The 270,440-nt window shown below is 42.3% G+C and overlaps 1 protein-coding gene across 1 annotated transcript; it reads right to left on the reverse strand.

Annotated features, from left to right (window-relative positions):
• Positions 1–67,370: 67,370 nt before the first annotated feature.
• Positions 67,371–209,736, reverse strand: KCNH5 (potassium voltage-gated channel subfamily H member 5). The gene is made up of 10 exons (XM_010116145.2): positions 209,643–209,736; positions 203,901–204,007; positions 199,336–199,464; positions 184,121–184,236; positions 179,865–180,257; positions 164,076–164,505; positions 119,052–119,251; positions 106,834–107,086; positions 95,316–95,512; positions 67,371–68,496 (listed from the first exon to the last, which is right to left on the reverse strand). Exons 1-10 carry the CDS (start codon positions 209,663–209,665, stop codon positions 67,549–67,551), a joined length of 2,796 nt encoding a protein of 931 aa, XP_010114447.1. The 5' UTR covers positions 209,666–209,736; the 3' UTR covers positions 67,371–67,548.
• Positions 209,737–270,440: the final 60,704 nt, after the last annotated feature.

Here is a 270,440-nt window from a genome sequence, read left to right on the forward strand (position 1 = left end):
GGGGGATGAGAGACACTAGATCAGCTATTCACTTCCCCTCCCATCCCTTGTGTCCAGATGAAGCTTATCCCTGGCAGTTTTTTTCAGGTGGCACAAAGGTGAGCATTGAAAGCAGTGAGGATTACATCTTCCCACTTTTTTGGGGTTTCTAGCAGGTAGCAAGTCAGGATGGACCAGCAGAAGTCCTGCTGGATAGCGATACAGAAACAAAGGCCAAGAGAGTGGTACAGGCACTAAACTTTCCCCTTTCCACTTCAAAAATGTTCTCATTAGTCCTTCCCATGCTCCATCCACAGGTAAAGAAGGTTATTTGGTAGTTGCTGGTTGTGACTAGGCCATAAGTGTAAGATCTATGATGAGGCTAGAGGTAATAAGGACATGCCAGTATAGTTTTGTCTCTTCTCTGTGCCTTAAACCCTTCAGTTTTCTAAAAAAAAAAAAAAAAGAGAAACAAAAGGTTATATTGATAAAAAATTACCAAATCTGCTTTTCATGTGCCCTTCATGCTAGAAAGTCAAAGCACTGCACCCCTGCCAGATTTGAGGGTCATTAAAAGCAGCAGCGTGCTTAATCAGGAGCCCTTAGAGCAGCACAAAGCTGCTCCTCCCTTTCTGTAGATGATTTATCTTTTAATAAGGGCAACCAAGATGGCAGGCCGTGCAATGTACTGTGCTGTGCGATCTGCTCTGCAGAGGGACGCGATGATTTGCAAACTCTCTCTGCAGCGTTAATGTCTACGTGAACAACTTGGGGGAAACAGCACTTTCTTATTGCTTTAAATGCTTTCCTCAGTCATATGGGCCTGTCTCATTCTGGGTGAAGAAAGCGGTTGCAGGACTCATTATGCAGATATGAATTTTTAAAAGGGGTATCTTTATTACCTTCTAGTTTCCTCTACAGACTCCAGTATTGGATAACCCAAGGTACAGAAGCTCCACTCCTGGGTCTTTGGGGAGCTATTTAGCCTTCATCAGAAGATGCTAGCTGGCTGTTATGGTAGACTTGGCTTATTAGCTTCATCCTCAAATAGCAAGGAGGTTGGATGTGGGACTAAATGAATCTCCAGCTGAGTTCTTGTGAGTGCACAATGCAATGCACTGGAGGCATCTGAAAGCTAGCTGTTGTCCAAGTTCATTGTAGCTCCAGGAATCCCCTTGGGTGGGATTCATCATTCAAGTTAAGTACAGGGTCTTCTTGGCAGGTAGAATGGACCTCACAGTGTCACCTTCTTCAGAGCAGTTTGGAAGCCATGTTGCCTTCACAGGCTATCCACACCTTTCATGTAGGTAGAACATAGGCTTCATGGGTTCCCACTCTGAAAAAAACCCAAGCAACCAACCTATCCCGCACAGTCTGCTACCACCCCTTCATCCTTTCAGATGAGATTCACCACCCCATCTTCAGTTACCACAGCCACAGTTGTTTGGGTGCTGGGCGGCCCTTGCCGCCTCCTCTCTCCAGCTCTGCCAGCTCCACCTGGAGCTCAAGTCATGAATCCAGCAGCAGTTTTTGGCTCAGGTTGCAGCCAGCAGAGCCTCAATGGTGAGGGATCAGTGGTTTGCAGCACACAGCCCTGATACACGTGTGGTACCCAACTTGACTGCTTCTCCTGCAGCTGAAGTGTTGTAATTAGACCAAGTACCTCAGGGCGCGGACTTGTCATAGGTCAGGCTGGGATGTAGTTAGTATGTACCAGAGGACTGCACCTCCTCTGCCTTCCCACTTTTTACCCTTAAGGATACATGACTTTTATGCTAATCTTCATAGAAAGGCAAGGATTTAAAGTGGGAGAGGACAGCCACAGTGAAAGCAGGCAGTGATGTGCGAGCAATACACAAGCGAGACAGGCACTTGCTGTCCTAAAGCATTTTCAAATGTTAAAAAAAAGTAATTGGGGGCATAAGTTGAAAGAGTGTGCAGGGAGCTTTTAAAGTGGAGGGCTGGTGCTTACAGGAAGGATTGCCCTTTCATCTCTGATCTCGGCAGCCTCCTGGAGCAGTCGTATTCAAATGGCTGAAGGATTAAGAAAAGAAGTTCCATATGGTGGGCAAAATAAGGATCGCATTTGCCCTTTCCTTTCAAGTCTTCCCTTTTCATTCCAAGTCTTCGCTAAATAAACAAATCCTCACACTGTGAACTACCATTTATTTGTCTGTATTTCAGACATAAACCTGCCTCTTTCACGCTCCGATTTGAGAGCCAGGGAGACCATTCTGAAACCCTGGGGAAATGCAATTGTGCATCTAATTTCCTAGTGGTGAAGGCAAAGTTTTTCAAACAGATTTGATGACTGTGGGCAACCACTTTGTGAGAAACATAAAGGGAACCTGCAACTCAGAAAATGCTGAGCCTTTTGAAAGCTGTCTGCTTAGACAGAATTTGATGGAGGGAGAAAAAAGTTTGCTTGTTTGTTGTTGGTTGTTTTTTTTTCTTTTTTTAAGCTTGCAGATGGAGTTCAGCTCTTATGAGAGGAAGGGATGCCTAGCATGGATATGAGCCAGACACAGGACTGGTAGGCTGTGTTGCGACTGCCCCAGATAGATGTGTTGATCCCTTGGCGTGAAGCATCCTCTGCTGTTCCCATCCCAAGTAGCTGCTGGTCACAGACTGACAGCTGAGCTGTGGTGTTGATTATCATGACACTTAGGGAAGGTTATAAAGGAGCCTGCTTTTTATCAAAAACTGAACTAGGAGAGTTCATTTCCCTCTAGTGAAGCCAAAGTTTTCAGACCAGTTGAGTGTGTTTTACCGATCTTGTTGCACAAACTCATCCCACTTGTGTGGCCCTGAGACTGAAATATTTGAAGATTACCCTGTGTTTGCATGAGCTGTTTCAAAGAGCAATGAAGACAGCAGCCTCAGATTTCTCTGCTTTTTGTGCTGAAGGATCCAGAGCCATCACCTGAGTTATAAATACCCTACACCACTATGTGCCACCATAGCTGTGAGTACAAGGATAAGTAGCCAAAGGATGAGTAAAGTCATGTCCTGAGGACAAGATGCTTGATGAACTCCTGTGCAGCACAAGCAGGATTTAGCTCTCATCTGAAGGACCAAGGCTGGTCTTCTCCTCTGTTTGGGGATACTGAAGCACTGAACGGACTGTGCCAGGGTTTGAACTTCTGCCTAAAAGACATTGATAAGCTTCAAAGATAAAGTGTTATAATGATAGTAGTTGTTTTGCTATATGTCTCCTGAGACAGATCTCATGTTTCCATCACCAGGGCAGTTCTCTACTTGCCTCTTGCTTTTTTTTTTTTAAAAACAAAAAAAAAAACAAAAAAAAAAACCAAACCAAACCAAAACAAAAAAAACCTAACCTGCCCCCAAATCAACCCCAGATCTCTAACTGGCAGCACTGTGAAAATCCTCCAAGGGAAATATTTTGAAGATGTTGCAATTTGTTATTGAAAAAAGAATATTCACTGTACTTCTGCCAAGAAAGTTTGACTTCGTTTGGCTGTGCTTCTCCTCCTTAGTATGCTGGTCCATAGACTGAAAAAGAAATCGGGACCAGCCAACTCAAGTCAGCACTTCCCCATGCTCCCAGTCAGCACCTGCCCCACTGCAGGGACAGTCTGGGGACACTGGCCCAGGGAGGCTGATGCAGCACAGGCTTGGAGGGTCATGGGTGAACATCCTTCTCCAGTCCCATCACCAGCTTACCACATTGGTTTTGGTATGGAGCCCTCCTTTCTGTCTGTATTGCCCTATTAATGTAATGTACGTAATACATAGCAGTTTGCTTTGGAGTGCTCCGAACTCGGAGTATTTCATTATGACTGTGGAAAATGTGATTCTTTTCTCCCACGGTAGAGATGAAGCTCAAGGTGCAGTGAGATGACAAGGGGTGGTGTAGCAGACACAGGCTGTGTCTGGCTCTGGCAGCCCCTCCTTGAGGAATGTGTGAAGAGGGCAGCCACACTCATCTGTCAAGATAAAGTGGTTTTGGAAGGGCTGAAAATGCTTTCTCCTCTCCCTCTTAGAAGCCATTAATTTCTCCATTATTTTTTTCTACATTTTTATTGTCTGATGTTGTTAATATTCCCAATGTGTGGATTTTTTTCCTGTTAAGTGTGACACAAAAGGGCAGATTGGTAATGTTGGATAAAATAATTGCAATAATTTCAAAAGGATTTTGACTGTGGCTCAGGAGGAAAATTTAAATTTTCTCTGGGATGATATTTTCATTTTGTGTACTGGAACCCACACGTCAGAACAGGAATACACACAAAAGCCAACAGAACTGTGATACGACCACAGAAAACATTTCCTGTGAATCAGCAGTGTTGCATGGCCTGGAACAGCACTGGCTTTGTGTGTGCTTGCATGCTTCAGATGTGGAGCATCAGTGGGGAATACAAACAGACCAGAGTTTGACCTAATAAGATCTAAGTAGAAGACTGGGACAGGTTGCCCAGAGAGGTGGTAGATGCCTCATCACTGGAAACATTCAAGGCCAGGTTGGATGAGGCTCTGAGCAACCTGATCTGGTTGGAGATGTCCCTGCTCCTTGCAGGGGGGGTTGGACTGGATGACCTTTGAAGGTCCCTTCCAACCCTAACCATTCTATGATTCTAATGAACATGGAAGATACACATATTCTATGGAAGAAAATCTCCCAGCAGGATCTGGATGTATATAACATGTTCTGGCCTTTTAGACAGCTTTCCATTCCTCCCAGATACTTTATCTGCTAAAAATAATGCTGCTTCTTAAAGAGCCTTCTGTCATGCCGCTGAGACCCTCCTAAACGGGAGCACATTAGCACTGACTAGCCCACTTAATGAATATTCACAATTATTGAATATGCCATAATTTATATTCACTCAGCTATTCCCCCCACCGTATGATGGCATCAATGTAGATACAGGGGTTTTAAATGTGAAGGGCTGATTAAGAGGAGAAGGGAAGGCAAATTTCACACTTCAGTTGGTGCTGTTGAGTCAGTTCCTCTGGCTGCAGATTGCCTCGCGCAATTGGCTGCTCCCCACAGCTGCTGCTGAACATGAGAAGCAATCCAACGTGCCCTGAAGTCTCCGGTTAATGGTAAAGGCCACGGGAAAGTGATATTGTGGTATTCAACAAGTTAACACTGCAATTAGAGAGAGGCTAGGAAATAAAATCCTGATGACGGTTGGCTTGTCAGCATCGTATCTCTGCATTCTGGCTGATATTCAGGACAGATGCCTATGAAAAGCAAATGAAATCCATCTCTATTGCACGGCCTGCAGAAGGAATATGTCTTTCACACAAGGCAAGGCACAGACAGGACTCAGACCCGCTCAGATGCATGCCGCAGCCACATCCTTGTGACGTGCCCCTCTGCCGAAAGCAGCGTTCAGTGAAGTGCAGCCGTCTCTGCAGTCTCTCCAAAGAGGCATTTGCCCATTTGTTCTCTTCCACCATCCCCAGGTTCACCCTTGTGGCCTCTTTCAGCCCCTTTACATTTACCCTCCCCCATTTCCTACCCATTTTAACCCAGATGTAACTCACTGAGGGGACAGAGGCACAGGAAACTTGTGATGCCTTGAACAACCCCATAGATTCCAGAGGGGCAGGCTGAAGAACTTTGCTTCATAGAAGGGGTGGTTTGACACGGAGGCAGGATGGGGACAGAAAGACACGGTGTGTGCTGGTAGGGGTCACCTTAGCAGCCTCTTGGTTGCTCACAACCTCTCTGGTCCCCCCAAAAGTTATTATTTTGACTTCACAGCATGCAGCCCACATGAGGGGCCGGGCAGCACATTAGGGTCTCTCCAGAGGTGGCAGAAGTGATCAAACAGCACTTTTTGGCTTTTGTATGATGGCGTAGCAGAGAAAGTGGAAGAGCAGCCTAGACCTCCCTGCACAGGGCTGTGCGTGGCACTGAGAGGACCCATTTGGGTCCCAGCCCATTAGAACCCAAGCTGGTTTTCTCATGATGCCTGGTGGCCTTGGCACTGGCCCAGTGCAGAGATGAGCATCACAGCCTCTGCATCTGCATGCTGCCTTCTCCCCTTTCTCTTGGGCAAATTAGCTCAAAATTTTTGCAGTGTGCAATGCTTATCTCTGGAACCCTCCCTGTTATCACCCAGCTGAGAAAGCACTATTTTGAGATTTGAAATTTATCAGTAAGGGAAAAAAAAGAGAACATTTAGATGTACTCAGACTGTGCAAGCCCTTTAGTATGTTGGAGGGGAAGCGATTCCTCAAATAAACCTCTTTGCTTGAATCTCCCAGGGTGCTTCATCTCTATTGCTCCCACTGCCCAGGTTGGGGTGGTGAGCTTGTGCAAGGCTAGCAGGGAACACAGAAATACCTGTCTGGTCTGTTCTCTGCAGAAAAAAAAAAATGCTTTCTAAAGTGCCTTCCCAGAAGTTACTCACCCTCCCAGAAAAGCAAGGTCTGGTTGCAAAGGAAATGCACACCAAGTAAGTACTTGGGTAAATGGGGTGCCTCTGCACAAAACCTAAAATTTCTAGAAGTCTCTACCTCCCCTCTTTCTCAGACACAAACAACTTAAAAAAATTGTTGGAAAGCATGAGAATAAGTTATTTAAGTTACCAAACACAGGGACAAAATGTTTGTGACCCATTCTATCTCTGCAAATTATGTGTGAGACCCACTGAAGCCTGCAATGCTTAAATGGGTTCCCTTAACTCTATTTCCTTCCCTTTTCTTCCCTTCTAGTGCTCTCTGAAATAGGTTTCCTTTTCTTTGGTTTATTAGATTTGCCTGAACATTTTTTGTAACATTTTAAAGTGACCAAGACCCCTCCTGACTATTGTTGTGATCTGAGGTGCTGTGTGCAGCTCACTGCTCTTGCCCACAAAATATTCCTTGGTGCTTGTTCTGTGAGAAGAGGAGGTTCTGGTGAGGCCAAGAGACAACTGGAGCAGTGCCCCATAGCAGCATGTGACAATAGGCCCTTTGTATTCCTTTGAATTGTCTTTGAAATGCTGTTACTGAAGGTGGCTGGTCAGAAAAGGGAATATTCATTCTGCAGGAAGCTTACAATTTTATTTTCAAACCAGCACTAGAAGTCAAAATTAAATATCAGATGAAGTCTGGGAAATTTTTTGTTCCTGAAACATTGAACTGGCTTTCTTGAAATGCTTCATAATGGTAATTTAGAACATTTTGCTCTTACTTATGCTTGTCATAATACTAGCTAAAATTATTCTATTGAAACAAAATTATTTGAATGTATCACAGTGAAATGTAATTTCCTGGTGAAAGCACTGATGGAATTTGATACCTTTCTGCAAAACTTCCAGATTTTGTCAAAAAAGCACTTATTGTTCTAAAACTTGAACAAGCAGCCTCTTTGGACTTGTTTTTATTCAGTTGTCATTTGTGATATTTTGTGTAAAAACAGAAAAAAAAAATCAAAGCTAAAGAACAGAAAGGCAGGTTTGAATGTCTTACATTTAGATAACCAACACAGAGAAAGAAATCATAGGGGTTTTGGTCTGTATTGCATCTCATTTTCTGTTCAGTTGACATAATAATCTAGTTTCACTGAGTTCCCTTCCTCCCTTGGTGGTATCTGTCTAATCATGGAGATGTAAGTCCAGCACGTGATGACAGGAAAATGCATTAAAGCTCTGTGATGACTATCTTCCTGCTCTTCTTCCTTCTAACATGGAAAATGCTGAGTTTCTGCAGCACCAGGCTGTGGTACCAGACCTGAGAAGACATCTTCTCTCCATCCTGATGGGACCAGTAGCTGTATCTGCTGCACCAAACATTTTTGGCAGTGCCTTAGAGTCTCTCTCTGCCCAGGATGCCTCCAGTCCTGTCCTGCAACGTGCTTAATCTCTGCTCAGCTTTCTTTAATAGAGGCTGTGACTTCATTTATTTCTTTTTGAAACTGAGCTCAGAGGTCTCTCACAGCTACATAGGGTTTTGCGTAGGGGTGGATGACATGATAGCTATTAGATGCTGTTTCACAAACTGCTTCTCTTTCTGGATGAACTCCTTCCCATCTGTGTTTTTTGAAGGCCAGTAATCCTTTGAACCTCTTGGGAACTATAAATTATAATCTTTTGCATCATGTGGGCAGAGGGGCACCGTTAATGCTTACAGGGGCTCTTGGGTGGGAAGATCCTACCCACATGGAGTCATCCACCCGCCTTTGCAAGCGTGGCAGCTGTCTGTAACACTAATACTCCTATTACTTCTAACATATCAGCTGTGCTAGGCAGGGGCATAAAGCTCACATTATTAGCATCCAAGACAGATTTCTATTAATAGCTGTTCGCCAGTTCTTAATTAGATTGGCATATATTGGAGATAGTTGAATTAAACCAGACTGAATGAAGAGCTACTCTCAGAATTTCAGATTTTTAACTGCATTTTCCATTGTCGTCTTGTCTTTAAAAGTACAGTGAAATTTTCCTTAGTATGCTGCCTTGACAAAATACAGGGCTCCTATAGAGAGATAATAAATAACCTGGCATACATTTCCCCCCCACCCCAACCCCCGCCCTCTTCTCCATGATTGAATTTTTCGGCACCTAATAACAGTTCTTGCCAGCACAGCAATATCATTTCTAAATCTCAACACACAGAAAAAAAAAGTAAGTTTAGACAATATTGAAGTGAAGCAGCTAAAAGTTGGAATTGAAGTCTTGGCACCAAGTACGAAGTCTGCCATTTATTCAACTTCTGAAACATCCCAGGCTCCATTTCAGAACAGGCTATTGTGGATATTTTAATTCAATGTCTGAGTACTTTGTGACTCCATTTGGGGCTTTAAAAAAGTCTATTAAATGTTCCAATTGCTTTTTCAGAATTCACAATTGTCCTCTGTTACTGACTGCTTTTTTTTTGTTACTGGGTGAGGTTTTTTTTACCTCCAGCCTCAATAATTCAGATCTGCTAAGTGCTGACTGATTTTTTCAATGTCTTGGAGAGCAGTAAAATTTCAGCCGGGTTCTGAAGCTAACTCTGCCACACTATGAAAATTCATAGGATTTCCAAAAGACCTGCCTTGTTCCCACTCGTGATGTGGCTGTGCCAACTGATTCTAACACTTTCAACAGACATACAGTGAATGGCGAAGGCAGGCAAGGGAGAATAATATATCACCAGAGTATAGCATCAGTCAGCTATAGCAACAACAATGAAAACTAGCAAAGCTCTCCTCAAACTGAAGTAGAAAGTAATAATTTTGAAAGTAGGCACTTGCTTGGGATGCCATGCACCTGCAGTTTCAGGTACCCTGTAGGGATAACATCACATAAGCTCCATAGCCAACAAGCATTTGTGCTTTTATAACACTGTCCTGGTTCTGGCTAGGACAGAGTTAATTTTCACCTGAGCTGGGAGAGGAGCTGGAGCTGGTGGCCCCTGTGGCTGGGGGACACAGCTGGGATAGGTTACTAATTAGCCAACAGCTGGGATAGTTTGCCCAAACTGGCCCAAGGGCCATTCAATACCTTGTGACCTCATGTTCAGTATATAAGTGAGGAGGGTAGTAAAGGGAGTTTTCTGCTACTTGGAGGAAATTGGGCTTCAGGATTTGCTGTGAGCTATTGTACTGTAATTGTTTTCCGTATATGTTTTGTTTTCTTCTGTTATTATTGTAATTATTTTTTTTTTATTTCAAGCCATGAGTTTTGCCTTCTTTTCTTTACCAATTCTCTTCCCTGTCCCACTGGAGGGTGGGGGGAGTGAATGAAAGACTGAGTAGCTTGGTCCTGAGCGGGGTTAAACTGCAACAAACACTTAATGTTAAGGAACTGTCTGTTGGAAATGCCTCAGAAATGCTCGTATAGCCTCTAAGTTTGCTTGTGTTAAGGGATTTTATTTGCTTTTGTTACGTAAGCCAGTGGTTCAAGTCACCTAAATGTGCCAAACCAGAAATGCTGGAGCGTGATTTCTGTAGGAACTTCTCATCTCTTTGAGAGATGCCACACCAAGTTTGGGAAGAGGGTTAGCAAGGAGGTTTGATGTGTCATCTATGATAAGATGAAGGGAAGTGAATAATGAAATGACTCAATTACTTTACTGAGGGAATTAAACACTGTGACTAGAAATGGAAAGTGCTGGAAATGAAAAGACAGTTCAGGAAATGGGCAAACACATAAAAAGAAAGTGTGAAATTTGTTCGTAGGTAGGAACTTTGGAAGAGGCTGGTTAGGTGGAAGTATGGTAATAATAGATCATTAGACACTTCAGGAGAGGTTGTTCATCTCGTACCCAATCTTTTCAGTCAAGTCTTCAGTTAAATGTATTACCATTCCTGTTGCATATCCGTACTAATACAGATACATGGGTTTCACAGTGCTGAACAGAGGATGGTTGGCTGTCCTTGCGCAGCAGGAAAATGTAGAAGAGAGGTGTGACTTGTGTTATTTGGCAAGTCAGCAGCAGACCTGAAACTAGACAGCAGATCTTCTGGTTGTGTCTCTAACTATTGGGAAGTGATGCTTTCTTTCAGTACTTGTATCTTGGGAGATTACAAGTGAAAACAGTAAGAAATAATATCACAATAAATTTACATGCTGCCTTATTATATAGAATTACACATTGTGTATTTTAAAACACCAAAGCTGGTCATAATTAAATTAACACTATAAAGACATTCCATGGCTCTTGGGCTCTCAGTTGTTATAGTGCCAATCTGGATTAACTGACCATATGAGAGAGTTGCCTCAAATTTATACTATTGTAATCAAGATTGAGAGCTATCCAGTAATGCTGCATTCCTGCCTGAGTCTGTAGTATTTGAAGCACAGAGGTTTGCTCTGTAATGGACAACTGGATGCTACTGTTGGTGCAGATTTAGCAATTTAATTAAAAATCAGCGTATTTCTATTTGGTGTACGTTACCTTTTGAACAAGAAGATACAAAACTGTGAGCTTTGGTCCTGAATGCGAGTTGTTAGCTATGCATTGGGTCACATCCTGATGAGAAGAAAATAGCTGGCGTTGACTGCCCACTCAGGCTGTCTCTGTGGACAGTTAACAATGCTGTTCCCTGTCAGCATCTGTTCTTCAAAATCACAGATGTGTGCAATGGTGGGAAAGAGCTTTTGTTGGAAGAGAGCATCTATGTGTCTGTCTATCATAAGACAGTCATAATTTCTTTTCTTCAGATGCTGTGTGACCCAGTAGAACACCCTTGTCTAATGAACCCCTTCATTTTTGTGACCTTTCAGAAGGATCTGAATATTAATCATAGACATCATATCAAGATCCTTTGTTTGCTTGGACCCAGGACACTTGATGTAGTAGGACATTTATACTGAGCTAGCCTTCATATCCAGCAATGTAAAAAAAAAAAATTATATGGGTGTTCATTCAGACTACTGACTCTACAATCAAATTAAATACGTGCCTATTGAAAATGGACTCAGTTCAAGAAAGCTTTGGTACTACTTTATACAGAGGCTTAAATGCCTGGATGTAGCATGATGCTTTAGACACTCAGCTTTAAGATCTTTAGATCCTCGGCATTCATGGCATAGCACTGGGATATGCGGAGGAAAACTAGAGGTTTGTAGAGTAAACCACACAGCTCCAAGGCCATCACTGATTTTCTGCTTGTGGGAAGGTAAAAGGTTCTGCAGATGATATTTTGCTGGAGTGCGCAACAAGCTCACCCTAACGAGCAGCCTGTTCAGACAGTAGAAGGCTGCTGGTGAGGATTGCTGAAGTTTCCTAATTTCTTTTCTTCTGGCCTTTGATTAACTGACTGTCAAGGCTGTTCTTTGCTTACAGCACTGCAGCACTGGCAGGTATAGTATGACAAATGTTGCTTTGAATGGACTTGACTAGGGCAGTGCAGTCAATGGTGACCCCAAGAACCTAATGGATGTGTCGTTGTCAATGTATTTGCTCAGAGCATGAGCACTTCAATCCATCAAGTTGGTAGCCCATGTCTAACGGAGGCAGAAGGCCAAATGGTGCCTAGCTACAGGATATTTTCAAAGACTGGAGCTCAAATATTTGTATTTTTTGCTCACTCTGTCTTTGTGACTAGCAATCCTTGAAAACACTTGTGAAATGTGTCACCTAGTGTGAGGAAAACAAGTTCCTTCCTGACCACAGGGCCAGCTGGTGGCAATAATTTCTGGAGAGCTTTGCAGCTCTCCAGCTGGGCTTGAGTCAAAATCTTGAGTCATTTTTTAAAGGAACAATTAATGAACTCTGGTCAAACTGGACCGTCTGCTCTCAGGGCAGCCCTGGCATAGCCAGTGGTCTGCAGAGGATGAGCAATAACACACACTGTTGTGACTGTTTTCAGTTGCATTTTTTGGTTTGTCCTTTCTATAGAGCTCATCACTGTAGGTCAGAAAGGCAGAGGCTGAGGAAAGCAGAGGGAAGGAGAGCTCAGCTAGACACAACTGCTGGTGAGAACTGCCCAAGCACAGCATTTTCAGAGGTGGCATTTTCAAGTGAGCTTGTCCTCTCAACTGCACCAAGGAGAAGGGAGATGTGAACAGGCCTCACTTTAGGACTCCACATGCAAAGGAGATATGGTCAAAGGTATTTCACAGCCACAATCTCATGCTCCCACCCTCAGGTGAAGGTTTCCTTGAAAAAAGGGACCAACAATGTTGTAAGTCCCTTCCCAGTCTCCTCTCTGTGGTCATGGCCTTAGCTTTGGGGTTATTGAAAGCTGAGTGTGAGCCACAGGTTTCAGTTTCAAGTCTCAACTTGCTTGCTGAAAAAGCATTGAAAATGTTCAATATGGTCTATGTTAGCTTGTAAAGAACCACCAACACTTGTTCACCAGCTTCTATTGAGATCTGAATGCTCAGACTCTTAGCGCAATTTCCCTGTTTTCCTTTCCCTTGACCTGCCTCTGTTATGAGTTAAATCATTCCAGCTGGAAAACTGAAAACATATACACCTAATTGAATACATGTATTTTGTATTTAAAGGATGTCCATTTAATAAGCATGTCTTACTTTTAATGGAGAACACTGATATCCTGCCATTAATATTCAATACTGTGAAAACAAAGTATTTTACATGGATATCTTTGTTTCCAGAGCATCAATATTTTCTTTGCTACAGAGTATGAACATTGGAAACATTCATATACTTTCTGGATTGTGCGTTATTCAGCATCCAAGAACTATTCCTAATGCCTGTTAAGGAATGAATCTACTGTGTTTATAGCTTCAAAATCAATTATTGTAATACTTTAAGTCATCAAGAACTCTTTCTAGAAATCTTTGTGCTAAAGTACAGCAAGATAATTTAGCGTTTGTTTAAAATCAAATGTATTTGTATCTTATTTGTGTGCATGTTAGAATGTTTGTTCCATTATCCATTGTATCGTTATATTATTAATTAGTGCTTCCAATATGGATCATAGTTGATTCTCCTAGGCACTGGAGAAAGCAAAGCAGAAGGGATTTTTAGAAGATGTTGTTACACAAGGAACTACTCAGTATATGTGTACTGGAGTGTCTTTAGACACACACGTTGACCTTGTAGGTGCCATATCATCCATATATGAAACAGAAGCAAATGAAGATGCATTAGACTAGAAAGCCAACACAGTTGCTACAGTGTTTTTAAGCAAAAAACATGTCAGATATCTTTCCATGTAATAGCTTTTGTTTTCAGAGGCTGAAACTGCATTGCCTGTAAAGCATATTATGTAAACTGGCTTTGTAACTTTAGCCATTCCTCTAGAGAATCTGCAAAGTAGGAGGTGGTAACCAGGATGAGTGGGAAACAAAGTTCTCATAAAAGACTGTGGCTTCTAAAACAGTGGCCATTTTAACCACATGCTTAAAATGCAGTGTGAAATTGCTCTTTTACTAAAGGAAACCTAACGTTGCTAGCATAACCTGAAGCAACCAATATCTGGACATTTTTAGCAAAAGTTTGGTCCTCCTTTTTTTTTTTCCAATTGTTGAAAATTGGATTCATGGCACTCTCAGAATAGAATTGTTGCAGGAAAAGTATGGATATTATGGAGTGGTTTTGTAATGCATAGAACCCGATTTTTAAGTAGGTTCACTTCACATACTAGAATTGACAGGTTTGTGTTTAGCTGCAGTATAATCTCAGCAGCCTTGTGATGTTTCGTCTGATTGCTGTGAATTGTTGGGCTTTTTGCTTCTAATGAAGGGTAAATGAAATATAAAAACATTGGCTTGGAAGAGGACACCCAGAGTGTTGAATGCAGTGCTTTGCAAGAGCAGGACACTGAGCAGCAGTTGAGAAAAGTCCACAGGCTGCTCCTCACAGCAGCAGTCACCATAAAACATACCAAATTTGTGACCAATCTAAGACCTATAGTAAATGAACACATGCCATAAGAATATGACAAAAAGAGGACAGAAGAGGTTGAGGGAATGACTCGTCCTTACACCTCTGCGGTACTAGAGGACCTGATAAACATTTTTTCCTTAAATTGTGGAAAAGAGACAAGGCATATGATAGAAGTAAGCCAGAAAAGCCTCAAAACGTCCTGCCAACCTTAGTTGCTGGGAAAATTCCCTCCTGGTCCCAAGCCTGGTTGTTGAGTGCAAGCACTGAGCACCAGAGAGAGCAGAAAGTCATTAGGAGTCCCAGAAAAGCAGCCTCCCTCTCGTGATCAAATTTGGCTGCACTTCCGTACCCATGGAAAGCAGAAAAAAAGCAACCAGCCAGAAATTAAATTCTGCAGCAAGATAAGAAAGAAATGTGAAATTATTATGGTCTGTTGCATGCAAGAAGTAGCAGCCCTGAAGTCTGAGACTATCATCATGTGCCTAAAGAGCTAAAAAAGAAGTCACCAGTCACCTTCTCTCCTTACAAACCTGCCGATATATATTAACAAATCAGACAAAATGCTTTATTCTCAGCAACAATCTAGGATGATGAAAACAGAGCATCAGGTAGTGTCTTGTGGTGGTGTAAGGCAGAGATGTTCTGGTCAGTATTTCAACAATGACTCTGCAAAATGTGGCTACTTTTGCTTTCTGTTAAGACAATCAGGTAATGGTCTTAATTGCTTTTAATTTTGCCCAGACCATAACTCCCTCAGTGCATCTGTAATTATGTAGTTGCTCTGCTGCCTGACCAGGATTATCTGTCTTTTTTTTTTAGGCTGTTTTATGCTTTTTTCTTTTGACAGGAATTGATATGGACTAGGCTTTTTTTTTTTTTCTTTTTTCTTTTTCTGCAAATCCAAGTAATCTATCTGCTGGACCTCTTCTTTCTAAAAATGATTAGTAGAATACTGGTGATGACCAGTCAGAACTTTTGCAAAATATTCCCTCAGATGGAGTGGGAACTTTCAGGTATCTGCTTAGAGTCGATTTTAACCTCAGCATAGGATTTTGAACCTGCATTGACAGCCTGGGCCACCAAACACTGCAAAAGACTAGTCAGAGAGACTCCTCAGAGAGTTCTTCTCCCTTTAGCTGCACCGCAAGAAGTGCTGCTTCGTCCCTTACAAAAAGAAGAGTGAGATTGTGTGACAAACAGTGTTGCAGGATATGTCCCCTGGATATACAATTTTCCTTTCCCACCTGAGTAATAGAACTGTACCAGGGCTTCTTTCCAAGACATGTTGCTGGAGAAGTGGGAGAACGACTCCACAGAGGATGGCTTCATTGAGTCACAGCTGTCATCCTCTAACCTCTTTGGTAATAAGGTCTGTGCAAAGCACCTGTTCCTTTAGCAGCTTCTGTCAGAAGGCTTCAGGCAGAGCCAGGGGGTGCATCTGCCCAGCTTCCAAATTTGCAGATAGGTTGACAGCTACTGTATCAGCTGGTCCTTGGATTTTGGGATAGATACCAATAATCCTTACTTTCTTCTAATCTCCCCATCTGTAACAAACCTGCTTGAAGACCCTTGATGGACAGCTGTGGCTAACTGGTTTGGTTTGGGCACCTGAGATCACTCATGCTTCCTTCAGATAAGGCCTGTTTTGGGGCGCATGGGGTAAGAAGTGATCAAAGTGTCTTCAGTTCTTCAGCTCTTTATATGGTACGTGTTGGACAACTTCAGCCTCTCAACAGCCCCACAGGTGATTTCTCGGAGGAGCTTCCTCAACACCCAGTTCCTTGTTTCCTTGAAGTAGCCCCTGCTGCTGTGACCTGTGAAGAACGGCATTGCTTCTGCCAGCTTTGCCTGTAAGAAAGGAGATAAAATGGGGAGAAATCATCCCATTGGGGTGACTAGAAAAGTGATGTGTTCTTTGCTTTTCTTATGTCAGACACTGCAGATGGCATGCTGAGGACCACTGTTGAACTCATGGAGGCTTCAAACAGAAATCAAAGGTGTTCAGGACCCTCTTTCCTGCCACCTCCCCATTGTGTGAGTTGTGCGGTTATTTACTTTACCTAGCAAGGTAAAGCAGTTCCCCACTCAGGCTTGTCCTCAGACCTCCAGCCCAGGAAAGCCTGGGTTGGACCCTGGAGGAGTCTTCAGCTGAGGAGACAGCCCATGTGTACCGTACCTTTTGGGGCACATGTTGAGTAGTCCCAAAGAGTAAGACTTCGGTGTGTCTTTGTTTTAGCCTTGGCACTGGGCTATGACAAAAGTATGGGAGAGTGAGCAATGCCTGGGGTGGAACAAGACTGAGTGACTGAAGCAGTAGAGCATGGCACAAGGAGATGCAGTGGATGGTGACCTTTAAACACCTTGATTTAAAAACCTGAAAAATTCAATATCTAAAATTTAGTCCTAGGATTTTTTCTTCTGGTCCAGGATTAATCCCTGTTAAAATAGCCTTCTTGTTCTAAAATGAAAAATACACCTGCTGGGGTCACCTTATAAAAATTGCTTTGGAAAAGGCATGAATTCAATTTAGAGGCCTCTGACCAAACTCATCAGCATCCAGCCCGACCCTGTCCAATACAGGCAGGGAGCCAATGCTATATAAAATGCCTGCGCCCCTCATTTGTGCAAGAGGGCTTGAAAGGGGCATGTAAGAAGATGCTGAACCACGGACCTTCAAACAGCTTTCATCTGAGCAGATATGGCCTTTCGGTGGTGCTCCTACCCTGCTTTGCTTCCTTCTTTCTCCCATCTTTTTCCCATAAATTTGCTGTGAAATCTCGCCTCCTCCCACGGTCTCACTGGTGTCATAAGGTACAGTTTGGATTACGCTGAGTATCCAAAAGTGGCTGCAAGGCAGCAGGGTGGTTGCTAGATCACACATTTGCTTGCAACATGGATCCTTAGAAGGGAAGACAGCAACTGAGTGGTGCAGGAATTGACTCCATCTCCCTCTTGCTGAAAGGTGAATTTCCCTTAATGAAAACCCAAGTCCTCTGTGTTAATAATTTAAAATGTCTTTTCCATTTTACATAAGCAATGGGCTAAATATTAAAAAGTAATGATTTTGCTGATGGAGAGAAAAAGAATCAGCAGCTGAAGTTTGGAACTTTTCCTGCAATTACCAAACTGCTTGGTTACTGGGAGAGGGATGGCTGGTGAGTGGTTGGAAGAAAAATGAGGGATCAGGACTTGGAGATTCAATACCCAGCTCTGACTCTGCTGGTAATGCGTGAAAAGTTTCTTAACCTCTTTATGCCTTAGGTTACCATAGTGGTACACAACAGAACTTAGTTATCTCCTGGGCATTTAGAAGATTTATGAATATGAGGCTTCAAAAGTACATTGCCATCAGAGAATGAGGGATATTACTGTCTACAGATGCCAAGAAGCATTTGTAGCCTCAGCACTCCTGGTGAAGGCTGAACATGAAAATGTTTAGAAATAATAATAATAATAAAAAGAAATTGTTAGACTTTCCCGAACCTGCAAAAAGATATCGTGCTGTTGGTTTTGGAGACTTGGGCCAAAGTTTCAAGCAGTTTAACGGTTGCTGATCTAAAACCTCCCATCCTTGTAAAATATTTTTTCTGTTGCTGGAGGAAAACAACCATATACTACTCACTACTTGTTATATGGCATTTACAATGGAGCTGCTGACACAGAAAGGCAGCACAAGGTGAGGTGTCATGCAAATCCAACTAAAGGCCCTAGACCAAGAGATGGAGGAGCAGCACAACTTTCTTCACAAGACAAGCTTGACCCTCAGCAAATTGAGCTAAATAATTATATGTTAAAGTCTAAAAACCTTCAAGTGGAAAATCATCCCTTTGAAGCCTAGAATTTTAGGCTCTGATTTTAGGACATTTTAGATTTAACTGACTGACTGTACTCAGTACAATACTCCATTTTTAGGTACTGCAGGTATTGTAAGTCCGATTCTCTTCTAACACCTTGTTGCTAGGAAAGGCTGCCTTTGATTTCTTTTCAGGCAGTTCAGATAGCAGTGAACAAAGTCAAGCAGGAACCAAACGCTCACAAAGCAGAACTTATCTGAGAAACATTTCTCAAGTTGAACTTGTGCTCTCTGTCCTTTTTTGACTCTCAGGAGTGGAGAACAAGCCTAGCAGGGACTGTGGTGGAGGAGTGAAATAGCAAAGAATAATGTGTGGCTTTGATTACTGCTAGCCAAGCACTAGAGATGTTCAGGTTTGACTGTCTGTAGAGTGGCAGGCTGACAACTGTGATATGAACAGTTTCTCTGCCAAAGAAAGCAGCAGGATTTACTCGCAGGTAGGGGTGTAAGAACAAATTCACTGCTTTAGTGGCCCTACAGCTGTGGGCTGCCAAATGTGTTTGGGAAGACGGGACTGAATGTCCTGTTGGCAACAATGACCCAGGGTTCATGGCAGTGGGGGAGAGCAATGGCATAATCCTGATTATGCTTCATTCCTGGAAGATCATCTGAGTTAATGCCTCCCTTAGTTTATCTTGAGTCACAGGGAAACTTCGGTGCCCCAGTGGTCTTTCAGAAGTGCCATAAGCTGTGATGGGAAAGACACATAGGAGATGTGAGACCTGGTAGTCCGTCCTCAGGAAGAACTGAAGCAGATAGGCTTCTATTTTCAGATACCTTCACATGGCTGAGGCTGAACCTCCTCTTGCTTACCAAGACCTCCCCAGTTCCTATGGGGTTCCTCATGAGGAAGACTCTCCTGTCCATGTTCAGGCAGGTAGCCTGGGCAGCCAGCAGGCAGGATCCGTGCTGCATGAGATAAATACGCATGATAGAACTTCTGTTGACATTAATAATTTAATTCAGTCTTGAAATTCAGGCTTAAGGGAAGCCTTTGACATACTCCTCCTTGTAGGTAGACACCAGAGACATGGAAATAAAAATACACGTGGAAGAGTCAGAAATTGCTTGTTACTTTAGGCTTATTTTAATTTGTTACTCGGTAGGGAACGTATCAGCTCTTCACTTTGCTGGTGTAGCTAAAACTATTAGTTCTTCAGCTTTGTCTTTTGTGGTGGCTCTGGGGCTAAGAAACTCAAAATACTGAATGTGCCATCTGCCAGCAAGTTTAGCTACTATTACTTGGTTTATAATCAGGAGCGTATGTGACAAAATTAACCAGTCTTCCTAAAAAGGAAGAGACGGAGAAGCTGAGCAGTTCAACGAATGGAAATAGGACACAGAAGTTGAGGATCCTCTTAGCCAGGTGAAATGTTGGAGCTTTTAAACAAACAGAAGTGTTTGCTCCCCTTGTCAACCATGATGCCCGTTAGGTGACTTGTGAAGGGATTTGTTCCCATCACACAAACTAAAGTGGAGTTCATATCTGCATAATCTAACTTCTTACCCATCATGCAATAGAAGACACTCTTCCTGTTTCCCTCTGCTAGGACAAGTCAGCTGGAGGCTCAGGAATCCTCTGCCTTACCCCATACTGAGAAAATGAGTGGTATGACAGTGGGTGTCCTTTTTTCAAAAATCCAGGGACAGAAATCATGTTCTGAAAAATGCATTTGGAAATAAGAATGTTTTTGTCACTTCTCTTGTGACACAGAGCCAACCTGTGCACAGTAGCAGAGAGGGTTAGACCAGTTGCACGCACAGAGGTAGTCTGCAGTAGATGTACCAGCAAACCTGGTATTCCTTGTGACTGTGGTACTACTTACAAACATAAGAAGAACATGGACCAGCTAGAGAGGGTCCAGAGGAGGGCCAGGAAGATGACAAGAGGGCTGGAGCACCTCTTCTATGAGGACAGGCTGAGAGAGTTGGGGCTGTTCAGCCTGGAGAAGAGGAGGCTCTGGGGAGATCTTATAGCAGCCTTCCAGTACCTAAAGGGGGCCTGCAGGAAAGATGGGGAGAGACTGTTCAGTAGGGCCTGTTGTGACAGGACTAAGGGTAATGGTTTCAAAATAGAGGGAGACAGATTTAGATTGGATATTAGGAATTTTTTTTTTTTTTTTTTTTTTTACACTGAGGGTGGTGGAGCACTGGCCCAGGTTTCCCAGAGAGGTGGTGGATGCCCCATCCCTGGAAACATTCAAGGCCAGGTTGGACGGGGCTCTGAGCAACCTGATCTGGTTGGAGATGTCACTGCTCCTGGCAGGGGGGTTGGACTAGATGACCTTTGAAGGTCCCTTCCAACCCAAACCATTCTATGATTCTCCTGTGCTGGTTAGTGCCTGCAGCTCCTTGTGTGGTGTAGCTCAACAAACAAACTCCAGTAGTTCTCTTTCCAGTTCGTATAGTGGAAATCACAGTCGATATTTTTGCTTTGTATCATTGGAGCAGGAATTGTTGTGTGTGTTATAGTTTCAGAACACCTCTTACTAAGTTGCAGAATAATAAGGGTGACTCGCTATAGAGCTGGAGCAGTCAGTTCAGGCTTGGTGCTGAATTGTGTGGTCATTCAGACTAGGAAGCCAAAGGTTGCTAGGTTGTCTTGTAACCTATGTCCCTCCCTTGCATCCCATCAAGTTCAGGACGAGTGAAACATAACAGCACTGATGGGATGGCCTGGCTCAACATGACCTTAGTGTGTTGTTAGTGCTCAGGGTCATACATTTTGAATGTACAAAAAAATTTTGGTGGGAAGCAGGAGAAGCAGGGATTTGAAGGGCTGATATCCAGAATATTAGATTATAGCTTTAGATCACCTGCCTGTTGGTTTTCCACCAGTAGCATCAAAGAGTCTGAACCCTCAAAATATCTTTGCAATGTGAAAAGGTGATGTGACTTTGATTCAATTCAATTTCATTGATAATGTTTCATCTTCCATAATCCTGGAGAGAGAAACATCTTGCCCAGCTGATGTGCCTTGCTCTTAAATGTCTCCCTGAGAAGCCTCATTCCTGACAGCCAGGAATGTGAGTCTGGAAGCAGAAATAAAACAAACCCGTGGGCTAGTTTGGCCTTGGCCCTTTGGCTCACTGGAAACCAGGCCCAGAGTTGTCATCTCTGCTGCATATCTTCTTGATTTGTAGAAGGAAAGATGTCTTAGGTGTGCACTTGTCTGTTTATTCCTTGACAAAGCTTTTCTCAAGTGTCCATACATTTCATGCTAGATATATTTGTGCATTTACAGCACACTCAACCTGGCTTCTCTTATCTGGAATAGTCTCTTCAAATTCCTCTGCTGCTGCAATGATCTTTTAGAGTAAACATGGGTTTTGTGTTGATTTAGTACACTAAGCAGATAGTGCACAATGTACATGCTCCATTCCTATCTCCTGCGGTGGACTTCCTCTCTGTATTTTATCTTAATGTGCTCCCTTCCCAAGCTGCTGGAGGGCATGGGCACCCAAACTGCTTCCCTAAAAGTTCGTACAGCTGGGCACAGTTTAGTCCCATCAAGATGATGGGGCTCATTGACTGTGGATGCTGTGCCAATGCGGCTCCAAGCTGGCATCTCTGCATGGTGCAGCCCTGCGCCCATGGCTGCAGCAGTGCAAAACATCTGCATCACTTTACCTAGTGACTGGCTCTTCACACAGGGAGGTCTGACCCTTGACAAAGAACCCTAGTGCTCCTGACGCTCTCCAGGCCTTGGTGCTCCTTTTCACATCCACTTTGGCTTTGGACTGTGTCTACCATCTGTAGCTCTACTCGAGCCTCTGGGCTGAGTGTCTGCACTCTATCCATCCCTGCATGCTGTCGACTCTCACAAATCCCCTTACCTCCCCATCCTGTCATGCCTCCCAGAACATCCCCAGTCCTGTGCGGAGGATCATGGAGCACGTTAGAAATGCTTGAGCAGAGAAAACACCCAATAGGATTCAAAAGGAGCATATATTATCTTCACATTTGTATCTGGTTAGTGATTCATGCTGCCACTTCGGCATACAGACTTTTTTTTTTCTTTTGTAGTTCAGCTGTCAGCATCTGAAATGAGGCCCTCGTGAGCTGGGTTAAATGCAGCCAGGAGAAGATCCAGTTTGATCAGCTCCAGACCACACACGGCCATTTGAGTGTCCAGACTGGGGAGTTACAGTTGGTTTCTCTCTAGGGTGCTTTCCTGCTGGCCTGTAATTCCTGTGCTCCTGGCTACTCAGTGTCCCAAGAAAGGCAGCCAGTGTCCTCTCAGGCTCACCCACCCAGCAACCCTGTCCCACAGTAGCCAGATGGCTCTGGTACTCTTACACAGGCAGCTGAGAGGGACTGAAGCCCTTCAAGCAAAGACCTGCAGTTAAAGAATTTTTTTTCAGGCCAAGTCCTCTGAGTGTTGGCTGTTATAAGAGAGGTAGCAACTGTCCTACTAAGTTTGTATTTCACTGAGCATAAAAGTCTGAGGCTTTGGAGGCCCAAACACAATAGTTTAGCCAGAAAGTGTTGCCTTTTCTTGTGGATGCTGGAGGAATCTTTCTGGCCATCTCAGAGGACATTGCAGAGATTCAGGGATTAAGCAGTGCTGGGAAGCAGATTGAGCAGAATTTAGGCTGTCTGGATGTCGCCTGCAGGATCTGATTGAGGAGACAAAAGAAGTGTGCTCCCCATACATCTCCGTCCCTTTGGGGAGCAAGTGCTCTCCATTGGGTCATGGAAAGAGACTGGAAATCTCACACAACTTCTGAGTATTTGGGGGTGGCAAATGGATTAAAATATTCAGAAATGAATGTACCAAGTCCTCAGAAACATAAAATAAGAATGAAACTACTGCAGGCGAAGAGAGACAGCTGCAGCCAACAACTCCTTAGAAAGTTATGGTAAAGTAAGAAAATCCCCTTTGTGTCTTGCTGAAAATGGGGATGCTGTGGACAGAGCTCAGCCTGCTGAGCTTTACCAAACAACAGAGAGCAAGAAGGAAGGACATCTGTGAGCTCCTTAGTTTATTAAGCATCTCTTCTGTCCTCATTTTCTGTGACTGCTGAAGGGCATGATGCCTGACTTTTTAGTCTGTAGTGCCCACTGCCCTTACTCTTCCCTCTTCTGATTCAGTGCAGAGTTTTACATTTGCTTTATGTGTTTTAAGGCAACTTGAACTCCTAAATACGAGCAGCAGCCATATTCTCCTGAGCATGAAGTATATTTGGCTAAGATGTTTTGTGAAAGAATGGGAACAGACTTTTGCAGAGTTTCTCACTGCCTTTATTGTCCTTGCACTGCAGATGTTGCAGCCCACGAAAGGGCTGAAGAGATGCCAAGTCAAATGGTTTGAAGGGACAAATACATAGTTCACATCCAGTTTTGCATGCGTTAAGCAAGGTCAATGAAATCTGAGTAGTATTTCAAGTCTAAGAAGAGGAGCACTGGGAAAGGTGGGAGCATAGAGGATTCTCCAGAGGGACCAGGAGGAATATGTATCCTGCTTAAAGAGTAGCAGGTCTGTTATATTTATAGTGCTTTTATTTAGAGTGGTATCTTGGCTTTCAAACACCCTTTGTAAATAGAATCTGTGCTGATATGTGCTCTAGGAAAACTCTTCGGAAAATAAATAGGTGGTTTTCAGTGTTTTCTGCCCTGTAAATAGAGTTATCCTGCATTTTCCTTCTGAAAATGATAGTGTTCCGTAGCTCAAATGAATCATAGTGACACTCTCAAATTATTTCTTTCAGCAATGTAAGATGACTTTGACACAAGATATTAATTACTGAGATCTGTCTTTGTGTCAAACACATAATCAACAAAGAAATCTTATTCTGACAAGTGAAAAAGGAAACAATCATTTCCAAACTCCTCCTTCTGAAAGCTATGTCCTTTCAGGGGTGGGTTCTGGGTGTGACTTCTACACTGTGTTTCTCTCAGGATGTAGAAATTTCTGGTCCAAAGTTTTTGACTATAAGGAGTTTCAGTAATGGAGTACCCCAGCCCAACACCTTTTGTGGCGAGTGGTGTCTCAGCGAGGATGGAAGGACACTTGGGGCACATAGAAGCATGGTGAGACCCATGGGCCATTTCAGAGAGGGTCGAGGATCGTAGCCTCCCAACTGCATTTTAAGGTCTACGGAACATCGCAGGACTGTCTGTGTCATCTGTTCTATCACAAATCTAATACATGACTTCTTCACATGCTGGTTGCACAATCTGTGATATGCAATATGATGAATATTGCACAAGTCATCTCTTGAGCTACAGAGATGGGATGCAGAAAGAGGGAAGCTGGTTTCATTACCCTCATGACCCTAACTCTGATGGAGCACTTCAGCTAGCTACTCATTTTAGTTTTCCTTCTTGCACTCCCATGTGACTGGAGAGACAGCCGAGAGATCCTGAGATCAGCTCCTGGTGAAGCTCGTGTTACAGCTGTGAGCCATTAGCTTGCATTGCATTGGAGGTCTGTGCTGTGCCATCACAGAGTGATTAATGTGGCTCTTGGGCACGTCCAGTTCTGAAATTTTAAGGGAGTTTTGCTTGGAGAGGGGGAATTGCACAAAATGATGCTTGGTTGCTTTTGATCAATGCCAGCAAGAACTCTGGATGGCATCTCCTGCTCTCTGTCTCCACTAATTGATAAGAAGTTTTGGCAAGAACTTGATATGAGAAGTTATAAGGTAAATGTTTGCAACTGAGTTGCCATATATCCTGAACCCTAATGAACTACCTGCGTGCCTTCCTGATGGCTCTGGGTGGAAAGCCAGAGCACATCTAGTAAATAAATTGCTTTCCACAACCGCCTTCAAGTCTGCCTCCTTTAAATGAGCATGGATGTGAAACACAGCTGTGAGCCTGTGCCACAATTTTTCATTTTAATTTGTGATTTTTATCCAAAGCAATAGTTTTCTTGAAGCTGGCTTTGTCACAGTTCAAAGGCGTTCAACAGAACATTAACTATTGCTGGTGCAACGCGTCAGGTTTTCAGGCTGCTGGGAGAACTGCTTGTTTCCGCTTTGCATTTAGGGTTTGGGCTCATTCCACTTCCTCTCAGATTCTTATTTAAATAAGGTCATCTCTCAGGAGGAGAAAGGCTAAGTTAAACTGCTGAAAAAGCAAAGAGATTTCTTGTCATAGGACGAAATTGCAAGTCTCTCACAATCTCATTTACGTAGCTGTTATAGCGGTGTGGACACCTGATTTACAGTCTTGCCTGATTTACAGCTCTCTGAGATCAGATTTAGCCCTAAGAGTTACTTGAGTTAATGCGGGTGGAAACGTAGCTGAAGAAAAGACAAAGTAAAGGAAAATGCAGTGTAACGGTTGCTAATGAGAAGAGTAATTATGGGTAAGTGGCGATCCGAAATACATAATGACTGAGATAAAATAGCGACATTTGGATTTGTGTCCAGGTGCAGCGGAGGGATGTACCCACCTTCAGATGTGAACATGCCATGAGCTACACCTAAAGCTAAGCTTATGCAGAATCACTTTGCTAAGCTGAGGTCCAGGAAACCAGTTTCTCCTTTTGTGCTCTCATTTTCATGTAGAGTCATGAAAAACTTGACAGGCAATTGCAAACTCACTTCCTTTCAGGTTGGTAACATGATGGGAGAGAAGAAAACACTGTCACGTTCTGGTTCTGAAGCTCCAGCGATTCACTGCCTGGGTGATTTTTGCTTTTCACGGTTTATTAAGATTACAGTGAGTTGGCACCAAAAGCATGAGATCAGGAGTCCCTAATTAAGCAAATAAATACAGTTTCAAATCCACTTCAAAAAAATTTCTGCAAATATGCTTTTCTATGAGAACAGATGGTTCCGTCATTTCTGCTTCTGCAGAATGTTTTGTTTTGGTAAGATGCAGTCTTTACCTCTGTCTCTGTTTTTCTTAAGCTTTAGCTTTATGTCAGTTTTCACCATTATCACATCTCTGGGTACATAAGAATCCAACTCTGTGACTGCAACAAAGGGAGAGTGGCTTTACCAATTATTTTCATAATTTCTTAAAATACTTACGGTTTTCATTCTGATTTGCAATGAAATAGTAAAATTTTCTAGGCCTAGAGATTCTTGTCAGCTCTCATTTTAAAGCATGGGCTAAGGGACACAATTTAAAATGCTCTATATATAACTTGTGTGCGCTGCCTACACTGAAAGAAGATGGGTCGCATGTTCTTCCTTCTCTCCTCTTTGTCTTGTAGACATCTTGCTTGATGGACAGCCAAGAAAGGGCTGAAATGTTCTTTAGATAAATCCCAATAGCTTCCCCCCCCCCCCCACCTTCCTGGTCAGTGGGATTTAACTTGCAATGTTTAGCACAGAACTGTACATTCCATTTGGTACAACTTCAAGAGCACAATAATTAAAGGAATAAATCACCAATATCTGCTCAATGTTTGTGGAAATGAAGATTATAAAGCACTAGAGAGCTGCAAGCACTAACAGCTAGAGAAGATGGTGCTGGAAAGCAGTTTGTCTCTAAAGTTATCTCCCTAAGGAAGAAAGTTAGTTATTATAATAATATTCTTTTGTTTCTTTGGAGACCAGAAATTTGGGAATGGGACTGAGCAGTGCTATATGCAGAAAAATCTAGAAATACTCCCAAATATAAAAACTGCAGTATTCAAAGCATCCCCTTCCGGAGAGAAGAGCATTGGGGAGATTTTTTCTACCTATCTCAGGCACGTTTGGTTCTTGATCTTTAAAAATGTTCTGGCTTTTTGTTCCTAGAGAAATGTCCAATAAATGTCCAACAGGTGCGTATGTCTGCTGTGCAAAGTCACTTTTATATTTTCTGTCCTCCTGAAGGAGTCACAGCCCAGATTTACGGCCAGTTTCACTATACAGCAAATTTAGTTTGGATTGCTTGATGAGAGAGGCAGAAACCTGCAAGCGTGACCCTCTTCCCACCCCTCCTCCCCTTGTCCCAGATATAAGCATAGCAATACTCAGTATTGCAGCAATGTGTATGTGTGGATGCTTCCTCCCATTTGTGGCTCCATACAGTACATTATCAAAGGGCTCTGTGAAAACTTTCTGGTGTGTACAGACACCCAACTTTTGGGTTGGTTTGTGTGTTTTTTTTTTTGTCTTGACATGCACTAATGTAAGCAGGAGCTCAGCTAGTGAGGAGAAGTAAATTTGTTAGAGACAGTTGCTGAGACTAAATGCATCGCTTCATCATCCTTGAAGGTTCCTGGAAAGGTTCCACATCTCCCTCACATTTCTTGAAGGAGTCCTCACAGAAGGATCCGCCACAGCTCCTTCCAGTGCTAGCCAAGAATTGAGGGTCAGGGCAGGAAGAGCGATAGCTGATAAGGCACAACAAATCATAAATGAGACACCTGAAGGGTTTTAAGGCAGTCCTTGAGCGTAAGGATTGAGTTTCTGCAGTCTTCAGTTGACTTACACGGAATGAGGGATGCAACTGTCCTGTTGGTATTGATTTAGACTACCTTGCCAAGGAAAAAGCTTGTTACCCGGGTGAGACTGTACAGTCTGCAAGTAAAACATTTCATAAATGAAAGCAAGTGCCTAACATTTGTCTCACCAGGCTGTCTATTTTCTATCTGTGATAAATGTCAGTGCTGAAAAACAAACAAGAAGCAGAATCTATTCTGTTCTTCAAAATTTTGGATAATAGAGATTCCGAACTGTTTAAATTTGGAAGCACTCAAATGCTACAAAGACATCAAAACCAATATAAAATATTTTATAAATATACCTCAATAAAACTCATTCATTTTAGTTTGATTAAAGTAAAAATAAATCTCTTGTGACATTTTCAAAACAAAATGGGACAACCTCAATAAGTCATTTACCTTTTTTTATCTAATAATAGTTTGAAAACAGTATCAAAAGAAGCATTTCACTTTCATTGAAACTGCAAGGAAAATATCTTCTGGCTACAATATTTCAACCAGCTCTGTAATGGAAAATGTCCTGGGTTCACATTTGTTTTACAGACGCTGGAATCTATTTCCTGGCAAGACCACCTGGCCAGTGAATAGCAGGGGATAAAACCAACAGATACAAGTCTCAGGGTAAAGATTTTTGTCACAAATAAATTGATGTTCCAGCAGTACATAAATGGAAAGTAGGAGAGGATAGACTGTGAGGCTGTGATCATGTGAATTTATTAGAATTCAGGTCATGCTGATGTATGAAAAATGTTGTCGGGGAACAATAATTCGCTTTACTTTGGACTGGGTAGATTAGGAAATACACTATCTTGCCTTAGTTTTCAGAGCTGGTATTTCGTATGCATGGGAAATATGAAATTCACTATGTCAGTAAGGAACAAAGCTGTAGTGGAGAGAAAATCTGAGGCTTAGCCAAAACTTTCAAAGTGACTAGTGACACCAAATTGCTAATGGAATCTTATTTTTGGCAAGGTAATCTAGAAACATCTGTCTCTCTGATGTCTCTTCAAAACTGGTCACCCAAAAAGTGAGGAACACATCCTAACTTGATAAGTCTTAGTGATTAATTCTAGTCTCTCTCTGGAAGAGAAAGCAGGTACCAATACTTCTCTGGACAAGCAGAGATTGTGTTTTTGTAAGCAATTTAGCAGTTGTCAACACTGGTTTACAAGAACAGTAGACAAACTAATAACAAATAAATATGATCTTTTTATAGGATGTTTTTAGCATCTTGCTTTCCCATTTTCGGACACCTTATTCTAAGAACCTTTGTTTATTGCCCAGAAGTGGGCTTCATCAAGTTTATTAGTATGGTGTCAAGTGACATCAAGTGGTCAACTGAAGAAATCGTTTGTGTCTTCTCTTCAGAGCAATGGCCTTAGACTGCTCTGCAGACCCCCAGAAGCTGAGGTGCACAGAAACATAGTAAGAGCTCAGTATTGATCCATGCTTCTGTATTAAAAATAAACATTCATAAATGTGTCCACTCTGCGCTCATACTTTGTGTAGTCTATGAAAGACTACAGTCTTCCCATTGACCCAAATATTTGGGTACCAAATTCTTGAAATTACCCAGAATTTCATTGTTTCCTCAATCGGCTATTTCTGCTGGTATTAGCCAATAAATTCCTAAATATACTGAAACAGAGCTTGTTTCAATAAACTTCATATTCTGACCTTATAAAATCCATGGTCCTGACCATCAATGTTCACTTCACTTCTCATCTGAGAACTTTTGTAAAATGCAGGTGGACCATATTCTAGGGGAATGGGTAAAACAACAGGCTTGGTAGATGAGCAGCCCTGAGCAACTTGCTCTAGGAGACCCTGCTTGAGCATGGGTGTGGGACTAGATGATCTCCAGGGATCCCTTCCAGCCTCATCCATTCTGTCAGCCTGTGATTCTGTTTGGTTGCAAAAATATTGAAATATCTGTTTTGAAAACACTTTTCTGTGTTGGTTTGGCTTTTTTCTCAGAACTTCCTTATCCTCACAACATGGTTCCAAACTGCTAGAATGTAATTTTCTAGTGTAAAAACAGTCTTTCACAAAACTTTCAACTCCTGTAGTTCCCAGAGTTGCTGTGTGAAAAGCTTCCAGAATAATGTGCTCAGCACCGGGGGCAGAGACATCGGTACTTGAAAACTTGCTGTCTAGACCAGTTCTCGATTCCTACCAAGTCTGATGTATTGGTAACTGGATTCTATGCATGTTTTTCAGGAAGGCTGAGGACAACACAAGTGTTATAAATTCAGCTCGGTTATTTTTTATGCTGGTTGTTGCTGTCTCGAAGTCTCAGAGTTCTGGTGACAATTAATTGCAGCAATTTTAAAATTTTTGTCTGTACTTTTAATGAGTATTTCAGGTTTGATAAACCAAGTAACTAGCCTAATGTCATCTCATCCATTTCTCTGGCTTCCCTCATGATACTCTGGTGGGATTACATGGCTTCAATCTTTTTTCACCTGTTAAGGTTCTATTGATAAATATATCATAGCACAGAAGTGAATAGCGTACTGAAAGTGCTGTTAAGAAGTTGTGAGATGGCTTTATAGCACCTGTTGTATTCCTCATCTGTTCAGAAGTGATCTGTTTTTTTCCTCAGCATTTCAATTAAGGTACGTTGACATCATTTGAGACGCAACTATTAGACATGACACATCCCTCTATCTTCAGAGGTTTGGGAAAAAAAAAAAAGAGCTAGCTTGTCTAGGAAGTTGGAATATTGACACATTCAGGCAGCGTTTCTTAGTCCATAATGTTCATTTCTACCAAAGATTCCCTGTGTGTCTGATAACCTGAGAGAAGAAAGGACAGAAGTTTTACGCAACTTTGGGAAATACAGTGACAATGTTTAATGCTCTGTGGTGATGGGATGGCTCCAGACCCATCAGAGTAATGTATTTGTGTGTTACTAGACAAGATCTATTAAACCTTGCTTTCAGGCCCTGTGAAAGAGACCTGCAAGTGTGAGTCTCCAGAGAAAGGCTCTAATGTTCATGTAGCATCCCAGGATAGAGTCTGTTCCCATCGTATCAAGGTACCTCTTGAATGGTGTCATCATATAGTGATAACCAAGAACATCAAAAAATGAAGGGACCAGTTGCCTCCTTTGCAGCATAGAGTTGGCTATGGCAGCTCTCCAATTCCTCTCTTGTTCCAGATGGAAAAAAAAAGCCCTGAAAAACGGAGTTACTTTATTTTTTAAAAACAGACAGAGAAGAGAGGCCTCATCTTATAAGGACCTTATACTCAAGTTTCTTAGGTATAGCTCTGAACAGAGCAGGCATTTCCAGAGAGTCGCTGCCCTGCCTGATTTCTAGATACGTAGCTGGTCTTTGGTAGGAGTGAGAAGTCTCATATTGGGAAGAGCAGTTTTGGTGTTGGGCAGAAGAAGAAATGTCAGGAGGTAGCTGGATGAGGTTGACAGCACAGGGTTACTGTTGAGCAGAGCTTTTCTGACTTGTAATTTTGGACTTTGGGACAATTTTGGATTTGTCTCCTTTTTTTGCTCATCCTTTTCTGTAGCAATGAAGCAACTTTAAATGCTACTGGAAAAGTAGCAAACTCATTTATGGAAAGGCCCCCTTCTATACCGCCTAAATTCAGAATGTGGTAAGCTTTGAATCAGTCCATCCATGTAGGTTTTCAGATGTCAGTGCTTTTATTGCAACTCATCCCACTTCAACCTGGGTAACCAGCTGCTGAATGTAAACTTTATAAAGTTCCACCAGTGCTTCCTGTCCCAGTGTACTCGCATTTCCATGTAAAATTATATTTGTATCAGTCATAGATCAAACACCCAAAATGTCACTTTACCATTTTTACCATCACCCTTCACATCTTGATTTTCTTCCAGACATTTCAATCTCTTTAAAACCTTTGTTTTTACAGGAGCAGTCATGCTTTTCCCAACAGGTTAGCTATTACAATTCCAGGTATTTACTGAGCAGTTAATAACTAAGTTCTATAAATCAAATGCTTTCTGAAAAGCAAAGGAAACTTTTCCATTGGTAGGAATGTGTCAGTATTTTAATTAAATGCAAAATAATACTCATTACATCTAACAATGCAAGTAAGAGGTTTACATTTTATCCAGATAAATGAGCAAACAGTCCAAATCCCGAGAGCAACAAAATTAAATGGAATTAAGCTGCCTGTGATGATTTCCCCCCTAAAATAATAATTCCTGGCCACTGTATCGTAGGTGCTTCCATTTTTCAATTTATTTCTTAATTACATTTTCCTTTCAGAATTTTTTCACTGATTTCAAGTGCCATAATTCATCTATGTCTTTTCCTTCCTTTCTAAAAGTTACCTTAGACTTGGTCAAGTCAGAAATGAAAGTGGCGGAGCAAGCTGGAGCACTAATTGAAATGGAAAATGGAATCACTCTGTTAAAGTCCAAAAATAACAAATTGAAAAATTTCCAAAAAGTGAAGAAGAAAAAAATCAGCCATGTGTACAAAATGTCATCAAAGTATTCTTGGGTTGAGTCAATTTTCTCCTGTATGTTACACCAGTTCCACAGAGGAGTCACCAAAGGACTTGGGGTGTGCGGTGGCTTTGGCATGCTTAGAAAGCCCAGCAGGATATGTGACAAGCACTGCTGCGTGGGAATGGTGAGGTGCCTAAGATGAGGGATCTAGGCTCTGAGATTCAGCCTGTGGGCACCAATGGAGGGCTGCAGGCAGAGCATCCACAGCCAGGAATTCATGCCTGCAAGTGGACTCTTACAGCAGCTCTACACTATGCCCCCACCCTGTGCGTGGGCTTTGCTCTCCAGCATCACAGTGTTTTCAAAGTTGTCCAACCACACAGCAATGCCTCACCCTTTGCCATGTTTCTAGAGAACCTCTATGCTGTTACATGAAAGACAAGGAGCCAGCTTAAGCACTGGATCTCTATTGTTCACATTGCTTAGCTGATAAATCACTCTCCAACTCTGTTGTGGACCTCTCCAGCTCATTTCTAGACAAATTTGGGACAGAAAGGGTAAGCTCTAATCAGCGTAGATGTGAACCAGCTGGTTCCACTTGCTCTTGGTCTCTGAGGCCATTTCCTTTAGCAGCACAGATATGGCCTAAGCAGCTTTCCGGAGGAATCGCCTGGTCGGTGTTGTATCCCAAAACAATGTTTGCAGTTCTTTAGGGTGGAAAGTTATGGATGAGGCATTGAGTTTGGGATCTCTGTTCATCCAGTGGCTTCACAAAGAGACATATGGAGTAACTTCCAGTGTCAAAAGGACCTGAAGTCTTTGAAGACAGCGGGAGAATTTATCCTGGCTGCAGGGGCACCATATCTGACCATGGTTGCAGAACAGCTCTGGGGACACTGCTGAGACCAGAGATAGGCTGACTGTACATGGTCTTCTAGGACAGTGCCCACAGGGTTTCCCTACATCAGCAATAGCCTTCTGCATGTTGCCCGACTGTGTTCTGGCCCGTTGGAGGAACGCAGAGTTTTTGAGTAGTCCGTCATAATGTGTTAGTGCCTTTTCTGTCCTGTTTGTAACCCATGGGCGCTGTGCTCTATTGAGATGTATTTTTGCTAACAAAATCTGAAAGCCTATTAGGAGTGACTTTTGTGTCTTTATCAGCAGAAATGCAGATTTAATCTGATATGAAAACTACTAATCCATTAGGACTCGGACATTTCATTAGCATGGAGAGAAGCTTTTATTGCCTGCTCAAGCTCATAAAGTCTCCAAAACATAAAGTCTCCAACTGCAAGAAAGTGGCATGTAGTTCGAAATCCCAGCGATGGGTTGTACATGTGCTCAGGTGCCACGTCAATCTCGCTTGCCCCAGGGAATGCTTGTAGCACTGTACTAAGCCTGCAGTTAAAGGTTGCGTGAGGAGAGGCTGCTACTCGTCACGCAGCTCTGCAGGCACTGTGCTGGGAGCTGAAGCATTGCTTGGGGAAGTGCTGCTTGAGTAGGGATAGATACTAAGCTACTGGCCAGCTGAGCTGCCCCTACGAGCCTCTGACACCAAGGAAGCAGGGAAAGGAAATATAATTTATTGAGAGTCACAGGTGAGGACTTGGCTGGGCTTTCCACCCAACAGCATAAATTCCTGCCTTAGAGGGATGAAATAGCGTGACTCACTGGAGAAGTCTTGCGTCCTTTGTTCCCACTGTCGCTCTGTACTGTCCCACCCATGATCTGCTCACAGTCCCTTTGGCTCTGTATCACCCTTACCAGTGCTCTGCCTCCCTGTCGTCTTCTTTCTCATTCTGCTCTCTCTGCTCCTGCATATGCCTAACTGGGCTTTCCTACTCCACTACTCCCTCTTTTACATGGTTCAGCCAGTTTTATCCTCCCTCTCCATTTTTCCCAGCCTTAGGAAGGGTTCTCCTGTGTTAGCTCTTCTTCATAAACTGGGGAGAGCATAGAATTAGAGCCTTAAATGAGAGCACTTCAAAATGCTCCTTGGAAGGGAGACAAGGAGGTTTAGAGATGGCTCTACTCCTGGAAAGCAAAGTTGAGTCTACTGTTTTCTCCCCCTGAATCTTACATTTCATCTAATGATAGAAAAGATACATAGGCTAATTGCTGTCACAAACATGGTGTAGATCTGCTGCAGGAAGATTTTTGTGTAGTGTTGGTTGAGAACAGCAAAAGCTGGTCCCTGCTGCATTTTCTACCACTATTACTCAGGTGACAGAAATGCATTTATGGAATGTCAGGGGAATTCTGATTGATATTGGTATAATCCTCATCAAAATCTAAATACTGGTGACTGATGCTCTATTCAGTCTCAAGGCTGGAATAAGGTTATTCTCAGCACCCAACATTAGACACTTTTGTTTGAAGGCCAGTCCCCTGTATCACCAATGCTGCTGTATTCCCAGCGGAGGGAGACTGCCACCCCTAAAGAGAAATTCAGAGTGGTGATATGGCCTCTCCAGACCTACCGCCACACCTATTAGCAGCATACAAAGTGAAGCTTTTCTGTTGTCCCTCAGCCTCTCAACTGCTTGCCTTTTACATTGCACCTTTAACTTCTCTCCTCAGCAATCCAATAGCAGAAATATGTAAATGAAGTAAAACTCAGTAACCTGATACACCAAAAAAAAACCCAAAAAAATGGTCCAGATCTACAAGGATTCATTGGCAGAAAGACAAAATCATCAGCCTATTTATCTGACCACTTCAGCTGTTACACAATAGCTATTTACAAACCCAGGGTTGTGTCTCGCAGCTGGCGCAGCTTGGCTTAGATAAATATAAAACTTGCTGTAAGGGAATAGCTCGTAATTGGGTTATGCACAGTGTTTTAATTAGATTTACGTAAATGCATACAATGCATTGCAGAAATCAGTAGCTTGAAGAGCTTCTTTGGTTTTATTGTTTAATTCAGCAACATCAAGTCAGCTGGATTTAATAGCATGCTTACATTTACCCCAACCCTCCAAAAACGGTGCTCCTAACGTGACTGATGGTGTGTTTGAAATGTGCTGTGCCGCATCACGGGCTCCGCTGAGCTCGTTGTGTGGTGCTCTCTGTTATCAGCCTGGCTGCTTGCGCATCGGGCACCTGCAGGCAGTACCTGTCCAGTACAAAGGAAGGAGGTTGGAAGTTGTTTAATTCCAGGAAGAATTTGAGGATTAAACAAAAGCTGTACCATCCAAACCAGTACAAGTGAATAGTAATTAATCTGATTTGGTAGGCTGACATGAGCTTATTGGTTACTGGAGTTAAACCGTTTACCACCTCTGCAAATGGCAGCAATGGTAGAGAGTGAAACAAGGTGGTTTTGTTATAACTAGAGGTAAAAGCCTAAGAGCTACACATACCATGTTTCATAGGGTGTGTGATTTTCTGCAGAGATCTTAAGGAAAAAAAGAATTGTTTCATTCCTTATTTCAACTGAGAAATTGAAATTGTTAAAAATAATTGCTTTATTATTTACTGTTAAAGACCCTCCTGCCTATATCAATCAACTGAGAGGGAAAATGCAGAAAAAAAATAGTATTATCCCCTTTAAGGGGACAAGTTCAAGTGTGGTGTGAGATGGATTTAAAATACTCAGGGTCCCAAATATCTCTGTATTGCATTTTTTTTTTTTAGGGAAAGTAGCAAATTTTCTCTTTTTTTTTTTTTTTTTTTTTTTTTTTTTTTTTCTGTTTTGTTTCCTGTCTCAGTGTGGTCTGATTGGCACTACTACTTTTCCACACCTGAAGAAGCCTTTCTGCCCTTAGGAAACCTTTTGGGTAAAATAAGGGTGAGACTTTCAGAATAGCTTGGTATTGGTCTCACTTACAGTCAATGGAAAGCAACTGCCACCAAGTGCTTCAAAGCTCTTACCTTGAAAGATCACTTGTTACAGAGAGAACTGTGGCTTTCCAGGAACATCATCAAGTGCAGAGTTATCCACTCAGAAGTCAACTGCCAGGTTTAAAGAGGTTGTGCAAAGTCCGTTTTTGCAGACTTTTTATGATACAGTCTTTAATTGTCTGATCACCATCTAAACCTCCTGCGTTCTTCAGTATCTCAGTGGACACCGTTAATTTCTACTTGCTGGACAAAGTGTAGTTTCAACCTTTTTTACCACTGCTGTGTAGCCCCAGTATATTGTTCCTCACTAATTGGGTTTTATCACTGTAATAACATGACCAGATTCTTGGGTGTCTGAAGATGCCTAAAGAGTTGTAACGGAAGTTTTCTAAGCATCATTGTTTTCCCTGGAAATCCTTCTGTTCCTTCTGTTTCTTCCATCCTTCTGATCCTTCTGTTCTTCCATCTATAAATCTGAGGTCTTCAGCTCTACCCCTCCAGCCTGTTTTTTGGTGTCTTTTTCCTATTGTACCATTCAATCCTGTCTTATCCCCTTCTCCCAAGCTTAGACCCTGTCTTGTCTCTTCATTCTTTGTCCTCCATTCTGTCACTTTGCTGGATCCTCCACCCAAACTCGTCTCGTCCTTTCTTTCTCCCACCCCCTGTCCCATCAGTGCTTCATGTTTTGGGTGTTTTTGATCCATCTGATCTTGGCTCCATGTCATCCTGGCTGTTCTCATACAGCCTTTCTGTTTACCAGTCAAGTGCTACCCAACCCATCAGCGGTAATTGAAGAGATAGTCCAGCTCCACTTCCACCACTGCAGCCTGCAGCACGTGGCATACCACGGGGCCATGGCCTGTGCTCCAGGCTAATTGCATGTAAGAGGGATCACACATCTGAGAGGCTGTGCAATCTTCTGAGACTGAAGCTGCCACCTTCAGAAGTATCAACAAAGTAAAAAAAAAATCCACTAAATTGAGCCTTATCATTTGGTGGATTTTCAGAGCAGTGGGAGAAAGCAGAGCTGTGACCCCAAAGATCACACCTGCACTAAATTCTGATATGCTCATGGTTTCTAATGAAACTAAGGAAAACAAAACAAAACTAAAAGGCTTGGCAGTGTTATTTTAAGATAGCAAAGGAAAATATGCTTCTTGTTCTCTTTTATTCTTGTTTGGAACTTCTAAACTTTGTTCTCACTGGTTTTCTTCTGAAAAGAGAAAAAAAAAAAACACACAATAACCAAAATGAAAACAAAAAGCCTAAGCCACCCCTGCCTATATGAATTCTCAGAGTGGAAATTTTAGTGATAGTATGGCAAAGCTATAAGAAACTGAAAACAGTCTCTTGAAAGAAATATTGTATTTATCATGCATTGCATGCACACACACCCCTTTAAATGGCACAGAGAAAGTCTCACTTTCAGTAAGTGATGTTCCCCTTCACTAAACTACAGAAGTTGTTGTTGATAAATACACACCATCAATTTAATTAAAAAAAAAAATAAAAGCCATGTGTATCCTCAACAATGTTTGGTGCTAACACTGATTTATAACATTATAAAGGTTAAATTTAAATTTGATGAAGGGACGGAAATTGTCATTGTTGAGGGCTAAAGCTTTCATTCTGTCTATTGTGCAGCTAGAGTGAAAAGCAGTAGCACATTTGTACTTACACAGACTAAGAAATGGGCTATACAAGGGCTGTAAAAACAAGCACCTAATAGAAAAAAAAAATATTTGGACCAGCTAATTTGTGAATATCCATGATTGCCACTTAGTTCACTTAATTTTTCCTTTTCTTAGCTTTTTTTTTCCTCTTGTCCTTCATCTTGTGCTGTCCACAGCAACATTGTAGTTCCCAAAAAAATGGGTGATTTTATGGGTTTGGTAAGACCTGTCTTCATGTGAAAGTTCTGCTAAGTGGACTGACACCATAGCCAGAAATATCCAAAGAAATATTATTAAAAAAAAAAAAAACAACCCAATGGTAAAGACAGATAATAGAGTTCTGTGCTTGAGCATCTTCATCAGATGTATCCTAAAAACAATCCTGATTATCTCAATGGATTGAGAACTGGTGACCAAAAGGTAGTTTTCAGGAAGGAAGATTTAAAGTGCCATTTTTATCAGCACACAATCTTGTGCTAACCAAGAAAATTTACAGTCACTAGAGCTGTGCAGACCAGACTTAAAACATTTAATCTCAATTAATCAGAGTTAACTTAAAGGTTAGACAACTGAGATTCAAGGAGTCACCTTGGCTCTGAATGGAGGAATTGGATCATGACTGGCCATAGATGCAGAATTTGCATATGGCAAGAAATATGCAAATATGCCAGTAAAGTATTTCAAATGAAAACAACAACGACCAGAATTTTAAAAGTCTTTGGAAGAGTATGAAATAAATTCCTTTGCAGAAATTTGAAAGTATGCCCAGGCAAGATATATACAAAATATATATTTTGAAGTGGGAATTTGAATTTGAAGTGGGAACATGCACCTGTCCTACAAAAATGGTGGCACTTTTTTGCAGAATAAAAATACTCTTCAATGAATTTTCTAAGACTCAGTTTATGCAGGAAAATGCTAATGTTGTTGTGTAAAGGAAGCTCCTGGGCCAACTCAAATCAAGTTTGGACTGCATCCTGTAAAGTCCGTCTGGTTAAAACAGGAGTAAGCATATGCAGTTACATTGCCTGGATTTGAACAGTAGTCTCCAAAATAACTCAGTTCAATATTTGGCAGACAGAGAACAAGGAAGAAAAGCTGAATCTTCAATAAAATTGTCACTTGCATTCACAAGAATAATATAGACCAGAGTAAGCTACTTTGAAACTGCACAAAAGAACAAGCTGGAAGATGAAGCAAGAGACAGAACCACAAGACAAGATAAATAAGTGTCAATGCTGTGGTGGACTTGACAGATTCCCTGAATGATAAAAGGAAATCAGTTGCACGTGGCAGCTAGGAGCCAATAACAAGTGAATGATAAGGACAGGAGACAGCAGAAGAAAGAAGATCCTGGGCTAAGAACTTGAAGAAAAGATTCAAGGAAGTGGGCAGTGGAGACTACCGCTTACATGTAGTTTTGCTTGCTTCCCGTACATGGGGAACATATGCAGTGTATTCCGTCATCCTTAAAAATAACGTTGGGTGGCTGGTGGCCTGGTGGATCACTCTTTCTGCAATTAGTTTCATAGTGAAAAGAGTAAGTATCTATGGTGTTTGTGAGCATACACTAGCCCACATCCTTTGAGCCCCACCTGATGTGTAGACGCAAAGCGTTCCTTCAGCTGACCGTCCAAGTGGAGAGGGTGAGCTTTCCCACCATCAACTGGCCAGAGTGGTGAGCTGTGGTGGCCCTAACAGGCTGAGCAACCCAAAACTGTCAAACCTACTGTTGTCCCTTTTATATTTCATTATTCAGCCCTGGCTCCTTCCAGCTAAGGCTGTTCTGGCTGTATAGTAGGGCTAGATTTTTCCATCACATATCTTATGGAAATCCATAAAGAAGAATTTTCAGAAACAGAGGTACTGGTTTTCAAATTGTACTGCTGAGACTCTAAATTAATGTGATGACAGTACTTTTCTTGTGAAATGTTGTGGAGAAAAGAGCCCACATTTCACTGATTTATTTTTTGCTCGTTTTTCTATTTCAAAAACTCATAGAGAAGGAGTTAGCCTTTCTGTAGTCACCCGGGTCTGATAGTTAAACCTGACACTGGTCACGTCACCTTGGAATGCTTTCAGGAGATGTCTTCTTCCAGGTTCTCACAGAGCTGTGGGAATGGAAGCTATTGGCAATGCTTTGATTCATACTACTTTTACACTGTAACAAGCTGCCCACAGTGTTTGCTATAGTTAATTGCATTCAGGTAGTCTTTCAGATAAACTCAGCCTGAATTCATTCATCGGAAAGGCAGACTGCACATCTAGGGCTGGCAGCTCCATGTAGTCAGGGAAAGAATCTGCCACCTTATCTTCCAAGGTTTGGTGTTATACACTTTAATTATTGCCCGTTATTCCAGTGAAACTGTCTGTGCAGTAAGGTACTTGTAAATGCTCAGAAAATTGATAGAATCCAGCTCTACCTCATTACCACGGCTATAGCGAAATGGTAAAGGCGGAATAAATTGCCTGCTATAATTATGTATATGCCAGATGTTCTTAATCATTCCACTTCAAGCCTCCTTTGCTAACTGCAATTTTGTGCCTTTTCCGAATCTAAAGGAATTGGTAAACATGAGTAATTAAAAAGAAATTAAATGGATTTTAGAAGTGAATTACTGTAGATCCTGCAACACTATATAATATAATTAGCACCTCTAAAATCTATCTGGGCTAGAAGATGTGCTTTATGTGGCACAAAAGATGGTTCATTTGTGGTTTGCACTAAAAACATAGTCGTTGTGTTAGTGTGGTTAAACATCTCGACAGAACCGTACCAGGCAAGTAAGGAGAAATTTATTCCTACAGCTGATTTATTAAAATAGAAACAGAAAGTCATATCTCAGCTGGTGTAAATCACAATATTTGCACTGGCTGTTACATGCTGAACTTGCATCAGCTGAGCCTGTGGCCCATCTTCCATGTGGATTCATGCACGCGAAGGTCTGTTGGTAGCCCTGTTCGTAACGAAAGATTTTTGGCTCTGTAGCTAGAACTCCTCTTTCAAATGAGACAAAGCTTCTGCAGCTGAAAGCAGAAGATACTCTACTATTATTTTATGTTTATTTTTTTATGCTGTTGGCATTTGGAATCTTTCCTTTCTTTGCTTTCCAATACTCTGAGGATATGAAGAAAAAACAAAGCTGTAACACAGCTTGTCCCAAAGAAAACAGATTTCTGATCAAAGTTTTCCTTAGATGCTCAAAGACATCTGTGTTTTGTCAGAACTCTGACATCCCATAAAAGCTCAATTTATCTAGAATCCAGGTATTACCAACAGAGGAAGGTGAGTAAGCCTGGGGTATCTGTTACAGGAATTGCAGACGTATCACTGTTGATTGGAAAGAACTTCTGTAGGTCTATAGTCCAATTTACTGGTCAGCCATGATTTTGTGTAGCTGTGTCTTGAAAGCCTCCAAGGACGGATACGACAGCACCTCCCTGTGCAGCTTGCTCTAGCACTGCAGCATGCTCCTGATTAAAAAGTTTCCCCTGAATGTCCAAAATGGCAATTTATGGGTGTTTTCCCTTGTTATATTGTCTGCCCTCCTGGTCTGCCTTTGTAATCTTTGTAGTTATCCTTCAAGCTATTGAACTACCTTTGAAGCCACCTGATGAAGCCATAACCTCCTCTGTGCTGGGTTAAACAAGCCCAGCTCCCTCACCATCTCACTGTAGGTCATGTGCTCTCTGAACCTAAATTGAACCTGGTGTTCAGCATAGTCCCCTGGTCCTCCTCAGCAGGACGACTGCTCATTGAGGCAGATCCCAGCCTGCACAAGGGAATGGGGTTAATTCCAGGTGCAGAACTTTGCACATCACTTTGTTGAACTCCATGAGGTTTCTGTTGTCCCAGTCAAGTTTTTCAAGATTCCTCTGGATGGAAGAGAAGCATCAAAAGGGATAAGAATAATTTTCTGTATATTTTGTGCTGAATACAAGGCACTTTCTTGACTTACAGTAAATACTTTACTTGCACTTAATTATCTTCATCCTAAACTATGAAGTATTTCCTGCAAACTGGGAAGGAAGCAATGATATTCCTATTCTTAAACACACGGTATATATCAGAAGTTAGGGTACACACCTCGTTTGCAGAAACACTTAGATACGTATACACTCAGAGTATCTACCATGTCTGCTGCCTGCCTCTCGACTGTCACAGCCAACAAATGGGTATTTGCCTCCTTTCGCCAGGTTGCAAGTTGAAAAGTTGAAAGTCACTTCAGCCGTCCGTATGCTAGAGGTATGTAGACAAATGCAAAGGAAAGCCTCTTGCATTGTATGAATGAGATGCTCCTTTGCTTATTTTCAAGCATGGTGGATCAGATCTGCTGCTGCTGCTAAGCTGGCTTTTGCTATGTTGAAGATACGCAGTTATGCCAACTGGCAGCAGGGCCACAGCAACAGCACTTCAATGGTTTTTCCCTTATTTAACTATTACCTTTTGTTACAGAGTTGTTCATCAGATGCAGCATCAAGCACAAGTATTTTTATTAGGTTTTTCAGCTCTCCTTTCCTGTTAGAGGAAGGTTCCGCTGTCAAATGAATATTAGAAGAACATTAAGGTCTTAGCTATCCCTAATCTTTATGGTTTCATTTGAGTTCATAATGCATCTTTTGGTTTATCCTATGAGCTGGGAGCTATTTGAGGGACTTAGTCCAAAGATACAGTATAAGCAGATAGTTTGGTTAAGCTGATTTTTGCAGTTTAAGTGGGTCTAAAGCACATCATGCCTGGGATTATCTTTATACTTGTAGTTACATTTGGTAGAATTTGAGCATTCTCTGTGTATTGCAGTGTACAGCTTGGAAAGTGAAAGGCAGCTAGGTTAGTGGCTTGTGTGTAAAGGAGCCCTTGAAGGACCAGATAGATGATTTACATTTTCATTCTTTTGTACATCACTCAGGGAGAAAGTAAATATTTTGGCAGCTTAGATCATGTGATAGCGAAACAAGAGACCTCATTAATTCAAATATTTCAGATTCAGCAACAGCCGAAAGGAGGGATTACGACTGCCCAATTTGATCCAACGGGAAAAATCTAAATCTAGACCAAGGTCAGGTACATCACAAATGAAGGAACAGTATAAAGTGCATTTAATTTCCTGAGAGCTGTGATAAAATTAAGATAGGAGCCCTGGGAAGAGAGTCTAATATACCACTCGGCCCTATAGCTGCTTTGAAGGGATGATCCCTAAAAAACCTGCAGAATTTTTCTGTTTTTATTCTTTTAAGAGTTCTTGTCTTTCTGAGTAGGTGAATTCAGAGTCAAATGATATTCCATTATGCAATATTATTTAGCAAAAATATTTGTCCCCTTTGACAGTAGCTAGGGACTAGACCACACTTTAATTTCTTCAGCCGGTACGTAACTCTGTGACAAGCTGTCCTCCCATGGGATTGCAAGTCATAGCACTGCCATGGGCTTTGCCATCCTAGAGTTAAAATTTCGCAGTGTAGACTTGCTCACAGTAGAAAAGACCCTTCCTCCCAAACAGAGCAGGAGCAGGGCCCTGGAGGAGTCCTGCGCGATGGCTGTTGTGAAGCATTTCCTCAAGCTGCATCTTCTTTCACTAGGGCCTGTTGTGACAGGACAAGGGGTAACGGTTTCAAAATAGAGGGAGGTAGATTCAGATTAGATACAAGGAAGAAGTTTTTTACACTGAGGGTGGCGAAGCAGTGGCACAGGTTGCGCAGAGAGGTAGTGGATGCCCCATCCCTGGAAACATTCAAGGCCAGGTTGGACGGGGCTCTGAGATTTCCCTGTTCCTTGCAGGAGGTTGGACTGGATGGGCTTTAAAGGTCCCTTCCAACCCAAACTATTCTGTGATTCTATGATTCCGCTTTGCAGAGCCCAGAAAGGAGGGGAGCAGCACCAGGGAGGCGAGAAACAGAGGCAGCAGAAACATGACTGCTTTACACTGCCCTCTCCTTGGTGGTCATTCTAAGAACAGCTTTCGTTCCAGTGGGTGAAAACTTGCTGTGTTCCTCTGCTTTTTTTCCTTCTCTTTTCAGCCCATCTCTTCAATAACTTTATTTGCGTGCACATGGGAATATGTGTGTACATGTGTGTGTGCATGTGTATACACATATTTTTATATAGGGGTGTCTTTACACTGTGATTTGAATTCAAAGCCTGTTGCTACGATCTCTTATAGACTAAGGACTCCGTTCTAAACAGTGAATGTCATATGCATTCACTCCTGCTTGAAAATAACACCTAACGTTTTCTTAGTTCTTATTTAATCAGATCTAGGTAACACTGGGAGGGAATTTAAATCACCCTCTAACCCAAGTCTTTTGTTCCTTCCCAGTTTCACAAAGGTTAGATGGTCTGTGAAAGCTTTGTGTTCTGCCCACTTTTTTTGTTCTCTTCACCCAGGTAACAAAAACCCTCTGTCCGAGTCCAGAGCCCAGACTGTAACAGCTGGCTCTTCAGCTCTAGTAACGGCAGTCAAGAGCAGACAGGTTTGTGATTAAAAGTGATCATTGATGAAAGGGGAGGGTGGCAAAATACCTGCAGGCCACCGAACATCTCCCAGCAATCCAGCTATGGCCAACTGTGACTGCTAATTAGAGATACTGCATCACTGACCTGCAATTAAAAGGGTAGGAAACAGTGTCTGTTTGCCTTCATTGCATTTAGTTCAGCTTACAAAAGGAGTGGCTGCTTCTCCTGGCTTTTGCAAAGCGTGTTGCATGTCTGGTGCCGCACCCAGAGCACGGCTCCGGCAGCAAGTGAGGGGGCACAGCCATGATGGAGAGCAATGAGGGCTCAGTGGTGGGCGGAAAATTCAGCAGGACTCTAAGAAGCTATATTTCTTTGAAATGTAGTCATTTAGAGCCTCTCTCACACGCACGTACATGTCAGTTTAAATTAACGTTTAAAAAGGTGTTTTTAGAGCGCTGGGTTTCGCGTCACTCCTCAGTAGTCAGCACTGTTGGCCCCGCACAGCCGCAAACCCCGAGCCTCCTTCCCCCCAGGGTTCACGCAGATCCAAAGGCGGTGCACGCAGCAGTTCGTTGTCGTAGGTGCATCTGCCAGTTTGTATGTTATTCTCAAGGGTTGGCAAGCCTTACATTTACGCATTTACATTAAAAACGTGTAAGTGATGGCTCTGGGGTGTTCGTATGGCTGTAGGATCTAACGGTTTTAGAGCTGCCAGGCGTCAAGAAATTTTATGTAATAATAGTGGTAATAATATAAAATTATTAGTTTCTGTAACTCTCAGCCTAAGCAGGTCTTTGTGTGAAATTAAACCCCATCTCTCCTCTCTATACCTGTGTCACATGCTTGTTCCAAGGTATGAAATTTAGATTTGAAATCTTCAATTATCTTCCTTAATTCTGCAACAGCAAGTCCATTTATCACCCCAAAACCTGTCCCCTTCGTCTGCTCTTAGGCATCAGAATAAATTAGGGCAATGATTTCTCATCTTATCTCATCTACAGAGACACCTTGGGGGGGTTACCTTACCCTAATGCAAACCCCTCAAATGGATCTTCGGATGAGATAAGCCCACTGCTGCTCTTAAAACTGTGGGACCAGCAGAGATGAGATGTGAGAAATGTATTTCCAGATTAAAAACCCCACTAACTCAAGGTGCTCTGGGAGCTGAACTCTTGATAATTTCATGTTAGCAATGCTGTTACCTCCTTTTGAAGGGTTTTGAGGTCACCCTCCATCAATTCCTGGTTTGCTGCTCTCCGGATGATCGGTTCTTGGTTGCAATTGTCTGCCACGTTTATTTTAAGCTAACATTTTGCTTCATTTATTTGGGATTTTATTGCTCAGCATGAAAAGGTATGTGATTAGCTAAGGGAAACACGAACTAATTATTGCAGCCCTGTACCAGCAGCTTGTTTTGGCTTGACACCAGGGTTCAACTTGAAAGTACAACTGCAAGCTGGAGGGAGCGAGGTACAGGGCTGAATATTTGCAGGGGAGCGCTGCAGAAGAGGGTGCACGGTGTCTAAGAGCTGTGTCCAGCCTGGGAGGCAGCTTGGGTGGACGATCGATTGGCAGTGCCAGCAGTGGTGTGCAACGGCATGCGTGGAAGAAGCCCCTCCAGCAATGATGACCAGAAACCTGGGCGGCACTGTAGGCTGCAGTTGCCTTCTCAGGAGAGAGATGGAGACCTCCATTACAATGGAGGAAGGACCAGGTCACCTTACTCATCCCTAAGGAGAAACCACACAACTTTTGAGTCCTCACTGGTTTTCTAATAAGCCAACAAGCTCATCTTCCTATGGTGGATCCCCAGGTGGATCCCCAGTCACAAGAGTGAAGAACTTGCTGTTTGTTACATCCGAGCACAGAACAACTTGCATCTTTTAGAAATGCCAAAGTAATACTGATTTTATGCAGAAAGGATCAACTGAATGTCATATGCTGCCCATTTTGAAAGCACATTTTTGTATGCACCACATGGTAAATGAACCCAGCGACTGTCTAGGGCGCTGTAGGCGAGTTTTACCCTGCACTAGGAGAAGAGGAGGGCTGCATCACCCAATGAGGCTGACAAGGTGTTTTGGCAACATGACAAACAAAAGCAATTCCATACAAACTGCTTCAAGATGAGTTAGAAGTATGAGCTGGAAATGACAAATGGGGGACCAATCACGTGAAACTTGTACAGGGAGAGAGATAATCACAAAGTACCAGGGCTGAAAAAGCCCTACTGAGCACTCTGTTTAAAAAGACATTTAATATTAAGCAGTTGAGCCCACCGACAGTTAAAATGAATAATCTAAGTAATAAATATTCTTGTAGCCAAAGCATGGAACTCAACCAAGGGAAAGTATGAACACAGTAGCCAGGCTGCTGTAATCAAAGGCTGTAATCACGTGCTACGTTGCATGGAGCTGTGACAGCAGCACATGCGCGGGAGCGAACAGCTTTTCTCTGCAGGGCACTGCTCAGTGCTTTACTTGCATCCAAGCAAGCCCCCAGCCTTCTATTTAGAGGTACTAGAAAGAATTATTGTGATTTCTTTCATGGGACAAGAAAAAAGGAATTCTGAGGCAGCATCGTTGTCTTCTCCCTTTGTATGGGTGGTGCACACATCCTTTATCCTATTGCCCTGGTCCTTCAGGTGTTCAAATGGGCAATACCAGTGCTGGGCATCGGGCAAGCACGTGCAGGTTAGAGCTGATGAGCCCTGGAGACAGCCTGAGACAGAAATGGGAGCACACAGGAGCCTTTTGGGATGAAGCTCCAGGTCATCAGGAGGCTAACATTGGCAGCATGTTGGGCTTGGGTACTGGCCCCTATTCGTGACTCTGGTCCAGAGCTCGGCATTGATTTTTAAAGTACTTGCAAGCACTGAAAGGCTCTCTGCACCTTGCTGCTAATGAGATTTCAATGTAAGATAAAAGGAACCGTGTCTAACCCAGATTAAACTCGCTCCTGGGTTATTTTTAGCTTACCTAAACTCTTTCAACCCTTCTGGTAAAACTCATCAAAATTCATCTCTACTAAAAGGATGTAACTTCAAAGCAGTCATATGCATTAAACGTCAACATGCTTTACTCATTATAAATTACAGTATCATTAAATCTAACATGAGTTAAAATGAGGAAGATTTAATTTCACTATCTTAAAAATGAAGGCTTTTTAGCAAGAGAATAAACTTGGCTTTTAAAATTATTTTACAAGTAAAAGTTGGTATAGAAGCTTTATTTTACATTGTATCATATTTGTATATAGTAATAAAGGCAAAAATGTAACACTCCATTGCTCTTAGGAAAATGTGGAACTAGTAGATTACTCCTCATTTTACAACCCTCTTTTTGGATACACTTCTAATTTAAACTATGGAAACTGAAAACGCTCCTTTAAAACTGGTTGTCATGGTTATAAAATCCCGAAAGAAATGATGTGCGTCTGCATCTGCTGAGGGAAACATTTATGACATGATTTATTGCTGGGGCCGGGGGGGAGGGGGGTGGCAAAAACAGCAACCACCCACCACAACCCATTTTCAGACTTGCTTATTACATTACTTGATAATAACTCATCACCCTGCCCAAAAAGCCGCAGAAAGGATTCTCACACATTTTTCACTGTGTGCAGTTCATTAGCAAATATCATATGGCAAGGGGTTGGTTCTGTCAAGTTCTAACAGGTTGGGGTTTTTTGTTTGTTTGTTTTCTTTAGTTGTCTTTGTTTCAAGCAAGCTTATCTGGAAATATAGAGTGTGCTAGACTGCTAGCATACATTTACTGTCACAATTGATGTCTTGGACTCCTTCTGTGTTTGGTTTTTTGTTTTTTTTTTCTTTCCCTGCTACAGTTAGAAAGTTGTCTGGCCAGAATAAAAAGCCAGCCTCAAGACTGTGGGTCAAAAGGGCCAGAACAATGGTCTGCATTTCTTCATGGAGCTCAAAAAAGGTGAAGAAAATGAAAAAGGGAAAAGAAAAAAAAAAAAAAAGAAGATGAGAAAAGGAAAGAAAAAAAGGGTAAGAGAAAAAAAGGGAAAGGGGAAAAGGGAAAGAAACATCACCCCACTAAAGGAAAACTGATTCTTTTGTAAACCTGTTACACTGTCGTATGCTCCCAGGATGATGTTTCCCAGCCTTTTGAAGCTGTAGGTTTATTAGAAATGGGTCTGTATTCAGCCAGGCCTTATCGCTTACAGGGATGCAGAAGTCTGCTTCTAAGAAGCTATTGTTTGGCACTTTTTATTTTTCATTAAGGAAAGCTGATTACGTACACAATTAAAAAAAATTACACTGCGAAAGACTGAAGTAGCATTTTTGAATCTTTAGAAGGAAGGGAAAAGACAAAGCGTCGGTGATCTGTTGGCTGGAGGAAATCTCTGCAGCTTCTGGCCCTGCTTCACAAAGTAAATAGCAGATAAGGAGGATGGGGGCATTTTAGATAAATAATAAGGTTTATGTTTGTGTTATCAGATTGTGAACCATAAATGGGATTCAAAGGATCTGCTTACACCCATTGATCCTGGGCTTTTCCTATACAAAAAATTCCTGCTGGAGAAGGAAGTTTGGTGTCCTGAGCATGAAGCAGAACCCTTCTGAGGAAGTTTAGAAAATCACAACAGGCTGAGCTACTTCTGAGAAGCTGTGGATATTGCCAGACCCTTTGACCTTCCCCCACCCATGAAACAAAGGATGTCATTTTTCACTGTTCTATTTCAGTGGAAAATTATTTCTAACGAATATTTTCTACATTCCAAACAGAAACCAGTAATTCATGGCATCTGGATGGAAGAATGTAAGAAACTGAAGGAGAGTGGGAGCATCAGGGACAGAATTATGCTTCTCCAATACACTTTCCTCCTTTCTTGAGATGAATCTCAACAAATACAAAATCTTGCCACCGATTTTTGAATCCCTCAGCGTGACTTCTGATCGTTCATGATGTGCTGCATGATCACAAATTTGCCTTTTCCCTTGCTGCCTGTTCAGTGAGAGATGCACTTTCCCATGTCTGCACTACCTAGCCCTCGCCCAGGCTCAGCTCAGCCCTGATGGCTGGAATAAATACGATAAAAGTGGGCAGGCGGTGGGGCTGCATCCATCCAGCTCCCCACAGCTGGTCCCACTGGTACCTTCTGCCTCTGATGCACGGTGCTGCCAAGTTGCGGCATAGTGGAGATGGGGTCTTTGAATGTTACAACACGTGTATATATGAAAAATGGCTAAATACATCCAAATTCTCCTCCCATGTTGAACAAGAACTGTTATGCAGTCTTAGATCTCGCATACCAATGTGCTGTTCTTTGAGTAGTGCCTATATCACTGATTTATAATGTCGTCCTAATGCCAACGTATAAGTAGATGACAAAACCGATTAACCCACCAACTCTGTCCATTCATTTATTTCTCCTCTGTGTTCTTCTCTTGCCTGTGCTTTATTTACCTAGCAGGCAATAAATTAATGCAGTCTATCTCCTTACCCAGTCTTTCTTTATTCCCCTGCTAATTATTAGCAAACAGACTCAGCAGCCTCTCAGAGGGTCATTCTCTCCCCTGTGTCACGCTCCCACCTGCTCCCAGCTCAGACGGACCACCGCCACTGCTCTGCTCTCTCCAGGGGCTGCTGACAGCCTGCTTCACTGCAATCAAATTAATTTGGAAGTATGTTACTTTCCTGGAGAAAATGTCACAGAATTACAGAGGAGAGAGATGGAAGAAGTTTATTAAATTGGTCGGTCCATCTTCCTGCCAATCAAGGGCAGTTCCTGACAGTGCTCACACCCGGCTCTGCTCCAGCGATGTTCTCAAAATGCCTCGTGATGTGCCGCCGGCCCCTGCCCTCAAGGGCTCTTCACAGCCGGCACCATCCCGTGTCAGGAGCACTTGGCTTGCCATGCGTCCTGCTCCTATGCTCTGCACTCCTGGCCCATCACCGTTCCTCCTTATTTATTGCTATTTGCAAGTGGCACAAGCATCCTCAGAAGACTTTCCTCCCGTTTGTTAAAGGAGATGCTGAGTAGCACTCATCCTGGCAGCAGTGATGGTGAAGCACCTCTGGCTTGGCATACCTCACTGTTCACCAGGAAGGTCACCGCAACGCCTCAGTGGGCAGTTGCCCGCTGATGTAGCTGTGCTCTCCAACATGCCAATAGGACGAGATACAGAGATACAAATTCAGACCCTTTACTGCGTTTAACCTACCCTAGATTTATCTTCTAACCCTCTCAGGGGGAACCTACTTTAAAAGAACACTGTAAGTTATGCTGTTCTGATGAGAAACAAATCTTCATATGGTCTGTATAAACTGAGAATTCCTGAAAATACCTATGACATTTGGACATCTTTGAAAGTTAGTGGGCTAGCACAGCACTGGGCTAACATGGCCAGCTTTTGTTCTGACCTGACCACATGCATCATTTCAGTGTGGGGTTGGTGATGAATTTCATTACCTGCTGCAGAAATGGTTGGACTGCCCTACATGGTGTCTCACTCAAGCTCTCAGATTGCTTTTCCATCCTTAAAACCAGAGACAAACCTTCCAGAAGCAGCAACCTGCCTCTTCCGATGTCAGGTACTCCCATCCTTGTTTCAGCATCTATGAAAATCAGAAGGGGTGCAACCAGATTTGTAGAGAAAACTCAGATGTGAGATTTCTTTAAATATCTGTCTCTCCCATGCAGAATCACAGGCTAGCTTTAAAATTGTGCCCTGAATAGGGAGCAAATGAGTGCTCATCTCTCTGTCTCTCTTGCTTAGCTGCCGTGGGAGCGACAGGCACTGCTGACGGTGGTGGGAGGTAGGAAAGTCTGCAAGAGCTGGGCAGGAGCAAATGACTTGCAGGCACAGGCGAAACGAAGAGAAAACAGGCAGTAATGGGTGCAGAGCCTGGCAGAACTGAGACGGGGAGCTCATGGAGACGGGAGCTGTCACACAGATTTGTGCTTTCTTGCTGTTTGGGCACTTTCAAGCAGAGAGACTTGTCATTGTCGAGGAAAGCCCAGCTCACTGGCTTTCCTCTGCAGATATAACTCCTTACAAAACGCCTGGGCAGAAGCACACCTTTCTTCACAGCGTAGCTCCATTTGTAGCTTCTTTTTCAGCAATAAAAAATCCATACATCCTTTCTTGACAGACACTTCCTTCAGTCCTCTGGAACCACGTGTTCTCCTTACGCAGAGGAATAATAGATACAACCAGTGAACCAAACTTTTCCCTTCATAATCTGCTTTATAATAATCATTTAGCCAGCCCTTCATAACAAGTTCACAGAAAGCTTCTGGCAGCTCTGCTAAAAACAAATATCTTCAAGTCTTTTGCAAATGGGCTCTTCAGCAAAATGCACTGTACATGTTGCTCTTGGAGACTTGTGCGACTACTCTAAATACTGCATTTCACCTGCAGGACATGTATTTGCAAAAATACAGGTGCCAATGTTTCCATGCCTGTGTTTGTACAGCACAATAGGAATTTATAACCAGCAGCTCAAGACACTAATGACATAAGGGTGTTATCACCTTACCCCTTCCCCGATCCGGATAATGGGGACAGATAAACTCACCCAAAAGGTTTCACTGAGCTGGAAGTGCCCTATGTCTTGCCTGTGATGACAGATCTTTAGCAGGAACAGGTTCTGCTTTGGCATCCTCGATTAGTTGCCTAAATTTTACATGAGAAGAACATAGCTCATCAGGAGTAGAATAGGAAAGCAATTGTTCAGACATTGTCTCTTTCTTGGTGAACATCAGGAGAGCTTGAGGGTCCACACGTCCATTTTTGATGGCAAAGAAATTAAGGTGAGTACTTTGCTACTCTCTACCATTTCTTTATACAGCATAATTTGTTTATATTTAATTCTATAAAAACACAATATATTTGTATTTATTTGTTTGGCAGCCTTTGAAGAGAAGTGGTTACGAACAGGAGAAGCCATTGACCAATGGCTTGCAAGGCAAACCTCCACTTCCCACGTCTGAGCTAAGCAATCAGGACCTGTTCTTTTCTGTCTTTCGACCTAACCAAGGGCAGAAGAGCATCTCCAAAAAGTTATGGCAGTGACTGCTGAGCAGCTGCTGTTACTGGCAGCCAAAAGCACTGAGCAGTGCTGCCACAAAGGTGTTTGCAGAGACGTATTGCTGCGTGTGATCTCAGCGTAGCTTTTCAAATATCTGCCCCATGCTGCCCAAATGCTTCAAACACTCCACCTTCAGGCTTGCAGGACCACCCTGCTCATGCCTGAAGGTAATGAGCTTTCTTAGGTGTAACTATGTGAGCAAGAAACTACAGGCTGGGCAGGGAATGGATTGAGAGCAGCCCTGAGGAGAAGGACTTGGGAGTGCTGGTGGATGAGAAGCTTAACATGAGCAGGCAATGCGCCCTCGTGGCCCAGAAGGCCAACCGCATCCTGGGCTGCATCAAGAGGAGCGTGGCCAGCAGGTTGAGGGAGGTGATTCTCCCCCTCTACTCTGCCCTGGTGAGACCCCACCTGGAGTACTGTGTCCAGTTCTGGAGCCCCCAACACAAGAAGGACATGGACCAGTTGGAGAAGGTCCAGAGGAGGGCCATGAAGACGATAAAAGGGCTGGAGCACCTCTCTTATGAGGACAGGCTGAGAGAGTTGGGGCTGTTCAGCCTGCAGAAGAGGAGGCTCCAGGGAGACCTGATAGCGGTCTTCCAGTACCTCAAGGGGGCCTACAAGAAAGATGGGGAAAGGCTGTTTAGTAGGGCCTGTTGCGATAGGACGAGAGGTAATGGTTTTAAAATAGAGGGGGGTAGATTTAGATTGGAAATTAGGAAAAAATTTTTTACGATGTGAGTTATAGAACACTGGAACAGGTTGCCCAGAAAGGTGGTGGAGGCCCCATCTCTGGAAACGTTCAAGGCCAGGCTGGATGAGGCTCTGAGCAACCTGATCTAGTCAGGGATGTCCCTGCTCCTTGCAGGGGGGTTGGACTAGATGACCTTTGAAGGTCCCTTCCAACCCTAACCATTCTATGATTCTATGATTCTATGATTCTATATTCAGGCAGACCAGGCTAGATGGAAATCGTTGGCCAGGAGATGCAGGTGGTCAAGGTGGCCCCCAAAATAGCTGACATCAGTGGCATATCTCTCTTTATCAATTTTCTGAGTCTCATTTTAAAAATTCAGGTAGCTTTCAATGCCTAGTTCCATTTGTGCTCTGAAGTGAGCAGATGCTTTACTTCTATGCAGCAAAGTTAGCCACCGAAGACTTTCCATCATTAAAGAACTTGCTCACTTTGTCTTCATTACTTCACCCAATCAGAGGTGTAAGCTGATCATTTTAGCCTCGTTCTCTACGAAATAACATCACTGCAGACAAGTAGAAAAAAACAAAAAAAACCTGTTGTAAGAAATTGCCTGTAAAGGGTGCACTGATGTGAGGAAGGAGCTGGCCTGACCCAAGGCTCTGTCTCTGCCCTGTGCTCCTGGCCTGTGTTAGCTTGTACACTTTGTTTATAGCTGGATCCTAAATCAGTGGGAGCATCAGCCCTGGAGAATAAATCTTCAGCCCAGTGTGTTGGATGGTGCTCTCGTAAAGGGAATGAGATATGCATATATATTAACTTGTTACCCTGGCTTTCAGGGCTTGTTTGGACAGAAGTAATATGCACAGGTAAAGAAATCTGTGAAGCGAAATGGGTTCTTTTTCTCCCTCAGGGCCTTGGCAATCTTTGGGATTTATCCCACATTTCGGCTGACATCCTTGCCGCTTGCAGGGGTACATCCAGACCCTGTCTGGGAGGGGTTGGGGGGGTGGAAGGAGTTTGGGATGCTGGTGAGGACCAGTCTCGTGGATAATGATGGAAGCTGCCAGCTTGCCCAGGCACAGCTGCACAAACCGGTGCTGTCAGCCAGTAACAAATTAGCTCCTGCAAATAAATCCACTCTTGCTTCACCCTTCAGTCTCCCTCCACCATTCCTGGCAGCTCACTCTCCACCCTGGCTCCCAGGGCTGGGCTGCACAGCCTTGATATGGTCCCAAGCATCCACTTGGAAAAAGCTGCTGTGCCAATGCTGCCAGCTTTCTATCTGGTGAAAGCCAACCCTAATTACAAAAGACAAGCAGCAGGAGCGGTCTCTGCCACTGGGTTTTCAGCAATGGAAATTATGGCCTGTTCTACCAGTGCCTGCCATGAAGGCTTTAAGCTGTCCCCACTCCTGTGCTGAGCCCGGGGTCTCCTCACCACAACTGAAGATGCTGAGAATAAGCACTCAGCAAGTCAAAAAAAAAAGAAAAGGTCAGTGATGGGTATTTTTCACCATAACTAGGAAGCATTTTCTCCCCAGAGAACCTGTCCCTGCAGGTGGAACACCTACCTGTGAACAGCTAGATTTGAATGCTTTACCCTTAAAGTGAATGCGTCCGCTCTGACTGTCACAGCTGTAATTACCCCTTGCACACCCTGGTACCATCACTGGCCAGGATGAAGCCGGTAGGATCTGAGCCAAAGCTACTTGTAAGGCAATAGAAAAAAAAACTCCACCAATTTCCACGTGCTCCGGTTTCTGAGCTGAAGGAGTGTCGGAGCAGCCGTGGTTTCCAGAATTTGTCAACAATGCTGTGTATATTTGTGTCAGAAAAGCCACTGGCACCTTGGCACAGGTGATTCTTTGGGGAATGCCACTTGTGCCAAAGCTAATGACACAAGAAGCAAAGAGAGGAAATGTCTCAGAAATTATTGGAACTTGCTATTTCCAAGTGAGACGGTTCTGCCTCTACCCCACCCTTTATTTTTCATTTGGAATGTAATGAATGCATGGAATTGTTCTGAAGCAAAGTTATGCGTGTACACACACACAAAAAAAGAATATTTTATCAGCAAAAGGTTATAAGCAAATACTTACTATCCACTTAGGTATTCTCTCTTCACCCTGATTTGCTTGGGGAAGGGAATTAAATGCAACAAAAGTTTTATGGATGAGACACCTGCCCCCAGCTCAGCTTGATTTATTTCCTATTGTCTTCAGGCTAGTGAGGGGAAAGGCCAAGCATTGTTCCTACTGTTCTACATACAAGCTCTATTCTAACAATAGATTTATGTGTCGCTCCCAACCCCAAGCCTCCTCAAAATAAGATTATGTTTTGTGCATTAATCTCAACAAATTGTGTTCCGCTTTGGCCAGGAAAACAAGAGCTATCAGTTTTATGGTGCCAGAGCACAAGAGAAATAACAACATGACCACGAAAAGTCAATAAAATGCACTTTTTATTCTGTATCAATGAAAATATAGCCACATGTAAATAAAGACGTGTGGAAAAAAAAAAAATCAACGTTGATCCTCCCTGAAGAAGTACAGTTCATTGTGCTAAAACCCATAATCCTTTGGGTTAGAAACAGTTGTCTGCCAATGCTTTTAAAGTGACCCACATTTTCCTTGTTGTTGAATTTTAGCAAACAGGAAAGTGCAACAAGAGACCTGCTACAGATCACCCAATTGCACTCGACCACACATGGACACGTCCAAAAGCGACAGCGTAGTCACATTCAACCAAAGCGCTCCCACGCCATGCACTCCTCCTCGGCCGTCACACGAGTGGCCAAGGGAGCCTCCACTCTGCGTGAACTGATGTGTGATTTTCAGTAGAAAGATGGTCCTTCCTTGATGTAATTCATGATCGCGTTGCAGACTTCAGATATGGTAGCAGAGGTGCATTCTTGTTACAGCTATTCAGTTTCAAATGCTTTATTTTTTTTCTCTAGGTTTTTATAAGCTTCCTGCTGTCAAAATACAGTTCTCAATTGCTTTTGTAGAAATAATCCTGAAAGGCAGAGGCATTTAAAATCCCCCCAAATCCTCAGTATATTAACAACAGCAAAAAAGATAGCTGGGCTGTTCAAAAATATCATCAGTAACATGAATGTCATTTGCATTGGCTAGTGTACAAAGAGCAGCAAGTAGTAACAAAAGAAACATTATCCGAGCAATAAACCTTTTCCCCAATTTCTCCCTTGCAAAAAAGAGTTTTCCCAAAATATTTTTCCTCCCCGCAGTCCAGTGTCTGTGAACCGCATACATTCAAAAGCCGCAGTTAGTCTGTGGATCAGTTTTTCCAATATGAGCTTTTAAAACCTGTTGTTTTGCCCAACTTCTCCACGAGGGTTGCACAAACACGATTATACCACATGGTGCTTTTTCAACTGATGGGACACCTTGAAATTTGAAATCAAAACTAAGGACCTCAGGGTAAAAAAGGCTTTAGAGCCCATTATGCTTTGCTTGGAAGAAAGTCCCGCTAATGTTATCGAAATGATTCCCACAGACCAGGGATTAGCGTCGCAGGATTGTCCCTGGGAGGAGCTCAGGGGTGCAGAGCGGGGGTCAGTGAGCACAGGGCTGGCGATACAAGGTTGTCTGCTCCCAGGGAAAATAATAATTAAAAAAAAAAGCATATTGGCCATGCAGCTGCATTTCAGCAGAGAAAAAGAAAGAGAAGTAGGTGATGCCTAGGACAGATGCTCAGCACAGACTGTGTGGGTACCTGTTGAGGGCAGGCTGGGGTGTTTTTTTCAGATTCAGCCTCTCACTGTGCAGGCTTGTGTAGCAGCTCCTGGCTCAGTTTAGTTTTCAGTTGTCATTTGGGGTGAGGGGGGGAAGCCTGGGGGAAAAAAAAAAGCTAGAAAAATAGTATAATGTTTTGACTGTAATGAGGTCCTCTGTGATGATGACGATTCATTTAGAAAAATTTCCACTTGTCACCAGTTGTGAGAATACTGTGAGCATACTGTTAGATGGCGACTTCACCAGACACCACTGGGGATTTGGGGTTGAACAGAGACACATGCAAGAGCATGCCCGCCCCTCATCCCCCTTTCCTCCTATATTCCTCAAATCGTTCTTTCTTTAAGATCCTAGGATGACTAGTTGCCTAAACGTGAGTGGGAAGCCACAAGCATTTCAAAGGGATGGGGGAGGTATCCTAAAACCCATGCCAAAACTCCCATGGCCCTCACAGAGCCAGGACCTCACCCTTCGAAGCCTGATCTGATGTAGGGGCTACACTTCATGAAGTCCTACGCAATCTGCTCCTGCACCGCGTGATGCTCTGCTCCATTCGAGGTGTGGTCGGACATGAGGAAACACAAAACAGGACTCAAAAGCTGCGCCTGTCAGCCCATGTCTGACTCAGCAGTGCTTGGATACAGGGATGGCAGGGCAAAATTCAGAGTCTCACAGCACCTGGTGCACAACCTCCTGTCTTTGTCATCGTCTCTCTCCATAGTAGCTATAATAACTTTATTTTTAACTGCACTTCTCCCCAGAGAGAGTTTGCACAGCTTATGTACACATCTGACTTGTACAAGGATATTCTAGACAGTCATGAATTTTGAGCAGTTACTTTGGATGGAAATTACTGGCAGTTCAGACACTGAGAATAAGTCATTTGGATTCAAATATATATTAATGAAAAAGTGCCCTTTCCCTGATCAGTTCAGCTGATTTTTTTTTTTTTTTTTTTTGTAATTTACCTTGCTATCCCAATCTTCAAATACCCCCTCTAAGTTCCTGCCTGCATTCAGCATGCAGAGTTTTGTAGGGCATGAAATCTTGGACCGGTTTGTGTTAGACAAGGGCTTGAAATTAGAATTCTAGTTACCCGCTGCTCTCGGTTTTGAGAAGAGTCAGCCCACGCTAGGACTCACTGTCCTGGTCCCTCTGTGAGAACTGGGTTAGAGCATAGAAATTAATGGGAAGCTTTCCTCTGACCTTAATAAGAACATTTGCACAGGATGCTTGAAGTCTGAAAGTATTTACCTTCAAAATGAAGAACACAGTTTGGCTCTGCTGAGAGACTTTACTGAACCCCTTGGTCACTGGCTGGTATTTAAGCAGGACATTAACAAATCAGCCCTAACTACAATTCCTATTAGCATATCGTTTCTTCTGAACACAAATAGCAAAACAGATCATTATCTCATTAAAGCTGCTGATGCAACGTTACTTCATCAATCTTCCCATTTCTAAAAGTTGCTAGCCTAATAATCTAGGCAAGAAAAAAAAAAGAAGTCAAGGAAGGTAGGAAAAGTGAAAGAAAAAGAAAGAAAGAGAAAGGAAGAATGAAAGAGAAAAGAGATAAACAAACAAGGAAGGAAGGGAAACACTGCCCTACATTCTGCTTCATATTACACAGCTTTCAAAACACGCAGAAGTTAGCACAAGATACGCAGCCACACCTCCATGTAAAAGCCCCAGCCAGGTGCCAGACGCAGAACAACCCTACACTGGTGTGTAAAGCTTAGGAAGCATATCATGTCCTAACTCATGTGACAACCGTCTGCAGTACTAATGGGATTTTGTTACATAAACCGCGGCGATAAGGCATTGGAGCTTTAGACAGTTAGCAAGTGTATTTTTATTACTGGGATGTTTTCCTTAAAAATACATTGAACCTTTATCTCCACTGCACCCCCACAAGCTGCAGGTTTATTGTGGGCTCCCATGTCCCTTACAGGGCCACAGCTTTCTTAAATTGGCAAATAATTGCCAGGCAGTGACAAGCAAGGAGGAGAACAAAGCTGTCCTATGAGAAATACTGCAGTATCAGCTTTAGGAGCACCTTCGACTCGCTGTGAAACTATGGGCTGGGGAAATACATGGAGGGCAGTTGTGGAACTTGCCCATGCCAGTAAAACAGTGCTAACCGTTACAGCTGGGGAAACGTGTTTTGCGTGCAAGTTTTCTGGGAAAGCCGATTAGCCAGTTCTGCACTCCACAGACACAAGCCTTAGTTCCCCTTGTCTGAGTGCAGGGATTTCACTGGGAGGGACAGCTGAAAGGTACCTTTACAGAGTTGCTTTGCACTTTAATGCTAATGAGCTTTTTCACTGGTATCAATAAATTCCCTGCTTGCATGTTTGGCATTCCTTTGGCATGCACTGCCAGATAAATCCTTTATTGTCTTTCTGGTAGCCTGCCCAATTCCCACAAGGCAGATTTTTTAAAACTCAAATCCTGCCTTATTGCTAGCTACTGCCTCTCCCACTCAATAAATTGAATTTACCACTTGATAGAATTATGCAGTTGGTGGCATTTGGCCCTTCCTTTAAGTTAAAAAAAAAAACAACCACAAAATGTAGCTGGGAATCTACAGACCATCAAGGGGCAGTAGGAAGAGCTGGGAGGTGCCATCACATCCTTGCACACTTAGTCCTTGTCGAAGAGCCACATTGCGGGAGGACCCTGAAGAACAAAACCCTTCTGTTACTGATTTCAGGAGAAGGACGGTCACGCTGAGGCACCGATGACCCCAAAGCGATGAGTTCCGAACACACAGTAAGTGCAACGTGATTGTTGGTATTCGAAAGCCAGGTTTAAACTACTAGTTTAGGTGACATTTCAGCTCTGCAATTTTCAAGTACCACCTGACTGAGCTTGTTTGTAATGCCAAGACTCCTAATTATACCTAAAAAAACCCCCAAACAAAACAAAAAACGGTTGCCAAACAGCATTTGATAATACAAGTGCAGAAGGCAGTAATTAATCCTGCAGGGACAACAGAGGACTAATTAGAAGCAGAACACAAATTTTGTTTTGCCTTAGAAGAAAAATACCAACTTTTTCCGTGAGAGCTCAGGTAAGACACCCAATTTACAAACTGAACTGTGACCTCTGACTAACGGTTGTGGCAGCAGCCCTGACTGCAACTGGATTCCCACTGATCAGCCAGAAAGCGCAGCATACCGCACCGCTCCTGCCCTGCTTGTCCTCTCCTGCCCCACCAGCTGGAGAAGGTGGACATCAGCACAAAAGTGGGGTTTGTTTTCTAGGAAAAACAAAAGTGGTGACAGAGAAAAAAGGTGCAACAACTCAGGAAATTCATCTGAAATCAAACCCAGGACAGGAAAGTGCCTGTGTGTCCTGGCATAGCATACGTGAAAGTGTTGAGCAGAGCCCTATGGTTCGCCCAAGGAAATGAAGAGGGCTTTTACTAGCACTGCATGGTGGTGAAGTTCACCTAAGGTGTAACCAGAGGAGAAAACCAGAGGAAATGGTCACAAAACGGTTTGTTTAATAAAATAATGCACTGAGATGGCATAAGGTTTGCCCTGTTATTCCTGATCTATTTGGAGACTTCCTGCTAAGCCACAGATTGGAAATGATTTTTTGAGTAACGCTGTGAGGGATTACGGAGGAGGTTATAGGGTCTGGAGAAATAGCTTTTCAGTTAAACCTAATAGGGTCAGGTGCAAACCTTGGAATGGGCCTAGAAAAGCAGGGAATAAGCTTGGGATGGGGGCTGGGGCAAGCTCTAGGGATGTGCAGAGGCCCCATGGACTGAACATCAGCTCAAATGCTATTGGTTTTCTGGATGGTATTTTCAGATACTGTAATCGCCTTTAACTGGGCTGGGGAAGAGGCTGGAAGAGGGAGTGGGTGTTGCCGGTGCATCCCCCTGCTTCCAGAAACTGCATGGTCACCGAGACACTGTTCGCAGTGTTTGGCATCAAGTGTGGATGTTAGCTGATGCCCAGTGAAGGGCTTTAATTTATTTATATGTCATAGTTTTAGAATATGTCAAATTTCTCTGATGTCTGCTTGATGAGTATTAGCTCTTAGAAATATTTGTTATCTTGAAAATTGGCACCTCATTCCTCAGTATGGTATCTAAATTGAAAACCAGAAAACAATGGAACATAACTAAGAACCTTCAAATTTTACCTCCTCCCTATTTGTGCTATTAAAATATACAGAATGACCAAATGATAAAATAGCTTTGGAAAGGACCTTCTGGAAACCATTTGGTCCAACTGCCCTGCTCAAAGCAGGGCCAACTTCAAATGTAGAGTGCTACACAATTTGGATACTCTGTGCCCCCTTCTGACAGATCTTTGGCAAGCTGTAAGACCTTTGACTCTCCTGAAGCCCACATTTTCCCTTAAAGGCATCTATATTTGAGCATCCTCAAATGGCCCTTCCCAGCCCAGAAAGGGCTGCCAGCCTCATTCTCAAGTGCCACCTGAAGGAAAGAGGAGTCTGCCAACTTCCAAATAAATTATGAAGAAACAAAACAGCCACTAGTAAGTATTGACTTCAGGGGAATATTGTCACAATTTCTGGACACCATTCTTCATGTCCTTTAGTCTCCCTCTCCCCTCTCCTATCGCACAGCACAGAGCCAGAGCTGCCTGATGGTGGGTCACTCTCTGTCCATCTTGGAAGCTCTTGACTACAATTTTTCCCTTTGTGGGACATTTCTAAGTCTTGCCCTCTTTCCACTGCACAGCTCAGCAATAAAACTCCTAACATCCTCAACATCCCAGAGCAGCCAAAGATCCAAATAGGCATAAATCTTTCACTGTCCAAAAAGTGACTGGTGATTCCCCTCTGTGCCTTGGTGTTGCACATCGTGATGAAGAGCATCTCAACAGCTATATATCTTGATTCCTGGACTATCCTGCCATGACACTGGGATAAAAAGTAAAGAATCTGATTACCACAGGCCAAGAACTGAGCAGCTGACTGTCTTTATGGAGCTCTCATTAGCAGTTCAGGAGCTGAACACTTTGTTTCTGGCTGCACACTGAGACGTTTCGATGTTCCCTGTACTGACAGTTACACCTGTATGAAACTGCTTCTCTGCTGGAAAGATGGTAACAGGTCCCTTTTTATACAGACACATCAGGCTGGGAGCTTGAGTTATGGGTTGAATTAACTTCATTTCCCCTCTAGCAGTCTACATATCAAGTGTTTAATCTAAAGTCATTACTCTAGAGTAAATGATGAGACTGGCACCTCCGGACCAGGATTTATCCCACGTGTCCGAAATGCCTGTCTCAAGCAGGCCAGATCTGAGTCCCCATTCCAAATGGGTAGGTATTTATAGATATATGGTGTGTCTATATATCCTTTGCAGGCAGGTAGAAATATACTCTGCCATTGCTCGGTCTGAACTGAACCTGCTCTGAACCAGATAACATACAGTCATGGCACTGGGGGTGGGGTGGGCTGAGCACAACCTAATACAAAATACGTTTTATAGGGCTTTTAATTAAGGCTAATTGATATATTCATGGCAGACAGCCAGACACAGAGTTGGTGCACACCAATAGTCTCAGACTGTCGGCCAAGCAAGCTTACATCTCCAAGCAGAAAATAATGAAGAAACGCACTTATCTGCTTTACAGACAATGGATAAAAGGGTTTGTGAAAATATTGCCCACCTGCTTTGCATGAGGAGGCTGATTAACATAAAATAATATAACATAAAATTAATATAATTTATTTCTCATGGCCCAGTCAAGCCCTTTTTGAATGCTTCTACCATTTGAGCATTGACAATCAATATATATGCCTTCTTGTCCCACTGTGCGATACAAGGTCAATTTTCTGTATGACTAAACGCACCCTCAGTAAGGATGATTTTATTTTGTTTGTCATTTGTTAGGTATCACAAAGCTGATCTTTGCATAATATTCTTTATGTCAGTAAGAAAATGTGCCGCTTTTCTGCCAGAAATAATGAGGACTTCTTGTCTATTTTAGCTTCATTCAGCACTTCGCTATAAGAATGTATTTAATTTTGAACTGTGCAAACATAGAACATACTAAAACTAACAAAAAAATGTACAGATCATGCCATCCATGCGTACCAAAAAATAAGGAGAAAGCTACAACTATTCCCAGATGTGGAAATCTAGCTGGATCAGACTTTTCCTCCCTATAGGGTCCATGGTAAAGTGCTGCTCCAGTGGCACAGACATAAGTGAAGGACTGGGGCCATCCAGGAAAAATGACAGCGTCAACTGTTCTATTTCCTTCCTTAAATTCCCTGAAGAAAATCAGTGCAGACCCAGAAGTGCCAGGAAAAATGCAAACTCCTGCTGTTTAGTGCTCACAGCTCTCACTGCAGCTCAGGACAGCTCAGAGTCCAGGCTGCCAAGGAAAGATGCCCTTCTCCAAAGGAATTCCACTTCTCCAACCCCCTCTAACAAGTGTGTTAGCAGCAAGACTATAAAGCTATATAGATCCTATAGAACTGAAGATATGTGTTAACACAGGACCACCTGATACAAAAAAAAAAAAGGAAAAAAGGCCTTTAGATACAGCCTTTTAAAAACAATAGTAACAAAATCTGTTAAAACCCTCTTCTGTAGGAAAATGGTATTTGAACACTTTTTTAAAAAAAAAAAACAGGTATCACTTTGATGCCACCTCACTTAGGAAAAAAATATTTATTTTAACAAACAATCTGCCCAATTCTGACATCCAAAAATACAGGTTTGGGTGTTCTAAATCCTCAAAATCCAAGTATAAAAGTGTCAGTTCATTATAATGTAGCTCTCTACCTCCTCACTCCCAAATTCCATATTAAACCTTTGGCTTTTCATTTTCCCTTCCAGTTCAGGACGTCTCTTTCCCCAAAAGGCCTCCAAGCTATTTCATGAGCACAGCATCTGTTTTCTGACCCATGCAAAAGATGATGTCTATATAAAGGTCTCATTTACTTCCAGAGTGACTGCTCACGGCTTGCAAACAGTACAACATTATTTCTGCAGCTGCCAGTTCTCTAAAATTGTCCTGGGATCCAAAATACACTTTGAGGTGCAATATGACCATCAGATTCAACCTGTAGTTCACGTCTGTGTGGCGGGGTTGCTTTCCAAGTGGTGCTAAACGAAGACTGAATTTGAATCTAGCAATGAGCCCAAACTTCGGTGCCGGCAGCAGCGAATCCCTATAGTTGTGCTACTTCTCCAGAACAGGGAAAGGAAAAATGGGCAAAGCTTAAGTTTGTCACTTCCAGAGTCAGCTCTGCTCTAACCCCTGTCCCTGGCAAAGACAGAAAGATGGAAAAAAGGATTTACAAATACAAATTCAGAAGAACTGAATCTTCACTGCAACAATTAATTTTTTCAGTTATTTTCCTGAAGTGCTGTTCTATCTTGTAGATGTAACATTACACAAAAACCGATTAAAGGTACTCTAGTTCATTTGCTTTGGAAAGTGTTTACTTTTCTGTACACATTTTATTTCTATTCCAAAGTCCAGAAAGATAAAATCCACTTGTGTGCAGGTAAAATGCTTTGAACACACAAAGCACAAGGTAAGTGCTAGGAATGCTGCTACCAATGTGTGGCAGGAACATCTGTACAGGTATACAGTTCTTAAAGGAGACGAAAGCATGCAGCCGAGCGCTCCCTCCACGCGGCAGGCAGCTGCTTGAGCGCTGGCTTGGGTGGAAGAGACACGTTTGTGTCCTTATTGCAGTTAATGACTACGGGTGGTTGCTTTCAGTAAAGCCTTAACTACAAGACTACGACTCATGCTTCCGTAACAGAAAAGGAATGTCCCAGTTGGCAGCACGCTCAATTGCATCATGCACAACCATGACGGGAAAGCTGAACTAGCGCCCTGGTAACAACTCCATGAAACAAGAAGTAATGCTCCGATCACAAAATTTCAGAGGCAAAGTGCTTCAGAATTGTCCAGGCTGAATTTTCAGAGCAATAGCCACCAGAGTCAATCCCGTAAATTTGGCCTCTGGCTGTACCCCCAGCAGACAGGGCCTGGGATAGCGCATCTGCATTTCTCACGTTTGCAGGACACCCATTGTGCTACTGCCTCATGCAAGGTACAAGCTGGTTCTGCTGAACCTGTGATGGACAATATTGAAATATCAGAGTCAAAGCTGCACTAGGAGAAGTGGACCTGGAAACACCATATTTGTTTCATGAACTTGATATTTTACACGATGTATAGCTTTTAGCCACTACACATTTTAACCAGTCAAGCTGCACTTGAACTGTAATAGACATTCCGGGCTCAAATAATTTACAAAGTCAGATTAATCCTATTACATGTTCTCTCATTGTAAGTGGCACAGAGTTACACCTGACTTGCAAGATAAACCTAAATAGAGATCCCTCTGCATGCCATGCAGTTCTATCTAGAATAAACATCAGTTACAGAGAAAGAAAAGAAGTCCTTCACAAAGGCAGAGGAATGCCATTAAGGCTAAAGCTTTCTAACAAAGTCCCCCCCCATTACCCTGCTGACTCTTTTGCAGCATCACATCATGGCACATTCATGCATTCAAGGAACTTTACCAAAATCTGGCTCCCAGACAGCCTGCGTGACTCAGCTATTCACTGGGCAGCTCTGGGCAGTCGCTGTGTGTCTGTCTTAACCAGCAATTCAAGTCAGGCAAGAACATTCAAATCTTCAAAGCTTGGCACTTAAATTGTAGCCACAAGGTCTGTACATACTCCAGCAGCCTGCAGCAGCCCTGTAACTCCCTCACCCTATAAACCCCTTGATTCCTTCAGAGTCCCAGGGCAGGATTTAGAGCAGGACCTTCAAGGTCCTGCTGTTTCACAAGCGTAGCTTCTCCTTGCAGACCAAAGCACGGTTGCCAAGTATGGATTTGCACTTGGGTCTGAACAGCAGCTGCAAAACACAGCTGAAAGTTTTGATAGGGGCAACTGCAGCTGTGGAAAACTAGAACGAGCAGGCAGTCTAACCACCAGTCTTTGGGAAGAGTGGTCCCTTTCGGTGGCTTTTTAGTCTTTCTTTTTTTTTTTTTCCCCCTCTATAATTTCCTAAAGAAAGGAACTGGAGGATGGGCAGAAACAGGTCAGAAACGAAGAACAAATGAGAAAGACCAGAATCTCCCAAAAGCCTCTATGAATTGACACAACAGAAGCAATGACTTCTTCGCTTTTCTGATGAACTTTTTGGGTTTGGATTTCACAGTAGAAGATATGTTCACTCTAAGATGCAGGTTCCTAATTGGCACTACTGCAAATGATCAGTTTGGGTCATTTTTGTAGTTTTTCAGGAAGCAATTCAGTTTAGTTTCCCAATGTGAAGTAGCAGATCCAATGGATCTAGTATTGGTGTCTGGTAAAGATGCCCACTAATTATAAACACGCCTGATTGATAGCAATGCCTTGTGATACATATATGTTTTACTCCAGGCACTTCTGAAAACATGGGATCTTGATGCAAGAGGCCATTTAAGTGTGGTGGGGAAATCCTCCTCTAAAGGAGCCATTGCTCTCTGCTGTGCTGGCCTCAAGCTGTACCAGCAACACCTCTGAAGCTGCGACGGCCATTTCTTCTGTGCATTGCGTGTGCCCAGATTCTCAACCAGTGCAAACAGAGAGGCAAAAAACGTCACCACTCTCAAGTGCAGATCCAGGCAGAGTCTAAAATCTCAGCTCCAAACAGGAGAACAAACAGGATCCAGTGCCAGAGCCTGCCCTGCTGCAGCCCTGCGAAGCTGATAGCACTGCGTCAAGGGCAATGCTCCAGCCTAGGCAGGGGAGGTGGGGTCTGAGCATGGTTCAAGATGGGGAGATGCTGATGGAAGCCAGCTAAGAGGAGAGTTAGAGCATCTGACACAGATCTAAGGGCCTTAGTATGCGTAACTACTGGCTGTGTGGACCCTGCAAGCCTGCTCTTGAAGCGTGCACCCCCCATGCACTGAATCCTTCTACGAGTCCAAGGCAAGAGCAGTGGGCAGTGTCCTAGGGAGGACTTCATCTCCCCAACACACCCACTGCTCTCCCACCCAAACATGATCATCCAGGTGCCTCGGACTAAAGGGAATTTCATCATGACCTGTTATTTTCTCTGTTTCTCAAAGGCAGTTGCAGATCGATTAACATCCTCAGAAAAGAGAGTGGAGGGGGATTAACTGCAGCCTTTTAACCTCAGGCTTTCAAACCTGCTCACATGGCTCCCGAGGAGCTGAACTACTTCTGTCCTTTGCTCAGACCTTGTGCAAAGTCTTTCTGCCAGGGGCAATGGGGGGGACAGTGGGAGAGCAACCTCAGCCCTGCAAAACCAGGACATCCTAACGAAGATACTGACAGAACCAGACACCACCGCTGAGTGCTGCAAAGAGAATCTGCATAATGGTCCCCTAACAGTTTAGTAAAATGGCATCAGTAAAAGGAGGCTTTCAAGAAAGAAGTTCCCCCCAAACACACAGGGAGTGCAGCTGAGAGAGTTTCTGTTAGTTTCATTTTGTTACATAAATCACCGTTATTATTTCTTACTTACGATGTTAAAAGAGCAGGAGGATACTTGAAATAAAAGGCTGTGCATGCACAATACCCACACGAACAAATTCCAGTGATCCACCCCAGCACCGGACACGGTGCCCTTCCCTGGCCACTGAGCTTAGGGGAATTCATCACCAAATATACAGTATATTGTAATGGAATGGTACCGGGAAACAATACTAATTGGAGTCTGAACGTGTCCTCCAAGTGGTCACGTTACTCTACTGTTTAACTGAGCAGAAAAGACAGTGAGGAAATAAAAGCTCAATTCACCCAGCCTGAGATCAAAACTGTCATGGCAATATTGGCAGGTTAGACCCTGATTCTTTAAATAGTACATTGCCTTTGTTAAACAAAAGTCATTCTTTTATTACATAATAGAGATTATAAATAAATGTAAAGTGTGCATGCAGTCAACTGCATATTATACAAGCAATATCTATGTTAATAATTGTTTTCTTTGGCAGGCCAGAATCCAGCTGGACATGCAATATTTACATATCAAAATCCTTGGTGTGTTCAAGTCATATTGGATGCAAGTGAAAATATATATGTATATATATTTACCGTATACACACACACATATATATGTATAAAGGTATATATACACCTCTGCATATATACTGTATACATATATACACATAGGTATATGCTAAAAGTGGATTTCATCTTTTTCTGATTCAGGTGATGCAGGCCTTGAAACACTAAAAATATCCTGACAGGGTATCTGGGGGGGCCTCTGGGGCGATAAATGAGACTGGGGGGAAGAGATCTGGGATACGTTCTTTTCAGACAATATTTTTAAAATTTCTGCCACCTGCTTCTCAAGGGAAGCCATCCTACTGCTTAGCAGCTGGATATCTTCTTTGAGTTCATGCTTGACTTCCTGCAGCGTGGTTTGTAAGGCCTGCTCAGGAATAGGGTAGAAAGGATGCCTAGCATCAGCCTGAATGGGGCTGTGCTCCAGGGGGCTGCGAGTCTCACCAGCTTTATCCAAGCGAAGGTCACTTTTTGTTATTCCACTGTCACAAGAGTCTGTTTTCCTCAGTGGGTTTTTATTTACACCGTTCTCCGAGTCATTGCACTTGGGGTCGTCGGACAGCAGCCCCATGGACTCAGCCTTTGTGACGTTGTTCCAGTCCTCCTTCTTCTCCTCGTGGGTCCCCATCGTGTTCTTCAGTCGAAGCCACCCTTTCCCATTCCCGTTTTTCATCCGCATGGGACTGTTTACTTTCAGACATTTTTGGTCTCCATTTCCATTTGGCTTGAGCTCCATCGCATCCCTGTTGTTCTGCTTGATGGCCTCGCTGGTTTTCATGTAAGCCAAGGACGTCTGGATGGGAGTGATCTGAGACACGGTGACCACACTGGTGCCTGTGATGGAGGCTCCATTCTGCACACTCCGGCTTTCCACCTGAAGCTGGTTCCTTTCTGGGTCGATGTGGGTTGAGCCTTGATTACGCATCTCCTTTTGCTGTTTGAATTTCTGGAAGAGTTTCCGCACGGGGTGGTCCACAGGGATGCTCAGCGTCACCTCATTCTTCTGGCGCAGGCGCTCCTCTTCTTCCTTCTTGACATCGCTGATCTTCCGGAAGATGATCTATGGGGGATAAACCCACAACAGAGTCAGTACCCAGAGGACATCACATAAGGCAAACATTACTGGGAGACAGGGAAACAGCATGACCCCATTGAGAGAACAGTCATTGCTCCTTCCTATCTCAATTTCTTGAAGTGAATTTAAATAGAGCTGATAAAAGCATAGTAACCTCAGATATATGCCACTGCATAGATGTGGTGTATATATACACATGCACACACTTTCTTAGAAGTATAGATTAAAAGTGGGTTTCACCTTTATTTTTGATCCAGAAGATAGAGTCTTGAAGAACTAAAAATATCCCCACACCAAGAGAAGGAAAGAAACTGTATAAAGAGAAGAAAGCAAGCGAACAAGAACCCAGATACCATGATACCTACCTACCCATTACTCACACTCATACCTACTCTGTCACTATCTTCAGTGCAGATCACACTGAAAGAGCAATTCAGTGGAAACTACACAACTGTAAGTTTAACTCAACATACACAGCATTCCAGAGACTGGAAAATCCAAATGTGCTCTATACTTTTTAGCTCTGCTTACTGCTAGTTTTAGAAGAGTGGCTGGAGGGTGCAATGAGATTCCCCCTGTGCTGTGTTGCGTGGCTTCACACAGCAACACAAGTGTTTCCTAGAGAGTTTACATGTCTAATATGTGTGGGTGTACTGGGAGCACCATAGAGAAGCACCATAACAGGGGTATGTGATTATAAAATCCAGCAATATCCACCATTTTGTGATGCCATGCCATTTAATGCTGCGGTTATTTCACCTTGCAGCATCTTTCAGGCCTCTACAGAAAAAGGAATCTGAGCCTCAAGCTGTGGAAGGATCCACAGAGTAAAAACCTTTCTGTTGATTTTATACATGTTACTCATATGATTTATTTTGGTTTTTTAGGTTTATCCAGTTTTATTGAATGACTGAAGCACAATAGGAAAACCCTGTTTCTCTGGATCACGACACGAAAGTGAAAAGCAGCACGTGATCAAATGCAAATATGGACTGTGTTGGGATAGTGTTGGTAAGAAAAGTAAAAGAAAGCCCTTGCAATACACAAACAAAACCCTGTGACAGTCAGATGTAGGTTCTGAAGTATCCATTTGAGTATCCATATTTCGATATCTATTTACTTTTTACAAAAAGTCTTCTCACACCTGCCCATATTTGCAAAGATGTAGCTGCTTTTAACTCTCACATCTTCAGAAGTCGGCAGAGGAGTGCTACGATGGCTACAGCTCCTTCCCTGCATGAATCTGGGATGAGCTGGACTTCAAAGCTTCGTTAGAGAGCTTTCAAATACGGTAAATATATCCTTGTATGCTGCTGATAGATGCAGCTGCTTACAATAATTAGAAAGTTAAAATGTTTATCAGAAGCCCAGTTGAAAAAAAAAAACCAAACACAAAAAAAAACAAGAGAGAAAGATGGAAGACACTTTCATCTGACTCCTCTGGCCTAGATGCAGTGGCACACACACTCATTTGGAAGTTCCCCTTCATTAGCGCCTGCCCTCATGGAGCAACTTTCTCTCTCAGGCAAGCCACTGGGGAGAGCAAATAAATGCAAGAGAAGTTGCCCTTGATTCAAAAGCCATGCTGTCTAAATGAAGATTTGGAAGGTGGGTTGTGTTGTTTTGTTTGTGCCTTTCTTTCCCTGAGGGCAGCACAGCACCTTTGGCAGACAATGCAATGCTGCACGGAACCAGCTGCAAGGATGTGTCCCCAAGATGTGTCTCAGAGATGACAGCCGGTTCCTCTGCTGGACTCCCCATCCGACTGTGCTGCTCTGCCCCATGCTGTGCCAGGCCAGAGTGGCTGGGTGCCTGAAAACACGTAGGGTAGGGAAAACATCCTCCACCTAACACTTCCCTGCTCGGTGGCTGCTGATTTCTGCAGAAGAAAAGCCAAGACTTCGCTAATTGGACACTGCCTGTACCTCACACTCCTGAAGCGGGTCCTTCTGAACACCAGGAAATCACTATGGGGTTTTTTGTCCCAGAACCCCTTGGTCAGACATCATGCGGATGAGCCAAGCCCAGCAGCACATGGGTCTGAGTCTGCACTTTGGGGGAAGCTGAACGTGCCCCTGCTGCAGGGACAGGCGGCTAAGGTGACAGAGAGTGCAAATCTGCTCCAACCAAGTGAGACCAAGGACTCAGTAACCACTCACAGCCGTGGGCTTTCTCCCCACTTTATGCCCATGCAGTGGAGAAAACTCATTCCCAAAGTCCTGCTGTCACCTCCCCAGGAGGAGATGTTTCTTCAGCCTCTGGTAGGATGCAGGCAGCAGCCTGGCAGAACTCTTCAATAAATCCTTTCCTCTTTCTGTGCTTGGGACAGAAAGCGCTACACCCTGGAACAATTGAAGAAACAAGCCTGCTGAGCTCTGAATTAGCACAGAAAATGCCCAGAGAGTCAGAAATCCTGGAGTTAGCTGGGAGTCAAGAGTTCAGGACTGATCTAACTTGGAGGAGCTGTATTTCCAAGGGAGCAAAGGTGTGGCTGATGTGGGGTAGTGCCTACCCTCCTCTGGCTTTCTCCTGTAACCTGTATGCGTTCATAGCTGGTTGCTATTTTCTTTTTCACTCCGAAATACATAACTAAGCAGACCCTAATACCCCAGTTGTCACTGTGAGATTACGACACTTCGGAGACTGGAGTCTTGGTCCTCACCCACCCACTGAACCACTCTACTACTACTATGTACAAGTAAAAGAAAAGGAAGATCCTGCTATACAGACAAAGAACTGGGCGAAAAACAAGATATGAACTCTAGCAGTAATAGTTGTTTTTCATTACCAAATTTTTCCATATTAGGAATTTTTAAATGTGGTTGGATTTAATCCACTTCCACAGTGCTTTAACCTAAACCAGAACAGGATTAAATGTGTTTACATGGAGACTTAATTCTATTAATGTCTAATAACTATTAGTGGCTATTTTTCTCTATAAATAAGAACAGAAAAACACTTCATGCAATCTGACATTCCTCAGCACATTGGGAGGTTTATTTTGAAATCTTAAATTGGATGAGCTATTTCAGTTGTCCCTGACCCTTTTCAGAGAGGTTACACATAGGTCTGTCCAAACATATGTCCCAGGAATAGACACAAATCCCAGAGGAGATAATCAGAAGAAACTGCATTAACTGTGTATATCACACATCTCAAGGAGTGAAGAGCCATATCACTGTCTCATGGCAAGTGTTAAATTCATTAATGTGGCAGAGATTCAGTGTAGGACTTCATTTCCTTTATGGAGGGGATTGTGAAAGACTGTCCCGTGCGACGCAAATCCTGTCTTGTGAGAACAGGTTCCTGTTTTTCTTGCTCTTAACGTATTTATTTTGGGAAGGAGGGAGAATTAAGGTGATGTTAATTACTGAGCTGGCAAAGGTTAAGTACGAGTTAACTAATGGCCAGCCCTGGCAACTGAAGTATTTGGGTTACCTACAAAGCAGGCACAGAGGAGACAATAGCAACCTGAGACTCTCCATTTGATCTTAACCCCAAACTACTTTCCCTCCTCTTTGTACCAAGAGGTAACTGGTCATGACTGCGAACTCAGCCCCTTGCCAAAGGTACTGGAAAGGAGTACATTACTACTGGAGCAACTTCCATGAGGTGCCAGCTTGTATAATTGAAGCCAAAGCTAAGTGCAGATGTGGGCAGCAGCAATGAGAGGTCACGAAGCCAGCTCAAGGCTGAGACACACACAGGTTCTCCCATCTACTGCTGAATTAATCAGCAAAGCTGTGGCCTTTTCAGACGCTTTGAAATGCATCTCGTGTGCTATCTTTTTTTTGTACCACCACTGTGAAAATCATCCCTCCACAACCTTGCTCCCTTTGCAAAGACTTCTTAATAAGTGACTCCAAGGAAGGTACGTGGATGGATTGAAGAACTGATAAAAGTCTTGAAGAACTACAGTAAGTTCATAAAAGTGGCAAATATTTGACCAGAGATCATCCTTACCATTCCTAGAACATCCCATGCTGTTGTCAATGGCATTCAATATGCATTTGCCTCTCACTATGGAAATTCACAGAAACGTATTCTATGATTCTCTGATTCTATGATGTCCCTGCTCATTGCAGAGGGGTTGGACTAGATGACCTTTAAAGGTCCCTTCCAACTCAAACTATTCTATGATTCTACAGCAAAAGGGCACACAGTTGTCATGGTGATAAATACAGCAGGTGTGCACAGAGTGAGAGAGATGGAAAGCCACACAAGGCCATCAACATAAAGATTTTCACAGCAACTAATAAAACTCGGTGCCCAAGCTGAGGCATCCTACAAATGTGGCTGATGGGCAAGGGTTGCTGGAATTCTGCAGCAAGGGGAGACCTTGTCCTGGGAGAACTGGCTTAACTCAGCTCATTGCATGTTTCTGCAGCACCAGAAACCAGAACAGAAAGCAAACACAACATTTCAGTCCCCACATCCACGTAGAGCAGGAGGAGGACCCCTGCCATGAGGCTGAACTGGGGCTGCAATCAGTAACTGACAGGTCACACTCATTAATGCACAGGTTAGGCTGATGTGCGTGGTGGTCAACTCTCAAATATTTGTTCCAGAGGTAACTATCTTGTCTGTATGAATGTCTTGTAGGAGCCAAATCTCCCTCACATCTGCTTACTCACAATCCAATGTTTTTGTCCAGATCCCTGTATTTTTGTTCCCAATTAATACAGGAACATCCTAGAAGGCACCTTCATTCAACATCATGGCCCTGAAGACAACTGCTTACTGTTTCCCTCTCCAGTAGCACTGAAAATGAGATCAGCAAAATTATCCAAGTTAATAAATTTGAATAAATAAACAGGGCCAGTGACCCATCTTACAGTTGTACTGGAAAACACTGCAGATAGAGTGAGTGGGATGAGTGGATGGAGCAAGTGGGAACTTTCCAAGCTGGCTGCAGCGATGGAAGCAGAGTGTTAGGCAAATGCACCTTCCTTGGACTGCACTGAAGAGCTGGCGGCTCCCAGCTCGCTCCCAGCTGGCTGAGACCCAAGGAGCAGCTCCTTCACCAGCTTTCAGATCCCACCAGAGGGATTTGATCTGGTCCAATTCCCTACAGGAATGTCCAATTCCCATAAAAAGGGTCAGGGCCCTCACAAGGTGTGTTGGTCTTGGCATCCTTTTATACAGGTCCTTTTTTGGAAATAGGAGAGCTGTCTTCCATTACCTCCTTGGCCTGAAATGATTCAAGGCAAGTCCTTCACACAAGCTTAGCTGAAGCTGGCAAATGAATTTTTAAATTTTTGATGACATAACCAGTATCAGACAAATACTGCAATCACATATATCTCATTTTCTTTGGAAACAATGCTAAAAAAACCCCAACAAATAGAAAAGAAAATAATAAGGAAAGCTTAATTCATGCCTAGGCTGCACAATATAAACTAAATTTTTGTAAAGATGTTTTCAAAAAAATACTACTCATTTTCACATCTCGGAGTGCATTGTAGAAAAGTAATTGCCATTTTTCTCATGCTAATAAGGGAGGAGAATTTATGTCAGATCCGGGATTTAGATGCCCACCCAATCCATGTGGTGCTCAGATGAGTGTGCTGTTCTCCTGCTCCTAAGAACAAACTACAATATCCACCCAATTTCCAGAGCACAGACACTCAGAACAGGCTTCACCTACAAAGTCGATGTCTGCATCTGAAATCATCCTCCAGGAGCCCTGCACAGTCCAGGGAGAGAAAAAGGCAATGGGAGGGTGTGAGTCATTTCACCTGCAGCTAGATGTTAAAGCAGGTCAGACAAGCTGTATCCTGCAACACCCGTTTGTCTATACGTGTCTGTACAGGGAGCTCTGCATGTGGCTTAGATGCAGACATCCTCCACGTGACGGTGGGTAAGAAGTATCCAAACCCCTGCCTCTAGCAGTGCAAATGTCAGGGTTTGGTGCAGATTGTGTAAAAAGCCTTCCCATAAAGCTTTTCTCTGTGTGTATGTGTGTATTATACCCTTCATTTTTATTCCACCCCCAGCATGCTGGGGTATTGCCAGCTCCCGGCTGGGATGCATTCCCCACCCAGCCTCAGAGACCAGCCAGTCCTTCCAGATAAACACTATTATTTTAAAATCTGCAGAGGGAGGACAAGCGACAACTGCACGGAAGACCGCGCCAGACTGGCAGGTCCAAGTGAGAGCTTGTGAAAAACCACACATTTTGCCTGCATGGAGCAGTCAGATGAACCACTAACTGGGCAGGCAAAGCCCCCCTGTTCTTACCCCCTCCACAGGAAAACCCTCCAGCGGTTGGTGGGGAACTGAGCTGATCTCCCTGCAGCTGCTATAAAACTGGAGCTCACCTGGGATGGCTGCAGCTTCTCCTGTACAACCACCCTTTTGCCTTGCAAACTTCATCCCACTCCCAGATGTTGCAGCCACAGGACAGATCCTGCTCAGATCTCTCCCACTGCTGGCACTACGCACTGCTAGGGACTGTCATCGCCAGCAAACCCTTCCCAGGCCATTGCTTTGATGTGCTCAGGTAGTCTAAGATGCTTCATCTCTCAGTCCTTGAGGCCAAACCCTCTCTTGGAGCCTTCACTTGTCAAAACAAGGCATATCTGGGGACTCTCTGTTTTAATATTCTGAAAACCAGCCTTGTCAAGCCCAAATTCTTAGTGCAACCTTTGGTAAACAGGCTTGCTCTGAAACAGAAGTGATTTTTAAATCTAGACAGGTGACAGAGAACATGATTCTCTATTAATACTTGTACTTAAACAAGTAACGTACGTTTAACTTATGTAAAAACTTTTTTAAATCCTATTTTTTCAGATATTAGGGGTTTTTTAAAGTAATTTTTAAGATGTTAACAACTCTTCATTTTCATTTATATGAATTAAAATCTGCCTAAATGTAAAAAGTTAAACTATTGAAAGAATGGACAGAAATGAATGCATAGGAAATTATCTCATATGAGGCATTGTCTTTGTAATTAGGCAGAAACTGGAACCCTGGACCTGGGCTAGCAGAACTGTGAAATGCAGTTCAGTCTGACAGAAGAGCCAAAAGCCGTCTGTTTTTGTCCTCCCTCTGAAAGTCCAGCCTGTGAGCCTCACAGTGAGCCAGAGAAACCTGAACAGTCAGTGTTAATGCAGACCCTTTGGGATGGATGCAAGAAGCTGCTGCCATGCACTGTGGAAAGACTCACTGTGTCTGGACTGGTTCCCTGCCTTGAAAAATCTGTTTGATTGCAGGTTTACTGCCCTTCCAAGGCACAGAGGGCGATGGCAGCAATTCCAGCTCTTGACCTCAAATGAGAGTTTGGAGTTACACCTTCTAGATCAAGGCATGGCAAGGAGGTAGGAGCAGATAGCTAGGATGGGAAGACCAGCAAACACTGGTCTTACTGGTCTTACACTTTTCATTATGGCTCATGCATGAAAGCAGCCTCCGACCACGGTGTCCTGCACTGGCAGGAGTCTGCAACTGGGAAGCATGGTCAGAAACCCTCTACCGACTACAAGGTAGAGAAAGAAACCTGGCAGAAATGGAAGGGAGCCGAAGCCATAGAAAGTGAGAGCCAAACAGAGACTGAAGCCAGGGCATCTCCTTCCAAATGCAAACAGCATTTAGGCTGCTTCACCAAATTTACTCCTGTAAATCTCCATGTTCTCTTAGCTCACTTTATTAATCTGCACTCTGAGGATGCAGAATAGATGGCCTGAAATGATGGCTTTATTGTTCTTCTGCTCTGTACACTCTGCAGATAGCTTTACTTTGATGTGAAATTCAGCCTCAAAACCAAATTGCTCTAACAACTGTTTTAATTGCTCTCCAGTAAATTCTCTTTAATCCTCCTGTCCCAGGAACTGTTTTGTGCTAAACCGTTGCTCTGCCTGTCTGTGGGAAAGGAACCGCTGTCCTTGGCTGTGCAGTGAAAATGACTGACTGCTGAGCAATTAGTTAATCTCTGGGATAGGAATGTTTCACGAAACAGTCTTTCATGCTGGATTTTGGAGGAAAAGAAGATTTTTGTAGGTTAGTCTGCTGGCTGCTTGAAAGAAACAGTAAATAATAGCCTTTTGGCAAATTTCCATTGATCCTGACTTCACAGATACAGTAGCAAAAGCAAAAGCTTGCTACCATGCACATTTTATTTTTGCTTTGGAGAAACTGTATTCTTGCAGTTTCCTCCTAAGTAATCCTAGAACTGACTTGTAAGAGATGTGAAGATTTCCAATCCAAGTAACAAAGTGATGGCACTTCAAGGAAAGGAGAATTATTTCCATGATGTTGAAAAAGCCCTTTTAAGGGAAATGTAATGGCATTTTATGTGCAAGAAATGGGTTAATCCTTTAATCATGACCTTTTAATCCTTTCATCATTAGATCTGTGTCCCTCAAGTTGCTCATCTAAAGAAAAAGCAGGACATGTAGGGAGGGAGAGACCCTTCAGAAGAACCCAACAACAGCCCAGAGAACCCAATAACTAATTTCCCAGAGCCCAGAACTTACATCACATTTCCAGTGCTTGCTCTGTGCTTTAGAAATTAGTTACTGCAGGTCAAATTTTCATCTGGTTTCATTTTGTGTTTGCAATCAATTTGCACGGCACCCGACTACTCTTGCAGAGAGACATCTGTGCACGCTGGCAGTCAATTAGGCTGATCTGCATTTGTGAACAAGCACGCATATTAAGACAAGAGTGGTTGAGTTTGCCCCATCTACTTCATACTTGGTATGGATCTGAAGCCATCTTGCTGTACTTTAAAACACATCTGGCTTGGAGAAGAACGAGAAGAGAAGCAGGCAGAGATCCAAGTCACATTTGTCACATCCTGAGGGCATCACAGCCCAACACATCCAGTACCAGGCCGGGATTCAGAAGGATGGATTATTCTGCTGGCCTGACCTTTGGCCAAGCGGGAGGCCTTGTGCAAATCACACTGTCTCTTCATGTCTCCATCTCTCTCAGCACAAGAGAGGATAATAACACTGACCTCCTTTCTGCAATTAATTGGAAATCCCACTATCACTGCTAACTATTTACAACCCAGAGACTAGGACCCGAGAGCAGAGAGGCTGCTGTTTTGGCCTATTGCCAAAACTGAGACAGTTCATTAAAAAAAACCCACATGTGTTCTCAGGATTTCAACTCAAAGGCCCAAGGCGCTGCTGCACTGAGGCATCCAGGGCAGCGCACAACGGTTGTACAATGCTACTTGAAGGCCTTCACTGATGCCTTGATACATCAGTCAGACCTTGATTAAGGGTGGCATGGACATCTACTTTGCAAGGAAGGATGGGTCAAATCACTCAGCTTGAGTGATTGTACGATTCCAAGTTTAACTAAGCTTGTACTGAGCTTCGAGACTAAGGAGTTAGACTTCCCAAAGAAATGCCAAAGTCTCTTACTCTGTTTGCAAAATTGCACACATTTACACCAATCAGAAGAGCATTTTTTGAGATCAGCTTAGTCTCCTGCACCAGGAGCTCTTCTGTTCTTCTACTCGCCTTGACCTGAGCACCTCCTGCCCATACATTCAGCACTCACAGACACTTCCTTCTCTTTCTACTCCAGGGGAAAACAATGCATGGATTTTTTTTGCTGCTGCAGGCTTAGCTGTTACATCTGACACCTGCTGGGCTCTTTATTTCTGCATGGAAAGGGACGCTGAAGAACGGCACTGTGCCCCTTTGGAAGTGGAGAGCTTTGCCGTGTTTTTTAAACAAGACTCTGGAATTGAAATTGATCACTTCTTTGCTTTGCCCTCACTGTTTTCTGTTTTCTTTGCTTTAACCAAACAGCAGATGCCTTAGCACACTGCAGAACAGCAAGATTCAGACCTATTTCTCCAATACTACCAAAGACAGCAAAAGGCATTTTCCACATACAGAAAAACTTATTTTAAACAATAAACCAGAAAGGCTACTTTATTTATGAATTGATGGTATTTTTCAATTAGGGTCTATTACTGGCTGGCCTAGTTTAGGGCCAGTCCATTTCAGAGAGGAGTATTGATCTGTGTGGCCTCAGAAGAGGCTGAACTGTTGACCATGTTCCAAAGAGACACAGTCCCTCCTATGGGGCTTGCATCACAACTGCGGGCAATGAAACCCAGCATTAGCCTCCTAATTTCTTTTCAGCACACTAAATCTTACACTGAACTCAATACAAAGACTAAATTGGACTGAGGAGCTAAAATACTTATTGAATCAGGACCTAATCTGTTTTCTGTATACAAACACAGAGATGGTTAAACATGGGGAAATTGAGCAGAGAGTAATTTTAGGAAAACTATTCTAGTGTAACTATTACTGAATAGTGTCTCGTGAGGACCCGTGTTCCCTCTCACTGGTTAGGTTTATGCACTTCAGGATTTAAACTCATGTCCTTCTTTACTCCATAACTCTCCCATGTAAATAAGTCTAGCCTGGGTTGGTCACTTGGTAGGTGAGCAAATTAAGTGGTTCCTCCTGTTCTCTGCCTCTTTCTACCAATCACTCCTTCTTGCAGATGTGCAGATGCCATAGAGAGTATCAAGTACTCATCTCTTTATCTCCTTATCCTTCCCCTTCCCTTCCTTACTGAAGGAGTTATCAGAGGGAGGAAAGGACAGGGGAGATATTTCCCCTACTTCTTTCCCTGACACTAAGGCAGAGAGAAGAGCAGATTTCTAACACTCTTGCTGGATTTTCTTTCCCTCCAACTTGCAGATGTTTCCTGCTCTGTATAGCACAGAACTCCTGCAAGAGGGGAAACTGAGATTCTTACAAGCACTGTGGAATTTACAGAACTGGGAAAGAAAAGCCCTTCAAAAGGCTAAAAACTCAAGCTTGGTAGACTCAAGGTCTTCTACTGGTTCTGGAGGAGATCCTCAGCAAAGACAGCCTCCACCCGCCACACAAAAACTATCCCTTGATTATTAGTACTCCACATGGACGTAAATAGTTGGTGACACACACCATCAAGTGGTGCACTTAGATCACGTTGCCACCACCAATCCTGCCAGCACATCACCATTAGGAACCCTAGAGCTCAGGAGCTGAAGGGAGCTGTCCCTTCAATAGGACAGTTTCCAACTAGATCAGGCAGGCCTGGTCCTTGAAAACTTGTATGAGCCATTGGATCAATATCCATAATTGGCACTGGCCTAATGAAATGTCAGTAAGCAGCAGTGTCAATTGATTCAGGCTTTGCTGTGGTGCAGATGAGTTGCAGTATGTGCATTTTATTACAGCTGAATAGAAAAAAGAAACTCCCCAAAGAAAGCAGCCTTTGTTTTACCCAGTGCAGTATCTCCTAAGAGTGATATGATTCTGAGCATAAACAGGGAAAGATAGCTCAAAGTCTCCAGATGACAGCGGGGTGGTTTGAGCTTGCTGCAGACTGCAGAAACGGTGCTCTCTGCGATGGGGAAAAGTAACAGAAGACTTTTCAAGCTGCTCCTCAGCCTGATTTAACTTGGAAGAAAAAAATCAATCATCCATAATAATATGCAGTACTAATCTACCACTCTTCTTTCCCTGTATTGGAGAAAGCAGGATTCATGTTCCTGCCTCTTGCCAGACGCCAAAACCAGTGCACAGAGAGGACATGTATCACTTGCCCAGGGTCACTGAGCTGCTTAGTGGATGAACAAGGGATGGAACAAAGGTTTCCAGCCCAGAGCCCCCATGGTAGGAAAAGCCATACTGCAAAAAGATTAAACATATAAATATAAAGATATTTATTAAAGTAAAATAAAATTGTTAATATAATAATGGACTTTCTTTTCACTGCTGCGGAGTCAAGGAAATACAGTTCTGGATTTGAAATAGTTGGAAGGGCTCAACAGTAACTGCAGTTAATTACTGAAATTAAATCTAGTCCAGGACAACTTTACTGCTCCTCAGGTTTGTGCTGGAAGAGGGGTGGGGAGGTGGGCAGCACTAATTCTATCTAGTAGTGAAAATTTTCAGAAGGTCTCGCTGTCATTGCAATGAAACACATTAAAATCGTCACGTTTGACTTCTGGCCAGCCCGACTTGCAACAGACATAGTATTCCTGCATATCCCTAGCACAAAGCCACACATAACACGAGCCCAGAGGATTTGCAGAATTTGTGTTTTGTTCTCTGTGTTTTTGCCTCTTATAGGTTTCTGCCTGAAGACCAAACGGTCTCAATAAATGCCTAACAGAGACTCCACTTACAACGCAACACATCAGCAAAAGAATTGCAAATCGTTCCCAAACTGAACTATTCTCTCCTCTCTACTTTAAGTATAAATTTAAATTAATTGGAATCATTATAGGTTTTCTTTTTTCTTTAAATATCACTGTAACAGACTATTAAGTGCCTGAAATTTAATCTGAAGTCTTCAGACCTGAATAAGTGTTTTGTAACTGAAAGCTTGTTGATTTTTTTCCAGCTGTATCAACTGGTCTAACAAAAGATAACAACTCTTGCTATCAGCCTTGTTTCTGACATTGAGGACATTCTACCTGGCTTTCAGAAATTTGTTTTATATGGAGCGTGCTACCAGCTACTGTTTATTCGCTTCAACATTTTCAAGGTTTTGTTAATTTATTGAAAAGCTTTTATAGCAGAAGCGTCAATTAAAACAATGGACTTCCAGTGCCATGCGATGTAGAACATCATCGGTTTCATTTGGAAGTGATGAGTCAGAAATGAAGAAATAATTTAAAGGGCAGAATATATGAACAACAGACCCAAACAAAAGGGACAATGGGCAACCTCTGTACCGTGAAGAGACAAGGCACCAAACCTTGTTGTATCTTTCCATACCACAAAACGCAGAGGTAAAATGTGCTGCTCTGTCCCTGTCAGGCATTTCTCACCTGAATGAGGTCTCATAGTGGAGACTAGTTTGGTTGGAAGGGGCACTGACTCCAGATTCAAGCAATTTCAAAAACACGGTAGTATTACTGAGTGGAGCAGATTTAGGCTGGTGACTAGACAGTCATTTGCTTGTTTCCTGTTTGCTTCTAGAGCCCAGTCAAGGACCTGATCTTTTAAATGCCTGTGGGGCTGAAAGCAAGGGCATGTCTACGCCACAGCACAAAGAAGGACACTGAGTCCTGTTGCAGCATAGTAGTGTCCCCTTGGAGAATGGCAGGATTAATCAGGCTCAGTTCAGATGTGCTCTAATCTGGCTCTGCCACTTTCAAGCCCAACCAGCCAACCAGCTATGCCAAAATTACCTTGGAGTTACCTCTTTTCCTTCTTGGCCCATAAATACAGCCTATTGCCATGCCAGAGAAGACTGAACCTGCCTGGACCAAACCCAGGTAAGTGCTTCCAGTGCTCACTCCCTTTCTACAAATCTTTTGGATGAAACTCAAGCTCAAATGACCACTGGACATATCCCTGTGCCTACCCTTCTCATGGGATGTCTGGCAAACAAAGCCACAGGGATGCTGCAAGGGAGAATGAGCTGGGGCAATTCAGCAACTCACATCTTTGCTTCTCAGCTCAGAGATGCCAGAATGAAATACACTGGCAGTGTGACCTGAAAATTCTTTTAAATTGAAATCAAGACTCGGAAAAGATGAACATCTCTGGCAGATCATTCACTGACTGAAAGACAGGGAGACAGCCCACTGCATAACAGACACAAAATAATTCAGGCAAGTCATTGGGGAATCCCAATTTAACAGGCAAAAAGACCAAAAGGTTATTTAACCTTTTAATATCTACCTCATTTAACTATAGAAAGCTCTGTGAAATAACCCTAACAAGTATTCTGGGATTCTTCAAGTGAAACAGCTGACCCAGTGAGAGCTAAATTTTTACCAGTTGAGAGCTCTCAGTTGGCAACGTGTGAGTAAGGAGTGCTGGTTGTTGAAACACACTGTAATTGACTTCAATAAGATCACAGACAGTGCTTCAGTGGGGAGGAATCCTTTGAGGACAAAAAAAGACCCAAGACATAAGCATGCAAACATGGAAGAGTACCCAGTCATGAAGAAATACACTATGATGAGGATGTACTACTTTCACCTAAGCACCTCCCTTTAGCCAAAAGTGGTTGGTGTAGAGCTGCCACTGAGGGTCCTTTAGCTCAAGAGATTGAAGGAATTACAGTTTTTCAGAGGCATCTGTAATTGTCAAAAGAACAGGGGCCTTCTATTTATGGCATAATCAAATGAAAAATTTTTAGAGAGCAAAGCCTTCATTTCAATGATGCTGTTAATGTTTCCTCGTACCTGAATCTGCACCAGTGGAGAATGCTTCCCTTCTAGGGCAGAAAGTCAAGGAAAATCACCCACAGCCAGAAGAGCCTGGAGGAGAGTTATCCTCTAACTAGTGAGCTTCCTATGACAGCATGGAAATGCTGCATCAGCCATGTGAAACTTCACCACAAAGAGAAGCATGCTGTTCCCTGAAGGTTATCTCTGCAGAAATGAAGTTGCTAATGATCGTCGCATCAGAGCCTCACACAGGGCAAAACCAGTGGGGTGCCTACGTGACAAACACCCAGGGAGGACGAAGTGCTCTGCCTGTTCCCAAAGGGACCATTAGATGTTTTCTCTAACCTCAGAAAAAGTGACTGAGGAACTTGGCAAGTGGTGACTCTGTAGAGCTTTGTGTTTATTTCTGAAGGGTATCAGCAAGAGGAAGAGACAGCACAAGAGTTAACTAGTGAGGTTATGGGGATAGGTTAAACAGATGGTGTGGTGAAGAGCCATTTCCTTCCTATTTACACGCCGATTGCATTAAATCAATCCCCGGGCTTTCATGGCAATAAGCTAAGGCTCTGCTGAGGAGGATTTTAGTGATCTGGCTATATCCTAGCTGTGGGTATCATTCTATTGTGTCCTGGCATTTAGTCTGTTCTTGGGGAAAAGGTCCTTCAATTTTTTTTCATGTGATTCTTACTGATCTTCCCTAATACCTAATCACAGTCATCACCTCTTTGCTAGATGCGTATCTCTATAAAGCTCATCAGCACTGTTTTACATTCCTATCCATGAATTAAAGCACCGACACAGGATGTTCCTTAGGGGCTGAGCCTGCTGTTTTCGCAGCCTTAGCTTATCTCATTGCTCCAGACCCAAACAAATTAGTTTGTAATCCTCAGTATTGTATACTTTGGCAAATCTGGCTTTAAAAGTGATCAGAAACGACCTCCTCATGTAAAACTGGAGTCAATCCAGCTGATTTGGCCCGTCTCTCTGTCTGGGGCTAGTAAGAAAACCCTGTACCTGCACACATAACAGGTCTTTGCAATCGATAGTATTGATGATTCTGTATTTTCCCATTTGTGACTATGCTGCACCTTGTTTACACACTGTTTGTATCCTTTCCAGCATTCCCTGTGCACGCACAATTAACAAAACACCAGCTGGTACAGGGTAAATGCTGCTGCAAGGGTGCAGAGAGACACCAGACAGAAGTACAGATCTCTACCTCTGTCTCTTACCTTTTCATCTCAGATGTTACATTCCCTACCCAGTGGTCCTTCTGACCTCTGAGTCTTTGGCTAAAGCAACCTCTCTGTTTTTTCTCTGGTTTGATTATTTATTTTTTTGTGTGTGTGTCTGAGAAATCCAGCTAGCCCTAAGGCTCACACATGAGACACCAGTTCTTCAGACACCTTCTTCCAGGAAGACCTTGTCCAGGCACTTTTAGGAGGTTGACTCTTCTCAGTGGAGCCTGGCACCTACCTTAGAAGACAGAGGATGCCTACAGACGTGTAGCTGTGCCAGATGTTCCATTTACAGGGCAGGGCTAATCCATGGAGCAAGAGCATCTGACCACAAGGCTAGCAAGGTTAAAGAAGGCTGTTGGGGATTTTGCAAGGCCAGTCTCTGTCCCAGCAGAGTCCTCATCTACTCTAGCAGCAGCTCTCTGACACGCTGGAGTGAATTTGAGCACAACTGGTCTGGGAGAAAGCTCTTCATGGGACATGTCATTGATGGACCACAGGGCAAACAGTGCCTTGGTTCAAATTTTCTGACAAATGCTTTAAGTTACAGCTGATGGTTCACGTGGATCAGTCAGGCATCTTTTGGTATATTAATGCATGGTTGTGTTGAGCTTGTAAATTATTATTCATGTACTTTTATAGAACATCTTACAGTTATTGGGTAAGTCCTTTAACAAATGGAAACAGGGACAATGAAAAACACGCATGATTCAGTTCATCCATTTACATTTCTACTGGAGTCTCCTTTGGCAGGAAGGCTAATACAGCCTGGAAGAAGGATGGGAGTCATTCATAATTCAGCTGCTCTGAACTACCAACAACTGTGCCATTTAAAATTGATTTGCCTTAGATACATGATAGAGATGGAAATTCATTACAATGGCAGGTAGTCAAGGAAGGCAGAATCGGTGAAAAAAAGTGAGGCTAGACAGAGAAATTAAGTGCTGAGATGCCAGGATGCTCTGTAAGTTCAGGGGGATGGAGAAGAAAAACTGGATGTCAATGCACTGAGCGGCAAGTGATGGGCATGAATGGAAAAGCAAAGCTAATCTTAATAAAAATGCTACATTTCAGCTGACCATCAGAGATATCCTGCTCAGAAATGGCTGTTCTTTGCTTCTGTCATCTGCTGGTTGCTTAGGTCTCCATTTCCACATTTTTAAGGGAGCGCAAAGTTTAATTAATGGAGTTAAGAGAATGAGGACACTATGCTCCCTTTTTAACAGTAACTCATATCTGAAAACTGTATTATGTTTCTGTTATCTTTAGGAAGGGAAACAAATTAAGATTAAGGGCTGTGAAAACTGAGGAGTAAAAAGATGAGGAAAAAACATGGATTAATAATATATAACCCTTCCTAAACACAAGGAAGATCTTTGCCTTTCAGCAAGTTGCTCAGAAGTGCAACAACAGGGGACTCAAGTTTATTTCAGGTGCTTCGCAGAATCCCCTTGTCCCTCCCTACAGCTATGCCCACCTCTGGCGTAGATGTAAATCAACTACTCTCAAAATTGCTCCTCCAGACTTCCTTTGCATGGGACCTAAACTGAAGCAGCTTGCTAATCACAGCAACTGGCTGGCAATTAAAAAAGGCAGTCAATCAGCCATCATTAAGTTGGAAGTGACTGGCTGGGTTTTATTTTTAACTGAAACTAGTGGGATTCATGCTAGCTTCCTCACAAAGTTTTTCTTGCACTTTGTGTACAATTTAATACTTTCCTACCTGCACTGTTTCTTTGCTGTAGAAAGCAGCCCAAAAATAGCATCCAAAGCAAGGTAAAGCTAGGATTTGCACAGCTGCAATGACTACCATGCTGAACCAGCATGTTTGGGTAGTATTGCATCTGTGACGCATCTGCTGCAAAACAGTAGATGGATGGATTTATACTTGCACAGAAAAGAAAGATCTTACACAGGGAGTTTTATATAGCATTTCACAGGCTTACAGTATGTAACTGGTGCAGAGACTTTTTGTGCAAGTCAAGGCAAAAACCAGTCCAGAGAAGAGGAGGCAATAATAAAATCAGTGCTCTCTCTCCAGTGTAAACCAGCGGTGACATTGTTACTGACCATTTCTAGGTTGGTCAAAGTGGATCCCACTTTGGGCAGAGCCAGAAAACTCCCACTTGGGTAAATGCTAAAGCTCTGTCTACTCCTATGGGAATCCATTTATATTATCTCAACAGGCAGAAGTTCTCTTTCCCCAGCCATGGCTTTGGGTGCATCGCAACAGCACTCCCAGTCTTGCAGAAGTAAGGTTTGGGGAATGAGAAGTCTGATGCAGAAACTCATTTTTATACCTGCAAGTCATGCTGTGCTGCGTTACTAAAACATCTGGTGCTTACCTCCAGGAAGCAACAACAGGAGCAACCAGAGCACTTGGAATTAATCATCTCAGTTTTGCAACATTTCCCCCTTTTTTGAGATTATTGTGTTGGAAAAGTTGTAGATCTACACAGTAATTAGGCTCAGCAGCCCATGCAAGAAGAAATCCATTGTTCTGGCCTAATTGTTTGTCGGGGTGTGCGATAACTCAACAGACCTCTTTCCCCACTTTCTGTGCAAATCTTACCTGCCATGATGCCGGTGGCCTCAGCGTTAGACACAGTTCTACGTATGGGAGGTGGACAGCAAGCAGGGAACCACCTGCAGCAGCGGTAGCTCCCAGGCACGCTGAGGGCATCGCAAAATAAATTGGCTACTCTCAGTGGTAACACAAATGCGTTTGTAATGCTCCCATGGCTTACTAGGCACCAGAGCAGTCACACAAAGCTATGGGGAGATGGGCTTTGTTAGGACACCTGCCCAAAAGAGAGCCTGCCACAGAGGCATGCCTGGCAAAGAAACAGTCCAGGAGGGAACTGCAGGGACAAGGATGGCAATCTGCTCAGGTCTGCTGCTCGCTGAGTTGCCGGTGCCTATGTTCAAAATACAGGGCGGGGCTGACGATAAAAACCTTCTTAACTGGCAATCAAAAATGGCAATGTTGCTTCCCATTGCACCACGCACATTCCCTCTCCTTCCCTAGCAGCTGGGAGAGATTAAAAGCATCAACTTTAATCAATGAGGGGAGGTGAACACAAAATGTGTATTTTTTAATATTTACAAGACCAAAAATAGTAACCTTTGATTTATTTTTTTTATCACCATTCCAGTCCTGTGCAAGCAACACTGCCCTGAATCGATATCAGCAGACAGCCTGCAGAAGGTTTTCTGAGTCAACTAAGGAGAGTGTCTTAATTATGACAGCTTTCTAAACAAGAAAATGGTATTAATTCACCAAAAGCCAATAGCAAATCATTGCGAATCTGGATCTCCACTCTAACTTAGCCAGTTTACATTTCTGTTTCCTAGGGACGCTGCCCATCCCTGACATTTCCTGTTTAATGATCTTTCCACACACAAATAAATCACTCAGTTTGCGCTGCCTGCCTGAAGAAGAGATGCTCATTTCTTTCACTGGGGTAAATCAGCAGAGTGCCTTTTATAACAGCTGCTGAGCGCTGCTCACAGAAAGCAGCAGATCAGCACACGATTTTTTTCTGCAGCCATACCACGCTGTTCAAAGATTCTTGAATGAAAAGTATGCCAAATTGCCCTGCATTTCTCAACAAAAAAAAATAGCAGTAAAACAAACAAGATCAAATGTCCTTTTGATTTAAATTAAGGCAGGGAAGCTGCACATCCAGGAAAAAATAAGTCTACCTCTGTAATGCCAAAGGATTATCAAAACTGAGCTCAGTTCTACTTTTAACAGATGCTTTGTGTCCTGCTCCTACAGAAGCATGGTCAGGATGTCTGAGGAAGGTGTTTAATTTAGAGATTATATCCAGAATAGAATAGGGGCCTGCTGGTACCCTGTGGGATTAATGTGGCTCTGAAACACTACTAAAGATGATAGTGCATTGCCTAATCCCCGTATCCACCTGCAGCCTAAAGGCAAAAAGTATTAAACTAGACTGTGCCATGAATCCATAGTACCCCAGGCCCCCCAAAGACCCCGGGGATACACAGTGCCCTGTTTTTCAGGTAAGGAGTTAAACACTCACTAAGATACCCAAGTCCATGAGGAAAAGAAGAGAGGAAGAGGGAAAGGGAGAGGGAGAAATTTCACTTGGAAGGGACCTACAGTGATCATCTAGTCCAACTGCCTGACTACTTCAGAGCTGACCAAAAGCTCAAGCATGTTGTTAAGGGCATTGTCCATTGCCTCTTAAACACTAACAGGCTTGAGGCATTGACCACCTCTCTAGGAAGCCTGTTCCAGTGTTTGATGACTTTTCTTGGTAAAGAAATGCTTCCTAATGTTCAGTCTAAACCTCCCATGGCACTGCTTTGAACTATTCCCACGTGTCCTATCACTGGATACCAGGGAGGAGAGATCAGCACCTCCCTCTCCACCTCCCCTCCTCAGGAAGCTGCAGAGAGCAATGAGGTGGCTCCTCAGCCACGTTGTCCTCTCCAGACTAGACAACCCCAAAGTCCTTAGCTGCTCCTCACAGGACATTCCTTCCAGCCCTTTCACCAGCTTTGTTCCCCTCCTCTGGACATATTCAAAAGATTTCAGGTTTACCACTCACTTCTGCACCCATGCACAAATGCAGTCACAGTACATGTGCTTGCCAAAGGAGAGAAAACTACTGCCTCCAGGGGAGGGGTTCAGAGCTGCAACTGCTCCTGTACCCCCGATTTCCCATGGTCTGCATGACCTGAAGGGTGCCCAGAAGAAACCACTGTAAGGGAGATGATGAAGTGGCAAAAAGGAGAGGGATGGGAGTGAGGCATGCAGAAAAGAGTCAGACTCATAGTTACAAAAAAAAAAAAAAAAAAAAAAAAAGACGTGAGAAAGCAAAGCAATCACTCTGCTCAGGCAGCTGTCCCATGCCGTCTGGCAGAGAGGCACAGAGGGGTGAAGTTAATGCTGCCGCAGCTTTCTCTTTGAGTTTTTAGCTGCTCTTCTACCTAGCGAAGTCATGCACGGTCCTCCGAGGACGAACTTCCTTGCTTTAACTGCCTTAAACTGAAATCCCCACGTCCCTGAAGAGGAGCAAAGACACAAGGAATTGCTCAAGGGAGCAGGAGATGGGAGGGAAGAGCTGCAGAAAAAACTCTAGCCCCAGATCTGTAATCCTCACTCAGAAGGAATCACATAGGTCTCTCAATGGTAGAAGGTGTAGCATGGACTGTGCTGGGCTACCTCTAACCACACAGCTACAAATACACAAGGCATTACTCCATTCTCCATACTGATAAATTCTTCACATCGGTTTGGCCCAGACCCATTACCAGTTTCTCAAGAAATTCCCGGGCATGGACCAGTCCAGGACCACTGTCAGTTGGCAGTTTGGATGAGGTCACGTTGTTTGAATGTTTGAAGTGGGCTCTTCTGTCCAAAGCACATTCAATACACAAGTCTAGACAGCATTAGAGGTGGTACTAGGTCTAAATCAGTGAAACAGTCCTTCATATTAACACATCTGGAGCTAGCTGTAAATGCAATGAGACCAAACTTTTTTTTTTTTTTTAATTGTCTTAAGTGAAAGCTTCTTCAAGCATAACGGAAGCTACAGAGTCTGCTATGATGTGAACAAAATAAAACCAAATTGATTTTTGAGGGTTTAACTTACATGCTCTGTAATAATGCTAAACTGTCACTATAGCTAAACTATAGCTATAGGACTCCAATTCCTGGGACAACATGTTGATATAGAAGAAGAAAAAAAGGCAGACAACTAAAGACCAGAGAGGGACAGGGAAGGGCAGGAGCATCCTGAGACAAGGTAAAACAATCTTTCCTTTCTGACATGGAGATGGAGAAAGGAATTTGGTGAAATTAAAGGCAAGGCTAGTCTGTGAGCTCCACAGGCAGAGCATGAGATGGTAAACATCCCCTTTATGCACAAACTAAACTGACATTATTGCTTAAAAAAAAAAAAAACAAGGAAAAAAGGAATAAAGTGCATTATTTTCGTTGGAGTTACAGGTGAGGAGAGAGTGAGGAGGAAAAGTAAGAGGTGAGACTTTCAGCTTATACAGCTGAAAAGAGTGTCCTCTGCCACGGTCACAAGAGAGTTGCCTGTTACTGCAGCAACGAAGCAAGAGCTGTAAACACCCAAACACAATGTCATGGGCAGCACAGCCACGGGCTGTGACTAACATCACTCTGTGTTTTGCCCTGGAGAAGTGAAGAGGGGTGTTATCATGCCTGGCTGGGGAACCCCTCTATGCCCCCTTGCCTTGGCTAGCGTCAGCAAGCGGCAGGATGTATTAGCCTGCAGATGCTCTGAGCCCCTGAAAAGATATAGACAGGGAAAAGAAAAAATGTCATACATGTTGCTATCAAGAAACTGAGCAAATTAATTTTCAATAGGCTTGAGCAAGCCATTGAGTTACAAACAAACTCTGAGTCAAGTCATGCCAAAAGCCTGCCGGCCATGTAAGCTGTAATAGAAATTGATCTGTTGGATCTGCCCTTCCAGAGGCTTGATCCTGCACTCCCTGGGACCCTTGCCACTGGCTCAAACCAGCAGAGGAATAAGCTACACATGCAAAAGGAATGTACCAGGAGTCAGAGATGGATGAGGATTGCATACCAGCCTGGGGGCAGACACAGAACAGAAGTCCAGGACCCCACTGAAGCCCCCATTGGCTGACGTACATTGTTAGTCACAGTAGCTCCCTAAGCAGCGTGCTTTACCCTCCTGCTTCTCTTCATTAATAATGATGGAAAAACTTGTTTTTCCCAGATAGATTTTCCCATCCTCGCTGTCCCACATGGAGAAAGTTCCCAATAACAGGCTGAAAAAAGCTGAAAATGGATGACAGACTTGCCAGTGCAGACGGATCACAGGGCAGAAGAGGTGCTCAGCACATCCTGCTCCAAAGCTACCCCACAGCTTTCTGTTTGCCAGAGTTACCCAAGGACGATGCTCTGATCCCTTTGTATGTAAGTCACTCCCCACAGCTAATCAGGACTGAGTGTGAGCACCAGCTGGCAAAGAGCAAACAGCTCTGAATTAAGCTGCCATAACTGTGAATGGCTCTCCGACTTCAAAAGCTGTGAAAGTCCTCAGGTTCACCAGAACATGTACAACCTTCAGGAGTAATGCTTTCTGCCTCTGACATTGCTTCTGCATCAGGACACTCGCTAACATAGCACATGAGCTGGAGTCTTAAAAATGAAAAAGAATGGAGATCTTGAATGAACCTTGGTGCAACCTTCACTTTTAGCAGACATGAACACAGAATTCAAATTAAAATAAAGCTTTTCTAAAAACTATGTGACACAGAAATGACAACTGATTCAGTCAAGAACCACGTGTGATTCATTAAAACCTCAAGCAGAAACAGAAAACCAATTTTAAAAGAAATTATTCTAATTTGAAATAGAAAGAAAAACATGACGTGTGTTAAGAGAGCCTGATGGCCTCACCCACTAAAAAGCCCCAGAGATTCAGTGTGCTGGAGGAATTAGATAACATCAGTCACTCACAGTGTTGTTCCTGGCTTTAAGAGTGTCACAGGGAAAAGAATGGAGCCTCTCCGTATGGCATTTCACTGCCCAAAAGGCACTGATTTCTCCTTGCATCTCTGTGGCTCTTTCTCCAGCACACCTTCCAGGAGCAAATGCACCAGAGGTCCAGAGGTACTATATGGACAATTCAGTTTGATTTTTTCCTGCACTTGCACAGACTATGATGGTCTGGCAGTTAGGTGGAGGTGATGCATTAGCTGGTGCAAATGGAAGCAAGGATGAAAAAAGGAAAAAAAAAAACCTTTAAAAATGTTTCAGCTGAACACTTGTTTTCTGTGGGAACTTGTTTTCTGTATCTTGATGCAGGCCTTCCTTCCTGAATTTTGCCCATCAATAAAAGGAACATTTATTTATACATGTTTGAGCCTCCTAGAAATCTGTCTTGGCTCCCCTCCTCAGGCCAAGCTCCATGGCTCAAGCTTGTAGAGAGGCTCTCCTCCAGCTGTGTGAAATCTTGAAAGGCACTTAATGAATCAGACATTATTAATATTCTCTTCCAACATCAGAAGGCAGTAATTAACTCTTTGAAGACTCATCCTAAACACTGCTTTATAACTTTCAGTCCTCAGAGGCAGCAATGTAATCTTATTGTGATTTTAAAGAATATCTTTCCAGATTAATTATTTTTCCCTGTTCGGAAAAAAAGTTCAAAGTCCTGGTTTTGCCTTGGAGTGTGCATCAGTGATGTTAGATGTACCATAAAGATTTCAGAGCACGGAACACGATATGCTGCAATACTTTGCGATTACGAATTAAAAGTCACCTCACCACCCTGGGCAGGAGAGATGGCTGCAGGTTGAAAAGCTAGCAGGCGTGCTCACTTTATGGGCTCACAAATGCAGTGTAATGGCTGGGCTACCCAACACACAAAAAAGAAAACGAAAATCCAGAGTCAATAATAGCATGCTGAGCAGATGCCTTAAGTAGGTCATTTGACATGCCAGGCCTCTAAATGTTATTTGGGAGTGAGAAAACGTTATTTTCCGACTTCAGCGTGACTTTCTCTTCCCTGTCATCTGGAACTAACCTTTTGTGCTCAGTACTATTATTAATTTATTAGCCTTTTGAACATCTAAATTGTTTTGCAGCCTATGGACTACATCTAAGTGCTTGTTGAGGGACAACGCAACACAAATACATGTGTGTCTGTGCACCCACATACATGTATGTGTATTTCGAAGAGCCGACCCGATAAAAGAACAATTCTGTCTATATATTTTTGACAATGAGAATGGCCATTTTCTCAAGCACAGAAGCACAAGGAGTGTATTTTTGCTATAATTAAATGTCAAACCTTACAAGTGATGACTACGTAGAAAAAGTGCTAAGTGTATTTCTATTGAAATCAATTAAAGGAGACAATGATTTTCTTTCCATTTAGATTACATGACTCCAGTACAAACCGCTGCAGTACAGCGCAGCTTTGTCAGCCTGGTCTCATTGCCCGAACAACTGCTTTCTCTTCGCCTGATGAAACTGTCCTGGATGCCACTGTTTTTTTCTAAAAGATGAACTCACCGTCAAACACTTCTGTGCCCAACAGGGAATCACATGTACTTTCAGCGGAGATGAGGTTTGAAACAATCCCCTGAATAACTTTATGTAACAGGACTTAGATTGTGTCCCTGGTGTTGAAACTAGCATGATCTATTTTGTGTCTAGGACCAATACACAGAATTTCTGCAAAGCAGGCTCTGGCTCAGCACATCTTACTGAAATACTAGAAGTAAGAGTCCTCCCAAAATAATTCTTGAGTAAAACTGTAGGAGACATCACAAGTGAAGTTCATCTGATGTACCTACCCTAGGTATTCCAAAGTTAGTGATCATGAACTCTCTCAAAAGTCAACAGAAAGGGGATGGTTTTCCCATCCCAGACTGGGCACTGAAGAGGGACCAGACGCTTGCCTTCTGGAGGAACCACTCCTCATGGGCTACAAAAGTGACCAGCGACTAGCTTGGACATAGTCACCCAACTTTATTGACATTAACTCCCTCCTGCATAATCTTTCTTTGACTCTCCATCCACTCTCATGTAACGCCCACACATGGCCCCAAACAACATTTCCTTTCTTTCTACAAGATCTAACATTTCTTTAGAAGTGCTGTTCCTTCTTGTTTTGAGTCACTGCCCCCATGGTTAAAGTCCATGTACCTAAGACTGAGCCAGAGAGCAGGCATCTGTACCGAGGACCTGAGCTCCACAACTGCCACCTGGGTGGCTCTCTATCCTTGCAGGGGAACCAATTTTCCTTAAAAAAGGTGCATGGGTGAGAAGAAAATCCATGAAAACCCAGCCAGGAGGCTATTCCCCAGTTGCATCTTTGGACTACAGCACATTGCCCTCTCAGGAAAAGATATGTACGTGGTTTTGCTGTACACAGCCTTGTCACAGCTAATGGCAGAAGGGGAGTCTGAGGAAGCTAGCTGAAGTGACAGGTTCAGAGTTTTAAGAAGGAAAGAATACATTTTGGCACAATGTATGTGGCATTATCTTGTCCCATGAAATCACCATCAGCAACACCTGAGCAGACTGTCATTGCAGGACTGTGGCTGGTGGCACGTCACAGGTAGGTGAGATGGTAAGGGAAGGATGCTGAAGTCAAGGCTTGGAGGATATCGCATCAACAGAGAAGCAATAAGCTAGAAACCCCAAACCAGCTTTAAAGCCCCAAAGCCCTTCTTCAGGTCTGAAGCAGAGTTAACAACCTTCAAGTCAGAGGTAAGCTGACAAGCTGGAACCAAACCTGATTATAATTCAGCTTTTTCAGGCTCCAGCACAGACATCTGCTTTTTGCCATGGGTATTTTGTGCCATATTTGGTATATCAGTGAGCACAAGGAACGCACTAAAAATTAAACCTCCTTTGAAAGACGCTCCAGTGGCTACAGAGAAAGCAGACTCAAAAGTAAAATTCTAGTTGTGTTGTACTCCTGTTACTGAAAGGCTGAAATGAAATTGTCTTGTGAAATACTGAGGTAGCCTTGGTACATTATCAGGTTAGATGCCCAAAGTACAGCTGCAGAAAAAATGTGTTTCAGCAGCTAGAGGATCACAGTTAATGCTCAATAATCTATAAATCATTGTTATGAGATTTCTCTATGCAAATGAAACTTATATAACCCTCATCAATCTTAAAAAAAAATCATAAAGACTAAATTTTGCAGCCGCAATGCAAATTAAAGAATCCCTTAACCTGTTTTCAAGATACGTCCGTATAGCTAATTAATTTTTAGATGGAGTGTTCTTTGAAAGGACTAATGGATAGTGAGCATTGCTGATTGATTATAAAATGAACAGGACGGTTTAAGAAGTGAGCTGTGAATGTAAAATCGCTACCAAGCTTTATTAACCTTGCCATATTAAAATTCTAAACCACGCAAGTAAGAGAACCAGGTATTAATACAATACTTTTGCTGAGCACATTTTTTTTTTAATTTAACATCAATAAATTTCTCTTAGTTGGTCTATGCCAACTAAGATGCAGATACATCAGGGTATCCTCTGACCTATATCTTAGTAAGTGAGAAACTAAACCTTACCTCTGAGGAAACTGGATTCTGTCAGACTATAAAATATAATTTTCTACATTATGCAATGGGGAAAAAAGACAAAAACCAGCAACTGTGAAGAAAAGGAAAAGAGATGTAATTCATATGCCACCCTGCTAGGGCTGCTTCTCAGAGCTGCAAATCTACGGGAAATTTGTATTGAGCCATCATTATCAAACAGTGACAACATTTATTGAAAGGCCAGTTACTCTGCAATGACCTCAAAACACCAAGAGTAAACTGGAGGTTGTTATACACTGCAAACAGTCTGCAAGAGCATGCAATCTCTTGTTGAGAGAAAGGGGAAAAGAACAGCTGTCATCTTACCCGTTTCCTCAAATTGCAGGTGAGCGTGAGATTCCTTGAGAATGAGTTTGCAAAAGCAGTGTAAAAATCCAACACTTTAAGCAAGGCTTCTCGTTTAATAATATGTAAATCGCAGTAGGTCAGAGCCCGTACATTGGCACATGCGTGGGCCAGGCTGGTTTCCTTCCAAAAGATATCACCAAACACATCACCTTTACCTGAAAAACAGCAGGACAAATCTGTTAAATGGTAATGCTTACACAGTGTTCTTCAGCACACAAATGATTTCTTCCCAAACCACCCTATGCTTCCAATTATTCTAACATAAGCTCCCAATTGTGAAAACTAGTAAGGGTAAAGGTTTTTAAAGTATCTGATGTACTTGAGTATCCCTAGCAGTAGCCCCAAGTTTTTAAGGTATTTATTGATAACTCTGTGAAGTGCCACAAAACACAAAAGTCAGACTGTAAGGTCTCCTTGGAGCTGAAGATGCGGGTAATGGATTTTTCAAAGGCTCCTGAATATAATAAACACTTAACTAATGTTCAGGTGATTGAATATTTCTGACGGTCCATTCCTAAATATCTTAGAAGCCCCGCTGTTAGAAAAAGCCTATGACATGTAGGTTCCTACATCACCAGGGCTTTGCAGGGTCATGCAAGAGACAGCTTCCAGGGCTCAAGGACCACGTTTTAAAGGATGTTTAAACATTTTTAATTCAGTATGAGTGGCAACACTGCTCCTGAAAAACCCATCAAAAACCTTCCTGAGACTTTCAACCTCTAAATAACCAGCTCTAAATCTTAAACACATCCAGAAGTCTAGTTCTAAACCCAAATACATCCATTTAAAGTAGAGGCTTATGCTTAAGTCCGTATTTAAATATTTGCTGAGTAAGAAAGGGTTTGACACCTTAGACATCTGCACGTACAAATAACTTCAACCAGATGTGAAGATTAGACCGGAAGGCTATTTCTACATCAGTAGTCAGTGTAGCAAAACAGCTGATGCTGAGGACCTGCACATTTTGAGGATTTAGGACTAGCTGTAGTCTAGTCCCATGGATAAAAGAGCTCCAAGGGGTGGAAATGCATGAGATGTGCTCTGCCATCTGTTCCCTTTTCTCTGCAAGGAATCCACAGACAGCCTGCTAGACACAAGCAGGACAAGTCAGCAGGATCAGGAAATCAGATTCAAAAAATTACACTCCTGACCCAACCAAAACACCAGTATGGACACAGACTGGAGATATGGTTGCTCTGCAAAGAAGTAGCAGCAGCAACAGAGAGCAAGCTGAAGCATCCAAAAGTTGCCTCTTGCTGTCCAGTTGCTCATCAGCCATAGGCTGGGCAAGGGCCATAGTGTGCGGTTTGTGGCTGACAACCCAAATCCTGAAGCAGAAACCATGATATAAAGGGTATTTTTTGTTTCAGACTCCAATGATATCCAAGTTCTTTATTTTAGCAGTTCTTAAAGGGAAACCAAAATCAGTCAGTCGGTGGTACTGCTATTGATTTCAGGTACCTCAAGTAGCCCCTTGGTGAAGATTAGAGTTTTGGGATAAAAAGGGTAATATATTTTAAGAACTTGGAATGTTTCACTCAACTCTATTTTGGGAACACAGACGAGGGTAATAATTTACCCAACCTTTTTACTTTCTGGGGTCAGAGGCTCTATTTCTCTATTTCCATTTCTACTTTAGGTATTGTATCCAGTAAAACATATCTAACATTTCTCATGTAGAGTAAAATAAAATGTGCCAGTCCTTATCTTCATTTCATAGAATCACAGAATTGCTAGAGTTGGAAGGGACCTTTAAAGGCCATCCAGTCCAACCCCCCTGCAAGGAGCAGGGACATCTCCAACCAGATCAGGTTGCTCAGAGCCCCGTCCAACCTGGCCTTGAATGTTTCCAGGGACTGGGCATCCACCACCTCTCTGGGCAACCTGTTCCAGTATTCCACCACCCTCAGTGTAAAATTTTTTTTCCTAATGTCTAATCTGAATCTACCTCCGTCTATTTTAAAACCATTACCCGTTGTTCTACCACAACAGGCCCTGCTAAAAAGTTTGTCCCCATCTTTCCTGAAGGCCCCTTTTAGGTACTGGAAGACCACAATAACGTCTCCCCCGAGCCTTCTCTTCTCTGGGCTGAACAGCCCCAACACTCTCAGCCTGTCCTCATAGGAGAGGTGCTCCAGCCCTCTGATCATCTTTGTGGTCTCCTCTGGACTTGCTCCAACAGGTCCATGTCCTTCTTATGTTGGGGGCTCCAGAGCTGGATGCAGTACTGCAGGTGGGGTCTCACCAGAGCAGAGTAGAGGGGGAGAATCCCCTCCCTTGACCTGCTGGCCACTTGTTTTTATTTTCTAGAAGTCTACATAGCAGAACCATCCCTTAGAAAGGTTATAATTGCATTCTCATTGAACTGTTTTTAATTCTACATATTTTGAATGCAATGAAAATTAACTACAATGCATAATAGAGCTGGTATAATTTATAAAACAAGTTGCTTTAAAATGCTCTCCTTATCACAGAACATTTAATAGTAACATATCATTTATCCAATGAACTGGTTTGAAATTACCCTTTGCAGTTAATTTTTCTTGTCTATACCCACTGTTCAAAACCTGGTCTACAGACATACTCAGCACAGCTACATAATTTATAGAAAATAGACCATTTCTGAAATGCACAAAATTGCTTAATGGATATTCTCTCTGAGATGGACACAAGATAGAACCGAGTCCTGCTTTCAGCGGCTGCAGAGTGCAGTTAAAAAGACAGAATTCAATAACAGGGACTATTACGATTTTCCCACTGAAAACTGAGCAAAATACTGGTTTTCCTTCCAAATTTAAGTTAATATATAGTTAATTTAAGCCAAGAGGTTGAAAGCAGTGTATGCTCACTCCAAAACTGCACAACTGTGTGTTAGGGAATATGTACCCAAACCACGGATAAATGAAATCACTATTCATAAACTTGCGAAGATCTCCTCACTGTCTTCAGTTCAGTGAGGCAGGGAACTGCACTGGGTCCCTTCGAAAGGCTGGGACATGATGAACTGAACCTATTCACTCCTCCATGAGCCATCAGTCACTGGATTTGAATGGTGAAGCTATAAGCTCCTCTTACATTGTGGTTTATTCTCTTCAGAAAGTATAAAATCTTAGAAGCATTTAAGGGTTCTTGAATTTGACATTTCCCCCACACACTTCTGAGTCTCGTTTGCCTGTTATAAATGTGCTAAGGAATGCACTGAATGAGAACAAAACCAACCAGATTCTCCAAAACAAATGTCTTTTCTCACAAACACGGGGAATAATGTCCTATACTTCGTCCCTATTAACTGTAATTCACTGAGTAGAGAGGGGTAATTATTCATTCAAGTTTAATTTTACACAATGCAACTAAATGAAAAAAAATCTTTCAGAGTTGTAACAGAAAATTTAACTGGTAGGTCTGAAACACCAACTACTCGGAGGCACGTATACATTGTACACCTGCAGAGATGCACACCTCCAGGGAAAGCCCAGGCCTGGGCTGGTAATACAGATAATATTTCTATACACTATTCTATCTTTTATATTATGATAACTCTCCCATACAGAAGATGGGGCGAGCAGATGTTCTCCACAGCCTTGCACCATGGACTGAGTTGCCAATCTGAAGGACAGCAGTTCATGCTCGGACCTTTCAGGCATTAAAAAAAAAAAAAAAAAATCTTAGGGGCCTTATGAAACTCCCTAGAAGCTTACAAACAGAATGAAAAAGTCATTGGACGCAGAGAGGCAAGACTCTTGTTAAACAGCATCTCAGAATTCATATATATCTATGTACAGGCAAAACTTATCCTTCTCCAGATGGGGACAGAAACTGAGCTAAGAAACATCCTAGTAGACACAAGAACTCAATTGGGCCTTTGGGAGAAAGTTTGGGCAGGTAGCAAAAGAATAAAGTCTTAATGGAAAACAGTACAGAGGAAAAAAAAACATAAAAAGGACCAAGCTTCTTAAGGTGATAAGGTATTTTCCTGTGCTGTGCAAGTCTTAGCTAATAGGACAGCCACCCCTCCCTACATTGTAAAACATCTCCAAAGTCCCATCGGTCACAATAGCAAAAGCAAGACATGAATGATATAGGCTTTCCATCATGAAATACTCAAATCTTCTGTTGCTTATGAAAAGCAGAAGCTGATTTTGTTGCAGAATCAGTAAAACTGCTCCTCCATGGGCCTCCATGGGCTGCAGAGGGACAACCTGCTCCACCACAGTTGTCACCACAGGCTGCAGGGGAATCTTCACCAGGAGCAGCATTACTGCTCCCTCTCCTTCTTCACTGACCTTGGCGCCTGCAGCCATTCCTCTCACAAGAAATTCTTCACAACAGGCTGGCAGACGCTTCTCAGGTTCCTTCACATCTCATCTCCTCTCCACTTCCTGCAGGCAGGTCAGGCCAAATTGGGCCCAGTCGGCCGCCCAGCAGGAGGCCAGAGGGTGAGGCCTGAAAGGCCCACAAGGCTCGTGTCTCCCTTTCTCTGGCCCGCTCAACGTCTTCACACCTTCTCCTCTTTTTTTTCTGTTTTTCCCCTTCTGAAATACATTATCGCAGAGGTGTTAGCAGGGAACATTCTGCTACCAATTGGCTTGGCCCTGGCCAGCAGGGGGTCCACCCTACGCCCGGCCGAGTGCCCCACAAGGGGAACAACTTCTAGCAGCTTCTTACAGAAGCTGCCACTGTAGCACCCCCTCACTAAATAAAACCAGAACACATGTAGAGAAAACATTCATCTAATCAGCTCCGGTACCAACAGCCATGAAGTGATGGCAGCATGCACAGAATTTGAGGTCAGTGACCACGTATCAAGTCCCTGCAGCCATGATTACATATCCCAGTATGTATATTCATACAAATACATCTGCCTGTGTCTATAATCTGCGGTGAAACCTCTGTCTGCAGGACAGACGTATCTCAAACTGATGTAGAAATCCAATGAGCAAGGAGGAAATCAGGTCCTGTTACCCAGAGCAGCACAGAGCTCTGTGATGGTTCAGCGAGTAGGTAAACTCTGCTTACCGGACATCGGGGATGATTGCATAGGTTTACAAATGATGGGATGGATTCATGCAGTAAAATCCATCTGTGGCTACTAAACACAAATGATCTCCCTCTGGGTGAGGAAGACCTTGAAACATAAGTTAATGGAGGGTTGGAGAATATTCTGGGGAGGTATCACTGTTTGCTTACTTCATCTTCCTACCTTTTTCCTGCATATCCACTACTGGCCATTTTTGGAGACAGGCTACTGGGCTGTTTGGATTTCTGGACTTAGCTGATAGAGCTGTTTATGTCTGAAGAGGGGATCTGCAGAAGATGAGGGTGATACAGTGCTGCAAATTCATCAGCTGTCTCCTGCCATCTGGGATATCATTACTTCCTGCATGCGCAGTCTACAATGTATAGAGATGACTACTAGACTGTGAGCTCCTTGCCTCTGTCAATGTTTTAGCCAAAACCTCAGCCTTTCCCAGGGCATCCAGAAGGACCAGAACTCCCCTGAAAATCAGACCAGAGCTGAGCACTGAGCAGTCAGAAATCCAGCTCTACAGGACTGCACATTAACATGTGAAAGGGCAGAATGATGAGAAAAACCAGCATTTCTAGCATTTGAAAGACTGTCAAAACAGCCAGCAAAGAAACTATAGCAAAAGACTGTGCCAAAGATTCAAGTCCATGCAGGCAAAGGTACTTTGCCTTATTTAACACAGTGCAACCTTCCTCATCTGCACCTAAAAAAAAAAAACCCCAAATTTACCTTTCTTCCAGCATTCATGACTGCTGCAAGAAGAGCAAAACATCTATGTAGATATTCTCCTGTTAGTGAAGGGTTTATGGTCTGCATCTCACTGACTTTTAGTGCAAGACTCCTAGTATTTCTTATTTTTCTAGAAGCTCCAGCTCCTGGAGACAGGATATCTCCATTTTGATTTTATAAAGAAATAAGTTTCTGTCCTCCCTGACTGAGGGAATAAACTTGAAAACATGACCATTCCCACCATCTTCAAAACTCCTAAGGCAAATTAGATTGCCTCAAATTGTTAGTCTGATTTAAAAGAAACGTATCACATGATTTTTAAATAATGTTCTTTTTCTTTCGCTGTCAAGACTTTTGAGTTCCTGGCTTTGGCAGAGAAGCATACAGGTTTAATTCAAAAACATTTCAATTCAGCAAAAGGAATCTTTCTGACACTGGAGGCTGCAGACCACATCTGTAACGCACTAGCTGGCATTAAATTAAGATTGATGCTTCTTATTACAGTTAACTATCATGCAGACAGAGACAAAAATATTTTAAATTTAGAAAATAATGTGAAAAATTGAACATTCCCTTCAACTGTGTCAGCAAGAGCCAATAACACTTCTGAATAAGCATCAGTAAGACTAAATCTTACACGTGCCAACCCAGACCTGCAAGATACAACTTATTACAAGGCACGTGCTTAAGAAGACCTGTGTGATGCAGAGCTGCACATCACCTTGGTTCTCAGATCAGTAATAATTCACATATTTTGCAAACTACTTTGAGATTCAGCACTTAAAAAACAACTTGCATGACCTTAATTATTGCAGTCCTGCTAGCTGAAAAAAAAATCCCACTCTTTCCTTCAAGAATAATTTTCCTCTTAATTAATTTAGAGCTTTAACTCACTGGAACAAAAGGTACTTTTCCTATAGAGGACATAGAACATAGGCTGTTTGGTAAATTGTTACTAGGTGCACGTTACTAACCTGGGGGAACTCTCACAATTAGTCTGCCTTGGTTTACTTCACATGAAAAACAAAAAAAAACATTCAGTGTAAAAGATCATGAGCTGATTTGACATAGGGGCAAATTCTGCCACCTTCATTCTGCTTGAGAAGTAACCTAAGCTGCAACTAAACTAATTAAAATCATGGAATTAGTTGCTAATACTATGAGATGGAATTGGACTGACAGTTTTTCATGTCATACATTGCATCACAGGTGGTCAGTCTTGTCATGCACAAAGCAATGCACAGCTATATCACACCAAGGAAATTCAAAGTGTTGGTGCATGGATCCCAAACACCAAATTACTAATTCCCATGGATGAGAGCTATGGAGCACCTGGGTCTCCTGCTCAACTTAATGGGAGCTGCTACTTTCCCAGCCTCCAAAGAACTTTCTCCTGTGTGATTTGGTAGGAGACTTAATCTTTTGACCTGGAAACACATGTAAGATTAAAAGTAGAAAAAGCCTCATCCCGATTTTTAGCTATTACACCAGATTCAAGAATTCAGTTGCACTCTTGCTTTCCTTAATTCCTCTGATAGTGCATGATATTCCCTTCCCAAACCAAACATTCAGAAATAATTCATGAAGCAGACCTTTAATAAGTGAAACCCTGGCTTGCCTAAAACCAAATCCAATAAACAACAGGTTGCACTGGGACTATACTCAGAACATACTGAGAATTAACATGCAACACATAAAGGCTTATAACAACTTAATTGAATACATATGGGATCAGGACCCTAACTGTGGCTGAAACATAAGCTATTAAATCTATATTCATCCTGGCTTGACTATCAAAATTGAATTCATTCAGCAGCAGCCCCCAGTAGGATTTCACCACTCAATATATTTTTATCACTAGGCAGTCTGAGCAACATTTTTGATCAATTCCTACAATCAACATTTGAACATGGTGGGTCATTATTTCTCTGCTAGCAAAATGACTTCTCTAACCCTTGTTAATCAATCTTCCCAGTTTAAGTTCCTGTACAACTTACGCAGTCAGCTGTGCAAATAGCGGGAGCTGGAAAGCACCTTCCAGAGACACTTGGTTGGCATTGCCACTTACATGAAACTCCTTGCCAGGAGCAAACTCAGGTTTACTGTGGCAGGGTGAATTGTTAGGGGCCCTCTGCTAGCAGATGCCTTGTTTCATTAGCCTGGGGGACTTCAAACCTCTGGTCCTTCCTGAGACTTCTCTGCTGATAACACCTCCTCATGCAGAGCAGTGGCAGTTAAATTGTTTACTCTTGCTTGAGATGATGGAAAATTACTGATGTGCCTTCTCAGGGTCACCTCACTTGGAAAGTTTTGATAATTAGAGACAAGACTGTTTGCCCTTCTCCATTATCCCGCAAACTGCAGATGAGTTATGTTAAAATGACTGGATCTTGTTTTCTCCAGCGAAGTAGCACTCCATTGCATCAGCTCTGCATGTGGTGTGCTTCCTGCTACTCTAGCAGTCAGGACCTGCGAAAGGAGGGAGAGTGTCCTCCTCGAGAAATGGAGATAACTAATGAGGGGAAAGTAATGAGGCACCTGGGTGTCTTCATTAATGAGTCCTATAAACTGCAGATCTCCAGGCTCAACTGGATTCATTCTCTTACTCTACTGATTTCTGTAACGCTGATTACTGCAGCAGCTGGGCATATAATTATGCACAAATGAGACAAAAACTAAACCGGGGAGAACAAAATGTCATGGTGCTGCAAGCTGCCCTGTCAATCACCGAGTTTCACCTGCTTTTAAGCACAAGAAATACCAAAGCTGGGGCTGTTGAGCCAGGCAAACTGCTGCTGAGCAAAAGGATGGTTGTCTCCACAGAGGAGCTTGCAGAAAGCACCTGGGTGGGATGTCAAGCCTCCTGAGCTTTCAGCAGGCAGGGAGGCTGGATGTGCCAACCTGCCGTGGCTGCAAGGGAACGGAACGTGATAAAGGAAGAAGAAGAAGGGGGAAAATGCAGCAACATAGCAGAGTGATTCATGCTGGGACCTGAGGGAGGATGAAGCCCTGCCCTTCAGACAGAAGTACAAATATAAGAGATGGAGGATGCATATTCTTAACCCATTTTGGTGTCGCTACCTGATTCAGTTTTCAAAGATTCTCCACTTTTAAGAAGACATCAAAACATTCATCTGTGTTAAAAAACAAAACAAAACAAAACAACTTACACACCTTCTCTCTCTCTCTCTGTAAGCAAGGCAAATAATACTACCCTACTGAATAGCACTACACTATTAAAACTGTAACTGCACAGTTTGAGTTCCAAAGCAAACTTAGGAAATGGATGGCTCGGCAAGGAGCAGAGGCTGGCACACAGCATGTTCCTGCTCCCATAGAAGAAATCAATGAGGACAAGTTTCCAAAGGACACTTAGCCCGTTTCCACTCTAGATTACTGCTGGGGAATGGGGAGGATGGACAGACTGGTAGTACAACCCCAGAAGTTGACCTTCCCTAGGAAATCCAGTATGATGGCAGATTCTTGGAGCACTCAAAGCAGGCTACAGAGGTTTTCACATTAGGCTGAGGTTTTTAAACCTCGTCTCTCCCTTAGGAAGATTCGCTTTCCTTGTGCTTGAACTTCTCAAGACAGAACAGATCAATAAAAACTATGTTCTTCACTGTCTGATTTGCAGTCGCTATTTTAGGTGCCATAGCTGCCACTATAAATGTCTTTGCAACTACATCTGGGAAAGATTTTCTTCCACAAGTGAATTTTTAGGATAAAACATCTCATAATTACACAGTTCACTATTCTGTTAAATAATCTGTCAGAGTGTGAAAAAACTCTTCAGCGTGCTCTATGACTAGAGGAAGCAGTTTATCTTGCTTTAAGTTAAATTTACAGATTCTGCCAGTCCCTGTAGTACACAATGAACATATCCCTGAGTCACTGGATCGCCTGTCAGCAGCCATGGCATAATCGAAGGCACTTTCGGTAACTAAAGGTAACTCACTTTAACCAGATATGGTTAAAGGTCTCTCCAGTCAAATGGAGAATAACAGATTCTGGATTTACCATATCTACAATGTAGAAACAACAAGTTTGTACTGTCATTCTAAACACAAAATATTGCATTAGTAAATGCAATAAAGTTTGCATGTAATCCATTTAGTGATGGCTTCTAGTTCAGTAAATTACATATTTATTGCTTGTTTTCACTGTAACACCCAGAAAACCATTTATTTGTTTAAATGGTGCTACTTACTCTTAAAGCTTTTCTTTCTTAAATAGCTGCGAGCAAATATAAGATATTGTCACTAAGAGTTATAATAAAAATGAAATGGTCTAGTGAGCTGAAGTACAAGGAATGTTTTACTATGGAAATTGCAGATTTAGGAGCTTTCACCATAATGACTTCACACCTGAATATGAAAACAGATTCCTTCTTACATTAAATCTCTCTTTTTAAAAACCTTAGCAGATACCAGAACACAGAAAGCTGCAGCAGGTATTTCAAAAAGAGATGTGCACTTTCCTGAGTCCATACTCTGCAGCTGGGAGGACCCGGGTTATGCCCCTAGGGATCCATCTCCATGTAGTCCCGTCCACACACCTGCACATGCACCCAGTCCCACCTCAGTGCAGGAGACATGTACATGGGCTTGTATGGGCAACACATTAGGAATCTCCTATGCTTGTCCTCATCTCTCTTCTTCCCCTTGCTGCCAGCTGGGAAGGAGCAGAAGCCTTGGTTCATGACCAGTGTTGACTCCTCAAGTCTGCTCTCTTCCCACATGCCAGCACAACTCACAAGTGTAATTGTGACCTTCATCTCCCAGTGAGATGAAGTCCCCATGAGATACAAAAGGGACCCACAGAGCCCTCTGAAGCCACCCTTATGGGGAAGAAGCAGTACAGAGGTTCACTGGGGTGTGAGAGGTCCCCTAGGACAAGGCCACCCACTGGATTTGTCCTCAGGGAGCCACACCTCCAGTTAAACACAAGGCAAATAGCTAATATACCACAGAAGATGAGTTCTACAATGACTGTATCTGTTTTAAACAGGCAAGACAGACTCTGGATGGTTTTCATGCAGAGCTACCAATTCTTCCTCTACATTGTTCTGCCTCTGAGGAAGACTCCTATCTCAGCGCCAAAGCTAAACACTCAGTCCCATCATCCGCTACACCTTTCCCACTCACTGCTGGCAAACCAGACATCACAGCGAGGTGACAGGGTGATTAACCTGGAGCTCCCCCATTACTCAGATTTCTCATGACTGGCTGGATAGCATCCGACTTTGCATAGTTGGATCAGACTGTTTATTTTCTGTAAAGCCAGCTCACTACAAGCAACAATTTTGCTTCCTTGAAGAGACGGTTTGCCAGTGTTTTTCTGGGCTAGAATACAGACAAATAAAAATCTCAGTGTGAAGACTAATGTGAGAATCCTCCTGAAACTAATATAAAACAATGTGCATTTACTCTGCCAGGCTATTTAAAAGATGTCAAACACACAGATGCCACTCTCTTCTGCTCAGAGACACTGTAACTATGACCAGTGAGCCATACTGGGCAGAAAGAGAACTCCCACTGGCATAAAAGATGAAGGGTTTGCTTCTAGAGTAGTATCTCTGGAGACAGGATGTCTCCATTTTATGACAACCACTAGCCTCCTGTAGTCCCAGCTGATGTTAGGTAACGCTAGTTAATATTCGAAGCTAAGCAGAAGGAAAACACATCCAAACCACCACTATTTCAAGAGAGATCACAGTACCTAAAATAGCCACCACCTCGTCGTCCTGGATGACTTCTAGGGATCCTGAGACCACAAAGCAAAGAGCATCAACGCTTTCCCCGGCATGATAGATGAGGTCCCCCGGGGCGCAATGGATCGTCTGAAACTCCACAGCCAGGGCTCGCAGGCAGCCGTCGCTAGCCAGCCGGAAGGCAGGGTGCTCGTTAAAAACTTTCCGGTTTAGGTGCACACAAATATCTGCTCTCATGTCCTTTGGGCAAATTGAGAGAACCTGAATAAAAGAAAGGTGAAAAATAATCAGCTGGGAACATGACACCAGGCCAGCGCGTACTTTATGAAATAAATTAATGGATGGATCTTAAGATCTGCCTGGGTGGATCTTAAGATCCATCTACTTAGTTATTGCATAAAGCTTCTGGAGGGAGTATTATCTTGAACTAGGGTAGTCTTTTTCCTAGTCTACTGCTTTCACTGCAGGTGAAAGGGCAATGTGGAAGAAGGGACTGTTCCGTTACACTGTTCTCATTCCTAAAAGTTTTCACACTTGTATTCCAGAATTGCAGGTGACACTACTATGTCTTGTTTGTGGATATCCCTCCAGACTTGGTGCCCAGACTATCCGCCCGCTGCTACACTCAATCCCTGCAGGAGCACAGAACGGACGCTCAGAGCTGAAGGAGCTTGAAGACACGCAAAGACAGAACATTCACAATAGAAAACACCACATTTTGCTCACATCCAGAAAACCTAGACTTCAAAAGTCTTAATGTAGATGATCACTTACCGACACGTATCCAAACACACCCAGGGTTTAGTTTGAGTGCAATACAGACATATAATAAGTAACCTGCCCTAGAGGGCTTACAGACTAGAAAATCCAGAGAACTTGAGATTAAAGTAAAAAGAAAGTATTGTGAAACCTTATGAAAAGTAAAAGTGAATGAAAAACTGTCCTGTGAACACGAAGATATCTTCATAGCGGATCAATTGAATAAGACCTTCAATTAGTTTCTTACCTTAAATATCTTTCCCTATTGAAATATTAACACAAATACAGCTGAAGAAAGAAAGTGAAAACCTGTGGGTCTTAGGTTTGTGAACTCTGTGTTTAATATTTGCACATCCTCCTAGACACACTAACGTCCTTACAACCCTAAAATGCATATCCTTCTCTTCTTGGTAGCTAATTTCACTGAGAAACATGTAAAACCTTTTAAAGTTTTCCTAGGATAAATAATAGAAAAGAGCATGAGACTAAGAGCACTCTGGAAGTCTCATATAAAGAAGACTGCAGATCAATAGTACTGATTTATTTCTCATTGTATGGAATTAATCTGGCAGCTTGCTCTGCAGACAGTGTGAGAGACAGGGACATTGGGTCAATGTGTTGACTACCACTGAATTTTAGCAAAAAGAAGGAGACTCTGATAAACCTGACTAAGCTTTGAGTCAAATGGTCATGTTAATATTGAAGTAAAGCCACGACTTTCATTTCTGTTTAATGCAGAAGAGGTATAAAACACATTATTGTAAAGTATTATTAAAGGTCTAAAAGCATAGAATGGGAAAATAGTAAACAATTTCTAGTTTAATTAATAACATTTAGTCCCTTTCTTATTTCAATAGATCAAAGTTCCTTTGCAGTTAAAGATATAATTAACGTAAAAAGGTGAAGTAGAAGTTATTTTCCTGTCCTCTGTACTAAGACAGACTGAGGCTAGAAGGGGCTACTGCAACCATCTGCACTAACCACTTGCACTACGGATCAACTCATAATTTTCATATCAATCCCAAAATATCTATCTGGTAAAATTATAGCCTAGAAGGCCTTGATTTAACATTTTCAGATGATACAGGATTGTTGTTCCAATGGACAGTTACTCTCTCTTTTAAAACATGTGCTGCCTCTGAACTGATTTTTTAAATAAAATTTTTCAGTCAACAGTCAGCAGATCTCATCATATTGCTCTCATAAAAGACCTGCAATCATCGGAAATCTCTTCCACATATAAGTGTTTCTAGAATATGACCAGGTCATCCTTGTTCTCATCTTGAATAAACAGGAGAGATGATGCTTCTTGTGCCTAAAACTATGAAGCACATTATCTCCTTGGAAACTTCTCCATAGTATGAGTTTTTCTCACTTACACCACCTTCGCTGGTCTACCAGCTAATTATTTTTCATTTGATTTGATACAGACTGAGTCAATTTTGCTTAATGCAATTTTTCTGTAACAAAATGTTGTACAGAACACATTAAAATACCCTACATAAGTCTATTTTATCATAAAAATTAATAATAAACTCATCTAACAAGACATATTCTCCATAAACCATCATTTGCATTAGTAATAACATCTCTTGTCTGAGTCACTGTTGACCATATCCTGTATCACATTTCCATAATTACATTAGAGGCTGATGTCAATCTTACAAACTTATACTTACCTGAGTCATTCCATCTACCATTACAAATATGGACACACCTTAGTTTTTCTAGTAAAAAACAAAAATTATTTTCGAGAGTGATTGTTTCACCTTAGCCCTACTTCTGGATCAAACAGAAAGCTCGTTTTTATTATAACAAAACAGAAACATGCCATCTTTCTTCTTCTCAATAGTAATTTAATGAACAATTCTGCTTTCTTTTGTATCATGATTGATTATTTTTAACATTTTTATCTACTCTTGGGCCTAAATCATGGCTAGAAGTTTTTCACATCCCTTTTAATACTTTCAGTAATGTAAGTGCTTTTGACTTAACAAGGCCATGAGCTATGAATTCTCAAACTCTGCTCTTAAGAAAAATGTGCGTATTCACACATGACTGATTTCCAAATTTTGTCTTTTAAGCTTCCAAACTGCAGGAAAAATAGTTGAAGAATTTCTCAAATATATTTTAAAAATCGGTTAAACTATTGCAGAAGTTGTTACTGTAAGATTCGGAGATGTTCCAGGATCCTTTTTTTTTGGGTGTGTAAATGAATTGTGTCCCTCAAGAATAAAAGCCACTTGGATGCAAAGTAGCATATTTTTTTCCTCACAAATACAGAGTTAAATACAGAGTATTAAAAGTGAGCACTCAAAGCATTAGTTTTTTTACAGACACAACAAACATATCTATCATCACACACTGTAATACAAAGAGAGAGAAAAATTCCATTGCACAGGAAAAGCCAGTCTTAGAAAGCATAATTCAGGAATTTACTGATGTCATGATAAAGTGATCCTCCTATTGAGATACTACCATATGGAGATACATGGAGGTATCACTTACCAACCAGTACAGCAGTAAATGAATAATAATCCAAGAGTCAGCCAAGAACAAATACTCTTTATTTCAGTTTTCTTGTCTGTTATGCTGCAAGCACTTAGAACAAAGAATGAAATAGATGACAACTAAAAGAATCACTTGAAATGAAAAGATTTGTCAAAGGAGCTTTGACTGATAAAGGTAAATGTAGATATATGTAGGGGGAAAAAAGAGCAAAGAGACAATCTCAATATTCAGCAACGTGTCCAAGCACAGGACTCCATGAGCTCCAACCTGACTTTTCAGCACTTCTTTTGTGTTTACAAATACCAGCATCAGGAATTCAGGAGTCTCTCAGATGCCAGCAGCTTCTCTATTACTTGTACTGTAGAAAGGGGTTGTTGGTGACACAGATTACACTATGTAGTAATTTTCCTGCTTTCAAAGAAGACACATAATGTGATACAGGATCACATAGAAGCATTTGGAAGCTAATGATAAATAGCCTAAAGATTCTAAGAGCAGAAAATGATAAAATGAGCACTTCAAATTCAGATATTCTTCTGAAAATTATCCCTTATTGGTAATACAAGACTTAGACATTTGTTATCGTGAAATGCTCTTACTGAGATCTCAGCATTTTTAAGGAAGCATAGAACTAAAAAGATACAAACTAGTAGCAGCATAGTTGTACGTGAGTCCATATGGTGTACAAGTGCACACACACTCGTGTAAAAGAGAAATTCAGTTTCAGGGAGAGGATATCCTGTAATGCTCAATCTATTGTCTCACTGCTAGGGAAATGGCTCCAGCATTTCACGTTAGTAGAATGAAAGTTCAGCTGGGACATTTGTTCTAGCCTGCGTATTCTTTCAGCAGTGTATGAAAAAACACTAAGACAAATTCCTGAAGAGGAAATTTCCTTAGAGATTTCAAGACCTTTCTCAGTGAAACCTGCAGTTTATAAGCAAGGCAGGATATTAAGGTTGCTGACTGCAATGCTTTACTAAGCATTGGACTGATGGCTTTGGAGCACACGACTTGAAGCAGGCAGTCTGCAGGGACCAGATGCTTGTGCTGCTACAAAAGTTGCTCTGTAATAAATCTGTAGCCACAGATTTTGCACTCAGCTTTCCCATATGCATCCAAGCAGCATAAAAGAACAGAACCTGCTATGTTTCAATGCAAAATCAGAGGAGAAAGTTGAATTCTACTGAGAGGAAAATCTTTGCTGGCTGTATAAGCTGTGTTTCGACCAGAAAAGGAGCAAGGCTGCATGTCACACATGAACAGTACACATGGATCCACAAAGACCTGAACCACTACAAAGCTGAGAGAGAAGAAAGTAAAGCACAGAACAACATTTATCAGTTCCCTTCTCTGCACAGAAAATTAAATGTCCTCGAAGTCAGTATAAAACAATTGCTGAGCTTTGCCATCATCACCCTCTGCTGATTAACACCCAGATGATAAAAACCCCATCATGACAACACCAAGGCAGAGATTCAACACTGCTGTCATCTCTAGAGCAACCTATGGTGTACGTAAAACACTGGCGGTCAGTGAAAAGCTTGCGGTTGCTGCTAGAGATTGGGAAAGGCAGTAACCAGTTCTGGAAGACTCACAGGGAATTGGCACAAAACTATCTTAGAATCACAGAATCGCTAGAGTTGGAAGGGACCTTTAAAGGCCATCCAGTCCAACCCCCCTGCAAGGAGCAGGGACATCTCCAACCAGATCAGGTTGCTCAGAGCCCCATCCAACCTGGCCTTGAATGTTTCCAGGGATGAGGCATCCACCACCTCTCTGGGCAACCTGTTCCAGTGTTCCACCACCCTCAGTGTAAAAAATTTTTTCCTAATGTCTAATCTAAATCTACCTCCCTCTATTTTAAAACCATTACCCCTTGTTCTACCACAACAGGCCCTGCTGAAGAGTTTCTTCCCGTCTTTCTTATAAACCCCCTTTAGGTACTGGTAGACCACTATATCTTTTCTGCTCAAGATCTGTAAGGAAGGAATAAAATTCCCAAGGAGGTTCCATCTGACTTTTTTCCTCTCCTATCAGTTTCCTCAACATGCTTTAGCATTTAAGATAAGCCCCTTGAACAGCTCAACGAACTCTACGGGGAGCAGAGATTATGAAGAACTCAAAGAAAAACAAATGAATTGAAACAAAAAACATACAGATTAAGAGTGTGTCCAAACAATATCTTTCAGGAGAGGTTTAAGTATCTTTAAAAAATCATCCCCAGCTGGAAAAAAAAATACTGGATGGCTTAGCAAACATTACAGAATCTGTTAAGACTTGTTAACAAAAAGGGCAGAGGCCAGTGAATCATGAACGCTATCTATCCACAATTCTCTTTCAGCACACAGGATTCTCACTTTCTCAGGGTTGTAGCTGGAGGATATATTGACGGATATTCAAGCACAGAGCTTAGACAGTCTTAGCGCTGGAATAACAAGGACTGTTTCCTAAATGAACAACTGCAACAAATATTGAAGGCACTAAAAAATGTCATCTTTGACAATAAATAAAATAAACTCCTGCTTACAGGCCACAAATAGCTCTTTTTATTTTGTGGACAAAGGTGACTCTGGGTTTTCAGACATATTCATCAGTCATAATCAAGGTTAGTTCTTTCCAAAAAAAACACAATATTCTTCAGGCACCTGACCAAGTTATTCAGATTTTTAGAAGGATTTGGCTCATTTGAGTGTTGAATTCTTTTGCAGACCTGGCTAAAAGCATTACATTTGGCACTGGACAGGGGCCAAAGAGACAAAGGTAAGAAAACAGCTGATGGGCAAATCACAGAGCATTTTCCTGTAATAATCAAGTAATTTTGTAAGTAACTCAAAGGTGGTGTGTGGAACTGAGCAGTTATTAACCCTGTATGCACCAGGGTAATCTTTAATACATCACTGAACATCTTAGCCCTAAGAATTGAATTTCAGCAGCAATAGTCTGCTCTGTTTTAATTGCACTAAAATCCAAGGTCACTTGGATTTAAATGCTCAGAAATTGAGATCTGGAAATCAAGTCTAAGAAGTTGAGTTTGGCTTGTTTTCTTATTAACAATACATGAGCTGAACCAGTGATCAAAACGGTTATATTTAGTGGCACAGTAACAAAATTAACTGCTTTTTAACCAAGTAACAAGTGTTAGAGACATTAAAAAATCCCTAGAAATTGGCTCTAGATTACATTAAATTCAGTATTGCCAATGCAGACAGAAGCTGGCCAAGGGTTTGAAAAACCAGGAAAGACGAGAAGCATCACCACATGTTTTAAGGAATCAAGTGGTTCACCAGCACAGGGCCTGCTGGTTTGTCTAACACACTGAAAAGTGTGCCACACTAGTAATATTTACTGATGACCCAAGGTAGCAGATCCCAGGTTGCCTAAGGGTTGTACAGCTGAAGGTTTTATTGTTTTCAGTTTTGCTATAATATCTATCCCAAGCCAAATCACTACATGACCTTTTAATGGGGCAAAGGATATCAGACTACAGGGAATTCTTTCATTTAAAAAAATCAACTTTTTAGATAAAAGAAAGAAAAATAAACATCATAAAGAATATATCAAAGAATCTCTCAAGTCACAACATTTTTTGGAGTGAAAACTTCTGGCACAAAGGTCACCCTTGGAAGAATGGAGTCGATCAATGGATAATTTTATCTTGTCCTTCTTCTGGAGGTGGCTTTATTCGCTAACATGCAGCATTATTTAAAGACATTCAAGGGTGAAAACATTAAGAAAACAGATGTGGAGAAGACCTTCCCCTAGATGTGGTCTCTGGAACTGACAGTCCCTCTGTGAGCTCCATCCCCTTGGTGGCAGGGCTCAGGAAAACGCCCAACCCATCCACTTGGGTACTTCCTCCCCCAGAAAATAAGCTCATGAGCTGCTCCATAGCCCTGACAATTCCTAAAGCATGACAGGTTCATAGTTTAATCTGTATCAATCCCAAAATGGATATATCCAAGAGGCAGAGATAATTGTGGATAATCTTTCCTGGCTCTGCACAGTGCATAGAGGAGATAAATAATCCATACCATTCATTAAGGTGAAAGAGAAAGCCCCACTGGTGCACAGGCCCCGCTCTTGGACCCGTGGGAAGGACAGTGAGACCCTGACCGTCTCTCCTGCATCCCGCTCTCCAAAGAACCGTGGTTTGCAACTGTACCTGGTCCTAGCTCAGCTCTGTGAGGTGAGGGAAGACTTCTTGTTCACCTCGTCCCGATCTGCAAGGAACGACCAACAACCCCGCCTCTACAACGAAACAAAAATACTTGTCCAAACGATTTTTACCTTCCCTCTTCAGCAGGGAATTGTATATAGCTGTCACACCTAATTCTGTAGAAGTTCTCTTTGGCCACGAAGCTTGGAAGCCTTCTACCCCGGTCATCCACGAGGAAATCCAGCCAGCACTTACAGACACCTCTATTTGGTGGGACACCGTAGGAATGGCAGCCTGATTCCCCTATTTGTCTCAGGGTATCACTAATTATTACTCCAACTCTTGATGATCTTATTAACAGCAAAGACAACTAAACTGCTCTGTCCTTCTGTAGATTAATGTTTAATAAAGTTATAACCTGTGTCTATTTGCCATAAACCCATCTCTCCTGTATGAAAGCTTAGTGGGCCAGCAGTGAATAATTTTAATACTGTGCTATTTTCCCATGATTTCCATTTCAGTCATTGCAACGTGGAATTGGCTCTCATTATTCGAATCACCATTGATGCTTAGGTTGAGACTACACAGATGCCTTTTTTCTCTTTCAACCTATGGCTTTTTTGAAGGAATCAACAGTTAAAAAATGATAGACATGTATTTAATTGCTTTTGAGCAAATCCTAAGCCATACAACAGCACAGAGGTCAAGAAGAGAAAATCTTTGGGTTTTACTGACATTCAGAACGTTATCATTAGATGAGACCTAGAGACATCTGCATGTTAGTTAATGGTTGCTCTGCTTTCATGTATAATGACCTATTTCTTATAGTAGAGCTAATATCTATAAATTTTTCATTTGCTGCCTAGAGATTTCAATAAAAACTAAGAGATTGGAATTCACTGTGTGTTTCATGTATCAAATTATTACTCTAAAGATTTTTTTTCAGCTGCTAAAAATGGTCATATACAGACAATGTACTGCCTCTTTTTTACCTTTCAAAATAACAGGTTCTGCTGGATGACAGATACCGTTTCTTAGTTTTGTCATGTTTTTAGTTCTGCTTATTATTAGATGAATAACCCTAAAACCTGTAGCATTAAACATAAAAAAAAAAAACCAAAACCAAAACCTGTCTTCTTTGAGCCACTTTTACATCAGGAGGTAACGGTCCCTGTGCATGCATTACATACATCATCCCAGCTGTCAGAGGAGGGCTCTCATGTTTAAATGATTTAAGATTATGGATCAGAGGCCACTTGCTTCCCCATAAGTAATAATAATAAATACGCTAATGCTTTTAGTGTCATTGTTAATTCCTTATTTGTGGACACTCAGAGACAGGCTGAAGTGCTGTGGTTTGAAGACAGGATTTGAAGATGAGCTATTCCCAAGGAGAACAGGGAAGCCAGAATTGTGTGCTTAAGGCACCACCACTTCAGTGTGGGAGAACAAGTCCTCTTCCACATAAAAGGACAATGGACTGGGGCTTTAAAACAAGGATCTGTTTAGGACAGCTTGTTCTCACAAGCAGCAAGGACTAGATCTTCATTAAACTTCCTCCATGCTCACTTCCACTTTCCCTTCAATTCCTATCTAAGGAGTCATCCTTACCAGTTTTAGCCAAGATCTTCTTTGGGACTACACAGTGAATGCGTCATTCAAGGACACATATTTGGGCTCTAATGCAACAAATCTACACATGCTAAGTGGCAGCAATTCCAATCAAGCTATTAACTTATATTTTATTTTCAAGCATAGGAATTTAAGATCTTTAGTTATCAAAGAAACACAGGCACATGTGTTTCCTTTTACTCCATCAAATTGCTAGGATTGTTCATCACCATAGGGACCTACTGTAACACTCATATAAGAAATTGTATTTTTTCTTAGTACATTAACCTTCTTGTTCTTTGAATTTGGATTTCAAAACAAAGCCATTTCAACATGCTGAGTGACTGAACGAAATCTATTACAAATTTGTGGCAAATGATGTTGCAAAACACATTCCAGTGTGATTAATGCAGGTATCTATGTAACAGTTTGGGATGTAATACTGTATGTTAGGTTGAAAAACATCCTTGGATGATGGAAACTGTCTGATGGAAACTGAAAAGTTGAGAAACTCCTCACTAATTATCATGTGCCATAAGCACACATGTTTTGCAAGATAATAAGAAGCTTATTGAAAAGTTCATAAATATTAAGGAGCATGGGAAATCATGTGATGCAAAGATATCCAGACAACAGACTGGTCAGAATCTCATTGCTGAAGCTTTGAAAACTAGACTGGAAGAAACCCCTAAGGTCACGTCCAGGCTGTCAGACAAAGCAGAGCAGAGAAGCAATTCAAGACCTGGGGCAGTAATCCCCTATTCCAGCCTACGCGGGAGCACTATCTGGATTTAGCAGCTCAGCTGCAGGTGCAATGTAGTCCCATGAGCCCCACTGCATCTACGGTAATAAATCTGACTTGATTCTGTGTACCTTTGAGGTCTCTACAGTGTGTTCCCATCCTCTTGCTGCTCTAGGGTTCGTACTGATGGATTCAATTTAAATGCAGAGGGTCTCATGGCAGGGCTTGAAGGGGTAATGAAGGAACTAATGCAAGAGAAACGATCCACTCTACATGACTAGTCTCTGGAACTGTACCGCTGTTTCTATCACTTCTCAGCTGGGATTTACAACTTTTTCTCTTTTGTTTTGGTGAAGCACATCATAACACCTTCCTGAGTGGAGATAAAGGCAGGAAGGTTGCCTGGCTACAACACAGCTTTCCAGCCTTTTGCTAGAACAAATCTTGACTTTGGCTAAGGTCCTGCAGCTGAAAGCAAGCTGCCTGATCCTTATGCTCGTACAGACCCGGGGATGCTCAGTGCAGGCACTACAGGCCACCAGTGCTGTTACTTTTGCAGACTTGCAGGCTGTAAAGGATACAAAACACCAAAATATTCAAACCGGTGCTCACGTTCTTACGTTTATCTTGTCTCTGTTCTTCTGTAACATGGACTTTTCTGGGAAGTTCAATTAGATGCAACTACTGATGTCCAGATGCAGAGGTTCCTGAAATCCTTCCACTGTTTTAAATAGGTTTTGGATCCAAGCCTAAGTTTAGGCAAGTCTTTACCAAGGGAAAATTGTTAAAAACCTAAGTCTCAGATTTTACAGCCATATTAATTATCTAACTAAACAGCCACTACTCTCTTATAGACCAGGGAACACTGCTTACCATGAGTCGAAGATTATGGCTCTAACTGCATTTTTATAATCTATAAAACCAGACATGCGGAAACTATGGAAGGAAATTTCAGTAATTAAAGCATAGGTTCTCCTAATTAACTGCAAAGCATCATTAAAATCTAATGAAACTGTAGTGGAATTATACAGGATTCTGGCTTAACTGCAAGGAGATAAATGCAAATCAAAGTTGAATTTTCACATAGTTTTGAGTTTACACAATAGGACTGAATGCATTTACAACAGCTTACAATATAAAAGCTCACTTTTAACACTGTATGAATCAGCATTGGGAAGTTAGGGTATTAGTGTAAAAGAAGTTAACATATTAAGGAATGCGGCATACTGAAGCACAAGAATCAAAGAAATCAAAATCCTTGTTACTCAAAATTATATTTGTGATGGTAAACGAAATTTCACAGCAGATTATTAATATGATAACTGCTGTTGCATCAGCATGATGTAAGACTAAATTCTTCAGTGTAGCAACTTCACCTTGGCATATCTGAACAAGCTGCAGTGTCACCTCATATTGCGCAATAGATTCAACTGAAGCAAGAACTCCAAAGCTCTGCAAGTGTTAGACATTTTAAGATATTACTCTGCCATGACACTTTCTTATCCTCCCTCAGACAACTACTTTTTAAGTTCTTAAGATGCAAATCTTCATGGAAACTGGAGCTCGAATGCCTAATTTCATCTGATGTGTACCAGGTCCACAAAAGCCACAGGAACATTGTTGATCTCCACTGATCAAAAGTCTAGACGTAAAACTGTTATAGCTTGCCTACATTCAAGGTACTGTAGGTGGAAACCCTTCCATTTGACTTCAGTTCTCTAAAATATCCAAGGCTAGACAGACTCACTGCACATATGGAGAAAGAGGAGCCCTGAGGACCATGCACTTAGTTTTTCCTGGCACACAATGAATCACACTCTGAAGATGACCTTTTCTTTTAATCAGGTTTTGAAGAAACCTAAATGACCAGTCCTTTCTGAGGACTAAAAATCCTGTAGGACTTCTACTCTGCTCGGCTGCCATCAGTGCCACATTTTCTGTATCTCCCTACCAAAGGCCTTAAGTTCTAGCCGAGAGGTGTTAGCTTAAGGAGATCAATCTCTACTGCCATTAAATCCTACACTAATTATGCTGATGGATATGTCGATGTCCTGGGCATCAGCAAAAGGTCCAAGCCAATCAAACTCATTTCATTGCAACTCACAGATGCCAATACTTTTCAAAACAATACTGATGCAGGTTAGACACCAAATTATGTTCTTGGACTAATTTGAGGACCAATTTCCTGTTGATTTCAATAGTTAAATAGACTGGAAAGCAGAAATCATTTACCATAATGAAAAATAAAGACATAATTCCAAAGCAGTAAAACAGTCCTTTTTAAAAGCATACAGTTTTTGATCCAAACACAAACATAATAATGGAGTAGCATGCAGTTAAGACTTTGTTAGTACATTATATGCTGTTATACAGTCCTGTTTCTAAGAAAGTACGCAATACACACAAACTCTTGCTATCTAAATTGTTACCTCACGTACTCATACCTTCTCTGTGTCAATTCCTTTAGACATGGACCAGGTTGAGACAATATAATCCATGACTCTTTCACTAAGGCCTTTTGGGACTTGATATAATTTTAGGAAATCCCTCACGTTGTTCAGCATCTCATGGTATCGGTTGGTGTTGGCATACATTTGCTGGAAAATGGTGGTGACATTTCCAAAAATAGTTGCATAAAGAAGAGCTGAAAAAAACCAAAGGTAATTAAAATTAAATATTTATGTACCAGTAAATGCTACTCATAATTCAAAGATAACTTCAAAGAAATTTATGTATGTTTACAAATTACTGCAAATGCATACATGTAAACTGAAAATTTCAATTTATGCACACAGTCTCACACACATGTGTACCAAGTTATTTATTGAATACACCTCATACAGCCACTCCATATGCATTAATTTACAAAATCAATTGTACAGATAATATCCACACATGGAGTTATTTAAAAACAGCTAGTGCACTTTAACTCTACACACTATACTAATCCAAACTAATTTTCAAATGTAGCTGCAGTCTGCCAGTAAACCAGTAAACCTTGAAGGCACTACCCCAAGAATCATGTGGATCTCCTGTAAGAGAGAGAAAAAAAAATCTCAAAGATTTCTCAAATATGGCACGTCGTACTTAGACGTTGCATCTATAGAAATGGAGTCCTGTGTCAATGGCCAAGGTGTGCACAAGAAAGATTCAGAGTGGGATTTCACCGTCCAATTTCAGAGCCAGCCCCAGCAGATGACTTAGGTGTGTCATGTTAACTCTAGATGCCAGCCACTGATGATTCCAAAGACAGAACAATAGAAAGTCCCATTGCTGAGGGCATAGGACTAGGGCAGGAGGAGGATATGGTAGAGCAGGAAGCACTACCTCAAATCCATTCATGGAGTTACCTTCTCTTCTGGTTTGATTCTCCCCATTCCAAACATGCCACCATTACTGTCAAGCTCAGCCAGTGGAGTTGTGCAACATCAAAGTATGACATGCCACGAGAAAATCACACGTTTTAAGCAAGCCTTTCCAACTGAAAAGGCATCAGCCTCAGTGTACTATTACAGGTGTGATGTAGTGAACGCTATTTGATGGAGAACAGGTAACTTCTGAAGCCTAAATTCAGCAAAGCATTTAAGCAAAAACTTAAATGCACACCTTTACCAGTGCTGTCTTGAAAACAGTGGATTGAAAGACGCTCTTAAAGTCAAGCAAGTTTAAAGTGCCTTATTGAGTCACAGTGTAATCACCCTTGCAAGCAAGCCCAAAATGACATTATTCCATTAGGCATTACAGACTTTGCAGAAAAGAGAATTATTCTAATATCTCCTAACACCAATGTGTCGCACTACTTCTACTCTTGACATTATCAAATACACAGAAATGTGCCTGTCGTTTTTAATAATCTTTGCTCGGAGGTACTTTATAGCAGAATGCAGCTCTGCATTTCCATATTGCTTTTTTGAAAAACAACTGCAGCCTACAAATGGCAAGAAATAACCCACTGTGAAAGGAAAAAATGCCTGCCATCTCTCAGTGCATAATGTCTTCCCTCTACACAACACATTTCTACCTCATTCCAGAAAACTCACTTTGTTTCATACGAATTTACTATCGTTCATCACTCCTATTTAAGAGGTGGCATTTTTAAAGAAACATGGTGCTCTCCTAAAATCTGTCTAACAGAAAAATTGTACTTCCATTTCTTACAGTGCTTTTTACTATGTCCATGTAAAAATTAGATGCTGAAGTTCATCAGAAATACAATGCTCATTGTTTTATCAAAGTCTTGGGATTTTTTATCTCAACACATACAATCATACCAAACAAGGTCACACAATGTGCAGCAAAGATGAACAAAAGGTTTCAGTTTAGAAATCACACTCTATGTGATGTCCAGAAATAAAGCTCTCTGCAAAGGTAGGGTGTTTTTTCCTTCCTTTACTGATTGTTGTGTCTTATCTGCTAGCTACTGAGATGTTTTCTCTACCTGCGTATCCATTCAGATACATATCAACACTCACTCAGAGTTTAAGAGTATGTGGATTATCAAAAAGTCTAGGTGGATGAATGCCACCTGAGTTCTTTCTTTCCTCTTTTTTCAGCTTTCTCCACTCTTTTGGGCTTTTGTAGTAGGACAAACCTGATGAAACGTTACTTCTCCCAAGTGCAACATCCCTCTGAAGAACGGTTGCTGATTTATCATAAACTCAGCTCATCACATATGTGAGTGCACAATATCTCTTGTCTTGCCGTCTGATATTAGATGCACGTGCAAATTACTGTGACTATAAATGCGAAGAGAAGCCATAATGGCCCCCCAAATGCTGCCTTTATGCGTGAGTAAAATTTATGCACACCTGTAACTACAGTTAGACTCCACACGCAATTACAATGCTTACAACCCAACTGGCCATGCAACCCTATACAGAAGACCCAGGCTGACTGAAAATGTGACACAGTGCCCTGTAACGTTTGGGAAAAAAAAGAAATTCAACTCTGATACCTGCCAGGCTGGAAACAGCTAAGAACGCCACAGTGAAAACAGTGTGTCTGAAGCAACCTGGCACATATTACCTCCTCTGCCAAAAAAAAAAAATGCTCTTTGGCAGAGACAATTTGTAGAAACTGTACGGCCAGAAGAGAAATTCTCATTCTTTGTCTCCTATTGTAAGGTCCTGGAAAGTAGTACTTGAAAAGAGAATGTTTATTCAAGAAATTAAGGATAGAATAAATCACTGGATCAAGACTGCAAAATCACTGGAAGTATTACCCAGCAGTACCGCACTAAGCCAGAATTCATGAGCCTACACGCCATACGGTCTGCACAGACAAAATCAGCACTATCCTTCTGTTGGAAATCAGAACCTTCCTTTGCCTTGCCATGGTGAAGACACATGGCTGAGTTCATCTAAACACCCCACTTCTCTTACAAGTTACTGCATGGGGGGCTTTTAAAGGGAACCTACTTAGATCTTCACAGCTTTGAAGCTGTGCCTCAAAGACTCTTCTTGCTTGTGGTGCTTCCCTACACCAATGCTGGCAGCTGTTGAGACTGGTTCGCTGTTTTTTGGGGGAGAATACGTTCTTCATAATTTGGCAAGGAAAATCCACCTCTCTCTAAATCAGCTCCCCATCTCTGTTCTCTATATGGCACCTAGCAAAGGGGGTAATTTAAAAAAAAAGCTAATATTTGTTGTTTTGCATGTCTCAGTATGCAACAAAACAAATTTGTTCTGATAAGGAAATAATAAATATATAAACAAAATAATTTGCATTGCATTTTTTACACCTGCTGTGACACTCCTCTTCAGGGAAAGGGTCCTCTGCTTGGTAAGGTCTAGTGAGAAGAAGTTAGTCTGCCTCAAAAATACAAGTTACCTGTCCTTGCTCTTCCCTTCCCAACTTTAGTTTGGGGTAATGGCATTAGTTGAAAATGTGACAAAGATAAGACAGAAGAGAGATATGAGATGGGTCAGCTCCTTAGTCCGCAGAGATGCCTCTGCTCAGGGAGCCGACCACCTCTGGAGCACGTTGGATCCCCTGTGCAAAGAAGCACACGTGCAGGCACGTACACACACGTGGACATGCTGGAAAGCATTTACCACCCTGTTGCGTTTCCCAGCCTTCAGACGTTTACGGCTCTCCATCAATAACCCTTAGCGCCTGTAATTAGCAAATTAGTATTTCTCAGAGTGTCTCTATTTAATGAGCAAACACTGCAGTGCCAAGTGTGAACCCTACTCCTCACCTTTAAGAAACAAAGGCAGAGGAGCACTACTGAGGGCATTTCACTTTTGCTGTATTGTAATCAGCAGGAGGAACTGACGGTAAAGATCATTTGCAAAAGGTTCTGAAGGACATAAAATACTGTGCCTCTCTTGACAGTAAGAGGATTTAAACAATCTCTAAAGAAATCTCTAAAGGTATACATACACTTCAACAGTTTTAATTTAGTCTCCCCGTTTAGAAGAACAGGAGAAATGATGCTACAGAGGTTGAAGGTGAAATTACTTTACCCAATTTCTTGAAATGACTAGTTAGGTCAAATTGCATTTATTCACCTTCTCTTTAATGACCTGCATTTCTCCAGATGTTTCCTGTTATGTTCTTACAGTCATGCAATGCTCATTTACTTAATTGTCCTGTGTGTGTAAATCTGGAACAGTCTTCACTAGATCTCACACAGATCAATTTGACACAATGATGCAGAAATATTTTTTCTCAGTCCTAAAGGTGAGGTAGGTGGTTCAACTGTTATTTAATTTCTATCTTTACTCTTTAGTGCTGAAAAATCTCCCCTAAATTATATACAAGGATCTAAGTGCTACATATTTTAATATATAAAATGTGTATTAATGTATTTGTACATACATAAAACAGTTTTTAATGATTTAGCAATAGTGTTACAGAAATCTTTACACCTGTTTAAAAAGAAGGAACTTTATAAAAAAAAAAGAGACAGAGTTACCTAAATTATACCAAAGCATTTCAGATCTCTTATTATCCTGACCATATGCTAAATATGTCCAGATAGGAACATTTGCCTTCAGGAACCAAGGGCTTGATTGAGAGATCCAACCGAAAGCTTGATTGAGAGATCTAATTTTCCCCGTGGTCTGCTCTATGCTAGAGTATCATTAATCTAAGCATATACAAAATACCTGTAAACTGTAATAGCAAAGAAGATGATGATGCCTTGATCCTGGAAGAATACATATAATCATTTTTGCATGCTGAGGCTAGCTGCAACTTCTTCAATGAATTTTTGGAACTAGGTATTCCTGTAAGATTATTAGATCAATATTATTAAAGCTATATTATTCACAAGAGATTCGATACAAACTCCAATATACAGATACTTAGATACAAGCGCAGTACCCAAATATCTGACTTATTATTTCAAAAGCAGAGCAGTTTTTTGTTATTCCTTTCCACCTCACTTTAATACGTTTGATTACATTGCAAAGCATTTGCAGGCGCTGTGTGGCGCGACACCTGGCAGCACAGTGTCCATCTCCTAAACTCAACAGCCTCACCAAGACACAGCAGCAGCAATGAGCTGCCGCTGTCACAACAAACAGTTTTCTTCAAATCCATCAATATTATTCAACAAAGTGTAAAACTTGGAAGAAAATAATCCTTCTAAGCCCCCTGCCTCATCATCATCTCATGGCACTTTTTTGACACCTGCCCCGCAGCCTCGACCTCCCACCTCCACCCTGCAGCGCGACTCCCACCTGCCAGCCAGGCTAGTGAAAGCACCAACACAATCCCACAGTTTTACAGGTCTTCAAAAGGCCAATTCTAATTTTGAATCCTTGGCCCAAATAAAAATTGTGCTGTTAAAATACACGCCCCCATTCCAGCAATGCAGACAACAATTTTACAAAGTGTTCAACCAGTGTCCTAAATACCAGCTTTCACATTTTGCTTCCAAAAGTACTCAGAGTAAAAAAAAAAAAACCTCTTTCCTCCAACTACCCTTGCAGCCATATCACTGTACTATCCAGTGCTCCATAATCCCATATATTTACTCTCCTGTAAGCCTCAACAATGCATAGTTATATCCACTTTGCAGAGGAGAAGCTAATGGGCAAAGGTCTGGATTCAGCAGTGAACTTCAATTCTGAACTTCTCACCAACATCATCTGACTGCTGAAATCAGGGAGGAGTTGGACATAATTGTGTCTAGGCAAATACACACCATGGCCAGCTTGAATCCATCATCCCCACAGGGAGGTGGTGGCCCTCCATGCATTCCTACATAGAATCATAGAACAGTTTGGGTTGGAAGGGACCTTCAAAGGCCATCCAGTCCAACCCCCCTGCAAGGAGCAGGGACATCCCCAACCAGATCATGTTGCTCAGAGCCCCATCCAACCTGGCCTTGAATGTTTCCAGGGTTGGGGCATCCACCACCTCTCTGGGGCAACCTGTTCCAGTGTTCCACCACGCTCAGGGTAAAAAATTTTTTCCTAATGTCTAATCTAAATCTACCTCCCTCTATTTTAAAATCATTACGCCTCATCCTAACACAACAGGCCCTGCTGAAGAGTTTCTCTCCATCTTTCCTGTAGGCCCCCTTTAGGTACTGGAAGACCACTATCAGGTCTCCCTGGAGCCTTCTCTTCTCCAGGCGAACAGCCCCAACTCTCTCAGCCTGTCCTCACAGGAGAGGTGCTCCAGCCCTCTGGTCATCTTCGTGGCCCTCCTCTGGACTTGCTCCAACAGGTCCATGTCCTTATGCTGGGGGCCCCAGAGCTGGATGCAGTACTGCAGGCAGGATCTCATGTGCTGCAGTCACATAAGATGCACAGCTCCCCCGTGGGTCCAGCTGACATTCACCCCTGTTTTCCTGACCCAACACCTTCTTAATACTATAATAATGCAAACTCTATATTAAAAGGATAATGATAATAAAGATAAATCTGTAAAATCCCTTTTCACATTGATGGGATATTTGTTTGATGAGAACTAAATAATTATGCAACAAAGAGGATCATCAGTAGCAAACTGGAGGAACTCACACTCACTGTTTTTCCCTTTATAGGGGACACCGTTTGCACAGCAGAGTGGAACAGCTGCTTTGGAGGCAGTCAGGCGTTTTGTATACTTTATGCAAAAATCCTTATAAAAATAAGGGCTTTCAACTGCACTTGTACAGTCACTAATTTTTAAATTATAAAACTGGGAGCTTTTTTTTCGTCATGAGAGCACTTAGCTAATGAAAAACATTTACTTTAAAGCTCCAACGTCTCTCCACCATGCAAATGTGATGAGCTGACTAGCTATACTTTTGCACACAGATGCAATCCAAGATGGGCCAAATTGGTATTGCAAAACACAGCACCATGCTTTACTGAGACAATCTTAAATTAAGGCTACCGCTGCCCGTAGTTATCAGTGGCTTTGGCTTCTAGCCCTGAGACAGCGCTGAAGTTTGCTAAGGTTACTCAGCAGCGTAGACAACAAAATTGCAGATTGCCCTCTCTGAGGATGAGGGGGCAAGGGCTGCCTGGGTCTGACGATGCAGATGCTAAGCAGCTTGAAATCACAGTTCACACACAACATCTTCCTGGCTCAACATCTCCTACCGCAGCCACCCCATGTTATTAGATTACTTTGTTCATTCACCTGAGAAATGGTGCTGGCCATCAGAAATCCAGCCCTGCACAGGTCCAGTGGTCTCCTCTTGGCATTTGGATGCAATTTCCTGCATTTTCTTTCATCTAGAAAGCTTTATGTGCTTTGGGTCTGCTAAAGTCTGCTTCTCCTCCATCATATTATTCAAGGGTGTTAAGCAGCATATGGGAAGGCAGAGCCTGAAAAAAATAGCTGCAATTACACCATAACGGGCAATGGGGCAAACAGCATTAGCCTGCGTTAACTCAGTGGCAAAATTTCACTTTGCCGGAAAAACCCACATCTTGTAGTGAAGGGACCTTAATTCTGGAAATTTTTTGCCTAAGTGCTCAGGAGTAAGAAGCTGAGAGTTAGGGCTTTTTCTACATATTTCATACGCAGTGGAAGTTGGGTCTGATGGGTCACAGCTTCTGGTGGTAACAACCAGGGAAGGAATATTTAAGTTTCCATTTATAAGAAGGGTATGACATAAACACAGAGAATAATTGAGTAATGGAACAAGGTAAGTCATTTTTTACACTAATGCTTCATCATTCATGTTTCTCCAGAAATCCATCACCTCCTTACCAAACGGCACATCTAGGATTTCACACACTGCATAAAGACCTGTGCAATGGTAAATATTAATTACAACACAATCACTTCCCTAAAGGAATTACAGCGGGTGCAGAAGGAAAGCGGAGAGGCAGAAGATGACCAAAATTCATTAGGATTATGTTCACCATGAATGCCAGCAACTCCATGCCTCTAGCACTTTGCTCCATCCTGTATTTATCACTTTCTCCATTCTGAATATTATCTTTAACATTGCATCATTTCCATGAAAATCTCTCCAGTATTTTAAAAAAACCCCTCAGTTGTGTCTGTCAAACAATCACTTACACATCGCATAAATCTTTCTCTTTCCTTTCTCCATCAAAGAAACAAAGAAGCTGCTTTTCCAGAGTGCTGTCTTTGGTGTTATTACTGCCCAGCGCGAACACCTGTGGATCAAAACCATCCCACGTGCCTTCCTCTGCGTGCCTCACCGTGTCAGAACTGTCACCAGTAACAAGCACAGGACGCAAAGGGTCTCCAGCACTGTTGAATGGAAGCGGAGGAACCAAAGGGATCATCTCCAGAAAAAAAAGTTCTCTGAGCAAAGTTGGCAGCTGTCAGTATCACCGTGTGAAACAACCTGACAGCCTGTTGCTGGATTTGAGCTGCGAGGTTTTTTTTCTGCTGTCAGGTTTTTTTTCTTTAATATTTTTAAGGGAATTTTTTAGTGGGACACCAAGTTCTTGTCACATTAAGATGAACCCAGAATAGCAATGTTGCTGGAGGCAGGATGCCAGAACATCACTTGCACACTGAGGAACACCACCTAAATTGCCTGTCTTGTTAAAATATAATAGGAAATTTGTAAACACACCTTCAAAGTACTGGACTGTACTAGAAGATGTTTCTAGCTCTCTGCACCTAGGTTCTCCTTTTCCACATATGCCAATGTAAAAGTCCGTAGTGTATAAATCTGCATGTTGGTGTGTTTTAGATACTCACAAATATACACACTTACACATGTACGTACACATAGATACATGTATGTACATGGAAAGGTGAACATACAACATGAATGGGCCCAGACTTTCTGCAGCCGCTAATTTTCCTTTCAGTCTTCTAATTTACTCATTCTTTCTACTTCTTTCAAATCTAACTTTGCTTATTCATTTAATTAAACATTCAATTTTATCTCAGCACAATTAATAGGAATGGATTTGGAACAATTAGAGAAATGATTCCAGCTATAAAACACAGACCACACACAGCCTTGAGAGGTGTGGTAAAGCCACCTGTCAGCAGAACAGTGCATGCTCACCTGGTATCTGCCTGCAAATCTTAACGAGAGAGTGCACAGGTAAAGCAGTGCTGCTTCTATTCTGTAGTTCCTTCTTTCTGTATTTTAATTCAGCAGCCTGAACTCTGTGTAGGGATAGATTTTTGTATGCAATTATAGAGTATTTTTAGGAACAAAACAAAGTACTTAACTGTTAATTCTAAAAAAACCTCATATTTGGAGATGATGTTTGCATCCTATTACTTTCAGAATAATTCTGCTTTGTAAAATGACCACAAAACTGGCTTAATTGAGTTGAACAATAATCGTTCTTACTTGTCTAAGTCATCTATAGAAGCACCTTTCCTCTAATTCTCATTCTGCAAATTCAGCATCTCTGGACAGAGCCAAGCAAAATTTTGTATCCAAAATTTTCTATGTGATGCTGACAGTCAATCTCAATTTAACTTTGCCTTCCATGAAGTGTCTGCTCCAAAGCCAAGGGAAAAAAAAAATCTAAAGTTCCACAAAAAGTTGAAACAATTCACCTCCAGGTTTTATAAAGCTAAAATAATTAATACCAAAACCCTTTTCCTCCAATCTTTTGATTTTAAACCTTTGAAACCTGAACAATGGAAGAAAATCCAGTTTTGATGCAAAAAGAGTCTTAATAGCCTAAGAAAAAATTCATTAGCTTCAGAGTCCCCAGATTTATATTATAATGGAATATTTTCCACAAAATGCAAACCATGAGTCCCTAGCACACTGCTAGCAATCGGGGCCAATGTGAACCCCTTTTTGCCCCATTTATTAGCCCCAGGTTTCCACTTTGTCAGAGCATTTGTGCCCGTGACTGACAGGAAGCCTGCTCCCCACTCCCACTAAAGGCCACGCTTGGGCAGATGGCTGCTCAGGGCTGGATCACAGAACCTCTCATGTTTTGCCTGAATAACGTTAGTTTTGCCTAAAAAAATTCACAGTAATATTTTCAGGCTTTCAAGGTGAATTAACTTTACCCTGCTTTGATTATCCACTTTGGGAACCTGTCCTTCATCGCAGTATTGATTTAGCTGTGGCAGATGCTGAGCTGTCACTGAGCCTGACAGCTTCTTCAGAGCTTCTTCGGTGGCTGTCTTGTAAAACAGTCAATAGCCAAGTGAAAACTAACTGCAAAAATGAACAAGTTTCCCACTTTTATACTCTATGAAATCGCACGTGCTGCTCTGTACTGTATCCTTCTGGGAGGAGGGGGGAGGAAAAAAGTTAGCCTTTTAATTTAGCATTCAGCATTATCAATTAATCAAAATGCATCCACTTCCCCAGTTCTGACACATCAGAGGGACCACGTTTCAGCCACAGGTCTGTGGCTTTGGTGTCACCGACCACTGCTCCAAAGCCATGTCTCACCAGCAGAGAAGGGTCTTTGGGGGAGATATAGTGCAAATGTGCTCAGCAAGAGGGTTTCATCTCCCACACAACGTCAGTTTGAATCCCAGTATATTTGGGTAGTTTTTATGGCACTTGAGAGAACATGTATGGTCCTAGGAAGATGCTCTCTACATTCACCTTTGCAAGTGCCACAAACTGTTCTGCTGAAGAGCAACGGCATGGAAAAATGGCAGGCAACACCCTAAATGTATCTCTGCATTGTCTATCAGAGAATCACAAAGCCAGACAGTAATCTATATGTTGAACTGTACTATCAGTACTCCAAAGGGTACAAACATCTCTTTTCAGATGAAATAAGAGCTGTGCTACATCAAGCACATTACCTCCACCTCATTCCACCAATCCCTTCTCCATCATACCAAGCGTAACAACATCACTGGAAATATTTCTAGCCATCGATGCTGTCCTGGCAGAAGGAGTTTGAGAATATTCAGCAGAACAACAAAAGATGGCATATATCAGCAAACAAAAACAAACGAGTTGAGCTTTGCACTGCAGCCTCTGCGCACCTATTGCTGAACTCTCCATGACTATGTGGGACTGGAAAAGCATCTTTATTTCCTGGCAGCAGCTCCGGGAGCTCTCCTCTGCCCTGTCCACCTCCTTCTGATCAGCACTTGTTTCTATCTGATTACCTCTCTGTTTTCTTGCTCACTATTCCAGGAAGGAGATGCTGGAATTAGATTTGCTGCATTTCCATTCCTACATTAACACTAATTTCACTGAAGTCAATGAAATTACACTGACGTCTGGAGAGTATCTGAGGGGAATAATTGAGTGTATTTTATCACTTTCCTTGGACTTTTTTGTGGCTGTTTCATAGCATTTTAAAACGTCCTGTTTCACTAAAATCCATTTATTCTGCTCTTGGATGTTGCAATGAAGTTACTGTCTTTGGGACAATGGTGTTCTTGCTGTAAAGCTCCAGACGCCGTCTGGAAGATGCCTGGATTCACACGGCCCATGGAGATGCATACAGCGACACGCAGCATCACACCAACTGCCCATCTCAGGCAAAATCCTTCCTCTGATTGCAGCCCCTTCCTGATATTTATGGTAAGAGTACAAGAATGAGGGTGCACAGGGCATCTCCTGCCCGGGGCTACTCCTTCCAGATTTCCATGAACTCAGAGCCTAGGAACTTTCTAAACTGCCCACTGCATCCAGACCATGGTATTAGCCACCGACCAGACAGCTCAATCAAGAATATCTAATTCCTTTCCATAAATTCACTTCCACTTTTTTCTCACCAAAACACTACATGGCAAAGTATTTTGTTGTGCTATTCTGCAAGCCCAGCTGCCCCAGCCTTTACATCGGCCACCCCAGCTCCCCTTGCTCCTCTTCACCTCCTGTCACCACTCCGGATTTTTGTAAGCCTTCCTCCACCCTGTTTCCTTGGTTGTGAAGAGCCCTCGTTTATTTGATCTCTCCTCCTGAAAAAGTCAATCCATGCTTCATTCTCACCACCTTTTAGACACTCTTTTTAATCATACAAAATCTTGGTGTAGAACAGTGCAGTGTGGTGCAATGACGTTAATTTCCATTACTTGCCTAGAAACCCTATTTTCATTTTTTTTTTGACGGGTACTGAATATTGCACTGGTATTTTCAAGGCTCTATCTGCAGTAACAGTCAGATGTCTTTCCTGAGTGCTAACTGCTAATTTAGAAACCATTATTGTACAGGTATAGCTACTTATTTTTTTTGCCTACGTGTATTAATTTGCATGCACTGACACTGAATTTCATTTGTCCTTCTCACAATGGCTTCTGTGGTGGGATTGATATAGCAAACCAGAAACCCTAATTTCAGCATTAAGCAGAAAAAAAAACCTGCAGCACAAGGGAGAAAAGCTGCACTAAGATAGAACTACAAGGTAAAGAATAAAAAAAAAAAATCTGAGCAAAACTGAATTGTTTCTTAAATTTTTTAGGTTTATACTAGTGTCATAGCTTAGGTCTCCAAAACTGGGAAGATTTTGTCGTCTTTCTACTACAGGCAGGACTGACTATTTCCCAAAGCAGGGCAAATTCAGGCAAAGCTGTTCTTTCTTCGATTTTATCCAGGAGTGACTAAGCCAACCCTAAGTCCAGTGAAAATAAATGAGATATTTGACAGAATAAAAATGTCAAGATGTAACCCAACAATTCTAGCAGTTATGGGACGTCTCTTCAACGCTAACTCTTTAGCAGCAAGAGTAAGGATTAATTCCTAAAATACATGTTTACCCCTCCAGTTTGGCAGAGCCAGTATCACTCCTTTGCATTAAGGCAAGATACTGAACTGCTATCGTCTTTATTCAAATAACAGTGAGATCAGCTACAAATGCAATATGTTAATTTAAGTGACTTTGATGCCTTCAATGGTTTTCTTCATATGCTGATAGCTGAAGAAAATATTTATTACTTCAAGGTCTCTCCTCCCACTTACATTGCCAACACATGAAACATCCTCAGTTATTTCTCAGCTGTTACAAGGCACCAATAGTTGGCCATCAGTTTCCTCTGTTCGGGGCAATGATATATGAAATTATACACAGAACAGGGATTGTATGTGGAACAGGGAGTTTGACAGCATTTTCAGGTTTTTTGGTCCCTCTGCATTAATGACCTAAACCAGCTAGTACTGCTAACACCTGCAGGTATCATTCACATTCAATTGTCCCTACCACTGACTACTTCTGTGAGTAAGGAACTGTTGTAAGCCTTGCAGGATGAAGTCTTCAAACTCAATGAAAACGAAATTCAACAACCCATTTATTAGCACATCTTTTCAGGCCTTCCAGCCTGCCTGTTCCCAAGGCTCTGCAGTTCGGTACATTAATTTTATACTGAACTATTAATTGTAGTTGACTTTGCAAAGCTGTTTTCTTTACATTTTTTATTCAGTTTTGCAAACCCAATCCCAATGGAGTTCACTTTATTCCCCACAGTTTGTTTGATCAAATTGCAAATATTTCCTTTAATCTTTTCAGGCATTCAGATTTATTATCTATGGAGCAGAGCCTCTTCATCTCCTCTACTGATGGTTTGGCAGAAACAATCATTCACATATTTCTCATTTTATGCAAATGTTTATTTCTGCAAGTACATATTAGTAAGCATAACAATAAAACACATTTATCTAACCTAAATAAAAGCACTTTGAACAAAATTTGCAAGCTAACCTGCTTTGGTTCTTAATGATAATAACCTGAACTCATTTTTCCCAGAGGTTGTGATCAGTAATTCACTGAGGTCAATGGAAAGTAGCTGCTGATGTTAGTGAGTTTTAGGGTCAGCAATAAACAGGTATGTTTATCTTTTCCTTTGAGAATTTGTATGGGAAAATTCCCAAAGGCAGGGCAAAAAAAAAATTTTAATTTTCTTCATGTCTATTCATAGGAATTATTATTATTATTAATAATGATGATAGCATCATAACCACTCTGTATTTGATATTCATACATACATTTTAGAAATAAAGATAAATTATTCAATTTTTTTCCAGACCTGTAATTCACTTCAATTGTCCCTGTTCTATTTTTCATAGGAAAATTCAGAATGAAATATTTTATAAAACTGAGACATTCACTGTTTTTAAAAATTATTATTCCCCATTTTATTATTTAGCCACTTTTTCTCCTAATGAAATAGGGTAAAGTTGAGCAAAAAAAAAAAAGAGAGAAAGTAACACCTGTGGGTTTTCTTAATCTGAATTTGTACTTGTAAAACATCTTCTAAAATGAAAGTAGAAACCCAATGTCTTATTTCTTTACTATGTTCTACTTTTTCCAGCATCAAAGTGAAAAGTTTTTTAAAAACAAAATAACATTTCCTCTCATTTTTAAAAATCTTTTCAGCAGAAAACAAAGGGAAGGGATTTTTCTCCAGTTTCTTTCTAGTGTAAAAAAATCAGAAAAGCACAGTATAAGAATGAGCAAGAGAGAACTTTTCTGTTATCTTGGAAATAGGGACATATTAGCTGGCAAGTAAAAAAAAAACCCCTCTGGTGTATATTAATTCATTTCTTAAAAATATGTCATTTTCAATAAAAATACATTTTCAACAAAACGAGGCTTTGTCTAAACACTTTCCATATTATCTGAATATGTTTCTACTACAAGTTTTTTCACTATCTCATTAATTCCCTCCATTTCTTCCTCCCCTTGACATCTCCTTTCAGTGTCTGCTTAAGTCTTCCAGAAGTGATATACCATATTTTTTATTTTGTTTAGAAGTTAGTTGCCTCCCATCTGACATCACTCTAAGCTGTTTTTCTTCATTATACTCAATGTTATTCCAAATTATTTAACCTAATTGATAAGGTGCCTCCTCTGGGTAGAGCTGGTTGCCATAATACTGTAAGAAATGACCCCATATTTCTCCATTCCTGGATCTTTTTAAAGAATTTATACAGAACATCTCGCTTTCACCAATTCCCCAGCCTCGCACACAGCCATTAAAAATAATTAATGATCTAACCCTTGCAGACAGGTTTCATCGGAATAATAGGGCTAAAAACATTTTTTTTTCCTAAATTTTTCTCCTTCTGCTAATACTAGCCAAGATCCCACAGCTTTAGTGCTCTGCCGTCGCACTGCACGCCGTTGTCACACGAAGCACCGTTAGTCCAGCTGCCAAATGGCAACCTCTCATCACAGGGGACTTGTTTTACTGACGTAACCATAATTAACAGCCTCATCAGCTTCTGCCCTGTTGATCCTACTGGAGTTACCAGGGCTACTGAAGACCCAGGGCTGCTTAAGGACGAATCTCTGCCTGGTTCCTCTAACCTGCCCACCACATGGTAAAAAAAATATTCACTTATTTAAATTTTTACATTATTAACACACCTGCTGAGTAAAACCTGCTTTTGTTGTTGTCGATGATGATTCATCAACAAGGCTAGAATTGTGGCAGAAGCTAACGAAATATCAACTAATAAGTCATATATAATAACAAAATTACTACTAAAGTCCTTGATGTTATCTCCATTTCGCACTTCAGAGGCGCAAGGCTATTATTAAGTTTCTTTTTTATCATTATTACTTTGGGCAGTTTCCTGTCAGATTCAAGGATGGATTTATTTACCTAGTGCATTTATTCACTTGGGAAAGACACTTCTGTGTGTTCTAACGAAAATAACAACAAATTAAAATTCTCAAAAGCTACCGTTTTCTGATTATAATTAGTACGAGCTTGCCCATCTCCCACCTCATTTACACAAAATCAATGTACCATCCATTTCCAAGTTCATTTCTACAAGCAATCAGCAAACAGTAAGTACTTTAAAGAACACAGACTGAGAGGGACAGAGTAGAGGATGATAAATGATCCTTTCAACCCTGGATGGAACCCACATTATTATTATAACATTATTAATCCACAGACAATTTAAGCAAGCCTGTTTTGTACTATTGTTTTGCACTATTTCATGTTCCACTAAGTAACACCAAAGAATAAAAACTCAAAGCAAAGCAGTCCCACATCAAATTTATCAGGACATAATGGAAGGAAGAGGACACAGAGTGCTAACAAGTTTTTAAAAGGAGTTTTGGCAAGATCAGTTACATGCTTTCTCTTCCACAAATTAGCTTCTCCAATTGAAATAATATTGTTCCTCAAAAATTTTAACTAGCTTTAATAATCTGACAATTTACTTGCTAGTAAGGAATTTCTCCAATGGTATTTGCACTCAGGGCATTCAGACTTATAAAAGCCACAGTGAATATCTTTGTATTTGAACTCATGAGGATGTTCACAGAAGTTACCATTGTGGCACAATCTAGCCCTAAATTATTACAAGCAGTTTGACAATAACGGCTCATCTAGTAACTTGATTTTTCTTAATTACTGGAAGATGAAAACTCTTTTATTTTTGATCTCGTGATCGGCACATAGAGTGAGACGACATCTGGGAAAGATTATTGAACACATTTACCGTGACCGATCTTCCACATATCTTTCAATTTTGTTTACAGAAAAAAAAAAAAATTATTTCTCAGTATAAACTACTAAAAATACATATCACAGTCCTTCAGAAGCAAGTCTATTCTTCATTATGTTTCACCCATTTTATTTCAAATAGAAACTGAATCATTCAAATTCCTTTTTGTTAAAATCATGACAAGGGCAGTACATGCCGTCCATAGAGAAGAACTGACTTTGTCCCCTGCATGGATCTAAAATATGACTCAACACTGTACTGTTGCTGATGAAGTAGTGGCTCTGTAGGCTGTTCACCAGATCTTTGTAACCTGCAGTTGGTCAGGTCACTGTTTTGGACAGTGACAGTTTTTTTCAGGATAGCTCAGGCGGTGGGAACTTGGAACGGAGGTTCAGGACATGCCCAATCTTTTTTGCAGTTTCTGCTAGCCAGGGAAGGTGGGGATTGTCACTAGTGAAGAAATAAGGTCCTGTTCTGCAAGAATACAAAATGTTTTCCATGAAAATATTCCAGCTGCATTCATGCATAACTGTACACAATTGTATATCCCAACTGTATTTTGCATTATTTAGTAACGCTATGATCCTTTTATAATTAACTTGCCTGTAAGCCTACAGCACAGCCACAAGCTAAAGAACAGCGAAGCTAGTCCTGTAAGAATTTTAATTAGTCTGCTAACATGCACTTCAAATAATTTGCAATAGAAAAGGTTTTTAAAAAAGTTACTTGAGAAAATGTTATCTTCATAGAGAGAGAAAAGGGAGGGGAGAAAAAGAACATTACCCAGCACTTTATTTTCCTAACTAAAAATAATTTTTAACAGGTTCTAAATTTATGGGTAGTATATTTAAATGACAAAAAGATTAAAAGAATCTATATTAGGTGCAATATCTTCAATTTAGAGAAAAGTGACAATAGAAGTTCTTCTAGAGACATAAGTTACATAAACCTGGCTTCAGAAAAGTCAAGCTCCAACAATTGCAATAGTCTTTCCCTAAAAGCTGACAGGTGGGTTTTTTTTCAACAGTCCCTTGCTGAGAAAGGAAAGAAAGGATGAGGAATAAGGACTAAAGTTTCATTGGCAATATGTAATATTTTTTCCAGTTGTTGGTAAAAAAGTTTTTAGAATCCTTTGTTACATGAACATTTCAGGATTCACTTGAAATCAATACAGAAAAGCTGCCATCTATTTTGAGAAACCAAAAACTGTCTAAATCTAGACCGTTTCACATTATCCGCATTATTGGAGGTGCTGAATCAACACTGTTCTGACAGCAGACCTGTAGACTGATTCCTTTGCCTCAAGCAACTTTAGAAACATATTTGGGAGATGCGTATTGATTTTAACACCAGCAGAAGTAAAGAAGGAATGACAGGGAAAAGCGAAAGAATTTAAGCACTGCTTTGCTTTGTTACCCTAGCACTATTTTTGACGGAGAAAAGAGATTAAAAATTGGGTGACAGAAGATTTTAAGAAGTCAGCTGCACCTGGGATGGTGAACACAGGTGAAACCTTCTCCTCTCGGTCCACCTCCCCAATAACCACCTGACTGCGGTTATTTTCAGCTGCCTGTTTTCAGCTTCTCTTCTCAAGAAAGACGCTGCTTTTCCCACAAACACCAGTAAACATACAGTGAAAGCCATTTCAGAAATAAATTCTGTTATTTATGCTAAAAAGTATACCTTTTCTAAATACAAAACATTCTCACCACTGTCCCCTCTCTTTATAAGGAGTACAAAATGACTGTAGCATTTTCAGATGTTTTACAATTACACATCAATGTACTCAACAGCTTTTGCAGAAGTTGGGAAAAAAACCCTCAAAAGTAGCGAGCATTTGCAGAAAAATCACAATCTTGATAATTTGATTTTTCAAGAAGCAAGACATCTTTTAAAATACCAATTTTGGAAGAAGCGTTCCATTTGAAAATTTACTTTTTCTTATAATGTGATTATGTAATTGTATTAAATGCTCTAAGTTATTGAAATGTTTGAAACAAATAATGCAGGGCAGGGTACTGCAGATGACCCTGGTCTGTACACAGACTTTGCCCTGATGCCAGAGTATTTCAGCATACACATTCAGAATGGAGAATTTCACTTGGATGAGTGCCTTGCAAAGTGAAAACTGGAGCATTGTTAGGGTCTTTGGACATCATGGAACAAACCCAAAGAAGAAGTACAAGCAGAAAACAAATGTTCAGCAAATTGAGATGCCTGCATCATTGTGTAGTTATGAGGACGAACCCTGGAATTACTCAGAATCATCGGCTGCTTCTCTTTTTAATCTAAATATTCCCGAGTCACCTTCAATGCTGCTTTTATGCAGAGACCAATAGACTTGGCAAGGATATGGGTGGGACCAAGCAGAGGCACCTGCAAATAACAGAGGCTGCTGAACTAGGAGGATGTGAGAAAGTTAAGAATGGCCAACTTGGTCACAGGAGATGGACAAGTTCATCTGGGAGAGAAACAGGCAGGTGCCCAAGGTAGGGTACAATAAGAGGGATAAGTAGAAAGGTGACCTAGGACCTCTAGAAGGTGACAAATGCAGGACTGAAATCCCTCAGGCCAATGATGATTGCCCAGGTCCTAAGGAAATATTCTGATGACCAGCTTCTCCTCAAATACTCAGGTGAGGGCAACCACTCTGCCATGGTGAATGCCTGTTGGCTCCTTTCAAAGAGTAACTACTGGCTCCAGTCACATTTGTGGTGGTCGGTCTCAGATGGGTAGAGGATCCTGTAGCCACCCTGCCTTATAAGCTTCCATTCATGGGATTTCAAACATTGGGATACCCACTGTGCTCAACAAGCAACCCACCAGACAATGGCCAACTCATTTGGCCATTTCCATTTTGCTCCTGTCTGCACTCTCACCCAGAAAGCAGGTAAAAGGCATGTGGAATTTATAAGGAGGTTTGTAGGTTCAGCCACTGCTTTGAAGATTTGTTGTGGTGAGGCATTTTTGTAACCTCTGGTGTTCACCATTCAAAACAAACCCTTGGAGAAGACCCTGTGGATCCCGTTCAACTGTCCATGCTTACTCACACTTGTAGCAGAAAAGTAGGTATTTACTTTCTGTCTTCAGATAACACTCCAAAGCTGGTTTCCTTGCACTAATACATCTTTATTACATTTCTCTGCTAATTAAAGAAGCCAAGGCCATAGCTAAGGAATTGGAAAGCTCTCTAATGGAATTAATACTCCGAGGTGGCTTGAATGTCATAATTTCCTTCTCCCACATAGCAAAATCTTGACAATCACATTAAAAATAAAGAGCTAGAATAAATGCTGCTGGCTTTTTCAAAGGAAACATCATTATGGATATTAACACCTTCTGTGTTAACAGTAATACATGCATTAAATGTAGCAGCCTGAGTGACTGAAATGCCGATAAAGCATCTGCCGCAAGATAAAATGTAAAGAAAACACTAGGCTGAGAAACACCCTGGAGAACTGGAATTGAAACAAGATCTCAAGCATATCTAAGCCATGACTTCCATCAGACTACAAATACAGTCCATTTCAATTCATCTTCATATTTAAGAAATTATCTCAGCTATTTTTACACAAGGCTATGAAGCATTTATGGCTTTGTCATCATATCAGAGCTCTCTCTTCCTTTCACTGTAATATTCCTATGCTCCAGAGACACAGAATTTCCATTTTCTATCACATCATTTTATGGGAGGGGTTCAATGGTCCCTCAGCTTTTCACAGTGGACGGAGAACATGGTTATATTATCCTATGCATATATCTCACACATGTCTTATGAAAGACATAGGTGTATGTCTTTACCTACCCAGAAAAACAGCTCAGCCCTCCTCCCACATGCCAGGTGACACAGTTGTCCTTAACCCAGGACACCCAAAGTTTCAGCACTGGGACATAAAATGGCACAAGCGTCCCATGAACCCCAGTCATCTGCTAAACATTGTTTTCCCCGTTTCAGCTCCTGCATACAAACAAAGGCTCCCCTGACCCCAGTTTCCTCACAACCACCCTCCCAGCATACATAATGCTATTCTCCTACTTGAGCCTTCTCCATCTGGCAATGTCAAGATTGCCAAACAAACCAAGCATCTGCATGGTGCAACTTTGCCAAGCCTTGGTTACGACCCAACTGAGCCATCAGTGCTTGCAGAGCCCAGATGAGCATGGGGCTCCATCCTGGAGCTCACGGCACTTGCAGTAACATCAGAAACACTTGGACGGTTTTACCAGCAGATGAGACCTCTGACATCAGGTCTGGGACACCATCACTGCTTTTGCATTTAACAAACGAAACACAACTAAGACTGATACTAAAATGCAGGGAGCACTGACATCCCTGGTTTTGGTGAGCTTTTCCAAGATTTTTTGCATTACAGCTGTTCCAGTGCATCATCTCTGAAAGTCAATGTACTGTCAGGTATTTAATATTTAAATTTCTGAGACTGTTGAGTGGATCCAGAGTTGACATTTAATTTAAAAAAAAAGACAAGGGGAAAGAAAAAAAAAAGAGAGGCAGAGGTACAGCAGACAGAATCTTCTTTTTAATTAAACTGTGTTATTTAAATAATAAGGGTAATGATAATTTGCATTGATGAGTTTTACCTCAGATCAGGCGAGTTAGCTTCTAGAGAACTGAGTCACTGGGATGGAAAGGAAAGAGAAGGTTTTCAGGAACAATTTTGACAATGCATTTTCTCATCTTTTTTCGTCCGATACTCCTGATTAACTTTTTGTCAGCCTTTTTACCATGTAGTTCTCTAGCTGATCAAAAGCTGGGACAAAAAAAAAACAACCAAAACAAAAAAAAAATAACCAGAAAAGCTGTAAAGCAGTAATCTATGGTTTTTTCCAGCAAGTATTTTCCAGCAAATAAATCAGCATTTGAAAAATGCCTTCATGCTGTCTGTAGGAATAATTCCTCAACAGTAGCTGAGCATCAAATCCAACATTTACTCAGAGTAGCCTCTTCCGCTACGTCTTGTCCAGAAGTTGGAACACAAACCAGATCACTACGAGGCCCAGAAAACAAGTTATTGCAATACCCTTAGCTCAAGGCTATCCTGAAAACCATCTCTAAGCCGCAGCTGCACAACAGCACATCCCTGCAAGATTGCTAACGTGGATGCTGGGAGTCAGTACCATCCCCAGCTGCCTGCACTCCACTCTGCCCTTGGAAAATCAAGTCTTAATGTCAAGTACACAAGGACATAACAGTACCGCCATGCCTTACTGTGACTGTCAGCAAAAGGACTTGCCACAGATGAAAATAAGCATCTTTCAAATGAACTTTCAAAAAATCATGATTATTTCTGTAGAGTGATGGACAGAAGGGAACAAGAATAAAGAAAGGGAGTGAGCACTCAAAGTGACAAGATGTAAACAGCAGATGGTTTTACATAACTGGCAAAAAGGGAAAAGTAAAGAAAAAAAATGCCTTCATGAAAGGAGCTAAAATGTTGTAGATTAAAGATTCAGTTTAAAAATTGATGCAGCACTGGGGGAAACTTCTCAAAAGAAGAAAAATGGCAGGAAGCAAAGACTTTCATCTCTCCATCCTCAGCCTCTGCTATGTGTGGTCAGTAAATCTATATTCCTCGCTGGGTTCAAACACAGGCAAAAGCACACTCAAACCCAAACCTTCCTCCTACTCTCTGAGCCTGAACACCCAACTCATTTGCAAATCTTCCTAACTCAAATCCTCCCAGAGGACATAATTGCAATAATACAGTAATCAAGTTCACCAGACTCATCTTAAGAGTAGTTTAATGCTCATCTAAGCAACTGACACCCTTGTTAAGGTGACTTGCAACTGCTTGCCTGCATTTCCTGCCCTAAATGTCTCACAATAACTTCTGGGGCCAGAAATAGCTGGCTTTCCCTTGGAATATATTTGGGTATGTTCATAAATGCATCTTTGAATTCTCTTCCCACCACTTCAGTAAGCACAGAAATAGAGGTCCACTGCTGACTGCAAAGTACCAGATTCAAAGATGTGCTTACAAAACCCCACTCAACCCGTAGCTCAGGAGTGGAATTAGCAAAGGGATTAAAACCACGAGGTCAAGGAATAAAATTTGTGACGAGATTAGAACAACGAGGTCAAGGAATAAACTTCTCGAGGAGATTAAAAGTACAGGGTCAAAAAACCAAAGAATTACTGGAGGGATTAAGATCGTTCCCTGGCTATTGCTATAGATGCTTCTTCCCTGAAGCACTTTCTCTTGTGCAGTTTAAAATAAAAATGTTACAACAAAAGCAGGAAGCAAGAAAATCCGAGCAGTGGAAATAGCAAACACAAGGCAACATATTTCTCCTTACCCAGATGGTTTCTTCACCTACCAAGATGCTGAGAACATGCATAGGAACACCAATTTTCTTTACTGATTTGGAAACGTAAATAACTGTCTGTCAGTGACCATGATGACACATCGAGTACCTCAGAATAATTAGTGAAATCTTGAGAATGCCTGAAACTATTAAACCGCCCTCCAAGTGACCACAGGCAGTGCACCTTTGCCTGGCCCCTGAAGAGAATGAAAAGGTCAGTCACAGCCTGGCTTCTCTTCTGCTCCTCCACAAAGACCTTTAGCTCCAAATGTTTAGAACAAATTTAATTAGAGTGAAAAAGCAGGGTTCATGTACTGTGCTGAAATCATCGCATTTTACTGTGTATTTAAAATTCCAAGAGACAATAAAACTACCTTGCAGTTCCTGATTTTCCTAATGACCTTGTTTCTCTGCCTAGTCCTGCTGAACAAACTTTTCAATGTGCTGCAGTCTCTGTGCATCACAGGAAAAGTCAAACTTTACAGCAAAGAGACTTAGAGATTACCCTTTCTGAAACCAAATTTACTTCTAAAAAAATCATTATATTATTCAAGGTCTGCATGTGATCGTTTAACCTGCACTATGAAGCACTCCCATGACATGTTTAGGAGATTCAAGCATTAGACATTTGAAACATCATTACTTTGAAACAAAATAGGGCATTACTTTAATCAACTGCTCTTCCAGTAGACTCAGGCAGGAAAGATGTCCCACATGGGCAGCTGCCACCATGACGATGCTGTAGTAGCACCGTATGCTGTGGTGAGGAGTCCCTCTTGTAAGTGGTACCCTCAGGCAGCAGTCAGCCTCAAGTGACACAACACTTCCCAAAAGTTATTTTTATTTATTTCCATGAGGATTCAGCTGATCATCATTTTCCATATTGCATCTCAGCACACAGAGGGGAAAAAAAGAAAAGGTATATCCAACATCTCGGTGGGTGGATAATTCAGTATGGAGCCCATCTGTCGAAGGCTGACTCTTGCCTTATCCCCAACAACTAAGCACCATTATAATCTGATTACACATCTCAGGTATCCTTTCATGACCATTTTAGACCTAGAATTTCCTGCACTATAAATCATAATGATAATCCTTCATTTTTATGATCAGAATTTATTTATTAGAAAAATCTTGACCTTACAGAAAGCTAGTTACTTAGAGGATGTGAAACCACAGTAGCCTAAGTCTCCTGAATCAATTTCTGGTTTTTGCTTGTTCTTTCTTGATTCTTGGTCAGGCACGTTTGGCCTTGGTAGGCTGAAAAATGAGTTGGTGTTAGGGAAGTACTCATGTACTCAGTCTATTATACACTGGTTAACAAAAAAAAAAACCCCATGTTTTCTATTTTTAATTTTTGTTGCTATTGAAAATATGCAAACATTTACAGGGAATTAGATGTAATATTTGGACAAATAAGTGGTGTTTTATGTTTATTGCTGCAATGCAACTCAACACGCAGGATAATATGATGCAATGTGAATAAAGGCATTCAAGTAAGAAAAATTTAATTGTATTTCTTACAAGTGAACAAAGCATATAAAATACTAGGAAAGTCATCTACATTGTTTGGTATTTCACAGCTCAATTCATACTGAGAAAGAATGTTTTTTATTTTATTTGAAAATAAGTAGGTTTTGTTGGATTATGATTGTATTGATTGCGTCTTCTGAAGGTGCAACCCAGAGGACAAACCATGGGTATTCCCTCTGAAAGAGGGAAACCACACTTCTTCACAAAAGTATGTGTTGCAGGCTTCATGCCTCCACTCCACGCTTTGAAATGTTTTTATATAACAATTCAATCAAAGGCTTCCATAGCTCGGTAATTTTAAGCTAGTCTCCATCTTAAAAACCACTCACTTCCCATGATCTAACACACGTGCTGCCAAGCCTGAATGTGAGACTGACTGTGGCTATTACAGGATCTGCTTGCTATAATAAACTCTAACAAAGTGATGCACACTGACATCAAGTGTCAAATATATACAAATTATCCTGCAGCCCAGAGAGCTAAACACTTTTGCAGGGAGATAAATCACCTAGCCAGCACACGAACAAGGTACAAGCGACTGCGTGCAGCATCTGCACGGAGCCGTGTACGGTGACGCTCATCAGAGCTGATTAATTTAATGGAGTTTGGGAGTAGAACTATCTGAGTTGCTCTGCTGAATCAAAATGATATTATCAATTTTGCATTCACTCTCAAGGTACTTATTGGCTCCCTCATAAGCTGTTGCTCTCAAGCACACAGCAGCGCCGACTGCCCCATTTCCCTGCAGGAATGAGGTTAGCGGTTATTGTGTAAAGCAGCACACTCAGCTCTCCATCGTATTTACCATTTCTTAGGAGATTACCAAGTAACAAAGGAAAACATAGGCAAGGCAGAATTTATCACCGCTCTGCATATCTGCTGAGAGCCCAACAGAAGCTCTTAATTTCTGTGCATACGGTGCAACATGGTTAAAATGAAGCCATTGATTAAGAAGGTGCTATCAGCAGACTGCACCGTTCAACTCATGGCATCTTCTAAAGAGAGGATAAAATAAAGCAGGTTTTCAGAGACACCCAACTACTTCAATTTTAAAGTTTTTCAATGCTCAGAGTAATCTCTCTGGATCACGTATTTATATCAAATGGACCTGATCCAACTCAATCTGTTGAAACAGCAGGCTGTACTCTTGTATATGGAGTAAGCACGCTCCAGATGTGGCCACACTGGACCCATGTTTGTTGATAGTTTAAATAATTTTAGGAAAAGTGCTTTCATCAGGGAAAGCACAACTGCATCAATTAAGAAAGCCCACCAATGATGATGGGCTGCACATAAATCTACAGAATGGGAAAAGAAAGATTCGCCTACGATTGAAGGAGTGATAAAAGTAGAGCAATTATAAAAACAAAGCATTCAGACACACAAAGCAAGTTTATATATAAATTCACACCCACCCATATGCAGTCAATACACACAGAAAGAGAAACAATCCTTTCCGCTTTCTCCTCCTTCCTTTTCTGTACAAATATGCTATTTCAGTTCCATAAACTTTTATGACAAAATATTTACTGGCAATGTAAAAACTCCCATGCTTCATGAGGTGTTTTTATCTAAGTACAGCTGCATTGTCCTTACAAAACTCTGCTTCTGTTTCTAAGGAAATGTAGGATACAAATATCTATATTTAAGTTAGCTTTATAATCAGACATTAAGAAAACAGTTTCATCTCATTTTATAGACACCTACAATGGGTTGGATGAATTGTGCCTTGAAAGTGCCCATTTCTTCCGAGTGAGTCTAAAAGAAACCCAAAAGAGGTCAGGAAAGACAGTAATTTTTTATGATATATGTCTTAAGTTAGGCAAGATGAATTCTAGCCAAGGGGGTCTTTTTAAAAATATTCCAGACTATACAGTAAGATAAATACTCATTTATGAGACACAATATGCTTTTCTAAGATGATGGAGAATCTAAGATTATGTCCCCCCATTATACAGCTTTTTCCTAGGAAAGTATGCTGCATGATGACTGTTAAAATAGGAGAAGTCCCACAGCACGGTGAAAAACTACAGCCTGAGGTCAAAAAGAAAAGCACAGAACTTTAATTAAAATTATTACTCTTCAGGAACAGACACACTTGCTACCTCTGCCTAACCCCATCTTTATATGATATTCTTATGTTAAGCACCCAAACCCTGAATTAGCCTACAAAACACCACTGGGTCAATCCAGAAGCCCTAATAAGGTATTTTTTCAGGTCACAGGTCAAAGCGAAGGTTAAGTTTTGTGCTGAGAGTAGAAATTATCATCTATAACTATTACCAAAATACATCAGAAACTTTTTTTTTTTTAAGTTTTTCAGTTTATTACCATGAAGTAAAAAAAGAAGTTTCTCATTAAGGGCATCTTAAAAACAGCAGTGTGGCTTTCACCACATGGTTTAATCAGTTCTCTAAATTCCTGTGAAAACAATCAGGTTGAACAAAACTCCACATTGCTTTGACAAATTTGGCTCTAAACTGGGGGGAAGGGGGCGGGGCGGGAACAGGAAAAAAATGGCAACTGGTCCAAAATCATTTTCTCCTGGTTAATTCAACAAGGACCTACCAACCACAGATGCCTTGACATTCCCCTCCTGCATGGTCCAAGCAGAGGATTCTGTTCCTCTCTTTCCCTTTTTTCCTGATCCTGTTGTTTTTTCAGCCCAATAATGGAATTGACTGAATAAAAGCTCCAGATATAACATTTCAATCTGACTATATTGGTCCTTTCACTCACAGAAATTTTCCAAGACCTAAAATAAAAGAGTGTACTGTCCTTCCCAGGAAGACATTTCCACTGCAAACAAGCCTCTTGCGCACAATGACTGTTCCAGGCTCACCCCAGGTTTTAACAGGAACCCAGGTTACTGCTGACACTCCAAAACCTGTGCCCTTCTTCCACCATAAGGTCTGGATGAGGAAAACCACACTCGTCTGCCATGTTTCCCTTGGACCACCTCCGCCTCATCCTTTGCAGAGATGAAATCTCCGGGATCCACACAAAGCACACCGGAAGGAGCTCTGCCGATGCAACCACCGTAAGGGAGAGGCAAAGCAGAATCCTCCTCCTCCTCAGAGAATTTAGCACAGCTATTTGGTACTACTTATATTTCATTAATCCTTAAAGATTCGTCAAGTGGGACACCCTGCTTTTTGAGATACATTTGCTGCACTCTCTATGAAGTGCTTGATTAACGGACAGCTGTGTATGTACTGATTATAAAAAGGTGAGAGTCTGTCCCTTTTGTGGGAAAAGTGTGCATCAAATTTTCCAGTGGAAAATGGCCAAGATTAAAGCCAAAGCAAACAGAACGACTGCTATGAAATGGACCCAAAGTGCTTTTTCAATATATTTTAAATGTCTCCAATATTCTGTACTTAAAGACTTTGACAACATAGTCCTGCAAAAAAAGCTTATTTATCCTGCATGAGGAACCCAGTGCACTAACCTCCCAAAGGAAAGAAAATCCTCACACCTATTGCTGTGATAAATGTTTCAGACGACAGCAGAAAATCTCTCCTCTAGTAGCACGAAGAAACACAGGGAACAAACCTTACTGCCAGCCCTCACAACCCAGTTCATAGACATATTCAGGGTTGGAAAAGAGGAAGAAAAATACCTGATCATAATTAATGCCAACCTTTTCTAATTTCACCATGATCCACGCTTATAAATATTTTTATTAACTAGCCCATACAACACTCAGCTACATACTTAGCCTGATGAGATTATGGAAATGGTTTTAAATCAGGAAGGTTTAATTAGCAGCAATTATTTCACATGCTATTTCCACTATGTTATGGGATGGCATGGATAATTTCATAACCAAACAAAAAAATATATTTTTTTCTTACAATTCCATATTCTACTGTGATGCACAATACATGCTTCACTTTTTGCCTACACAAATAGCCTCTACTAACAGCCACAAAAAATAACTCTGAGTTGATAGGTACTCATTGTAACATCTCAACGTCATAAGTACACCCTGACTAAAGCCAGCTTGACTTTCACTTAAAAAAAAAAAGAGAAAAAAGATAAAAAGGAGATGGGGACTGAAGATTCCCCTTGTTCTAAGAAGAAGATGCCACATAAATCAGACTCTAAGATAACAAGACCCATGCTCTACCTTGTCACGAAAAATGAGCTGAAATTAGTTTCAACAAGACATACTGTTGCATAGTTAAGCCTATGGATCCTGTAGGTCTCCCCTCATTGTCAAAATAACAGAGGTATCATTCTGGTTGCACGGAAATAAGCAACAAAACTATGTCAGGATTTTGCCCTAGGACAACATAGATGGCCTTATTCCAATTATAGCTGTACATAACTACCTAGCTGCATGTCAGGTCAACGGTTGTCCCGCGTCAGCAATTTTGGGGGGAAGGATTAGGAAAAAAAATTAATTACCAACTTCACAGAAACCATTTCAAGAAAAACAGTATATGAGGATAGTGTTCCTGAGGATAACAATGGGATAATTGTCAAAACATCTCAATCTGATATATGAGACACCCAGACTGCCTGAACAGAATCCAGTAAAGTCTGTTGTTCTATACTGGCTTCTAAAATGAAGCAGTAGGATCAAAACCTAAGAAATGGATTTGTCAAAAATTAACTTTGTCCTAATTTTGTAACACTTTTCCAACCAAATCTTCTGACTACGGTATTAACTTTCTCGTATTTTCAGTAAGGTGCCTTGAATGCAAAGCGACTATAAAGTGAAGGAAAGATAATATTACAAATATAAAGCTGATTGGCAGATTTTATTTGGGGCAGGAAATGGAAGTATCGTAATACTATATCTCACAAAGGTATATTCAATTTTTTTTTTTTTAATGAAAATAAGATTATTTAGTTTGGATTAAGAGAGTTAAACCGTTATCTGCAGAGTGAACAGTGCATTCCCCAGCTGAGAGAGTTTCACCGCCCACTCTAAACTTCCTTCCTTTCGTCAGACTGATTTGTTTTGGCCCAATATTTTCCAATGTCAAGGTGAATGTTTTTAGCAAATCTGAGGGAAAATTAGTTTGGCTGGTTTTCATTTGTTGTAGCTCTACACGAAAAATACAGTCTCTTTCATTCATGTTTGGAATTATATCTAAGAGTAACAACAGATATCAACAGAAGTATCAAAATAAATTATTGATCACATTAGGATAAAAGAGACATACAAACTTTGAAAATATCCTTCCAATATTAGAAGCATTCCAAAATAACATGTTTGTTTATCTACAGTAGAACTGAATTTATTATGCTTCTTTTTTAAGGTTACTCCAAAATTTTTCAGACAAAAACAGGTTGTAAGAACAAGAAGCCAAAGAATTCTCATGCAGAAAGTGCAGGCCAATGACAAAACACCATAATTTTAGAAGTAAAAATAGTGAGATCTTAAATTGGTTTCTTGTTCTTTATATTAACCTACTAGTAAGGCTTAGCGCTCCAAGACCTAGTGCTCAGAGGCCAGGGACCTCAGAGTAATGGCTTGATGGTTTATCTTAATCTTGTCTGTTTAGCAGCTGTTATCTCATATTTCTTTTTTTATACCTAATATTGCTGTGTTGGTTTTGAGGGGTAAAAAGGGAGCAAGGAGCAGATCCTAAACTAGTTTTAAGTGTTCTATGTTGGTTGCAATGGGAAATGTTTTTTCAGAAAAGAAGGAAATATGATGTAAATGCCAAGATCTCTCTGAAAGTGAATGGGAAAAACTCCCCAAGGTTGTATCAGTGTTTTGAATATGTTGCCTAACGTCCTAAACAACTCACATTTCCCGTGTCTATGATGGGACTTCTAAACGTTTTGTAGATTTATAACAGGTACTTCCTGTGGCTTTGTCATGTCAGCCATATATCTCACCATTCTACCAAATAATATGGCCCTGCCTTAATCATGCTAATATATCAGTGTACAAGATCAGGATGTATTGGGCCATTGCATTCATGCCTACATATGCTCATCACACTCTTATGGGAAGCAACAGACAGGGACTAATTTCAGCACAAATCTGTACTGTTCTCATGTACCCTGGCTATCTTAATCCTGGAACTATTTACCATTGAACATGCTGCTCGGGGTAGAAAGAATTGCCTCCAGTCCTGTTCGGTAGGCTGCATCCCCTGAAGCAAAACAATATAGTATTTTGTTTTGGTTTTGTCCAGGTTTTTTGTTGTTTTGTTTTGGTTTTGTTTTTTTTTTTTTATTAGGATGAACTACAAGGTTCATCTGATTTCTTCCCAAATGCTCTGGGTCAGACCACCATGAACTTTTGGCTATCATGAAATATCCTGACTGCAGGCTATTAGATCAGCCAGAGCAATGGACAGTATCCCCCATTTACCTCTGCCTTCACCTGAGCTTTTAAACTGTAGATTGGTAAAAATTAAATGCCTACTCCACTCTTTAAACTTAACCCAAGGTCTGAACCAGTTACATAGAGTCAACTACAGAAATTCAGACTAATTCAGTGCAGGCTCCGTTTTTTTTTTTTTTTTTTCTAATTCCTGGAACATTTTAATTCGGTTTTGATGGCTTCCTCTAACTTGGAATGTGGTTTGGTAGGCATTTGGTAGGTTGGGTGGTACAAAAACATACTGAGTTCCCACCCTCAATCATTTAACATTTAAACCAATAAATCAGGCATAGGTTTGGAGAGGAAAAAAAGAAACACAAAATTTATCAAATGCCAAAGTTCACAATTCTACCAAATGTCAGATGTGGAAAAGAAACTAAAGGTTTCACATTCCTCGATGACAGCCTTAACCTTTAGACACCTCTACCAAAAGCTCTTGTTCCTCTATTAAACGCTACCAATTCAAAGAGAACACAACCGACTCCTCCTTCTCATGTACACATGAAAACACGTTAGTTAACATCCTCCACATGTTGCCATTACACATGAAGGTGCTTGTTGCTACTATTATAACCTGAAAGACAATAAACTATGAGAAAGCCTGATTCATTCTGACATTCTTATTGTAGTAACATAAAAACCATTTTAAAAGTCATGCCACTGCCGAGATGCCTGTGCCTTATTGACACGACACTGCGCCTTTATCCACAGTATAAATTTGGTTAGAAACACTTGTGCAGCATGCAAAGGAATAAAAGGAATAAATATCTGGCACAGTGTTAAAGAACACAGGACTCGGTTTGTTCCCTTTGCATTTATAATCGCAAAGTGATGTATTTCAGCAAACATCCTCTTTGTTGCTCTCTCAGCTGGCTGAAAATGGATTATAAGGTGAGGATGCATAACTTCTCTACGGTCCATTATTTCTTATTATCATCCAGATGGAGCATGGCTATTACAGCACCACTAAAAATTGTAATGAACTGCAATGTTTTAGATTACTAATTCTTCAACAGCATGTTTGTATATCAATAATAGACGGTAAAAACAACAACAACAATCTGACTAATTAGGCTAGATCAAATCTGCTCAGCTGGCTTCCTGTCCCTCCTATTCCGTGCGTTCATGTGGGTGTTCAATATGGAACACAAAACTCCTTCCACAGCGTCTAATCACCCCTTACAATATTGCAAACATCTAGAAGCGTTTAATGGCTTCTCTTGCTCATAAGAAGCATTTAAGCAAAAAAATACCCATGTTTAAACCATATGAATATTTTTTTTTCTATTCTGTCTGTAATGCAGCAGAGTTTAAGACATAAGACAGCTAGAGAGTAGTCTACTTGGGAGGGCCTCAATATTTATCATGAAGACCTCCAATTAGCAAAGCACTTTAGGATTTAATTCATTAACACACTCTGATATTCCAGGGTTTGTCTGGTTTTTGTTCTTTACAGGTTACACAGAAAATTGATTTAAGCTTGTGCTCTCCTGCGTTGCTCCTCTAGCAGCTGATAGAATACGTGAAACAGCTGCAGGGCTGGGTCCCACTCCGAAGCTCGGGAAGAACACTCTCAGCACACCGCCACTCACATGCAGGCACACAAAGCCTTGCACGTCACTAATCAGACCTCTTTGCTAGGATTACCTTGTGCATGGGGAAAGGGAAGGTTGGCCAAGGACCTCCAAGGGCTGTGACCATGTCATGTGTGCTGTAGGCATCTCACACACTTGTTTTCCCTTTCTCTCCTCCTTGACTTCATTCTTCAGACAAGGAGGTTTGATTACAAGCTCCTTCTTGCATGACCAATCTTCACCCACATTTCGTTATTTCAGGCTCACATCCTCCAGCCCTTTCAATATTTTTTGACACAGCACTGATGCCAACAGCTTTTTCCTGAACTTCTTTCTTACCTTATTGACTTGCCTTTTTTTTTTCCTTTCAAGTGCTAATATAGAAAGATTGTGTTTTATTAACTAGAGAGTTACATTTCCTTTAGGTAAGTTGGACTATCAATTGAAGCAGGAAATGTCTGCATTAATGACGCACAGTAGTAATCTTCTTTATGCCTCAATTTCCTATAAAAAAATAATGGAATGGAAGCATCCATGCTTTAAGATGTTTCTGGTCAAGGAGGAAGAAGAGCAAATGAAGCTACTCCTTTCATCTTATAAAGCAATGACAGTTTGTTCCCGTCTCTTTACCAAACAGGTGATCACTCAAACATATCATGTAAAAAAATAATTTCCATCCATGGGACCTCACTGAAATGGATGGTGACGTTTTACAACATGTTTACATGAATGTTAGGCATGAGTCCTAGCGACCTCCAAATGAGACTTACTCTCCTAATTCCCTCTTCATTATATTTGGAAGCACCACCCATAAACCCCAAACGTCAGAAATGTTCCTTTCATTATGGCTTGCAGCCAGAAAAACACTTAAAGGTAAGCTCGTGTTAAGCAACAATGAGGTCAGTGGGACTATTTGTTTAAAACGCACCACGGCTTTAAGTTCCCGGGTCAGGAAGGACCGGAGGACCAGATTAAATGCTTTTAAAAAATAGGTTAGGACTCATCACACCTCGCTCTGCCCTCCTCACCTTTAACCTAACGCCATTCGATCACATCTAAGGCAAGAGAGATGAGACATAAAGGATGCAGCACCCCATCCAAAGGCAGATACTGTCTGTCTGTGTGACAAGTGACGATGCTTTCAGGCTGTTCAACCCTGCCAACACACAGTGAGAACTACAATTTTTTTCCCTAGCCACTGTCATGACTGTTGGCATGTGCATACACAAACAGAAATTTTGAAGGGACACAGATACGACTGGTACTTCCAGTGTTTAAACATCAGAGAAGAGCCAAATTAAGGGGCTTTTACCTCAAAATTGACCATCTTCTGCTGAGGAAAAACTGACAGAGAACTTGACATGATGCCTTTTCTATAAAGCTGGGCTTTTTCCTGCAGAGGAATTCACCCTTCAAGGTATCTCTAATTGTCATATCACCATGTAGAAATCAATGGCAGATATTTATAACCCCTTTTCCATCAACTTCATCCTGTTTCAAATCTGATTACACTTCACAATAGAGCTTTGAAATATGCTTTAATTTTCATGACATACTTTACAAGAAATTAAATATTCTGCTCTATTAGAAAATCCTTCATGTTGTTTACAACAAAAACATAAAAAAAAAAGCTTATTATCTTTCAACTTAAAAAAAAAAATCCATTTCTGCTGGCCTTCTTCCTTTTACCAGCTTGCTTAGTTTCCCGTGGAAAAAGAAAGAAATTGTTAAAAATAAAAAAAATTGCCCCAAAATCTCTCAGTCTTTCAGAAAGATTCTACTTCCATCCTTCCACTATTCTTCCAGTGGATAATACCAAAAGATGTGGAATTTTTTACAAAACATATTTTAAAGGAATAAATACAGGAAAAAAGAGTGGGAAAAAAAATTCTAATATAAAATTAATATTTTATATTCAGTGTAAGTCTTTATTTTCTTAATGAAAAGGTCCTGATGAAAACACTGAGGCAAGAACATTTAACTGAGAACTGTATTTCAGTAAGAAAAAATTTTAAAGCCAAAAAAGTCTAAGTCCTCTACTGAAATTTATTTCCCTCTGTTTCCTGCATATGGACTTGGTTCAGACCCACAGTGAAAATAGGTTCTTCTATAAATAATTGAATCAAGTCCTGCTAGTTCCAAACAATGCCTTGCAAATATGTTAGAGAATATGAACACTATCATGCAGCCCTTGTACTTGAGAAAAAAATCTCACTAAAACTTTGTTTTAGTGTTGGATGGTCCCATTCAGCTCTCAATGCCTCGCACGATTTGGATGAAACCACCACTTCCACAGGGAACAAAATTCCCCAGGATAAGTGTACCCCACCACATGCAGGCACATTTTACAGCTCAAATATGGAAGTTATATAGGATGAATAAGTAGTGTAAACATTCAGTCACTACGTCACGGACCATAAAACATCACTAAATGTTAAAGGATGATCAGCCCTCTAGAGAAAGTGAGCTTTCAGCTGTACCTTATTCTCCCTGCAACATCAGAGAGATGTAGGGTTGGGAAGGACCTCAAGGGATTGCCTGGTCCAACTGCCATGTTGGGGCAGGAGCAAGGATACTTGGAGCAAGCCTGACAGATACTCATTGATGACGAGGAGTCTGCCAGATCTGGTGGTGGCTTTGCCCATGGTCTGAATCAGTTTAAAAGTTTTGGTGGACTGAGGTTGGAAACCTCTGTTTAGGATAAAATAGAATCATTGAATCTTTAAGGTTGGAGACCTCTAAGATCATTGAGTCCAACCACCAATCTAACAACATCGTGTCCACATAGAATCATAGAATCTTTCCAACCTCAGTCATTCTCTCCTGACCTGATTGCCCTTCAGGGAACACAGAGGACCAACATTTTTTTCCCTTTAAGCACACTCTTTCCATGGTAGAAGTCAATCTTCATGTTCCCTTTCAGCTTCCATCAGCTTAAACCAAAGTCAGTTTCTGCAACTGTTCCCCCTAAGATCCCCATAGATCCTGTAATAGATTTTTATTGTTCTCTCTCTCTAGTTGGTCCATAGCTTTCTTAAAGCCCTGTCTCAAAAAAAAAAAAAAAAAAAAAAGAAAAGAAAAGATGTCTCACCAGCCCTAATCCCAGCAGAATAAATGCCTTCTTCAGCTTGCCTTTGACATTGCTCCTGACACTTTCCAGAGTGAGATTTACAGATTTTTAGCCCACTGTTGTGTTCCACATGGTCTGCAGTCACCTATCACTTTCCCCCTCCCCTTTCCTCCAAGATCCTCTCCAGTCTCACAGCAACAGAGCCAGTTATCCCCCGTATTGCGCTTATGCCTTTGACTTGGCCTCTTTACACACAGTGCATTGCACTTGCCTTTACTGACATTCATCTTGCTGATTTCGGACCACCTTTCCAATTTATTTGGATCATTATGGATTCTGAGGCTGTCATCTAAAGTGTTTGCATCCCTTCCCATAACTCTCCCCATGTACTCTCTCTGTTCTGTCACTCAACTCTAATCAATATGTTGAATAAATGCACATGTGGGGCAAAGACTTCTCCAGCAATTCCCTCCATGTTTGACAGTGAAGCCCTTGATTACTTTTTGAGAGAGATTTTTTAATCGTTGACTTTGTTATGACTGTGTTGAGATCATCGTTCACTCGTTTGCTAGGAGACTGCTACGTAGAAAAGTGTCAGAAGCCTTTTTAAAAGTTCAGATATATCGTATCCACTACATTCCCCTTATTCACTAGGCAGTTATCTTGTCAAAGAAAGAAATCAGATTAATTTGCCATGAACTCGTCTTGACAAATCCATGCTGGCTGCTGGCCAGTGGAAGAAAACTAGTTTTAATCAATCGTGACCAAAATATTCCTACTGCAGCACATCTGGATTGTTTTTAACTCAGCACTGGCAGGAATGCACAGCAGGTACTCAGGGGAGAGATGCCATTTCGGATGCTATCCTGTCCTTCTTCCAAATTGAAGGAAAAGTGGTAAAGCTCTTTGAGGAGGAACCTGCAGCCATACTCCCACGTAGGGTACACTTCCATCAGTGGAAAATTTTTCCTGATTCTAACAAGGCTCTTGCCGAAAAGCTCCAGGAAAGATGAATGAAGACAAGAGACGTGCAGGCTCAGTCCTCATGCTCTCAGTATTTTCAAGAGGAACATTACACTCAGACATTCAGAAATGAAGCAATGAGAAATCAAGAACTGGATCTGTCATCTTTCATCCAATTACCTGATATTGCTTAGTACCACCAAACATGTTACAGTACCAAAGGCAGTAGCACAATAATGAAACCTCCCAGAGATCTGCGCTTTTTGTTTTTCTTTAACAAAAAACAACACAAAACCCCCAGCTCTATCAGCCTCTCTGGATGTGCAACAATGACACACAGTTTTTCAGTTCTGAAATTCAACTTAACAAAATTTGGGCAAGGAAATCCCTGATTGACCTGAAAAAAAAAAAAAAAAAAAGAGAAAAAATTTAAAGTCTGAATTACTAGTATGGTTCATTTTTTTTTACAATGGGACTCTTCCTAAAACAATTCATCTCCTCACTCCTGTGCCCATCCTAAAAACTTCCTGTACACTCTGGTTGATAAACCACAGCTCTTGCCTGCAAGTAAAGCCAGGCCAATGCTAAAGAGATTTAACAGAAAATATCAGTTTTACCCATGGAAAAGCAGTGCCCACTGCAGAGCTCAGCTCCACTGAAATCAGGCAGGATTTACCTGGATAACCAGCCTGACTTGCCTGCACAACCCTCCCTTTGGAACACCAACCACACACAGGTATTATCATCTTGTGAGTATAAAAAATTAAGCCCTGCAGATTTCCAAGGATCTCTGTGCAGACACAGGCCTAGGTCACCCACTTCGCTTTCTGAAACTTCAAAACAGAAAAACACAAACGATCTCCTTAGCCCTTGCCATCACATGGTATAATACCTTGGGGTTATCTTTTCTCCAAGATTTGTTTATCCCTCTAGCACAATACGCTATAAAGCCATGCTGTGTCGAGAGCTAGTCGGATATATTTGCTGATCTAGTTGGATTAATTAAAACTTTTTGCTTCCTGAGAGATACAGAGGCTATGAGTAACTCGGGACAACCTGATAATCCCTCTGGGACCATCTCAGGTGGTTGCTTGCCCTGTGTGCGAGCCAGAGCACTGTCTAAGGGTTGATTTTCAACATTTATGTATCATTTATTTAATAGCAATTTTCAGTTGTTTTAAACAACATAGCTCAATAGCACGAAATATAATTTCTTTCTTCATTCTTACTTCCCCCACTCAGTACTCCATCTCTCTTGATACCATAAATTCATTTAAACATATCAAGCCAACGATAATAAAAGTAAAGCTTATATAAACACATGCTAGCTATAACCTTGCAAAAAAAAATCACATAAAGCTTCCCAAGGAGGTTGTTCTACAGTTTTAAAGCTCTTTTATATAAAGACAGATGTTTTTTTGCTGTAAACTAGACCCTGAATATCTAAAAATCTACTGCCATGTCATAGTTAAAGCAAAACAAGGCACACGTGCCCCTCATGGTGCTCCTGCCCATTACCCTTGTTGTGTCCACCCCAATCTCACTCTCAGACTGAAGTTTCATGAAAAAGTGGATGATGCTAAATCTTTTACTCTCTAAGAGTAACTCGTTTTTTACGGTACGCTACAGATACATTTATACTCTAAGCTTTTTCCATGCAGTTTTTCAGAGAATATGAAGATTGCCAAGTTTGGCTGCCGCACTGAGACCAATGCCCTGCCTGGAAACACTTCATCTGCTCCAGCTGTGAAACATAACTCAGATTACTAATAATTAAAAGGTCTCACAGAAAAATCTTGATATCCTTGCTTTGCATAGTTGATAGCTCTTCAACTATGGTTTAACAGTCCAAAAGCGTCACAGTGTTTTTTCAATGGCACTAAAAAAGGGCAATTTTTCCTTGCAAGGCAACTTCATGTAACTTCCTGTGTCACATCCTTCTGTTTGCGCTGACAGTTAAATGCAAACGAACAGTTTTACTCTCTCCTGATTTGGATGTTAAATAATTTATTGCCTTTCTTATTGCCTCATCTGAAATACTGAAGTAATGAATTTATCCCCAGTTTCACTTATAACTTGTATCACTGACTTAGTTGTGCAGAAATCTTTACCTCTAGTCTTCAAGGTGTCCTGCTGCCTTTTGAGAATCTTTCTTCAAGCTCCAAAATATCAAGATATGCTTACTTCAAAGACAAGGGGTAGGGGTGATACACAGCTTTACTCCTGGTATTTCATCCAGCAGGATATTGGTGACGAGGCCAAATGCCAACCTGCTCAGAACAAACCATCTAGAAATACACCCACATCAGCCCTTCCGGGAAAATCTTTGGCACCCTGTCTCAATGTTTCAAACCACTCTGGGTCAAGCAGTTCTTTGCTGCAAGGCAGTCCCCACATCAACACCTCCTCCATTAGCCCTACATCTCTTAGAAGCACAATTAGAAACTAATTATCTCCTCCAGACAATCTCCACTGCCCCTAAATGAAACGCCCTGAATTTGAGACATAGTTTTTAGTGCACAGCTGAGTTTGCAGCCTTTCCAGGAGGATGCATGATTGTGCAGAGGGGTAGGAGGGAAGCAGTTGCACACAGAAGAGCTCCTAGATTGGAAGCATCCTTGTGCCCTTCTCTCACTAGCAGTTTTGCCAAACCCTGTCGTAGATTCACATCGTACAATATAGAATCCCATGAAGAAGTGAGAAGCTTTGGAGCCCTCAGCACAGGAAAGACCTGGACCTGTTGAAGTGAGTCCAGAGGAGGCCACAAAGATGATCAGAGGGCTGGAGCACCTCTCCTATGAGCACAGGCTGAGAGAGTTGGGGATGCTCAGCTTGGAGAAGAGAAGGCTCCAGGCAGACCTTATAGCGGCCTTCCAGTACCTAACGGGGGCCTACAGGAAAGATGCAGAGAGACATTTTACCAGGGCCGGCAGTGACAGGACAAGGGGCAATAGACTTAAACTGAAAGTGGGTAGATTTAAACTGGATATAAGGAAGACATTTTTTACACTAAGGGTGGTGGAACACTGGCACAGGTTGCCCAGAGAGATGGTGGATGCCCCGTCTCTGGAAACCTTCAAGGCCAGGTTGGATGAGGCTCTGAGCAACCTGATCTGGTTGGAGATGTCCCTGGTCCTTGCAGGGGCTTGGACTGGACCTTTAAAGGTCCCTTCCAACCCAAACCATTCTATGATTCTATAAGCTGCTTCATCCCTCCCTCACTGGGACTAATTCAATAGGACATTCAAAACTCTGCTAACTCCAACCTGGCAATAACCTGCAGGCGATCCCTCCGGGGAGTGCAGGCTGTCACCCAGCTCTCCAGCCACTTTACACCAATTGCTGCGGAAGCATCCTGCACCCCACCTGCCAAATGCAGTTTGGGGGTTACATCTGTATGTAGCTGAAGCAATTAAGAGCTCACTAGCAGGGCCAAGCTTTTGTTCAAAGAGACATGTTTTTCTGCACTGGTCCGCATTTTAAGGAACGGTAAGGAGTAGCTCTAAAATTGGCATGAGTCCTCTACTTCTGAAGAGGTCAAACCCTTCTGCAGCTCCTGGACAGGTGGTGCAGAGCCATGTCTCTCCCACATCTCTGCAGGAAAACAAAATGCCCTTAGACAGGACGGACTTTTGCAGGACATCCTTAGAGCAGAGTTGGATTGCAATCACAGCTAAACACTCAGTCCTATGAATTCCTACAGATGTAAAGCCTTCTCGCACTACCATCTATCTGTTTCTGTAAAAAAATATTATTTGGTCTACGCTACTGGCAATGCTTTTTGCTAGAAGGTGCTATCTTACACATACATTTTCCTTGTGATCAAAAATTAAATCCTATGGGCTCCTGGGATTGCTTGTCTGGAAGCCTGCCAGACAAGCGCTTTGCTACAATTACACACGGTTCTGTCAGCGCGTGGGCTTAGCCACCGCTTAACAAATTTACTAGATAAACCCCCACGATTCATACAAACAGCACTCAAGTGGCTAACTACCACATATTGGCAGGTAGCTGACGAATGTTACTCGAACAATGAGGGAACCCACTTGAATAACGAATTAGGTTCTGGCAGATCAATGGATAGACAGCTGACAGGCCTCAGCAGTCAGCTGTGTCATGGCTCCCACCAGCAACCAGCAGCTTTCCAGCGTCATTCACCCACTGCTCAATACGGGAGGTTTCACAACCAGAGATGGCTCAGATGAGAGCATCTCAACCGGTCTCAACAGGAAAGAGCATGTCCTACTCTCTCCGTTTAGCAAAATTAAAAGCAGAGCAGGGTATCAAGAGGAACCCACCCACGCTTTCCTTCATCAGCTCTCCCCTGAACAATAATAACTTGAGGTCAAAGTGACAGTAACCACGTCTGTTTTCTTTTCCAACCTGCAAATCATCACCTTGGGTATTTTTAACATGAAAACAAGAAGTCAGCATTTCAAGTTATGAAAATAGAAATTGAGTTTTGGAAAGAGCTGTCTAGAAATTGCTCCAACAGCTGTCAGAAATGACCAATTTTCCAGACAAGGTATCCTGTACAATCACCACAACAAATTCTTCTGCTCATACACAAAAACAATTTGTATTAACAAGCCTGTCTTCACCATAGTTTTAAAACAGCCATTGAAAAACAATATATCCCCCACAACCGCTTCCCCATAAATCTGGAAGTAAACAGAAGCCAAGGCAAGCTATGTATATGAGATACAGGTATCTCCCTAAAGCAGGAACAACAAAGCACCCTTTCTCAGCTCTTCTGGGAACTGATGGATGACTAAAAGATTCTTCTGGGAATTTCACATCCTGAGAAACAGTGAAGTATTCAATGTCTATTGGCACTCCTGCCTTTGATATCTTGTTCTGACCTTCCCTTGCAGCAAGGATCATCAGAGCATTTCAGCGACCAGTGGAACATACTGGATTGCTGTTATCGCTTAGATGAAGTATGTGCTGGGTTGAGCTGACTCAGCTGGAGAAATAAACTCATGTAAATGCTGTATTTATGGGGCTAGACTGACTCTGGTATCTGCTCAGTCTCAGCCAGAGCAATTTCACTGTTGCACACGGACAGGGCAAACCAACTGCTCCAGGTGACACAAGAAGCACAAAGAAGTGTATCAGAGACCTTCCGAGCTAGGGAGCTGGAAAGCTGCAGGGAAGTTTCTCCCAGTGGAAGCACAGGAGAGAAGAATGTATACAGCAGTACACAAACTCCTGTCGTTTAAACATTGACAAAAAAAAAAAAAAAAAAAAATTCCCCAAAATGCCTTTTCCCTTTTACAGACTTTCTGCTCACTGAAGCCCTGGCTGTCCTGAGTTGCAAGACAGAAATGGTCTATGAACAAAAGTATCTTTCTGGCTTCTTTCTTAATGTGTTCCTTTTTGTGAAAGGCACAAAACCCATTAGTTTTACATCTACATCTAGGGCTGTGTTGCAGAAGCCGAAAACCTGCCTGTGCACTGAGACAGAGCGAGATTCAGCTGCAGAGGCTGAGTTTCTTGCTAGAGGCTGTGAGCCAACAGAAGATAACGGGAGGTTTAGAAGAAAGGTCCCTCCTGAATGATAAACGATCCCTGGTCCATTCAAAGGATCTGACGGATCTACCTATTTGTTCTGTTCTGTGCAGAGAGGGGACGAAATGACCTATATGAACACAAAAGGAGCTGCAAAAAATGGATTTTCAATGCATATTCAGCAAATCTAGGCAGCAAATGCAGAATAGGTATTTAAACAATAACCCTTGTAAAAACCCTGCTCCCTTGTCATGCAATGCTTTATGTTTGCTATTTTTAGCTTTCCAAGTGTCAAGAAGCAACTGAAAAAAATATTGCCGAACAGCACTGGACACCAAGAAAGAGCAAGTGAGGCAAAAAGAAATGTGAAGTAAGCTCCACAAAATGAGGTTAAGCTATTCAAAGCTCTCTTCCCTGCAAGACAGGTTATGTATTTCAGTCTAAATATCCCACCCAATTCTGCCCTCACTGAACAATCAAGTGACAACCTGTCAATCAAACTGAGAAGCATCCCCATTCATCTGGGTTTCCCCCGCCACCGCCCTGCACCGAGCAATGCTTTATCAGCAGCTACAGAATCTTAATGCGGGTATTTTTAACAAGTACACCATGTTGCAATCCTGCCCACCAGAAGGATTTGCAAATCTCTCCAAATACTCCTCTCTGGTCCTGATAACTTTTGCCAGTGCGAATAGGAAACTTCTGGCTTGCAGAACAAGTCCCTGCTAGCTGACAATGCAGCGAAGATTTTCTTTCCTATCTTGAGCCTGCATGAGTAGGCAGCTGGGATTGTGATGAATTACTATCTCCGATACCAGTGCTAGGTTTAAGACATTTACTTGGCACGGGCTGTTAGAAAAGCCACTGCCACTATCAACTATTGGTATTAGCAGACCTCTTTAGGAAAGCTACCAAAGGTATTTCACAGCCTCTCCCTGCTTGTAACAGGAGTCAGTTCAGGCACCACAGTTTTTTATCGATTGAACTGTAATTGAATTTTGCTGAATGTTTATCTGAAACGTTTTGTTCTGAAAGTAACAGAATAATTTTCAGTTCTTAGTTACACCTTTTCCTGGGGCCAAATCCTTTTCCCAAGCTCACGGGCCACTCTGCCTGAGAAATGGCATTTTCCATCAGCTGTTTGTTGGGTCTTCCTCTCCCATTTTGGCATTGAGACTGTCATATTTTCAGCATCTGGCACTGCAAAGCATGTTTATACAATAATCCTGCAGGTCTGACCTCTTTGCAGAAGTATTGCCAGTATAAAGCCCATGACTAGTATCTATTTGGAAGCTGGCATATTTTCTAACCAGTACTCAACCAACCAAGCAGTTCCTTTAGATGTCTGGAGCAGTCATCATACTGATGTGCATGAATTTAAAATCTTCAAATCTTCATTGAGAGGTTTGCAAAAGACTCAACCATTTGATGGTAACTGAGCATTTTTACACTTGCAAATAATCTAAAAAGTTTCTTCTGTCTGTAGCCTTCCTGCATGTCACAATGCTCTTCACTCCATTCACAAGAGAAGCCACATTTATTTTGATGGCATTATTGTCATGCAACAAGCAACTTATACTGTCCTTTTGCCATGCTTCTTGAATTTTAGATTCTACTTTTGACTTTCCCCAAAAGCCTATAAATCTACTCATGGTTTTCCAACTACTAAGCTTACAAATATCACTTACAAATTTGACATGTACAGTTAATAATTTTGTACATAACACTTATGAAAACTATAAAACCAGCCAGTGGCACATACATAGGTTGTTGTAAATGTCAACTTTGATACTGCTGTGTGTATTCCCCATCTTTAACATGTGTTTCAGAGATGAAAAAGCAACAGTACAATCCACTTGGCAAATACAAAACAGGTTACAATCTCCATTTCCTTTTCACTCACTGAGGCCATGTATCTATTTTTGTTGTTGTTGTTGTTATTATTATTATTATTATTATTCACTATGTTTTTATGGTTCTCACCCCACTCTAAATAATTTACCACGGCTGCTTAGTTCCTTCTGTGAGACCCTCATCTGCAGGACAACAGAAGTCCCCACAAAAGACAAGTAAATATTACAATATTTTTTAAAGTTCTATATCTACTTTATTCTCCAAATCCCCAGCCTTCTGTAAATACCATAAAGCAGTTTCAACAAATGGCTAATCAGCACCTATAGGTTTTCTATGGCCTTGCTGCAATAGCTCATTAATGCTCCAGCTTGGAGATTTGCTTTTTCACGGACTTCAAAATGTCTGGAAACGCATCAACCCATCATGTAAAGATGCTGTTCAGCAGAAATTTCATTGCACAACACTGCAAGCAGGGTCCTAAAACTGCAACCTCTCTTTTTAAGAAGTATTTTAAAATATCGAAATAAATGGCTTTAATCTTCTAAAGATCTAGAAAGACTGTAGCAAGAAAAATTCCTTTTTATAGTTCAGTATTTCTCTGAGATGAGCTCAAAGTGTTAGCTGAGATAATTATCAGAGAGATTATGCAGATCTTATTTTCAAAAGGTTTTGTTTGCTCTCTTGCTACATAATTGCCTAGTGTTTGTACAGAGCTCAAAAAATAGAAAGCATCACAGAAATACCAAGAATTATTTATTTAACAGAAAAATAACACTCCCAAATGATATTAACATTTTAAGCAGTCTTTACTATATTTTGCAGATTTCTGTTAACCTGGAGAGCTGCTCTGTGATCTAACCTTGTAGCACATGAAACGAGAAATGTGCCTTACCACTATTGTTTTTAGACTGTCACCAGAGCTGCGAAACAGCAGGAAGCAGAGAAAAGGTGCAATATCGTGTCTTATGATTTCCTTTACTTCTAGCTTTGCTGGTGACAAAGGTCATCACATTCAGGAGACAAAATCAGGACTTGTTGTAAGTCAAACCAATGCCATAAATCACACAATCACTTTACGAAATCACTAAACGTTTCGAAAATTGGCTAAAAGCACTTCAAATGTTTCCAAGTCTGTGCAAGTTTACAAGCAAAACTCAGACTATCTGAATTTGAATATGCACTCTAACTTTTAACCAAATTCCAGTCAAGACCTTTCAAACATGACCAAAGCCATCTTTAAAGCATAAAGAAGAGACCTTGAACTCCATATAAAATTGTCATTGGACACACTTATGTATGTATTGCACTTAGTCTCACAAACAATTTAAAAGCTACAGCAACTACACAATTTCAATTCCAGTTTTCAACAATTCCAAGTTCATTTCATCATTATTTGCAGGTACTTCAGATTTTTAGGATGTCAAGAAAGTTTACAGCAACCATCATACTAGCTGTACAACTACCTTTTGCTTAAACACAATAAAAACATATTCTACTTACAGCCAACCATCATCATGGCCACCGAAAAAATCTTCTCTCCATCAGTGGTTGGTGCTATGTTTCCAAATCCTATTGTTGTAAGGCTTGTCATGGTAAAGTAGAGAGAGGATATGTACAAGGAGTCTTTACTGGGTCCTCCTTCCCACTGCCCTGAGCCAGTGGTGTTGTATCGATATGGTGTCCCGATACTCAGTGCCAACTGGTAGAGCCAGCTATCTGTTTTGATTGTATTAGTGACTTCATCTATAACTTCGTAGTCCCCAATGCTGTACCATATGCAGGCTAGCCAGTGGGCCACCAGTCCAAACACACACACCAACAGTACCAGTACAGCAGCACCATATTCCAGGTAATGGTCCAACTTCCTGGCAACTCGACCGAGTCGTAGAAGACGCACCACTTTTAAGGAACTGAAGAGGCTACTGATCCCCTAGAAAAGAATAAAAATCATTATTTCACCTGAAATACCCTGCTGGCTAACACATAAAGCTGTACAGTGATTCCTGAATGAGCTTTAAATTTTTCTTTACAATTTATTTATGCCCCAGATGACAGAATACAAGATCAAAGCCTCCTCCCCATCCAATATTTTTGTCCTCATCAGGGTAAATCAAATTTGGCAGTCATTAGGTGGATAAATTGCTTAGTTCAAGCTCAGTCTTTCCAAGTAACAGAAGAGTTCTGTGAAATCCAAAGTGAGAAATGGCATGTTCATTACAAAAAGGAGTGATTTGATGCTTTGCCAGTTTAAAGTAAACGGGAGACTCTGCTTTGCTGTGAAGGAGGTTATAGACAGAACTACACCATCCAAGTGGGGTTTTCTTGAAGCTTCTCAGAGAACAACAGTATTCTAATAAATCCAAGCAGAGGATTGCTATTCTGACCAAACCGGAGGTCCACAAACTTCAGAAACCCTCAGCATTAACAGATGCTCAAGAGAAATATCAGAAAGTAATGGTAATGGGCAAATACTGAGAAATTTCCCTACTGTTCCTCTCATCCATCAGAGAGTAGCTGGGTAACTCTCTCTAGCCAACAGTCTCCACTTCATATTATCCCTCACCGCAGCTAATATGACTCTGGATATTTCGTTATTTATAAGATGTCTCACTGACTGAACATGGAACTAACAACTGTGGGCACGTCACCTTTCTGAGTGAGGGTAACACAGACCACAGGGTGCTGGCAAGAGAGCCGCATGCCTTTGCATATAGGGTTAATTTCCTTTCTGACCAACAGACTTTGCAGATATTTTCCGAAAGCAAGTATCTGTGCAGTGTTTTTGTTGTTGTTTTTGGTTTTGTTGGTTTTTTTTTCACACAAGATAAATGAAGTACAAATAAATGGAAGTACAAATACTTAGGGAATAGAAGCACAGGGACCTACAAAAAGTTAAACCAAATATCTCAGAGCGAACAAGAATCATGTATGTCCTCCTCAATGCAGAAATGGTTTGCAGTGTATTTTAATAGCATTTATAGATGCAGAAAGAGAAGAAAAATATGTTGCTGATCTATTGCAATCCCATGATATACCTAACTTCTGCATTAAATTAATTAGTGGCTCAAAATAGAAGGTTTGCAAAGGAAGGTTTCTAATAGAAAACATTCAGAAGCTGAAGACATTTAATTTAAAGCAGAAATTAAGACATAGAAAGCAATGAGGCAAACATTCCTAGTTACTGTGCCAAGATTAAATTGCCCTTTTCTATGCATCATTATCAAATCAGTCTAGTCAAAACACTGGCTAATTATATTATCAAACAGCAAGAGTTTCTGGAGTTTCAGTGCATATTCTATAATAATTATTATCAAACAGTAAGAGTTTCTGGAGTTTTCCGTACCAGAAAAATATTAATCTTTCTTGCACCGCTGTTCCTTTTCACTACTAACATTTGAAGGGTAACATACACCTGGTATTTCTAGATGTAATCTGTTCAACAAAGTTCTTGTATGCTTTTCAAATCCTGTTGGAATTTGTTTCAGATCCCCAAATCCTTAATAAATTGAAGTTCTGTATTTGCATTCAAGCTCTCATGATGACTAATACCATGGAGGGAAGTGGAATTTTCCCATTTTGATTTCTGTATTTTGCATTTACACAAGATACAGATCTAGTTTATCATTCTTATTTCCATCTGCAATGTATATCTACTTATTTGCTTTGGGATATATGCCTGTGAGACATTCTGAACAGCCAACCTGTCCAATAACCTGAGAAGTCCCTTCCTTACAATGTTCATTACACAAGGGACTGGGGCCAGTGGACTACTGAATCAGTGTCACACCTCAGAAACTGTATCTACATTAAAAAACTATACAGTAGTTTAATAGTGTACATCAGGAAATTAATCTCCAGTGTGTTTCAGTGAATTATCCCTGATTCTGAAAGTTTACAACTTACTGTGAAATCAGAGGGAGAAAACAGCATGGTGTGTTTTTGTAGGATCAGGTCCTATCACTTTGGTCAGGGAGGTATGCGTTATTTCCATTTTACTTGAAGAGTCCCTGTTCATTGCCAACATTAGGGCTAGGGAAGGAGTTAGAGACCTGTAATCTAAACTTGGGAGTCCCCTTTTGACACCCAATAGTTCATGTTCATCCCAGTGGCAAGGCTTACACTGGGCTTTCTACTGAAGTAACCCAAGTCAAGAGTCAACCCTCGATCAGGAGAGTTTACAGCCTGACATTTCATCCTCCATCCACCTTCTCTCTCTAAGTTATGTGGGCAGTTTAGCAGTTTTACAACTAATATAAAAATACAGCTTTTATTTCAAACTCTGGAAAAAAGTTTGTGCTGTGTTTATTTTTTTTTTCCTAAGCACAGATAACAATCACATCTGTCATGTACAAAACAAAGATAAATGTTTCATTTTAGTTGACATTGAAATGTATTCTTTCCAAAGCTTAATTGACTTAAGTAAGTTTCATTGTAAGTATTAAAGCCAGTTCAGTCTGACACACTACTTTAAGGCCAAAAATCAGAGGTATATTCAATGAGCATTCATATTTCATGTCTAATCTTGCAAAATATATAGACAATACTGGAAGCTTTAAAAGCCTGTTCCATAAAATGCTACCTAGGAAAGAGCAATTAAGCACACACTAAATTAACATGTGATGCATCACACTGTTTAACTACTGGGTTGGGTCAAGCTAGTACCTTTATACTTAAAAAAATTACCTGACAATAAATGCACAATTGTTAATTGCACAATTCTCTGCCCAAGATTCATCAACGATCTCTTTGGTGGAAATCATATGAAAGATTGTGCCTTGAATTAAGATTGGGCTATTAAGAAATTCAGCATTCTAAACTCAACTAATTGCTGGCTGCCTTTAATTTGATTTTTTTTAAACTGTATTTATGCTCAATAATGAGTAGTTTGGAAACCCTTCTGCTAAAGGATGAGCATCTGCTCTAACTGAAGTAACCTCAGCACTCAAGGAACAGAGTGGTGATTAGAAACCTTGAATAGAGCATGTAATCTCATTTGGCACTAGCACCATGTAAATAACACACGTTTTTTATATTGAAGATCCAACCTTCTGAGATGACCATTTGTCACTCCACTGCCATATTCAGTCAATTGGGCCAACCGCCTGTAATATCTGCTAGTCTGTGTTCTCTGACTGAGAATATCTTGTTATGTTATGAACCATCCAATCCCGCCCCTTGAGGTTTTGACTGATGTATTTGATTATGTCTTAACCATATGAGGACATTCAGCTTGCTCATCTTTAGTCATCTCAGCTGTAGAAATCTTTTAACTGAAAAACCACCTACTCCAGAATTGCATTTTGTATGTTAAGTTTGGAATCAAATTCCTGTCTGATACACATCACTGACTTAAGTGTCACAAGTGTGAGTCACAGGAGACTTTCCCAGTGACTTCTAAGGCCATTGGATTGGGAGAGGACACAAGCAGTAGTTCCAAACCAGCCCTTTTTGTACCAGCGTTTCTATTTGGCAGACAGCAGAAGCCACCACAAAGGACGTAGACAATGTCAAATTTATCCAGAAATTCACTTCCGAGGAATGAATGTTCAATTTTGGAATTAAATTAGCCATTCATGATTAAACAAAGCCCAGGGTTACTGACATAAGTGCCTTGCAAAGTCTGTGTTCTCAAATTCTCTTGACACACTAAGAAAGGAAATTCAGTTTGATAGAGGGGGCACAAGTGATGACAGCACTCAGTCTGAAATGCAGAGGGACCACTTCTTCCTGTTAAAATTACCTGAATCTTGCCATTTCAGATCCTAGATGTTACCACACTGTCAAATTTCGTTCTTCCAGGATGAAAGAAGTGTCTAAGCTGTGTGTCTGCACCTGGCTAAACATTTCTGACCAAAAGGCTGAAAAATATGTTTCCTGCAATTGCGATACACGCAGTGGGAACAGACCTCTGCACCTTGAGCAAGAACAGGGAGCTAAGTTCTCTTGCGCTTAATGAATCCCTGATAAGCCAGGCAATAGGAAGGATGAAGCTGTCAAAGTCATCTTATAGAGGGGTCGAGAGCCAAACATGCAAGAGGATAAAGGGAACATTGTCACCAGAGGAAAATGAAGGTTAACGAGTGCAGGAAATCATTCAAGTCAGTATGAGTGCCAGAGATGTCCTCCTAAATCAGGAAAGAGAGAGTGGAGCCTGTTCTGCACTAAAGGAGCAACAGAATAGCAGAGCTGCATGTTCATAAAAGATGTAAAAGATTTCATCAGCTGGTTACTTGCTAATCTAGTAAGTCTTTTCTGCAGTAGGAAACAATTGCGTAAGTGTTTAAAAAAGTAAAATAAAACCAAAACCAGCCATTGGTTTCTACGATCTAAATATATTAAAATCTGTTTAAACCTCAAAATTAAATCCCAGTATGCTGAATGGTACATTTCTGTACATTTTTTTTTTTTTTGTCTATTAGGGAACAATGTGTTTTTAACTCTAGGCACTTTTTCGATTAGATTTCACTCCATGATTTTTTATTTATTTGTTGTTAGCTGTGGGCAGATATGCAAGAGCAACAAAAAAATGAAACATGCATTTTAAATGTGCTCCCAAACTTAAATCCTCTGGGCTCTGAACATGGGATCGGTTCTGCATCATTTAACAGCAAACACTGTATCAGAAAAGGTCAGAGGGGAAAAAAAAGAAGAGCTTTTCACTATGTTTTAATGTTCAGCACATTGTGGTTTTGAAGAATTTACAGAGTGGCCAAGAACCAGAGCTGGGAACTCTTCTATGAAATGCTGTAGGGCATGTTGCCACTGCAGTCAAAGGTGTGACTGCAGCACATACAGATCTTCTTAAGCTAAATTTAAGCTAATATGCTTCAAGTTGCTCGATGCAAGCAATTACAGCAACCTGCATTCAGCAAAACCAGCCATTGAGGTGACCAAATCCTCTGAGGAGCCTGCAGTCCAGGCTGAGCTCCAGCACACCTGCACAACCCACAGCCACACCACGACAGGGCTCTAACCACCCTCCCGGGCTGGGATTCACCTCACGGAATGCTGCAACCTTACGGCCAGCCATCCAGTCGATGCAAATTGTCCACCTTCCCTCCCTGGTGAGTGAAGAGAGAGGCATGTCAGAAGAGTGATTCACCCAATCCATCTCAGACAGCGGGGATGGGATGAATCACCTCCTGGAGCTGTCTCGCTCCCCTCCCACTGAATGCAAAGAAGCTGAAGCCTATCACTTACACAGCTTACGGGAGGAGAAATTAAGCCCATCCTTAGAAATCTGGATAGCCTGGATCTGGGCAGCATCCAACCCTGTATTATGTTATTACAGAGATGGATATTACGGAGCACTGCCTCACAATGTGAGACTTATCTTTCTTGATATGAGCTTGGAGGATAAATGCTATTAATAACAGTAGGCTGATATTTCCTGCAGATGCAATAGCATGCTTATTTCTTCACTGAATAGCCAATTACTCCGCAGAAAGTGATGCAACACTACATTCGCTTCTGATAGGATTTTGAAGAAGTGACCATTAGCTTGAAGAAGGGATTGTATCAGTTCATAAAAAATGAAAAATCACAAAGTGAACTGGACTGGAGTTCTTGATCTCAAAAGGGCAAGAGTTGGTAAATTATAAATGATAGTATATTGAACTATAGACAGTAATAAGTGAAGACAAGTGGACTGTGAGAGATAGAAGAGTCAGACACCTGGCAGCAGAGGACACCTGTAATGTCCTTACAGCAAAAGGTACAAAATATCCAGAGGTTGTATCTCAAACAAGGGGAAAAACTTGTAAAGTTGGGAATCAGTTCTAAATGGATAAATAATCATCCAAAAGGAGAAAATAGAAACAGCGAACTGACAATATAGAAGAAAAATAGATCAACAGAAAGCCACACTTTAGAGAGTAAAAAGAATAGGGATAAAGTGGGAATTGCCAAACGTCAGGCCAAACATTTCCTTGTAAAGAACATTAAAACAAATACTCAAAGATTCTTCACATTCATAAGTGAAAAAAGAACAACAAAAGCGATCAAGCTGCACTGAAGTAAAAATAATCCAGGCTTGAGCTGAAAATTAAATTAATTCTTAGCTTTAGTTTTCAAAGATGATGTTGATGTTTTCCAGAAAAGCTAATACATGAAGAAGGAAACAAACAGATACATTACCTGAACAAATGTTAGGGCAAAGAGTAATTACAAGCACGGAGATAAATCAAAATGCAATCAGTGTAGCAATAGGTTTGCTTAGGTTAGCTGGGATCTAGCCAAGTTTTCCTCATAGCTTTCTCTGACAACACATCTCATTTTCTAAATAAAAGAAATGTAGTATTTCCATAACAGAAGGGGGGAAATTATTAGGAAATAGGGAGAAAACAGGGGCCACAGCTGGGGTTGTAAGGTGACTGAGGCACTTGTGAAAAGGATGGCAAAATGGAAACCATTAAAAGGAAGTCTAGCAAGGATTAGAAGTGGTGACTCTTGGTGATTTCATTGGTTTCTCAGTAAAGTAAGCAGAAACACTATGGGTCACAAAATCTGCTGATGACACATCTGTCAGTCCAAAGAATAACCGTGTGGGAATAAAGGAAGATGTGATAAAGCTAAGAATACAGAGTCTCAAGGCATCCATTAAAGGGTAAATTAACAAAATTTCCTAAAACACCAAAGATCTTTAGCCAAAGATTACTAAGAAAAAGCATATTTAGGTATGTGGGTTAATTCCAGAGTGACTCAAAGTAGTCAATGGGTTGCACTCACAGAAGAGGTTAATCCAGTTCCAGAGGGATCACTCGCGTGTTTCCTCCGTCAAGAGGAAAAGGCAAAGCCCAATTACAAAGTGAAGGTGATTTCCCCACCTGAGTAATACATACAGCTCTGTCCTAAAGACATGTATTGAGATTTAATTCCATGAAGAGACAGGCAGCTGGAATGGCCAAGAAATTTTTTTGTAAAATTTCCTAAATGAGGTTTCTAGACAAAATCCGTTTGCTTAGACTAAGGAAAGACAAAAATAGGCATGTTTATGCAGGGAGAGGGAGGGATGACTGTTCTTTCTAAGCACATTGAGGAGATAAACATGAGGGAAGGAAAAGAAATATTTAACTAAGAAGGTTGGCACAAGGACAAATGCCCAGACTGCAAATTAAGACAGATTTCCAGACACCACAAGTTAAGGTGGATTTTGACCAGTTTATGGGAAGGGTGATATCATGAACCTGCCCACCAAAGTCAATGACTGAGTGACTCAAAAGGTGCCTGTGAGTTTCACCCCTATTATTTTTTTCTGGTTTTGATCCTTTGAAAAGTTGAAGTGAGGCAAGTACAGCGTCAAGGGCAGGATGCATCTCTTCTCAGCCTAAGCTACACCACGGAGAGGTCTGCATCTGAGCTAGTTACACAGCGTGTCATTGCAGTCAACGGTGAGATATAGGCATTGTAGGGCAGGGCGACCCTTCACACCTATTTTGGAGATGCATCTTAGAACATGAGAAGCCACACCCTGAACATGTCTGTGGACTATGCCTGGCCTTATGTTTCATCACATGAATCTCACGCTTAGTACATTTTGAACTACAGTCCAAATACTTTAAATAAAGAAGTATGGGCAAAACTTTCATCAGCTTTTCCTCACCAGAAGTAACATGCAACCTGATCTGGTTGGAAATGTCCCTGCTCCTTGCAGGGGGGTTGTGGGCTGGATGACCTTTGAAGGTCCCTTCCAACCCTAACCATTCTGTGATTCTAAAATACCACCCAAACTCATCCCTTAGCTGATTCTGTAAAGTCAAGGTAGAGCTTAGCATTCAGTACTGAAGCAGTGAAAAAGGCACCATTTTTTGTAAACCTTGGGCAACCTTCACGGAAGAAAACAAAGTGTCTACAGATTTTGGGAACAACTGAGATGGTGAGTCTTGCCGACACGAGCAGCTGGGCCTGCAGGCACATCTCCAGAAGGTATCAATCTGCGCGGTGCAGGAGGAGTATCCAGGACAATGTCTAGGATGTTTGAAATTTAACCAGCAAATCATTCCCAAAATAAGTTTTTGAGCTTAGCCACTTAATAGAGCTTATCTCTAAAGTCCCTGGTTAGCTCCTTAATGCTTCTTTACTAGATTTAATGACAAAATAAATCTTCCAACATATCTTAGAAACCATTTTTTTTTAGGTAAACAATGAATGTAATAAAGTTGCATAGTTACAAATCAAAATGCCAGAATGAGGAAAAAAAAAACAAAACCCCAACTTTTCTGATTTATCACCACTTTAAGGACAGAATTTAGGGTAGCATTCAATTGCATAGGTCCACACAGGAGCTAGGGGCTTTGCTTCTGCACAGGCTATCTAGATCCTGCGTACAGATACAAGCAGAGCTCAGTTAATACTTGACCCTGCACCAATGGCAGCAATGGCAATAGTGACTGCAGTGAGCACAAAATTGAGTCCTCACAGCAAAATAAAAGCAAGTAGGTTTTCTCATGCAGTCTGTGAAAGCACCTATAAATTTATTGCTTGAAATTTATATTTTTCTTCCAGGAGGATGGGGGAGCTTTTTATATTTTTTTTTCCTCTAACATAAACGTCAATAAGCAGTAACAATATAAATAAACTTCTAGTAAATTGTTTATGGCACAATTATACATTTCAAACAGTGAATAACTGAGGTTATAAAAAGAAGGCCAATTTCAAAATATTTCTTTTAGATCCGAGTTAAGGGGGATGTGGCATCTTGCACTATTTATTTGTCAGTGCATCACGGTGCCCAACAAGGGGAAAAAAAGAGGATGGTATCATAAAATCTGATAATTTTCACTTACTTAGGGAAGGTGGATGGAGGATGAAATGGGAGGAGAGGAAGGTGTGTTCCACTGGTCAGGACAGCTTTTCAGCACAATACTGAACTTAGCTGATAGTTTAATGCCAGCAACAAACTACAAATTTTCTATCCCAATGTAGGAATGAAAGGAGCAGAAATATTGGGAGAGAGTAACCTGAGCTGCAATGTTTCGGCAAGTACTTCTGGAACGACACATATCCCTGGTGCCAAGGGTCTACGTAACACCAATCCAGTCTTTAACAAAATAAAGATTCACACCAAATTACTAGCGCTTTCTCCCTAGTAAAACTTTGCTAATTCTGATATTAGCCACACAGTTAGTTTCTTCAGGGCCGTACCTTGGCTCTATTTTGTGCAGGGCAATTGCCTGTCCCTAAGCCTGTGACTCCTTTCCTCCCACTGATGGCTGCGTACAGCAATCTCAGTAACATGGATTTGTCCTGCTCCCATCAGCATTATTTCAGTCAGTATCTGACCGGATTATTTCATTTGCCTCGTCTCCTCCGTAAGTCCTCCCATCCTTTGCAAGCAAAGGGATCACGCAGGACTCGAAGCTTCCCTTGAAATCACCCCACATATAATTTGCCCCAACTGGACTCTTCATCCCTTAATATGGCTCTGACTAAAGATTTGATTTAAATGGCTTGTACCCAACATCTGCTTCCCAGTGACATATACAACACATCACAAAAAAAAAAAAAAAAAAAGAAAGAAAGAAAAAAAGACCACTGAGACATATAATTAAAGTTCAGCATGTCATAATCCGAATCAGCACGGTGCAGCAAAAGGCTACCAGGTCACATCCATCTCATGAGGCAACCCTGTCTGCCCTCCCACCACCGCCTGCATCGAATCTGGTTCAGGCCCTTCCTTTCACAAGTTGCCTCTCACATTAAGATGACATTCATGTGTCTCCACGGGGAACCTGCAGAAATATTGCAGCCCTTGTACAGCATTAAAAAAAAATCTGGTCATTAAACAGCGGCAGAACTTGAATAAAACCTTAGCTTGAATAAAAGCTAAAGAGACATGGTGCAATTCTGCAACCAAGTGCAATACGGGTGATAGGGTTGAATAAGCAACAGGGGTGAAAATGGTTGACCATCTATATACTATATGCCTAAGGTGGATACATTTATATTTGGACACCGTAACCAAGCCATTGTATTATTATATTGCGGTTTTCTGCAAACTACAGCAGGATGACAGTATTCTTCATATTTAATTCCCTTCCGACGGCATAACAAAGGGGAAGTGCCAGGTCCCAAGCTTAGTGCGCCTGTCGTTACGTTGCTAGGAGTTTTCATCATAGTTTAACACTTGGCTGCAGTAGGGATTTAGTTCTGGGAATTATTTTCTCCATGTCAGCCACCTAGATTTAAGAAAGGTAGGGAGCATACACTTTATTTCAGAGTCAAAGCCACATTCTTGAAACACACTGCTTTATTTTCACCTTGCATATGCCACTCAGACTGGGGTCCATAAACCCTTCTTCAAATATCTCCAGAAAAGAGAATTTTTGCAGTAAAGCACTGCACATGTGAATATGGCTAAACTAGTTGTGTCAGCTTCTATTTGCTTTCAATTTACACAAATTGCTATTTTAGTTGCTATTAATTGCAGTGGTGCAAAGAAGTTTCTGCCACCACGGAAACAGATCGATAATAGTAATTAAAAGATGATTACAATTACAAGGATTCCACGCCTTAATATGCCCTGCACAGACCACTAAATTTTAAAGGCCACTGGGTCACATAGTCTTACGTTATTAAACAATAGCCATAGAACTTCAGAGTTTTGGGTCATTTAAATTTGTCTGCTTTCACTTCCAGCCATTGGCTCATGAAAACTAATTTTTGCAGAAAGAATGGTCTTTTATACAACTCGTTTGAAAACCATCTACTTGGCTATCTGCATGCACCATCCTGACATCTGGTCCCACTCTCACAATATGTGCCGTGTCATTTTAGGGCCATGTTTCTGGCAGAGATGAGATCAGACTTCTAGGTTTTGTGTTATTACAAACTCAGAAAGTCATGAATCTCAGTGAAAATTCCCAGAACAAGGAAAAGAAAAAAAAAGGACACCAATATTCTTCCAAATAGCAAAGGGAGCTTTTTCAGCTGTATTTAACACTTAATTTGCGGAAGCATTTTCCATTTAGCCAAAAGCTTGTCCAACCACTTTGTCTTGGGAATATTTATTCTATATACTAATTTACAGAGGGTCAAATGCAGCCCTCACTGTGAGTACCTGAGGTCCTTCCAGCCCCAGGTACTCTCCCAACTGCTTGGCTCCATGTCAGGACAAGAGCCAAGCACCTATACAACATCCTGGTTTCCCTGGGATGTAAATCCATGCATTTAGTCCCAAAAGAAGTTGGAGCATGGTTTGACCATATCTGAATAAGCAATGGGATCAGCATCCTCAGGCACACCGTAAACCCATCTGCTGACAATTTCAACAGTGTGACTCTGATAATTATGATTTATATGGACCTGATGGTTATCCATGCTATAAACAACCTTTTGGTAGCCCAGACTGACAGATTGGATATTTATCTCTCTCCAGAAGGCAGAACTCATACAATAGCTAAGCTTCAAGGAAATATCATTACCTAGTTTCAAAAGTAGGGTCTCATGATTTTAGAAATATAAGTGATTGTGCATACACCAATGGAAAGAGTTGTTACATATAGCTAAGTACTTGCGGGAAAAATTAGAATCGCTTCATGTAACTCCAAGACAAAAATCAAGCTTCCAGTCGCTACATACTTCACAGCCTAATAACAATAGGAACTTCACATGACCAAAATCTTCAGATCCAAACACCATTACTCCAACTTCTTTTTCTTTATTTTTTCTAATTTAAAAGAAGAGACAGACAGACAAACATGCACTTTTGGACTAAATCTGAAGTTTCAGAGAACTCTTTGACTTAAAAATAAAAATAAAAATAAAAAAAAAAATCACCCTACTGTCAGAGACTGTGAGCATACAGCTTCCATTCTGGTTTGTACCTTGAAAATTGGTTGGATTCCTCAGTATGTTTTACAGTGTCCCTTCTCACACTTATCTATCTGAAAGGTTTTCTGTATGGCTTTGGTTTAGTCAGAATGCATTTCAGTGCAAGCAATGTTTCCCAATTAGAAAAGTTGCCATGCATTTTTCTGATTTCTAGGACTATCATCCTACCCATTTTCTTAAACAAACTATGTTTCCCACTTTCCTCTCTCTTAGCTCATTCTTCTCCAGCCTATTTTACCTTATTTTCCTACCCTTTCAATACCACTTAGCCGCTTAATTCCTCATCCACCACATCAGTTTAGATCACTCTGTGCTGTGCAAGGTATCTCTCCCTCTCTCATTATCTTACCTTTCCCCTCCCTTGTCATACATCCAAATCCCCCTGAGCAGATGGTAACAGCTTGGCTCTGTGACTTCAGGCATGGAAATTTACACCTCTAATTCTGCCTCAAATCATCTTAATCCCCCACAATTCTCGATTTGTGTGTCATAATCCTTTTCATCATATTCTTCAACTGAGGCTGCACATCCACTCAGCAACAAAATAACTTTGATTTGCAGTCATGTTTGCCGCAGGTGGGAACTTCACAAGACTTCAGCCTTGGTCTGATGTTGTTTCTGATAGAAATAACACTGTTTCTACTCTGGTCAAGATTGGCTACACTTGAAGAACTCCAATCCACAGTAAGAAAAATCAAATTTCCTTTTTTTTTCAAACTCCTTTTTATCTTTTGATTTATTTCCTTAATTCTGATATTATAAAATCACACTCAAGTGCATAAGGCATCTTATCCAATGACTCAGCAGCCTCTGCATGAGAATCTTCAAGCACCAATAGCACAAATCGTAGTCTACATCTAGCGTGGGGAGACATAAACCTAAACTTCCTTGGCCGTACCCTTCTTTATGTGTGAGAGACCTTTCCATAGAGAGGAAAAGAAGCTGCCTGCAATGGCGTGTCCCCCTACTCACCTAGTCCCCTAAAAACTAACAAAAGTGCATTTGATGCTTTCTGTGGAGAAAGGAGGGATGGAGGTTGGACATACAAGAGAAATTTAGAAAGACATCTTTCACTCAGCGGGCTTTTAGGGCTGTTCACTCTGACTTGGGTCCATCCTTCGCCACCATACCAACAATTCAAACCACACGAGGACCTGCCCTCAAAGTCTTTACCACTAAGCTCTGATTTTCTGTTAACTTTTCTGAAATGCCACAATCACCAACTTTAATGATGAAATGCCCTTATCCAACATCCAGGGCCAAGATAAAGAATTACAACCTACCAGAATGAAGAGCTAAAAGAACTCTTCTCTCTCCTACTTGCCTTAAGGAGGAAACACTCACCTTCTAATGAGAAATACGCTCCTTTTAATCAATCAGAATATTTCTTCCAAATTAAGCTTATCGATTTACTCATTCTTTACCTGTTAACAGTGTTTGAGCACACTGCTGCTAGTGGGCCAAAAAGTTAAATCCCAGAAAAGCAGTACTAGTTCAAACAAATGTTAAAAGCCAAATGAAGACAAAGAGCATTAATAACTACAACCACCCAGAACACACCAACAGCTCAAAAGACTTAAATGTCACAAATGAAGACACATCACAAAAAAAACCTCCCAGAAATCTCTCCTCAAGACAGAGAAAAGGGAAAATGTAGACCCAAGGAGGAAAGACTCACTGTTTACATACCTGTTTTCAAAATCACTTCAATTCTTTTCAGGCACTAGGGAAAACTAGAGATGGAGGGGTTTGAAATCAAGTACACAAGTAGTTATATTCCAGTGTCTGCTGGAGTCTCCAGGGCCATAACACACCATTTCATGAGAAAGAAATGTTACTACTGGTTCTCTGACTAAAAAGGAGTTGATATTCCATTTGTGTGAAGGTAAATAACAGCAGCTCTAGAGTCAGTGGAGCTCATGAAACCTTGCTATTGTTGTTATATTTTGGTTAAAGTTTGCCACTTTGAGTGTGCCTCAATTATAACGCACTATGCCAATGATTCTCTTCACTGTCACAAATATTGCAGATGGTTTATTTCCCATCTGCATGGTACAGAAAGAGGTTAAGCTCATCATTTAAATTTGTTCTGCTTGGGCACAAAAATTTTTCTGTTTGTTTTACATATTAAGGCATGAAATTCTGGAGATAACACTGCATTTTTGTAAAAATCGGGTTCCTCTTAGTCTGAAACTGGTTATCTTAAAAAGCTGTATTATATTTACAACCTTGATAATACCACCTCCTTACACAGCCTGACTGTACGACCTGCTTCCAGACGGGCAACCCTCATATGATCTTGAATTTAAGCTGCAAGTATTATCACTTCTGTCATATTTGCTATAAATAAAATTGAACAACGTCAAAAGATGGTACTCAGCAGAGAGACAGGGATGGAATTTTAAAGGAGCTATACAAAACCTGCACCAAAGTCTGCATTAAAAAATAAGAATGTAGATTTTATATACAGTGAGGATATATAACTGTGGAATTTGAGAATTTAAAAAAAAAAACAACACAAAAACTCCATTCAACAGTGTTCTAAGAAAAAACTGTTAAAATGTTAAAAAATGAACAGAGGCTTTTTCATCTGTTTATGGCCCTAAAGATAAAAGGCTCTAGAGAAAAATTAAAACAAGTCCTAATGCTATTATAGTTGCATTTTAATAATGAATTTTCTCTACACTGACTTGTGCATGCATTATTTGTCACAGTTATTGCTTGTTTTCTCTATTATCTTAGGCTGCAAGCTCAATTTTGTAAATGTTAATAAATTTAGCAGTTAAAGCTTTAATTCAGTGTCCGTTTAAGATATTTATGTTTTCTCTCCTCAAACAGTTTCTAAAATTCCAGCAGGAGCTCAAGAACTGTTTAAAAAAATGGAGATAAATCTCCCTCTCAATCAGACATTTTAAAAGATATCATAAAAAAAGAATTATGGCATAGTTCAAAAAGTAATCCTAGGGCAGGATTTTAAAAATGCTCATTCAGAGGCATTCTCTACTTTCGTATAAATCAGTGGCAAATTTGCCACCAGCGTCAGCCAGAGCAGATAGAGTTTTGATTATTTACGTCAAGACGTACTAGTCTGCCCTGCAACGGATTAGGACCGCTTAAAGGCAATTACTGGGGCTGAGCTGAAATGGGAGGTTGTGGCAGGGTGACATCCCAACTGGTCCAGCCCATTTTGATATGGATGTGCAACAATGCTTTTGGATGACAAGTGATTCTAAAACCCACATCCATTAATATACACATCCAGGCATGGTAAAGAAATCATAAGACACCTCTTCTCCAACATGGGAACGTTGTGTAGATAAAGGCCAGCAGGTTAAGGACAGCCCTGTGTATTTGCACAGAGCTTCAGTTGCCTCTTATTGTTGCCAGATGCCTGGGAGCATGCTCCTAAATTAATTCCTAATTAAAACAAACCTTTTGAGGCAGATGACAGTCACTTACCTCATCTACATTCTCAAAGGCATTGATGATGTCATACGGTAAACAGGACAGAAGATCAATCACAAACCACGTTTTCAGGTAGTTCATCCTTATGAGTTTGGGATCAGATATAACCTCTCCACCAGGGCCAACAAAGGTTGTATGAAAGTTCAAAACAATGTCAACCAGAAAAATAACGTCCACGACACTGTCCAGCACGAGCCAGGCAATGTTGTTCTGTTTTGTCTTGAAGGAGACGTTATATGGAACCATAATTGCTGTGTAGAAGGTTAGAATTAAGATGACCCAGTCCCAAGTGGTCTTAAAAGCACAATAGTGTAGTATAATGTGTGGTGGAGTCTTTGGAGCTTCTTGCTTGTACTGAGGAAGAATATCAGATCCCAGCTGGAGAACCTGTAAAAGACAGAAAAGCAAATGTTACTGTTTTCAATCAGTATGATCCAATAAAGGGTCGTACAAATTTCTGTATGGAGCAGCACAAAGACAGGACTGCGTTCACTGGACACTGCAAGTCAACCTGCAGTTTCTAAATTACCTGATTTATCAAGAATGTGCAGAGCCAGCTACCACTCGATGAATGGGAGCAGCATAGAATCTACAGATATTCTTGCAAAAAGAGGGGTATTTGAAGATGGACTGAGGGGGAAAAAACCACGCCAATAGCAAGGGCAGAGAGGCTCCATAAACTGATTGTGGGTACTGCCACACCAGCTTATGCTCTGCAGTTATGAACATGAGTATTCATTCATATTTGGAAGCCTTACAAGACTAATCCTTTGTGCCCGACCTCTTTTTTAAACCACTGTTCAGCCAGAACAATAGCCTATCAAAGGCAAACCAGATTCAGCCTTGCTGGCTGACCTCCTTCTAAAATGAAGCACCGCGTGCTCAGTTTCTGCCCTAACACCCTGGCAATATCATGCTTTCTTCTCATTTTCTTCAAAAAGTTGTTGCTCTTACAAGTTCAATATCACTAGGGGCTCTCTTTTATTTCTTGTAATTACTTTTCTTTTCTTTTTTTTTGCATATGACTATAATCTCCTGCATGCGCACTTTTGTAAAATGTGGAACTGGGAACACTGTGAAGGAACCAAGCCCAATTCACTTAAGACACTCCTTCCAGCTAATCTAATTACCTCTTATCTCAGTCCAACACAAGAAACCCACAACGTGGCAATATATTGCGCTGACAACTGAAAGATTCATATGTATTTTGGAACCAATAACACCTTTCACATTTGGGGATCTCAGGGATGTGTGGGATAAAATAAATAATCCCAGCAACTTTAAAACTCATTTCAGGCCCTACACCTGTCCTATATTGGAGCCAATGCATTGTACTTGCAGGGACCATTGAATTGCAAATAGCAGTCCCATGTGTGTAAAAATGCTAAAACGCAGGATGCTTCCTCGGTGAAGAGGAGTAAATGGCCCCAAATAAACCACACAACAACTAAGAATATGAACTCAAGTACCATAGATACGGGTTCTCCATTAATTCTTTGTAGCTTATTTTTAAGATGAGAAAGCTGTTACTGAGATGAGACTGCAGAAGTCTGGCTCTACTGAAAAGCTGTTCTTCAGAAATCAGCAAGGGACACGGCAGCAGCCTCTCTCACTCTGCGTTGGAGGATGTGGCTTCCCAACAGGTCCGACCTGGCCCCATGTCAGGATGCAAACCTGCTTCTGCCTACCTGTTCCCACCAGCCCTAAGGTCAGATTTAGCAATCACGACCTGTAAGGAAAGTCAGTTAAACTGATATAATGAAAACCTAACTATTGCTACATTAGTTAGCCATTTGTTTTCTATAGTCAGGTGAGTCCCACAAATTTATTCTGTGGCCAGAAAACCACCAATCCCACCACACAGGCAGCAGGGGGGTGCAGCAGAGACCTCCAGAGACCATGGCTGCTCCCTTTGCTAACAGCCTTGTATCCCACCAGCTTCGGTGCAACACAAAGCCATGCCTTGAGCTCCAGCCGAACAGCAACGCACGCTGAGCCATGTGGTCCCGCTGGCACCCGTCAGAGACCCCCACAGATGCCAAACTCCTGTTGAGACCCATAAAGATATCAATCTCCAGCTGTCCCTTCCCCAGTGACCAGGACAAGACTCACTAACAGCGCTCCTACAACCACCCAACGGGCAAGGTTCAGCTGGCCACTGTGGCACACTGAACTTGCCCGTGGATCCACCGGTCCTTCCCTGGAATAAAAGCAACGATCAATACAGACATTTTTTCACAGCACCCTTTGTGCAAATCCGTTAAACCTGTTTCAAGGACTATGGGTCCCTGCAAATTGTTGCCTGCATCTAACACACCATTTTGGCTTTGACTCATAATCTGGTCGTTATCTCCAGTTATCTCATTGGATTCATCTGTGTTTAACACTTTACTGTCATGATAAATCATGACTGGGACTTCTTTCCTTGGTTTCTCCGGACCTATTTCATCCCTGCCTTGTTCACTGGGGCAGGAGTTGGAAACAGCCTCACTAGAGCTTGAATAATAAGCTACTTAGGGCTCAAGCCAAATGCAATGAACATATGCTTGATAGCTCCCTGTGCTTCTCGTGGTGGGGTGCTCAGGAGCTCCCATGACACTGCAAAAGCGTAATTATTATTCTTAACATAATATCATGCTAAATTTGATGGTGAGTGGGTGGCAAGTGGCTGTGGAGACCACTGAACTATAATGATTATTTCTTTCATGCTGCATGAATTTTTAATTTTAAACCACTAAAGAATACACAATATCTTGTTAGTCAGCTGCACTCATCACAGCCTCTCTGAATTGTTCTTGTATACAACTAATGAAAACGGCTGATAACTGTTAAGCCCGATAACGGTGGGCAGTGCGTTCTGCAAGGGATGAGCTGTGGTGATAACGCTTCTCCTCAGACACAGAAGTACGGAAAATGGGGCCTGTACAGCGACGGCATACCTCCCTCAGTCTGCATTCCTGACAGCACTTTGCCTACAAAGCATTTTGCAGTGCTAAATGACTTGTAAGAGAGGAGACTGCATACTCTCCAAGCAACCTATTTCTAGGCACACCCTTCTCCCTTACAAGCCTTTCCTACTGTCTGACCTAGATCTTCCTTGCTGTGACTTAATTCCATTACTTTTTCTCTGGCTATGGTGGACCTGGTGAACAATTTCCTCCCTCATTCCATGTAACTGTTTTAAACATACTTGAATATTGTTAACATATCTTCTCTAGTCTTTCCTTTCTAGACTAAACCAATAACGGATATAACTGGATTTACAGAATGCTGAAATGTCATGAATCAGAAAAGAAAGATGTGAAAGTAACTCAGCAGTCATCCAAGCTATTGATATGGGATAATTCAAGGGAAAACATCACATGGCCAACACCTGAAAATTGTGTGTTTCCACTCTGATTTTAATTTAAGTAGAGTTTTTATTATTGAAGTCCACCGAAACCAGAAAGTGAACCAAAAAAACCCAAAAATTAAAGCTGCTACCAGTTCTTAGCATCGAATCCGGGACAAGCTCCCTGGCATAAGGTGGCTAGGGCTGTCATTTTCAGTAGCCCCTATATTTCTGACCCATATATCATTAATTACCAATGGACATGAAGATGAAAGCAGTACCTCTGTTTCATCAGTTAACCTGAAGGCATTCACTTGTTGCACCATCTGCACTGTTACAGAGATGTTTGCAACCTGCCAAAGAGTTCATTTCATCAGTGCTGAAGGAAAAAAAAAGATGAGCAAAATACTGCAGAGATGACTTTGCAAGAAAGTCGAGATTAAGACATCTATGTAGTCAGTGTGCCTGTAGAACCCCAGGGACCCAGACAGGGATACTTCCAAAGAGGAGGACCTGGTTTCTCAAACAATCTCATCTCCCCAGGAGAGTAAGTGACCATCCACAGGGCAGCAAGTCTGGTTCCACATCACTGTGAGACAGCACGCAGGGGAGCACACTGTGCACCCCAAGTTAAGCAACAGCCAGCAAACTGAGAACTGCATGCACAGAAATAGGGCCACGTCAGTAAAAGTGACCTGTGGAGACTGTTTTCTGACTGAAAGAGCACGACCTGTCCCAGAAACGCGGGCTCGGCACACAATGCTGCTTTAAGATGAGCAGACAAGAGGTTGAAAAGATCAGAGCTGGGAAATATTTTCCTCTAAAAATATTACTTTTTAATGGGAATTGTTTCTTTTTTTTCCCCTCCCCATCTCTTCCTGTCTTACAAAGGGAGCAGGCCAGTGTCTGTCCCACTTACTTCGGCTAACCGGGAGTGTTTGTGCACCACCTCAGCCTTGTTCATCGGCGTCAGCTGCTGCAGCACGCTCCGGCTGTTTGTCAGGGCCCGCGTCAACCGAGCAAACTTTGTCCAACCTGCGGGAAAGAAGGAAATTGTGTCAGAAGTACCCAGACCTCATTCGTCGCTAGTAAATCTCCTTTGTGTTCACTGATACGAAGTCTCAGACTTGAATAGTTTCTCTAAATTGCTGCACAGAACAGCTTCAGGCTCCAAGCTTAAAGACCTTGCAAAAGAGGAAAAATACCGCTGCTTCAAGGCAACCACGAGTAAATCTGAGCAAAATCAAAATGCTCTGGCTTGTTCTTTCCTCTGCCTTTTGGAGACATTGTGTTAGAGGGATCACAACATGCTCTCAGCCTTCTGGGGAATTACTCTGGTGCTGAAATCTAACTCTAAGCCACTGAAGTTAATGCAGAGGCTTCCCAAGCCTGTAAATCCTGAAGTAAAATCCTTCCCAGCTACAGAAAGGCTCCTGCTGATTCAGGGCCACTGGAGCAGCCCCAAATATCCGATCCTTAAGTCTTTACTGTTTCTTGCCCCAACTAGACTTCAGGGAAAAAACTAAAACTTTAATTTAAAAAATCAGCAAAATTCAGAGCTGCATCAACAGCAATGCTTCAGACTGAAAAAAAAAAAAAAATCATTAAGACTTTAAAGACAGACTAAGCACTAGATTTTAAATGGCATTAAGGAATACATTTAGCTGGTAAAGTAATGATAAACTGCTGCCTTAATGGTAGCTTGAGACCCACACACTGGTCTACCCCTGGGGAATTTTTCCTGCAGCATTCCGAATGGAACAATCAGAGTTTGTTACTGGCAACAGCACCGACCTGGGAATGTGTCATCAGGTCATTCCTGCTGGAAAAATGCCCAAAGGTGACAGCTGGCAAGGATGCGTCAATGGATGAGGTAGATCGGCAGGAGCAAGGAAAACACCAGGAGTTTAAGCAGTGTAGCACCTCGGTGTTAAGCAGGAAAAGTGAAAATCCAAATACCTGCAGGAAGGAAATGCCTCCCCAAAAGCACTGAGGGATATGGTCAGCACTCAGTTTAGTCAGGTATAACCTGGTATTTTACTACACAGGTGTGTTTAGAACAGTTATGGACAGGAAACAGGTTCAGGAGAAGGTTTTACTTTTATCTAACTTGAATGGTGAGCAGGTGAAAATTGGGAGAAACGTCACCTCTGAGAAAGGAAACAGCATTTCTATGACAGCTAGATGTATTTTCAAATGGCTGTTGTCTGATAGGAGTCAGGGACTTGGAAAGTTAAAGGAAGCCCTGGAGCAGATAAAGTGAAGAGCAGAGAACAGACAAGACAATAAAACTTCAAGGAAAAAAAAGAATTTTCAGTTTGCAATTTACCATATATATATCACCACATTCACGCAAATGTAAAACTCATCATTTAGCAATAAGAACAGATCTAAGTATCATGATGTGCCACCAGCACAACACAAACCATTTGTGTCTGGCTATTTATACATGACCTCAAAAATGCACATAAAACTGCACTAGGAAAAGATTAAAAATAGAAGTATTTTATTAATTTTTCAAATCTAAACCTTAAATGTGAACTTGGGATACGCCTCATGCTTCTCGAGCATACAGGGATATTCAATTAGGAACTTCTGTATTGAGCAAGGTCAAGAGAGACCATAGTGATCCAAGTATGAACTATTCATTTCTAGAAAAAAATTCTTGTGGTTTTATTTTTACTAATTGTCTGTAAAACTGTGGCAGGGAGACAGTTTGAAGACAAAAGTCAGAACTGTTCTTTATCTTTCTTAGCCAGTGATTTCAAAGAGCAAGTGAGCACGGCAACAGCAGCCTGACAGCTCTGCCTTGGCATTCCCCATAATTGCTGAAGGCCACCGTGCATCCAGCCGATTGTTTTTGGCACGCTGCAACCACGCTGCAAGAACCAGAGAAAAAGCGCAGTTCTCTGGGAAGCAGTCACCCACTTCCAGACCCAGGGCAGGTACCTAGACACCAATGCACACACACAGTGTCCTCGTCTCCTGGAAAGACACTTCCCTGTGGTCTGTCGGGATGGATCCAGGCCAGTCCTCAAGCTTTAGTTTGTCACCTTGTCCCACAGAGCTGATTAGAGAGTGACGGAAAGGTGCACACCAAAGCCAAAATCACCACAGCCAAACTGCTGGACTGAGTCCCAAACACTCTCATTTGTCACATCTCAGCTTTGTCAGCAACTCCAATTTTGACAGGGACCTCATAAAGTCCAACAAGGAGAAGTGCGAAGTCCTGCACCTAAAGAGGTACAACCCCATGCACCAATACATGCCCCACGGGGCCCACCCAGCTGGAAAGTGGCTTGGCAGAAAAGGACCTGGGGGTCCTGGTGGGCCAGGCTGAACATGAGCCAGCAATGTGCCCATGCTGCAAAGATGGAGAATGGTATCTTGGCTGCATGACAAAGTATTGCCAGCAGGTCAAGAGAGGTGATCCTTCCCCTCCAGTCAGCACCAGTGAGGCCACACCTGGAGTGCTGTGTCCAGTTCTGGGCTACAGGAGAGACATGGACATACTGGAAAGAGTCCAGCAAAAGGCCACAAAGGATTTGGAGAAGAGTCAGGGGCTGGCAATGATAGGAGATGGCTTCATGTACTCTCTAGAAATCCTTTCCCACGGTGCTTCACAGGCTGAGAGGTCTCACTCACAAAAACATGGATTTTAAAAACACCTCTCCTTTTACAAAAGTAAAACTTATAAGAAATCCCTTGTCATCATCTTAGGCAAGAAAAGCATCTGTTCTGCATTAACCACAAATACAGAAAGCCTGGGGAAGTTGGGGAAGATGTACCACAAGGAGATGGAGGAGTAAGACACATGCCAAACAACAGCAATCCTTTTGCTGTAAAAATAAAAAGAAAGGAAGAACTATGACTTTTTCAAATAGTCCCTTTCCACCTTGGTGAGATCATCAATGTCCTGTGAAAGAAAGAAGCCATACATTTTAGCATTCAGGGTTACCATTCTGCTCATCTGGTCTGACCTCTTCCTTTCACAGGACAAACCATTTCATTGTGTCCTTTCTCCACGAACACCAAAGCTTTGCTTTGTGCTAGGGCAGACCTTTTGCAAAAAAACCCTTCCAGCCTCATTTAGAGACTTCACATTTTCACATTTCTTTCAGCCCTGTGAAGCCCACGATTCTGGACGCTGGAAGTACGGAATATGCTAACATGACATTTTTCTAACTCAGCACAAAGTCCAGCATTATTCTACTTGCTCCACTCTATCCATCTGCAATACTGTGAAAAAGTACCAACTTCTTTTGTTTCCTATTTACAACCCAAGAGAATTAAAAACATAGCAACAGCAAGATGCTGGGGTATGAGTGGGAAGGTGAAAATGTATACAGGCTGCCTCGTGTTTGAAATAATCTGTACAGGGTACATTTCTCTGTTTCTTGACCTTGTACACTAGATAAGTTCAGAATTATATTTAAAACCAATGCGTATGTTTAAATAGACCAGGCAAAATTTGCATAGCTGCCTACTACTCTCAATGCTTCTTCAAATGATTCTCTCTCTTCTTTTTCTCTATAGATACGAGACTTGAAAAGAATGATAATTTTATCCCATGTATTAGTGATCGCCTATCCTCACAGATATTTTCAGCCTGGAAGGAGTAAAGGAGCAGCACAAATAGCAGGTGCAAGAGGGAAAAAAAAAACTACTCGTGAGAAAAAACAACACTTCTGATGCTCTCCTCAGCTCAGCTGGATTGTGTCTTTCTTCCACAGCACCACTTGAAAAAGAATACCCTGAACTTGCACCACCACACTCAAATTCTTGGGAACAAAGGCAACATCATCAGATCACACAGCAGATTGGGCCAGCAGCTGCTTCTCCTTACAAGAAGTTAAACTGCGCACTTCAGAGGAAGATTTTAACTACCTCAAATGGAAAACTCTGGAATAACATACGCATAAAATGACTGTTTCCCCTGGTTCTCTTTAATTACTTTCTGATTCATGGACAAAACCAGAAGAATTTGCACCCCAGCTTTAAAAAAAACCCACACGATGTGCATTGATTCTCATGATCCAAACAAAGGTCTATTCTTAAACAGAAGCCTAGCAAAATATCTCCCTGTTCTTATCCATTACTCAAACTAAAATTTTTGCATTCTTGAGAAATTGAAGATGCGGGTTTAACAACTCCATACAGTTATAAAAACAAGACAAGAAGAAGGCAAGCATGCTGACAGACATGAACTAAGCTAGTCTCTGCCTTGGCCCAGCTGTAATGCTGTCCTTCCAAGCTTGCAACTTCCTTCTTCTTCCGTGTGTTTTAGTCACAAGTAAATACTTTACATCCACAAAAATATTTTCTACGTCTCTTCCTCTAATTAGGACTGCCAATTTGACAGGCCTCTGACTGCAGGGCTAACCAAGACAGGGATGACTTGGTGGCACACTTCATACAAAGGCTGAGCCAAAGGGGTTTCTGAAGAGAAAAAAAAAAGAGTACCAAATTAATTTTTAAAAAACATAAATTGGTATTTCTTTCAAACCTTAGCTGCTACAACATGAGTTGAGCTGTTAACATTGTGCCAGGATGCTTGAGGGAGTCCAGGAGCTTAGACAGGAGGTAGGCCATAGTCAAGTGAAGCAGATGGAGTGACTGAACACCTCCTCAGAGGTGGAAAAAACTTTCCAGATGGGTCTAAGATGCTCACTCAGCCACCCCCTAGATTCATACATCACTACAGAAATCATGCAGTGTCTAAGGGGGAAATGGTATTTTCAGCTTTCTTGTCAATGGCCCCATATGCAAAGAGAATACCTTGTAGAGAGGTAATATAAGTTTACCCCCTTAGAACTTGATCCTATCATCCCTCCATCGTCAGAAAGTCCAAACCATATTATGTGAAACCTCTCGCTCACCATAGAATGTGCCTTTCCACCAGCTACCACTCCAACAAGAGTAGTAATATGCCCACACATCTTTCTTTCTGAGATCCTGAATCAATCACTGTGTTTTATACTGGACAGCTGGGATGGGAACAACTCTGCAGCAGCTGCTCCCCTAACAGCTCCGCTCCACTGCTGCACTCACCGTGGACTCTGTGCTCAGGGACCTTCTGTGAACTGCACTCTTGCATTGCCACAGGAACGTCTCTCCCTGCCTTTCTGGTCACTGACCTCCTTCCCATTAATACACCCTGCAGATCGATCCAGTACACAAACACTCTCATCCATCTCCGACACCCGCTCCTCTTCTCTGCTACCTTCTCTAAGTAAGGAGAGACGTCATCCAGGTCGAAGACGCTGTTGCAGTGTACAGCAGATCATTAAAAGAATGAAGGTAAAAGCTCTCCAAAGAAAGGCCAGCGAAGGGGGCTTCCCCAAGCAGAAGTGATGCTGGAAGTGACGGGACAGCATCATTGTCTCCTAATACCTATCTGGAGACAAAACCTTTAAATCCTGCTGATCTCTCTCAAGGTCACAAAGCAGGCAGAGAATTGGTCAGACTCCCACCTCAAACTGTGAGCCTCCTAAGGGTGCTCCCACATGCCCCAAGGAGCAACTCCTGGTGCCCATCACACACGGGCACTCCTGCCAAGGGGCTGCATCAGACCTGGGCAGGTCCCCAAAAGACCTGGGCTCTTTTGCTCCACGAGTGCTTAAGCCGCCTTCCCTGTACAAACCTCAGCAGTCAATAGGGCTACCTTCAAAGGTAACAGCAAATATATTCAAATAGAAGTATTTGTAAGTGAGAAAAACCTTCAAATTCTCCCCATAAATTAATTAGGAGTTGAAAATTTACAATCTCTCTTGATTTGTGTACAGGTCCAAATATGGATTTCACCACCTAGCTAGCAGCCACACTGAAAAAAAAAATTAAAATCTCTAGTTCCTAAAAATATTATGCTGTTTTAAAGCTAAATTCATACATCAGCATTTATGAAGAGTTTTAAAATCTCAAGGCAAGATGTTAATGTTCTTTACAGTGCACTTGCTCTGAAAAATCTAGACACGACTAGTTCCCCTAATAAAATATTAGTGTAGCTCTACTGGGTTGCAATTAACCTTTCTGTCAAGGTTTGTCTGTTCTTAAAAGGACGAGAAATAATGATGGCTTTTAAATCAGTGTAACAGGGAACTATCCAATAACTTAGACTGCAGAGAAAACACTTCGGTTAAGAATGATATCCTGTGTAAAAAAAAAAGACTACAATTACAGCAATGCCCGTGTTGATTCCTGCCTGCGGGAGTGTAAGGAACACCTCCAGACCATGGAAAGGTGGTTGTTCTCCTTTCTCTGTGAAGAACAGAACAGTTAACATACAGAATGCTTAAATAATATATACTCTATGACTTACCCACAAAAGCAAAGAGCTAGCACAGCTCAGGGTTAGGCAGTATGGAATTCAACAGATAACATGGATCATCCTTTTGCATCAATAGTTAGCATCTACAAATCTCACCTATTTCTACACATTCAGACAGTAAAATCATTACAATGGCTGGCTGTTTGCTCTTTATAGCAGGTAAGGTACAGCTGAAAGAGCTCATTGTCTCTTCGAAAAACTTAATCATCCTGGTTTTGCTTTGTTAGAGAGAGAGGGATAAATGGGATTCCTGAATAAATAGAATAATAGTAAAACACAGCTCAATCACTCCCATGATGCAGGAAAACTATTTACGGACTGAAGAACCACAGAGTCTATTCAAATATAATTCAAAACATTAGGATACATTTCCCAATTTGAAATTCTGTGCGTTCCACTGTCTGATAATGCACTGCACTCTTGGGATAATTTTTACATCTGACCCCTGTTCTTGCTCAGTGTTGTATTCCCAGTTACCATCCACCCACTGCAGCTACTGGGGAGCTCAAAATGGATGAAGAATCAATGGGTGATCTTGAGCATATCACTTTACCTCTCTGAGCTTCAGTTTATTCTCCTTAACATGAAGACAATGGTAATGACCTACTTTGCAAGCCATTTTCAAATCTGCTGATGAAAAGTGCTAAGATTTATACACTGCTAGACTACATTTGGTATACAATGTGTTTTTAAATTTAATTCTAACATAGTCATAAATTTACAGTGCACTTCTTAAATTTCACATTTCTGCAACTAAAGCTAAACTATACACACACACACAGGGCCACCAAGGACTTATTTCCCCTAACTGTATAAAAAACAAGTGCAAATTTTGGGAAGAAAAAAAAAAACCAACAAAAGAGTAAGTACCGTAAATGTCAGTCAACTTGCTTTTAGGAGCTTGTCAGAGAGCAAAATGGTGCCATTCAATGGTCAAGGAAAACCAACTACCCCAGCCAAAGGCTCAGGGTGAAAAGGAAGGCAGCGGCTAGAAATGAAAAGGCAGCATACAACAAAGCAGGCAGGGATGGGAAGAAAGTGGGAACAAGTACGTATGTGAATGACAAATTATGGCTTATGGGAATGGACATGGAAAGCTAAAGACATATGGGAAAAAATCTTTGTCTGGCTAGATTTATTACAGTAACAATGAAGTTTTTAAAGAACTCCCGGAGTATGACCAAAAGGCTTTCTGCACCCATTGGCAGAAAGGACAAACAGGCTGCCCCAAGTAATTACAGGTTGCTCAGCTGGATCTCACAGCCAGGCAAAATGAGAGAAAAGCCGACCTGAATTTCAATATGTTTAATAAAAAAGAAAAGGAAAGGAACATAATAAAAGGCCATCAATACGGAATGATGTAAAATGCCCCACAATGTTAATTTCATTATTTGATAAGAGTATAAATTTGGTTCAGGAAGAGAGCCAAACGCCTTGACAGAACAAGCCGCAAGCCCAAATGCAACGGCCAGCTGGAGCCACAGCCATATGCATGACGTACGCTGGAGAGGCACGAGCCAGGGCAGCTCCCGGTACTAATGCTCTCTTGCTGGGGCTGGACTGGGTAGCAATGTGGACCACTGACTTGATGACAGCCTCAGCAACTGCCCCTGGTTCGCTCCCCACTGCAGCCAAGGACCTTTCTCCCAACAGCTCCCAAATCAGCACAGCCACAGCGCTCATCACATAACATCACCTCATCCTGGCGCTGCATCGGAATCACCCGAGAGCCACATGTTGGCCAAATCCTCTTGTACAGTAAGCTTCACCGAATTGACACTGTGTGACACTCTCAAAAAAAAATACTGAGACTACACAGTTCAGTAAATTACAGGTTAAACGGATGAAGAACTTGCTACCTGGCAGATATCAAGCAAGGAGTAGTGGAAAATAGTAAAAAATTATTACTGAGAGCCTTCTGGACCCCAGTGTACAGGTCCCCTTCAATTCAGTTCTTTTCTCTACAGTTTGAAAGTCATTACAAAATGACTGATAAAATGCCCAGATGACAGGAAGATTTTAGGAATGTTAAACAGTAGTGAGGGCAGCCGCACAGGATGATGTGCTTGATAACTGGGTATGTGCCAGTAAAATGTGTTTTAAATGGAAATCAGATATCTAGGCAAAAGGAATGCAAATTATATCTCCAGAACAGGAGGGGGAAACGTCCCTAGCAAAGAACAGTTCTGAAAAGGATCCAGACGTCTTAGTAGATGAGCAATTCAGCGTGTGGTTTGCTTTGGCAAAAAGTCACCCACTTGGATATACAACAGTAAGAGCTGGACCCACCTGCCCACAATTACAGCTGCAGAAACTTATTTGGGACCTGCGAGGCTGTAATCCATGCCACCACAGTGAGTGGATTAAAGTGCAGCTAAAATGTCTCTGTATCTGCCACCACCAGACCTCCAAATTCAAGCTAGAGAGGGGTTTAAGGAGCTCAACTCATTTACTTTATCAAAAGAAGTTGAAGCGATGACTTGATACATGGATAAGTGCCTTAATGGGACTTTTTTAGTACACTGGAAAAAAATTTGTAAGATGCCTCTGCAAAACCTGAAGCCAGGTTAATTTAAATGTGACACTTTTCAAAAGCCAAAAGTATAATGAAAAAGCAAGAAAAATGTCAAGGAATGTGGTGGATCCTCAGTCTCTTCGTGCTTCTAAATCAACAGTAGACGTTTGTCTGGAGAGGATCGTTTAGTTACACACAAGCTCACGGGTTCAGCACAGGAGTAATTTAGTGAAATGTAATAGCCTGTCATATACAGATTAGAATGTTAAAACTCTCCAACTATACTATATTTGTACTTATCATTTTATATATGGCTTAGAAGTGTTTAGTTTTCTGCACAGCAAATGTATCCATCTACAAACAGTTATTGCTTTAAAGATCAACTTACAGTTTAATTCAGTCTCTCTCAGGGTAAGATTTCATTTCAAGGGATTTTTTTTCATTGCACATTGAACTTCTAGAAATTCACAGACAGTTAATGAGCAGTGTGGGTTGCTGATGGAGCACACAAAGGCCTCAAAAGGCAATATCAGATTCAGAAAAATACTTTATTTCAGTGAAAGAAACTAAACAGCCCTGGATATGGAAATTCTCTCTTCTTCATCGTGGTGGGTCTCTGACAGAAGCAAAGCGAAAAGGCGAGGGGCAGAAATAAGGCCTGGGAGTGTCACCCCGAGGAGCAAGGAAACAACTACCTCTTTATGACTGTTCAGCCTTTGCAGTGTCTGTTAAAAGTGCCACCAGTACATCACTGAAGACAATAATAGGGATGCTTGTCCTGCAAGAACAGGAGCAAAGCAACCTCTGCAGGTCTTACTGGGAACCCATGCCCATTCAAAATGGATGGCTTCAAATACCAAGAGACAGACCAAGAGACAAATGCCAAGAGGCATCATTCCTCTGAGTTGTCTACTCTTCACACTGGAAGCCCACCTGGTGTCCTGGCAAACGAGCACTTCTCTTGTTATCCCCCTCGAAGCCCTTTCTCAAGGCTCAGGTGTCCCTGGATGATGCACTCTAGAATCAGGGGAGAATGGAGGCAAACTCCTTGGTGCCCGAAGGCACTGGGGGGTGAAACTATGCAGATCAGAGCAATGGGAAACAGCACAAGAATACGGCTGCAACTGGGTCTCTATAGTACCAATATCTTGTTATTAGAGCCGTGGAAAAGTGGGCTGGGAAGGATATCCAAATTGTGACCTATTAAATTACTGTTACGGATTACAGTCAAGGTGATGTATTCAACAGCGCACACCGTGCTTCAGCTAAAGGTAGAAACCTCATTTTCAAGCTCTAATCCCTCCACCCACTTCTTCTATTATCAGCAGGATTGATACCCCCTGAAGGAAAAAAAGTTCCCATGTGCAACTAGTTATATATGCTTAATAACTTGCACTTATTAAAGATAAAAAAGGCTCGGAATTATAGGCTTAACAAGGATTAGCAAGCATAAGTGCATATTTCTGCAACTACTACACTTTTTATAGCCCTGTCACACTTCAAGATAGAGTTGTATCATTATATGGAGTTATATAACCATAAAGAGTTATGTCACTGGAAGCATTACAGCATTGTCCCAGACAGCCTTGATTATCAAAGTCTGGCTCTATCAAGCAAAAAAAAAAAAAAAAAATACAAACGTCAGGATACTGCTGTGCCATCTCCTGATCCCATCTGTTAACAGCACACGGTCCTGAGTTGCAAGGGCCTCATTAACACAGCTTTGCATCCTAATTCAGCGTCCCATCAGTATTCACCAGAACTTACCAATCACTTTCAGCAAGTGACAAGTCTGATATTTCGCTCAAAAGATACTTAAGACAACCATTGAGAATACTAGCTGAAAAAACTTCCAAGATTACCTAGAGGCCACTTCACTTCTTCACTGATGATAACAAAGGAAATAACACCGTTGCAGGACTAGGGGAAATTCCACTATTAGCCAAAAAATGCCTGTCTTTTTTTTTCTATCCTTAAACTTTCAGTTCAATATAATCTACAGCACTCCTGGCTTCAAATGTTGTTAACATTTTAAGTGGCCCCATTTGGCCTTCTAACAGTCAGGGCCCAGAAAAAATGGCTTCATTTTTTTTTCTGACAAATAAACATAAGATTATTACCACTGTGTGTATTTGAAGGGATTTAAAGTCTTCAGATGTTTTTAAAAGGCCATTGGGTAAAGACAGAATAAAAGCACAGCAAGCTGATAAAAGCATCCAACTGTGACCCTACAATGGTACAAACATTAAAAAAGAAGATTCTTTGGGTTTTATTCTCTGGAAGAAAATATATAACGCAATCCTTCATGTGCTTGCAATGGCCTTCCACCTCTGCTGTGTAAGGCATTCAGCGAGGACACCTGGGGATCTGTGCCTCCACCACCACAGGTTGGACCTGTTGCTTGGTCCAGATTAGACAAACGTTCATATTACCAAAGAGGAATCGGAGAAGGAAAGAAAGAGAGACCAGACAAAACACAGAACAGCTCCTTCACCAGAAAACAAGGCATTGTCCCAGTGACCACCAAGTGCAGCCATCATCTCCAGCCCCATCACTAATTCTTACGTATCTTCTTCCACACTGCCACCATGCACAGCTCATCCAGCCACCAACTCAGGAGCTGGCTACTACCAACCACAAACCGAGTCAACATCCCATACCCTCCACACTGCGCAGCTGCTGGTGCCATCTTCACCCAGGAGTGAACACATGGTGGCTGATGTTTCCTTCCGTTACCATCTTCACTGCATCTACCTGAGATGCTGGGGTTTTTTTACGCTTTTGAATGGTTAGGGACTTTTTAAGTAATTTTCCCTGCACAAGGATACAGTAGTACTTTTTGATCACTGTTTACACTGCCATACATCGTAGGTCTCCTGCACATAGTTCTGCGTTAATAGACAGCAGCATGGGTAACAAGAAAACAAGTCAGTCAAATCTTCAGTGTCGAACTGCCTGTACCCTCTCATAGAACAAGGTTTTTGATCTCTGCCACTGTATTTTATTAGGGGAAGGCAGCTTTTAAATATCCTTTTCTCCAGTCTTGCTTTCAGTCCAGTAAGTTTCAGCAGCTTTCTGGACTGTAACAAATTCACAATCTCCTGGGTGACCCGGGAAAATTTTTCATTACTTTTGCTCCATCCTGCAAGCGAAGCCCTCTCCTCCTTCTCCTTTCTGATAGCATTAGCCCACAGGTAAGCAGAGAGATACACCATCTGTCGCAGTGCCCCAGACCGCTCCAACTCCCCTCGCTCACACAGGGCTAGTCCTTCTGACGTCAACTATATTTTTTGTACCGAGCCTGTAAACAAGCACCTTTTTGAGCCTATATTAGACAAAAAAAATCCCACCGAGAGGGACTGCAATGTGCTTTGCAGTAAGACAACTATTTTCTTTTATTTATTTGTCTTGTTTTCACAAATACGACAAGCTCCTCGACACTTTTGAGCAGCTCTGCATCCTCAGGACCGGGGCACCATCATCAGTTCTCCAAAACTGCAGCTCCCATGCAAGATCAGCGCAAGATGCTGACTGCGTTGCAGTCACCACAAGCAGATCTGGTAAAACCCAACCATTTATTTCCAGGACCCAGGACACGCAGACACATCTGCAGTGTAGATACACCTTCACAACAAAGCAACATACCTTCGAACAGTGCAGAATATATTGGTAGGGAGAGATTATTGCATAATGGCATCAATATTTTATTTCTGTTGAATTTTTTATCTCAAATTTACTGCTCCCATAAGTAATAGACGGTAACTCATCTGCACCACAGTTACTTATGTATTATGTATTGCATGGTCCTGGTAGAATTTCTGAAGAAAAATTATTTTAAAAAGAAAAAAAAAATAGCCCTTTCAATGACAAATCCCAGCACTCAACAGCAGTATTTTACTGAAATGCTTTTTACAAAAGTTTAAAAATTCTCCACCAAATTGTAATGTATATATTTACCAATCTCATAATTCAAAAAGAAAGTGGCCTGACGGCTTCTAAGCACAATGTAATGTTATCTGCAAGGACAATGAATTGTGCATCTCTCATAGCACTACGTCTGACAAAACACCACTGTGATCCCGCTGCTGCGGGATCCCACACATCCACCCAGTTGAGAGACAAAGGGTAAGACAACAGCGCTATCTGCCCACCTCTTGTAGTAAAATGGTGCAAACATTTGAATATTATTTTTAATATGAAGGATATAAAAGACAAGATTTAATTTATGCAAAAAGAGAAGAAAAAAATCAAGTCAATGGTTTCTAATTATGGAGCTTGTTGGACATACTGATCAATGTTAATCAATGCTCTAATCAAAGCACCCTGAGCAAATTCTTAAAAGATGCCTATCATATGCCTTAAAGGCACCTGAGAGATGCAGCTGTACTGCCTTCTGCAGCGTTTTGTTTTGTTTTGTCTTTTTTTAAAGTATGACTTTGACAGAATTAAGTGCTTTTTAAAGATGCAGTCAAACCTCTCTGGCTGCTGACAACAATATTTTGCAGTGTTCACAGTTAATACCTGGCACTTTAACTAATGGTACCCTTCACTGGAGAACAGCACTACACAAGTTACGCACTTCTCAGCCATTGCTCTTTCCCACATATATAAGAACATATATTGTTCCTATAATGGATGCCAAATGTACTCTGCTCCTCCTCAGCCACAAGACGAGGAGGGGGAGAGCTCTGCACCCTCAGCACATCCCTGCCTGCCCAGGGAAAGAAGCAGAGAACTAATCTCCCAGGCTGAGAATCCAAAGGAGCCAACATTCATCATTTCTACATTTGGGAGCCACCTTCAACATGTTTTCCCCGCCCTGCTGCAGCCACACACTCCGTGCACCTACGTACTGCAGAAACTGGGGCAGAGCTGGTGAAGGGGGCGAGTTTCAGGGACTGGTTCCACATGAGAAACATCTCAGTCCCCCCAAAAAGCATCAAACAGCAAATCCTACAAGAGGATCCTTGCAAAGACTGACTTTTTCATCAATGAGCAGCAAGGAGCCAGCCCTATGCCTTCAGGCCTCTACAATTAAAGTCTTTTCCATTAACAAGCATTTACACTAAAAATTTCAGATTACTTCCAGGCAGAAGAACTCCATGTTATCGGGGTGAAAGTTAAATAAAGGAACATTTGCAGGTTGCTAACTAAATTGTAGAGGCAGTAAAGCTAATGACGGCTGAGCAAGTATTCCCATATCAGGATCTTATAACATTACAGATAATACTCTCTAGACAAAAGAATACTCATATTTGGTGTTAGCCCAAAGAGAGGCCTCTCATTTTATTTTAAGTCTGCCTTTATAAACTTACTTTTCAGTTATCCAAACACATATAATAAGTGTTATCTAGATCATAAAGAATTAGTTTAAATCCAGTTTGCATTCAAAGGACACCAAGTTTATGCTAAAAAAAAACATGGCTCAAAGCACGTACAGCTCTCGGTGAGAAATCAAGCCTTCTCCAAACGTGAAGAGAAAAATATAGCAAGGAATTAATCACCAGAAGGCAACTTCCAAAAGAAGATGGGATGGTGATGATGTAGCATAAATGCCCTTCTTTATGTAAGTGTGCATTATTTTACCCAAAGCGATACATGTGTGAACCTCGCACAAGACACGCATCTCTTACAACGACAGCAGAGGATGCTGCTGGATCTTCTGCACCTTTCCCCAGCAGTTCTTTCTTATGCAAGGCTGCGGGTCTGGCCATGGGTTGTTAGGTGATGAGAGCAAGGCACATCTCAACACAATGTCCACTGCCATGCAGTCATCACTGCTGGCAAGTAACAAAGGACCCAAATGGGCTGTTCCTTTTGCATTTCATCTCCAAGAGTGAGAAAAGGAGGAAGTATCACCATCTCAGCACAAAGCAGCTCAAACAGTCTTTAGCTAAAAAGAAGATACCAGTCCCTTAGGAGAAAAGTCTCCCAAAACAAGGTCTCCAGCACTAAAATGAGTCAAAAACTATGTGATTTTTAGCAAATGACAGCTTAAAAAAAAAAAAAAAAACAAACCAACCAAAAAAGTAGTGAAGAAGTAGTAAAATTACAAAGAGAAAGGAAGGCTTGTTAGTCTGGCAAAGTGTTGTTAGGCAATTTCCACTCATGGTGATTTAACTTTTATTTTTAAGCAATAATTTAGGAGAGTGGCATCAGAAGTCTGACAGGTCACAAAACATTTCCTGAATTCAAGACACAGATCACAGTCGTGACACGTCTCTGTCAAAGGACTAAGCTCCAGCATGTACTTTATCATTCACCAGAGAAAAATGCTGTATTTCTTATTTACCTTTTGTTGAATCATCTTCAATCGGTTGTTTGAACAAAGTGATATCCTTAAAAGTGCACAGAAACAAAACCACTTTTTCATGCTCGTTTCTTATGGGTGCGATTTGCATGTAGAACCAAACTGGGGTTCCTGAAGCAAAGAAAAAGGTGACATTGGACTCTGGTATAGCACAAACTATCCCCAGAATATTTCATCATTTATATGTTATTATAATGCTGATATAGTTTAGGACCATATCTAGATATTTCTGCATATTCCAGATCTTTTCGTTTTACCTCCTCAAGTGAAAACAACATATTCCTAATTTTACAGATTCATTACAATGGGGGAATGTTACCAATTTAATTAGCCGATAAGCGCAGACAAGAGGCTTTATAAATCTCTATTCTGAAATGAAATACATTACTCTTCCTCTCTTGCCCTTGTTTTTTTCCCAGCATGTCTCACAAAGGTAGTGTCTTCAGGGTAGACAGGTAAGAAATAAACAGATGGATGGTATCTTTGATTTCTTCTTCACATAATATGGAGCTATCAAACACAAAACTATTGGAATATGATAGAATCATAGAATAGTTTGGGTTGGAAGGGACCTTTAAAGGCAATCTAGTCCAACCCCCCTGCAAGGAGCAGGGACATCTCCAACCAGATCAGGTTGCTCAGAGCCCCGTCCAACCTGGCCTTGAATGTTTCCAGGGATGGGGCATCCACCACCTCTCTGGGCAACATGAGAGGTTATATGTTATGTAGTGTCATATATATATATATACACACGTTATATAGTATCAAACGCTCCAAATCTGATGCTACTGCATTACTTAAGAGGACTTAAGGCAATCCAGACATAGACTGTATGTGTCGTATCAGAACAAATCAGGAGACTCAATCTCCTTTCTGTGTTTCAGGTCATACCCTCTACCTCCTCACTGTCCGGCCCAATGGAGCACTCTCCCAATGCAGTTATCTCCACTTTGCTTTTGAAATAAATAGAAAATAATTTTCAAATCCTACCACTCATCAAGTGAACAGCCGAAAAAAATGCCTGCGGTGTTGGAGTGGTTAGCATGGCTTTTGGTAAGCCTTCACGCGGGGCTCCTGCAGGAGCTCAGAAACTGAAACTGGTCTTGTTTCCTCCTAGGCTGAAACACATGTGGCAGTCCCCTACGTACACACAAGTCTGCTCTGTAAGGGGCGAAATCCTAAAAGACTTTAAGCAATTTGCTTTGAAACACCCCGTTCACCTGCAGGGACGTGAATGTCAGAGATGCTTTCCATCCAGCCAAGCTCCATGCCCACGGCCATCTCCCCTCCCTCCCAAAGTCATACCTACACACACTGCACTGTAAATGCCTTCACAGCCAGCTAATTACCTTTGGGATTTGATGTGCTTTCAGCCAGTTGACATAATGGCTTTTCTCCTGAGCTGCCTGAATGCCAGCCTGAGAGCTGATACACTGAGACAAGCCGCTTGCCCACTGTTATCCCACGGGCACCACTGCCCCCCCCCCGGCAAATCTCCTCTAATGCACCACATCTGGGAGCTGTGCCAGGAACTGCAGGATGGATGCCCAGAGGGCAACGAAACCCATTTGGCCTAGGACTACTGTGGGGAAGGTTAAAATTCACAAGGGTTCATGACAAAATTCAGCATCGCTGAACTGGGATTAAACCAGTAACTCACTAGCAGTGAACTGGAGAAGTGGGAGAGATGGTGGACTGCTTTTTGTGATAATTCAAAAGCCATTATGCTGAATACTTCATTGTCTCAATTCCCAGTTGCTAACTCAAGATAAAAGACTCTTTTCATAACTTCTACAACAGAGTGCTGCAGCTCTCTGGAGCAATACCGCACTTGCACTTACACCTGGCAACTCATCACCACCTTTCAAAAAGCTCTGAAAGTAAGTGGGCAAAGTAACCTCTGCAACAGCACTGACAAAAATCAAAGACAGTGGCAAGGTGGCTGCTGCTGAAGCAGCAGCAATTTGGGCAAAAGCAGGCAAAGAGGTTTCCTGAGTATCACCATATATATATACAAACATGTATATATATACACATGACTAACGTGGTTGCTGAATAGTTGGGCAGGTAGAGCTGAGGACTATACATACGAGGGAACACAGTAAAGTAGAAGAAAGCTGTAGTAAACTTTCAGGTCTGAACCTGAAACCTGTTAGCTGGGTTAAAATGCCAATGGGGCGTGGGAAGTTAGCAGCCGCACGGATGCTGCCGGAGAACAGCAGCTCTTGAAGATCGTCTCTGTGCTGAAGGAAAGAAGGATGGGAAAGCAACCTGAAAAATCTCCCTCTGCCAAAAGCATAAAGGAAGGAGCGAGAAAGAAAAGATCATGCCACATAATTGAAAATACACGGCACCTCCGGACCTACAGTTTGAAAACGTGGGCAGGCGGGTGCTCCGAGAGCACTGCAAGCTCCATGGAGGAGAGAGGCAACAGGCAGGGTCTCTGCAGGTGATAACCACAAGCCCTTCCACAGAGTAACTGCCTGCATATTGCAGAAGTACATTCATGCCAACAGACACTATCCTTTATTTCTTTATCTGCTCCAGTATTCAATCTGGAGGAGAAGCAGACAGTTTCTTGAAGAACCTTCTTCCACAAGGCTCAGAATACGACAAATGGTAGCAAACACTGGGCAAACCAGCTGCTGAATTGGATCCAAAGGGTGAGGCTATTAGCATTAGCATGAGGTTGAAATTCTGGGCTTTGTGAGATGGAGAAGGAAGCTGGCAAAAGAATTTACAGATGGGAATGGACTCAAGCCTGAAAATAAAAACGAGTACTTTTCCATAAACACCTTCTGTAACACTGCGTAACTTATGGAAGGTACAGGCTTAGAGACCTGGGCAAAGGTGAAGATTTTATTAAGGCAACTGCAGCTCAATAAATCTCTGAAGTATCACCAAGCTCCAGCAGGCAATCCACAACACAAAGCAAAAAGTGACTGGCTAGTTTACAGAAAAGTCACCAAGGGAAGGCTTTCCTCCTTCTGTACTTAAATAAAATAGAAAGGAATTTAGTTCAGGACTGGCCTGTGCCAGAGCAAGAGCTGCCAGCCCAGGGTTGGGAGAGTGCTGGGTCTCTGGGATCCTCTTCAGAAATCACACGGACACAAGGTATGCACACCACCTGCAAAGACACCCAACGCAAATCTGTCCCAGGAAATTCCCCTAATGTGAGGAGACACCCAGGTGATCTGCACAGGAAATGGGCCAAAAAGCAGAACTGGAGAAATCTAAAGACATTTTCCGCTGTTTAAGTGCATATACAGGAAGATTTAGTCTAAAAATGGAAAGTGGAAATAAAGCATAAAGCATGTGATTTTGTTTCAAGAAGACGAGGGAGGTATCTGGGATGCCCTCTTCAATGTCATGAAGGGTTTATGTGAGCTGGCAGTGAAATGGGGCAGTCAGGCACAGCTAGCTCTTTCCTGAGGCACATGGTTACCTTCCCTCAGCCACAACATGCAGAAGAAAACTCCAGCCTCATCCCAGCAGGGTGCTCCATGCCAGCACCGATGTCCACCCGGGGATGAACGTGGCCTCAGCTACCGGGCAAAAGCTCCCCACGCCCACAGGAGTTGCATCCTGTACTGGGCAAGGAAAACCCAAACGAAGAACACGTCTCCATCAAGGTTGCTCTTGGCTTGTGTTTGACATGGCCGCTGATCCAGTCAACTAGACTTGGGATGCTCAGTGTAGAGGAATAAACTTTTCTGGAGCAACTTCACCTGACAGTTTTGGCTTTCTACCTTGGAGATATGGCCTGTGCCAGTGGAGGAGGCTGCTCATCTCCACTGACAACAGCAGGAATTTCAACCACCAGCCTGGGAGAGATGTCCACACTGCACAAGCCCAGCATTAGACCACACAATAGTGCATGTTTTGCTTCACATGTGCTGTAATGTTGATAAGCCAGAAGTACTACCCACATTCCTGGCGGCACAGAAAATGTGACTGGAATGACTCGTGGTTAAGATAAACTGAAGAAAATCTTCCCTAGTTCTGGCAACCTCCTGTAAACCCAATGGGATGTAGATCCTACATCCCATTAAGTTACAAAATTCCTTGGTTTTCTAATTAATCCCTGGGTTATGTGCCAAATTTAGTACTCTCACTAGAGCTCATTTGTGTTGGCTTACACATCGCAGAGGCACTGCTGGGAGCATCCACTCGGGCAACCGTGGTCTGGGTTCTCATTTGTGGAGACATGGGGCTGTTTCCTGAGGGATGTGGGGGAACCTCATTCAGGGTTTCTTTTCACTTAACCCAGCCAATTTCCCTTTAGGGAAACAATCCTCAAAACTAAATGTATTTTGAAAAGAAGGAGTCAGACAAGAGACAGCAGGGAACAACTATTCTTGGCAATCTGAACGCTCTTCCTGAAAAAAAAAAGAGCTCTTTTCTAGAGATGTGGCTACCAAAACATCCATTTCTTCTCCAAATCTTGCCCCAAATTTACCCATATGTCAAAATGAAAATTTTTTAGTCTATTACATACTTTAAACGTGCATTATCACTCCCAACACCATACACAAATGTATACATACTGTTTTTCTTGTAGAGGAGAATTTCAAAGCAGTTTGACTCATAGTTGTCAAAAGTCTGTCTGACTTTTTCAATGGTCTTCTTGTCTGTGAGTTCACCATACATAAAACTGAAAAAGAAAAAATATTTCTCTTTTTTTCTAGACAGCCAACAACTTACAGTCACTTTAAACGGCATAAGCATTGCACATGCTATTAACTGTCACTTACCAAAGTTTAATTACATTTAAATATTTAGAGTGTCACAAGGAAACCTGCAACAGTGAGTAACCATGACCACCTTTTTACTGTAAATGACAGTAAATAAATCTACTGTAATGTTTCATTAAGTGCTTTTCTGAGCGTATCTTTACGGATATATGGTTAGAAAAAGAGCTGATAGACTACAAAACCATTGTTGCCACAGCTGCAGGCCATGAGAATATTGCTGTCAAAACAGAGAAAACCAAACAAAACCTCTAAACCCTCCCAAATTCTGCCCAGTCCTCTTGAGAAGGCTTCTGGAGGAGGAACGGAAGCTACTACAGGTAAAGGCTGTTGGTTGAGTCAATGGCTACAAATCTAATCTTGTCAAGATGCATCTGGGACAATAAGATAATTGGAATCCTTTTACTAAATACCAATTGCAAAAGGAGGCAGGATTTAACCAACAAGAAGCAGTGACTGTAATTCCCTGAAAACTCAGCACAGGAAGCAAGCGTATGAGTTATCGCTGCATAGCTGCATCTGCGCTACTACCAAACGTAAGCAAATTCACCCTCATTTTCCTTTTTGTGTACTGCATTTCTTTAATATTTCAGTGAAAACACAGAAAATATTAAAACGCTTTTAGAGACTCATCCCTCTCCAGACTGAGAATATAAAAATGTAATTTTAACTCTGCTATTCCTTGCCACTTGACCAACTCATCTTTGCGTTCTTTTCCAGGTCAGACTTTCAGCTGGCGTCAGCAAACCCAACCCCCTGACCTTACTTTTCAAATCCTTTCTAAGGAAACAGCCATGCTTTTACCATCATTCTTCCCTGGATTAAAAATAAGCAAAGACCACTCTGTGCAAATTCCCAATTAAAGAACTGAAGGAAAATGGAGCATGGGATAAAAGCTTTCAGACACTTGGATGAATATAGTTTTAATTGATCACACTTTTTTTTTTTTCCATTTTCTTTGTTCACAGTTTGAGCTTCAGCTGAAACCTACAACCCAGAGAATATGAAAGAGAGAAGAAAAGCTATCAGTGCCTCTGTGGTTTCAATGCAGCTTCTCTTTTATTGATCAACAGACCTCCAAAGGTTCAATAAACATTTATTTTATGTCTACTGTTCTGAAAGAAACAATAAAACAACGTAGTGGTTAGTGACTCGGCAAGCATTAAAATACTCAATGAAGGCCAAACCATGAATCTTTCCTTTACACAGCCAACCAAGGGAGGCAATGGGGCTGCTCCCAGAAAAAGGTGCTGCCCAGTGTGGTGATGGAGGCAGATGTGGGGCATCAGAGCAGCCACAACATCTGTATGGCACTACAGGAGCTTCTTCACCGCTAACACAGGGAGAGCTACTGATAAACGACACGTGGTAACCGTTACCTTCAGGACAGCAACGTACTGGAGATGCCAGTACGGCAACTGAGGTCAGGAAATGGTTTTACCAGGGCACAAGGCCTCAGTCGTCCTTAGGAAACACAAAAAACAGCTACTGCTCATTTTCAAATGACCTGCCTTCCCTTCCCAAGTTCAGCTGAAAACCTTTTATACATTTATACATGAGATGACAACAAAAAGAGTTTGATTTTTTTTTAAATCTATGCCTTTTGTAATGCACTGATGAGGTAAAGCAGATCTGCAAGAGAAAACAAGAGCTGGTGGTTTTCACACTGCCCGTTGTGCAATTGAATTCTCTTTTTTTTTTTGTTTTCTTGAGATTTAAAACAACATTTCTCTTAGTCCTGAAGGAAAAAATAACAAGACTTTGTTGAAGTGCTTGACTTTGCATGGCTTTTACAATACAGAAAGTCATCATTAATTAATGTTAAAATGACAAATCGTACTTGGCGTTCTGGGTGGTGGACAATACCAGTTAGCGCTGATGAATACAATCAATCAACTTTGTTTCAAATTAAAGGCAGCTTATTATTGCAGTATACCTGTAATACTCAAATCTTACATTATTTTCACATATAAAGAGACATTTTAAAGGCTTGTGGAATAATAAAAACATTTTTCAGAAGGCGATTTTTAACAGCACGGAAGAAAGCTCAGAGCCACTCACTGCGTAAGTTATATAAGATCTTTGCTCATTACAGGTTTAACTTAATTTAGGCTGTCCTATTTTGTACACATGGAGGGACTCCTACTTCTTCAGTCAATCACTCTGTCTTTTTCTGCCTCATGTTTTTTGTTATTTAGTGCTTGTCGAGTGCCTTCAGTGCAAACTGTACAAGACATAAATATCAAAACCACCCCGCTACTGGGAATCTTACTACCTAGAAAACAGACTTATCAAAGAGGAACAAGACTTACTGAAATACTCAGAGAAAGGCACAACCTTAGATAATTTCCCTATCTCTGAAAGAGACCATTTGTCATTTAAGGCGGCTGAGCTCCCGCCTCCCTTTGAAAGCATCCCTTGGCACAGAAAAGCCCCATCTGAAGCTTTGTCTCGTGCTCTTCCGTCCCTTGCCAGGATCCAAAGCAGCGGCATCAGAACAGTTCCAGGTCTGCAGTGCATGCCAGGGCGGTATTTAACAGCCGTTTGTGAGGAATTATCCAGGACAGAGGACAGGGGAAGCACAGAAGGTATATGATCCTGCATCCAATTTACAGCTCTCATCCAAAAGCATTGGATGAAAACGCATCAATTACAATGGACAAACATCTACCCAGGAGGAACAGCAAATACAGACACACGTCAATAGCTTTGAAACTTTGCAAGTTAAAGAGCAGGCACCATTTCTAAGGAGAAATGGTGCAGCTCCTTGGGTCCCACTGGCGTACTCAGCAAGGCTTCTTTGCACAGCTTTGGTCACAGAGGTGACATCTCAGTATTAAATCTAACTTTTTTGAAGTCCAGCACACTGCACCCACCATGCAAAATCCCATTTCTCTGAACACGGTGGGAATTTTGCCATTAGCTTCAGTGGAGTCAGGATTTCACTCGCAGCCTTTTTTTAACCCCACTTGTAACAGGCATGAAACAAGTGGTTTTCCTGCACGCTGGCTGACCTATCCGTGCATCTCCAGGAAAAGGTTTCTGCATGGTTAATTGAAGGTTAGAGGTGTCACAATCGCAGACACCCCGTTCTTCATTGCTGCTGATTAAAAAGATGAGAGAAGTGCAAAATCAAAGGGATTACCAGCTTGGCACTGGACTAACTCATTGCCTGAGCTGGAACAAAAATCACTCACACCTCCAGTGCCTCCAGTTCATCAACCGCTCCCTGTGACCCATACCAACTGAGACCTCCTGAAACCAAATGTAATGACAGCATATGAGCAGCCCCAACGGCAGTTTTGGGTGGGACAGACAGAAAGAGGATACAGTGAATACTCGCTGGACTACCCAGGAGGAAAGCATGGGTGAGAGCTGATTTGCCCTCTACCCCATAGGAAGGAGAAAACCAACCAAATTTTGGAAAATTTATAAATTGTCTTTTATCACACTCATGATCAGTAACAACAACTCAAATCAGAGGCTAGATTTACATTGTTTGTGTCTGTGTATTTTTCTTTGGCTGGATTTTTACCACTAAAAAGCAGTAAAAACAGACCCTCCCAAAACCTGCAGTAAAGGTGTGGCACCACGGTGCTTCGATCCCAGAGCACCTGCCTTAGAACAGTAAAGCAAACATTACACATAACGCAATTTCATGTATAACGTAACATGATCTCTGTGTAACATAGCAATTCTGCACTGTGAGCCTCACTCAGAAAATAATACAAATAATATCCCCAGATATCAAAAAATCTCCAATGGCATTCTCCTGACTAAGTCTAAGCAGGCACCACTGGCCTCCAAGACTGTTTTCCATCCCACGCGGCTGTGCAGCTCCTTGTTAGAGAGCAGCTCCAAAGGCATTGCTCTGGAAGGCTGCATATTGCATGTCAGACCAGGCTGAAAACCTCTCCAGCTCCCCCTTAATCTGCAAAGACTGAGACGTCTCCTAAGAAGCAGGAAACACCACCCTGCATATATCACTCCACTGGCTAAGACCCAGACACGAAAGAACTACCATCCATGCTTTGAGTGTAGAGGTCTCTCCAGAATCCAGAGACGGATGTATAGAATGAAGATTACAGAAAAAAAAAAACAAAACTATCTTTGCTACCAATTCAATTTTCCACAATAATTCATCCTTGAATTTACATCTGTATGATTCACCTGCATGATCTACTTGAACGTGGTCAAAAGAGGATCCTTACAAATGGTAACTAGAGCCCATCGCATGCACAAAAACCACTCAGACGGAAAAAACCTTTTGGTCCCCTCAGTATTTGAGGCACAGGGGAATCATTACCAGAGAGGTATTGCTAAACTTTCACTTCCTCAACATTTGCCTACAATCCCATTCTATATTTGTAATGATTTTAATATGTACAGACTGTAAAAGTGCTGCCTCACAGCAAACTTACACAGTTCAATATACTGGATAGCAGAGAGCAAAGGGCAAAGCACATATGTATATCCGGGACGGCTGTGATAAGGCTGTTTCTCTCAGCCCCACTGAGTGAATTGACTCTGTTGCTACTCTGTGAATGAATATTTCACATCAGCAGCACGTGCCCGTCTCTTCTCCGTTGCCTATCAGAGGACACCTGGCTGCACAGAGCAGCCCTGGACCCCCAAGGCTTCCTCCCCTTCCTGGCAGATGAAAGCAGCGACCACGCACCAGCATGTGATGCTTTTTGGAGTAAGCGATGACTGACATCCGAGGACGGGCTCGCTGCCCGCCCAACTCCTGCCAGCTGAAGCATCACCCGATGATCAGTGTCTGGCAGCAACTGTCTCCCAAAAATCATTGCTGTAGATACGCAGCCCACTCCTCCCAGTGCCCTGGCGTTGGTCGCTCCCTGAATGCATAAAGGGAAAACCTACACAAACTTGTATCTCAGCCGTTCCTCATTGCCTCTGTCCATCCTTTACTTTGCTCACGCGCACACACATGCACACGCATTAGGGATTTAGTCTTTCCCCAAAGCATCTCCTTTTAAAGGATGCAGCAGACAAGGCGCAGATGCATGTCTAACCATAAATCACAGCTGCCCGCTCCGGAAAGACCACCAGCAAAAGGAAAAAGCCATAAAGCTGCAATGCTTAGAGTAAATAGATCATCAGCTTAATCACTCTCTCGGGAATAAAGATGCAGTTTGCACATTGCTGTGCTCTGTGGTGTAGTAACAGAGACCAACATAGTCTACAGAATAGCCCACCACCTCCTGGAATGATAACAGGAGAATTAACAAAAATCTAGTAAAAACAGCCTTTGAAACGTATTATCTAAAACCCCACTTTATTGGACCACAGCTAGAGCACATTCATACTGATATTACCCAGGATAAATTTCAAAGGGCTTTACTATGTCCTGGATAAGTTGCTGGTTTCACTAATTTAAAGCCTGTTTCAATACTCGAATTTCTGTAAAACACTGCTTTTCTTACATCAACCTTTTTTCCAAAACCTCATTGCTCTTCCCAGCAGATTATAATTTTAAAAGCGCATCGAGTGGCAACGAACAGACAGCTGGCATACCTGCAAGTGCTACTCTTCTGCATGACGTCAGCTCGATGGTATCCAGAGAGTTTACAAAAACCGTCATTACTATAAACTACAGGCCAGTCCACAATCTGGGCATTTCCCAACAAAAAACTGGATTCTGAAAAAGAGAAAAAGAAAAAGAGAGAAAGGGCTGTTGTCAGTAGCAAAATACATTTAATTCCTCCACGTGTGACACAGCGGATGCAGAGTTATTCATGATGGTAGCTTCTATCATGAAATATCAGAGGGAACTGAAATCAAAATGGGCATAAGAAAAAAAAAACTGTGATGGAACAGGATAACTCCTAGCAATGTAAGAAGCTTCTTGAACCCCAAAATACTGATATAACCACCAATGTTTTTTAGAAAGGATTCATTTATTCACAACATCTGGGCAAGGTATCATGTTTGATTTTCATTTTATATGTATCTTGAAATCAACCTTAAATTAACTCACAAACTAAGTTTTAACCGCTGAACTGTATGCGTGCCCGACACTGATGACGACTCTCTTGCCTAAGACATTTTTCCCGGTCTGTTTTGCAGGATGCAGCCAGCACCCCTGGGATGCAGGACAGAGAGTGCCAGGAGCCGCCGGGGAGGGGCAGGGGTGCCCACCGCATCTCATGGTACACCACAAGCCACATCACACCTGGGAGCACGCAGATCAAGTGACCTACATGGAAATTCAGCATGATCAGGGAACTGATGAGCGCCAAGGGGATCTACATGTGTGAAATAACACAAAACAGGTACTGAATTCCAGTGGCAGTCTATTAAAAATGCAAATGGGAGAGTTTGGCTCATCCTAGTAACATGCAACCACTGCTGTAAATGCAAAATATGGGCAGGGAGTTTTTCTAGGAGGCTGAACTCAGGTTCAACTATCGCTTCTGTCATCTGTTCTTCCAGTCAGTGCCTACAGTTTACACACACGAACTGGCACCAAAACATTATGAGTTACTCCTAAAATAGTTTTATTCGTTAGTTTGGAAAGATTCTTCCATCCTTGCTTTTAGCAAGGCGTTTCCAAAGAAGGAAATACTCATTTTGCTTAAACACAATGTTGTGGGATTTTATGTTCATTGATACTGTAAACATTCCTAATTTTGTTTCAGAAATAATATTCCTACTTAGTAGACATTCTCAAATTGTAGTCTGTGATGATTTCGGAATTTTCTTTATTTTTACTGTTGCTTTTCAATTTCATTTTGACTGCAGCTATGGAACTAACTGGTCGCATCCACTGATGCTAAAAAGCTATTAAAATATAACTATTAGCAACCATTGCTGTGTTGAAATTATAGGAAACATTCCTTTCAGCAGTTCTTGGGGGAAAAAAAAAAAAAAAGGAGATTTTTACAAATTTTCATCATAATAGCCAAAGAATGCTTATGCCAATTACTTACAGACATACACTCAGGTGCACACATCCATTTTCATAAAAGAGACACTAGGTTTGCATGAGCTACACATGCCCTTCCCAGAGTATTTATAAGTGTGACTGGATCATATATTATGCAAACATTATTCTGTTGAACAAGGAAAATGTACTGAAAAAAAAAAAGTATTTCTTTCTTTTTTCTTTACAAGCATAAAGATGGAAAAAATAATCTGGATATTATTGGATTTTCCATAGAAAAGCAGATTTTAAAATATTTAAAAGCTAACCAATGAGAGAAATAGAAGTTCAGATTTTTGTTAAATCTAAGACTTCTAAGCTGAAAGAATTTATTTGAATCCATCACAAACATTCATAAGCCTAAATGCCAACTCTGAAACTGAGAGGTGAGATGCCCTCGCCAAGAGCAGCTGGAGGCACGGGGTAAAGCCTGAGCATTACACCAAACCTCCCTGGCTTTCCGCAGCCCTTTCTGCCGTGGGGACTCGGCCCCGCTCTGCTCAGCACAGCGCAGATACCAGCGCAGGGGACATCCTAACCCCTGGAAACCAAAGGGTTCGCTGGAGCTCACTCCACTGCACTGATGTCCCCCCAACACCTTGCATCTTCCCCAGTTTGGAAAAGGGGAGATGCCACCAGCGCCCTAAACCCGCCAGGCTTCACCCGTACTCCAGCAGCTGGAGAGGACGGGAGCGCAAACAATTCTTAGTTTCCAATCCCAAAGGGAAACAACTGGTCCTCTGGTTAGATATGGAAAGAGATTTCTTTAAAGGATTGTCTTTGGCCAAAGTTTTTGCTCACATATCTAGACACAACGGGCACAACCTGGGCGATGAGAGACAGCAACACCAAACTCTCCTGTGGATGCTGGCCACACCTGGGTGCTCCCCAGAGGACCACAGCCCAAAAGCAGATCATCCCACTCCAAAGCCTCCCCATCCCACAGGCATTATCTTGATTGTGTATTCCCACCACGTAACTGTTTCAGGACACAAAGTACAGAGCAGAAGATGTGTTGCAGCCAGCAGCCGACACACAGCATTTAACGGTTGTCTTTTATGGATTTCATAGTTCTTTACACCTGAGGGTCTCAGAGTACTTGATAAGGCATTCACTAAACTCTTCACATCCACCACAAACTTGGGAGGGAATAAAATATAACAAAACAAAACATAAAGCCAAATGACCATTTTAAAAAAATAATAATCCCATAAAAGTAGTAAAAAAAAAAAAGACACTAGAAGAACCTTGGTAGATACTAGTGTTTGTAAGGTTAGATCAGATGTACAGTATACATACTGTAAACATGACCAGATATTACAATATGTTTTCTTTTGTCCTCACAATTTTTCCTTTACTTAACTGACTTCTTTTTTACCCTTGTCTCCTAAGCCAATAAGGCTTATTCGTCTGTGCTCAGCATGTGAATATAAATGTGTATGTCCTGTTCCAACTGAAGCAAAATCCTGAATCAATGCTCGCATCTTGTTAGAGACCAACAAACCCAACCGCGGGCACAAAGCCAGAGGAACCCATGTTTTCTTAATGCCGCTGCTCGCTGAGCAGCTTGATAAAACTTGAGGAAGAACAGGTCAGCACCTGACCCTGGGGTTTTATTGAGTACTTAAGTCTCAGCACCCACAGGACGCCATGCTTATGCTACATTTTATCCAGGATGACCTCATTTTCTCCAACCAAGCCACACATTAATTCTTCCCTATTCCTGCAGTCTCCCGGGGTCAAAAATTCTAGGCAGATTTAACTTCATGAGTCCACACCCAGCCATAATCATGCAAGCTGCATACCAGTTGACATAGCACTTTGAGAGAATCTCTTTTTGGCCATAACCTCTTAAAATAATATACAGTTTATCTTAAAAGCCGTCGGTTGTTCCACATACAGAGACCTTGCCTTCTCCTGAAGACTGGCTAAAGTTTAGGAAAAGAATGTCATGCTTCGGAAAAAGACAAGCTGGTCTGGGTGGTGCAGACTGGTGCAGAGTGGGTTCACTGATCACATCCTGACGGAGAAACCAAAGCACGGAGTTGGGTGACCAGCACCCAAGTTTTTACCTCTGGCAGAGTGCAAAGGGACACAGAGAAGTTTTGGCTTTGAGTCCTGTGCTGTAACTCTTTCTACGTTCTCTAATATGTCTCCATTTTGGACTCTAACCTTGGTAAACCACAGATATTCCTTAGCAGAGAACACAACCTTAGGGTTTCTACGAGTTTCACGTAGCTGGAAAAGAGACTGCTTTATATCACATCATCACCACTGGCCACTCGTGAAAAGTCCATTTCTACGGTCTCCTACCCTGAGGCTGGGTCCTAACAGCCAGTCCTGGACTAAATCCATCTGCATGCTCAACTTCCATATTTCTACAACACATTTCCTCGCTCAGAAAGGTCACAGTTTTGTCTTCGCTTAAGATTTCCATCAGACTATGGCAAATTCCACTCTGTTCAACTTCCACCTGGATGCTTGAACCTGGTGTAAAACACAAGGGTTGGAAAAACCTCATTTCCACTCCATCCCCCACTGCCACAGGGCAGCCTAACACCAAAGACAAGTCTGTTCCCTTCCAAACACAACTGGCTACCTGTTCCTCCTGGCCTCCTTTGCCAGCAGCTCCAAGGAAGGACGCTCAGCCAAGACTACCTTGACATCACCCTGTGCCCTGCTGTGGTGATTCCGTGATGAAGTCCCACAGCATGAGCCCACATCATTCAAGCAGGTGCAGTGAAAGGCAAGTGTGCTACAGACCTGCCTACAGGCTGCCAACTGACTTGGTCCTTCCTGAGATACATTCACACTCACTGAACACAACAGGGAGGCCAGGCACCCAGACCACAGCCGTTCACAGGAAGGCAGCCCAGGGACATGCCCCGATGGCGCTGCTGCAGGCCAGCACTGGGCACACCTCCATCACCAAATCACTCATGGTCCTCTTCTTCCCCTGATGGCCCACACTCCGCACTGGTTAGCTCATACCAAAGATCTCTTTTGGAGTGAGCCAAAGAACTTTTACACAATCAGTCTTTTCTAAAGCATGGGCATGAGCCCTGCTATGTCACATGCCAAGGACTGGACCCCAGGGCAGACACCTGCTGCAAGACAGATCCAGGTTCAGACTCCCTTCACAGGAGACAAGCTTTCCTTGCTGCTCTTGTCTTCAACAGCTAAGACCGATCTTTTGTGCCTTCTTCAGAAGTAAAAGAAAAGGAGCCAACAAAATGTCGGCAAAATGTCGGCAAAGGAGCCAACAAAATGTTGGCAAAACAGGGCGATGGGCATAGGAAGGATGCCAGCACAGGGATCTCCACAGCTGTCTTCTTGTTGGATTCAATACACAAGAGCTATATCCTGCAAGCTCCTTTTTTTTAAAGAATATATTGTATTGGAGGTATTGTCAAGGGTAAGTATTCCTTAACTGTTGTCCAGTTTAGCTACTAAGAACTGGACAACACTGAATTCAGCCACTATACACCAAAACACCTGAATTTACTCAGTTTTTAAGTACACCACTGCTTCACAGAAATGGCAGTATCACACCAGGGATTGCCCAGGATAGCCAAAGTTATGGATGGCAACACTTGTGTTCTGCCACAAGACACTGGTAACTAAAACTTATGCAGCATCTGTGCTGTGGCCCAGAAAGGAAAGTCTTCTCTTTCCATGTACAGCAGCGCCCAATCTCACAAGTATTTTATTGTGGAGGCTGGGAACTTCTCCCCTGGCCTGCTAGATATTGGCCATGGCCAAGAGCTGGACAGTAAATCTGACAGACCAGTGGTCTGATCCAGTACATGAAACTCTGTGCAACTGTGGTTCAGATAACCATGTGGTAATATCTCATACTCTGAAAATACTAACATGCAGTTAACCTCAAAACTTGTGTGATGATTAGCCTGAAATGCCTGGTAATGCGTTCATCCTTGCTTGGATTTCTCCAGTGCATGGAAAATGCATTTCCACTTCCCATTTCCTTAGAGATACGAGCTCGTAGTGATATTTTTACACTTGTCTTGATATCACAGCTTCCACTTACCATTTTCTCCACCCATTCTCCTTTCTGATATACTGTAGAGAGCCCAAATCGCAATTCTGTAGGTGAAGTTATTTGACAAGACACATCTGAACACCAGCGTCTGCCGATGAGAACGCGGGGAAGCAGGGCTCAGCCAGCAGACTCACCTGTTTCAGAGCTGCCAGATTCCTCTTAGGAAGTCAGAAGACTTTTTATTAGCTAATATAACTCTCCTATTTAGAAGGTTTAACACTGATGGCAAGGAATTGGGATACTAGAGGCACACAGTAAGCAACATTTCAGGTTGGAAAACACAATTGAGGAAGACAATTGTGTAAAGCACTGTATTTGCTGATGCTGCCCTTCTATTTTGTAAAAAGGCTCTTTTGTACACAGGCAGCCTATGCTGTAGAGCAGCAAGCCTTTAATCTTACTCTGTCTCGCAGCAGCTAATACTCAACGCAGTGCTGAGCCTTGTTTTGTTTTTAGAAAAAAAAAAAAACAAACACAAAACCACAGTGTGCAAGCAATTTTTTTTTTAACTAACGCAATGCCCAAAGCAGTGTAAAATTAATGTTATGTAATCACAGGAGAGCAAGAACAGCTAAATCATTGCAGGAGATATGCTTAGCCAAGTGAGAAATGCTGTCTCTAATAATCTTTTCTCGAGAATGCTTGGGCATCACTTTGTACCAAAATTGTTTAAATGATCATTTCGGAATTTCATCTCATCCCAAGAAAACAGGCAACTAATCTTTTTAGAATAAAAAAAAGATTGAAAAGATGTTTTTAAAAAATGAAGCAGTAGCAGAGCACAAGTAATAATGATTTTATAACAAGAAGAAGCAGTGTTTCCATCTAGGAACAAACTCCCAGCTCAAGCTACTTCACACAGAGCTGTCCCCCAGAATCACCGCCCTTCACTTGCAGAGCAAACGCAGCCCAGACCTGACAGGGGCTGTGAAACGTCTGGAATTTGCCTTTTTTGCTAATGCTGTCTTATAAAAGCCCCAAAACACTTAAACTGCTGTCAGCTGACTCTCCTTATAACTCCACGGGGTCAGCACATCGCTGCAGTCTTGTTTAGACCGTCTTGGAAAACTCATGGGGCTCCTCTGAGTGTGTTGGGGTGTGTCCTAAAAAATGTTCTCATTTTTTATTTTCTTTTAGCTCTCCTGAGCAAATCTTGGCTCTGAAAATACATATTTCTACCAGTGTCGCCTGCAGCAACACCAACCACACACGCAAAATGTCTTGCGTCCCCACAGAACGCAACAGAAAATCCTCAACCCTTTTGGAGGGGTTGAAAAATCCGCCTCAATGGGTACCAGCATCCCCCAGCCCCGGGGCCAGCAGCAGACAACCTGCTCCACTCGAAGCAAGTGGCAGCCTCCGCCGGCACTTTGTACTCCTTAGTATAAAACCACATCGCTCTTTTCTAACAAAGCTATTATTTCCCCGGTGTCTTTAAAGCATGCAAAACATCAGTGTCATCCAATTTATCCAGCACATTAAGCGTTGCTTGCCCGGGAAAAAAAAAAAAAATCTCTCAAAGGACTAACTCTTTACGTCACCCTTCTGTACCAGTGTTGGTTTTTTTTATTTAATACCCATATTATGAAAATGCAGAGAGGGCTAAACCCAGAGCAAGATGCCACCACACCAACTCTGCTGAAATGATCTATTTCCTGCCCCGAACCAGTGCTCCTCAAACAAAACAAAAGATAAATAATCCAGCGTTGGCTGAAATATTAAATCCACGTGTAAGTCACTTAGCTGGGAACACAGCAGCTTTCAGCAATTTAGCAAGTGAGCTCAGGAAGAAAGGTTAGAGTCTGCCTGGAATTTACCTCCTGAAAACTTAAAAAATTAACTTTAATCATTCTGAAAGTGAACGCTCACTGAAGGCAGGGGACTGTGCTGTTTGCTGGTTTTGTGGCACAACATCATTGACCCCAGGAAGAGTTTTAAGTCCCTAGGGACAAGAGAGCGTCCCTATGAGTTGGCTGCAAAATGACATTTCATTCAATTCTGATCACAGTTGCTGCCCCACACATTCATTTATCCCACCTACCCCGGTTATCATCTAAATGCCACCGCTGAATCTGTTCTCGATTTAATGTTTTCCATTAAAATTATGCAGAACACAACACGGATGTAGCGAGACTAAATCTGAACTGGAGCACACTGCAGCTCTCGCTCAAGGCACCCAGACACCCTCAGGGAGCAACCAAAAATCAGATTTCTAGCTTTATACAATCAAGAGTGCTTGCTTCACATTCCCAGATGAGAAAATTGGGGTAACAGCAGTTGCTCAGACATGGGGGCTCCTCTTGCGAACATTCAGCCCAAAGCCTGTCCTGGCTGCAGTTCCACAGAGCCTGGCCGTATCTCAAAAAAACCTGGTTTGGCAGAGAATCGCCCGCCTCTCCTGCGCTCCCTTCTTCGTGTAAGTGGCTGAAGCAGAGCTCTCAAGAGGACGGACTCTAGCCCCGTATGGGGGTGCGGGCGACTCTCTCATGGGACAACTCACAGGCCAGCAGCCGAACTCGGGTGCAGGATCGGGCCCTGACCAGCCAGGTCACCCAGTGCTTGGCATTTAGAAGAGCCCTGAGCATTAAGTGAGCTGATTAAACAAGTATCAGACTTTTTTTTTTCCTGAAAAATGGTCATTAGAGGGCTAATTCCAAAATCTTCTCCTATTACTTAATTTTATCAAACCAGAAAACACTATTCCCTTGGCTTTCCAGGAGAATAACTTAAAATCCCGCTTAACCACCGAACAGTACCCTGTTAAACAGGCTAATTAAATGTACTTCCACAGCTCACTTAACTTCCTGACATTATTCTTTGGCTGTATACTCCTTCCAACAGCAATAAAAAACCTTGGATGTTTACTTTAAAAAAAAAAAAAGAAATCAATAATTTCATTTTTCTCCTCTCTCTCAGATTTAAACATCATCCTGGGAACGCAGCAGCTCTTGCAGTGACCTCTTGTGGCAAGCGCTCCGCACACTCCTGCATCCCCCAGAAGAGAAGAGGGGTTCGGGGTTCTCTCCCACCACCCCATCCCACCACCCGCGCAGCAGGCAGCACCAGAAAGAGAAGAGCCACCACTCACAAAGCAGCTGGCCAGACCTCAGGGAAAGCCAGCTATTCCCTTAGCTAACGATATGGCATTATTTGGGTTTCTGAATTAATGCAACGGTATAGAGCCGCCATAACCAGTTTTATTTTAAAAACACATATAAAAATTTTCAGACCATGCAAAACTCCCCCAATTTCAGCAGCATTCAGATACACTTAATCTTTCTGCATTTAGCAATCAACTTGAAAAGTAAGGGAAGTGGGGCACTTGCAATTGAAAATTCCTCACAACTCCCATCTAGTAATGTTTATTAGTGTAAAAACCCACCTTGCATTGATTTTTACCTATCAGCCAGCCCCCTGCAGTAATAGAAATTGCAAAAGAAACCCTGTGCCTTCAAAAGCCACAGAAAGCCCTAATGACATCAGATCCTTGGTCATCCCTTCAGTAACTTCTTGACTGAACTGGAGGACAGAAACTTTCACCCCACAGTTTACAGCATCTGTACGTAGAGATTTAGGGAACTGGAGACTTAGGTCCACACTTTTTTCCGAGGATCCTCAATGACGGACACCCCACAAACCTGGCTGAACTACGACACCTGAAGTAACTTGCTTTAAAGGACTTTCTCTCTGCAGCATGTGCCACTTAATCTGGATCAGATGAAAATGCAGCTTGTTTTAATTTAGGGGGGAGAAGCCAGCACGTATCACATCCCATGAGAAAAACATTTTGTCACCCTGCCTGTAAGACACCAGGTACACTCCATGGGCTAGTGAAAGGGACTGGAGAGACAACAGACACTTATTTTACCTGTAATACCAGTGTAATAAAAATGGAAAAGGTGTTTTAGGGCTACAGATGTGACAGTAATTTCCCTCCCCCTTTCCCGGGTAACCTGCCTTGAGAACACCCGTGAGCTGGGCTGATCCTTTCACCCATCAGAGCCACGGGGACCCAGCAGGGCGTAAAGCTCCGCCTGATGGAGCTGACTTGCAGGAATGTGGCACAGAGCTGAAAAAGGACAGGAATTAAGCACTAGCTTCATTAAAGCTCACGGTAAAATTCCCATGCAAGCCTTACGGAGCCACGATTTCAGCCCAAGTGTGAAAACACATTTGTGAAAGACCTGAAAGACGCATCCTCCTGAGGAAGCTTCTAAGAGTTATTGCAACAGAAACAATAACCAGTAATGATGTCTCTTGTCATACAGATAAGACTATATATAGTCTTTCAGTAAATTAAGCCCCTCTTCCAAACTGTTAGCCCTCTTTATTGTATATTGCTGCAGAGTCCCAGCGTTAACCTTTTACCAAACTCACCCTCTACCATAAAAGCAAATTATGCCATTAACACAAGTTTAGTGCCCTTTCTGCTGGAGTACGTGAAGGGTGAAGATGGAGAGGTGAGACAGACACGTTTCTCTGCCCAGCTCGCCGGATCACTCTGCACACCGGCCAGGTCAACGCAGCCCAGCCCTGCCCTAGAGACTTGCCCAATTCTGTACCCCTCCACGATGCTAAGCCGAGGTCAGGATCAGTAAAAGCTCTGAATGCATTGAAGAAGCAACTGATAACATCAGTAATAATGGGCACAGACCGCTGAGGACATCTCAGGAGAGAACACTGCCCTAAGGAAGGACCTTATTAAAAGCCCAAAATACTAATGGCAGTAAAAGACAGTCACCTGAATGTGATTTAACTCAGTGCTCTCACAAAACACTTCCTTCAGCTCAGCAAAACACCTGGTGTTGTTAACATCCAAGTGCAGTGACATGGTATCTTTGTGAGCCTCAGATAAGACTTTTTTCCAATGTATTTTCACTGTGCTTTAAAAGAAAAGAAAAAAAAAAAAAAAGATTGTGCATCCTGCAGGCTCATCCCTCTTTACCAACCACCGTGGCTGGTCCAACAACAGACCCCTCTTCTCCCCACAGACTTTGTCCTTCCTCGAGCAGAGCTCGGCTGTGGTGTGGTCAAAGAACCCGCAACTACCAAACGCTTTGGTGGCTGTCCTCCATCACCAAACGCTTTGGGAACCACCCGCAACCTGCGGCTGCCCAAACAGCAGAGCATGCTGCTGCTCTAGAACACTTCGCAAGCTCCACGGTGTAAAGCCGCCTCCAAAAGAGAGGTTCCCTGGGCAGAGGGACACTGTGGGACCCTCCCCTACATCGCTTTGGCATTCATTCCCATTCTTCCCACACACATTAGCCAGGAGGAGAATGTCCAGCCCAGAATTCCCACCCCTCTGTACAAAGGACAGAAGAGCCGCGGCCACTCCATCCATTTCTTCATGGCTCTTTGATGCTTTGCTCACGACTGACTCACCACGAGCACCTCTCTCACCATTTTAACCTGATTTGTAGCCAAAGCTGGGGTGAAAAGGAAAAGTTCACAACATTCCTAAACATAAAATGCCTAAATCATGCTGAAAATTGAGAATATGATTGCTTTTAACACCAGGCTAGCCGTCACACTAAGTCTGCATGCTGTGTTCCCACTGTCCATTTTGAATTTCCACATTCTAAAATCACCACAATTTTGTCTATAAATTCTGTTATTCAGTTCCATCTCTGGCAACTCTGAGTAATTTGTCTCCACCTACATTTCATTTTGAAACCATTGCTTCCATTTCACCTGAAGAGCCTATATGCCGAAATACCTGGCCAATTTTTCCAGCCATACCTGTTGCCTAATAGAAGATATCACCTCTATCTACAAACCTTCTCCTGGTTGTTAAGAAAAGACTTACGGTCAAGAAGTGCATCGGGATTGTATAAGTGTGAGAAATCTCAAAAGAGAATGTTTTTAACCAGGAAAGACAATAGAAGGGCTTTTTTTTGAGGATGATGAAGATGTATTTTAAAAAACAATCATCAGTCTTTCCTTCATTCCATTCCTCAACTTGAAAATGAAAAATCCCTTGGAAACTGGTGAATCCAAGTATAAAACCCAGCACACAGTCAGCAGACCAAATCCTCGCCTTCTACCGATCATCGGCAGGAGACACTTGAACCAGATTTGCTCGACTGGATACCATTAAGTTCGGATTAAACAGTGCTGAACCCAATGAAAATTACTGTTTCAATAAAGGACAAATAAGGTTATGTCCTGGATGACAAAAATAAGAACCAAATCATATTTCAGGGCCACTTACATGAGTCATAAACAAATTCCCAATCCACTTTTTGTTTTGTTGTCCAATGGGGCAGATTTGCCTCTGCAGCATCACACTTAGGTATGACCCATGGCAGAGAAAGTGTAGAACAAATTACCAGATCAGCATGATTTATGCTCTCAAAGTAGACCAGTTAAAAACCGGAGGGGGATACGTGTTTTTAAAGTATAACGTTCAAAAGCCTTCTGAGCTTTTCCAGTTTTTGACATCTCAAAGCTTTCCTGAGCTTTCACCAGGGAGGACATGTGATTTAATTAGAGCATGATACAAAACCATGGCAATCCTAATCTGTGTTCCTTGCTCTGCCCCTCGACCTTGGGAAAACAACTGTGATGCCCCGAGCCCTCGATTACACCACAATTCGAAGAACAGGTTGGGAATGCTTCTGTGTGTTCTCTTCCACCAGGAGCCGTGAAGTGTAATTAAATTCTACCCAGTGCTTTGAAATTGTCAGAGGGAAAGTGCTATATAAACCCCTATTAATTAAGCTTACATTTAATATTCTGGTAGATAAATACACTATTGCGGGAAAGTAGCTCTTGGTGATTGTGCAGCTACAGAGCTTGACAGGGAGTCAGTTGCCGATGACAGAACTGACACAGGCAACACGAGAGGGAAGAAGCCCCCCAAAAATCATTGATAGCTTTAATACAAGGCTGGCACTTTAACATACAACATTTTTAAATAAACTGTAGGTCCTCATCCCTCTCCTGCTCCTGTGGAAGTCAACGAGTCACTAATTCCCTACCTGCCAACAAAATCAACTCCAAGCCAGCACAGCAGACCACGTTAGTGGGAATGTGAGGTAAACCCAGGATCATGCAATAGAAAGGTGGAAGGGAACACTTTCCAGCAGGATTTCACCTCACATTAGTGTCATCATTAATAATACATGTGGCAACTTTTCTCAGCGCTTTGCTCTGCCCGCCTTTCCCATTCATGTCCCCAGACGCACGCTGGCACAGCAGTGCTTTGGCACGGCAGGGTCACCCAAAACTTGGGCTGTCCAAGGACATCCCTTTTGGCAGATGCCATCTGAGGTCTCTTAGTGGACTTCATTTGTGCAAACAGTGTAAGCAGTTATGTGCCAGTGCAAGGACTACGTATAAAAAGGGATGTAACTAGCACAAGACTTGCCTGAAGCAGCATTTACATGAACACACCTAGAGACAATGGTCTGCAACCACCTCGTAACTTTAACGGAGCCACACACAGTACTGTCGACCAGTGCTTTGCACTGGATGGAAGGGCAAAATTAACTCCAGCAGCAAGTAATAATTTGATGGCCATGAGGTCCTGAACCTGTCCTGTACACATTCACCAAACACAGGAGCAAAACTGCAGACAGCTCTTTACGTATTTGCTCAGCCACAGGATCACCACTGTCCAAATCACAGTCACTCACTCATCCTCTTTCCCGGCGCCTTTCCCACAGACTTTAACATGTCGAAGTGTCAAATTGCAAAGACTTTGAAACCTTGAACGAAAACGGCGGCAAATCCAATTATTAGAGAACTAAAGAAGAAGGGAAAAAATGACCCGACAAGCCGGAGGTTATTAGAAATGTAAATGATGACTACTTATTTTCAGAAGCGGCTCAGGAAATAATAATTTCTTTTAACGCTATAAATTCAGAGTACCGATAACCGTGTGAGAAGTGAGGGAGGGGGACAGGGAAAGGACGGCAGAGGCAGAGCAGACCCTATTCCTTGAAGGCACCGCTTTGGCACAGACCCACGAGCGTGGCAGCGGGAGCCGCCGCGGGGATGGATGGAGGAAGGGATGGAGGGATGGACGGAGGGATGGACGGCGGGATGGAGGGATGGACGGCGGGATGGAGGGATGGACGGAGGGGCTCTCTCACCGCTCGAGCGCCGGACGATGTTCTCCAGGAAGGTGTTCTGCGGTGCCACCAGCCCTCTCTTGCCCCCCGGCATCCTGCAGCGCCGGGCTCGGGGGCCGGGGGTGCGCGGCGGCAGCGGCGGCGGCGGCAGCGGCGGCGGCGGCGGCGGGGGGGGGCCGGCGGCGGCTGCTGCGCCCGGTGCCCGTGAGTCGCGCAGGGGCGGCCGCGGCCGCTCATGGTAGTGGCGCCCCCGCGGCGGCTGCAGCGCGGACTGGGGCCGCGACGCGCACCGCGCCGCCGAGCGCCGCCGCCCGCGCCCCCCTGCGCCTGCGCGCCCGCCCCGCCGCGGAGCCGGGCCGCCCCGGGGCCGCGGTGGGGGGATGAAGCGGGGGCGGAGCGGCGCGAAGCCCCGCGGGGGGGTGCGGAGTCGCCGCGGGTGGCGCTTGGTACCGCGCCGCATCGAGCATCGTCCCCGGCCGGCCCCGAGCCGGGCTCCCCCGGGGATACCCCCTAGAAGTTTTGCCCTGTCCCCCGCAGCGAACCAAAAACGCCCCAAACCCCTGTATTTCCATCTGTACAACGATTTTTTATTTTTAAGACTGCGCTCCCGCGTTATCCGCGGCTGGGTTTTTGGGAAAACGGACCGCGAAATGCTCTGTGACAGCGTGGAAGGTGGCTGCGTTTGGGCCACCCGTGAAGCGCAAGGTAACGTGTAAAACGCCAGCCTTGCATGAAGCCATCAGCCATTCTTTTTTGGGGGATTCCTCCCTCTCCCAGGGAGAGCAGCTCTGAGGGGGAGGCAACAGGAGGCAGATTTGGGGCTGGAGCCCTCTTTTCCTCTTTGCCATCATTTTATTCAGGTGCCCAGCTTTACCATCTTGCCCCTTTGCTGGACCCCCAAAGGAGCAGACAAGACAGTGCAGTGGGACCCCACACCCCAATTTCTGTCAGCCCTCAACCCGGCCGCCTTTCTCCCTCCAGCCTTTCCATGGCTCGGGCAATGTCTTTTACAGGTATGGACAGTGAAATCCTGGAAGGAATTTCTCCACCCATTGCTCCTGCCTCAGGTAATTTTGTGTGCTGCGACAGACTTAGAGAGGACTGTAGAAAGAAACAAGAGATGGAAAATCAATTTGTCTAGGGCAGGAGCATGCCCTGCAGAGCACATCCCAGTGTGCTGCACCTTCCTGCTGTCATTGATACAAGCAGCAGCTCTTCTCCCAGAGGACATTATTCCGCTGTGGAATTTTTTTTTTTTTTCCCCAGCATGTTTTCAGCACCTTCTCCTTCCCCTGCTTGGGTCTTGGTCCAACGAGTCACACAGAGGTCACCTGAACTCCCCTGCTTAAAGTTAAGGGCATCTTTAAAACCCCTGTTGCACCAGGAGCTGTTGCAGGAGCAGCTCTTCCAGCACAGGTGCCAGGACTGCTGCGGGAGCCAGCTGGCCCGCGGGCAGCTGCTGGGAGGTGAAGGTCTGGTTCTGCTTTCCTTTAGACAAATGCAGCTCAGGAGCAGCTCTGTTACAATCAGCGCGCGAGTACTGGTATAAAACTGGCCTGGGAGGTGAACCAGACCCTATTTGTCAAACACTTATTGGTTCCCCCAGCTCTGAAATCTTCAGAGCTTTCCTTAGAGTAATGTGGTTTCAAAGACGCTCCCGCCCCTAATACAGGGAAATTCGGCTCCTAGGAATTGGTGGGTGGACAGAAACACCTTCATTTCTTTCAAGTGAGCCATGTAAAAACGTCTGTGCTCAGGCAAATACTGTGTGACTCATCTCTCTGGACAGTGTTGCCAGGACCTCTGCTCCTCAATTCCCTCTGTTCCACCCAATTTGAATTCTTCTACTCATTTCCCATTCTTGTTTTGAAACTTAGATTTGCCTACTTACCTGCCCCCCCCATCTTTTGATTAATACATCAACTTTCTTCTTGTTTACCCTGTCTACTAAACTTCGCCATCATGGTGTGGCAGTCATCTCTGAGAGTCACTCCATCCTCCCTGCTTCATCCCCTCAACTTCAGATCTCACTATTAAGTCTTACTGCTGTATTCCCATTGGCACTAATTAAACAGTAGGTTAAGGAGGGGGACAAGGTCCAAAAGCGTATATTTAAATGTCACAGATGGGACAGAAAGGGATGCTTTCCTCCTGTCAAGCTCTTACAGCTAGGTAGCATAGAACTCCAGAGGACACCTTTTTTTTTTCCCTGAAATGCTGGATAAGGCTAAAAATAACCTTGAAAAGAAAAGTCTGATAAAGAAAGCAAACAGGGAACTGCAAAGACAGTCTTGTCTTCTTTTGGAGATCTTCAAATTGTGCTTGGAAACAGCATCAAGCCACTACACAGGAAGCTGTCAGAAAGGTTTCAGGTCAGTGCAAGTAGGGAGGAGGCAGCTAAGCAGTCTCTTTCCAAATCAAAAATACCACAGTCTCAACCAGCTGTTCCTAAATGTGGCAGAAAATCCACTGTGATTCCAAATACTTTTTTTTTTTTTTTATTCCAGAATAGATGAGTCAATGCAGTTTGAATTTTAGGGAATCGTTAGTTGTTAAACCACTAAACAAAAAAAGTCTAAGCTAAATGTAACAATGTTCTTAATGGACGATCAGAGGATTCCTAGTCCTTCTTTCTTCCCAACTTTCGAACTTTATTTCCCTAAGCAAAGAAACTAGCTTTCCTTTCCTAAAAGGAAAAAGGCTGAAAGGGAATGAGCACGTTGCTATACCAGGGTAAAAGAGCAATCGCGATTCCTTCCTCTTCTGCTTCACCATTTCTGTTCTTCTGAAATTTGAAACAGCTGCTCAGGGGATTTACCTTTTTACTGGTATTTCTACAAAAGGCACACTCCCCCATAGCCACCAAGCTGCGGGCAAACATCAACTCCCACCGCAAGTGGAGATGGTGCGCTCTAAGACATTCAGCTGCATCTGGTGACTTTAACTTCAGGGACTATTAAACACTTCAGAACTGGTTCTTATCCACTGCACGGACCTTTAAATTTATCTTCTATGAATTTATGAGTTGAAGAGAGGTCACCTGGGACTCAGGAGGCTCCTAGAAGAGGAGGGAGGCAGAGGCCAGCATAGACGGGTCAGACACTGATCCACTCAGCTGGCCTGAGTCGTTAAAACACATGAGCTGCTGAACCAGTTGCCTTTACTTTCAGTGTTTGTATGTAATAAGGTGAGTCAGGCTCCCTGGGACCACCATGGCCACCCATTGAGACCCACCCACACAGGTCTAAAAATATTGTGAGCAGAACCGAGTGATGCAATACCCTTGGCAAGGCTCCGCTTTGCTTATAAACAATGCGATTTGTACAAGTCAGTCTATGAACTCCGAAACCAACAATGTTTCATTTCCAATGGATTTGTGTCTCATAACTTACGGGTATATTGCTGAAACAAGAGCTCGAATGGGAAATGGATGCCAGAGGGAGATGTTTGAAGCATGCTAACTGCAGGAAAAGCAGGTCGAGTTTGCTCCTTAAAGCCCAGAGAATCTGCACAGACGAATGTGACAAAAGGGACTTTTCTGGCATCTTATGAGACCTGAGGTCCTTAAATCTTTTTCCATGGCTAAAGCACGCCTGTTGTCAGAGCCTGGAGTGGAACAACAGATGAACTCACAATGCAACTTTCTCTTCCTCGGCAGGGAGGACTATAAGGTCAATTCTCTTTTACTGGCACCAAAATACTCCCCGAAAAGTGTGTGTAGGACGCATCAAAATCTGTAGGAAGCAACCATCTCTGAGCCCACTGTCCCTTTTACCGTGCCGGTGAAATCCAAGTTCAGACGTTATTGAGGGGATGCTAGCTGATCTGCTTATATGTGTGATGGCATTTCTTCATTCCATTTGGACAGTGGCCTTCAGAAAGGAGGAGACACCTCTGCTCATAGCAGCAGCTGATAATACCAAGAAAAAGTAAGAGAAAAAAAATATGTGGAGGGGAAGGAATAAATTACAGTTTCTTTCCTATTTTTTGTCTTTCGCTTCCTCACCCATTAGAAATTTGAAAAAGCTGTTTGACAGATAGGAAATCAATAAAAACTTGATGAAAGTTGTTGCTTTTGGTATAACAATAAAAATTGATGGAAAATATTGCTGAAACCTCAAAGCTAAAGTACTTGCTGGTATCTGATTTGGCACCAATGAGAATTGTTGTTCTCTGTTGTGTTGTGTGCAAGTAAGTCTAGACAACTGGGCCTGGAGGTTATGGATCTCCTGTCCTTCAGCCCCTTTGGCAGTTTGAAGTCCATGCATGAAGAAGTTCAGAGAGGTTTGGATAGCTGAGCCCCGCACAGAGGAATTAGGAAGAATTAAGGCTTTTTGTGTATTGTGTGCCGAGGATGCACTCAGAATGGTGCTTGGTGAATGGGTAACAGCTAAGTCTTTCCCCTTTAGACTTCTCATTCAACGTGGCCCTGTGCCACATTCGCAGGACACCAGCCAACCTCTGCTCAAGTATGGCACAATTAATTTCTTAGTAGTCCTCATCACTAATCTCCTGGTGCTTTGTAGGCATCAATGAACGACTTCTGCGTTTTGCTTTGTCATAGAGGGATCAGACAGGAAACTGGGGCGCAGTGAGATTAAGGTCAAAATCGTCTGGTAACTCATAGTGTTTCAACTTGGGACATCCAGGATCCTACAGTAGAAGATTACATGTTCAGTGTCCGGTGACTTCAGGTATAGTTCTGAGAGCAAAGCATTTCTCCAGATCACAACCTGTGTGTTTATGACAAAAAAAAATAGGCAGCGTAGGTACTGGAAGACACTCGGCCTGAGTGACTTGCACAGCTTTGTGGAAGAATACTGTAACAGATTTAACAATTCCAGGTCTAATTTGCTTTCAACCTGAGAACTTTATAGGCCTTGCCTTATTGCTTCATACCATTCATTTTCTCTAATGAGCACCCCAAAGGGATTACAGGCCAAAGTGGCAACGGGTAGACATAGGGCAGAAGCAACCCAACCATCACATAGGCATTGCCTCACTTCGGAGTACTTAGAAACCCCAACTTTACTTTTCCACAGGCTTTTCTTAAGCCAGAATCCGATACTTGAGGGGGAAAAAAAAAAAACCCTTTAAATTATTATCATTTTATTAACGTTGTTTTTCATATTCCTTCACCTGCAAAGTCTGTGCTTCTGTTCTCATCAGTCCAGCTGTGCAGTCACAGGGAGCCATTAAAGCTTCTGAAATGACCTGAAATAACACCTCGAATTTAACAGCATCAAAACTTTCAAAGTCCATTATCACAGCACCAGGCAGGTGCCGCAAGGTCCAAACCATGACTCCTATGGACTTCCTCCCTGGAAAGAAGATAAATTCCTTCTTTTCAAGGGTACAAAGTCCATATTTCTAACCCTGCAAGGAAACCATCACAGATGCTGCCACACATTTATGGGTAGAGAAACATACAGAGGTAGAAGTGAAACTTTTCATGTCTTTGAGAATTCCAGGAGAGAAGAGGTGGGAATCTCAAACTCCTGCTGAGAAAGGAGAGTTCCTTGGGTTAACCTAAAAACCCAGTAAGACCAATACTGCAGGATGGCAGCTTGCAGCTGCTAGAGCGGTGAGGTTTGGGCCAAGGTAGATAGGACACAGAAGGCAGTGGTGTAAATGGTTGGTGTTCAGTAAGTCAAAAAGCCACACAGAATAAAGGGAGGAAATATTATTCCAGTGTAAGGACAGCAAATGTCAGCCCTGAGGTTAATCACTGAGGGCTGTAACGGGCTGGTGACAACTTCCCCTTCCAGGGTTTCTTCCTGAGAAATAGAGTGGTAGGAACCAAAAATTTATTGTCGGACTTTAGGGCTTTACACAGATAAATCACCAGATTAATTATAGAAAGCCAAGAAAAACAGACTGATGTTCTCCTCCTACTTTTTTTTTTTTTTTTTAAAGGGAAAAATAGTTCTACCCACAAACAGGTAATGCCTGAAATAACAATCTGGTGAAGATGGGACTACAGAGTATTCCTGTGCCCCAAAATCATACTCTTCAGGTTATTTCTGCTAATCACAGAAAAGATCCAGAACAGGAAACAATCCACAGTTGTATCTTAGAATAAGTGTTTTGCATTTAAAGTAGTGTCCAGCTAAAAACACCTAATGGAAACATCTTCTGTTTCTCTTGGTCTTTTGGACTAATACTAAAGTCTTTGTAGCCCAAAAAAAATCCTTGCAGGGCATGCTCTGAGGAAATCCCTAACAGGGGCAAGGTCTGCGTGGGCTCACGGGTCCTTCCTGGGCCCAGTTCGAAGCACAGAAAAATCTGCTTTTGACTCCAGAGTGTGGTGCTTGTGGAGGCCTTCGGCCTACACGAACCAGCAATAAACCATTGATATCGTAGGGGCAGGGAGCTCAGAAACAGATGGCATCCTAACAGCAGAAAGGGAGATTTTTTCAGGCAGCAGTGGATAATAGGCTGGATTCTGTCTAGCAGAGGCCCCAGGCAGCATGATATGCTCCCTCGAACCCCTGTAGGTCCCAATCCCACCAGTGGGGAGCTGGGGTAGTACAAAATGAATAGCTGCAAATGGCCTGGCTGCGTTTCCAGGCTTTTAGGGAGACTCTCAAGGGAAGAAACTTTTCTTTGTTAAAGGAGTGAAGGTTGAGTCTCTCTCATCCTGTAACTCCAGGAGCTGGGGCTCTAGGTCTTTTTTTTTATTGAATCTTTTTTTCCTTCCACACTTGGAAGCAGGTTTGGGTGGAAAGCAGCCAGGAGAGCTGTGCTGGAAGGAGGGAGGACAGACCAACCAGCCATCAGTGGTGCTCATGGCAAAGGCTGCAGCAGGCAGAACAATCCAAGATGGACCATCACTTCCTTTTCTTTCCCAGAGGCGTTACAACTTATTCCCACATCTGACACCTCTTCTGGATCTTTCTCTCTGTGAGAACTATGTCAGGTTCTGGACCCTCTTCTGAAATGGAGAGGACCTACAGAAAAAAAACCTTCTCCAGAGCTAGAAGTCCGCTGTGTTCACCACATTTTATGGCTATAGGAGTGCCTCTGAGAGCCCTAGCAGTGCACGTCAAGTACACTAGAAAAATCTGAAGACTTTTTGTCAGCTGAAGCATCGACATAAGTGGATGACATTAAATTGTCCTGAAAATTATGTACTTAAAAAAAAAAACAAAACCCAGACAAATGCTTTAAACACAGCGTTTGCTTCTAATGTAGGCAGTCTAAGTTAAGCATTTTATATGTTTTGGGTAAAATGTTATAATGACACTGATGCTGTTAAGAACAAGAGGTTTTTCAATTTTAAACCTATTTATATACACTTGTTTATAAAAAAAAGTCTTTGAGAAATAAATTACTTACCCCAGAGTTTAGCTGAACTGTGACTTTTTTTTTTTCAGAAGTTGCCATTACAACTCAGCAGGGAGCTAAATTTTGAGTTTAAATATACTTGTTAATACTTATGTTACTGGAAAGCCAAAATGTTTCAGCAACAAAACCACTGTACCTATATGTACATGTACCTATATGGTTCAGCTTGAGCTAAAGATGGGGGATAAAAATACTGTTCTGTAGAGAGAAAACTACAACAGAACAGTTGGGCTAGCAGAGAAATCAGGGTAGAGCCCACAATTGGACCCAGATCCTCTTATTGCCAGCCTGATGCTTTGTGCACCTGCCCCAAACTCCTTTTCAGGCAGAGAGGAGGATGACACCAGATGCACATCTACACCAACCCTTGCTCGCACACACTTTGTCCTCACAGAGATCAGTTTGACATGGAAAGTTTTATTTCAGTGTATGATACAGCAAACCCAATTACCTACAGATGCATCACACGACAGAGGAACTGATCATTCGTGCCATTCTGGAAGGCAGCTGAATGTTGCCCCTTCCATACACATTATCCTTCAAGTTATGTCTAACTGCAATAGGAAAAAAAAAAATCAGTATGGTCCCTTTTCCTAACTACTAAGGCAAAATATTTGCAGGATAACAACATAGATTGCCCAGTAAACATCTAATTCAGCTAAATATTTTTGCACCAGTGAAGTTTTCCACTGAGCCCAGTGCTAACATAGGCAATGCACAGTTTACCTGTCCGGGCTTAGGATGAGTGGTAGGTGGCTGTCCGCTTTCTTCTTTAGATTAAGTCTGTGCAAGTTTTCATATTAATTTTCACAGAAGCAAAAAGGAGTCTTTAAATTGGTATGTTTATAATAGTGACTTTTCAGAGAAGTAAAAAAAAAAAACTTAGCAGGGAATTGCCTCTTTTTAGTGCAGTTAATCTCAACCTCACTGGCAATGTTTTCTTGCATTAAGTTTTATTAGGATTTGCTGCTGGCTCTGCAGAAAACATAATGTAGACGCAGAATCTGCTGACACACAGACCTTTCATAGCAAGTAACATGGTTGCTACTCCAGCACTTCTTTGGAAAGAGGTAACATCTTACATGACTAATTGATTAGCATGGAAAAGGTGTCCCTAATTTGCTGTTTTATTGGATACATAGAATAACACAACTTCACATAGGTCCAACAGATTAGATGCTGTTTAAAGTGCAGTTCAGACTGAGTTAAGTGTTGAAGGACACTAAATTCAGCAATATAAGCAATATAAGATAAAACACACTTTTGTTTTTATACTAAGTAGTCAGTCTGAAGCCTACAGACCTTGTACTGCCTGCAGCACCTGCGGACTACAGAAAAAGTCTTAAGATGTGGCATCCCTCAGAGTCAAGTCACTGCAGATGGTCCCTCCTGGACCAGGAGAGATCTGCCAGCCCTCAGGAGACCAGAGCGGTCGCCACTCGGTGGTTGAAATGGCAGCTGCAGATGCTCTAACCATTCCTCAAGACCTTCTTCTTGCTCCAGAAAAGTGCACAAGGGTGACAAAAGACCTGCACCACAGATATCACACCTGCTTTCTGAGTCCAGCACAAAATGAGACATCAAAACCAACATATAGATATAAGGACTGGGAACTGCTCCCGAGTTTGTTCCAGAGTAACCCAAGGCCATCTTTGGAAGAGATCTCCAAGTGTCAAAGTGGGATTTGATTTTTTTTTTACTTGGCCCTTGGGCTCAATTCAGACACATAGAATCACAGAATGGTTTGGGTTGGAAGGGACCTTTAAAGGCCATCTAGTCCAACCTCCCTGAAAGGAGCAGGGACATCTCCAACCAGATCAGGTTGCTCAGACCCTCATCCAACCTGGCCTTGAAGGTTTCCGGGGATGGGGCATCCACCACCTCTCTGGGCAACCTGTTCCAGTGCTCTACCACCCTCAGTGTAAAAATTTTTTTCCTAATATCTAATCTAAATCTACCTCCCTCTACTTTAAAACCATTACCCCTAGTCCTGTCACAACAGGTTCTACTGAACAGCCTCTCCCCATCTTTTTTGTAGGCCCCCTTTAGGAACTGGAAGGCCACTATAAGGTCTCCCAGGAGCCTTCTCTTCTCCAGGCTGAACAGCCCCAACTCTCTCAGCCTGTCCTCATAGGAGAGGTGCTCCAGCCCTCTTATCTTTGTGGCCCTTCATAGCCTTCATATCATGGAAGGGCAAAAAGAAAACTTATACCATGGCAAGGAAGTTGTTCAATACATAGGTCTGAAAAACAGACAGTGGGGAAGGGGAAGAGAGATGAGGAAAGAGGGAAATATGTGAATTTTCTTTCTACTGATGAATCTGATGCAACGCTCTCCCCAGCTAATGACTCTCCATTTTCAAATGACAAGGTGCTCCTGTGTTGAAGACTTGAATGGGAAGTTCACCTCCGAGCATTGGGACTTAAATTGCAAAAAAAAAAAAAAATTAAAAAAAAAAAATCACTGTCAACATTAAGAAGAGAGTCATATATATGCAGGGCCAGGAGCAGATTTCAAGAGGAAGCTACTGGAGCAATTACCTCTTAGTAACTTAACCTTTGGCATCTTTAAGCATTTCATTTACTCATGCAGGCAAATCTACAGTCTGATACAAGCAATTAAAACTAATCTGCTTCTTAGAGTGCATTGAAGGGAGTCTGGGCTGTCCTTTTCATGCGGATCTGGCACTTGAAGGAACTGTCTGTGAGCCCTGGGATACTCTAGGATGTCTCCCACAAGCTGTTTAATAATGCAGAGCTGTCTGCTGAGATCCAGCACACAAACCGGGCAGCAGGCAGAGGTCAGAAACACCAGGCAGCAGCAAATTGGACACACAAGCATTTGTGCCCTCCTGATTTCCTCCAGCCAAGGAGGCTGGGAAATGCTCCGTAACCCACCCTGACCCATATTCACGTGCAAAGATCCCAAATGGAGCAGAGTCCCACCACAGCAAAGTGGCAGCAGAACAGTACAGCCCCTGCTCTGAAGATTGGTGGGGCCATTGGAGCAACCCAGGTATAGCAGAAATGCCACTGCTCAACATTTGCCACTTCCAGCAGAGCAGTTTTGGGTTAGGGACCCTGGGGAAGGCCCTGTTTGAATGCACTTACCATTAGGACAAGTGCTAGGGAAGTGTCCAACCCTCCATGCTTCATGCACCATCTAAAGAGACTTGCCCAAAACTATACCTCCCCTTATCACCTGCACGTTTGCAAAGTTATATCCATTTTTCTTGGGCAAACATTGTGCTTTACTTTACAAACTCTCATAGCTCTGCAGCACCCTGCTACAGGACTGGCTGTTAACAGTTGTATCCCCTTCACAGCTTCGTTCGTACTAGATAAAAAAATGAACCAGACTCCTCTTGCCTTTTATGATAGAGGTATGAAGAGAGCTGAGGGGAAGGGAGATACCTTGTGTCACTGACCCAATCAGAGTTTCTTTCAGCTGACCATGGGGGACCAGAATTGCTCACAGCATCCCAGATGCCCTGGCAGGCGAAAGCTCTGCTACTCCTAGAGGTTGCTCATCTGTTTACTTTACTTCAAAATTACAACATTACTTCACTTTGGAAGAAATAAAAGTTACTAGGTTATATAAAACCCATTTTAACATAAGGCAGGTAATTAAATCAACTTAGAGTGTCTGTACACTTTTAGCCCAGAATTTGTTTTGACATTGCTTTAGGAAAGCAGTTCTCAGCTGTATTGCCTAATTATTTAGCATCTACTTCCTTAACCTATTCCTGTATTTCCGAACGCAGCTGAGGTTAACCATAGACTGTAGAAAGCACTTCCCCTAAGACAGTTACCCAGCTGCTTGGGTGTGACAGGAGCACAGAGCAAACTACAGTTTTCTGACTTCACAAGTGAAGAGAAAAAAATTGCTTCTGGAATTAGTACTATAAATATAAAAAAAAGAAATATCTCTCCCAGAATGTGTATATTCATACTCCTGCATACAGGAGTATGGGTGGTTGTAGCCATAATAATTACCTTGATAATAAATATTATTTTCATTTTTCAAGACCACAATTTGTGTTTGCACTCCTCATTAAAGTCCTTTGCATTCAATAATCAAATAACTCAGGGCAAGGTTTTCTCCGTAATGAAGAGCAGCAGTTGACTGTGTGCTGCTGAATCTAATTTCTATCAGAAAGATATAATTGCAGCCTTACTTTAATTTCTGGTTAGAAAACTGGAAATCATCAATACAAACTAATTTGCACCCAAAACACTTATATTTTTCAAGTGCTTTTTAAGTGACAGATCATACAAAAGTAATCTGGATCTTAATTACATCAATTTAACTTCTCTTCATCTCCAAATAGACACAAGCTAGATGTAAAGAAAGAGAACAGACTTATATTGATACTAGTCCTCTGGAAAAAAAACAGGATCCTGTATCTTTTGTAGGATACAGGGTTCCTATCTTACTGTTTTCAAGCAACTTGGAGATTTTTCTCTGCTAGGAGCAGAAATACGCATTTAATACGCATAAACCTAATGCCCCCTGTTGGTTATATATAGCTAAACCCCTCTCTTGTGCACGTAGGGATTCCTCCGTCTCCTACTGCTGACAAAAGCACTGTACAGAACATTTAGGATTTGGCACGGTCGCAGAGCTGATACTCCAGATTCGCCCGGATGCGTTTCTCACTTCCTCCACAGGCAAGGAGCCGCATCCTCGTGTGCGTGATGCATCGGTGTCCGCAGAGCTTGCCCTAACCGCAGGGGTGCTCCATCATAACCTGAGCTGCGGGTGCAAACACCAGACACGGCAATCAGCAGTCATGCAGCCTAGGGCCTCTGGGCTTCCTGCTGCACTAAGCCAAAAATGCTAATTTGGGGTCAGGTATTTAAAAAAAAAAAAAAAAAAAACCCACCAAACACAAACTTGATGTTTTTAGCTTTTTCGTAACACATTTCAGTAGTTTCTGAGGAAACACCCAAACTGAAAACAAACAGCATCTTCAGCTGGCTGTTTTCTGTAGTTGTTTTGTCCTACCTTGGAATTGCCTTTTGTTAAAAATGTCCGAAGAACAAATAAACAAAAATACCCAAAACAAAGTGAAGCTTTTACATCTAAAACTTCATTGGCCAACAGCACTTTTTCTGTTGACTGAAGACTGAGTGAAGTCTTGTGCCTGGCTCTGCACAGGAGAAGATGCAAAGAGACTCCTGCTACCTGTGGTCTTAGCAGTGACAGAGCAGTAACACTTCAGAGGTGAGAATGACTTCTGCAAGGTGCAGAAGGTTGCTTGTACCCATCTCTGTACCTTTGGCTTTCAGCAAGGATTGCTGCCAGCTGCCCACAGCTGAACACTACCTGTCCCTCCTCGCTGGCAGTCATGTCCCCAGAGGAGGGTGCTGGACCAATCCTCCACAGCTGGCTGAGCATCTGTCCCTCAGAAAGACACCACTCACTGTGGAAGTAATAAAGACCTCAGACCTATGCAGCAGAGCAAAACACAACACCATTCCCTTCTCTTGACCTGGAAACAGCATCAGAATTGGAGACACACAGCAGGAATTACCACCCTCTCACATTTTGCTGCAAATACTGCCACTGAAATAGTTACATTTGTGAGGAGTGCTGTGCCACCTTCTGTTTTTCAAGTCGGTGATGCTGCAGACTCTGAGTCCATCAGAAAGGAAGCCCAGAGCTGGGTATCAGCAAACACCAGCCTCCTCCACCATACAGAGGGCTAAACTGCCCAGAGCCTAAGCAACTGTCAGTGTTATGCTGTGAAACCACAGCACTGCCAGGGGCTGGAGGCATAAGTCCCATTTCATTCCCTCACCTTAGCTCCTGGAGCAGCTGCCTCTCATTGGGGGAGAGCCTCGCCTCTGTCCTCAGGTTAAATGCTTGCCAGTGGTACCAGGATTAGGACCAAGAGGGTCAAAATAAACTGTTTATGAGGTGGCAGAACATTAAAGTGCAGGGGAACACCAGGAGGTGTTTTGTGACTGCTGGTAGCTCAGCGGATGCCCATCGCTGGGCAAGCATGGCAGTGCCTTGGGTGCTGCCTTCATACTTTCCAAAAAAATGGAAAGCAATCACCTACCCAAACAAACTTCATCTCCCCTCAGCCACACCACACAGAGCTGAGACTCACACCTTTGGCTTGTCCTGCTTAAAGGACAGCAGAGCTGTTCCTTGCTGCTGTTTGCCTTAACCCTCTACGCCTGGCTGGCACAGCTGCTCCTCACCCACGCTGGGTACAGCTTTCCTCAAGACACCCACCTCCTGCCAGGCTTTAAGTGGCATCCATCCACAGCGGGTCCCCATGGTGCAGAGACCCCCAAGTACCTAGGACAAGAGTCCATCAGCCCCCCAGTTGCCACCCAGCCCGTGGTGCCCTGCAGAGCACCAAGCGTCACCTGAGACCACAGGTACCAGAACTCTTCCTGACTGTGAAAGGCCCCTGGAGCTGTGTCTGTGTGTCTGCAACATCCATCATCACAGTGACATGGGGACACCTTCCCTGGGCATAAATCCCCCCAGGAGCTCTGTTGGCTCCAGCACCAGTTGTGCTGCTACGGGATGTGCAGCACAGGCAAAAACCAGCCCTGTTTCTCCAGTTTTTATTGTTTACACAATTGGCCCAGGAGGAGAGTGGGTTGGTACTCATTCAGTCACCTGGATACCATCCTATGTAGAGCAGAGGGGCAGCTGGCACAGGTTTCAGCATTGCAGTCTGGGAGCCAGTGCCCACAAGCAAAGCCTTGGGGTACTCCCCCTCCAGTCACCTCAGTCCTCTGCTGAGTTCAGCCAAAGCCAAGTTTCATACCCAAAGGCTCCCAATTCCAACTGCAAGTGATCAAACAGGAGCTGCTCAATTGCAACAGCACATGGAGAAAGATGGCATGATGGAAGCTATGGTATGAAACATGCGCAACTTAGAACCAAACTTTGCTTTGAGTCAAATCCAGCAAACCCTCATCACTGAAACAATTTTGCAATATCCAGTTTTATCAAAAGCAAATCTAGTTTCCTCTCTACCTCGAAGTTCAAAGCATCCTACACTAGATTTTTTTTATATTCATTAATGAAATACATACCCTATAACTAATTAGCCAACAATATTCCTTTGCTGGTTTTGACATTAAAATATCTCTACTGAGCCATTCTTGAACCAACATTATTGGATAGAATTAAAATGTTATTTCAGGTTCTTTGATAGAGGTTTGGGGATCTTTTTGCTCTTTCCAGCACTCCTCCCTCCTATCATATGAAAATAAATTCACGAAATCTCATCAGTGATAGGAGAGGAGACACCGAGAAGAGTATCTGGATTTGTCTGTTAAAGTGTTTTGTGTAATCCAGTCTGACTTTATTCTGTGCTGGGGAACCTGATATTTATCCTCATATGTAATCCTTGACCCCTACACCATAAAGATAAGGAGAGCAAAGCTTTTAAAATGATGCACTGTCATATCTCTAAAAGATCCCTCTAAATCTACCTTTGAGACTAGAGGGAGGGAATGAGAACCCAATTCATCAAAAGTTTTAAAAAACATGTGTAGTACATTGCAAATCTATGTAATCGCTTAACAAAACTGGAAGAAAAAGAGCAAAGAAACACCTGAAAAGCAGCACGGCAAATGACATGCGATGCAAGCAAACGATAAGGAAACTTTTGCAGCCTTTAAGGACATCAAGTGAAATGCAGAATGCTCAAAGTTGGCTTGGATCACTCTCCACTTGATTTGAATTTCAAGCTCTGATGTACAAAAAGCTTTATCTCAATGCAAGGTTTTGAAGTCCTGCAGGACTGACTGCCTGGATGCTTTTGCTTTGAAGCTGTCTAAAGCCTCTCGTGTCATCGCTGTTTCACATTAAAATATATATTCTCCACTGCAGGACTTAACAAATAGATTTTCAGATGTTCTATTTTATCCCCCAGTCAGATTGTTTTCTTCAGGCTCCAAGTATATGCAGATTTAATGGAGATATGTTTAAAAAATAATGTTTTCCTTAGAGACAACAATATGTTAAAAGCCATTTGTTGTCTCCTGCTTGCAGATTTTTTCCAACAAAACCAGAAAACATAATATAATTAGAATGATCTATGCTGCAAAGCAAAACTGTCTGCCTCTTCCAAACCATTCTCTTGTCCTGGTTACATCAATTCCTAGCATTTAAGAGTTTCCGTGGTTTCAGCTGCCTTCCAGGTGATGCCCAAGCCCAGTGCACGAACTGAGCAGAAGATAGTGAATGCACATGGTGTTCAACATCGCCAGGCTCTACTGCTTCCCTGAGCTCTGCCTTCAGGTTCAGTGCTGGGTCCTGGCCCTCACCTGAGACCAGTGCTCCCTCTGCCAGGCTCCAACAGTTCCCACATCCTCCCAGCTCACACAGTATATTCACCTTTCTCTCATTTTGCAGCCTTTTCTTTCTCCCTCCACCTCACACTCCTGCTCATCCTGCTCTCCCTCTGCTTTCCTCCTTTTCTTGACCCAAACTCCTCATATATGGCCTCTTAAACTTCTCTTCTTGGACTTAAATAATCCACCTGCCTCTTTCAGTGGTAGAAGAATAAACACAATGGATTCAGAAAACAGCATCACAATTGAATGAACCACCAAACTTACCCAAGCATGTGACCTTTTTCCAAAGGAAGAAACGTGCTCCCATCTTTCATCTTGTATAATGAGGAACAGCAATCACGATCTGAAGATGATCTTTACTTATCACAAATTATAAGAAGATTTTAGGCACAGCATTACGTGTTTTAGAAATGTAAATACACCGTGATGGTTTGTGAGCTAGCATAATCAGACAGGTCAGCGAGGAGCCACGTCAGCGAGGAACATCCTTAAAAGCGATGAGAGCAACTTCAGCCGCAGCATGGGCAGGTGTGTCTCCAGCTACTCCATTGCCTTTGCTTGGAGGGCTGAATTCCACCTACTAATTGAAAAGCAAATAACACACCTCTGCTTTTAATGAATAAATTTACTAATCCCACTGTGTGCAGTCCAAATAGCAACTCAGTGTAGAAAGGATCAACTCAAATTATTTTTTATTCAAATCTTCTTCTATGTTTTCCTTTGCCTACTTAATTTATTTCTCAGATCCTCCAGCTCTAAATCACTGTTATGTTCTGAAGCCCTGTTCATGGTAATAGTCCCAGAAACCCAGACCATGTATAATATCCCTTGGAGATAACAGCAAATAATCACACTACAACACTCCATGTCTGCGGGGGCTCCCAAGTCTTAAGGAGTTTGTCACAGCAGCTTCATGATCCAGTTCTTTGCCACCCACATTGCATGCTCATCTGCCATTCCTCCTCTTTTCCCCTCCCATAGTCCTGAAAATGCTTCTTTGTGGCTGGCAGGCTGTGCTAGCATTTCAGAAGCGATGCTCCCTTATTCTCCTTCCACAGCTGCCAAGATGGGAGCGAGATGTTATTTGGTGTTGAAGGACCAGCTCCCCTCGTGCCTCCAGAAACATCTCTTCATCTTGTTTCTCTTACCTTGTCTCTAAGAAAGCATCCCTGTACTTCCTTCTCTTTACTTTCCCAAATCCCATTTCAGCCCCATCAGTCTCCCCATGTGATCTAATCCCTTCCCATCCCCTTCCCTGTCCTGTATTCCAGAGCTCCACTTCATACACAAGGCCAGAGCATCACCCCTTGTCTCCCTTCGGTGCCACAAATCAACTTCCACTCCCTCTCCCCATCACTCCATATAACCTTCCATCCCTTTGAAGATTAAACAACCCAACCCCTTGCAGTATTTACATCTATCCCCCAGCTCTTAGTAGAAATCATCTGAGCAGCTCTGGTTTATATCCTTCTGAGGTTTCTTACGCTGCTGCCCAGCTTCGATTAACTTGTCAAGCCCCAGACTTTCTGTATTACTCCCTATTCCCTTGTTAACACAGCTTACTTACTGTTGTTAGCTTTTCACAGCTGCTTTGCATTGTGGAGACATTTTCACAAGGTTCACGGGGATATCTAAAGCTTTTCTCTCCAGCTGGGAGGCCCCAAATCACTCAGACCCTGTGCACTAGGGTGACACTGGTCTATGCTGATTTTCATTTTCCTCCGGCTTTCTTAGCTCAGAGCCTCCCAAATGGCAGATTTTGAGGAATTAATACGAATCTAGAGCATAAGTAAATTTTGCCAGAAATCCACTAAGCTCCAAGACACATGATATCTCCCACATTCCTGCAGGACATCTCATATTTTACTGCTTTCCCAGGTTGTGAGGGACTGGTGTGTCAAAGACAGCACACCATTCTGCCTGGGCCGTCGGAAGCAGAGGCTGAGTGCTGCTTCCTGCTGAGTGGATCTCTATAAAACCCAGAAGACCTTAATAAATAATAGAAAAATTGGTCAACTGGCTTGGAGGGCACTGGTGAAAAATAGGCGTAGCCTTACTTTATGTCCTTCCAGGATTCCTCAAGCCACTGCCCAGTTCAAACTAACTTAAGACATTTGTTAGGGCAACATGTCTTTTTAAGCTGTAATTTCCTTTTTTTTTGAAAGGTGGTTTGATTAAATAGTTTTCCACTTATCAAACTTGAAACTTTGACTATAAAATTTAGGAAAAAAAAAAAAACAAAACAGAATGATGTATAGGTTCATCTAGACAGCTGGGATGTTTTCCAGGGAGACAAGACAGCGTGCAAGTACACCACTCCAGTTCCATTGATGTGAACAGAGCTACTCCAAATAGCATCAGGTGAGAGTAAGAGCCTCTCAGTACCATTAAACAGGATTATTTAGCCATCTGCAGAGATGTCTTTTCTTTCCTAACAAACAGCTGGATACTTCTTCAGCCAAATTGCACCCCCGTTGAAGCACTACCAGCAGAGCAGATGTTTGTCCTGCCAGTGCCTGCACCAAGGAGCTGGAGAAGTATTGACTTCTGCCTCAGCTGGGGGTCATAGCCTCTTGGGGATGCACTATTTCTAATATGAAGTTTTCCAAGACTTACATGGCCAGATGACCCCATGTAAGTGCCGTAGCAGTCTGAACAATTTCTTTAAACTTTCCACTGGACTGCTGCTGCCACGCACTTCTTCACGCTCACCTGGTCCAAACACTGTGCATGCCAGAATGACACCTGAAACCCAGGAAAAGGATACAGGGATGTTTCTGATTCCCTGACAGCAGTAAAAAAAAACAGTAATTTGGGCAATCCGATTAAATCAGATATATGAAACTAACCCATTGTTTTTTCTGCCTTTGAGAGCAGCTCTTGCAAGGAATTTCATCAAGAGAAAGTCAAGCCACAAATGAGCTCATATGACCAGAACCAACCACAAATGCTTTACTGCTCTGGCTGTTACTTAATGAAATATGTGAATGAGTATTAAGCTGTTAAAGGGATTTTCATGAGGGTTTATGACATGTCTTTTTAATTTTTAATGGTTATTTTCAAAATGTGACAGTTTCCAGAATTGGAGGGGCGGAGGGGCAGAGGGTGTACCTAACTGTACCATCTTTCTGTTTCAATACACCCTATTCTTTTTGTGTTTCACATGCAACCTTTGACACACAGATTACCGTATCAACAATCTGGGCAAGCAGTTTTATTTTCTGTCATGATGTGGAGCCAAAGTAGCAAATCAGGTGTGTTGCTGCTGAGAAACATGTTAGAAGCAGCAAAGCTGTTGTGTTTTTATGACATGGAATAAATACACAAAGACAAAAAACTGAGGTACTACCTTGGATGAAAGACCCGTTGTCCTGTTTCCAACACTGGCCAAGAACAGGTGTCTGAGAAAGAATACAAGAACATAGCAGGCATATAAAGATATAGTCCCAGGTTACTCTTCAAAGCTGTGATCTTTTGCAGTCCAGGAGCTTCCTAAACAAAAGATGTTTTTTCTGCATTTAGTATCTACAGGCAGGTTCTTCTTCCATGAGTTTGTCTTGCTGCTTTTTCAACACAGAGCCAAATGTCTGAACCAAAAGTTTTGTTTGTTTGCAATAGCTAATCTGAGGGCAGCAGCTGTCATCAGCTCTAAGAAAAAAAAATAAAGTATAATAAATCTCATTATTGATGCACTTGGCTTCCAGGAAAACAGAACAAAAACAAACCATGCCAAACAATAAGCATTTCTCAAAGAGCTATACACTTACACATATAAATAACATTGCATAAATAACACAACCCTTTTCTACAGCTCCTACTGGCAATTTCTAATGATAATCCTTTAGCTTAATGGGGAAAAAAACATCAAATCCCCCCAACTGAAAATTCTAATTGCAGACAGTTTATTTTTTTCAGGGGTTTGTTTTTTTTTTTTTAAAAAAAAAGGAGCATCCCAATTCAATCAGCACTGCCAAGCTCTGTCTCACAGGACAAAAATATCCCATAGAAATGAAGATTGTCAGAGATATAATGTCACTTCACGTTTTCTGATCTTTCTTTGCTGTTTGTGAAACTCATGTTGCCAAAATGAACAAATTTTGTGTAGAACCTCAAAATCCAGGTAACCCACAACTGCTGACTCCTCCTGGGACAGCCGCTGTAACACTGAAATGCAATGAAATGGCTGAGGTCAACTGAGCATCTGGCATAGTTGGGCTCTACATTTCTTACCTCACAAATGCTGCTCAGCCCAAACAAAGTTAATTTATGCCTGAAAATACCTCCTTCTAATTGTTTTCCCTTGCCAGAAAACATCTGATCAAGAAATCTGTATGGGGAATATTTTCTCTTGGTCTGTGTTTAACCACAGTAACATATTTCTACAGGAACATCACTATGTTTTGTAGATGTGCTGGTGCTGCCACAAGCTTTTCTCATTATTGCTTCCAAAACCTTATGGTCAGGGCCAATTGCAGCTTTTCCTGTACGAGCGCTCACAGCTAGACGTAGACAGACGTCGCTGTATGGTATGGGGTACATCCTTTCCAATCTGTGCGTTGTTTACTTTTGCACATGCAAGACTTCTGAAGGGATAAACAACTGGTTTCCCCCTTTTGCAGCTGTATAACTCCAAGCCTTTGCACAGATGCATCCTTTACGTCTTGTTTCAAATGAATTGGCAAACCTTGAAGGGAAACGATGCTTTTGGCATCTCTGAATCATATTGAAATGCTTCTTTTATAGACATGCATCTTTCTGATGACTTTAAAGATCGTTGTGGTTTACCCTTTGATCACAGACATAGTGCAGACATAAACTTGAGGTAAGAGTTTTCATATCAATTCCACGTAAGGGAAGACGCCACCCAGAAGGGCCAGCTGAGCCTTGGACCCTGGTTTTGGAGAACAGAAGTAAGCTATATTATATTATATTATATTACATTACATTACATTACATTATATTACATTACATTACATTATATAATATTACATTACATTTATCATATCATATCATATCATATCATATCATATCATATTGTCTTTCTTAATACAGGAAGAGTTATAGACTCAACTTTTACCCTCAGCTCCCTGAAACCTCTGTTTGTTGAAGGATCAAGCCAGTATGTAATATTTCAATGAGACTATTTTTTTTCATACTATAATAATGTTACATTCTTATTTAGTGCTTTCTTTAAACTCATTATTGTTTTAGCTGAGCTGTCGTTGTTTGGAAGACATTAGGTTATTGGTTCTGCTTTGAAGCAAGTCACATTGAGGAATTAGTTTCTTTTGTTATGCTATAAGCTGCCTGTTCCCAACCAATTGCTGCTGTCTTTGCTGCACAAAGTCTCCTGCAGGACCTGTGACACATGATTTTGGCAAGCAGGAATTGCCATCGGGCTTCCATGGCCTTAAGATTAATTTCCTTTTTAATTTTCATCTTTATTCTCTTTTCTCTTGCTTTTGATGCCTTTTAATTTCTGAACAAACCCTGTAGAGTGAGATGCAATCAGATGGAGAGCAACCTCCGAAATATTCATCAGGCCATTTCTGCAAACTACTACTTGAAGCAGGACTGAAGCAAGTATGTACCCCAATGAGTTAAACGCTCGTTTTTGTATAACGTCGCATCACTACTTGTGAGCTTGATCCTGAGCCCCATAAAGGCTATCTGTGACAAGGCAGAAAGCTGATTGCTCAGCTGCCTTCCTTCAGCGAAGATCTTGCTGGTGGAAGCATTTCAGCCTCTCTACCTGGCAGCAGTGGTTAGCACATAGCATGGAGGGACAATGAGCTCCACTCATGGGGACAGCAGCATGTCTCATTCTCCCTACCAGCTCTGTTTATTTGTTCAGCAGTAAAATCTTTAAATCCTTTAGGAAGTAAGTCTTGACTAACTGAAAGAACTGTCAACACATCCTGGGGTGGGGACAGTTTCTCAAACTGTGTTATGGTTCATCCGTACCATCTGCTTGGAAATTTTTCCATCACTTACGACAATGTTGTTCCATCCAAAAGTCATTTTATTTCCATGTCTGTGGCAGGCGACCTTCCCGCATGTCCCCCTACAGCCCTCAATCCAGCCTGGAAGGGTGTGGAGTCAGCAGGACAACATCTGGTACTTTGCAGGTTCAGTAGATAATACCTGACCTCAGGCTCCCCCAGGGCTCACAGCTGAGGAAGACCTTGGGGAACGTGGCCAATGTCCCATTAAAGCATTTTCTGAGGTCAGGGAGGCCAGAAACAGTGGCTGCCACTAGCTATGGCATGGAAACCTGCTCCAGACTTCAGCAGGAGGGTAAATAAAGTACCCATAAATGGTGCAATTCGGGGAATTTTCAGCCAATTTTCTGCTGTTCTCCAAAACAATCTTCTTATGATTTTTGTCTGAAATCTTTCCGCCACAAACCCTCACCTAAGTACCCAAATTAGGGAATAAGTTACACCACTTGCCTAATTAATATCTGTAATCCAATTATGAGACAGAGCATGCTCACCACTGTGACTGAAGAGATTAATTTTGAAAATTTTACCTGTACAGACATAATTCTGTTTCAGGATATTTAAAAAGAGCTATGGGAAAAAGATAAGCAAGCATACGTCACAGGATGTGAAAAAAAAAAAAAAACAAAACACATTTCATCCAAACTGCCTGTTGGGCACAGAGTACTGCACCTCATAATCTTCCTAAGGTAATTTTTTTTTTAAGTTTTCTCACACAACCACAATCTGTGCAGTTTTACACAGATCCCCAGTCGGTGTAAGACAGTGTGATCTCCAATAACTCTGTTTATGTTAAAGGCGGATTTGGCCCAAGGTGTTAAAATATTTACTGCAAAGAGACTCACAGATCTGTTATAATTACATTTTATCTACTGATCAAGCCTCGTACTGTTCCCAGTGCCTTAATTACTAAACTTGGATTTCTTCCAGGAAGAGATAAACACCAGTAGACAGATGGGCAAAAAAAAAAAGAATAATTTAACATTTCCCTGGAGAAGCAACGGAGGAGAAATCATTTAACAATAACCAGAATTAAGCAAAGATTAAGATGTTTAGTAGTCATTGTTCACAAACAAAACCAGACACACTAGAAAGGGGCACGAACCATGATACATCCATCCCTGTGTACCGGGCTGGTCCCTGGTGCCTGCTCACTGAGGTTGCTCTCACCTAGGACCAAATAACTCTTTTGACCGGAATTTTTACACTCCTTACACGGATTGTTCAAGGGCCTGGTACAAGACACTGTTGGGATATTTTCCTTGTTATTTCACTTGAGGTTTTACCTTGTGATCGTCATGGCTGTGGCATTAACATCTATGTGACTTGCTGTTTGCTGTTCTGCTACACTGTAGGAGTTTAGTAGTCTCCTTTCAATAATTTACTCCATTTTTCAAGTGACGATGGAAATTAAACTAAAAGTTACGCACAGGTAACTCATATTAATCAACACAACTTCCTAATACTACAAAAGGCCTCACTGAGCTTTCCTGTAAACTAGCGTCAGGAAGGCAAAAAGGCACCCAGGAGTTTTGCAAAGCAGAATTCCCACGGAACCTTTCTTTCAGTGGTGAGGGTGTTTGTGGTCTATGAGCAAGAGCACCAGGAAATCTGTTGCAAGTCCTTTCTTGGATGGCTATCACACACACGTGCTGTTGACTGCCGGAGAAGAGATTTCCGTAAAGACCTCATGCACATACATTCAAAAAAACCCCAACCTAAACCAAACACTGCTCTGCCCATACTTTTCCTACTCAAGGAGACGCAGAGAGCACAAATTGTACAAAGGCAGTTGATGGATTATTTGCTGTACGGCTGCAAGGTGCTCAGAGATGGGAAGGATGTGCCAAGCCTGCAGACGCTATGTTGGCTGCTTCAGGCAATGAAGAATGGGATATACTCTGGCTGGTGGCTTTCCCAGGGCCTGCAGATTAATTTTTAAGGGATCACAAATAGTAGAAAGAGTATAAAACTAACATCAGAGCATTTAAATGCACTTTCACAGAAAAACTATAGGAATCTGTATATGAAAAGTGCTGAAAAACCCCAGTTCTAGAAAGGCAACGTGGGAGTGTTCCCTATCCCCATACCAAATCCCTGAAAAAAAGCCTGATGGAAGGAAGATGAGGGTGTGTTGTTCTACAGTCTCGTCTTTTCTGCTTGCCTGCCTCCCCCTCCCCTGGGGAACTATCTATCCAAACTCAGTAAGCTGAAAGGAAGTTCAGCCTGAATCTTACCAAGACCCCAAGCACCAGCCAAGAACACGATGTGCATGTAGAAAACAGGGACTGAGAGGGAAAAATCCCACTGTACAGTCATCATTGGACGGGTGGTGTCAAGAGTTCGGTTCATTTGTATGAACTGGTTGTTAGGAGGCTTGCCAAATAGCAGGCAAGGCAATGATTTCATTGCTGAAGTGGTCATCCCCTTCAGTGTGAAGTAATTAACCAAATCCGGACTCTATCTCTGCACAGCACCCAAGTATGTCTCTTCCTGACTTAATTCAGTCTCTCATTTTGCTATTCCTGGCTCACAGTATAAAACTGTGTATCAAATTTCCTGGAAAAGTAGAGGAAACTACATACCTTGCTCATCATAAGTGACAAGGCAGACATAATTTAAATATAGATGTTTTGAAGATGCTGCATTGGAGGCATTTTTTTTTTCAGAAAATCAGAGTTAACTCTAAAACTATCTGGAACTTTAAAATGAGCACAGATTTCCCAGTTACATCATTACGGTTTTAAAAATAGTCCTCTACATCAGCTGCAAAGCAATTTACCTGCATTATTAGTCTTCATTAGTTGTATTACTGAACCACCCAGGAGCCTTAGCTGTGAACAGCAACTACCATGAGCGAGGCTCTGTACAAATAACATAGATAATTATCTTTTGACCTGGTTTTGACATTTGTAAAATTTGAGCCAAATTCATCCTAGGAGCAACACAAAAGAAGCCAGTGAAATGACACCCTGGGTCAGTTTAGTCCTCCCCCTCAACTCTTCAGTCAATACTCATTTATTTTCTTAGATACATTTCCCCTTTCCCCTTTTTAAAACACATTCTGGCTCAGACACCACCACTTAGCATTTGAATGTGTCCTAGAATTTCCTTTTAAATTTTTTCCTATCCAACACTCCCTCTTGGTCTTCACAGTGATACCAATCCTTTCAAAGGGAGCAAAAATGAAGCAAAGCTTTAGTCCCAGCAAACAGCTTGCTGCCTTCGGGATGTATCCAATGGATTTTGCCCCCCTGGCAAAAGAGAGGGCTTCAGCTTTCCTGTCCTTCGTAGGTTATTGTGGGGCTGTGCATTTCCATGCCTCCACAAAGCCAGAGAGAAATGTCCCTTCAGTTTCCTCTGTAGATCGCCAATTTTATCCCATGTGTACCTTCCTGAGCCAGCTTCAGAGGGCCAGCAACCTGCCAACCTGGATTATAGTTGGCCCGGCTGCTCATCTACCAACATCACTTAACTAGGCTTTATTAAAAAAAAAAAAAAATAATAAGTCTATGGGATAGAACAAACCAATCAATTAACAAAGATGAAAAAAAAAGTAAGTACCTTTTCCTCTCATCCCTTTCATTGACTTAGGATCTGGGCAAAGATTCTCTCCCATGTAGGAAAGATTACATATATTCCAGCTTTTTCAATACCCTCTTTCATAAAGAATAATTTTCTCAGTCTTATTCTTTCTGAGTGGTCAGTGTCAATTCATCACCTTTAAGGAAAACTCCACGGCTCATTTCTGTTATTTATTTGATGTTTCATGTTAGCAGGGGCAGATGCTTTCCTGAGTCTTTTGAGAAGTATTGAACCACTAAATTAGTGAGGTCAGGTACCAAAACAGAGGAGTCTCTGTGCCAAAGACCGTTCAACACCTCCAGGGTATTCCCCAAATCCCAGTCTTGCCAGTGTCACCATGGCAACATTGCTGTTACTGCCCACTTTTACCTCACTGTTGTTTAGATACACTCTTAGGATGCAAGATTATTTTTCCTTGGTCAGGACCGTGTTATCAGCCACAAAATAAAGAAAAAAAGTGACTGTGTATGTCTTGCAAGATATCTTCACAGCTATGGTTTATTAAAAGCTGAAATAGATCTTGTTATGGTAGAGGTTGTTCCTAACCATGGGGACGTACATAATTTCTCCATTACCAGGTAGCAACTGGATGTAAGAGTACTGAAGCTAGTAACCCTGCTCCCACTTAAAGCAGAGGATTGATTTTTCTGGGTTTACCCTTAGATTCCTTCCCCAGGAATCAAAGTATGTATATTTTGCAGCTGACCTCCAACCATTTATTTATTGCACACCAGTACATGAATAGGTTTTTCCAGAAGACTTTCCTTTCTCAATACTTCTAGTGATGCTGCAGTCAAATCTTCCACTTCTAAGTGTTTTTTAAGGGAGAAAAGGGACATACGGACACAACTGAGCTGCAGTCTCTCCTGTGAGCCTCCCTTATATTGTCTCTGATACTCTATGAACTTGGCTGCAGTTTCTGCTCATTACATCTGCAGACACTTGACAGAGATCTCTCAGTAATGGAAATATTTGGAAACTGGGCTTTGTGACCATCGCATTTTTCTGCTGACTTAATTTCTGCTGACAAAATACTGAAGGAACGAAGAAGGGATCTGTTTTAAATAATCAGGATATTTGACTTGGGAACATGATGCAGCTGCTTTAGTATTGAGAAAAAATAATTATTTTTAAATTCTTTTGTCTGTAGAGTGAAGAAGCACTGCAGAAAGGCAGGGGGACATCAAGCTAAATGCCATCAGCAAAGGTTAGTTAAAACTCATGGTGCAAAGGAAAGAAGACGATGATGGAATTCAAAGAAGGGTTTGATCAGGTAACCTTGATCACCCCTCAGCATAGGGTTCCGCTCTTTATTGTCAGTTCAACACCTCCCATGTATGCAGGCGAGCTGGCCAAACAAGCTCTGAAACGCTCCTGCTGGCAGCTCTCAGGAGAGAAGCTTGGCGTGGAGCGGTCCATGTCTGCTTATACCTTGTTAAATGCAGCCCAGAGTGGACTGGTGGGGTGCAGGTAGAGCCAGGAGGCACAGAGCAAGAGGTGCCAGAGGCTGGGGAGGAGACGGGCACGGGGAGGGTGGCCAAGCGGAGAGGGCATGGGATTGGCCATCGTGTTGGAAGCACTCAGCACCTGGGAGCAGATGGGTGAGGAGAGAGAAGGGTCTTCAGCTCAGATAAACCACCCCACATCTAACAGCTTCAGCACAACCTCCACTCCCCAGACCACTTTAAATCAGGTGAGGATCTGGCCCCAATACTCTTCCATGCATGAGGTAGGAGAGCAAATTTGCAAGCAACAATAAGAACATGACAGACACAAACCATGCGCAGCCTCTCCAGGGACTATGCCAAAAACATTGTCTGTCTGTCGTGCAAATGTGCTGCAACCCAGCATGGAATAGCAAATAATAATGTTCAAATAATTAGGATGAAAGCAGGTAGCTCCTTTCAGTTTGCTACAGTAAGTAAGAAAAAGGGAATCCGGGTTCTGCTCTGAGATAGAAGGTTTATTCTGTGCTTGTTTTCTCTATACAGATAAAACTGATAATCAGAAATAGCAATGGCTTTTCAATGGCTTTCTTCACTGTGTAGGCAGTAGCCCAACACACTGCAATGTGTACTGTAGTTAACAATGCTGGTGTTAGCTTTTTACTGCAAAAAGACAATGTCAAATTAAGGGATTAATCCTGAAAACACTTCAGTATGCCCCCACCTTCAGGAATTCAGTCATCCCTTTGTTTTCTTTAGTGTATGGACTTGTATGTCCATGCACGGGACCTATATTTCATAGCAAAGGGATAAGGTGGAGCCACAATCCTACACCAAAAAAGAGAAACCTTCTTAAGAACAATCGCAATTCCATCACAGTGCCTTCTCAGTGTTACACGAAAAAAAATACTTCAAGTGATGTCACACATCAAGGGTATTAGAAACTGAAATTCATTATCACCAGAACGATAAGATTTTCCTGAACTTTCATTTTCTAAGCTGTGAGAAACAGACACTATAAGCACAGGTCCAAACTAACAATGGTACACTTGGATTTAAACATTTTCACTCTTAAACACAAAGATAGACAAAGGGAAAATTATAAAGTTATTAATGATACAAGTGTCTTCTGGATTCTCTGTTCTTTTGCCTCGTGTTCTTATGTTCTGAGTAATAAAAAGGATATAGTTATCATCAGCAAGAACAGAATAGTTTTCTTAAGGGATATTTGCCTAACATAACTTATTGAGAAAGTTTATATAAGCATCATGTCCCAGTAGCTAATCCACCAAAATAGGTCAATAAAGCAATGCCAGAAAAAAGATAATTTTTTTTCAAATAAGCTGTTTGAGAAGTTAATTCATTTTTTATTAAACTACAGGGTTCTTTCATTTTTTTTGAACACCAGGGATTAATGTGGATATGATAGAAGGTGCATGTCATTGGCTGGCCTTTCAGTTCTTTCAGGCCATCAGTGCGTGCTGGAAAATAAAAGTTTGGCTTTTCCACACTGGGAGATCGACAGTTGTGCACCAAGTCAACATTCCATTTCCAAAATACCAAAATACCAGAACCCAAATGTTTGGATATCATCAATAATCCAGTGTGTGCAATTCTTGTCTCACAGCTGCTTTTCTCTCTGCAGCCTCTCCTCACCCAGCCACTGCTGCCTGGCTCTCCTCAGCCCCTGCTGCTGCCGTGCATCCTCCGCAAAGGCGGGGCGATGCTCCCCACATCGCCTCTCCCTGTTGTTTTGTTATCACTCTGAACGCTTGGGTCCCGTCACTGCCATTGTTTCTGATTAATCCTCAGGATGACTCAGAATAGTTGTCATAATGCAATATCATTTTGCTGCTGCTTCGCCTGAAATCATTTGTGTTGCATATCAGGAGAGTAAACAGAGCACCTCTCCCTTTTAAAAGTGGAAAATGAGAATCTGGGCAACCATAAATCTGTCAGTCTGGAAAGAGACTAGTGCAAATGATTAAAGAATCCGTTTATAAACACTAGGAGAACAATAAAGCAATTTTTAAAAGGCAGAGTGGATGCGTCAAGAACACGTTGTACCAAACCCAAACTCATTTCCCTCTTTGACAGGATGACTGGCAAGGAGTGAGGTGTTAGACGTTGGATGTCTTGATTTCAGTCATAAGAAACTAGGAAAGCATGGTTTCCAGGAGCACCTGCCTGCAAAAACATGTCCCAACCGGTTGTCCTCAGACTGACAGCATGTGTTGCCATTGGGCTCCTGAAGTGATCCATCCTGCTCAACTGTGGTTAATATTTCCATTAATTATGTTAACGATGGAAAGTAAAACTTCAGGAACATGCAGGTGGCCTCAATTAAGAAGGTTGTATGCACCAAGGGTGGCAGCCCGAGTGTGATGTCTGGTCCAGTGGAGGCCACAAAAAAGAACCAGCTGTGACTGGGCAGGGGGTAGGAACCGCGATGCTGATGGGGATGAGGATGCACTCCCCAACCATGCTTACAGAGCTGTGCCAGACCAAGGATACATCATCAACTACATATCCCTGTAGATATACCTTCTATGTGTCAAGGTGTTAATTAGAGTTAACTGTCAACCTAACATAATTTGAGATTAATTAGTGACCTAGTCTGTCTTTTACTAGCTTCTCTGGCACCCTCTGAAAAGGAAAAAACTACTGAAAATAAAAATAGAAAAACCCAAGATAGGTTGTCACTAAGATCTTATTTAGGTAAGAAAATGTGTCCACAGCCTTGTCTCATGCTGTTATTTATTTCAGAAAAGTCAGCAATAAATATATGACTGTATGTTTAAAGAAAGCAACGGCAGCTGGTAACATTGACAGGCGAGCTCTGTTTTCCTGTTACTTACTGTTGTACAGAGGTATTGATAAGAGAGCTGGAGGGAAGACGCACATTTCTCTCCATCTGCTTTATTATACCACTGTAAGGCACAGCATGAAAGGTCTCTGTAGAGTCAAGTGGAGAAAATAATAACTGGGTTTGAGATAAGGAAGAAATGTAACTTGCACTTCTTCCATCCCAAACACATCCCACCATGTCACATGTGGATACCCTCGCCAGACCTCTTCCTCCTCACCTGAGCCACAGGACAGTTTGATCCCTTCCTGTGATGCCATGCTGCTTTCAAATTCCCCTCCTATTTTAGGGATTTATTAAAAACAGTTGCAGTCAGATAGACGAGGCTTTCCATGGGAAGTCCGTGGTGATGGGGACCCCTTTTCTAACAGGGGAAGTGTCCATCTCCTCTCCAGGGAAGCTTTTCCCAAATTTCTAAAGCTCATAGCAGTCCAAATCTCAGTTAAAAGGCTTTCGTAGTGTGCAGGAGGTGAAGGCTCATCAGCAGGATGAAGAGGATATCTGGAGGAAGCTGGTGGAGCAGCACCATGAGCAAGCCACCTCTGGGTCCCTCCTCCACCCAGCAGCCCCACTGGTCACCTGTGTCTGCGTTCAGAGGCCAGGGACCAAAAGCTCAGTACAACCTTAAGCTCCTGGGGATTTTTCCATAAGGATCCTCTAGGAAGCTTGTCATTTGGGGGAAACAACAACAGCATGAGCTGGAACTCCTACCCTGGCCCTGGCTCCACACCCAGGACAGGAGGGCTCAACCTCCGGGCCTCCCCTGTGTGTGTCTAGCTGGAGGAAGGGACACCCAAGCCGTCCTGCAGCTAATAAGCCTCAGCCAGCACTGTTGATGCAGTTGTGGTCTTTAATTACACTTTTCAGCTTTCATTTTCCAAGTTTTATTCACAGACAGAAAAATATCTTTACCCTCATTTCACAGTTACAGAATAATAAAACTAGAATGAAGCACTGGAAATCATGACAAGAGATCATCTAGCTCCTGGGTAACCCAGAGTCCGCGCAAGGCACCGCCGGGGCTGCTCTCTGCTGTGTTTCATGACCCACTCTATAAGGGGAGTAGCAAAAAAATAAAAAAAAAAGCACTGCTTTCCCAAAAAAGGACCACTCCTCATCTAACAGTCCTGCAGGCTGTATTTGTATGAGTAGTCTCAGGGAAGGTAGTAGAATGTCTTGTGTTAATATTATGACCACATTTTTGCTTCATATATATTTTTCCCATGTTACTGATAACACCTTAGGGCACTGGAATGGGAAGAATTCAAACAACTCTGTTTGCTTTCACTGCTTACTCTCCTAGATCCCTTATTCAAATTTAGACAAATCAGTATCAGCTTTGCTTAACATCCATATTCATTTTAATTGCACATTCTACTTTCCTGGCCCAATGTCAGGTTGTTTGCAGAAAGAATTAACCACAGCCAGGCCAAACAAGCTGTGGAACAATGAAGATATTTCTGTTCCTGTCACATTTCAAACTTGCTCTCACTCACCGCAAAACCCACAAGAGGAGAAATAAAGAGGAAAGAAAAATTAGCGGCCACTGCCTGATCGATTGTTACAATAGTTTGCTAGCATCAGTTCAGTTTCTTACTCTCATCGTATTTTGATTAAGAGTGTATTGGAAATAAAGGGGATCCTCCAGAAATCCTCCTCTCGGCTTTCATCTCAGCCCGATAATCTACAGCAAAGAGAGCAACCATCTCCTCCCTGTGCTGGTGCAGAAAAGATGCAAAATGCATCACACAGAGGGTTGGTAAGCAGCCTGGTTTAGGCTACTGCTTTATTAAAAGTCTCCTAATGACCACTAGATGGGGAGAGAAACTTATTGTCCCAAAGTCCCTGGAAAATGTGTAAGCAGCGAGGAGTGTTCTCGCTCCAAAACCGCAGTTTTTAACCTGACCTCTTCCCACCCTCAGCTGCAGATGAGCAGTGAGGACCATGAACTCGATGTGACCAGAGACAAAGAAATCCTTCAGTATGATCTGCAAGTTTTGTTTATGATCTATAGCTTTTCTGAGCTCTGTTGCAATCCCTGAGATACCGGATCTTCAATTTGTTGGTGGTGGAGGACTGAGTTTAATATTACACATGGGAAATATTGGGCCAAAGTAATTTTTAAGGGTAAGTTCCTTACTGAGAGATTTATTTGGCAGAGGGATTTAGGATATTGTTAGTTTCTTTGCTTATTAAATAGAAGGTAGTTAAAGAAAGAATTGGGTTTGCAACTTGAGAGTCTGTGGAGAGAAGGATCAAATTCTGGAAGTTTAAGAAGGATAACTGAGGAGACATAAGACATGAATTATCTCTCCAGTTATCTCAGAGATGCTGATATTACCAATTTCCAAAGATTCAGTCATCTAAGCTCTCACTAGGTAAGTACTTATAGGGGTGCCTGGGGTCTTTGGAGGGGTGGATCTCCTTAAGGAGGTATCAGTCATTCTGCATTGGCAATACCAGAGCCAGACCCCCAAGTCACGACACTTTTATGAATTGCGTCCCACTACTTGACATGAATCTGGGCCTATCTGTCTACGTGCTGCCATTACAGAGTACTGTGAAGCCTAACAATTTTAGCTCTAGACAGCAATACAGGCAACATCGGCTTCAAAATTCTTCAATGAAGACAGATACAGAAGCAGTGAGTTGATGAAGATGCTCTGCACAGTGGCTAGTCTCCACTTGCACCCAGCTGTCTAGTTTAAAGCTAGATTGTGTCTGTCTCTGCCTCTCTGCGTTGTGGTCATGGCTGCAGCATAAACATGTCCTCAGAAACCCAAAGTCCTGGTATTTACTTTAGAGACAGAACCAGAATTCCTCCTTCTCACTTGCAGTCTTAGCTGAGAATGACAACAGCGCCCACAAAAAACTGTGGTTGCTATAAAAATTATATCAGCTTCTTAGTCACCTTTCAGTAACAAATACCTTGAAAGCACTTGGCTTCAGTTACTGTAAGTTTCTCACTTCATGCCTGGTAGTAAACAACATCATCCTTCAAACAAGATGTGAAGGTTGCCATGGAGCTCCCAAGTCGTTTTGGTCCAAGAGAAGTTAATGTTTCAGCTTTAACATTTTGATGAGGATATTCTGTGTGGTCTTTTTCCTCCACATTCCCTGATAGAGGGATCATTACCTATGACCAAATAAGAGATGTACTTGGCAGCTACTGCCCTCATCTGCCAAGTTCAGAGTAATGTACTTCCAAGAGGAACATCTGGCTTTGTAAGTTTGTTCCTTGGCAATGCAGCTGTTGTCTACATGGCTGGCTACCCCTCTCTGCTGGCAGCTGTGAAACTGCATCGGGGTATGCTTTGGACACAGACTGCTGCTTTATGATGTCTGGATGTTCTTTGTCCTTTCCTTCATCCCAGACTTGCCTACATCTAGGAATGATTTTGCTTTGCAAATATGCACAAAGTACAGTCCCTCAAATTACACCTCACTGCAAATGGAAGCAACCAGGGAAGAACAGCAGCATGGGTCTATTTGCCTACTCACCAGGATGGGCAGCAGGTGTTAGCAAGCTGGAGACCTCTGTAAGACCACTTGCAGTTAACGGGCATGCATAATTGTAAGTGCTGTCCCCACAGGGTGTGAAAGAGAAAGGAACTCCTGTCTCAACCGTAAGCCATTTTATAGAAACTTCACTGAGATCTTAAGGTCTCAGACAGACTATCGATCTGAGACAGAAACTAATGAGTTTTCAAGATATTTAAATGGAATATTTTTCTGTTCATCAGTAGTAAAAATATAGGATACACAGATTTAGGGCCACCACCATTAAATCTGTATAAGTGGAATGGAGCATTAACAACCACAGCACTGCAAACACACACTGACCACTGGCATGGTATGTTACCTAACTGTCCAGTGCATCCAAAGATTTCAGAAAGCATCAAGGTTTTACTCAAAACTCAGAGGATAAACATCATGGAGCAATTAAAGGAGCAAGAAGAATTAGAGGTTTTCATTTATGCTGGAGGAGAAATTCCTAGGCAGATGAACCAAAGTATGAGCCAAGAAGGCGTGAAAATGCGGGTAGTACAGTTGATACCTTAAAGCCAGCTTCAGCAGGTGGGTGGGAGAAATGAGCCTTGCAAGGCATGCGTGAAACAAATTGGCTGATGTTATACTCCAGTGTTGAATGGAGGCTTGTACTGTACAATGCTGAGCTACTAGATAGCACTGAATGATGCTTTCACGTTGAACAACTCCCACTTCCATCCTGAAGGAGAAACAGATGAGGGAGGTGTTTGCAAACTGGGCAACATCAAGAGAAAAGACAGAAAAGGCTGTAAATTACTGAAGAGTGAAGAATCAATATGGGGAGGATGGAATCCTTGATTATAGCAACCAGATCATGACTGGAACTTGGGGTAAAGTCAAGAGACTCCCTGTGAATGAAGAAGTATCTTCTGACAGAGCATTTCAAGTTTGGCAAGGAAAGGATGAAAGGATTTCCCCCTCTCCAGACAGAGCATGCGCTGGGTGAACACTGCCACCAAACTGCATTAGGGTAAAGGACCCTGAGGTAGAACAACACTTGAAACTGAAAGTGTAAGTCCACAAAAAAAAACCTCAGTACTCAAACTCACATATACTCTGGCCATCATCACAATGTCTGACTGAAGAAAAAAGACAGTTTGATGTGTCCAAGCATCACTATGCAGCAATATGTTCACACCAGAAGTGGGCAGAGCAGGAGCAAAAGGATCACAAGGGCACTGAGAACAGTTTTTCATGAAAACAATGGGAAAGCTCACTTCAGGAGAAGAAAAAAATCTCCATCAGCTAACAAAGGAAACAATCCTTCATTTTAAGTTAGTTTAAAGGTGACGAGGCAGTGTCCCCTCAGGAACAGTGACGTTAGGAGTGTTAAAGGTTTCCCACCTGCCTACTCCCCAGAGAGCAGGAGTTTTGATAGACCATGGTGACAGAGCTCGGTAGCTCAAGGTGACACAAACCCTGCTTTTAAATTGTAATGTTCCCACTTTAATTCTCCATGTTTTTTCCATCAAACAGTTGGAGCGTTCCCCAGGATTCGAACCGCAGTCGGCCTCTGACACTCGGTATAACCTTTTGAGCAGACAAACCCACCATTTTCTGTCAGGTACAGCTGAATGTTTGTTACAGCTCCCTGGTGAGTTGCTATGAAAACTAGTGTCAAATTAATAAAAGCCTTAGCAAAAAATGTCAAAGGGTCAGACACCGCTCCATGTTTGGGGCTGCTAATTACAGAGCGGCAGGAGAGGCTGGGATATCACCTGCTGGCACTCTGCTCAACAGTGCTCTTAAACCAAAAAATGCCTTCACGGCTGGACGCGGAGGTCAGCTGTGTGAAGAGACAGAGAAAGCAAAGTAAATAGCTTGTTAGGGTCTGAAAGCCCAAGTTTTCCCCCTGCATCATAAAAACAGATCTGTATGTATCCACAGTGGGAAACAACAGCTGTGAGCTGCTGCCTATTGCAAGAGGTAACCTCATGGTCATGTGAAGTTGCTTGCCCAATCAGATCCATCCTGCTCAGATGTAAATGTGGTTTCTACGCTCTGGAAGGCAGGAGAAGAGGTGGGATGTGGTTGTGCACCTCAGAAGAACTCATAGCTGTATTGTCATATCCTCTTGGTTTTCAAGCCCATGTGGAATCCACTCTTCTTCAAAACCCAAAATCTGCCAACCTGTTGGTTCCCAAACTGATTTGCATTGTCTGTGAGCCAAGGGACTTATCAACCAAGGAAACTTAGTCACAGGGAAGTGTCCAGACTTGGACTTTACCCCTTGAGGCAAAAGAGCTGCAGCTGGCGTGAGCCATGTGATGCAGCATCTTCAAATCCGAATTCAAGCCCAGCTAACATAATGGCCCCAACAGGGACAGGCAACAAGAGGAGGATGAAAGAGCTGAACTAAGGAAAGGGCCCTGTGTAGTCTTTGATACAGCTGGATAGGGAGAAGGAAGGTACTTTTCGAAGTGGCATTTCCAAGCAAACGTTGCTGCTGTTATGGAGAGACTCGAAGTCCCAGCCTGAGCCCGCGGGTTGTCTGCCCTGAAGCTCAGTGCCGTCTGAAGGACAGTTTTAGCACCTTACACCCCCCAAACACTGCAGAGTGACAGATCCCACAGCAGGAAAATCCTATGAACAGTTAGCCTAGCCCTGGTCTTGCATTCAGAGCAACCTGCTGTAGGCACAGCACGTGACTTGAAGGCATCTAACTAAGCAGGAGATAACCAGTGTTTTACAAGTCAAGGGCACGGGCTGCTATTTCTAGCAGCACCACTACCTCATACATCAGCTGGACAACTCTTTCCCTTCTGGTTCCCTTACTGTCATTTGCACCTTTAGACTACAAATGCCATGAGGCTGGAGCTGCTGAGTTTTCTTGTACCTTTGTACAATGCTTAATGTAAGAGGAGCATGTTTCCACTGCCATCTTCAAAGCGCTGCTGAACGCAAATCCTGCATGCACAGAGCAACCGGAGCAGGGACCACAATAACAGGAGGGCAATTAAATTAAGATATTATGCAAACATTGAATGAGAACACAAACCAGACCTTTCACTGAGATGAAAAGTGCTAGTTAACTTTTTCCTTGTTTCCGCAAGCACACACTCATCCCAGTTCCATCAAAAGCGAGGCACGCAGTGACATGGTTGAGTGCTGAAAGTCTGTTGCTCTGCTATTCACGGCTTGACAAGTCGCAGAAAGATCTGTCATATGAACCCACTCTCGTATGATTTCCCAGTGGACTGTTTTCCAATCCCCCTTACCTCAGTGCAAATTTGGAAAAAAAACTGACAACAGAACCTGGTCAAAAAAGTTGGGAAATCTCATGGGGACAGGTTTTCTGAGGAGCTTGGCAGCTCCTTCTCTAGGAAAACTTATAAGGTTTACTCTTTTTTTATCTTCTTCTTTTTTTCCTTTTCTTTTTTTTTCTTTCTTTTTTTTTTTTTTCGCCAACAATCAAAATGTGGCCCAAGATGGTCTAGATGAAATTGAAAGAGGTATTGAAATGTGTGGTGGCAATTGCAGCTGTACTTCCAATCTGGTAAAAAAAACAGCACTGAAGACACCTAAGAATGAGGAGAAATATATATAAGCACCATGCCATTATTTAGATGTTTAGCGAATTACTTTAACTGGGGATTATTATTTATATTATTTATCCAGTAACTAACATAGCAAAATTGGTCTCAGTGGCCATTTTGAAAGTGGATGAAGCTCTGACATTGATCTAGAGGAAGAATTAGACATCACTGGAGCATTTCAAACAGCATAATGGTAACAGGCTGAAATGAAGCATCTTATTCCTGATGTTCATTTGCCACCAAAGGAGAGGGCTCTCACCTGCGACAGAGGGAAAGACACAACATCTTCCAGGACTCCAGAGCTTTACCTTCTCAGGTAGGGCTGAGACATGGCTATAGACCTACAGAGAGGACAGGAAGGATTGAAATGCTTTTGGAAGCTACCAGCTTTCTTTGCTATGGTGTACTTAAACAGCACCTGATGCGTGGGGCTCTCAGCTCAGCTGATGACAGCGACGAAGGCTGGTGGCCTCAGGACTCAACGTAGGAGTGTGGCTGTGCTTCACCATCATCACAAGCTCTGTGGCCAAGGCGTTAAAGATTAATTTCTCTGGAGAGTGTGATTATGGAGTGGTTCCTGCAGCAGCGTGCTCTCAGGCTGCTTGGATGCGTGAGTGGAAAAAGGAGTCGGTCGGTGACAAAAGGAAGGCTTCACAGCTGGGTCCCCTGACAAAAGCCAGTGCAACATATGGGCTCAGATGAGCACAGCGGGCCCAGGGCTTTGGGAAAAGCTTTTACAAGAAAAAATCCTACTGGGTGATGCCTACTGAGAGCAGGCTGTGTATCCAGATCGCCTACATTAGTTACAGCACGTAAATTTGGGCTGTTCATCCCCTGTCACTGATGAGCCAAGTCCATCAAAGAAGTCTGAAGTTTAAATTACAGATGCTTATCAGCTGTTTGCTGTTTTCAAGTTAGTTTATCTAATGTTCTGCTTCATATGTTAAGTAAACCCACTTGTTTTGAGATGTCTGTTCCTCTCCATACTGTACTGATCCCCTCTGGAGAGAGGACACAGAGGCCTCTGCCCAAAAGCCACTTCCACAGGTAAGGAGGAGAAGTTATGTGCTCCTCTGCATATTGGAAAATGTAGAGATCACCCCAACGCAACCCAAATAATCAGGTCTGATGCCTGCAGGGTGCAAATCAGAGAGACAAGAAAGAGAACAGATCCCCCAATCGCCTCCTAGACAAACAGCAACCTGTAGCTATTACCAAAAATGTCACGAAGACAGTAAAGAACTTATATTGGAGTCAAGCTCAGTGCGGTCGGTTGACCTTGGCTGGATGCCAGGCGCCTACCAAGCCCCTCTATCGCTCTCCTCCTCAGCAAGATGAAGGTGGGGGAAAATATGATGGGAAAAAACTCGTGGATCAAGATAAAGGCAGTTTAAAAGCAAAAGCAAAGACCGTGCATGGAAGCAAAGAAAACCAACAGATTTATTATCTGTTTCCCTTCAGCGGGTGATGTCTGGTCACTGCCTGGGAAGTAGGGCTTCAGTACACGTAGCGGTTGTTCCGGAAGACAAACATCTTAATAACAAATGTGTCCCCCTGCCCTCCTTTCTCTTAGCTTTTATTGCTGAGCAATAGTATGGAATATCCCTTTGGTCAGTTTGGGTCAGCTGTCCTGGCTATGTCCCCTCGCAAGATCTTACCCGCTCCCAGCCTACTGGGTGAGGGGGAATGCTGGAGAGACAGCCTTGATGCTGTGCAAGCACTGCTCAACAGTAGCCAAAACACGGCTGTGTTATCAACACCTTCTAGCTACCAGGACAAAGCGCAGCACTGTGAGAGCTGTTATGGGGAAAATTAACTCCATCTTAGCCAAACACAATACACTCAGTCAGTAATAGTTCACTGGGAACTGATCCCCATATTATTCATCAGAGTTGTAATCTACATCATATTTGTTTTGATGGAAACAATGATATTCATGAGATGGAGCTCTGAGCAACCTGATCTGGTTGAAGATGTCCCTGCTCCTTGCAGGGGGATTGGACTAGATGACCTTTGAAGGTCCCTTCCAACCTTAACTATTCTATGATTCTAATCACAGAAAAGTCATTATTTCCTTTGTGACTAGAAGGTTCTGTACAAATTCTTGAAATATGCTGCAGTGCTGGTCCTCAGAGGTGCACATGAAAAGAGGCATGTGAAGCACATATGCACAGCACTTCATTGCACACTGGGACAGAGAAAGAGGTCAAGTTGCATGGCACAGCTGACCACAGAGTCACAGAGTAGCTGAGGTTGGCAGGGATCTCTGGAGGTCATCTGGTCAGACACCTCTGCTCAAGCAGGGAACCCTAAAGCCAGTTGTCCAGAACTATGTCCAGAGAACTTTTGAATACCTTCAAGGATGGAGACTCCACAGCCTCTCTGATGCATTACAGGACCTTTGACTCCAATGAAGTCAAACAAAATTGGAAATCCTTAGGAGTCAGCTTTGCCTGCTAAATCTCTTGAGATGTCACCGTTGTGAAAAACACTTTCATGAAGACAGCATGGACTCAAGTCCTTCTGAACTAAGGAACACAGCCCACAGGGATTCCTGCCATTTAATGGAAGACACTGGAAGCAAATGGATCGAGAGCAGCCCTGAGGAGAAGGACTTGGGAGTGCTGGTGGACAAGAAGCTCAACATGAGCTGGCAATGTGTGCTTGCAGCCCAGAAAGCCAACCGCATCCTGGGCTGCATCAAGAGGAGCGTGGCCAGCAGGTCAAAGGAGGTGATTCTCCCCCTCTACTCTGCCTTGGTGAGACCCCACCTGGAGTACTGTGTCCAGTTCTGGAGTCCCCAACACAAGAAGGACATGGACCAGTTGGAGAGGGTCCAGAGGAGGCCACAAAGATGATCAGAGGGCTGGAGCACCTCTCTTATGAGGACAGGCTGAGAGAGTTGGGGCTGTTCAGCCTGCAGAAGAGGAGGCTCCACGGAGACCTTATGCGGTCTTCCAGTACATCAAGGGGGCCTATCAAGGGGGCCTACAAGAAAGATGGGGAGAGGCTGTTCAGAAGGGCCTGTTGTGATAGGACGAGGGGTAATGGTTTCAAAATAGAGGGAGGTAGATTTAGATTGGATATTAGGAAAAAAAAATTTACAATGGGAGTTGTAGAACACTGGCACAGGTTGCCCAGAGAGGTGGTGGAAGCCCCATCCCTGGAAACCTTCAAGGCCAGGTTGGATGGGGCTCTGAGCAACCTGATCAAGTCGGGGATGTCCCTGCTCCTTGCAGGGGGGTTGGACTAGATGACCTTTGAAGGTCCCTTCCAACTCTAACCATTCCATGATTCTATGAAACCCAGAGAGCTCTGAGATGGTGGCAAAAGTGCAGCCAGGCTCGTTTCAAAGAAACATGCCACTGTGGGAAAAGGGGAGCAGGGAATAAGAGCCCTGGCCCTTGAAAGCTTCATGGGGCTGCATTCCTTGATTGCAGCACAGTGCAGAACATGGCACCGTACCACAATATTTAACAGTCACAGTTTCCCAATGATATGCTACACCTAAATTTCACAAATGGCCACCGCTACGTAAGCAGAGCTTCCTCCTGAGAGATGGCAGTGCCTTCTCAGAGGAGGAATGAGCCAGACAGTGATGAGAAAGAGGAGGCACAGATGAGTGAAAGAGTTTCTAAATCAGCCTGAGAGAGCCAGGAACACCTACCATGGTGTGTCTGCAAAGCTGTGACTGCAGCTTATACCACATGCAAAAAAAATATGTTAGCACAGGGACATTAACAGCTGTGTTACCTGCAACAAAAGCTCCACTGAGCATTACAAAGCCTGTGTAGACCTCTTGGAAAGCTCTGGGGTATAGGAACATATTTCCATGGTGTAAGCTCAGAGAGCCCAGGCGGCGGCCCTGGAGCTGGGTGCCATTTGTAAACCCTTCACAGGCAGCTGAGCAGGGATGCAGAGCTCTGCTAGTGTGACTGGGTCATAACAGGAGCATCCACGGTGAAGAGGGACTGAGCCACCAGGACGTGCTGAAGGTAATGGCATCTGATTGCGATCTCTGGAGAACCACCACAGCCACTCCCTGGAGCTCTCATCCACCCCTCTCCCACAGCCCAAGGTACTCGATATGTGTCTGATGGCTTTTGGCCACAAGAAAATCTTGGCATGCAGTTCATTAGAGCAAAAAGATTACCAGACACTGAGCTGAGTTATCAGCCCATCCACGCTCTGACCCCACTTTCCACAAGCGGTGAGCTGACAAAAAGTTACTTGTGAGTAGCCAGCAGACACTGCAAATTAAGGCTTTGACTGATTTTCCCCCTCTTACTCCCCCTTCCATTGCATGTTCAGGTGCTTGTAGGTCCTAAGGCATTGACCTGATGCTCTAACCTTAGGCCTCATGCAGTTTTGGGCGTACATTTTAGCAGCCTATGTAGGGTGTCCACATTCCTCACTTGTTTTACCACCACATCCAGACACCCTTAAAGCAAGAGGATGATTTGGCGATGCAAATCAAACCTCTAATTGCTACAAAAAGAGCAAAGTAGCCCACTGCCACCAGCTCTCCTCCTATAACTGTCACTGGTGGAAAGCCAAGCTATCCCTATAGAGAGCCAACGGATTTCAAGCAGAAGAAAACCAACACGAAGGGAAGAAAGAAAAGAGTAGAAGAGTTTCCTACCCATTTTCTCCTTTAACAAGCTCTCTATGAGGTTAGACAAACATTTTATTGCTGACAGTCAGCAAGTAAGTTGGTTTAGCTTTGTCATGGACCCACCACACCCTTCAAACAATCCAGGAGCTGATCCCTGGCCAGACAGTTAGCAGAATAAATAGACAGTTTTACAAATGAGATAAGAGCATAATTTAAATTATCTACTCCACTTGTGCGAGTCCAAGCAGCAGGTTTGGAAAGTGAGTGCTGCCGGTTCTCATCACAGGGCCTTTGCCACGAGGCTTTGCTGAGAATAGGCTCAACAAGGAGACACTGGAGAAAACCCACCCATCGCAATCTTGACATCCCTTTGCTTTCCACCTTGGTCTCCTCCTGCCTGCCTGCGTCTGGAATGTGGAGGCAGTGCCAGCCTTCTGCTTACTTTTGAGCAGAGGCAGAAAGATCACATGAAGCACAAAAGCACATTCCCTCCCTGGAAGCAGCCCGCTGCCTTCTTTCCAAGAGAGTAAAAACACTGCATGAATGTTTTATGAATCAGCCGTGTGTTCATTTCAACGATAAAGCCAGTTTGGCAATCTGGCCTGAAAAGGGGGAAGCTGAAAACCTACAGATTCCAACTGGCATGTTTTTTAGACATGAACTCCTTCACTCCATTGGAGACATTACATTTGGTCACATCTAACTTGGGGAAGTTTCTCTGCTTTTAAAGAAGTTGCAGATTGTGTCCCAAGCATTACTCAGAGATGAACAAGACAGATTTGTCCCTTTAATGACTTCACTGAGTGGATGCATGCACAATGCTAATTGGTCACAATTTTGGTGCCCTCAGTGCAGCTTGATTTCCTGATTGCAGCCCTTTTACCTTCCCAGCAGTCCACCATCTGCAGAGGCAAATGTCATTTCAAGATGCAGAAGAGGCATAGATGAGGTTCCCCCTTGTTTAACCTCCTGCTGTACTGCTCAACCTAAAATAAATGTAGTTTAGGAAAAAAAAAAACCTCTATGGAAAATATCACAGGTAGGGGGGAAGAAATTGTCTAAAGTGATATTTTTCCTGCTATGCTGAACATTAACATTTACCTAAGTCCAGTTTTCTCCACTGTCACAGGGAGAGAGGTAAATAGCTTTTGTCAGACACCTGCTGTACTCTAGGGACAAGGGAAGAAGAGCAAGAGGGAGAGGGAGAGGGAGAGGGAGAGGGAGAGGGAGAGGGAGAGGGAGAGGGAGAGGGAGAGGGAGAGGGAGAGGGAAAGGGAGAGGGAGAGGGGAAGGGAGGGGAGGGGAGGGGAGGAGAGGGAAAGGAGAAAAAAAAATAATGAGACAGCCATGCAAGAACAAAACCAGAAAGGAGAGAAGGCAGAGGCAACAGCCAGCAGTTTTCTGGAAGGAAATGAGAGAACACTGATGCAAACGGAGGGACACACTGGACTATGTGCCAGATGTACATATTCTACCATCCAGAGGCAACTTTCCCACCTCTGAGGAAAACTCATCCTCAAAATCCAAACGCAAATACCTGTGAAGAGAACAGCTGGAAATACAGACCCTAGACAAGTACCACCAGCTGTGTGGATGGGTAAGTAACACAGCACTATCTACAGTCAGTGATGCAGAATAAACCGTAAGGTAACAAGCTGATCACCATCTCTCCTAGTTGAAAACAGCCCTCCTCATTCACGTATACACGAATACACCATGTGCAATTCTTATTATATAACAGCTGTCTCTGGGAAGCAAGAGGGTACTCTGATGGACAGGACATGAATCATCCTTTGCTTGACCTCATCTCCCAAAAGTCATCTGTTTTATAAGCTCATCTTTCCAAAGGGAAACCCAACAACACTAATTATATTCATGGTAGAAGCATGAAACAGAGAACCCCCTGATTCTGGCAGGGACCACCATGGTGGAGGTGATGGTGGCAGTGTGACTGATGGCGTGGGATGGATGCAGAGAGGCCTGCTCTCACTCAACAAGCCTCAAGGCTGAACCTCAGGACTTGCCATTCAGCACATTGCCTTTAAAAATGTTTCACACAAATAACAAACTGTTCTTTTTTCCTCCTGTATTTGTTGCTTCTGCTGTTCAAAATATCAGCTTCACTGAAGGTCTCAATGACAACTTATTTGGGGAGGGAGGCTGATGAATGGGGCTGCCAGCAAGGATGGGGAAGAGAGGATGAAGGGAATAGGAATAGTGTCCTTGTTTCAATTATTCTTAACACAATGTGGATGACCATACAGGCAACCCAAGAACAAAGAGGAGCCATCCCAAGGCTGCCTCTATCTAGGGGTCCAGGAGGCTGCCCTGAGAACATGGTGACTGTAGGGATGTCTTAAAGTCCCAAGAAAGGTCCTGAATCTGATGGCCAGGGAAACCTGGTTTTGAACAGCACAGTGATAGGCTTAATATGGTTCTGCTATATTCTTTCCAATATGGACACAATCCCTGCCCTAAAAAACTCTGACAATCTAAACAGATTAGACAGAGCATAAGAAAAATGTGAGAAGATTTTCCTGAAGTCAATTTACAGTTCAGGAGCAGTGCCAGAAACCTCATTCCCACATCAACACTGCTAGGTAGAAGGAGGGAGGCTGGACAAGGCTGTTTTTAGTAGTACTGCAGTCACCTTCAAAATCCCCCACCCCATGGAGCTGCCTCTTACAGGTGAGAACGCAGAGACAGATCTGCTCAGTTTAGGCCAAGGGATGATGAAGGAGAGAGTTTAGGCAGATAAGGCCTAAGGAAAGATAAGAGCCCTATCAAATCCAGGCAGTCAGGTCTGGTGAGGAAAACAGTTAATGGAGTAAATTCATCTGACTTTCAAGTTTTAAGCTCATAAGGTTGCACAAAGGAAGACCACTGCATTGCAGGAGACACTGGGGAGAAACATGGGAGTGGTGGGATTGGCCAGGGGAAGAGGAACAGGTTGCCCAGAGAGGCGGTGGATGCCCAATCCCTGGAAGCATTCAACGCCAGGTTGGATGGGGCTTTGAGCAACCTGATCTGGTTGGAGATGTCCCTGCTCCTTGCAGGGGGGTTGGACTGGATGGCTTTTAAAGCTCCCTTCCAACCCAAACCATTCTATGATTCTATGAAGGGAACAGGGAGAGCGCTACAGCATTGTAGCCTTTTTTTTTCCCCTCTGCAAGCCTGCAGAGAAATACAGAATAGAGTTAATCGGCAAACATATTGCCCATTGCAGAGCTAATTAACAAATTTGCAAGTCCTTCATCTGCTGGAGATCTTCTCACCAAAATGTCTTGCTCCAGCCTTGAACTTGCTAATGCCCAAGGAAGCAGCTTCAGGGACCACTCTGTCAGACCTGTGCTGATGAAGATAAAGCTGATGCTTCCACACAGATATGTGGGAGTTGGACATACTCTGCAGCCCCAGGAATAGATTTGCTGCCAGTTAATTTGTTAATTAGCAAAAGGTCAGAGGCACTTCATCTAAAGAAGAGCTCTTTGCTTGAGAAGCTTTGCTAGAAAGAGCCTCAGGTGACATCTTCACTCTGCAGCACTAATAGCACCTGCCCTTATCTAGTATAGTCTCTTTTAGCCACCCTTCTTGCTGTGGTGGTCTTGGCTAGCAGCTTGTAAAACAAGTGTGAAACAAACTGGGTTGGATACCGGAGAACCTCATGCGTTTAAACAAGCTTTCCAAGCATTCAGATTAGTTTGGTTCACTTTTTTTACTTAAGCCACATCTTTTCAAACTTCATGGCCTGGAACCAGCCTGCTCTTACTGGATTTGTGAGATGGTAAAGGCTGAGATCTTGTGAGCAAATCTGACCATTGCTAACCTGATTAGTGAAAGAGCGAAAAAGCCCTGGATCCAGATGAAATCACCAGACCTTCTGAGCTTTGCTAATCATTACCAATAACCCTGTGATTTCCACGCTGGGGCTCGTAGGCAGCTCCATTGTGCAGAAGCAGTTGTAGGGGACTGGAAACTTGCACAGTAACTGCAGAAGGGTCAGTTTTACCTAAAGCATTGCCATTTGCAATTTGCAGGTTAAGAAATCTTCTGTAAAATGTAACAGGATTGTCTCAAACTTCGCTAGACTGCTAGACAGCAGGACTGGCTGTTAATTCACACCACCAATTCAGGGCCAACTTTGCAAGTAAAAGGTACAACCCCAGAGTAGCAGAGGGGTTTGTGTTGTCTCCGTCTCCTGAGAGACTAATCATCTGAATGGTGCCAAACCAGGTTAAAGTAATGAGATTAAAGAAAACATGTGGGTTTTTTTCCAGATACAGGTCTTATTTTACAACTTTATCATAACTCCTCTAAAGCTGTACCTGTCTAGGTAGAGCACTGAATTTGAGTTGTACAGGCAAGATGTCAGCCTTCCTCACCTTCAAGATAAACTCATCTTGTTGGCCTCTTCCAGGCAAGCCTTAGATAGGTTCTAACAGTGTAGCTGCACTTCCAATATGCATGCTAAGGGATGTAAGTTCTTTTATTGATGCATCTTAAATAAAACTTGTTCCCGGCACAGCTTCCCATGTGCCAGAGCTTAGAATTGGAAGGGTCTGCAGAGACCCTCTGGTTCAGCCCCTCGGTAGTGTGAGTATCACAAAAGCTAACCCCTTTAAGCAATCTTGAAAGACCCTTTAAAAAAAGGTGGAGAGGAGAATAAAGTATCTTCAAGCCTCTAGAGAAACAGCAAGGGAATTTCATTTCTTTAACCTCTTGCAAAAAAAAAATTGAGTCCTGCTGAGACTTGCTCAGTTTTATGGTCAAAGCAACACAGCCCTGCTGAGCGTGCAGGAATGAGCCATGGGGATTTTGTAGCAGGCCTAAATCTGGCCTACCTAGCATTAAGGCTTGCCTTAGCTATGGTACATCTGGTGTTGAAAAACCTTGCAGACAGATTATGCCTGTGTAAAATGGGAAGTGAGATAGCCGTCGCTTTTGTCTTATAGATGCAATGGGGAGCTGAACTATGAAGTACTGGAAATTTTTGCTTCCTCAGGCTCTGTTGTTACCTTGCAACAGCATGCACTTATGTATTTGGCAACAAGGTCACTAGATTGGTAAGCAAAGGCATAGGGAGTATCACCTATGAGCACCTACTGAGCTGTGTAATAACCAAACAGAGGCATAAGCTTGGAGTTTGCCCCAATTGCAACAATAAAGAAGCTTAAAGAACAAAAGCTGGTAACACTTGGTGCCCCCCAGGATGACCCAGCTGTGCTGGTGATGGTGGAAATGATCAGCAGAGTACATGCTGGGAGAACAGTTGTTTAGGTGCCCAGAGCTTACAAGTTTTGTTGGATAAACCTCAGCCTTGGGCTGTAGTTTTGAAGCTAAGAGGATGCCATGTGAACTCCTAAATAGGGAAACACTTTAGTGATGCCCTGTGACAGCATGTGTGATGCTGGGCCTAACACTGCCTACTAAGATGCCTGTTGTCAACAGGGAGGAGGGCATGAAGAAGTTGAAGAACATGGGGCATGGTGCACAAATTACTGAATGACCAAGACTCCTGATAAGAGATGGCAAACAGATCTCTAGGGATCTCCAGGTAGACAGAAAAACCTTGTACAACCTTGTTCATGTGTTTTATCCACTTACCACATCTTGGGGAAGGTGTTGAGAGCAGATCCAGCATACAGTTAGGTCACTGAAGAACTCTGAGAGATATGGGGCTTAGCCCATCTAGGAGAATTGTTAATGGGTCAGCTAAGCCCTTTCACACCAGACATTGAAGGACATGCAGTTTGGGACTAAGATGGTTCATTGTTAAGGTTGCGTTTGTCTTTACTCATGCAGTTCAGGGTTAAGACAGTTCCTTTTTAAGGCTGTGTTGGTCTTTACACTTCCAGGTAAGCATTACTCCAAGCCTGTGTGTGCTTTGGGGCATTTCTTTCTCACGAGGCACGAGCAAGGCAGGGGAAGCATTTCGCACCGGTGTACTTCCCCGTGGAGCCCCAGCGGGGTTGGT

The sequence above is a fragment of the Chlamydotis macqueenii genome, chromosome 5 (genome assembly GCF_036417535.1).
Source record: "Chlamydotis macqueenii isolate bChlMac1 chromosome 5, bChlMac1.mat, whole genome shotgun sequence".
In the NCBI taxonomy this organism is placed as follows: domain Eukaryota; kingdom Metazoa; phylum Chordata; class Aves; order Otidiformes; family Otididae; genus Chlamydotis; species Chlamydotis macqueenii.

Excerpts from the sequence above, each read along its gene's own strand:
- KCNH5 (XM_010116145.2), bottom strand. The coding sequence starts at position 209,665 with ATGCAGAAGAGTAGCACTTGCAG. Across the intron at positions 199,465-203,900 it reads TCTCCTCTACAAGAAAAACA|GAACCCCAGTTTGGTTCTAC; the intron begins GTATGTATACAT and ends TCTTTGCTTCAG. Across the intron at positions 95,513-106,833 it reads CGAGGTGGTGGCTATTTTAG|GTAAAGGTGATGTGTTTGGT; the intron begins GTACTGTGATCT and ends GCTGTTTTTCAG.